Source organism: Accipiter gentilis, chromosome 7, assembly GCF_929443795.1.
Source record: "Accipiter gentilis chromosome 7, bAccGen1.1, whole genome shotgun sequence".
Classification (NCBI taxonomy): domain Eukaryota; kingdom Metazoa; phylum Chordata; class Aves; order Accipitriformes; family Accipitridae; genus Astur; species Astur gentilis.
In genome coordinates, this window is record NC_064886.1 from 39092463 (window position 1) to 39318677 (window position 226215).

Below are 226215 nucleotides of genomic sequence, written 5' to 3' on the forward strand. Positions count from 1 at the left end.
AGGCTGGGCTTAGACACATTTTAAAGCCAAGGAGGGGGGGAAGAGACGGTTTCGCAGGCGATGCAGAGTTCGGGGTCCCCGACCCGCAGCCGGGGCCGGACCGATCGGGGGTGAGTCAGGCCGCCGGCCGCGCCGGGGCAGCCGGGGCCACCCCCGCTCCCGCCCCGCAGGGGGAGGCCGGCGGGCGGGGCGGGGCGGCGCAGGGAGATGATGTCAGCGGCGGGCTGGCAGCCATGGTGTGAGGGCAGCGATTGAGGCGGCCGGCCCGGCGCGGCTCGGCTCGGCTCGGCTCGGCGGAGCCCGGCAGCATGTCGGGGCCGAGCGCCGTGTCCGACCCCCAGCACCCGGCGCGGCTGCTGCGGGCCCTCAGCTCCTTCCGCGAGGAGAGCCGCTTCTGCGACGCGCACCTGGTGCTGGAGGGGGAGGAGATCCCGGTGCAGAAGAACATCCTGGCGGCCGCCAGCCCCTACATCAGGTACGGCCGGAGCGGGGAGGGGGGGGGGGGGGGAGCCGAGGCCGGGCCCGCAGCATACAGCGCGGCCTGAGGCGGCCGGCGGTGGCCGTTACGGTTACGTAAGGAGCGGGCACGACGGTTTCTCGTTGGGAGGGAAGAGTGAGGGGAGGCCGAGGCGGGGGGAACGGGCCTGCCCTCCCCGCCGGGGCTGCGCGCCCGGCCCCGGAGTTTGCCCGGGCGGGTCCCTCCGGAGGAGCGGTCGCGTCCTCCGCACTGAAACTGCCGCTTTTGGTTGGGGGTTTTTTTCGGGTTTGAAAGGCCTCTTAACCCGCTGGGGAGTGGGGTGGGGTGGGGTGGGGGGACACCCGCTACCGAGCGCCTGGCGTAGGCGAGCGACCCAGAGAAACCCCTCAACGCGTACCGGCTGGGGGGGTCGTTGGGCCGCGGGGCAGCTCCGCTCCGCCGGCTGCACCGAGTCAGCACTTCAGGATCCTTTCTGGTTGGGTTGTTTCGTGGTATTTTTTTTCCACCTCTTCTTAATGTCTTTTGTAGCAAGACAAGTCTCCAGGAGGTGGTTATGGATTCTGAAGTACATCAGCTTTCAGATTAAAATAAAAAATCGGTTTTTTTCTCCCCACCTCCTGTTCCCTCGTGCCCGTACAGTACCCGAGAACAGAACTCGGAAATTGCCAGAGGTGTCACAGCCCGGCCGAGCCGCCCGCTCTTGGCAGCGGGTGCCAGCGGCATGTGCTGTCGCAACTGTGCCGTTGGACGGTGAGCGCTGGGGAGGACCCGCTGCGTTAGCACAGTCATGGTGTCGGAGGTGGCCCGGGAAACAGTTTATCCTGGACCGTGAAACCCATTTCATGAAAGGTCCTGCTGCGGCCACTGACAGCGGTTTGGACTTCTCCATCACATGAGTCTGATGACATCAAGTGAAAAGAATATACCCGCCAAAAGATTTTTATAGTACGCATCTGCGCATCATAGAGGGCAAACAAAACGTACAAGCAGTTAATTCCAAAGGGTTTCTATTTTTAAGTCCTGTCATTCGCCGGTAATAAAGACGTTAGTTTTGTCTTTGTAAAGCGGGAGCAGACCTTTCAGTATCACTTAAACACAGTGTTACCGTAAGTCTGTAGCAGACTTTTCATAGTGGTTGGGCATTCCTTCTAGTTGTAGCTTCCTGGGAAATTGTCATAAAATCTGCGTCTTTGCGCTAGGTGGAGATGGGGAGTCTGTGTGCTACTCTCAAAAAAAAATATGCAACCTGCTTCAGTGTTGTATTGTCTGCTTTTAGGCAACATGGTATTTTGGGTGACCATTGCAGTACAACTTCGATGTTCTCAAGGACACAAATAAAATAAAAATAAATAGAGTATGAACTTGGCGATTAACTTTTAAATGGGTGTTGATTGTGGACAGACTTAAAGAAACAGTTTTCTGCACCGGTTGACCTAGCAGAGCTGAGATATGAAGTGAAATAAAATTCACAGAAGGAAGATCAGCAAGAATTTGCAAAGAAGACACCACGGAGCCTATGTACTAATAATAAGGTTTTTCACTGCTTGTCTTGAGAAGCAGTTTTGGAAGACTGTGGTGGAAGACAAATTAAAGACATGAAATTGAAATGAGCCATTGAGCCAGTACTCTTCAAAACACCTGAATGCTTTTTAGGTTGTTGGTCATCATATTTTAGATGACCGAATGACATATCTGAAATTAAGGTTCAGAAGGGTTGCTCTAGGTGGGGAGAGGTCATTTTTTTGGGAAAACTGCTGTTCTACTCTAACAGCAAGATGAGTTTACAGGAAGCATCCAATTTTTTATGGCGAAAAAGACTGCTTAATTAAAAGATATTGTAAATTTTTCTGTGGAGAAGCGCCCTTTCACAGAATTTCATCTTTAAATATTGCATTTTGTTCATATCTGAGAAATGTACTGGGGAAACATGAGTTAAGTGTGTGTGAGGAGTAAGAGCGCCAGACAGAACTACATGAGCAACAAAACTTGTAGTCATTAAAGTTGTGGGTTTTTTAAACTCAAAATTGTTCAGGTTCAAATCCCATGAAGGAACTCATTAACTATGTGTGAAAGTAGGTTACATGCATTAATATATAAATATGATTAAGTTTGTTGGGTTTTGGTGTTTGTTTTTTTTTTTTAAGCTTACTCATCTTTTCTCCTCGGGCTTGCAAGATGTAAAGAACCAAAATACATGTACCTAGTTCTTGTATGGCACATTAAGAAACACATTTATATTGCTTACCTTTGCAGAGCCTAATTTTTACCTGCTGCATATCTCTCTTCTTTCTATCACTCCAGGATCTGTCTCTTAGTCCAGCTGGTCTTCACATTGGGGTAGAATTGGTCAGGTAGGTTGCCGGTGTTGGAGCATTACGTTTCCTGCCAAAAGTAACGTTTCAGCGGCTCTTTTTGGAGATAATCTCCAGCCTGTACCTAGTCTATGGAAGTCCCATATAAATAAAATGATTGGTTTAGGTTTCTATATAAAGAGTTACTGCAGGAGACTCAATGCTTTTATGTCCTTGTATTTTAAGGGTAGGTGATTCCGAAGCGTGCTCCAGTACCAGAGGTTGTTACAGTCTCCAAATGCCAATTGATTTGGGTTGCTCTCATTTGAAAAATTCCAATATAAAGCTCAGAAAAATCCATTAACTAATTTCAGAAGTAAAACTTGGATGAAAAATGAGTGGATACGTGAAACAGACTTAGCAGTGAAGCAGTGGAAGTATGAGTTGGTGTGGTGTTTTCTGTATCTGGCTGTGTCATTATGTATTGTGGCTGTGGGCAAGTTGGTGGGCGAGTTCAGAAGCTGTGTAGGGTTTGCATGAATGCTTAGTTTAGGGTGTGAGTAGGAAAATAAGTAGGCATGGACTTTCTGAGGGGGTGGTTGGGTGTGAGCAGAGTCTGTGTGCGCTGAAGGATTTGTGCAGCCACAGAGAGAGGAGCGTTACCTGTTTTTTAGTTTTGCATGGAAGCTGTTTGGCTGACTGGTTATGAGCAGGACACTTGTAAATTATAGTGATGTGGCTTCCCTCTGGTTATTTGGCAACTGGATTATCCATGCAGCTCAAAAATGGCAGCTTCAGTGGGGAGAGGACAAAAGACGTGAAGGGCACGCAGAAACACACGGAAGTGTTACTGGTGTCATGGGTCCCATCTGCCTTTCTTGCCCGTAGGCTAGCTTCTGCAAATACAGAAAAAAAAAAATAAAAATGCCTGTTTCACAAATAAATTTTCAGTCTGTGGGACCAGTAAGACTTCTGCTTTTTGCGGTAGTTTGATTCTTGAGATCTTGCCTCAACTTCTTAATGCCAAATTGCTTGTAGCTTGCTGAGAGCAGTGAGGTCTGGGGTGGTTGTGTGAATTCCTACAGAATTGCCGTATATATACAGGTTTATCTAATCCCTCTGTGTGCCCCTGGAGCAAATCCTGTCTTTTACAAAACACAGACGTCTTCCTGCATATCTCTAACATCTTGTGGTATGTTCCTGAGCCTGAGAAAAGGAGGATTCCTTAGGAAGACACTGCCATAGGACAGAGCGTGGTTTGGCTCAAAGTGATGTTGCTGTGCATCCCAGAGAAGTTAAATTCGAGCCAGGTTAGCTCTTGATTTTCTCTTCTGTAACAAATCAGCCAGAAGCCTGCACTTTTTTTAGCAGTTTTTGTCCTGGCAATTGCCCTAATGTAGGTACAATTGTATTGGCCTGGTTTATTTTGTTTAGTTTGTGGGCCCAGTGTAAATTATGGTGGCACGAGAGTGCTCTTGCCAGAATAAACCATGCTTGCACTAGTAAGTTTGGTGTAAATTGTAGCATATATCCGCAAACCTTTTAGAGGATAGATTTGGTCCAAGTATTCATGGTATCCTCAGCAATAGCAGCAGATGTTCTCATCTGAACAGACCTGTCACTGTCTGGCATGAGTTGTTCCTGGCCAGCTGAAACTTGCAACTCTTAATACTTGGCTAGTTTACTGTCTGCTTGCCTGTGTTGCAGGGAGCATGTGAGAACTACCTTAACAAAGAGGATATTTAAGCTCAGATTCTTAGATGAACTTAATGTTGTTACACAGGGATTGTGCTGCTGTATTAGAAATTAAGACATTTTTGTTATCTGAACAAGTTTTGTCTTTGGTTTTCACGCATCTGCGTGAACAGATTACAGATGGGTGTGTGTACTCTATACTGTTCCCCAAGGCTTTTCTAACTTAGTAATGGACCAGTAACTATATTCTCATCTTTTCCCAGATGAGCTTAATATAGCTAAACAATAATAAAAATGTAAAATTAAACTTGCGTTATTTTCCGTTTACTTGTATTACAAGCTGTAAATGGATTTTGGTCAGAAATAACATGACAGCTTTTGCATCTTCTCACTTGTGCAGTTCAACCTTCTGACATCCCTAAAACATTGCAGGCCTTGTAAGAGCCTTGCACAGCCACAAAACCATAACCTCTCTGCCAGTGCCAAAACAGAGTTCCATGGAGATGTGGTGGGATGTGTCCCCCATCACTAACTCCTGTCCTTTCCTCTGCGTGCTGGCACTTGGAGCATTTGGAGTTGTCGTGAAACCATGAAAAGGTGGTCTGCTGAGACATCGTCCTTGTGTAAGCATGTCTGTGAGCATCCCTAAGTGCTGGTGCAAAAAGTGGGACGGGACGTCTGTTCTGCAGCGCACTGAAAAGGTGTGTCTTGACAGTTTTTGTTACACTCGTTAAACAATAAATACTGTAGAGAAGGCGAGGTGGAAGCCAATGTGTGCCAGTAGCTTCTGCTGCTTATTTCCTGATAGCTGTTTGGGTTTTATTGACATTTATAGAGACCTTTTATAGTGTTTTAAAACTTTTTTTTGTTTGGGACTAGTACTGACGTCATGAATACAAGCCACTGCTGAAGCTGGGAGCTACTTGGTTGTCAGGACCCTGTGCTCTCAAGTTCTGGTTTAGCCGAATCACGCTGTGCTTGTGCCAGGGCTTGTTCCCTCTTCACTGGGCGTGCAGGGCAGCGTTGTGGTAACAGCTCTATCAAGGAGGGCTCTGAAGCCGTGTTGTCTTCGAGGTTTCTTAGAAGAAGTTTGTTTCCGGCAGTCTCCTAGGAACTTTACAGGATGCCCTGGCAGTAGGAAGTCAGGAACAAATCAGGCCAGAATTTGCTTCCAGACTTTTAAGGCTGTTTTTTAAATTAGTTAAGGTTTTGTTTTGGTTTTGTTTTTTTTTAAAAAATGAAACTAAGATGTCCCCTGTGATGTTTTAGTGATAACTAAGTTGTAAAGTCTCTGTAACTTTGAGAAGCGATAAATCAAAATAGTTGCCTTGTCCAGAAACTCTCTACCTGGCATAACTCAGAAGTGCCTGAAGGCATGTTATGTTAGGATAAGTAGTTGAGGGGCAACAATGATAAAGATATGTTGAAAGCTTATGGTTTAAAAAGGGATTTAAAAATCACTATACCAGGCTTGAGTGGGGAGTTGTTAATTATATTCCTGCTCCAACAAGCCCCTAAAGATGGCCTGAAGGGAGGAAGCAATAAGGCTCTTATCCAGCTCAAAATAGTAAGAAAGTACAGTTGGGCTGCTCCTACACGTCAGGCAAAGGGAGAACTGGAAATCAGAGCATCTTGTTTACGCAGGAGAGCTTGAGATGAAATTTCTTGTCCTTTCTTTGTATCTGAAGACGTGCGGTTCATCTGCGTGCCTGATGTAAGAGGCGAGTTGGGGTGGAAGGAGGTGTGGCAGGATGGAGCTGCTTGGGATGTCTGGGTAATTTATACTCTGTAGGTTGCCTTTACACCTGCATTAATTGCCTTGTTTGGCAAAACTTTTTATTGAAAGAACCTGTTTTATTAATAATTTTTCTTCCATGCTTTAAAATGTATTTTGTGGCTGGAACAGGGCTGCTCTGAAGGTGCTCGTGTGTCTGGAGAAAGATCTGGTGTTGATGAGTCTGGACTTCTTGATTTGTGTCTTGGTTTTTGGTTTTGTTTTTTTTTCTTTGAACCTGTTTTGTTTGCATTGGTCTCAGCTGCAGTCACTAAAGGAACTTCTTCCTCGTGTGGACTGACAAATACAAAAACTAATGGTTTTAAAGAATTTGTTTCTTCACTGTCTGTTCAGACTTCTTATTTCATATATTGTACAAAGCTTTCTCTCTGTCCTGGTGCTGAGTACCAGTGTAGCGTTACCTATACATAGGGGAGTGTCCAGTCTCAAATTTGTCTCCCATAATGTATCTATGCCACTGTTTAGTATTTCCAAGAAAACAAAAAAAAATCACTGGTATGGACAGTTCTGAAATTGCTTGTTGCCTATCAAGGAAATACGTTCTTAATACCATGTGGTTAGTGGCTGTGTTATGTCCTCAGGCACGTTAGTTGTTGGTTTACATCTCCTGAAAGACTTTAAGCTGCCTAGTACAGCTGTTGTTATTGTTTATGGACATGGTTAGTACTCTGAATTGCAGACTCTTGGGTCTTCCTTCTTGTGCTGGTGAAATCCACACTCCTGGTTCCTTTTTCCTCTTGGCTGTGCCATCACTTTCTGTGGTAGTCTTGCAGATCTCCATTTTCCAGCTCCTGGCGTGTCCGGAGTTCTGGTGCCTCTCTCGGTTGGATTCCCAAAGAAACGCACAGTGCTTGCTGCATCTTCCAGCAGTCCCACGATACTACTGGTGCACTTGTAATCTTGTCCATTTGACTTCATACTTACCAGTGATTATCAAAACCTTCTCTGACTCTGATGCTTATTTCTCCCATGTGCTATAACGATAAGTGAGGTATAAAACCCTGATTAAACCAAGTATTATTTTCCAAATAATGATTTTAGTAAGTCACAGGAATGTTTGGATTAGTAGAGACAGGCTACACAGCATTGCATTTCTTAAATGTATTTAATGGTAAGTTTAACAGCATGGTATGGTACTGTACTTGTTCCTTCTAAAAAAGCATTTTTAACAAGTTTTAAGAGCAGATTTAATTTGAAAGATGTATTTTCAAGTAAGATACAGTTCATTTCTTGGTTTAAAACTGTATTCCAGAAATTTCTTCCTTTGCTTTTCCAAGGAGGTCCTAGTTCCAGAAAGCTACCTAATAAGTGTAACACTGCTGTTTAGCAGAAGGCTAAATTTTCAACGGATGTGGGCTGGAAATTTCATGAATTGTCTATTTAGTGAGTGAACTTGAGTGTCATGTGTAGCACAAAAATGGCATGATACAGATTTAGTTACTTAAGGAGATGCTTGGATGTAGTGTTCCATGCCAGCTAGCCTGCTGCCCATAGAGGAACAGGGATTAAGTATTTTTTTCCCAGCTTTTAAAGACAAAGAAAGAAAAAAAACTCCAAAGCACCTTTCTAAATCCAGTGGCAGGTATTTCTAATACAGGAAGGTACAAAATAGATCTGTGCTTCATGTGGGAAGAGCTGAACAGCCGGCTGCTGAACCAGCTCTACTTGACTACATTCATAGTTCAGGCTGAGCTCTGCTTCTGCGTACAAGGTGCATGGCACGAACCATCGGTGCCCAGCAGCCAGCTCGTCTGCATTGCTTGTGTTTGACTTGTTTGTAAGATCAGCTGGTACGGTTGGTTGGTTGGTTGGTTTTGAAGTTGGCTAAAAAAACCTCCAAAGTAAAATGAAATGTCAGGTACTTACTGCTGCTGAGAAGCTCCAAGGGTCCGTTCTTGGGGACTGTGTTCATCAAGTGTGTGTTCTGTCTACTTAGGGCTAACTTGCATGTTTAGGCAAGACATGCTGATTAAGGGTAGATTTCCAATTTAGATTACAATCTAGCTCTGGATGAGCTCAGTGTAGTCAGTAACTTCAGATTTTCAGAGTAAACAAGCTCTTCATTGAGCGAAGCCTTTGAGCCTTGTACGTGTCCCCTGTGCTGCTGCTAAAGGAATTGCTTTGTTCTCTTTCTTGGGGGAGGGGGGGGGGGGGAGCAGAAAGCCTTACGTTTTTGCCTGACTTAAGCTTTCCAACAGATGAAAAAATTAAGTTATTCCTAGTTGTTGTTTCTCTTAAACCAAGGAAAGCAATTTCTGCAGGTTTTTGTGCTGAGCTGTTAGGTGGACTACTTTGCCTTGAGACCTGAAGTTGCAGTTACAGATAAACTTAAGAAGAGAGACGTTCGAGAGGCATAGCCAAAATCCTCTGAGAGCTGGCACCCTTTGCAGGGTGTGGTGATGACTGTCTTTTATGTGTGGTGCTAAAGGCCAGGGTGCGACCTCAAAGAAAACCTTCTGATTTGGTTGTAAAATATCCTTTTGGAGGATGGCAGTGGGTGGAGTGAACTGCTGCATCATGTTTTTGTGTCTGACCGGTTTAATAATGTGACTATTAAGGTTTTTTGCATGCAGAAAGACCAGTCTTCATGGGAGAAAATGTTGCAGGGATGAAGGCAGACAAATGAAAAAACTTCACCATTAAAATGGTCAGTCCTAAGTAGGACTTAATTAGATTTAACATGGAAAGCTTGTATTTGAAAGACTCAAACCTACATAAGGAAGCCCAGATCAGGAGAAGACTAAATTGGCCTTATGCTTTTGCATCAAAAGCAGAATTTTCAAGTTTTCTCCTTACTGGTGCAAAATGTCAAAGTACTTGCTTGTCGTTTTTGGGACTGAGTCATCCTTGTGAGCGTGTTTTAGGTTTGGTGCATGTCTTTCCTGGAAACGTTTGTTGGAGGTGTAACTTCATTTTAAAATGCTAATGCTCTCTGGAGAAGGCCAAAACACTGGTGCAGGTAAAGGATATATCATCAAACCCCAATTTTATACTCTTTGATTTGGAAAGATGGCTTTGCTACTCTAATACTAAGGTTTGCTAGTGTGGCAATATTGGCAAAGCTTGTGTAGGCTAGCCCTTATGGTTAATCTGGAGCAAAGTCATTAGTTTGGAAACAGAGCTCCTTTCAAAAAGACAAGTGTTTCCCTCGTCTCCTGCAGTTTGGTTCCTGACAGCCTGCTGTGGCTGTGTAAGTAGGTCAGCAAACTGCGTTGTTTGCAGTGTGATGACGTGAGCGCAGGTAAAAGTTTTGTGTTGCAAAGCGTCAAAAGCAAAGCATCTGTCTTCTGTTTCCCAGATTTTTTGACTGTTGTTCACTGTAAATATCATAAACCTGCTTGAGGTGAATGTGGTCTAGAGCATTCTCATTTATAAAGGTGCATTCTTGGCAGACAGATGTTTTCTTTACCTGTTTAGGTGCCAATATACCAGCACTTTAAGGATTAAAGCATTCCAAGAGTTATACTGTTGTTCTCCTTATAATACATGTCACTATTGTAGAAACACAGTTATCAGTTATCTTTTCATAACAGTTTATAAATAAGGCAGAGTTTTTTAAAGATAAAAATACTCCCACAGAATTATGTCTGACTCAGGAAAGCAAGTGGTACTGGTGATGGCTGAATTCTTTGTTTTGGTTTGCATTTTGTTTGTTGTTCTGTTTGGTTGGGATTTCAAAATTACTGTTCCCCCTCCTGTAAACTGTCAACTGTAAAAGGTAGGAAACCCAAATTTTCAGACACATGGACCCTTTCTCAGTGTGCTTCTCATGCATCTTAACTGTTCCACAACAGTGCTCTCACAGGGACTTGGCTGTAATGTTGGAAGTATGACTATGTGTTTTTCTTTGTTTCACTCTTTTAAATAAAATGAGAGGTAAGTTGGAAGATCCATCTTAATTTTAACAAGAACTATGAACAGTCTCAAATTTATCCGTTTGCAGTGTGATGATGTGAGAGCAGGTAAAAGTTTTTTGTTTGGGTTTTGTTGTGTTTTTTTTTAATTATTTGAATCTGGTTTATGCCATTAGATGTGAATTATGACTCCTAGCAATATCAACATTTGTTCTTAAGCTCTTGTTTTCATTTTAACAATATACCTTGCTTATATTGTTGCTTACCTATACAGAAGAGGTATTGAAATTTTTTTCCTCATTCTGCGTTATGCAGTGTCATTTGAGATGACTCACTAGGATTATATTCCTTAAGTAATGTGGAAGAACAGATTCTAAATTTGTCGCACAGACACACGACATGTAAACACAACATAAACCCAGTTGTTCTGATGCCACTATCTCAAGGTGTAGTACGTGCCAAGCAATTTTCTTGATGAGGTACGAGAGGTTGGGGTGGATGTTACGCGTTTGTGGAACACTATTTATGTTACTGGAAGCAATTTCAACTTACAATGATGATCTTCTTAATTAAAAAATGCAAAACATTGTTTTAAAACGTGTGGAGTCAAGCTGCTCAAAATTAAATTAGTTAAGAAAACAGGACGAAGAAGTTGCCTTGTTTTGTTTCCCCCAGCTCTGTATGTGTCTCAGCTGCGCTCCGCTCCCAGCTAATGGGTTTTCTGGTTGGCTGTGGGGGTTTTATTTCCTTCTACATCTTGATGTTCTGGCCTTTCATCTGAATTAAGGAAGACTGAGGCAGCCTTTTCTGCTGTGGTTTGGCAGCTTAGAGTGCTTTTAAAGTAATTGGAAATGTTGTCCGGAGTAGGAAGCTCTCACATGCATGTGTTAGAAGCAGCCGTGCTGCAGCTGGGCACATCTCTGCACCTTGGGTTGCCGATTGCCACTTCCAGCTTTCAGCCACACAAATCGTGTGCTGAATAAATTGCCATGGGGAAGAGCATGGTGGAAAGCATCCTCCTTCCTGGGAATCTGACAGATTGGAAAACCTCTGCATAAGCATAGCTAGAAACGTGGGGGGTTTTTTTCATCTAAAGTGAAATTTGGTAGAGGACCAGGGTTAAACGTTTCGCTGTCCGCTCTGTCTTTCTGAACTGGGAACAAACATGTTTTGAAATTTTCTCATTCTGTCTGTTGCATGTGTTATGATGACAGGGGTGCCCAGACCTCAGTTTGCTAGCGAGGTGTGGGCGCGGGTAAGAGCTGATGCTGGGTGATGCAAGAGGAGGAATGGCTCCTTGCCTTCCACTTACATACCTCCTACTTTTTTCTCCTCCTTCAGCTTGCTTTCCACATTACACTCACAGGTTTCTATCTTAAACTTTTCCAGCTCCAAACCTGGTTATACTATGTCCTTGCATAATTTTTTTTCCTCCCCCCTTCCCAACAGCCAGTAGCTGTCCTGCTTGATGCAATACACAAGTACCTCCAGCTGCCGTTTGGGAATGGTTCTTGTGTCATAGCTCGGAAATCTTTGTACCAAAATAACCTAGTAGTTTATTAACGAACAAATCAAAGTTGTGTGACAGATGGATAACTACAGCTTCTCAGGACAGATGATAGGAACAAAGCTTAGTCTGAACTGGGATGTATTTGCATAAGGTGAATGTTTGCCTGCATACAAGTATCTATAACTTTGAAAGGAATTGATTTGTTCTCAAGGTTATTTTTCTGCTTTGAGTTTGTGTTTTTGGCTTGCATCAGGGGCTGGTTTGTTTCTTTTCAGGTTAACAGCTGTTGATGCCTGAAAAAGTACACAGTAATTAGAACATCTAGCCTGATAAGACTCAAAAACTCTGAACAACACTTTCTTGTTACCAGGAGGCGTCAGTGTAAAGTCCTTGCAATGAGGTGATTTAGCCTGGGTGTGTACAGGTGATGCTAAGATGAAAATTAGTGATAAATAGCAATAGTCCTTTCCCTAATCTCCCCATTAGTGGTGTCATGCAACATGTTTATTATATGCCTTTTATATTATATGCCCCACAATGTGCTGGTCTACCCAGGTTCTGTCTAGATCCTGCTGTGTATTTGACCATACCAGCTACTTGTAGGTACTTGATACATATGAGATCCAGATACACTCTGTCTGCCTCTCTTTTCTGGTGAAGGAAGCCAGATGCCACAAACCTTGGTACATTTTATGTTAAATGAAAAGAAAACACCATTTCATCCCAGGAAACAAGATGCAGCTTTCCTTACAAACCAAGAAATCCAAAACTTGAGCGTAGTCGGCATAATTAAAATTGCCGTAGTTTGGATAGATTTGAAAATGTGTGTAAAGAAGCCTTGGCACTGTGTTAGAGTTGAAAATGCCTGTTTCTATGTGTGTATATGCTGTTTCATTCGTTTGGAGCTTGTAGGCATGAAAAATGCACATTCCATATGGGCTAGGATGGCACGAGTTGAGATACATGTTGTATGGTATTGCTTGAGATGTATATTCAGTTCAGAAGTTTTCAGCTGACATGTTGCAAATCAATGTCTGCTATTGCAGCATGCACTTTACTGGAAGTCACATAGACTTCTGTTTAGAGAACAGGCTTAATTTTTCTAATCTCCTTCCAAGTGTTAGGAAATAAACAATTTCCTAATCCATATTATATTGTTGTTGTTACTATTTGTATTAAACTTGTGCTAGGTGCTGTACAAACACAGAGTGAAGCAGCTTAGCTTCAGACCTCGTATAGTCGTACGTATGCATCAGAGTAGCCTTATCTCCCAGAGTGTTCTGCTCGCTGGCGATGGGTTTCTTGCAGTGTAGAAAAGCAATGTGAAAACAAGACCACAAATATGATTAACTTCAGGGCTAAAATTACCATCCTTATTCACACCTAAATATAGCTCCTTGTAGACTAGGATTTTACTTGATGCAAGTTATATCTTATTTTGTGAGAAACTAATTTATTCCGTTATGAGTAAGTAAAGCAGAATCTGCCCTTAGTTAAGTCCTATTTATGTATTTACTTAGTATGAGTGTGGATAGTGGAAGACTCTGACAAACTAGACACTTTCAGCTCAGCAAAGCCACAGCTTTTCACATTAAGAAACTAATTCTATCTAAGAATATATTCAAATGAATATAAAAATGTTTTTAAGGCTTTTATTTTCATGTGCTGTGATGTAGATGTAGTTACCTGTATATACACACAGAGGTAGTGAAACAAGTTTTCTGGTCTTTATATAATGTATACTTTGCTGCCTAAGGGGTGGAAAAAAGATGTTCAAAATGATATTTTATTAGCTCTTGTGGCTGTTTTCACTAGGCTGGTGGACACTGCTCCCTTTTGAACACTTAAAGTCGTCTTTCCTGGAAAAGGTGTTTACGCTAATGGATCATGGAAAGCAAAGCTGTCTGCTGTATTATTATTTCCTAATCTTTCCCCCCAGAGCCCTTCCATTCTATTCAAAGACACATCAAACTGTTCCTGGTATTTTTAAAGAAATTGCTCATACGTGAAGCGTCCACTGATGTAGATGATTATTTAAAGCTCAGCTGAGCAGCACATGGGCTGTTTCCTCCAACTGTGAGCACACAGTTTGGTTACAGCCAGGCATAGCATTAGGCTGATAACATCATAAACTACACAAAATGGTAATGCAATCCAAATATGTGTGCTGCCAGTGTGTATTCTGATCACATCTGCTCACTGTAATTATTTTTTTCTTGGTAAAGTGATTTTGTTTTGTTTTGGGTTTTTTTTCTACCTTTATCAAAGCAAATTCTTATGTTTCATCTGTCAGCAGAGCTGCTGTTCTGTTTGAAGTTCTGACTGAAGTTTTTGAATGCTTGTGATGAATGAGCTGGGAAAAAATTACTTTGGCTCTTTGATGCCATGGGTAGTTTGCAAGGCTAACTTATTTGTTCAGTTTGGAAATGGGATGAGCAATATTAGAGGCCATACATGCATCCTTTTCATGCTAATTCAAGAGAGACAGATTTCAAATCCTGTTGTAAGATTTTAACATCTCTGTTAGAGCTAAAGTGATCATAGCTAGCATTTGTTTCTTCAGAAAACTGAGAGCAAGCAATGCCCAGGTTGTGAGTTGGGGTTTTTTTTCCTCTCTTTTTCTCCTCTCTTAGAACGAAATTGAATTATAATCCTCCAAAGGATGATGGCTCAACATACAAGATTGAACTTGAAGGGATATCTGTTGATATCATGAAAGAGATACTAGATTACATCTTCAGTGGGCAGGTATGGTATTAAAAAAAACTAGATGGAAATTTAATTATTTGGCAAAATAACCTGGGTTTTAACAGTGCTATCCTGAAAGATAAACTTATCAAGGTTTAAAGCTTTGTGGTAAAACTTCCACAAAGTGGTATATCACACTGGGGCTGTGCATGTGAAGCAGAGGCAGTAGGCTCTGCAGGAGTTGTCTCTGCTCTTCTCATGCCGTGAGGGAGGACTCTAATAGAGTCATATGCAATGCTTGTATTAAAATTTGTGGGTACTTTCAGTAACCTGCTCTAAAACACGCAGTTTTTTAGGGCTGTAAAAGAGAACTGGACTTGATAGCAATAGAGATTGAGACTCCATCACTGAACATAACAGTACATCAGGCATCCTCCCTGAGTGACCCTCATGCCCACCTCTCTGGCCTCTTGTTGCTGACAGCATGCCCCTTCAGATCTTTGTGCCATTAGTCTTAGCAGGAATTAACGTTGGTGTGTCCAGTTTATTTGGAACCAGATGGAGATTGCTGAATGAGTTTTAACTTTCAGCAGAAAAAGAAAAGGGAGATGTGGCTTGGAATTCTTTTCTGGACATGCATTTAAAATATTATTTATTAATTGCAGCAAAATTCATTCTAGGTTCTCAGATTAGATGAGCAATTTCATGGTTCCCTTCAGGCGCAAAATTCTGCTTGACACCTTCTGTCAAGCAAATGCCTTTCCATCCCTGCATTAACTTACAAACGTGTAGTAGTCATATCAATTTCTCATAATTTTTACACTGGCATTAATACTCCATTTTTCAGCCACTGAGAATGAGTGTAATGAATGCGGACATGTCATGAAACAAATGAGTGATAGTAGCTATAACTTCTAAATTAATTCTTGCAGATCAGGCTAAATGAAGAAACTATCCAAGATGTGGTACAGGCAGCTGATCTCCTGCTGCTTACAGACTTAAAAACTCTCTGCTGTGAGTTTTTAGAAGGTTGCATAGCTGCTGAGAACTGTATTGGTATTCGGGACTTTGCACTGCACTATTGTTTGCATCATGTTCACTACCTTGCCTCAGAGTATCTGGAAACTCACTTTCGAGATGTCAGCAGCACAGAGGAATTCTTGGAACTGACTCCTCAAAAACTGAAAGAAGTGCTCTCGATGGAAAAGCTCAATGTTGGAAATGAAAGATACGTCTTTGAAGCGGTGATTAGGTGGATTTCTCATGATTCAGAGTCAAGAAAGGTCAGGACATCAAAATGTTTATATTTTGTTTGGGATCCGAATTGGTGTGTTTATTCTAATTGGTGGGAGCTTAACATGGATACATTTCTTTCGGGGCTAATCTTGCATTCATAGCATTAGTTGCATTTTGCCTGAAATGCAGACAGTGGTGTTGCAGTAAAAGGGTGAAAGTTGTATTGATGATATATCATCTACTCTCTTTATTATTTAATAGGCACAAAGGAAAGAATGTACATTTTTGGCATTTGACAGTACACTCCTGTAGAGAGAAAGCAAGTAGCACATTTGTAGTGAAACTTTAAAGGCTTGATGCATTTTCTTAACAAAATCTACAACATAATGTTATTATTACTTCCAAATATCAAAAATACTCTTTCAAGGTTTTGATAAATGTAGAAGCATCTGTATGTACAAGTGCCTTAGTGCTGTTCTGTAAAGTTTGGGGGATTTTCTGGCACTTATCTCTTTCTGTAGGTTCACATGAAGGATGTCATGTCAGCAGTGTGGGTTTCGGGCTTAGATGCAGCGTATTTACGTGAGCAGATGATGAGCGAACCACTTGTACGGGAGATTGTCAAAGAATGCAACAATATTCCCCTCACACCGCCCCAGCAGGGAGAGGCGATGCTGGCCTCCTTCAAGCCCCGGGGTTACTCGGAGTGTATAGTGACTGTTGGTGGAGAAGAACGAGTGTAAGTATGAAGTGGCATCACAGGTCGTCACAGCTGGTAAAAATACAAGTATCTCACATTCACAGCACATCTGAAAACAGTGTGGAGAGAATATGTGCACCTAATGGGCTTATTACTCTGTCATTTGAGTTTGGTTTTAAGTTGGTCAGACACATGAAAAATACCTTTGTGAATGATTCAGCCATAAATAGTTATTTTCTGACAATTTTCTGACATTCAGCATTAGAGTAAGGCGTGTTGTTTGTTCAGTAGTGTTGGCTGGTTTTGTTTTTAAACTGCATAGACTTTACTAAAAATAAGCACAGAATGTTGGAGAAACACTTTTCTAATGATCTGAAAAGCATCTATAATAAATCTTAAAAATAATGAACACATGCTTTAACTTTTGTTTACAATAGCTGTGTTTCCAAAAAAAAGTCAGTATTGGTGCATCTGAGATGCCAGGTGAAAATTCCTGTTCCACACAATAATCCCTTTCTTTTCTTGAATACCCTCTGCAGTAGAGGGGAGGGTTTTGTCCTCTTTAAATAAGTTTAGCACTTAGATGTTTGCTCTTTATAGAAGTGTAATTACTCAAATAATATTTTGCACATCAGTTTGTGGATCACTTTACTCCGACATTACTAATACTCCATATCAGTTCTTTTTAATTTGTTCAAAGTTTCTTCATAAAAACTATTACAGGCAGATATAGTATGAATGAAGTACCTCTGCTTGTTATGTCTCCAGTCTGTACGAAACTCAATTTACACACGTTTGGTTTGGGGGTCTTCTCCTTACCAGGGAAATACCACACTTTATGAATATATATTAAAACATGAGCAAGGAAGCTTTGGACACGAGTTGTTAGCAGTGAACTTGTAAAACTCTGTCTTGTCTTTCTGTTTTTGTTTGTTCCCTCCCCACCCTGTGTTCAGATCACGGAAACCAACCTCAGTGATGCGGTGTATGTGTCCTCTTTATGATCCCAATAGACAGCTCTGGATTGAACTTGCTCCTATGAGTATTCCAAGGATCAATCATGGAGTATTGTCAGCAGGTAAAGGGGAACTTTGTATTTGTAAAGTCAATATTACGAAAACTTACCAGTGCCTCAAAAACTGAGATACAGCTTATAATAATATTTTTTCTTTAAGATTGACTGCACTGGGGTTATTTCATGCTTCCCCTTTGTCTGCCCAAAACATTACTTGATTCTGTGAAAATCCCTGTCATCTGAGTGTCTTAAAATCACTATTCCCACAACATTTTGTGGGAATCTGCTACATCTGTCTCTCCAGGAATATTTCATGTTTTAAGTAAATTCTAGTTGCTGCATCACTGAATATGTTGAAGAGTATCTGCAGGGGTAGACTTGAGTCCAGATATAATTATGTGCTTTACCTTCTCCAGTCCAGAGTTTGACCTGTGACTGGTCTGAAGCTCTTAGTGAGTTCCAGGATACAGCTCACCAGTCACATTGTCTTGCTCAGTGTACAGGTGTGAGTCCTGTTTTTAAGATCATGTTACATTTTGTTTTACAGAAGGATTTTTATTTGTGCTTGGTGGTCAGGATGAAAACAAGGGAACGCTAAGCTCTGGAGAGAAATATGATCCAGATACCAATTCATGGAGTTCCTTACCACCAATGAATGAGGCAAGATCACTATCTAACTGTTGGGATTTGAGTTTTGACTTTGGCAAAGTGTTCCATTTCTCCTGCAAAATTTTATTCTGAATCTCCAGTCACTTGCATCTTACACATTCAAAGTCATGCTACAGACTGACTTCTGTTTATATCCTGTTGTTATACTTGTGGTCTGATACTGACTGCCGGATCTGGAAAAACTAAACAATTAGTGAAGAACTAGCTGTAAAGATGAACTACAAAATTTCAGGAATTTCATAGTGAATCAGTCATATAGTATACCTAATGTTCTACGTATACTGGCCTTCTAAAACAAGAGAACTCTTAAATGGACAAAGGGATCGGACTGTGCAGAAAAGATGGACAGAGGACGGGCCAACATACAGAACTTGGCTTGCACAGACACATTTAGGTTTGGTTTGAGTTAATGCTTCCTTCATATTTGCATTCCATCAAAAAGTAACAGTTTATTATTTGTAAACATATATCCTTAATACACCTTTGTTTTTATCTTCTTAAATCAGCGTAGGTTGTTTACTAAGAAATTGTTTGCCACAGGATTTTCCTCATTACAGTCTCTGGTTGGCAAAGGCTGTAGTTTTGGCCACATTTGTAGTTACGGTGCGTTAAGTTTCCTGCTTACTATGCATAAGACTTTACGATACAGTATGTTTCCTGTTGACTGTGAGACTGAGGGTAGCTGTGCTCCTACATACAAAACAGAAGAGCTGCCTTTATCAAAGATAATGGGTCTGAGTTTTGCTGCTGTAGAGACCTGAAAGCAACAGCTTCATCATGGAGACTACTACTATGCAAACCGAAATACGGCCAAGCTCTGTTCTTAGATTTCTGTGCAATCTCTTTGGCTTTTGTTGCTCTGTCTTCTTTGAATACCCTTCGTTTTGTTTAGTTGAATGAATTAATAATCTTACTCTGGAGTTTAGGACTTCACCATTTACAAAAAAATCAGAACAGAAAACAGGCATGATACCAATATCACTTTGCAGACAGATACGCTGAGAAAAAGATTGTACTGATTTATTCACAATGGCAGTTATGTTTTACAATGTTGTCTTTATTGATACTCTTTAGGCACGACATAATTTTGGTGTGGTAGAGATTGATGGAATTCTATATATTCTGGGAGGTGAGGACGGTGAAAGGGAGCTAATCTCTATGGAAAGCTATGATATTTATAGCCGGACCTGGACCAAGCAGCCAGACTTGACCATGGTTAGAAAGGTAAGAACTACATCATATGTTATTGCATTACTTATTGTTAAACAGTTAATGCCAACATTATTTATTTTTTTCCCCAACCTTTTGCTTCAAGTAGACACTGTAAGAAACAGTCACAAAATGAAATGAGGGAGAGCAGCTGCTTTATTTATATACCAAAACAAAACTGTGGCTGAGAACTTTTATGCATGGCATTGTTTGACAGGTCGTACAGGCAACCCAATACATATGTGTTTGTGTATAGAGTTAGTTTTGAGCTCTCGATACTGTGCATTTGTGTTTAATTTTAGACGTACTTTTTCTTTTTTCCACAAGATTGGCTGCTATGCAGCTATGAAGAAGAAAATCTATGCAATGGGTGGAGGCTCCTATGGAAAACTCTTTGAATCTGTTGAGTGTTATGACCCTAGGACTCAGCAGTGGACAGCAATCTGTCCTCTGAAAGAGAGAAGGTGAGTGAAAATGGAAGGGGGGAACTAAGTTGCTGTATACAGCTGCCTTCAACATTCTGATGAGAGGAAGTTGTCCTTTCTTTGATGGATCCCTGAAGATGGCTGTCAGGGGCCCTACGAATTTCACCATGTGTCTTTTTGAATTGTGGTGGCCTGTAGTTAACATGTGGCTGAGTAAAGATAAACATCCGAGCAATAAATATGGATTTTGTAGAAATGCACTCCTCATGTTACAATTAATGCTACCCTGATGCAAAATGAAAACCAGAAATTGTAGTTCAATTGGAAGTTCAGATTTTGACCAGAGATACTTTGCTGTTTTGTTCTTTTACATGGTCTGAATTAAGTGCTTAAAATTCATGTTCATGACTCATTTTATCTTGTTGAACATATGTGTGTATATAAATAAAAATAATTGTAAAAAATGGAGAAAGTTCAAAAGGATATGTGAAATGGTTTTGGTATGTTGCATTTATTTATTTTTTCTTATTTGGATTCTCAGATTTGGGGCAGTGGCCTGTGGAGTTGCCTCTGAACTTTATGTATTTGGCGGGGTCAGGAGTCGTGATGACAGTCAAGCCAGTGAGATGGTGACGTGCAAATCTGAATTTTATCATGATGAGTTTAAAAGGTAACTAGCTGCAGCTATATACATAGAAAACACATATCTTACACACTTGCCTGTCTGTTCCTCTGCCCTTGCTCCAGCACTTCAAAGCATATTAGATCTGTGCCATGCATCTCTGTTGCTCATTTTACGTTTTACGATCCAGTATGGCTGTTACTGAAGGTCCATCTGCTTCAGTGGCTTGTCCCTCTAAGATACCAAGCCTAAAGCCCTGGGCCACTATGTCAGTCTTGAGTGCCTCTGAACAGAAGCACCTTGGTCATACAGGTAGTTTGTCTGGTTCTTCCCGTGTGCTCTGCGGTTTCCCCAAGTACTGGGGTCTGCTGCCTCCCACCCAGACTCATGCCCTAGGCTCCTTGTGAGTGCTGATGGAGGAGTGCAACTGTGTACACGGATACTTACTTCTCCATGATCCAGTCCTATCTCCAGGGATTTGCAGCTTAGGGAATTCCTAAGCTAGAGATAAGAAATTTCATGCATTTTTGTTCCAAGCGTTTGTAGCTGATTGCTTTTTGAACCCATGTAGGCTTTTGCCATAGGAAAGACACTATGGATGTATAACATTCCACAGACACACTGTGCATGACTAATCTTTTGTTTGTTTTGAATCTGCTTCTAATGACTTCATTTGTTAACTCTTGGCTCTGGTATTGGAATCCGCCTTACTAAATGTGGTAACTATTCAAAATGTTACATTAGACAGAATTTTGTGTATAGTCACCTTATTCTCTGGTCATAACTGACAAGTTTTGTTTCCTCCAGTGTTTTTTTCCTTGGAAATAACTATAAATTGGATGATTCTCTTTTTTATAAACTAAATTGAAAAAAAGACTTTGTGGTCAGATGTTTCAAGGCTTGTTGACAGTGGAGGAGATTAACATGTCTGTGTTACAAGATCAAGACTGATTTGTAACTGTGACCTGTATAAAAGCACACAAAAATGGAATAGTAGATGTAACTTCATTATATAATTTTCTTGCAAGATGTGGACGTAAAGAGACTTTAATTTCTGTATGAATAGGTCTTCTGTGTTGTTCAAAGTGATGTCTAAACTAGCTGTAATCAAATGAAGCTGGAGAAAAAGCATTCTTCAGAGTGATTGTAGGAAGCAGACAGATGAGAAAGGCTATTGCTGCTGATGTTCGCTAGCATTTTCTAGCCCAATGGGAGTGTGGGGAAATGCTAGAAGCTGATTAACTTTTTGGCAAGAGGCCTTTGAAAAGGAAAGAATTCTGGAAGTAAGTGCACCTTTATCTCCTACTTGCTATGTTTAGTTATTTGCCTGAAATATTTCCAGGCTGATTCTGTTCTTCAAAAGGTGGTATATAGTAGCTCGTGATTCCTCACCAGCCACTGTAAACCTGTTTCACTGGTTGATACAGATTGAGGTTTCATAAAGTGGAGTTTGAAAAATTTCGGAGGTTCCGGACTAGGTGCTGCAGGTGAGTCCTCGGTGCCACCTGCTGACTGCAGAACAGCCGCCTGCCCGGCAGTATTTCTAACGGGTGTATTTGTGTCTTCCCTTGGTGGCATCCCAGAGGTGTTACAGGATTCGAGTAAAACTGTAATAAAAATCCATTGCTTCAGGTCTTGTTCTAGCACCCTGCGTGCTGTGCTCGTGGCACGAGGGCTGTGCTGGCACAGAAGAAGGTGAGGCAGGAGCAACTCATCCGAGTCTGGAGTCGCTGGAGGAGGCGTGCATTGAGAGCTGCTGAGATACTCGGACTTTGCCTTTCTGCTCTGCCACTGCACAGAATTGGAGCTTAGAAATTCAACTCAGCATATATTTGTGCTTGCACTGCAGGCGGTTCACAGGCTGCGTGTTTTCCTTTGGAAATGGAGGGCCAGCGAAGACCGGGACGATGGCCACTTCTGCTTCTAGTGCTGCTAGCTGGGGTTTGTGCCTCTGCTCTCCGTTTGGGAAGGTCCCCCCCAGTTCCAGCCCCAGGAGGCAGAAGGGCTGTTACTGGCCAGAAGAGGGTGCAGTGTTACTGCGTTATTATGTTGTGGCACTCCAGCTCGTGGGGTCTCAGAGTTACCCCGAATTTCAGTACCCTCGGGGTGCTGCACGGGATGGATGGCTTTCGGGGTGGCTGTGGCAATGACTGTGAGAACTGAGCAGTTGTACCTATGTGGAAAAGAGAGAAAATAGCCATAAAGGGACTTCCCTTCAAAATGCAGTTAGCAAATATTTCTGCCTGCCGAATACCAAGACAAAATACTTTGTTGTCTGGTACTCTTCTTTGATGTAGGATTGAATGTGGAAAATTATTGTAATTTCATTATAATAGTGTTTCACAAATATCAAATGAATACCAAATGAAGGCAAGTTGACTCTCTGGAAAACATAAGGGTATTATTTCCTGGGCTGATTCAGAAATAGCAGAAAACAAATCTAAATCACTTTATTTTGAGTGAAGGATGAAAGCTTAAATAATATGCTTCTCTTAAGTCTGTGGAAAACCGTATGCTAAATACCAATGTGTGTGTTTGATTAGTTAAGCAATTCCACTTGCACTGGGTATCATATGCTCTGCTGTGCATCAGTACTCGAGAGTAAAGTGTAAGTGATGCTACAGATTTTACTACAGGTGGACAGTATCTCTCTTAGTTCCTTACTGCATAGTTTATGTCATATATACAAAGACTGATTCTTCATCTAAAACAATATGCATTTGCTACAAGGTGATTAATTTAACATTGAAAAGTGCATTTATTTCCTCAGCAATAGTTTCTGAGACAAGTAAAGGTAATTAGTCCCCTTCAAACCAACAGCTTCAAAAAGTCAACATGAAGGGTAGATATAAGCACCTTCAGACTCCACAGCGCATATTCTTTTTGTAGTTACAGTGAAGGAATAATATTGGAACTGTGACAGCTAAAATATCACATTGATGGCGTATGTGTATATTATTGACAGAAGTCCAGAAGTGTTGGGTTAAGGGAGGTTTGTGGAAAGGAGGAATATGTTTGCAAGATCATTTAGCAGCAGTGGGTCAAAAGCAGAGCGTATAAATTCTAGCAGTCTCAAACCAAAATTCATACTGTTTTTTTAATAGTTACGTATTGGTATTGCATACTTCATAATGAGCTACAGACTTTTCCAGCTGTTTTTAAGTAAGTGCAGAACTCCATCATGTTCACTTTCTTTTTGAATGGAAAGAATTTTTTGTACTGTGAGTTCAGCCATCAGATATTGTTGGTTTAGAGTGATGTGTAACAATGCACATGTGTGTGATCTGCATCATTTTTCATATATGCCTCAGCTCTCATTACCTGAGTATACAGGGTCTAGCATCATCCTAGGCATCCAGAGTCCATTGAGGACCTGAGTTACGGGTTTTACTTCATGTGTATGTCTAAGTATGTACTTACATCAGTATACAAACTGGCATAATTCTGGCTTGAATTGGATTAAAGGACTGAAGCTTAACTTGTTTAATATTGCTTACTTTGACAGTAACTTACTCCAAAATAACTCACAGTGGAGAGTCTTTCAAAATTGTTATTCTTAACCATGACGCAGACTTTTTTAAAGACTAGGGATATGCCGAGATCCTCACACTAGCAAAAAAGTAAACATTGAGACTCGTGTTAATCTATACTGTATAAACAAGTAATAAAATAAATGAAGTGGGACAGAATACTAGCATAGCCATGAAATGTGGACAGGATAATGTAGAAAATAATTCTCATATTTGAAGTACTTCTGTAACAGATTTTTCAATTAATAAATGTTTTGTCAGCCTGTCTTTAGATTTGTGTATATAAGTGAATTTAAGTGAACCGAGGATAGAAAATGCACATGTCAGACTGCAGTTTTTTTCAGGATGTAGATTTTTTTTTTTCCAAAGGCTATAGATTGAGCTGTGGGTACATCCTGTTCTTAAAATATCAGTCAAGCTAAAAATAGACTTGAAAAACCGTGAAAGTGGGAGATGGGAGGTGTAAGGGTATCCTCACTCAATAATCCAGTGTTGGTCTACTCTATAAAAAGCAGGAAATCTTAACTAGGTAGTAAAGACCTTCATGGGTCAGTCTTTCCTTCTACCAGGGTTTATAATTTATAATATGCATTTTTGCATCATGTAGGTGTGTGGAGAATTGGATGATGTCTGTACACAGTGGGGTTTTTTTTTCTTTTCAGTGTGGATATTTGGAAATATTTAATAAAGCACAGATTACTTTAGGTTTCTTTGCAAGAGCTGCTGGTGGAGCTCTGTCCTTGTGTATAGCCACTCCTGCCTCCTGGGGTAGGCTTTCTTCCTTCTTTTCATGAGCTCCTGGTTCAAAAGCGTTACCAAAATTCACAGGTATTGAGGAGGATAAAAGTGAGAGATACTTGTTCAGAAGCAATACTTGGTAAAAACTCCTTTAAAATATTCTTTTTTGCTACTGGAACATTGTAAAAATAAGGAAATGCTTTCAGCAGTATGTAAGTAGTAAACTAAATAATCTTGTAACATAGTATGTTTAATTAGGAAGATTCTCCCATTCAGTGTGCAGGAATTTCATTAAAAGAAAGTGCTTATGCAAATGTAATGAGAAAACTAACTGGCTGACTGATAGCACAGAGGAGATTTGGATTCAGTTGTAGGCTTCCTTTCACAGCTGGTGTGAGCTTGAAGTGACATGTTGTGTCTGGAGTATGTTGTTTCTGTATCGCATCTTTATTTACTTCCCACTTGGAAGTAAAAGTTACCCCTGCTTGTTAATTACAGCAGTGTGGATGGATTATTTTGTTTATATCACTTTAAGACTGAAAAACCCCAGGATTCCTTCCTCTTTTTTAAATTTGAGTGGAAGCATATTTCTGTTTCAGAGCCATCACTTCTGTCTCTGGTTGCAGAGGTACATGCCTTTCCCCCGCTACTCTCGGATTCAGTTTGAGTAGAGCCATCCCAGGGAAGTACGCAGGAGTTATGTTCCAAGGAGTGTTTTCAAATTGAAAGATGGTGAATTTTTTGTCATTGTGTTTTTTCCATACTGTTCAAGCAGCAGGCACAACCCACATAAAGCTGGAGCTTAGTCAAATTCTGATGAAATGTGACCCCTTGCCCTTCCTGTCTTTGTTCCTTCCTAGTTTTAAACTGCTAAAGCTGCTGTAAGCATTCCTGAAAAGTTGTGCCTGTTTTTTAAAGTATATATGTTGAGAAAGGTTAAGAATGAATTTTCACAAGCAACTACAGATACCTTAATATTGTCCTTTTGTGGTGTGCAGTAGGAAAATGCTTGGGCCTCACACTGTTGTGGGGTTTTTTTATTTCAGCTCTGAAACCCTGAGTATGTAGTGCAGATAAACCCCTGAAGTTCACATATTTTCCAAGGCCAAACTTGATCGGTAGCTAGACTAAACCCATCTAATTGGTTTTTGACCTTTCTTAACATGATCCTGTATTTTTAAAAAAAAAAATAAAAAAAATGCAGTCTTCCTCCTGCATTTCTCTGCCACTTATTCAGTTTTCATAATTCTAGGTAACTTGGTGCTAAAAAGCAGTGAAAATACTGACAGTGCCCTCTTCCCACAGGAAGGAAAAGAAGCTAATGAAATATAGTGCAAGGTGTTTTGCTCTGTAACAGAGTTTTTGAATCAGTGTAGACGACTTCTCCTTTTCTCTGTTCTCAGTTCATCTGTTGTCCTCTGTGACAGCTATAAACTATACCCTTGCTTTCTCCAGAATCTTAATCCTTCAGTGTATAGCATAGACAAAATAATGGACAGCTAGTCCTTGTTTGGCCTTTAAAAATTGATCTCTCTCTCCAAGATAATTGAGACGTAGCAGCCTCTCCTTCAGTGCCAGAAGAGAGGCTTACTTATGAATCATGAGTTAAGATAATGCAGAATTTTCAAAGGTCAGCAGTATCCGCAAGGGTATTTGTCAACTTTTTCCATCAAATTAACCAGGTATGGCCGTCAAAATACATGGGATGCTTTTCAAAGGTTTTTCACACTTTCCTGTTCTCTGTAAATTTTATTTATTTTATTTTATTTAATAAAAGATTTAGGAGCAGTCACCTAAAATATTATTGATTTGTATGTCTTCAGGGTCTATAAACAGTAACTGCGATAGCAACTGCAGAAGTGCAGCAGCATTTTGTAGAAATTTGTTTCAGTACCATAGAGAGGATGCTGACAACTCTAGATAAATGGGACATCTTTATAAGCCAGCGTCCCACGTGGGTGATGAGTACGTACTTACCTGGTTTCCAAAGGCTTCAACATGGAAAACTACTTTTCACTTGGTAGAAAGATCAGGCTGATGTAGTGTTGAAATGAGAATATGCTTAAAGTGAACATAGGGGATTTGTAAGATTATAGTGGGAGCTAGAATGTGATTGAAAAGAGCCTGATACATGATCGGGAAGGTCTGTTTCAATTGAGGTAATGGACATTTCTTTCCCCAAATCCCTTACCATTTTGATTTCCAGTCTTCTATCCCTTGTTTAAAGTTAAGCATTGCCAAGTGCTGCATTCTTCTTACTGGACTGGGGATTTCTTGCTGCTGATAAAGTGCAATTAAAGAAGTTAGGGAATTATATGGGGGAAGACACTGCTTAATAACGAGGCCTCGCTATATAGCAATTTGTTATTTCCCCTAGCATGAACTATTAAGACTTACATGCTTTTATGACTCTACTGATTTTAAGACAAAGCTGCCTAAAATTTTCTCTGTAGGGAAAATTGACTGGCATAGCTGTTGTAGAAGAGGCTCTCTTACATGCCTGCTCTCTTCCAGAGGGTCACACTGGGTAGCTGCAAGAAGATAGATTACACAGATGACTGGAGCAATTCTGAAATAAAGTAACTTCAGGATAAAGTATCCCAAGCTTCCCAAAGAGCAGTACCAATTGCTTTTCCTGGCTAGGAAAAGCCAAACCTGTCCTGAGCTAGACAATGTTCCCAACAGTTTTTACATAACAAATTGACTTGTACACTCTGCTTTGGAGCCAAAGATGGTGGTTGGAAAAAGAACCTGGAATTCTTGTAATGTGCTCAATAAGAATTGCATACCATTTTTTTTTAATTATTATTTTTACAGGTGGATTTATCTAAATGACCAGAACCTATGTATCCCAACTAGTTCTTCCTTCGTGTATGGAGCTGTGCCCATTGGAGCCAGCATATATGTGATTGGAGACCTCGATACAGGTCAGAAATAGAACTAATAACCTCCTGTTGCTTGTCTTCTTCCAGTCTTAAATAAGTGGCACTAATGAGACTGAATTTTTTTAAATAGACTGGGACTATGTTCTGTTAATTTACTGTTGGCTTCATGGGAATTATGCTGGACTTAGAGATATGTACAGGTTGGTTTTGTACATTGGAGCTCTTCAAAGAAACAAATTCAGTGCTATAAGCATTTGGTTGATTAGCAGTTTGAAGGTCAGAAGAGATCAAGACTAAGAGTATGTTACTGCGTTTGTCTGAATGTAAGAAAAAATGTTGGTGCCTGAGGTTGTTTCTCCCATCTTTGCAGCAGTAGGCAGGTGGTTCTGCATTTTGGGGACATTGTCCAGTGGTTCATATGGATGTGATAGTGGCTCTTGGCTCTAAATCCCAACTAAATAAATGTGTACTAACAAACATATTCAATACTCAGCTTTTAGCATCTGGCCACATACTGTAAAAAACATTTGGAAGACTACATGCTTTCATGGCCATAGGTATATATATGAGTCTGCAACAGGGCTTTCTACAAAATATAAAAGAGCAAAATTCCAAATGTGGCGGGTTTAAGTAGATAAGAAATGTCATAGTAGTTTCCTTTTGACAACAGTTTCAGCCATACCTCCAGAAATTGATTTGTGTTTCTGTGCATGCTCTCGTTCACGTATTTGCCCTATTAGAGGTTAAATGTGGTGATAGCTACAGTATGTTTTAAGCATTTTATCTTTTTTTGTGAATGTGTGAATTCAGGTACAAATTATGACTATGTTAGAGAATTTAAAAGAAGCACGGGAACCTGGCAGCGCACTAAACCACTATTTCCATCGGACCTCCGCCGTACTGGCTGTGCAGCTTTGCGGATCGCAAACTGCAAGCTCTTTCGACTGCAGCTTCAACAAGGATTATTCCGCATTCGCGTACCTTCTCCGTGATCCGTATGCTGACAGTGGAGGAGACTGGAAGAATTCTGCGCAGTCCACCATAATATAGCTCTATATAAAGGAAAAGCTGAGAAATTACAGCTGAAACTTACACTGTATGCTGTGCTTTGGTATGGTAACTGTTTTTGTTTTAAATGCTTAAAAAGCTTGAGTCTCAGTTCTTGTTTCGGGAACAAATAACTTAAGTATACATTAAAAAGAAGAGAGGGGGGGAAATAAAAGGGGGGATCAAGGAAACACCTTCAGTCGTAATCATTTGGAGTTTAAACCGTATTATTGAAGGAGGTATTTTGTGTCTGAAACTGGTGGGAATTGGTATTCCTTTGGTGAAGTTTATTGAAAAGCAAAAAAAGATTTAAGATGCGTTTCCCCTGAGGGGAACTGATAAGAATAAATGTGCTATCTTGGACTGGATAGCTATAATACACAGAAGCTATATGATAACCAACCTCCCTGGTGCACTGCAAAGACTGTTGTTTGACCGTAATGCCATAGGAGATGTTGGTTGTTGCACCTTTTATTTCTAGTCCTTCCTCAAAAGTTAAGGTCTGTGCCTAAAAATGGTGGAGGTGTGTACATATGGTTTTTCATTCATTTGCAATGTTTTCATTCTTACAGATATTTTTAATATATTTAAAATGGACTAATCTGAATTGGATACAGTATACTACAGAGAAGTAAACTGTTTTTTCTATGCTGTCATTTGAATAGCCTGATGAACTGGTGTACGGATGGGTGGCGTGCGTTTCTGTGTGGGCTTTGGTGGCTTTTCTTGAAGTAAAAAGGGAAACGGTGTTTGGAACAGTTAATGATGATTGCTGCTTTTGGTAAAAGACAACAAAACTTGACAAATTAAAGAAAATAGATTGTGTTCCTTTTTACTTCAGATCACTTACAAACTAAATGGTTTTTAAGACTGAGGATTATAGAAAGGTGAATTTTATCTCTGTTAGAACAAAGGTGAAATTATGACAAGGATATATTTGTTTTGCAGAAAACATGGTTTTTGGACTGAGTTAAGGAAAATTTATACAGCGACTTTAAAGTGGGATCAAAAGTTGGTTTACTAATGATTTCCGTGCTAAGGTACAGTCTTGTTTACTACTGTCTGACTTTGAAAGCTGGGTTTTATGGTGTGGTTATAGTGAAGAATTTAGTATCTTGCGTTTTATTTCTTACTAAATCTTGTTCACATCAGTAGCGATATTTAATTGACTTTTGTTCATAGTCAAGATCAGCTGGTAGAACACTTTTACCTCAGTTTTTGATTTCATTATTGTTGTGATGGGTGGGACGTAACCTGTATTTATTTAAAAGTAATAAAATGAGAGAGAGGGAAATAGAAATAAGATCTCCTGCCCTTCAGAAAAAGAGACTTTGTATAACCAGTATTATAACTACATACAATACTTTCCACTCTGCAACTTTGTGGACCTCAGACAAGCCAATCTCTGCCCTCAGTTGTGTTAGTGTAAACCCTCGTCATCTTTATTGAATCACCTTAGATACGCTGAAATACAAGCCCAAACTAGTACAAAATAGTTATATTTCACTAAATATCCCTTGAAGAGACATTCTGGAACTTACTTGTGCTCAGTCCTTCCATAGCGCTGATGTGTGGTTGGAATTACTCTGATTCTGAGCAAAGGGGTGGGGGTGGGGGAAAAAGGGCAGCAGCCAATTCATGGACCATTATTTATTTTTTTATTTTATACAATGCTGAAGTGCTGCAAAACTTGAACTATATACATCAATTTTCTGACCTATGTTAGTTGGCATATTAAAAAATTTATATATTTATGCATTGCAGTAAACATGGTATGTGTGTATATATATATATGTCTTTAGATTTTAAATTTATATATAATGCTTTACTACAGAAATGTGAACCACTATTTCCATCCTTGGCTGTCTTGTGAAATAAATCAAGTGCTGTTAGTTTATCTGTAAAACTTCCCTTTTTTGAAAATCTTACATTGTTCAATTTTTTTTCTTAGACAAAGTGCCAAGATCCCATGTTCAAAAGTGATGAATGTTCCTAAGTATCTATTTCACTTTTGAGCTCAGTTTTCTAAGTGGCTTAGAAAACTTTCGAAAATGTTGTTCAGAATATTGCAGGCTGCTATCTCTTGATTCCCTGTAGCTTCCCAGTATACTTGAGGGCATTCAGCATCCAGAAAACCTAAGTAATAAATGCACATAAAAATCCAAATCATATGTACTCTAGCAGTGTTCCGCAGTTAAAGTTATTGAACCAAATGTTTACACTTAAAGTAGGATTAACAGTAGGTAGTCTTACTCTTTTTCTTTTTTTAATAAATAAAACAAATCTGCTGGTAATTGGGGTGTGTTGCGAATGCACTCGGTGAGATTTGACCAAGAAGTTTAAGCCTTTTCACCTGAAACAGTTACAAACTTGATTTCTTAGCACACGTGTACCCCTGTCACTTTCTGCGTGGTTGGCGGCCAGGGACCCAGTCTCTAGAGACATCTCCTGGAGTTTCGGGTCCATGCTCAAGCCAAAGATTCAAGCACTCCCGAGATCTCAAATCTGGCTTCCTTGGCCTTGCTTCAAGGGGGTGGGGATCATTCCCCATCTGCGTTGTCTGTGGGGCCAGTCCAGCAGATGTTTTAGCCTCTGTTTGTGTGTAGGAGGGAAAGGATGCATTTTTCAGGGTCTGTCTTGTGTCTGCCTGTCTGTCTGTCTAGTTCTGATCTGCAAGCCTGGTGACAAGCGCATCTCTTGGGATGTGCAGTAACCAGGTTTGATTGCCTCCCAGTTTGGAGCAAGGCTTTGAAGCCAAGTCTCTCCTTTCTTCCAGGGAGAGCCTGATTGTACAGGTGATGGTGTAGGAGAGAGGGGCAGATCACCGCTGGCTTTTCTTGGGAGAGAGATGGTCGACTTCAGTAGAGGAGGAAGGCTTTGATACCAGAGGTGCTAAGTGGAGGGAGGTCACTGGTTTCCTAAGCGTGTTGGAAGGTGTGAACAGCTATAGATTGAACTGGATTCGCTGGTACGTGCCACCACCCCAGCTGTCCCTGCTTTCCTGGTGGCCGCGTACTCCCGCATGTGATGGCTGAACCACGTGGGAAGCAACTCATGAACTTTCTCAGTTTGCAGTCCACGGGTTTTTATGTGGTTTGGCAGTTTAGAAACTTGTTTAAGTTGTCCTTGCTTGGCACGGTAGCCTTAATTCCTTCCAGCTCGTGAATCGGCACTCAAATTCAGCTAGTTCCCCCACAGGTGCAGTCTGCTGACTTCCAGGCATCAGGTTTTTAGGTACCTTCCTTACTGATTTACCAGAGTGGGTGCCTTGGTGGGTTTGTGAGCCCATCACAGCATTGAAATGCCAATGTTTTGAGACCAACATCTGTATTGCTGAAAAGTGCCACCAACTTGGTGCCCACCCCACCTCATATCGGGGCTGGGTCCTTGGATGTGGGTCTCGGCTGGTTGCATCTTGAGTCAAGCTCAGCACAATCCCAGACGAGGACTTGGCTGGGTCACGATGCAGACTTGAGTGACTTGGGTTGGACCTCTGTGTCCTTTCCTTCCCCCTGCTGTAGAATTGCACAAACCCCAGCCATCGTAATCAGAAAATCATCAAATATGGGGTAGGGGTTGTGGAAAATGGGAATTTTCCCATTTTCTCTTCTCACTCCACCTCTTGCCACCCTTTTTCCCTAAAATGTTTCCCCTTCCTTTTTCCGTGCGCTGCAGGTTATTTTTGGAAAAATTCTGGAATTGCTACTTTAAGGGTAGAATCAAAACTTCGAGTGTACAAGTGGGGGGAAAAAAGAGATAATACTATAAGCACACAACAGTGTCCTCTGTGCTTGTTTTATGCATGTAGTCTTGTGGCTGCTCTGCACGGCAGAAAGAGAGATTACAGAACCAAAAGCATAAAGTGCTGTTGCTCTCATAAAAGAAATTTCTTGGGTTTCTTAGGGAGGCACCCACCTGGCCTTGTAAGATGCTCATGTTCCTAAAGAGTCAGGGCTGGATTTCAAATTCTCATCCTTTCTGTTTTTATAACCTGAAAAAGAGGCATCCTGAAGAGTCTTCTGTTCTGTTACACCACAGCAAGGTCTGCCTGTCCTCAAATATTTTATCAGCTATTCCTTAGATTTTAGTTATTGTGAAAATGCTGTACCAATTCAGCTGCCCCGATCGAGTGACTTTCCGTAGCTTTGAGGGTACCTCATCTTTAAATTGAAGGCAATTTCATAGGAGATTACACAAAAGGATAGCAGTAAATCTGAAATCAAAGGCAAATTTACAAAATCAGCTCTCTAATAACTGTGGGCAGGCTGTATCCCTTTGGCTTTTGACTGCACAAAACTTGCATGTCACACAGCCTGCCTTCTGAAGCAGAGTACTTGCTGAAAATAGGAGTTCTGTCATCAAAACTACTGAAGCGCCTGGCTTGCTTTATAAACTCCCCTTCCAGAAAACACCAGGCAGCTTAATTTCTTTTTTGCAATATTTCTTGTGCCTGCATGACTTGGTAAATGCACACGTACAGAAGTGAGGGGTTTAGGGAGCATTTTTCCCGGTTTGAACTGCAGTTTCTCTGGTTGGTTCCATAACTACTGTGGCCATACAGCCTGCATGGGTTTTGGTAACGCGCATGTGCCATGCAAACTGCAGGATCCAATAACAAATGCAAGTTGTTACAAGTGCCAAACTTTTGGTTTCCTCTGTATATAACAATAATTCAACTGTTCTATTAAAATACAGAGATGCTTAAAACTCACTGTGTTCCAAAAAAGACCAGTGGTTCCTTTTTCTTTTTTTTTAGATGAATGTTATTTAAAACGCTGTAAATCTTTACTTTTTTTTAATACTGTTCTGCAGGTTGGTGTTACTCTTCACATCTGCCTTGAGACATCACTCCATGTGATGCATATGGACACTTTGCTCTTTATTAGAGCACTAGTGCCATGCAAGTATATAATAAATGGCAGCTGACAACAAGTTTTAGTATTTAAAATTACAAATATTTAGATAAAGTGCAATTTGTTTGAATTAATCTTACCTGCAGAAGGAAAGCTGTGTCTCAGGAGGTGTGACTATACCCAGGGACACAGGCATACTGAAGATTGTAACCAAGGTATGTTTTGGTGCCATTCACAGCAATGCTTTCCAAGGAGTTATATTTAATTTGGGGTATGGATCCCTTCTGCCTCTAATGTTAGCATCAAGGTTTTGGGGTTTGTGTTCTCTTAACTCTTGGGAGTACTTAAACCAGCTTCTTCAGGTGGGTGGGAGAGGCGTTACTTATATACATGTTTGTTTTGCAGTTAGAAGCCGCTATTTCTATCTTAACTTGGAGTATTTCCTTTTACTGTTACGGAACAAGTACAGGCCTGCGTTTCAGTCGTCAGTGCTGTAGCCTTTTGACATTTGCCATTTTCTGTTGCTCTTCCTTGTTTGTTATTGGAGTTGAGAGCTGCGTCAGTAGGGTCTCTGTTTCTGTGGCACACTACTTGTGAAAGAAAAGTAAGGAGATCTGTCTGATCACTTAAGACTGGGAAGGTGAGCCAGTAAAAGCTGACTTGGAGGTATTGCTGTAAAGCCAGTAAGATTTGGGTGAAACACCGCTCATTTTCTGTAGGGGTCACATCCGTGTGCTCTGATGTTTATTGATAGGTTGCACACATGCTCTCCAGCATCCCTGCGGTTTTGGGTGGTTTTTTCCTGGGAAATTTTTCACTGTAGGAAGGCTTGCAGCCAGGCATTAAGGTGATATCTCTGATCAGCCATGCCCTGCGTGACTTTGTTATCTAACTGCTGTTCTACTCCAGTAATAAATTCTCTTAAATTTTTGATTAATAGGTAAGCTAAAAGAATAGACTAAAACCAGTTGAAGTGTCTAACTAGATAAACACCTGCTAAAAAGGATTAAGGGTAATAGAATTAAACTATAAACTGCTACCAACAGGTGATTATGTTGTAAATTTGTTGGTGATACAAAATCTTAAAGATACTTTAAAAAGTGGCTTATTCTAGGTAGCGGCTTATTAGTTATAAAGATAATTAAAATACATAAAGGATTTGTTTAGAATAATATTTGAAGGTTGCTTGAAGTAATCTATTGAAATGTCACGAAAAGCAAGCTGGAAGATTGGAACTTTCCAATTTAAAAGGCTAAATCTTGTTGCCCAGAATTTTTGCAGGGTTTCATGTGAATAATGAACACCTGCTAGAGCTCATCAGTAAATGAACATGCTCAATGTCATTGCCTACCTATGCCCTTGAATTTTCATAATGAAATGAGACTACACTAAGCCCTTGTAAAAGCTGATGGATCTGATTACAGTAATAGGATAGAAAGAAGCATCCTCAGTGTAAGTAACATTATTTTATTGATAAAACATGAGAATGTAATTTTTTTTTTTTTTTAAATACTAGGTGCTTTTGAATCACCACCTAATGTCCTAGACTTTTTTTTTCTTTGCCTTTTCTCTTTCCTTTATTTTCAGTTAATGCTAAGACATCCTCTGTTTTTGTCAAGGGCAAGTTTCTTTCATCTGTAGTTCTAAACCCAGTGAGAGCCTGAAAGATACCACTTAAACCAGCTGTACGGGTGCTGCTTTTACAAGTATAATTTCTGTGCATTCTGCTAGCATGCTGCCACCTCCACTAATTTCATAATAGAAGAAAACCTGTGGAACAATATTGCACCTGATGAAAGCAAGAGCCATTTTGGAAAGTCTAAATTTCAGTATGCGATAGGCAGTGTGCTACAAAAACCTTATCCCTGGCTGTTCTTGAGATTCTCACCTCAATGATCTCGCATGCTAAAGCTTTGGCTAGGCAGCATCTGTTTTATTAATTTACACATTATCATCCTTGTTGCTTGTTTCGCTATTTTTAGGTCTTAAAAAGCAAAGTCTGCGTAATTGTTAGAATAAGTAAACCAGTACACCGCAGTATCTGGCAAAGTGGTCAAGTTGAACAGAACTGACGTTCTTTAAAGCTCTTGTTAAAGTTTCTTTCTGAAGGGAAGCCAAGGAGTACCTTACTAAGAAATACTTTAAAACTCTTTCAGAACTAGACTTAAACTAGTCCAAAGGACTCTTCTGGTTTCCTTAGAGAAACCAGGATCTGTTCTAGCTTTGTTTGCTTGGGGAAGCAGCTGCTAAGTCAATTTTAAGCTTTTTTTTTTTTTTTTTTTTTCTCCCTGACTTCTAAAACCTAATGATTTGCTTCTTGTAATTGAAACTTTTTTTGTATTTAAGGATCTGAGACTGTATTTTGCAATGTATGGTAAGTATTCTATTGTATCTTAGTTTAATCAATGTAAATAGCAAGCTGTGTTCTGGTGGACTCCTAGAAAGCAGCTTTACACTGTTAAGGGGGGGTGGAAAAGTATCAGTAAAACGATTCTCCTTATACTGCACATGGCCTTGCTGTGTGTATCTGATGGGGCAAGAGGCTGTTTTTGGCACAGAGCTCATGTAACTGCCACCCCTTGCTGCCCTTGGTGTTTGGGAACAAGGCTGGGACGTTGTGCAGCTGCAGACATGTCGAGTGCCAGAGAGGACTCGAGGCTGTGGCTGGTTGAGAACTGACCCCCAAAGCCCTTCCAAACCAACAGATACAGATTCTTGGGCATACCCCAGGCATAATGCTGCTTTATGGTCTCAGTTGTTTTGTCTTTTGCTCTTACTAACAGGATTTTGCTTTCACTCTTGCCCCAAGTTTACTTCTGAATGCATTGCTTTTGCCCACGATCACTAGAAGAGCTCGTGTGGGTGGGAGGACGTCCACACAAACTTGATCTCTCTGTACGCTGGCTTTTTGTGCGTCTCTGCATCCTTTAACTCCGCTTGGTGTATGTGGGGAGAGTGCTTAATACACGATGAAATGACTTTTCATCAAGCTTGTAAAACTAATGTCAGCAGGTTAGAGATCACCTGAACATCTGTAAGCAATCCTGTAGGTAGAACATGTGTAGCCCACTCCTGTATATTCACGTTACTTGTGGCTGGAATTCTGCCACCTTGTCCGTGGGGAAAAGCCCCCATTCCCAGCTACCTCATTTTTTTTCTTTGCACTTTGTCAAATTTTTTGTTTTGTTTTGTTCTAAATTGCATTTTGTCCTTCAATAAAAAACTAAAAGCAGACAAGAAGCAGGGCAGAATGATGCCATTGTCCAAGGACAGTTTAATTTCATTTTAAATGCGTGTTTCTGTACAAAAAGACCCAAGGTTGACCTGCATCTGCTGTAAAAAGTAAATACAAATTTATATTACTTGAAAGTAACTATTATACTTGTAAATGAGAGAAGCAATTGAAAGACTGTCCTGACAATTTTTAAGTAGGAAAAAATCTTTTAAAAAATAGAAGTCTCTGCTCTTTTAAGGACAGATCAGATAGTTTTCTCTCTGCCTGTACTCTGCACTGTTTTGCCTGTGAACTTGATCCATTATCTCAATATAGAGATTCACTGATTTTTCTGTAATGTCTAATCTGGATTTTTTTCCATGGAGTTCCCCATTTACTTACCTACAGAGGAAAAGCTGTCCAAATAAATACCCACCTTCCGTAGCTGAGATTATGTATTTGCCTGTTTCTTTGGGATCTTCGAGTATGCAGCGTTTTGCTTAGCTTGAAGAATTTAAAAAACAAAACAAAACAAGTCTGTTTTCTTCTGTTTCTAAAGGTGCTATTTTGACACATTTTTGAATTCCTTGCACTGTGCTTGACTTCTTAAAGTACCAATGTAAGCTGATAATCAGCTTGTGTTTGTTCTCTGGGGTTTGGGGGTTGGTTGGGCTTTTGGTTTGTGGTTTTTGGGGTTTTTTTGAGTATTCAGCCCTTTTTTTAAAAAACATCCCTTTTCATAAAGACAACTTCCAAACTGTCAAAGGCCTTAACAATACAAAATGTAATGGGAAAAAGCTGCCTTTTTTCTTTCTTTGTAAAGGCAAACCCAAGAAATGCTTCACAGGGAACGTTTTCCTCTAAAATTTTAAGTAGTAGCTGGTATTAACTTAGAATGAAATGTAGCAAACGTTTTACTGGCCATGCACAAATAGTAGGGATAGAACAAGGAGCTATTCATGTCTCTGCAGACTGTACCAATTAGCTGCTAATTCCAGAGCCTTCTACTGGCATCGTGGTGGCTGTTCCGTCAATATTAATCTTCTTGGGCTCGGTCCCAGGACCTGGCTGTGTGTTGTTCCCTGTGTGTCTGGGACACGCTGACCTGCGTGGCCGTGGGAACACCTGGACGTTGGGCCAGGGATGGGTTTTGCCTCGGACCTCATCTGTTCGGCCCTCATTTCGGAGAGACGCGCGTGGCTGGCGAGGTCTGCTCACCCCGGAGGGTTTAGCCGCCCCGTGCTGCGGGCGGTCAGGAGGTGGAAGGAGGGCAGGTACCAGCTGCTGCCGTCGCTGGAGAGACATCGTCGGCTCGGTAGATCTGAGCAGAAGGCTCTTGTAGGTGCAAGCCGTGGAGGAGAGTGCTAAATTTTAGCCCCGTGTAGGAACTTTGTTGTCATCCATAATGTGCTGTCTTTATTTTTGTTTAACCTGTATCATCGGTTCAGTTTAGGGATTTGGTAACGTAACGTTGCTAAAAGTTTTTCGTTCTGCGGAGGACATAAAAAAAAATCGTGCTCCTGCCCTGTCTGAAGCAGCAGGAAGGATCAAGGCATTCCTGTTTGAACTTGGCCCATCTCCAGACATCAGGTTACTGCCTTTTTGTAGCCTTCGCAGTCCCAGTGGTGTAGCGTTTCTCAGTCTTGTGAATGTAGGAGCCCTTTAGCCTTTTGAAAAGAGCCCAGAGGCTGCCTTGTCGTTCTCCTACTTCACGTGTTGGGTGCTGCCCTCTGAACCATCCTAACTCGTCCAGACTGATGTTGTCCAGGAACCACGGGCTGGTGGCCTTCACGAGGAGAGTCTGCGTTACCTGCAGCACTGTCTGAAAAACAGCCAATAAATGAGGGACCACGGAGAGCCCTACTGAGATTGCAAATCCTTGATTCTCTTATTTTAGGGAAGGCTGAAGAGCAGCACTGTTGATAGCCAGGCCTGTGCACAGAGTCTGAGCCTTGCAGCTGCACCCTGGCTGCATGGGTGAGGATGAGTCTACTCTGTCCCCTACCTACGTAAGAGTAAGATGTAAAGGTTTATGGGCTGAGTGCTATAGGACATCTAATATTTTGCATTTGTTGTATCCAAATCTGAAAATATTGGAGGCTCTGGAACTATTTCTGCAGGGAGGATCAGCAAGTATTGGCCTGAATAACTGGGGAGCTCCTAGCCACCTGGCTTTCCCCTCCACTTTTTTTTTTTTTTTTAGGAAATGGAAGTGTGTAACTGCTTCCCAGTTTATATGCTTACTGTTTTATAATCTGAAGTGGTCTGAAGTGGGAGCCTGACAAGCTGAGATTTGTTTTAATTTTGCCTTCAAAAGTAAAAAGCAAAATTTCTTCAGGTTAAATGCTCTACCTTCAGAGTTTTCCCTCTGTAAACCATGTTTATTGAGTACCATGACTCTTATAGGATTGGGCTAAAGAATTGAAATACTTATTATGTGAATGATGACTAATATACTTAGTCTGTCTTTGTACTGTAGAAATATTCTATTTTAGTATAAGAGAATGAAATAACTACATTGATTAGTCCAATTATGATACCTGTATTCCAAATAATAGGAGGGAGTTGGAATATATTGCCACATTGCTGCCACTCTCGTAAAGGTTCAGCATTCTGTCAAATCTAAGATCTTGATAATTACCAGGCTATGTCAGAACATATTGCCACTTTTCCTACAAGAAATATGTCAGTGTGGTGTGGTAGAAACACTCACCTGGCCTTGTTTACCATCGCTGGCATGCAGCTTGACAGCAAGGTTTATTCCCATCATCCAGCTGACATGCTTTGACTTCTGTTTTACAGATGTGTTTACTGTTACAGGCTTTTTATGTGTGTATGTTTTCTGTGGGTCTTCTTGTGCTTTGTGTGGGAATGGAGTTTTTGCTTTTATTTGCTTATGTGCCCACCCCAAAAACCTTCCTGTGTTGCTTTAGAAATGAATCCATGAATTGCTTGGGGCCAGTCTGGAATGCTCTGACCTGAGTATGTTGAGTTACTTCTGTTAAAAACAGGGAAAAATAAGATGCAAATGCTCTTTGGCCTCAATCAGACTATGCAATATCACGTACTAAAGAGCTGAATTCCTTGTGATACAGAAGATGCACGGCTCTTGTGTCCTTCCAAATCCAGTCCTTGGTCCAAGGTTAGGAGAACTTCTACGCAATGGCTGCCCAAGAATCTTGCATCCAAATCAACTCTTCCTCACTGTTTTCCTCTTTCCCCCCCTCCTCACCCGTCAGTTTATTAGGTGTTTTGACTCTGAATGACGTGCTGTCAAAGTGTATCCCTCCTGTCAGTCTCGTACTGTTGTCGATTGGAGCTTGTCTTGTAAACCCACCAGGGTGGCTTACCTGCTGGAGTAAGTTAGGGGCCACCTCACGATGTTTGCATCTCTTTGCTCTAGAGCTTGTCAGGCATTTTGGGTTTGCTGTGCCCCTCCAGGGAGATGTAGGTCTTGCTTTTATGTTCCTGTGTTGTTCAGTTGTGGGTCTGGTGCTTACAGTAAAGAATACCTGTGACGTCTCAAATCCAGTCCAAGTCAGTTTTCATTTCCACCGCTTGTGCTTGTGTATGTGTATGTGAGTTTGATTTTGCTGCTTCCATGGCAATTCAGGGATAAATGCCCATGTGATGAGGACTGCTGGCAAAGGTTCTTTGTTCTCCCGTTGCTTCAGTTTTCCAGTGAAGTTTGTTCCTTGTGTTCCTCTTCTTCCCCCTATTAAATACTAATAAAACCAGTACACTGTTTTCCCCTGCTCTACATGCTGTGAGTAGCTCTTCTCTACCAGTTGATCACGTCTTCACACCTTTACATGCATTCTTCCAAGTAGTTTGGCTATATTTGTAATTTACTTAACCCACATTGTACCTCATACTGTTTCTCCCTCCTAACTCCGTTTACTATTTTATCTTTCTTTAATTCAGGTTAACCTTGATGTCTTTCTCTGATTTCAGTGCATGACACGGGAGACAAACAGAAAATCTCTCTGCAGATGTCTGTGAATATTGATTCCCTCCCCAGCACAGCGTAAGGGGTTCAGCCTATTCCATTCCTAACCCCAGTTTTTTTCCTAGTGCTAGGCAGAACAAAGTCTGAAGGCGTTTCTTATTTCTTTCTGTAATTGAAAATATTTGGAGATTTTCTTCTTCGGAAGTAGCCACTGCAGATGAGCAGCTGGCACGCAAGAGGGTTGTTATGCTTCCATATTCAGTATTTTTAATTGAGGAACAAATAATTTATTTTGGGGAAAAAATGTAAATTTTTTTGTATTTGTATGTCAAAGTGGCCTTTATAGGAAAAGCACATAAAATATTTAGATTAAAATTGCTTAGTTGTGTAATTTTAGTGGGGATTTTTGTATTGACAGGGTTTCTATGCATTTTTCAAAATATACTTGCTGTTTTGTGTTGGAATTATTGGAAATATTTTTAAAAACGTGTATTACCACATTTTCCATGATTGATCCCTTTACTATCATTCCTTTTGAATACTAAAAAGATTTTAATTAACCCTGTAAATTAATTTTCCCCCACAAATATTTGCATTAAGTCAATATAATGAGTTATAGCATGGGTATGTAGCTTTAAGGGAATAAGCCTAGTAGTGTAGCTTAATTATGGAGAGATCTTTTCGGAGAAGGGCAGTACGCAGTGTTTCAATTGCACTTAAAAGACTAAATTAGCAAATTAAGTTTTTGCTGTACCTCACTGGGATTTTTTTAAACTGTTTCCATCCTATATTGTTTACATTCGAGCATTCTTAAAGTATGTACAATTTGTGCGGTATGCGATTCTCCTTCATTCTGTCGGGATAATACTAATGTTAACAGATCTGAAAAGTTTTGGAAAGCGGGTGGTATCCTAACGGATATGATGTGAGTTTGTGGGAGGGAGGAGAGGAAAGTTAGATCCATTTTTCCATTTAATTATGTACACATTTTCATATTAGCTGAGACTAAAGTAACTGAACTTAAAAACGAATTGTAAGTAACATTAGTAGTTTGGGGGTGGGGGGAAACAAAGAAGGGGGTTGCAGAACTGCAGGCAAAGATACCCCTTAGTTGCACTGCAGTGCAATTGCCTTGACTGCCTATGCAAAGTATAACCCGAGTTTGATACATCAGACCCTTCTGTTACTGCTCTGATTTTACTTTCTCTTCTTGAGGTGTTATTGTAAGGCTTGCTAAGTAGAACCTTCCCGGGAGTGTTTGTCAACCGACACTTCAGTTCTATCATTTTATGTTTGTATTTTAATTTTTGTTCTTGTTTCTGTTTCTTAAGAGATCCCACATCATTCATAGGTTAGTGTAAGTGCAAGCTTTTAGGTGTAGTAACAAACAAACATTGCATGCTACCATGTATTCTCATAATTGAAGAAAAATGTGCAATTTTAATGGCACTTTGACCTATTGCTGAAACACTGGGTTTTGCAATGGAACAAACTCTCAACAATTGAAAACACTCTGTGTCTACATTAGATGTCTTGAAAGTGAAGAAAAAGGCAGTTACTCCAATTGTACCCACAGATAATTTGGTATTGATTTTTTTTTAAAAAGGAGTTTTATGGTCTGTTATTAGAAAAATACACATTTCTTGGTTTACTTTAGTTGCCATAAATTGCCCAGTGCAGAGTCTGGTCCACCTCCATCCATTTATTTTCATGGAGTAGTTGCACATAAAATTGTAACAGCAAAGCAGGAAAGCTGTTTGGTTACTTACCAGTAACCTCCCTTGCAGAATTGCTTTGTGGCTCTCATACAATATGAAAAGGGACATGAAAATTTTCCTGGATTAAGTAGCACTCGCTTCGTTTACGTGTTCAGTATAATGTTGGGTGACTAAAGGGAGGTTCCCTTTTTAAAGTATTTGACTTGTGCTTTGGGGACTTAGTTGCCACTGTGCAAATTGTGCTGTAATATTGTACCAAGGATCAGTGAAAGTGTTTTATCTTTTTTAATGTTGTTTGTATTTGACCGGGTTTTATAAATGTAAGAAAACAGAGTGTTGTATTTTGATCTGAAATTTGCGTATGGTAAAAGTAACTTTGCTTTATGTATTGGAGGTTTGTTCAGAACTTGAATTATTTTATAGAAGGGTACAGACCAAAATTAATTGTCTTAAAGGTGTTTAATAAACTAACCAAATAAAACATTGATGGTTTGAAAACTTGTTAACTGCTCCTTATGCTTTTTCCTTCTATTTTTAAAAGAAAGGAAGAACGTAGTTCAAGATTTTCTCTCAAGGTCTTACGAAAAATGAAAAAAAAATAGTAGTAGATTTTATAAATATCATCTCCCATGAGTTATATGTTTTATTATTAAACATTCCTACATGCCAGAAGTTTAATCAAAGGGGAAAACCCAAAGGAAATAAATGGAGGAGGAAGGGCTAAGGAAATAAGGGGAGGCGGGAGCAGTCCCTCTCCGCCTCTGTCCGGGCAGTGAACGCTTACGGCCGCTGGGCCGTGGGCGTTGGTGGTGGCCACTCTGGGAGAAATGGGAGCGGGAACGAGCTTCTGCTCACCTGTAAAAGCTCTCACTGTTGTTTGAAGGTCTCCTTTCTCCCCTGCAGTCACCTTCACTTGTCCTCTTCAGAAATACTGCTGCTTTCATGTGACCTTTGAAAGCAGAGGAGAAAAGTATGTGAAGCATAACTGCTCCCAAGGGCGGGTACAAACAGCTCGTTTCAGGGCTGCCAAATATTTGGCGACCCTCAGTTGCGCCATGGCGTGCATACGTAACCTCTTCAAGTTCAGAGATCTGGACTTTTTTAAGACGCCAAGCAGCTGCAACTCAAATTAAGCAATACGCTTCCTTCTTCGTGCTGCGATTGTCCCTTTACCGATGTACTGGCCGTTGCTTCTGCTAGTGCTGCCTCTGCCGAGACAGAAGAGCCAGAGCAAGGGCCGTCGATGGTCGATGGGAGGGATACCGTCGTCTCTGATCACAGGTGGGAGTGCGACGACAGCCATAAACTCAGCCACTGCAGTAGTCCTATACCTTTTGGTCTTCAGGAAAAGACATGATTTCACCCAGAGCTCTGTCTACCTTTTCTTAAATAAAAGGACATCGAGGCAAGGCCAAATGGGAGGTAGGAGTCAAGGGAAAGCTGAGGTTTGAGGTAGCTTGGGCAAGGGGAGCAAAGGGGGAAGGCAGTGCCATAGGTCCAAGCAGAGCGCAAAACTGGGTGCTGTAATCACGTATTCTGAAAGAGACAGTGGGTATTAGACAGAAAGGTGGATATTGGCTCCATAAAAACCTTCTCTTGCTTAGTTCAACAGCCGTACCAAGTGAAGCACAGGTCCTGAACCGCCAGCTGGTTTGGTGCAGAGAGCCTGAGGCCTCCATTGTAAACACAGGCTGATGATAGGGAATCTTGTGTTGATTTACCCTTGTTGCTAGTGTTCCCGTGGTTATGGCTGCCTAGATGGGCTCTGCCATATCTCCCCTGTCTTACTGAGTCTTGGAAACAAAGACAGGAGGGTGAACTTGGATTTATCTTTATTCCACAGCCTGGAATCCTAACAGGAGGGGAAGAGGGCTGCTGCCTGGTTTCCTTTACCTTTTATGCACAGAGGAGATATAATTTGAAGTTTCCATTTCTTCCTCTTTTTACCCCCTCAGTGTTTTTCTAAAGTATTGCAGAAGAAATCCAGAAGTGGTTCCTCAAGCAGAACTTTCAGCTGAGGCGCTCAGCACCTGAGAGCAAGGCCTCCCTGGGCCTCCTTAATTGCAAGGTACTTGCCAAGAAGTCTACGTACCAACTTTACACAACAGGGCTTGTGCCTCCCGTGATGTCTGTGCCACAGGGAATCACAGTTGTCCGCGAGCTTCTACCCCAACCTGAGAAGAGCGTCCCACTAGATTTTTCCCAGCAGGATGTGCTGGGGGAGGCGATGCAGTTGGCAAAGGCTCCATGCAGGTGGGAGCTGCTCTGGAGGTGTTGGGGGGGCGGGGGGGGGTGTGTGTGAGCACCCCCGGCTTTGCTGAGCCAGGCTCTTCCCAGGGCTGGTGTCTCCTTGGTAAGAGGTGGCTTCTGTGTCCTTTACAGAGTGCAGGTCTCAGAGCAGGCTTTTACCAGGCTGAGTTTTCCAGGTTAAGAAGAGAAAGAAGGCGATAAGGGAAGGATGAGAACCTTTGCGGAGCGGGTAACTGGCTCCTGGCCTCCAGAACCTCAAGTCAAAAGCAGCGAACCCTGCTTTTTGCTAAGCTCTGTGTTGGTAAGTCAGCCCTTTGGCACAATGGTCACTAGAAACAGTAAAATTAACTGAAGAATTAATTGCTCTTCTGAATTCAATACAACCCTTTACTTTTTGTCTGGAAGCTGCTGTAAAGTCAGAGTCAAAAAATTAATGCGGAGTCCACAGGGTCCTGGGCAAGGTGCAAGTCATTTGAGATAATGTTGTTGCCACTCAACAGATTTTGCTTCTCCAGGTGAAGCCAACGGCAGCAGGATCAGAGCTATTATTTTTGCTTTTTCTCCACTGTATTTGGATGCGAATAGGCCAAGCTCTGTCACGTGTGGCCTCTCAGGAATTGTGAACCCCAACACCGTGGGCTGGGCTGAAGGAGTTGGCTAATGGAGAATTTACGGTAAGAGCAAAATGTATTTTTAACCACCAGGATATGCTTATCATCAGGAAAGGGCAAGCAGCACTCCTATCTCTCCAGGGAAGGGGAAGTGTTGAGCGTGACTTTAGTTTTTTCCAACTCCTTTCCAAACTCTGAAAGGTTTTTTTTTCTTGCTGAGACATGTCATTGGATTAAATCAGGGAGTTAAATAGACATCAATCCTGGGTCACAGGTGAAAAACATTAAATGCCAGGCATGCAGTGTTTTTCCATTGCATGTGATGTACGTTCAGGAAGGACCTTTGGAAAGAGTGCTTTGAAACGAGTCTGTTTTGCTTTTTTAAAATATACTAAGAGTCTGTCCAGAAGCTTTTAATTTTTCAGGGCAACTTTGATGTTTTCTGTCTTGAAGAGGAAAGCAGATTCCCCTCGCAGTACCCCACCCTGCTGCCTCTGGAACAAGCAGCACATCAGGTGCCTGCAATCATGGGCTGCTTTTTGGCTTGGGTGCTGTGCTCAGAAAGGGGCTGGATAAGGACCCTCGCTCGCCACAGGGCCCATTTGAATTCCACCACCCCAGGAGAGCACCCGGGGATGCCCAGCCTTGGCTCCCAAAGCGAGCACAAGGTTCACCTTACCGGCAGCAGTGGAGCCCTGACATTTTCCACAGCCTGCGCTGCTCCCGTTCCTTAATCCTGACCAGGGACTAGAAAAGCCTTTAAATGAGACACATTGCAATTTGCTTGCAGGACAGACAATAACGATGTCTTTCAGGGCAGCTAGGCAGGAGGGGTTTTGCTGATCCCATAAATACCCGCTTGCCTGTTTTAGTTAGTGGTAGGAGTCACAAAGAAAAGAAACACTTTGAAATGCTAAAAGCTGCCTGACCAAAGAGACAGGCTGAGGGTGTTACCACGGTGCCTCGTACCATTCCCACAAGTTAGCAGCACTGCTGCCCACCTCCTCAAAACCAGTCTCGCCTGTCTTCCCACAGGCATCTTGATCAGCTGCAAGACCTCCTTCCTCTTCCTCCCCTTCTCCAGACTCCCTCCTGCCCTTCCCCAGTGCCCTCTGCTCTAAGGATGGTCGAGTCCTTAACGCTCCTGCTCACGCTCTTTTTTGCAGATTTAAAAGCTGCAGCCCATGCACTGAAATAATTGCACGGTGCTGTAGCACTGGCTGCAGTCTTTGTGCGATGAGATGGCTGGGCGGCTGCTTAGGCACGGCCCCGTGGCCGGCCATCGATGCCCACTTACAGTTCACCTCGGTTTTTCTTTCAGCGCTGGATGCGGTGACCTCGCAGGGATAGGGAGGGCTGTGCTGTGCTGCTCCTTCTGACCCGATGGAGCGGCTGAGTGGGTTTGTCCTAGATTTCTTCTTCTTGAAATGCTCGTGTCTGAGGGTGAGTCACCCCGGTGCTGGGGAGAGAGAGACCTGTTCTCCCCAGGGACTGCTCGGTCTGAGATCTGAATGTCTCCTTGGGAAGGGCCTGTCTGTTCCCATCAGCTGCCCCGGCAGCTGAGGGCAATGCTTTCCTCTGTGAAGGACTTGGACATCAGGTGGGGTGCTTCTTTGCTTCTTGCTATCCGTGCTTCAGCAGCTTTCACTGATTTGTAATTAAATCTTCTTTCATGTTGGTTTTAATTGCCCTCTCAGTTCCCCATTCTACACAGTAATGATGAAGAATCCATTTTTGGCCTTCCAGTTCATCTCCTCCTCATTTCAGCTGTGTCTGTGCTGTTCTCTTTGCTGTCGTGGTGTGAGATATTCAGGGAGAAATGTGAAAATCCCTCATCTGAAAGTCATGTACCACATCTTAGAGCTTGCCATGAGGCACAGGAATGTTCCTGGCTCTACCTGCTTTGAAGAGCAAACAAAGGAAAGCTGCAAGCACCACATTGTCTAGTCTTGGCAGATGCTTTGGAAACCAGCCCATTTTCATGGAAATTAGGTTGTTACTATTAGTTTATTTTTTGTCAGGACCTGAGCGATTCCTCAATCATTTTTCCATTTTCATGAAGCAGTTTGTGAATCACACACGTAAAACGAAGGATTTAGCAAATGCTGCTTCCCTTTGATGTCCAGTAATCTAGCCTTCTCGTTTTTGTAACTGCTCCCTGGAATTTTCCATCTTCCTATGAATATTTCAATGAAAGTTGGAAAAGAGAACCCCCCACTACCTTGTACTTGTTTAAAGAGAACAGGAAGGTTGTGCAAGCTAAAATGAAAACAAAACTGGTTTGCAGCTGAATGATTGTGTAACCCACATGTTAAGAAATGAGACTAGCAAAGGTCTGAGGAAGAATATTCTGAAACCAACCCTTCAGGTGTGGGGCAGTGGCTAAGGTTTAACAGTCCCTGCTCAGAGAAATGTGCTGGACTCGCTCCTTGGTACAGGAATAACCTTATGCCATCAGACTATTTTCCTAAGTTGGAAAAGTGGCTTTAAACACAGGCACGTTCCATTTGTCTCCATTCAGAGATGTAATGTCGGTGTCAGAACCAAGTGCAGCACTACTCAGTTCAGTGTTTACAGGATTTCCCAACTGTTTTTCTCCATGCTGAATGGCATTTTATATCCTCCAGATATTAGTCTGGTGATTGACATAAACCAAAATCTAATAACTTCCTGCTACCTGCTATTAGCTGCCCACTCCAGCTTTCTGGGCTCCTTTTTTTTTCCTTAACCTAACCTGTTTGTTGGAGCTGATGTAATTAAAATGGCGTCACCTTCAGACCCTGCTCTGAGATGACAGGTGCTCCTTGGATTTGCTCTTCATTGTACAAGTGTATTGTTATAAAGGTCCTGAAGATGAACTTTTTCTTGCCTCAGTAAATGCCAAGAATAATTTAGGGGTAGTATAGCTGTTGCCTACTTTATCCTTGAGTTTGAAAAGGCAGGTAAAATATTCCAAATCTTTTTGCATCTGTAGAAGTGAATTTGAACTAGACGTCTTCTGTTTCCCCTCTTTCACGGTCATGGGCATTGTGGTGAGAGAATATCTTCCTACAGGATTTCTCTGGGACATTCAGTTCTGTGGATGTACTTCGGATTTGTGGTTAAATAAATAGAGAAATATCCTCTTTTTCTTTATGACTGCATTTAACCATTTGGAAAAGACAGTTATCCGAGTCAGAGAACACCAGAGTAATGTAGTTTAATAGAGGAAACGGCCATCATCACAGCCACAGGCATCTATACCCCTGTGCTGTTTTTAGAGAAATCCGGAATGAAGGAATCTTCCATAAAATTTCTTGGGCTGAATCAACACCCTGTTTCCAACATGCGAGGTCAGCATTGCTCTTGGGGTTGACCCTGAGTTGTAAGCAGCATTAAGATCACAAAGTAAGGCCCCAATCCAACAGATATTTAGAGCTATGCTTAGGTTTTGTATTTGCAAAATCTTTGGTCTGACTTTGCAAGGCCCCTGTGAACATAGCAGGCTGCTAGATAGGGAAGTGTTGCTTGGACCTAGAATGACACGTGGTCAAAAGCAGAACAGCTCAGGAAATCAGAAAATTTGGAGAACCAAGGGTGTGCGTTCGCAGTAGAGCTTCTCACAGATTCTTCCACCACTCCCCCACTGTACCAGTTTATAAAAGAGACCTGAAAAAAACCTAGTTCTTGCCAGCCTGGGTGACTCCTATCACAGCTATGACAGGTTTATTCCATTTGCAAGTCAAAACAAGTTTCTCCTCTCTCTTGAAGGTACATAATTATCAAGATCATCCTTATTGCTACACCCGTTACCATTGCCTATAATCTTTGGGTATTTGCACTTTCCTGGCACGGTCCTGACTGGCAAAACAAAGCTTGCATGTGTGATAAGTTTAGCGTAAGAGACTCTTCTTGTTAGCTCTGGATGCCGTGAATCAGAATGATTAAGTGATTTGTCCAAGGCACAAAGTAGATTAAGCGTTTCTGCACTGCAGTCCTACTAAATCATGAATGTCACCAAATTCACAAATATTACCTAAAAATATTAAATCCTAATCTCATAAATATGATCTGTTTCTGTTTATACTGGGGGCCTCAAACCTGAACCATTTATTTTTTCCTATAAACAAAAAAACTCCTAGAAACTTGAAATTATGGTAGTTTAAATTTTCTCCATGCCAAAAAAATGTCACAAAGGTAGTAGTTCTCTTTGGACAATATACTGTTCAGAACCAGGAAAGCATCTAAAATTTTATCTGCTTCCCTCAGTTAATTGTTGTTCTTCCTTTGGCCAACTGCAAGTAACCTACCTGCTGGTTATCAGTGAGTGAACTGCAGGTAGCAGTTAGGAGCAATAATGCTGGTGAACTATTACAAGAAACTCAGCAGAGGTGAAGACAAATGGTCCAGCAATGAGGATGGAGAATTGGTCCCTGGTGGCCTCAGTTCTGGTCCTTCCCTTCTTTGTACCATCAGTGTGACTGGCAGGCTAGAGAGAGGCAGATCTTTGAACATGCCAGAAAGTCCTTCAGGATTATCCTCTGATCTCTTGACTTCAAAGTCAGCTCATACCTTGGAGGAGATGCTTCTGTCTTGTTCCCTGTTTTTAGACAGGAGAAAGCAGAAGTGACTGGTCTGTGGTGCTAATCCGTGATGACCGAGAGGCTCACACCCCTCCTTATCAGGGGCAGTTCAAGCACCTGTGCTGGCTTCTGATGTTATTTGGGGAGCAGAGCTACCACGAAAGGGTGTAGATTAGGGGAAGGGAGGAAAGGCTGCCCATACAGGTGGCTGATACCATCACGATTGGAAGGACTTTGCTCAGAGCTTCTGACACACAGAAAAGCCTGCTGTCAGCTGACTTCTGCGAGGTAAGCATAAATTTTTGCACTATTCCTGCTCTGAAACTCTCCCATAGCTGTAGGGGCAGGCAGGTATCTCCTTTTGCCAAAGGGCCCAGCCAGATGCAAAGAGATCTCGCCTTTAATGCTTCAGTGCACAGTGATGCTGCTGGAAGGAGGAAGTATGAACAAGATTAAACTACTCCAGCACCTTTAGCCCTCCCTGCTCACTCTCTTTGCTTTTCTGGTCACCTTAATCCTCTTCTACCGCTCAGCAGTAACCATTATGCAGTATTCTCCAGGGAGATGAACCTCATGTGAATGTCCCTGTGCTTCTGATGGCTAGAGGAGGGCCAAGTCCCTTCCCTGAGAAATTTAAAAAAAGCCTCTTCAGTAGATTCATACATTTCAATTTGCTTTCACAAGGCTGGTTGGTGACAAGTGACACCATAACCTCCTCTGAGACTTCTCACCCAAAGTATTATGCAAATTGTATGTAAACTTACTCTTACCATGCGAGATAAGCCATGCCTGAATGCCATTTTTGTGATGGCTGTCCTGGGGCTCAGAGTGCCATGTCCTACCAGGAGTCCCCCAAGGCACACTCCAAACCTGGAGCATCCCCAAGGGGTAGAGAATTTAGGAGCGCTGATGGCTAATAAAACTTCCTGGGCTCAAGCTTATATTCCGAATGCCCTCCCGCTGCAGCATCCACCCCTCCCACGTGGCAGCGGGGTTGTTCTGCCACATCAGCATCATCGTGGCTCTGTCCAGAAAGGAGCCGCCCTCACCCAGGCCACAGGGAAGCCCACAGCAGCCACTCAGTGGGAAAAACTCCGTACGTGGCCGCTGTCGCGGGCAGCGATGGCATTGCTCCCAAAACGGAGGATGGAGAGCTGCCTGGGTGGGCCGTGCAGGACAGCCCCACACGTCCTTTCTCTCTGGCGCTGGCAGGTAGCGCTGGCCAAGCCCCAACCTGCTCGCCAGAGCTATCGCAGCCAGGGCCAGAGGTTCCTGGGGCACCACGGTATTGCAAACACGCATGGCCTTGGTCATGTACTATGGACGGAGCGCATCCGGCTCCCCGCCGCTCGCACATGGTGCCAAATCCCACTTCCTCTGATGCTCTTTCGGTATTAGCACGCCAGGTCGTGTGTCTGATGGGTGCAGGGACAGGGAAGTCTGACCTGAGCCTTTAGCTTTGTGTGCAGCTGGCTGGGCTCTGTTCCCTTTCTGTCGTTCCTCCTGGGCCCTATTCTAGTCTTTTCTTCCTTTCTTTTTTTTTTTCCCCCCTCCCTTAAAAGGGGTCAGCAAAACTGTACCTACAAATTGCCATCAGTAAGCACCCCCTGAGACTGCCTCTCTCTTCGCTTCCCCTAAGAGCATTGCTGTTTGGGTTGCCATGCTGGAGAAGGAGACTGTAGCGTCAACCCATCACTTTTGGGAATAAAGAGTGGTTGGTTGCGCTTTATAGCCTGAGCCCTAAATAATGGGACCTGAATCCATGCTTCATTTGTGCCAGTTCGCAGCCTGGTGGCTTATACTGAGAGTTCTGTGCAGGCTACTTTTGCCTTGCTTTTTCATCCCGAATTTGGTGCAGCTTTCACGTTGCTTCATGTAAGCATGCCAGTGAAGAAAGGCTGGAGGGCTTGAATTGCCGAGGCAGGTTTGCTTCTCCAGTTCCTGTTACGGAGGCAGTAACTTCTGCAAGGGGTGAGGGAACAGGCAACATCTACAGTCGCTGCTCAAGCCAAGGTGTCAGGCTGTGGGCAGAAGTAGGAAGCTGTGTGAGCTCCCCAGCTATTTGGGATCTCTGCTCTCATACAGCCAGAAAAGCCAGAGGCACTCATCCATTACCCTGAGAACAACGGGACTGTTTACACCACCTTTGTCTGGAGTGGATTTACATACCATGGATTCAAACCTAAGTTTACTTTGTACCAACCTCCCTGTGCAGGCAATCCCCAAGTAACCATCTTGCCCAAAGTGACTTGCCCACTTGAATTTGAGTAAGTACGTGCTTTCCCAGCTGGTTCATTGTTCCGCTGCTAAATATTGCTCAGTTATCCTAGCCACCAAGCCTGATTTTCATCTGTGGATTCTGCAAGGCAAGCTGTGGAATGCAAATTATTCTAGTGTATTTGCAGGTCTGTGCTGAGGAGGAGATCCCTGGAGCTTGATTCTTCTGTTTCCCAGTGACTCATTATTGTTATGTAGGTTGTATTGCCCCACCACTTCCAGATACGAAATGCTGGGGTTTTACAGGTCACTTTTGTTTTGTAAAAGAACACAGGGTCACAAAATCTCTGTGTGTGTCTAGGAGGAAACAGGCATTCCAGCAGTGATCACATGCTACTTGTATGCAAACCTTTCTTCCAAAATCTCACCCAAAATCTGTCTCTACGCAAAGGCGGTGTTCCCCTCAAGCGCTTTACAGTGCTCAAGGAACTCTGGCTGCAGACAGCAACTGTTAGCATAGCAAAGTCTCATGTAACACAGGCTGCTTTCTGCAGGCTCTTTTATCTCAGGTAAGCAGTATAATCCTTGCTTTCACTTAATAACGCCAACAACCAAGAAGAGGTGGGGGAATCATTTGATAATTATATGTTCGTTTGATAGAGTGCACATAAATGACTGCAAGTGCTTGCAAATTTTAATAACTCTTGAAGTTACATTCCAGTTGCTCTGGTTAGATGTCCTTTCTGCTCTACTGCTGAACAAAGGAGGCAATTTTATCGGCTGCCTCGGCGAGAGAGATTTCGTGCCTTCCTTACGCAGAATGAGGCAAGAACGGTTAAAAAATCTCCCCCTACACAGTTGCTCCTTCCCAAACAGCCAGCTATCTCTCTGCATTCAGGCTGGGTGGATTAGCTGCTGTGCCAGGAAAGAATGATGATCCTCCTGCAGCACCCACTCACCCTGTGGGGAGGGAATGACCCAGAAGGGAGCTGTGAAGAGGGTAGGGAGTGCTTGGTGAGAGGAGGCACTTCTGCCTTAGGAGCGAATTAAAGGGTGCTTGATCACTGGATGGATCTAGGGCATCCCCACAAAGCTCAGCCCTGCATGTAAAGTCTTACAAATTAAACGAATATCTGGATCCAAGGATCTGAATGCTTATGGCTGCCTCCTCCTTGCTCTGAGTTTACTCCTGAGCTAATACACGCTGCCACACCAACGTCTGGGCCAATTTTGTCACAGGCTGACTTTAGGTACCTTTCCTTGCATTCATAAGTAGTTTTAAAAAATGCTGGCAATAAACAGCAAAATGTTGCTCACTTTAGCAAATGCAAGCCCCATCTTGAATACCTGCTCTTCTATTTTCGCTGGTTTTGTGCTCTATTTGACAGTGGTTTCTGACTGACTTCCAGCAAGGCAATAGTCAACCTGACTATGGTTTGTCACCTCATATGAGCTAAATATAATTTGGATTTTATTTACCTCATAGTATTTCTTTAACAAGCTCTCTGATGCGAGTTCTTCGTGGAAAAAAGAATTCCCCACATTGCCGTTCTTACGCAAAATAAATAAAATCTTTCTGTGTTCTTGCCACGTTTAGATCTATATATATCCCTGGTACACAGAGGAGATATCAGCTTGGGAATTGGCACGCTGAGGGTAAATAAATGAATTTACAGTAAAGCCTGGTTATTGTTTTTAAAGACCTATTGAAAGGAGAAGACTGTTCTTAATTTTCTCTCATAATCTCATTTCAAGATGTTTAGCTCATAAAGGTCTGTCAGAATGTGGGGCCTGGACTTTTATCTTCCCTCTCCAGTTGAAAACCTGGAGGACACTCTGGTTTTTCACTCCTGGCTGTGGTCACAAGGAGAGGAGAGGCCGTAGCCAATATGGGACAGGATCCTGTGGGCCGCTGCCATACAGATCCCTTGTCCAGAAGTGAAAAGAGCTGTTAATCCTGCCTTGTTTGCTTTACACACCACACCCCTGCTCATTGCCCGCAATCTAAATTACAGAGGCGGCCAAACTTGCTTCCTGTTAAAAACAATAGCCCTGGCTGACACATCGCCTCGTAACACACGAAGCGAAGTGCCGGGGAACGGCCGGGTGGGTTTTATGGGCAGGTGGGCTCCACAGCTGGGGCTGCTGGCACTGGTGGTCCCTGCGGAGGGGTCACTGCATGCGGCCCAGACGGGCAGCAGGCTGGAGAAAAACGTAGGAGGCTGGGGAAAAATGGAGGGGCTGCCGATAGTGTGCTGTGGAAAGAAATTACTTTATGGAGGATGTTAATTAGGGGAAACGTAGCTGGGAACATGGGGAAAACTTCCTGAAAAGAACAAGCGTGAACAGGATCATCAAAGGCTTTTGAATTTAGTGGGAATTCCTATAGGGAAGCTAGTTTGTGTCCAGCTGTCTCAAAATCTGAGTCATGCTTTTCTCTGTAAGAAAGAAGGTATTATTTTGTTGCAGAAAATATTTTCACGAGGTACTTTTCATTTGAAGTATCGTACGTGGGGATATAAATCCTAATTTCCTCAGTTTGTTTTACCTCTTCTAGGAAATGCATGCAACAATCAGAGCTGATGTAATTCGTGTCTAATAGCGCTATTGGGAAGAGTTGTGCTGCATAGGAGTCCTTCTGCAAACAGAGGATATAGAGAAAATGTCCCAGGTATTTCTCAGGAACTATACTGGATCACAGCCAAAATGTCATGGAGGACGTAGGTAACATACCCAGCACTTCCATGTACAAATATTTTTGTGTTCACAGTGTCTGGCTAACAAAGGCCAATACGAGCTGGTGTGAGCAGATTTGCTCTCCTCTGAATTTGTGGCCACCAATGCCAAAAAGTGCTGATTCTGGTATATCAGGATACATCCAGTGATCGTGTCTGTGGTCTTAGGATGTGTACCAGCTTCCGAAATAGGAATTACCTTTCTCTTGTTTGAAATGAAGAATGTCACTGTCTTGTATACAGGGCCACTGCTGCTTCCCTGTATTTACCCTGGTGAGGTGCCACTGGGTTCGGTTGTTTACGGTGCAGCTGAACTGGCCAAATAGTGCGGCGAAGGGGTGGGTGAGTCAGGCCCACGATTGTTTAAGTGCAGGAAAACAAGCTGTGTGTGCAAAGTGATCTGGGCACCGGAGCTGGAAAATCCGTCCAAACCCTTGTGCTGTTGGTTTGAGGAGACTCAGGTTATGAAAGTGTTCCTGGGCCATTATTAAGGCTTATTTTTCAAGGGATGCTGGCATGTTGGGAAACTGCATTTACTTCGATTTTAATGTTCTTTTGTTCTGCATTCTGACTCAGAATAATACCTTTCTCTGAGAGCCAGAATTTTGGCTGGAACCAGGTAATGGGTTCAAAATTAATCTGGTATCCCAGAGATCTCCCTCACTGATAGCAGTTAGAAATCATTTTCCCTATCTCTACCTACAGTTTCTGAGGGAATCCTGGGCGTACCTTGGGAAGGTTCTCGCTCCCTGCTTTTATCATTGCTTTGGGATCAGATGACATCTGGCTCCATCACTTTGTCAGCCTTTAGATAACTTACTGTTCCCATTTTTCTTCCAGCATGATCTATACGATCCTCCCCTGAGACATTTTAATGTCTGGAATGAACTCCCCCATCTTCTCCAGTGAACACTGAGGCAGGTGATTAACTGTAGCCAAATCTACCCCTTTTTCTCTCTAAATTATCCCTTACTGTCTCCTCCTTCCTTTCCTTGGTTTTAACTAACAACCTCATGAAACGTCTGACTCCTTGGTTTTTCTAGGGAAAAATTTTAAACAAAACCACATTCAGACACACAGACATACACACACAAAACATGAACAATGAACGCTCACAGACAACCAACAGCATGCTCACAGAGGAATGCTTATATAGAGATACAGTGACGTAAATCAACACCCAGAAGCATTTATTAAATTACCCAGATATATACACAGAGGGACAGGCAGATGCGTTAAGGCTGCGTTTTTACTGCTGGATAAATGAAAACATCACTTTAATGCCCACAGGAGAGTATTTTGGAAAAGCGGTGGCAGTAGCAGCACCAGATATTAAAGGTGATAATATCTCTTTATTCACTCTTTCGGACTAATTGGCTTATCCTAGGAAATGGCAACTACTGCTGCATAGCGAGTGTGAACCCATACACTTTCATAATCAAAATCAGTGTGAAAACAGTGTAGCAGTCTTTCCTGAAATCATCCCCTGTTCCCAGGCAAGGAATGATTCCTGGAACTTACATCCCTGAACTCCCTCTTTTGCTTGCTGTGCGCAGCCCTGTCCTCCTTTTTTCTTTCTAAAAGATACGAAAGCAAGCTGAATTCCCTGCATACAGTCACAGCAAGAATTATTCCCAGAAATCAGCTACACAGCTGCTAGTGTATTAAATAGGCTTTTTCTTGAATGCCCATTGTCCTCAGAGTATGGGGCATCAGGAAATACTGTAGTTTATTAACGCCTTATCCTTGGTTACCCCTGTACCCATTTAAGGACGTTTTACCCACAGATCTAAAGTTAACTGAAACAGCTGCATGAAGTAAGCTGGCTGAATGTCTGTCTTTTCCTGGCCCACATGCAGGTTTTTCTCGATAAAAGCTACTGCTGTAATCTCCTTAGATGTCCTTGAACCATGGGATTCACCTGTATCTTCAATATACTTATACTAAGTTATATAGTATGAGGCCTCTAAACATGATAAACCAGCCCTCATGATCCCTACTTGCACCTTTCTACCCAGTGCCTCAGTCCTGCTAACTTCATCCAACATTCTCTTTATTTCTTGTTTCACTGTTAAAATTTGGGTAGTGTTTAGCACCGTAATGATCTTCTTTGCTCTTGACTGCAGGACAAACGAGGCCAAACCCAGTCTGTCTGTACTCACAAACAAGACCTGGTACACACAGAATGCCTTTATTCTGTTATTGTTGATAATGATAACCTAGCCCAACTCCACGCTGCCCACGTTATATCCACTAACTCAGGCAGCTCCTCCCTTTCCTCCCATCACCTGTGTGGATGTAATAAACAAATGTAAATTGATATCTACCTTGGTGCAATTTGCTGGTGGAGTTAACCAATTCACAAGTTGTTTTGCAGTGACAGCTGTACCCATCCCCAATACTCTCAAGGTCTTACTAAAGACTTCAAGAACCGGTGCTAGGTAGGTGGTGTTTTCCTACAATGTCTTGTTTTGCATTTGTATCTTAAAGCTTTCCATAGCTTTAGTGAAAAGTTCAGTTAAAGGGTACTCTTTTTAGCTTATCTTTTTCATATTATGAAAAAATAGTCTTATGTACTGGAAGGCAAATTTACATATCAAAGAAAATGCCTCCATTTTGCAATAATGTAGTAACTCAGAAACTGATTTCTATGGTCTGCCTCAGCCTTGGGCACTACCGAAGTTATATGTATGATTTTTTTTTTCTTTTTTTATGCTCTTTTTTTGTTTTCTGGTTACGATGTGTGATGCATTTCTTTGAAGTATATGGTACAGTCTGACCATCTGTTCTTTTCAGAGAATCTTCTGGATTTGTCATCTTCCTGCTCTGTTGCATGTCAGCCAGGGACTGTCCTAAGCAAATCACTGCCATTCTCTTATTTTCGTTTTTCTCTTGGATTGTAAAGCCTTCAAGGATATTATACTTTGAAGACATCAGCTATGCTCAGCTGATGGACAGGTAAAAATTACAAGGTGTATAATTACCAAAGTGTACTCAAACAGCTGATTCCTTTAGCTGTATCTGGAAATTTGTAAATCATGAAAGATAACTACATTAAATTGATGCTTCTCTCTGTCCTTTGTATTTGTTTTCTTAGACTTCTTTAGGCCAAGGACTGCATTAGATGTATTTACAAGGTGCTTAGCACAACAATGCCGCAAGCACTGGATGATGTGCATTATCATCAGATGGGAGATTATACTTCGCTTTATAACCCTGCTCATCTTAAGGTACGGAAAGGATTGAGTTTCAGCTGCCTTTTGTGTAACATTGTTTTGAAACGATTGTAACACAGGAATTTAATAATAAAAACAATAATCACGGTTGTTATTTTATCTTCTCTTTCTTCCTCTATGACACCTCTTCACCAGAGAGTCTGTGGGTACTAATCCTGCTAATACTTGATGCTCTTTCCCATTCTGCTTTTTCTTCTCCCCCTGGACTTTCAAAAAAATAATCCAAGTCTCTCAGCATTTCATCCACTTCTAATTTCACTTCCCCAGTGTGTTGGTTCAGTGAGTGAAGATACACTTCCCTAATCTGTGGACTACCTTTTTCTTTCTTAGTTGTTCTTCCTCTGTTTTGGAGAAACTTCACCTTACTGTGACGAGCTCACAGCTCTGCATCATATCCCATTTCCCTTTGACTTTTAATGGTTATTTGTGTTACAGTGGTGTTTTATACACATTAAGAGCTAATAGAGCATTTCGGACTGACGAGCACTCACAACTTGGAATGACTGGTAGGATGTGACCTATTGATGAAATAGGAAATATTAGCTGGGGGTGGGAACAGTAATGCAGGCATTCTAACGGAAATGGTGACTTTTCACTACATCCTGCCAAATGACAGTTTTTTACATACATCTTGATGGCAGTAAGCACTAAAGGAAAAAGAGACACCAGCCTGCTGAGTTTTGTTGGGAGCTCTTCTTTTTCCAGGGCTTTTTCCATGCCTTGGCTTGTGGGTGGCCCTGGAAGAAGGTAGATGCTGGTAGGGAAGAAGTTTACCACATAGGGCTGCTGTCACTGAGAAGGGTGAATGTGGGGGAGGGACAGCTGATACCTTAACTGCACTATCTGATCGGGTGCAGCAAAGCAGAAAAGAAATTTCAGGCTCTTCCCCCTCTTTGTATCTTCTGCTTACTTCCTTCCTATCTACTAGTTTGTTTATTTTAGTTGCCTCTGTTTCTGTTTGTCCAATTCAGACTTAGACCTGAGATTATAGACTTGAGACTTCCTCTTTCCACTTAAGAAAATTCCTTTATCACCGCAAGTCTGTTACTGCTGCTTCTGTTGAGATGTATTTTACATACTTTGTATAGTGCTCCATCCTAATATCTGATCAGGTAAAAGTCAGGCTGGAGTGCTGTTCAGATCAGCAGATGGCAGGCTCCTTCCAGCAATTGATACCACCAGCTTTATCCTACATCCCCCAGCATCAGAACATCTGAGGACGACAGGCAGAAAAAGGTATGATTTTTGCATCATGCACTCAAAAGCGTGTATTATGTCAGTGAGGAATCAAAGATACATTTGTCACCAGAGTCTGCAAGGCACGTAGTTAGCCCCATAGTGTAAAGTGCATCAGCTGGGAAAACAAGAACACAGTGACTGAGTAAACCAGAGAACAGCAGAAATCTGAACGTCAGAGGTGTTGGGAAAATTACAAGTTCACATCAGAGTCTGATTTCCTGCTTACTGCTCTACCTCTGTGGTGCCCTCCAAAATTAGTGTTAGGCTCAGAAGAAGTGGGTGATGAGAAATTTGCATGAGATGCTTGCAAATGCAATCTTTATTTTATGGGATCTTCTGTGATCAATGGTGCCCTAATCAAGCCCTTCCTTCCCTTAGGGGCAACTACAGAACTGCTCCTTGCAGCATGGGTTTCTTTAATCTTTATCTAGTTAGGTTTTAAATGTCCATCATCCCTTTTGGGAAACAATTCTGTTTCCCAAAGTTTTATGACTTGCTGAATCCTCTTAACACCACTATGCTGATTAATTTAAACAGACTTCAAATGCAGGACTTTTAGCATTACTGATACAGCATCTCTTTTATGTTTTCTATGTTTGCTCGAATGTGTTGTATTCCCCAGCTTCACTAAAGAATGGTTTAAAAGTATTTTTTTAACAATACAGCATTGTTATGAAAATGAACTGACTAGTGAGTCTGATAGCAGGAATTTGCTCTGAGTCAACAGTGGCAATTTGCAAGCATTGACTAATGAATTCCATAATCCACGCAGCACCTCTGTGAATAAGGGAAGAAAGCTCCATTATCTCTAATACGCATCGTGGATTCAAACATGAGAGGGACAGCTGCTGTGTTAAGAGTCTAAACGGATATTGAATGCAAGTTGGGAATTCCTGGTGCTTGCTTCTCTGCTTGGAAAAACTGTATCTCGCATCTCTGTACGGAGAACTCTGAGGGACATGTTAAGCAGACAAGAGCAGCGGGTGTTTTTTCCAGAAAGCATGAAGGTGGCAGGCCCTTACAGCCTTCGACAGATTCCAGTGAGAGACAATAAAAGGAGAATTTTTTTTTTTTCTTCCCTCTTTGATTGACCGGGGGAAGAGTTTGCCAAAACCTCTGTTAATACCGTAACATTCTGTAAAATAAATCAGGAATAATTAAAAGGTGTACTAAGGGCTTATTTTATTCCTTTTTCTCGTTTTCCCTTTCAAAGTATACTACCAGTTCAGCAAAGCCGCTTTGGGGACAGTGCTCTCTCCCCTGGTAATGACATCCCCTGTTGAGACATCTCAATGTTTATAGCTGGTGCTTGCCACAGCTGCTCCCTTACTCCCCTCATATAGCTTGTTAGATAATGCCATGGCATGGATTCATTCTGAAACAAGGTGCCTTTAGGCAATATTTTTTTCCTGCATAGCTTCGGCAATCTCAAGTGTTTTCTCACGGGTTTTCCAAGCCCCCCACTGCTATGCAACCTGCGTTACTGGCACTGAGCACTACTCACAAATTGGCATCTTCTTTTCCTTCAGAATATCACATTGTTTTTGGTTTAACACATGGTTATAAGTGGGTGTTACCAAGCTTAAGCATGTATGTCAGGACAGTGCTTCTCTTTCGGCACCCAGGACTGACCTCTGCAGAACACCTGACGGACTTGAGCGTAGACAGGCAAGAGACCAAATGCTGGAAATGCGTGAAAAGCGTTTTTTCCTAAGACTGGAGTCCCAGCTGGTATTTGCAAATGATTGTGTTTATGGGCTTTCCTGGGTTTATGGACATGTAACTGAGCAGATGAATGTTCTGAGTAACACAGATCACAACCAAATTAGTTTTTAGGAAGGGGGCGGGGGGGGGGGGGGGGGGGGGAACCCCCTCTGAATGTATTCCTCTGTCACTGACCCAGGAGGCTGTCTGCCTTAAACTGCATGTTGGGTATATCCCAGTTTTCCAGGCTACGGTGTCTTTCGGGAAGTGATGCTTCTGTTTACAAAGCCGATTATGAAATGGCAGTGAATAATAAAAAAAGAGCAAGATGCATCAGTTTTCACTGATGTGCTATTTATTATGAACTATTTGCTCAGTGTTTATTATATGAATGAATGATTATGTCCCACTTTCATAATAAACTTCCAGTTGGATTTGCTCATAAAAATTAGATTCTGGGGAGGAAAATAAAACATGCAGCAATCCCTGAACGCCACCTTGAAATAGTGCCAAGCATGTATACCTGAGCTGTCTATTGGGCTGCATAGAGCCAGAGAGGAAGTCTGGAAAAACTCAAAGCCGGGAATGCAATTCATCCAACTTCTGCGTGGTATAATTTATAAGAGATATGAGGAGGGGTGTTAGTTTTAATGTGTTCAGCCTTGGGTCACATAGCAGCCATTTACCGCAGGTTGGATGGCTAATGTGCGTTTCGGCAAGCTGTGCAGCAAGCGGTGTGTTTCAATTTCACTTGTCTAGACAGGGTTTTCGCTTGCCCCGTTCTGGCAGGCAATGTGAGATTTCATACCTTGATCTTATCGTGCTGTGCTGAGTTTACTTCAGAGAGAACACCTGCAGCCTGAGAGCGTGGATGCAGTGGGAGCTGCAAACGCAGAGCCCCTCAGAGGATTTGGACCTCTGTCCTTGACAGGGGTTGCTAGGAGCGGCGCTGCCTGATGCGCTGTGCTTTTGCAATGTTTCAGTGGATTTCAACGCTTGGAAACGGGTTTCCAGCGGAGGCTTGGACCCTTTCAGGTAACTCATGGCTTGACCGCTATGGGCCAGCCTTGGGTTTTTTGCTACCTTCTGTGGAACACAAGGGAAAAACGTCTGCTCTAATTTGCCAGGAAAGTCACTTAGGTACACCAGACTCTACGTATCGTCCTCCCATTGACGAGCAGCTCTCAGAGGTGACAAGTTCGGTAGATTTAAAGCAGCGATTTGAGCAGGCGGCTAGTTTGCACAAACCTTCACCAAAATAGTCACACTGGTTGCAGTTCTCGCCGAGTGAAGCGTTGGTGCAGGTAAGTGTATGCGAATAGTCCTACTACTGACACTATTATTGTTTGTACCTTGGGTCAAACAAGAACGGGTCTCCCTTGTACCAAGCACCCTAGGAGCTCCTAGAAACAGGCAGTTCCTGCAGTAAAAAGCTTACATCTAAGCAAAGCTGTCCTTTTAAAATTTGGTTTGCAAGTCTTTTTTCTTATTTTTATTATTATTATTTTTATTGCAGATCCACATGTACTTACAGGTATGAGCAGATCTGGTTTTATTTCAGTGTAAATGCATGTGTCATTCACCCCTAGCAGTATATGGTGTACAAAGCTCTGTGGGAACTGCCTGTAATGTTTACTGCATAACGACCAGTCAGTTTGTTTAAGTTCAGGAGGTAAGTAATTACCAGGGCTATGAGATACTGACAATCTGAACCTCTATAAAAGAGATTTTTGTCTTCCTGTTGGTTGTATCATTCATGTCATTAAATGAGTGTCTTTCTTCTAACCTTTGCCAAATTGTGTAATTCTGCATCGTTCTATCAACTGGTACTTAGGAGCACTCTGGAGACTTCCTAGCTTTTTATAAATAATTTTGATGCTAACACGCAACAGAAGTATCCCTCAAATTTGCTAGTAATTGGTAGGTTACAAAAACCTTCTCTCCTGAAAGTGTTTAAACAGCAATTCTCCTGTTAAAATGCAAGCCTATTTCAACACAACAGCTCTATAATCACACACGTGATGGACATGCTCACAGTAATTGTGGTCCAGCCAGTCATGTATTGTCTTTGACAGCAGCCACTACAAAAGGCTTTATGACAAAGGCTCCCAAACCCTTCCAGTTGCAGCTTGCCTCTCCAACAGATAATCTGTGCCACTCGTGATGCGAACGTATCAGATGAAAGAGCTTTCTCTTGGGCGGGCTCACAACTCTGCTCGTAACTGCTGGCACCTGGCTTGGCATGGTCACCTCTCCTTTGAGAGTTACTGCACGAGGAGAGGCCGCCAGAAACCCAGCCGCAGGTACGCACTGTGAAATAATCGTCTCGTCACAGAGCAGATCATCCTTTTCCCAACCTCCCCCAACTGCAGACAAGCTTAAGCTTTTAAGCATGAAGATTTATACTTTCTCTGAATATTTTGCTAGCATCAAGAAAAACAGCCCTCTCAATTCCTTCTAAATTCTGGACCTTGGCAATACCCACTACGATGAGTTCCACAGTTCAAGGGCACGTGCACATATTCTATAAAACGTAATTTTTTTGTTGGTCCTAACCTGGTTGTTCAAATGAGGAAACTGGAAACGAGATCGGAGTTCTACCGCTACCTTTTAAATTGCTGAGAAAAAAAAGCAAGAATAAATGGTACTGTTTATCTTGACATGGCTTCCATACCTGCACACAGCAATACTGAGCCATTACATGGTTTAGAGATCTTAGAAGGGAGTTCATTTTTTCATTAGGGTTTTTTTTGGTTTTGGTTTTTTTTTTTGGGTAAACAATTATTCTTCTTCGCGGACGATCAGGGGATGCTCAACATCCTGCTTAGCATGGCACTAGCGAGATGCCGCTCTTCCTGGGCTTGCACACCGACCCCTGCCATTCCCGGGCTGGTGCACTTCAGGGAAGCGCAGCAGTCGCCAGTCTCCCCGTAAGGACAGAGGAAAAGGAACACCAGTGGGAGCCCACTGGTGAAGCAACAGCAGCCCGGCATGGGGCTTCCCTCGCTGTTTTCTGCAGTGGTTGCACAAGAGCTTAAAGCCCTGGCGTCGAGATGCTCAAAACTCAACCCGTAAGCCGCCGTCACCTCACCGCTTCCCTTCTCCCTCCTCCCCACAGGAGGGGCGACCACACACCCTCCGCCCTGCCCTGGGCTCCTGTCAGCGCGGGGCCTGAAAGAAAGGGCGATCTACCGCGCTAACTCTCCCCCCTACCCCTCCTTCCCCTCACGTTTTCCCCCGCGGCGCTGGGGGTTCCCCTCACGGCGGAGGGTACGAAGCGCGGAGGGGCCTGACGGCAGCCGAGCCGCCCCCGCGGGTGCGCAGGTGTTCCCGCACACCTCCAGCCCTTCCCGAGCGGCACCGCCCCCGCCCCCGCCCGTCCCCCCCTTCAGCCCGGTCCCTCGGCGGGGCTACCGAGGGACGAGGCTGAAGAGAGAGGGGGACGACGCAGCCCCTCTGAGGAGAAAAAGGAGAGGGGGAGGGGCGCAACGGCCGCGCGCGCGGCGCTTCCCGCGCACCTCGCGCGGCCGCCGCCGCTGCTGCCCCTCAGCGGCTCCGCGGCCATTGACGTCAGGGAGGGCGGCACATGACCCCATCGGAACCAATCGGCTGCGCCTGGAGCCGCTCCGGCGAGAGGCTGTCGGCAGCGCTCGCTCCACTCGCCTCCTCCTCCTCCTCCTCCTCCTCCTCCTCCTCCTCCCGCGGCGGCGGCGGCGGCGCGCGTGGACACACACACACCCCCCCCCCCCCCCCTCCCTCCCTCCTTTCCTCCCTCCCTCCCTTCCCTCCCCACACCCGCACCCACGGACGCACACACGCACCCACATACATGCACACGCGCGCCCGCCGCCGCACGCTCTCGCGCACACGCCCCGGGGGGAAGGAAGGAACCAGCGGCGGCCGGACGCCCCGCAGCCCCCGCCGCCGCCGTCAGGAGCCCCCACTACCGCCGCCGCCGCTGCTGCTGCTGCTGCTGCCGCCGCCGCCGCCGCCGGCGGCTTTTGTCTGCCGCCCCCGCCGGGAGCCGACCCTCCGCTCGGCCGGCGCCCGCCCGGGAGCATGGACGCGGCGCTCTGAGAGCCGCGAGGGGGACCCGCCGGGGGCGGATTTTGAAGTTTGAATAAGGATTTTTTTTTTTTTTTTTTTTTTTTTTAATCGCTTCCCTTTCCCCCCCGCCGGTGCCGTTCAGTCCCTTCCCCCCCATCTTCCCTGACAGGTTTTTGTTTTTTTTTTTTTTTTCCTCCCTCAGCTTTTCTCTTTTTTTTTCGTCCGCCGCGTGGGGTTGGATTTTTATTTTTTTCTTATTGTTGTTGTTATTATTTTTGATCTGGCCGTACCCGTCTCTACCCGCCCGTAGAGACCGGTCTCCCCGGGCGGCCGCCGCCGCCGAGCGCCACCCCCCGACCCCGCGGGGCTGCCATGGATCGCACCGGCGGCTCCGGCGGGGGCAGCGACCGCAGGCAGACCGAGGAGAGCAAGCCGCTGCTGGGCGAGATGTCGGCTCCCGAGGGGAATAAAATGGGTGCCGCGCCGTGCCGGAGAACCCTGCTCCACTGCAACGGCATGAGGTACAAGCTGCTGCAGGAGGGGGACATCCAGGTGTGTGTCATCCGGCACCCCCGGACGTTTCTCAGCAAAATCCTCACCTCCAAGTTCCTGCGGCGGTGGGAGCCGCACCACTTGACCCTGGCGGACAACAGCGTCGCCTCGGCCACGGTAAGAGCCCGGCCGGGCCCCGCCGACACCGCCGCGGGGGGCGGCCACAGCGCGGCCGCGGCCCCGGCCCCGGCGCCGTCCCCTTCCCCGCCCGGCGGGGACGGGGTTGGGTTGGGTTGGGTTGGGTTGGGGGGGCGATGCCTGCTGCCTTTGTGCCGCGGTCGCCGTGCCGACGGCCCATGCGGGGTCCGTCCCGCCGAGAGGGGTCGGGGGTGGGTGTTTGGGGGCTCGGCTTGAGTGAACCTCGGAATGCCCGTGGGGATTTCCCCGGCCCCCCCCCCCCCCCCCTTCTTTGTAATCCTAGGGATATTTAATTTTGCAGTCTCGGTGGGTTCCTTCGAGCAAGTCTAGTCTTTGTCGTTATAATTATTATTGCCTTTTTTTTTTTTTCGCCCCCCCCCCTCCCCCTTTTTTTTTTTTTTAAAAAAAAATTCCTCCCTTCTCAACACGACACCGACGTGAAATCGCCACACTGAGCCATTTCTATCCGAAACCGAAGTCGGCAGATGTCTGCTGGCACGTTGGCCAAGTTGGAGGTGAGGGAGGTGGAGGATGCTTTTAATTCGAGAGCGAAGGCTCGGGGTTTGCACGGTCTTTGCTCTGCTTTGTTTTTTTAGGCCTGGTTTTGGGGGCTCTGATTTAGCGGTCACATACCCTGCCCAGGCACAGGCAACGTGATCGTAAAATATGGAGATTCCTTCAGGGTTTTTCTTCCTAATGGAAAATGATGCAAGAGAAAAATGCAAGGTGGTGATATCAACAGCACAAAAGATGTACAATAGAGGGATACAGTCTTTGAAAATATGATTTATATTTACACATACAACTTAAAATTTCACGGCCAGTGTTATTTGAACGTTCGTATAGTATGTGATTTGACTACACCCAAATTTTGTCTAATAGCGATTAACACACCTCACAAAATGGGCTTTAGACTGATTTTTAAATTATCCAGTACTTCGATCGTGTCGGTTTTTGATTTATATGTAAATGTCTCATTTTTCTCAATGGCTTCATTCTGGCCTTCCTATAGGACACTCATGATACGAGAGAGTGGATTGGCTTTTGATTAGATTTCTGTTGATGGTGTATTTAAATGGGTTTCATCCAGTCTGTGCTGTGCTCGGAGGTTGGATTTTTTCACACTTCGGTGCACAGACACCCAGCATGTGTAAATGTCTCTCCTGCATCGTGCTCCGCTGTGGAGTATTCCGAGCAGGTTTTCAGTGGGAGCTGCTTTAACCTTCAGGTAGGCCAGCTGCCTAGTCTCACAGAGCTCTCTTTTGTGCCACAGTGACATCTCTGCTTACCATTTCCACTGAGCTGTCGGGGATGTTTCCAAGGGAGTATTTTCCGTTCTTTGATAGAACTACTGTGTAAAGGGAGAAGGAAGACTTGGTTGAGCATTGCTGGAGAAAACCCCCGAAAGACACGAGCACAAGGAGTTTTTGCAGTTCTTCATTTTATTAAGATACCATCAGCTTAGAGGGGAAGTCAAATATCAGCGGAGATGAGGCGTTTTCCTGGCAGTATCCATAGCAGATTATTTCTGAGCAGAGGACAAGGGTACCGGTAGAGAGGCATGATCGTGCTTCAGACGTTAATCTCTGCAATGTGGCAATACTAGGCGTGAGGTTGTATTTGTACAGGAGACGTCAAACTCTGCTCGCTGGCAAAGCTGTCACCGAAGAAACCATCTCTGAAAAAATTTCTCAAGTCCTATGGGGTCGTGCTTTAATTAACGTTGAGGTGTTCTCGCTCCTAATTACTTCATGTATATAAATAGCAAGAAGATACTAAAACATAGTACGTACCGTTGAAGGCTCCATTTTGTTGAGCAGTGCTCTTCGTGCTTGGTCTTGCGCCTTATCACTTTTTTCCAGCACTAACTCACCAAGTAAATACCATTGTTCGCAGAAATATCTGTGCTTTACTATTTCAAGTAGTGTCTTTGGTTTCCAGGGAGTAAGTAGGGCACTAGGATAAGATCCGCGTTCACTTGTTGCCTGAACGAATGGGTACATTTAGCAGGTATCTTTCAGACATTGGTTCTACGATACCTAGATTTTATTCTTTTTTTTTTTTTTCTTTTTTTTTTTCCTTTTTTTTTTTTTTCTTTTTTTTTTTTTCCTGATCTGAAAAGATGTGATTTAAGCAAAATACGTGGTAGTTTAACGCCCACCCCCTACAGAAGTGGGGTACAGGCACAATGCCAAAACGTCCTGAAAACTGTAGGTAAGATACTTAAATGCAACTAATTTGTCTTTCAAGACCTGTAAAGAAATATCCATACCGTCCATTGAAAGTGAGCATTGGGAGCACTCAACAACTTTGATAACAAGGTCATTTTTACATGTAGGGCTTTCCACAGGCAGGGTGCTTTATGAGCAGCCAGTAATTAATCTTCACATCATCCCTTTGCAAATCCTCTGGCATGACGAGTTTTACTGCATTCTATATAACATGAATAAAATCGAAGAGGAAAATAACATCACTTTGTTTTGCATTTGAAAGCAAAAGTTGTAGTGACAGCTAAATCCAGATCTGGCAAATTATGTCCCTGAGTACAGTGGATAAGTTATTTGTTGATTCTAGGCACTTTCGACCCTTTTTATTGTCACTTGAGGCATGTATTTGAATTAAAAGTTGTCTCCCCACAAGCTCTTACTTGTTAATGCCTGTGCTGCGATAGAGGAGTTAGCATTCGTTTGTGTATGGATTATTCATCTGCAGTTTTTGCCATGAGTAGACGCTGTATGTGCCCACATATAAATCTGAATAATGAGACCCCGACTACAGTTTTTTTGCAAGAGGTAACTACTTCCGTTGTTTAATTAGGCAGTTACATGTTTTGTGCTGACAAGATACCTTTCCGTAGCAGACGCACTACGCAAGAATGCAATGGAACAAGTGTTAGGCCATCTTATTTTAGCAAAATTTAGGGAGGAAAAAAATAATGTTCTCTACAAAGTGCTTTTTTCTGACGTTATCACAACTGTTTCATTTAAAATAAGTCCACGTTAATCAAAAAAGAGTAATAATAATTTTATTCTGAATTGGTATATGCACTCACTTAACAAATGGAAAGGTGTTAGCTTGTGGAGTGGAGAGTCCCATAACTGTAGGTGTTGTGACTTCATCTGATTTACGTGTTGTTTCCGTTGTTTGCCTCGTGTTTCTTATTTCTCAAAGAATGGGTTAAATATAGTAGTTTTACCATTACAGTTTCACTCGCATCATGTCCAGGCTTTCATTCTGGTTAATTTTTTTTTTTTGGTGAAAGTAAATGCAGACCTGTAACTTTTTTTTTTTTTTTTTTTTTTTAATGTAAATGCTGAAGTCCCAGTAGGAAATTTTGATACTTAGAAACTTTGTTTGCCAGACAACAGCTTGCCTGGGGATGAATCTGGCTTTCTCCCCCATGGGAGGAATAATGTTTATTTTATAAACACCTACCAAACTCAAATGTAGTGCCCTTACTAATTTTTTTTCCAGTGAGATCTGTCCTTGCACAGCTTGAAGGGCAGTGATAGTAAAAACAAAGACAGAAATAAAATCCAATTTAATATTCCTTGTGTGATTTTTTTTTTTTTTTGTGTGTGTGAAGAATAGCCCTGTGTCTTTCTTCAGCAGAAATGTTAAAATTTAGTTTTCAGTAGTTTAAAGGTAGCTGTCATAACTAAACTTCTGTGCCTTTAATATCCTGCCTTACCCCTTTTATGTCTCTGCCCTGCTTTTCTCTGTCGTTCTTTTTCTTGCACCGTTTGGGATTGGATGTTTAGGACAATGAGTTTTGAAGTACTGGGTTGCAAGAAAGACTTGTGATACATATGTATGCACAGCAGACAAGGGAAGAATAAATAAGCGATTCATTTTTGCTGGCTAGGGATGACCTCTCTAATTCCCATCTGGGAAGATAAGACATAATTGAAACCGTGAAGTTACTCATTAATATCCCTCAAGGAGGTGGAAACTTTGGCTTTTCATGCCCATTTCACATTTCTTGGTTTGCCTTGGCAGATAAGTTGAGTGTAATGTAATGTTATATTCAAAGCTGGTGACAATCCCAAAAAGATTTGAGTGTCCTTTAAACTTTCTTCTGTACAAAAGTGATGTGTGAGGACAATAGTTTATTGACAAGCTAGCTAGTAAGAAATATATTTGAAACAAGAATGTAAAGTGGATTAGGGAACTGCATTTATATTTTCTCCTAGAGACAAGAACATACCCAATTAATATTAAATGAGGCAGGGCAGGATGATCTGTTTCAAATAGGAGAAGTGGAGTAGAAAATTGTCTTCTAATTGTTTTTTAAAATTCAACAATTCTGCTACTGCATGTTTTTCAGCATGCTATTACATGTCTTTCCTTCCTTCTTTTGGTAAAGATAGAGCAAAAATTCCTATCAAGCCAGACTCATTGTTTACTTTAGCACAGGTTCCCATTAGTTAGAAAAACACACTTTTGAAAATTAAATTTCCCTTGAAAAACAATTAGCTCAAGTGGCAAGTATTATGCAGAGCTCAGAAGTTTCAAAACAATCTTATAAGAATAATTTTTTTAAAGCTTTCCTGGAAAAGGAATACTGTAGCATTATCCAGATTCCAAATAGAATTATTATGAATTAGTAATAACAGTAACAATAATAATAATGATGATGATGATGATGAGTAACCAGCCTGTTTGGTAAACCAAGTGCTGTCCTTAAGTCCTGTGCTATTGATGGGGCTCTACAAATGTGACTTAAAACTAGCTTGATCGGCCTGCCATCATTACGTGTATAAATAAGTATGGGCACATAAATAAAAAAGCAATTTAAGGTAATTTTTTTTATCTGTTATAGCAATGGAATGATAAATGACTATTTAAATTTAATGTTGTTTCATTGTTTTCATTTGACAAGAAATGGTACCTATGGGTTTTGGGTGTGCATGTTTTTGCCTATTCTGGGTTACTCTGTTGCTATCTATCACGTATTTTCTTCAGGCACATCAGAAAGAGCATTGAATCTCATAATTTGCATACAACTCATGATAATTTAGAATTCTCTGCAAATTGAGAACAAATTGCTCCATGTTATCTGTGCTGGTGAAATTGAGATTCTGTTTCAGAAGTGAAGGCAGGCATGTGCCTGCATTAACGACACCCAAATTTTTCTGAAGACTCAGTGATTTAATGGAATATTACTCTGTTGTGACAAACTTATTTTATTGCTATATTAGTTAGGAGCTCGGCATAAGAAAACCTAAAATTGTATTTCTTTAAAGTTGTTTAATGCCTATCAAACATACCTTTGACTATATAGTTCCTACAGTGGTTAAAAAGCATATTTATAAGTCAGTAGTGTTAAGGTATGTGTTTATATGTCACAGAGCTTATATAAAATATGAAAACAGAAGCTATATTCATTGATAGAGTGAGAGCTCTTAAGGCTATTAGTGTTAACACCCAGCCACTAAATTTTACGTGTTTAGGAGCATAAATAAAAAGGATACTCAGGAATACTTCTGCCTCATTTTTCATTTTGGCTGGAGAGTAGAGATGTGGTAATAGTCCCCCTGAGGAAGCTTGCAGATTGCCTCTGGTCCTCGATGGGGACCTGGTGCTGCATCAGAGCAGGAACTGGAGGAGCTCAGCATCCCTCGCGGGGCTGAGCCTTGGTGGAGCTGTGAGATCATCTTTCAGTTTGGTTTGTTTTCTTTTTTTTTTTTTTTTTTTTTCTTTGGTAGTGGAACATTGTTACTAGTGCTGGGAAGAGTCTGCTAGGTCATGGAAGTCGGGGTGTGGTCCTAGGAAAGGCGGTAGTGCCCAGAGAAGTTGTGGATGCCCCATCATTAGAGGTGTTCAAGGTCAGGTTGGACGGGACTTAGAGCAACCTTATCTAGTGAAAGATGTCCCTGTCCATGGCAGGGGGGGTTGGGACTAGATGATCCTCAAAGGTCCCTTCTGACCCACACCATTTTACGATTCTATGAAACGCAAAAAGGAAGTTTAATTTTTCAGAGGTGAAAGGCTAGGTTGAGAGTCCCATCTGCAGCGACATTCCAGCTTGCGAGCTTAGCGTTACTAGCCAGAGTGGGAGAACAGAGGCTGAAGCCTTGGTCACACCAAAATCGCTGATAGAACTGTGTACGCTGAGGGACGTTTTTGGAGGAAAAAGGTGGTAGGTTTAGGACATAGAGAGGAGTGTTTTTTTCGAACTGTTTAATTTATTGCATGTAATTTGTTGGTCCTTTTGAAGTTCCTAAATAACAGATGTGTTTTAACGTGATACAATAAAAAGTCTCCTCTTGTTTCCTTCTATGTTAGTAAGCATGGCTGGACTAATAGGGTTTTACTCATCTCCCCACATAAGGTTTATGAAAGAAGAGACCTACCTCAAATAGTTCAAGTGTTTTGGAGTCTTCAGAAGTAATTAGATTGTGGGTTGCATGGGTAGATTGCGGCTTGTTTATTTGTGTTTTGAGCAGTGCTAGTTGCATCAGTTTTGCTCTGTGTCTGCATGTGTTCATAGATATGTAGTACTTAATTCCATAAACAATTGCATGTTTGAAGATGGTTGATACTTTAGCATGTATAATCCATATAAAGCGCTTGTGCATGTCTGTGCACTCAATAAAATAACTTTTTCGCACAGTCTGATGATGTGGTGTCATTAGCAGTATTGCTGTCTTAGGTAGTCCTGGCCTGTGCCATTCGTTTCTGTGTCTGTGCCATACCGTGTCAAGCTGTCTTTTGTATGTGCTTAACAGTTTGCAGGGTCAAGTTGAGAAAACCTGTGTGAACTGGCTGGGGAACACTTTCTGTGTTTAAACCTTTTGCAGATTTGTTGTCTTTCAACTGGATCAGGGAACTGATCTGTTTCAGCATATAGTCCGCCAGACTGTTGAGGAAGAAGAGAGAGGGAAACATGGTAGGCTGGAATTGCTGCCAAAAACAATGTATTATTAAATCATTGCGTAAAATTTTCCTGTTTTGCACAATATTTAAGAATGCAGGGGCAATACCAGGAAAGGGAAAAGACAATTGAAAAGCATACATTATTACTGAACACGTCAATGGTGAGTGAAGTTTTAGCTCTTGTAGTTGTGGTGGAAAACATGAAGTCAGAACCAGAAGCTAAATTAAAAGGCCTTCACTTCTTAGACTTAAAGATTAGGAGAATTTAACAGTACTCTCTTAAGTTTTGGAGGAGGGGGTCTTGTTTCAGGGTTTGGGGACATCTGAAGTTACCAGTACTGGCATTTCTAGTACTTAACGTGATTTCTTGACTTTGCCTCTTGGGCTGTCCCATGACTGATGGGACAGGGCCAATAGAGTGGGAAATACAAAAGCAGGTAACATGCCAGGTCCCAGACTGTGGTGCCCAGGGCATGAGTTTATGGTGAAGGCCATTTCCTTCTACTTTAATCTTAAGTTTTCAGTATGTTTTTAAATAATTTTAAGTATTTTTTCCTTTTTTGGGGAAACTTAGGGGGAAAAAAGGCATCTGTTTTTTCTGGATTTGAGCATGTCTGCTAGCTGTGTGCCGTTATTAATTGAGCTCAAGAAACTCGTCAAGTTGCAATGACTAAAATCTGAACTGGAAGTACACTCTGTCACGTACATTCTTGGTCTCGCTCTGTTGAAATCAGTAGGGTAATTTGAGGAGAGGGATTACCATTCATTGCCTGTAATGTGAATGGCAGGATGTGCTGTTCAGAAAGCCAGAAAAGTTCAGCAAAAGATCACTGTGCAGCTTTCAGGTTGGCTGCTAGTTGGGAGAGATGGCTGACTCTACTGTTAGCCTTGTACAGCTCTCTACAAAATAGAGCCCCATTTTTTTCCCTTGGTTGGCAGATCTCGAGGTGTTGAGCAGCCTGCACTAAGAGGAGCAGCTCTTTTATGAGCGAGAGGCTTGCTGGAAATTTCCCTGTTAGACAGAACCAGTGTAGAAGTTGTTGCTATTTCATCCATTTTATGCCAACATTTAGACAGCACTGGCCTGGTGGAAATTTAGTTTGTGACATTACTTTCTTCTGTGGAGAAAATGGGGGCTGAGGACAGAGAAACTAACAAGGACTGCTCACCACAGTCTGAATGAAAGCCCTGGCAAGGACAGCAGTGAACGAACATCTTCAAGACATGACAGACCATGGGACCAAGTGCTTCCTCTGCACCTTCATATTCTGCAAAGCTGGGGAAAACACATGCAATTTGCTGCAGCGTATCAATGTTTAATTCTTCGGTAGAGTCGTGGTGGATCAGCAAATGTAATTACTGACAGGACGAGTGGTTTTTTGTTTGTTTGTTTTTTGTTTTTTTTTTTAATTTGCATTCCCGTAGCTGAAAAGGCAATGTACCGTGGGAGGAGTGCGAGCTGATGTCAGTGATGCAGGGAGATGTAGCCTGGCTTGGTGCGCTGGGGTGCATGCCCTTCTCATTCAGGATTCCCGGAGAGGTCCTGCCAGCCACTGCCGCTGCTCTGTGGGGCATGCTCCAGCCCCCTCCTGCCTCTCTTCCCCAGAAAATAGAGGTTTATTAAGAAAAAAATGTTGCTTGCTGCAAGTTGATCTCTTTTCCCCCATACTGTCTTGAAATTTGCTGAAATACTGCTATGGTGTGTGGTCCTGGCTGACGCTTGTGTGAAGGTGAATCCTCTACAGGGGCAGCTGCCCCTAATTTCTTGGAGGCATAGGAAGATGCTGCTGCTGCTTCTGCTGTTGTCTTGCTTGATATTCACATCTGTAGCCATTTTCTCTTTGGAGGCAGTGGCAAAGTGTGAGGTTTAAAATGGGATAAGCCTTTTATGGGCCTTTGAAGTGTCTCTCTCCCTTGTCTGCTCAGAATTACCAGTTGTTTCAGGGGTAAGAAGAGCTCTTGCACTTTTCAAAGTATGTGGCAGTTTCCCTAATATTTTTGTTCTTGTGACCAAGAGATTGCATGATTTTTCTCATTGGATGAAAAATTTAAAAGGAAAAATGGCTTTCACTCTCATTGAGGAGAAGAGGAGAAGAGTAATAACCAGGGCTGCAAAAAAGATGAATAAAAAATGAATATCCAATGCTTCTCAAACTCCAGAGCTCTAATTTCATGATATTAAGAATGGGGATGTTGAATGCTTGGAACTATCACTAAAGGGCTTTTGCTTCTTCCAGTGCTTAAAGAAATGCTGAATAAAATAAAATCTTTTTCTACTTTTGAAAAATTTAAAACTCAAATCTTAAAGCACACAGAAATGGATTTAGGTTTTGTAAGATTTTGTTTACAAAGACGCCACGTGGCACAATAAATGTTGCCTGAAGAAAGCTGAGATTAAGCTAAATCAGAGGGTTTTTTTTTGAGAATACACAATTGTATTCTGAAATAGAATTATTTTATATAATATTTTTCTTAGGCCTAGAAAGAAAGTGTGTTTGCAAGTGATAATAAGAAATAATTTTTTTTTTTCTTATGAGTTGTATGTATTTTGAAGTGTACAGATGTCTATGCATATTTTATGGATGACATTTCTGGTGATGTTAACCCAAAGGTAAGGCAAGAATTTTGTAAGCAAAAAAGTTGCCTCATTCTTTATTTGTGTATAGACAGTTAACATCTAACTGAGCAAAATTAGGTAGTTGCACGTGCAGGTAGACAGTTTGGATAATTTTTAAAAGAAAATGCTTTTTTTTCTTAAACCTCCTGAAGATAACCATGGTGTGTTCCCAACAGTATGTTTCAAACCATATGGAGCAGATATTTCTCAATGGTGAAGCTGTGATATTGTTTTTTTTTTTTTACATGGCAGTGGCTCTTTCCTCCCAGTCTTTGTTTGTTTTGCCTATTTGAATATATGCTTTAGGGATTGGCAGGTGTCTCTTACCATGTCTGGTTCCTGTTGTAATGGGGTTCTGTTGTACCACAGAGTTTTTTGTTTGCCACTGTAATACAATTAGTGTGTATTGCGAGCAGGCTGTGTTTTTGCTCTATCTGTGCAAGCACCAAAAATAAGACTGAGTGACTTTGTTACCCATTTTCAGGGATAGGCATGATTAATAGTAAAGTAGAAACCGCTTTTAAAAAAAGCGTTTCTGAAACTCGCCAAGTGGAATCCAACTTTTTAATCAAAATACTAAGGGTGCATATGTTTTTTCCATAAATATAAATGTCTGCTTGACCTTCTGTGGAAGACAAAACTAAAAAAAAGAGGGATTATTTTTGGCCTTTAAAACAATCAGAAAAAAATGATTTTTGGATGACAGTATAATGACTTAAATCTACAAGTCTTTGGGTTTCAACTTCACTGTGCTTCAACTGTCTCAAAGTGCTTCATGGTCAGTGTTTTTGTACATGGGGAGAACAGATAAATAAATGTAGATCAGACTTTCAGACACGTCTGCTACTGTTGGTTCATGCTTAACTTGCAGTTCCGTCTCAGTTGGTGTATGCATCTATGGTTCACTCTGGAGTGTCTTAGGTTGGACACCAAGAATCAGTAGCATGTCGTGCCTTGCCCTAATGTTCATGGTAAATCACTGGTAGGAGTTGGAGCAGAAGCGGTTTCTTTGCTTTGGCTGCCAGGCTGCACCTTCCCTCCTGATTTTGATGGCTATTCGTTTTCTTAATGGTTGTAAATCTCATTAAAAATCAGTGGAAGTGTGGGAGAGTGACTGACAGCAGAACGTGGCCCCGGGTGTTGTGTTCTTCTTACTACCCTTCAATCTTCCTCCAAAGAAAATATCTGTCAGGGAACCAGGTGCCAATCAGTTCAAATCTCTTGCTTTCTGCGGCGTGCAGGCTTTGTATATTCTTCTAATAGTCACTGCTGACAACCTACCACTTTGCTTTTGCTTTAGCAGCTAAGATTGAATTCAGAGGTAGAGAGCAAGTCAGGGAAACCTTGACTGCACTGGAATTTTTAGGATGAGAGTGATCTTGCAAAATTACTATAGAAGCAGGGTGTTGCAATCTGTTTTAGAAGAAAGATCGGCAGTTCTCTCCGTTCTCATACCTTGGATTTACTATACAAACTTTTTGATGTTGAGCTCCTAAATTTAGGAATCACTTGAGAAGAATATGATTGCAGAGGCATCTCAAAACACCACTTTTTTTCTCTTCTACAATGCAGGCTGTAAGAAGGTAGGAAACTGAAAGTAGAAAGTTATGTGGACTCTTAAATGGTGAATCTGTGAGCCGTGGTGTAAGCTAATGCAATTCTGCAGATCTTTTTCTGGTAGCTATGCAGTTATTCTAGTTGGGCATCCGAGTGTCACGTTGTTCCTGGCAGCTTGAAAAGGTAGTTGCACAGCGAGAGATTTCTTTTGTCCTGACTGTTACAATGCCAGGCAGTGCATTGGATGTCCGTGATGGAGAGTTGTGAGCGTGTGCCTGCCTTGGATGCTGTGGCTCCATGAGGCTCTGACTGTAGCTGTGGTGTTCTGTCATCTGAACAGTTTGCTTAGTATCTTGGCTCTCAGAAAGAAAGTGGGAGGAGGGGACCAAAACTGTGAAAGGCCCAGTGATTCTTTGAAGAACAGCATTCACTCCTGCAGCAGAGGTGTTTTCCATCTACTTTGACGGACTGTGTTGAATGAGATCCATCCATGTCCTTGTCTTACTGCTCAGTAGTGAAATGCCCATAGTTTGAGTACCTGTTGATTGCTTGTGGAAGATGAATCATGTTCAATGAAGCAATTGTATTCCTTATCCAACAGTAATGTAGAACAGAGAAATTTATTTGGATGTCTGGAGAAAGAGCAAACAACTTCATGTTACAGATGTCGTTCAGTCATTGTTTAAACCAGAGAAAATCTATGCAATTGCTGTAAACTTCTACCTTTAGTAAATAGGTTATAGTAGTACAATTATGGAGTTGGAAAAGGAGCTTCAGCTTATTCTTTCAGTACAGGAATACTGACGCTTCTTCACATATTCCTTACAAAAGGAATAGCAACTCCAGCTGTGTAGTAAGGGCTTGAAGTGGTATTCCCGATTGTTTTTGTTATGAAATGCAGCCAATTTTCTTTCCCGGTATATGGAAGTGAAGAGCGTTGATGAAAGATATTATGCAAGTGCAAATTATTAGTCATTACTTTGTGTAGTTTTTCTTTCAACTCTTCATGGTTCTTTCACATCCTTTTTTTTTTTTTTTTTTTGTCACTGCTGTTATGGGGACTTTTGACTAAAGTTTGTAAATTTTTAACTAAAAAGTAGCCTGAGCTACTCTCTTTTACTACTGAGTTCCCAGAGGAGCAAGCAGCTTGAGTGGAGTCCTGGCACTGAAAAATCTCATCTGCTTTGCAATCAAACATTGTGGACATTGAAGAAAATATAAAACTTGTGCTGGCACAGAACTTTGTTGCTGAAGATGAAAAGTACGGACACAGTCAACATGTCTCATCTGACTGAAAATATGTTTTCTAAGGTTAGGTAATTAATCTGTTGTGATTCCTGTGAATGAAACAGGAAATAAAGCTGGAAAAGCTTGAAATTAAATGAAATATGCAGGACCAGACGTGCACTTTAGTATTAAATATTGACATACCCCTTCTAGGTAACCACTTTGCCTTTGGAGCCCAGCATTTACCTGAAGACTGTAACGTCTTCTTGCTCTCATGTTTATGGTGAAAAAAGTATTGGCATTGAGAAATATTGCTAATGGCTTCTCTCCTAACACAAACTTATGCTTCTTTTGGTGCTATGTCACTGCCTCCCTTGAAATTAATCTTCTCTGATTTATTGTAAGTTATTTCAAATGTCCCCAGTGACTTGGGTTGACTAATGTACTTTAAATCTGGTGAAATCAAATCTGTCGTGGGAGTTGACTGTGTATAAAGCTGCTCACTCGTGGAGATAGATGACATGGGAAAGTACTGAGCCCTACTTGCTGCTTGCCCAAATATAGGACCAATCCTCCATTGCTTTAAAACCTATGGGCTGGTGTGTGGGTTGGTTGGTTTTAAACCTGGGCTGAGTCGGGATTGAGGCGGCACTAACTATATGCATTATCTATATGTTGTGCAGGCTATATATATTTAGGGTACTACAGTATGGCCTGAGTGGACTTGAAGGGGGAAGGGAAAGAAAGGAGGTGATGATATGAAAAATTTAAACAAAGCATCTTCAAGTTAGAGATTGGATCTGTGTGCTCCAGCTGAAAAGGGATGTCTCCGAGTTAGTGACAGCAGCGTGCTTGTGGCTGGAGCTTTTTGACTCGTCTTGAGGGCTGTAGTCTATAGTGCAGCTTCTTAATATGAGGTGAAGATGGCCTTCTGGGGCGGCACACAGTGTGCGAGGCCTATGCCATTGTATCTTTGCTTTTGAATACAGTTTAAAAATAATGGAAATGTTTAAATTTGGTGGATTATGTTTCCTAATGCCTCTTCATTTACCATACCCACTTTAATTGAGGTAAAGATGCAGTGCTGTGTTATATTATCTAGGTTTAAGGTCAAGGGTTTGGGAAGTTGTGTCTCTTTACCTGTCAGATTTTCTGAGCAGAAATAGGAGAAAAAAACCTAACCTGTGCATCATCTTGCCTGTACAGTCTGTACCTGGAGATCTTTTGAGAGCTGCTGTCTTGAGACCCTTGTGTCTGATCTGAGACTCTTGCTGTGCTCCAATTTCACATTACCCATTTTTTTTTCTCTTGCATTTGTAAGAAAAGCCTGTACAAACAATGCTATGCTGTTTCCAAACACTGTGAAGTTTTCCCCTTTGCTTCCTGTTTTTGTAGCGTGTTTGTGAAAAGACCTTGTCTTCTTTGCACTGGAGTTAGTGTTAATGTAAATGCATTCAGCATTAGCTACTGTGTTCCAGCATGTAGGGACCCGAGTTTCTCTTCAGCAAGCATTATTACTCTTTATTTATGGTAAGACTAGATTAAAAAAGACTTGTGCATGTAAAAGTGAAAGCACAGGCAGTGTTAAATTACGAAGTCATGAACTTGTTATTTCCCCTCCCCCCAAGTATGCAAGCCAGTTAGTAACCTAGTGATCTATACATGAGGCTTTAATTGGATATACGCCCAGAGTGCAGATTAATATGGAAAAGCTATAAAGGCATGGGTTCACAAACTTTATTTGACCACACAAGGACCGTCTGCGTGATCCCATGTGGAATGTGTGAGGGATTCTCAAAACTAAGAAATACCTTCATGTATTTGGGCAGATCTGCACGTAGACCACAGGATACAGAGGTGATGTCTCTGCATTGAAGTCAATAGACTGTTGGTTAAATAGGACTTCCTCAGCCTAGTATTCACTTGATGTTTCTTAGGAGTGATTTAGGTAGGGCAGAGGTGTACCTGTGGCCTCTGTGTAATTTACCCAACTTCTTAAGATTTAGTTTTGAAATTGTTGAGGTCTTCTTTTTACGATTGGATATAATCTTGGCTGCCTTTGGAGGTATGGGAGGGGCAGGGCGAATCTCCCTGTAGTGAAATGAAAACAAGCAGATGTCTTGACGGCAGCTGGCTAGAGATGAATCATTTCACATAAACTTGCCTGGAGAACATGATCTTATTCCTCTATAAACCTATACTCCAGAGGGAAGGGAGAATCCCCATTAGTCAATGACACCCTCCTGGCCTAAAATTCCAGTGTTTCTAGTTTGCAAATCACATGAAGCACATACGGACTACTAGCTGTATTCAGCAAAGGCTTTCTCAAGTTTGAAGATGCTTGTAACACAGATTTTATGTTTCTTCTTGGAAGTTCTTTTCTAAATGAAAATTACAGTATCCCTAAATGTGTAAAAACAGTCACAGTCACACCCCTGCGTCCCCCAAACCAGTTTAATAATGATAAGATCTCTTTTAAATTGGCATAGTATTACAGTAAAGAGTTTGGTTCCTTAGAAGAGCCCTGTTGCAGGTGTAGTTGACCTTCCTGACCCTTCATATGATGGAGAGCAGTAAGGCATACCACCTATCTCAAAACTCTCTTCTTCCTCCTTCCCCTTCCCCATGAGTTTCTGGAAAGGGCTGTTGCTTTCAGAAATGAGAGTGGTGGCCCTGGATCTCACTGGAAATGCTGCTGAGCTTAAGTCGTACATCTGGGTGCCAGAGTGATCTACCGCTGTTGGCTTCTTCAGCCTTTGCTGTCCTATTTCCTCCCACAACTTAGGGTCCTGTGCCAGGATAGCTTTGCAGTTAATTCTTAATACAGCTCAGCGTTGGAGTTGTGCTGCGTGCAAGCTTCCTCCAGTTCAGGCTATCTTGGTACTGTTTTTTATTCATTTTGCCATCCTCTGCATGGTTGTATGGCACACTCTTTGGTTGTTCCCTGAAGATGGTGGGGTGGAAATGTTATCTCCTGTAGTATAAGCCCTAATGGACATGAAAAGTGGAGAGCTGACAGTAACTATGCTCGAACAGTTGCAGAAAATAAGGTAACCCTAACTGAAGTTCTGTGCAAATATTTTCAGCATTTGATTCCAACCATTTGCCTAACAAAGATGGAATAGTCCTTAGCTCTCTGCCTGCAGCAAGAGTATGGGAATTGAAGTGACTCATTCTCAGGGACATGGCAGTGGGAATGAGGCACTGCTGTGGTTGCAGATAATTCCCTGGAAGTCTCCGTTGTGCAGAATGCATTAATTGAAGAGATTCATGAGCTGCTTAATGCCACATCACTTCATTTCCTCATCAGGGAACTGGAAGTCTCATCTGTATAGGAAAAAACAGGAGCTCTCTGGTTGTGAGTAAATCTTAACCTTTGTGAAAAGAGATTCTGTATGTTGCCCAGCATATTGCCCTGTATTGAACCTGTTGCCATGTAGCTTGAATTTTTTCTTGCCATCCTATCAGCTGTGGGAACAGAGACAGCAGTGTAAAGGCGCACATTTCTGAGTGCACAGAAGTGAGCAGTGGAGATGAGGAGGGAACTGTTTGCTGCTGTTTTTTTCAGTGAAGTGCAGCAGAAGGATGGATGCTTCCTGTTTGTAACCGATCACCATCTGTGATGATTGCATTGGTCTCAGAAAAGTGACGTATCTTTATATTCGAGAGAGAGGATGTGGCATAGGATACCCCTGTAGAGAGCTGGAATTACAGTGTGATACTGTGTGGTCTTTGCCTGTTCCGGAGTGCATGGGAGCATACATATCTCTGGGGAATGTACTCCTGCAGATAGTAACGTGTTCCTAGTAGGCAGATCTGATGCATTGTGTAGGCAGCAGAAAATAAACAGTGCAGCCCACCGTTTGCAGATTTAAACTGGAGAAGGGAATGTGCTGCACGTATGGAAATCTGTCTTGCCATGTGTGATATCTCAGTTTTCAGCATCAGATGTAACCTAATTCGGGTTTTCCCCAAATGCCTGTGTTTCAGACTGTTTTGCCCATTGCAGGTCCGGGTGAGAGCTAGTACAGAATGAGTCCTGTGGCATTTGCCATAGTTTATCACATGGCCTCTTAAGACATGGCTACTGCCTGAGCTTTTATCCCTGTATTAGTTTTATGACATGGGAAACACTGCAGGTTAAAATACAGTTTAACACTTCAATAGCTACTTGTTAAAAAAAAAAAGGGGGGGGGGGATCCACTTTTCTTACTTTTTTGACTAGAAATTAGTCAAAATCAAGATTTCTATATTTTGTTTGGATTTCTAAGTGTAAAGCATTTCTGAAGGTGATTTTATCTTACAGCTTTGGATCTGATCCTTGACCAAGGGGAGCTGGTCAGTGAGAGGAGATGCCCTTTCATGTTGCTTTCTGTGCCACTGCTATCCTCAGTTTTGGGAGAACCAATGAGACCTTAGGGCTGGACTTGGACATCTTTTCTCTTTCTAGCATCTAATCGCACCAGGAGGTCACAGTGGTTTCAGCTGCATGACTCAAGCTTGCATCTGCCACGAACAGCCATGATGCGCTAGCTATGCTTTTTTTTTTGTCTGTGGCAAGCTGGTTAAGCAATAAGTACCTTTTAGATCCACTAATAACTTGAGTTTTCCTTCATCTATGCCTTTGGGAACATTTCAGTACTTTGCCTGGCAGTGTATCACTACTTTGAATCGTGTGTGGAAAAATGTCTGAAGCAAATTAAACAAAATGACTTGTGAGTAAAAGATCAAGTCAAAACACTGTCGAGATGAAAATCACCGAGTTGATGGGTGCAGTCTATATGTGACTGGGAACCCTTTAATGATGCCAGGAGAAAAAATTGACCCTAGTAGACAAAGTTGCACTTGAGGTTTCTGTGACTTAAAAAAAATAATCTCTTTATTCCTGTGATTTATTATTTCTGTGGTCACATGACACGAGCTATTGCGAACATGAGTCTTAGCGGAAGATCCAACAGGTTGCTTATTTCAGCAAAGTCTGGCTTGAGTCTAAATCTCAAAAAATTAAGGTGGAGAGAATGGGAGTGAAAAAAAGAAAATTATTCTTCTGGCATTATGTTTGTGGCTTGGCACATCTAGATCCTGGGAGTCCATTCCATTGTTTTTACTCATAGCATTTCTCTCTCTTGTTGGGAATCACTAAGAGTGATTTGGCATCTGTACCGTACCAGTAAAAACAATCTTAACTACTTATAATTAATGAATCGTGTAAGCTGGCAGTCACTGATTTGAGGGGATGGAATAACAAACATAAAGACAATGTGAATTCTGCATTTACTGGCAATGTATGTCAGAGAAAGAGCTGCTTTATTTATCTGGTGCTGAATTGCTCTAGTGTGTGGACTTTTAAATAAGCAATGCTTTAAGAAAGTGTATCAGTTGCTTGAGCTGAGGCCTGTATCTTGACTGAAAAAATGGTGTAATTTTATATCATCATGTGTAGTGTGACTTGAAATCCTTGTGAAGAGAAGGTGCTGTCATGTTTTCCCTGTTGTATCTATCTGGTTTTACTAAGTGGGAAAATAAACCATTGACCTGAACTAGTCATACTGAAATAACCTTCCTGTGTCCTGTAGCTTTTTTTTTTTTTTTCTTTTTAAATTAGGATGGTTTAGTGTAAAAACAGAAAACCCAGACTGAGATCCAGCAAGTGAAAGAATGATGGTTTTCAAATGGTGATGCTTGTTATTGAGTTTTGTTGTTCTTGATGGAGAGGAAATGGTACCTTTACTTTTTCTTATTAAGAGTTAATCCACAGCAAGATATTTAAAAAAACAGAACGAGCTACCTGGACTCATTTTTAAAGAGAGGGGTTTTGGGGGGAACTCTTTACTGGTTCAGACTTCTATGGTATCTCTTTGGACTGTCTGTTTAGGATGTATATGTATGTCTAATTCAGTCGAGAACTAGATAGGACAGTACTCCCTTTGCTTGGATCCTTTTATTTTTTGAGCATTCCTCCTCACATCAAAATCTTACAAAATGCCTCTGTTTCCCTATGGAAAGAGGACCATTTTAGGGAGAGCTGATGTTCTGGGCAGTATATCTGAGATAACTATAGATGCTAGAGGAAGAGAAAGCAGCCTCAGGAACAATAGGGAGGCTTTAAAAAGCTGTTTAATTTGTGCCAAGCTGCTACTTTGTTGTTGTTGTTGTTGTTGTTGTCATAGAAATGTGCCAGTCCGTGTCTCTCACAGATGAGCTCACTAACTGAATGGCTGTGCAGGATGAGTCTGGTTTCAATGAAGATGTTTATACTTGAAGAACACAGATGGACTTAAACCACAGCCCAGAATCTAAACACCCCTGAGCTCCTGGGGGAGGGGAGTGATAGGAAATGAAATCTGGATTTTATAGCTCAGGCCTGCATCTGTCCTCCTGGATTTGGCTTTCTAAGTTATTATGGGAAAGTAGGAGAGGAATATTATCTGCAGTAAAGGTTTGTTTGTTGTTGGAGTTTGGGGGAGGATTATTTTATATTTGGCCCAACTCCATTGGGTTGGAAGAACTTTCCTGCCTAGACGTCTTTGCAGGACCGTCACGGCTGAGGTTACTCTAATGTGCAGTCTTTAGCAGGTAATTTTTCTGTCATTTCTGTACTTCTGTTACTCTTTGTCTTTTGAAATAAAATATTTTGAATGAGAACTGGCAATCTTCTGCACTGCGTGTAAAAAGCTGTGATATGGGTTTGGTAGAAGTTTACACTTAAATTTTGCTGGTGCAAATGGCTGCAAATGGTAGAAGCAGCATCAGACCTATGAAATACTGAAAAATTTGCAGACGACACAACTAATAATCTTCAATGAGGTGTGTCATTGAGCGTTGAACAAATGTAGTGCAGTCAACACACACAGTGTACTATGTTGAACGGGGTGGTGTTCAGTGCGGGCAAAAAATGTCCTCTGGATTGTTTTCTTATGAGCATAATTCTGTGAATTCTTTTTACTTCCAAGAAGCCCATTAATTCTTTATTTTCATCTACATTTGGCACTGTCAGAATGCCTCAAAGGAGCTTAGGTGTAAAACGACAATAGCTACAGTATCTCCAGGGTTTTCAGGTATCCGAATGATTTGTTTATCTGGCTGTCTTGCTTTCCTTGGTTTTCTATTCCTGGAGCTGGACTGCCGGAAATGATGCATGTTGCTGAATGCAGAATAGTCTTTGCTGTGCCAAGGCATGTACTTGGAAGAATGGGATACTCTGTCCCATTAATTAGTATAAATAATCAAGAATATGGAATAAATGAAATACTGGCTGTTCATGTTTTGTGTTTTGGTGGTGGGTTTTTTTTAGATATTCCCAACAAGTGGAAGGTAGCATCTTTTTAAATGAAAGCCAACCTTACCAGAAGTTTTCACTATTGGAGAATACTTTAAGGACTTTCCACTCAAACCTGTTTGAGTATATTTGAGCCTTGATTTTGGTCATAGTGTTGAATTCAGCTGTGCAGACTCTTCTCTTGATACTCTGGTTTTGCTTGTTATTTGCTCTTAAGTGTCCTGCTTGAACTTGTATTGAAGACAAGTTGGGCTAGAATGGCCTTGGCTTTTAATGAAAAATATTTATTTTAAGGTAAGATGAATTCTTCACATGCAACAAGCTTCGGGAAGCACAGTTCCTATGCAGAGAAGTTCCTCTTCTGCTACCCTGACCTGTGTTTTGTGGGATCTTAAAAGGTGCCAGCACTCTGTTAAAGACCTTGCTCCATCAACTGATCTCATCCTCCTCGGAGGGGGAAGAGGAACTCATTCTTTACAGTCAGTGGAAGTGGAATCTCATGCAGGCGAGGACACCATGTGCGTGTTGTGTGCTGTGGATCTTAGCACCTTGCTGGCATTAGCTGTCATGCAACTCCAGCCAGTTAGGAAAGCTGCAGATGAGGAAAGTGTTGAATAAAAACAAGACGGTTTATTTACCTGAGGTAGGTAAAATGCCACACACAATTATGGTGTCTGTTTCCTGCGTCTCACCAAGAGGGATGGTCATCTCGGCAGGGACCGCGGGGCCAGGAGCTCCTGCGCTCCTCCGGCTCTGGGCACTGACTTGTAGCCCGCTGGGCAAAGTGCGTGGGAGCTCTGCGTGCTTTCCCCATCGAGAGATGGTGTTAATAGGCTTTCTTACTGTATGTATTTATTTTAAGGGTTAATCAGTTAGGCATCATCAACTGGGGTTTTTGAGACAAATTAATTTATAAAACTACTTGGTTTTCCGATAGAGTTCTCTGAATAATTTGTCCTGTATTTCTTCTAGTTTTGTAATAAATACCAATTGACAATAGCTTTTTCTTCTCCCAAATCCATCTCCTTCATTGATTTTTCTTTTTTTTCCTTTTTTTTCTTTTTTTTCCTTTTTTTTTCTTTTTTTTTTTGTAAGGGCCTTCCAGAAAGGGAGCACACAGCTGATTACATTGTACTTAAGGAACTATAAGTGATCAACATGACTGCTGCCAAATGTGTGGAATTAAGATGGAAACAATTAAATGACTATTTAAAAATATTCTTTTTCAATTATATCCTAGAACCCAGACCGCGATATTTTAGACAGAAGTTTTTTGGGTAATGACACTGTATGCCCTGGATAGGTTAAAACAGTGTGTCAGAGCAGGAATACTAAATGATCGGACAGGCCATGTTTTTATAGGACGTGTTTGCTGTCCTACTTGCGTGAGAAGTTTGCAGTGATGCAATAATATTGAAAATTATCACCTTCACTGTAGGAGGATTGATATAGTGCTATTGGAAATTACTGCTTTCACTGTAGGAGCGTTCACTTTTCATCTGAGATCATTAAAATCATCTTGTTTTTACTTTTGTAATTGGCTTAGGCCGCCCTTTTGGGGGGAGGGGAGGCTTTGGGGTTTTGTCGGTTTTGCTTTTTTTACTTTTAATTTGAAACACAGTTTTAACATTTGGATTGTTTGAAACAAAAACAAGAGAAGTCCCAACATGAGCAGAGAATATTTTTAAAGGACTTTATGGCTCTAAGTTCCTAACACAGTCCAGATGTCTCCTATCTCTGCTCTTTCTGTAGCATTTTCTGGCGCGGTGTCGTTGGATTTTGAACTTGGTCCAAGCTGTGTGCCAAGTCCTGAAATAAAGTAAATCAGTGAGTTGTTCTTGGACGTTTCTCCTTAATCCAAACCAACCCAAATCAAACTTTAGCTCTGACCTCAGGACTGCACATTCAAATATTTTCCTTTGCCTCCTCAGTTTCAAAGTAGCAAAAGCAGGAGATTACCACTTTGCAGTATTTAAACAGAGGCTTGTGTGACATCGGTGCAGCTGAAGCAGCTGTGTTACTTGGGACCCGGTGCCTGTTAAAACACCAGTGATGTCTGCCAGCACTGTGATTCTTCATTGTGATTCCTATTGTTGGGTCAGGATGCACTGGAAAAGGATTTATTTGGAGGCGTGCGTCGTGTCAACAATTAGGTAGCAACCAAAGGAAATATTCTGTAGTGCGCTTTTGCAAACGTTTCTGCCTAGATGTCTTAGAAATTATCGATAGGAGAAACCCAGTAACCCCCAAGACATCAGAACCATGTTCTAGGGTAAACTGACTGTCGTTTATCTTTCCTTAATGCAAGCGCTTGTCTCCATTGTATTTAAGCACTCCATTGAAGTTGGCCTAGCATGCAAATAAACTGTGACTGAATGGGCCACCTATTGTTGTTTAACATTCTAGTGACAGCACAGCAGCTTATGTGAGGAAAAAAGTATTGGGAAGGTAGCATTATTTTTAACAACAGTTTAGTTGCTGGACCAAAGGAGACTTAACAGTATGTGACACAAATTCTTTGCAGAACATCAGCAGGTTTGAGATCTGCTGGTTTAATTCTAAGCTTTTATCTTCTGATTGGCCAGGTTCAGATAAGTTTAATTAAACTGTATCTGTTGTCCAACCCTTTGTTAGACCCAGCTTCTACTGAAATTGATGTGAAGCTTTCCTTTGGCTTAGTGGGCTTTGTACTGTGTCCTCAATGTGTGTGATCTACTGGGTGTTTCGGTGTAGCTGACCATCCTTGATACAGACAGCGGTCAAAACAGGTAGGGTGCAGGAGTATGGAGGCGTTTCAGACAGTACTGTCTTGCAGTGGGGAATGAGAGTTTCCAGCATGCTCTGTGTTGGCCTCAGTTCATGTTTTTGGGATTCCCGCTGCAATTGTTTATGCATATTTGGCTGTTTAGGGAATACGAATATAAAGCTTTTCTGTAGAGTAAAAAAAAGCTCATTTTTTAATAAGGGAGTAGCAGTGAATCTATTTGAGAGAAACATGGCTAGTAAGGTTTACTTGTCTGACTGTATTACATATTATCTGGGCCAGTAGGATTTCTTCATTTTTATTAATCAGTTTTGTTCCCTCTGGTCTTCAAGTCAGTGTTTGTCTTTCTGGCTGAATTCTGTGTAAACATGAAACAGGTACCTAACAGAGCCTGCCTTGGGGCCAGAGAGCACAAAATTTACCTTTTAGAAGTAGTCAGAACAGCCACGTGCATAAAAATAATTGATAATTTTCACGATGAATTCTCTAACTTGAGCTAAATGTTCACCGGCACGTTCACATGCTACGTGGTAGCAGTTGGACATGCAATTACGAAGTTCTTACGCAACAATGAATACCAGGGACAGCAGTAAATGAGTTCTTTACAGAGAAATGCCATAAAAAAAAGAAAGATTTCAGCCCTGGCATGTCTTGTCATTCTTTCATCACTTAGCAGAGCTTTTGTATACACATCACTTCATGTTTTCTGTGAGATGCCGTGTTCTGGTGCTCATCTCTTGGACGTCCAGGACTGTTTTGCTTTGTGTGGAACATCAGGCATAGACTGACCAGTCACCCTAAGCTTTCCGTGTTTGTGCACTGTGCGGGGATTTTTCCCCTGAGCGTGGACCTCATCTGAACTCCGTGTCAGAGCCTCTCTGCTGTGCCTGTTGGCTCCTTGCACAGGGGCTGGACCTGGTTGTTTTGAAGAGTGACCTTTCCATCAGGGCTGACCCACCAAGCTTGCTGGCATGGGATCAGGAAGCTGATTCCTGACTCAGTCCTGTCTTCTGCTCCTGGTAAATTGTTGTAGCACCCTCAGCCTAAACACTGTGGTCTGCATGATATATGCAGACCATCAGAAATTACCTGGACATGTGAAACTAGGTTCCCTTCTTTGTCACATCAGGAAGGACGTAAAGGTAGAGGTAGGTTTTGTGCTCTGCCCTGGCTGAACTGGGAGTCAGCCTGCCAGAGTAGGAGGTATATATTGGAGTCGCCAGAGGTTTTCTTTCCTTCAGTGCTGCTCAGAGCTTCTTGCGGGAAACGGCTTAGCAGAGATGCTGGTAGAAAGGCTGCAGCGGGCACAACCTTTGTATGTGTGTTTGCTTATAGATAAAAACTGCTCAGGAGATCTTATGGCTTTCGAAAAAGGGATGGTTGGAGATAAGGCTCTGTCAGGGGACAATGATAAAAGAACTGAGGCTGAAAATGAAAGAGCTGTTGGGTGATAAGAGGAAGCTCCTGTGTTTTGAGAGCTGGACCTCAGCTAGATAAAAATCTTAAAAGCCCTGTGCAGATCAGCAGAATAATGGTCTTGCCTAGGTTTCGCTTAATTTTCCTTCTGCCACCCAGGCTGTAGGAAGCAGTTTTCATGCTTCCCTGGCAGCAAGATTTTTGAATGTGGGAAACCTGATAGTGTGTCTGCTTAACTGCCAGACTTTGGCCTGGTGCCCTTTCTGGTTTCCTTATGGAGTAAGTACAGTGATGGGAAGAATGCGCTTCTTACACATGTAGTCATCTCGGTGATAGTAAACTGTAACGCTGATACCCTGTTTAGCCTACCTCTGCCTGCAGAGCCATTGACATGGTACGTGGGGGTCACTGACAGGATAACAAGAAGTCTGCTTTAGGTTTTGAGTGCAAGAGAGAAACTAGAAGTGAAATTAAATTAAATTTTTTTTGGTTGGATTTTTTTTTTTGAGAAACTGTAGATGTTTGTTCTAAACTGTCAACCTAATGCACGTTAATCTAATTTACTCCTTTGAGACTTTTGCAGTGACTGTTAACGCGCAAACAGAAAGCCTCCACTATATGCTAGTAGCAGTTTTCACAAATTAGTTCATTTTAACTGTACTTAATGTGGCCAGTTTGCCTGCAAAATACAACAAGAAATTGCTTGGGTGTTTCAAAAGCTGTGCTACAACCATTTGAATGACTTGCAGTAGATGTATATGAAAAAACCCATGAATTTTGGGGGGTTCCCCTTACATCATTTTGCATGATGTTCAGGTCAATGGAAGGGAATTCAAATAATGCAAGTAAGATCAGCTACCCATTAGGAAGGCTCAGTCTGTATATGCGACTGGTTGCTTACCAAATTGAATTTGTAAAGGCTGCCAAACAAAAGCAAAATGTTTTGGATTATAGAAATGTAAACTGAAAATATTAAGGCAATGAGTTTGTACTGGAGACAAAAGAATCTTCTGAAATTATGAGAAAATGGTTTTATTTTATTTGAATTTTAATGTTTCGATGTTGTTCGTTTTTATTTGGGGTATGAGTTTAGAAAACCAGCTTGCTGGAGATGTGTGCTAATTTCAGGCTTTGCTTTCCAGCAGTCCTAAGTGGAAATGAAACTGTAGGTGTCTAACACACTAAAAATTAATTTAAGATCCTGAGGATTCAACTGCTAGGACTCATAGGTCTTGATACTGCAAAATACTGCATACTCTGAAATCCTGTTGGAAATTGAGTGCTCTGCAATGTGCAGAATTGGAGCCAATAAGCTATCAAGCCAGGTAGATGTGTACTAGGAAGTGATTTGGCAAACACTCATTTCATCATGACAGAGCTATTTGTGATGGTAAATGCTTACAGGGTCCTTATGCTTTGGTCCTGAGTTACAGCCATGCACAACTGCAGTGTAAAAGCCTGATGGAAAGCCTAATTAAATTGAGGGATGTTTGAATTGGCTACACTGGCCTTTGGATTAAATCTTGAGACTTTAGTTCTGAAGATGACCTTTACTTAGTGTATAAGTAATGTATACACTAAAGAGTGTGATTTCTAACAGTTGTTATTATGGGGGAGTGCTTTGTTTTTCTGCTTGGAAGTGTAATTTACAAGGAAGAATATTTCAAAAATATTTTTTAAGTTTAGTACATGTCAAGTGGCAAACTGCTTATTGGTGTGGTGTCATACAAAGGGGCATTTATTAGTACTCATTAAGATTGTCTGATGTAGTTCTGCCACTTCTTAAGATACCCATTGTGGAGTATTACCCCAGTGAATCTGATAAATCACGACGTGGTTTCTCATGATGTGCTTTATCATTGGGCAGTATTACCTGTGTATCTTTGGCAGGGAAGTAGAGCTATATACTCTTGTCCAAAACCAAATCCAAAGTCTGTGTCAGAGCAAGAAGTGGAAGAAGAACTTCAGAAGTCCAAGTTAAACAACAGAACTGAATTTAATATTGAAAAAAAAAAAAAAAGATTGTCTTGTATACAGGCATTTCTAATCCCAGTATAACCTTCTTTTAACATGGCAAGCCAGTTGTTGTTACTATACAAACACCTTTGGTAATGAAGGTTTTTGAAGTCAAATTGTGTTTGAGTTGTACAAAGATTTAAAAAAAAAAAAAAAAAGCGCTGATGAGCTGTTCTTAAAAGAATATTCTTTCCTGGAAATGCTTAAGAAATTTTACAGAATTGTGTCGTGTCCATCCTGTTCCCCCCACCCCGTCCCCCATCCACCCCCCCCCCCCCCCCCGTCATGAAGGTTTTTTTTTGTTAAATGATGTTTCTAATACTTGGTGACAGGTTTATATCTTCAAATCCTTGTAGAAACATGAAATAAAGCATTTAACTGTGAGCTACTGGAAAATAAGGTTAAATGTTCAACTGTAGTGCCTCATTCAGCCTTTTCTCTTTCCAGTGTCATTCACCAAAGAATTTCTAATAAAAGGATATTTCTTAGTCATGGGTGACTTGTTCTGTAGTGGTGAAGGCGTTTTCTGATCCTCTGTCTGTGTCTTATGTGGCATTATTAATCTGTTTTCCCAGTCATCTGTATGAATGTACGATAAAGGCCAGGAAAATCGGTTATTATCAGTCAGTATCTCGATCTCCAGTACTGCTAGAACACCTCACTTGTCAGTTCCTACATTTTATAACTTTATTGTTGCTGCTTGTTCATTGTTGCTTTATCTCTGGAGGTTAGAGATGAATTCTAGAAAGCAGGTTTTCAGCTTGCCTGTCGAATATGTTGTTGTTAATTTCCATATGGTACCAGACAAACTTTTCTTCCATTTAATTAACATTGTTGTTGACTGTTTCCTAAAGAGTTGTACTGGTAAGTTTGCATTTCTGTCCCTCGGAGAATGAATTGGAAACCCCCTAGTAACAGCTAAGGGGAAATTAATAGTGTACCATCCCAATGTTGAAGGGAGAGTAAGAAAGCAAGTGTTGCAGATTTACTTGAAATTACCTAGTTAGGAGGGACTGCTGCAAGGAATGAAAGCAAAGAGAGTAATTCTGGTTGGAAAAGTTGCTTTAAGTCACAGGATGAACATGATGTCATGTTCATGACAGGCGTGATGTTTTCTCCATTTCAGTGAGTCAGATTTTTGTTCTGTTTGTCTGGGTCTTTCAAACAGCAGCAGAGGAGTGATAAACACTGGGACTGGAACCTTCTGAAAACGAAGCCATTTTTTCCTCAGTTTTACTGCACTTGGGAAACTTGCTCTGACCAGAATTGCAGACATTCAATGGCACTGTATTATTTAAAGAATTGAGAGCATTCATTCTCTTTCACCCTAAACAACGTTTTGCTGTACTTGTGGTCATCCTGAGCAAATCCTTGTGTCTTTGAGTGTGTTTTACTGCATTAGGCCAGTAGCATTCAATAAACAATGTTAACTTTATGTAGCTGTTAAATATACTGACCTTTAGTATGGGTTTGCACAAGCCATGCACAATGTGAGTACCACTGAAATACCATGGCTGATTTAAGCAAGTTGCTGTGCTGCAATCAAAATATGACATTTCTATTACTGAACAGATGCTTCATCAGCAAAAGTGCCACTATTTCCCAGAACTAGTTCCCTCTTTCCATCTTTTGATGCTTTGGTGTGGTACCATTTTTCTTTCAGTCTTTACTTCCTCACCTGATAAATAGAAGTAAAAATTCTGTGTCCTCGGGAATAACCAGGTTAATATTTGCTGAGTGCTTTGAAGCCGTACGGTCCCATGATATGCTGTACGGGGTCAACGTGACTATTGCTAAATCACACTCTGGTCAGAATTACAGTCATTAATGGCTCTGAGTCTGGGGAAAGAGTCACTGCAAATACTGCAACTGTTTCCTTTTAAGCAAACAAAACCTCTTGACGTTTCTGCTGAGCAAGTTATAATGGCTTAACTTATTAAAATGCTGCGGAGTGTGTTGTTCCTTATTGGCCACAGTAGCCTTTTTTCTTTTCATTGAACCAACTGATTAGTGAAGTTGCACCAAAAATGATGGTGGTTCTTCAGCTCAGTGGATTTGGAGAATGGCTTTCTTGCTGTGACTCAAGTTTGTGCCCTGAGATCATGCAAGCTACAGTAATTCAGCAACAGGAGAAAAGGGGAACCTAGAATCAGTGACGCACATTCAGTAATTCTACTTCCCATTCCCAGTGTCTTGGCTTTGGGTTTTCAGCACATTAATCAGCTTTATGGAAGGGAATGCCCTTTTGTAACAAAATTTAACTCTGTGTTTCCTGGTGGGTTGATGCTACTGTACCAGGTGTCCTTGATTTCTGGTGGGATACATTCAGACAGCTGTAGTAGGGGCTCACAGTTGCACCATGACAAATGCTGTAGCAGAGGTATTTTTGGCTTCAGGATCTCCCTGTGCAATACGCATGTGCCTCCTTGAGATGAGAAGAGTGAGACTACATGTGCATTAACATTCTGCAAGGGGAATGGGAAAAATAGGAGATGGGGCAGCCACAAGGTCCGAGGAGTTCTTGCCTATAAAAATTACTGAACATAAACTTTTAACATCTTGGATTTGCCATCTGTAAAATGGAGGCAATTTCTCCATGTTTAATCACCTAATAATAGCGATCAAATAATGGAAAAACAAAAGCAAAACCACCCCTAAAAGAAATAGTAGAGCAAAGTGAGGTTGGAGAAGCTATTAAGTTTTTTCTCGGGTGTGAAATTAGAAATTCTTCCATCAATCTTTTCCTTTGTTTTTTACAAATCAGAAAGAGTTTCCATAGGGAAAATAAGTGAAAATATTGCAAATAAAATAGGTCAGTAGAAGAGACAACTGACATATTCTAATTTAGTTAAAATCTGTGTGAAAGTGTGGGATTATGTTCTCCTCTGCGGACAACTAGGAAAACTAGACTGGTTGCCAGTTGAATGTATGTTTGGATAAGTGTATGCTTACAAGTGAGAGATGTCAGGAGAGAGGAAGTGGGTTAGTCCTTTCATGTAATTCTCATTTTGTAGGTCTCAGCTTTCTGCTTTGTGAACTGTTGTGAGAGATATGCAAGGTGAAAGGTTTATTAGTCAAACTCTTCAGGAAGTAGATTCAAACTGAGACACTAGCTCTAACCTTATTCACAGCCATCTCTTTTTTTCACTGACTTAAAGAAAGAAACCCCAACGACCAAACGCCCTCTTTAGTCTTAGCTAGAATGAACTGCAGTAGGCAGCTCCATTTTGTTTTGCTTTTTTCTCTCAACTGGAGCTCTGATGTTGCTCAGCCCTTTAATTAGGAGGACTCCTCTCCCAGATTCACATTGGGACTATGATGAGCTTGGAGATAGAGGGGTCAATTTTATCTTATTTATTCATTTCAGTAGTTAATCATAACCAGGCCCAAATATATTGGTTTTAGGATCAGTGCTGCCTTATTTTTTATCCTTTTCTATCTTATTTTGTCCTGTTGTGATGATTCCGATTCAATAGACAATTAAAAATAATGAAAAACATCAAAAGGAGAGTTACTGGTACTGAGCTGAACATGTACAGCTAAGGCTTATGTCAATACTGGGTTTCTCTCACAGATTGTTGAGGCTCAAGAACTGTAAAAGCTCCTGAGGATGCTATTTCATGGTTTGGTTTAAGCCCGACTTAATCCATACTGGAAACAACAGGGTTATTTTCCCCCAAATTGCCATCCAATCATCCAGTCCCATCCCTCTTGTACACATGCCTGATTTCTGCAGCTGCATAGTTGGATTAAGGATGTCATCAATCTGCAGATTTTGTTATTCTTTTATTTATTTCAGGGTTAATTTTTAGCCCTCAGTTTAAACGGCAAAATTTATGTCTCTCAAATTCCCTTATGAGTGGGTAGGACTTGAGGGTACTCAGCCTTTACTGGAAGCCCTTGGTGTTTTGCAGGATTAGACCACAAAGTACTGTGGTGATCTGCACAGTGTACATATTTAGATCGGCCTGAGGTAGTTTGGGTAGAAGATTATTTGGGGGAAAGTGGGGGATTTCCTGCTTTTCTGGTACAGAAAAAATTCAAATAATTTCTCATAACAAGGCTGTGAAGGTTTTGGTTTAGCAGTTTGCATGTGATGGGCGTATCCTGCGAGGAAAGAAATGGTGTTTATCTAAGATGCACGGCAGTGAATGACAGGACAAAGGTTAGATCTGTGTTGAAAAGGCTAGGCATTGATTTCCTAAAGATGTTTTTTTGAGAGCTATAGCTATCGGGGAGTGGAGACCTCCCTCTACACAGTTAGGCATGTTTTGATCAAAAGTCACTGAAAAAGATATGTCAGTTTCACTCTTAATCTCTTACGCAGTGTTGATAATACTGTCAGCTTTCTCATGCTTTGCTGAAATAAAGTGTTATGTTAAAGTCTGGCTCAGTGATTTTGCATGGACTTCACCCCATATTTAAGATAATTGCTGCAATACATTTCTGCCTGAGAATAAATTGATTTCTGAATGGCATAATTATTTCTTCACTGCTTATCAAACTGGTCTCTCCAGGCAGTTTGTTTAAAGATCGGATCCTTTATGCTTATGGGGGCACTGCAGGAAGGTTTGTTGATGGATTAGTAAAAAAAAAGGAAGTAAAAAATCTAAAATCAGAAAACACTAGGCTTCATGAAAGTAGAGCCTGGTAGGTATTTATTTTGACTGTCAGGTTTAATTAAGCTTCGTGTTCCCTCAATTTTTAAGAATAATGCATGGTCTTAAGTGGTAACTTAAGAGCATTTAAGATACCTTTAGCAGTTCTGTCCTCTCACCTGCATGAGCTAGTCACTACTCACTGTTGCAAAAAAACCATGCTGCTTTCCAGCTAAAAAGCCCTGTTATCCCTCTGCTTTGTCCTTTTATGTTTTATTCCGGGGTTACTGAGGTGCCTTAGATAAAAACAAAAGCAAGGGAGAAGCAAGAAGTTGGATCTGTTGACAGCTATGACAGATCAAATTCCAAGCCAGGCCATGGGATTCCTGAGAAGGGGCTACTTAAAGAGGACACTCTTTTGATTAATTGGAGATAGGGTGACACCTTGGACGTCAGAACTGTATTTGAGCTTGGAATCAGACGCAGAGGGTCAAAGAGATGAGATGCTTAAGGGCTGAAACGTGATCCCTGCTGCTTCCCTCCCTCCCTTCTCCCTTTTCTGGCAGTTGTACGGATCTGCAGGTCCTGCTCATGTGGCTTCGCTTTATGTTCAGGACTAGCTTTGCTAATCATGAGTTCAGAAGCTTGCAGCAGAATTGATTGCTTTTCTGCACTTCTTGATGTTTTCTAGCATTGCCACCCTAGAAATCAAACTTCTTTATAGCCTTGCAGTCCCCTTGGTTTAGGCTTTGGAAACTTCCACCCATTGCCCAGCTAGTCCTTGAAGACCTACTTATTTTGCCCCAAGCAAGTTTCTCATCAAGGACAATGTTTTTTGAGTGGTTAATTACTTTTCCTTATCTTCCCTGATAGCAACTCTTCTACATGTTTGGAGGTTTTTATATGTGGGTTTTGTTTTTGTCGTGTCCCCCCCCCCAGTGCAGATTGCCAATATTAAAAAAAAAAGTAAGGAAGGTCTGTGGAAATCAAGATTTACTGCCTTCAGTGCATTGTTAATGGATGCTGTGGAGAAATGCAAGGAAATAACCTACAGTGTAAATGCAGATTTAGTTCAAAAATTAAAAATCTCTGTGTTTTCTTGATGTCTCAACTAGAAGAATATTTGGTCTCTTCTCCTTCCCTTCACTCTTTCCTTGGGCTGTGGACAGGTTTACTTTAGCCAGGCTGCTGACCCAAGATGAAAGACTTGGGATAGAATTCAGCTTACTTGACTTCAACAGTATAAAGCTTGTTGTAAAGGCATCTAATTAAACTGGTCTGCTAAAATCCTTTTGTTGTCAGCTGAATTCAGTGGCTGCTGAGGGTAATTCATACTCTTCAGGTTTAGTTGTTTAGTGTCCAAAGGGCAGTCATGTAGTCAGAACTCAAATCAGGCATTTATGGAGCATGAATACGCTTGGGCAGTGCAGGTTACAGTGAGGCTACCTTTCTGTAGACATTTTGTAGGGTCTTGGTGATAGTCCTGAGTGTGTATCACCTATAGGTTTAGATGCTACAGGGTGCTTTTAATTGGACCTCTATGTTGAGTTCTCTTTGTCCCCAGTGCACGCACTTTACATGTGGTTGCAGGTTTGAAGTCAGTCAACTGTCTATAGATGCAGGCAGCAACTGCAGCTGGTTTGCTCAGGCGTTGCTTGCATGCCACACCGAACTCCAAGCATCTTAGGGAGACCAAGTGACAGAACTAAGGCTTTTAAAATATGCAGGATCATTCTTTGTAAGGCAAGTGTACTTTAGAAATATTGAAAGAGGCAGTTTCAAACTGTATGAAAACCTCCAGAGATGAGGAAATTACTAATTAACAAAGGTTTTAAGCTGTACACCTTTTGGTTCTGGCCCGCTTTGATAGTGACCAGGAACTTTCAGTGTGTAAAGACTTTTCAGCTGTTACCAACACTGTTGTTTGGGACTGTTTTTCCAATTTTTGATATTTTGATTACAGAAATGCCCCCAAAGTATTGCCTTTCATTGAGCTCCTCAGCAGGCTGGTAAACTTGCCTGATGAATTTACTCCTGGGCAGATCTGAGAAATGTTGACAGGGACACTGTGAGATGATGACAGTCCTTTGGCAGGTGTTTCTCTCCATAGCTGCTGGTTGGACTCCTTTTTGAGTGTTGTTTTTCTGAGTTCAAATTAATAATACCTAAAACATGCTATAGAATTTCTCTTAAGCAAACACTTGAAGGCTCACTGTTGGGGGAACATGAATTATTACATGTTGCTGTTTTGGAGCAGTGTCTTGGGAGTCTTGGCTATGTTTTTGTTAACAGAAGAACTATAAATCCACTTCTACGCTAAACTTGGTCAAAACTCTGGGAAGTGATTTAGTATAGTGCATAGTGCTGTTCCCTTAACTTAGGGTCATTAAATGATGGGGTGGTTTCAGTAAATTCAAGTGACCTTGCTTTTAAAGCTTTCTTCTTAATTGAGGTGATCCTGCATTGAAAACTGTTGAAGAGGAAACACCTCTTCGGAACAAAGAGGCAAGCAATATTTGTGTTATGGCCAGAAGGGCTCTCTGTGGTAGTGTAGTCTTTACAAAAGAAATAATTATGCAAAAACACATGCTAAGAACAACGTGATTGAGGAATTTGATTCATTACCGGAGCATAATGACCAAAGTTTGAACCCAACATGCAACCAAGAGGCCATTTAAAACAATTATGTATTTAAAATGGGGAGGCATAAAAAGCAGCAGAAGTGTAACTTTCCTTGTAGTTTACCTATGGCCAAAGGCCTTTTCACCTTTCTGCATGTCATAAATGACGTATTGTGGAAGTTGCACACGGTTCTCTCAGTTGCTACCAATCTTTAAAAGCCCCTTCCAAAACACTAGACTTTTTATCAGCTGGTTTACAGCCTTCGTTAAGGTAGGGTTTGAATCTGACCAGAGAAAGAGTGAGGTCCTGCCTGTTATGTGATATGACTCTTCTGCTGCTGCTGTTCTCGGATGCATGGCAGATGACCAAGAACCTTAGCAGGAGGCTGTATTGTGTGTATTGACCATGGGAAGAGATTATTAACTCTGTAAGCTTGTTTGTTCTGTTTTGAAGGAGCTTTACAGTTTTCACTGATAATGCTGAACAATATAAAGTGGTCTGGTTCTGGACTTTGGTTTTCTTTTTTGCTTTTTTTCCTTTCTTTTCCTTCATGGCTTTTGAGACTGGCCTTAGAATAAGCCTCAAGTGGCTGCTCGTTTTGTGGCTGGATTGTTATTTGTAAAAATGAGCAGTACTGCAGAGTTACCATGGAAGCCATGCAAATGGGATTTCTGGAGAACAAGTTGCAATAACAGGGAGACAGGACTTTTTAAAATAAAAACCTCTTTTTAGCTGTTCTTCCTTGTTTGTAAATGACACGTGTTTTTGTTTACATAAATGTTTTACATATATAATCCATTTATGTGTGTTCCGTACATTGAGCAGTCTATTTTACAGGCAGTTAAAAATCCAACATTCATTAAATGTTTTTTTTTTTTTGACTGTTGGGAAGATCTCAAAACTGGAGTTGTTTCATAATCCCTCAACTTCCCACAAAATCATTTTGCTAAAACTTTGGTTTTCTCTAATGTATGGTTTTCACATTTGGCAGCACAGTAGTGCTTTTGTTGTTCAACTCATGCAACAATAGATTAATGTGAGGCAGACCTGAATGCTAGAAATAACTAATTTAGTTGTCTCTGGAGCCTTTGAGATTTTCATACACTACTGAGGTAGTGTCACTTGTATTCAGTGCAGTACTGTAGACGAGAATGTTTCATCAGTTTCTGTTTGTATTCTCTATACCACAGTGTGTCTGTGAGCCCCAGTCTTTGGGCTGGCAGCTGTACAGGTGCAGAGCACAAAGATAGCCTATGTCAGGAGCTTTGCAGTCAGTGGGGTAAACAATACCTTGGTCGGTTCAGGCCAGGGATCATAGGGAGATTGTTTTCCTTAATTAATCCCTTGTGATGGGTCAGTCTGATACAATGGCCTTGTAGTATTTTCACTATTATTTTAATCTTGCTTCTCCTTCTCGCTACACTTTTTGACACCACTGAGTACAGCTTTTCTTCAGTGCTCACACTCACTTCCAGGGTTTTGTCTGAATGCTCATTGTTTGTTTCAGGTGTTATATTTATGGTAAGACATGAAAAAACCTTGAAGATGGTAGTGCTGTTGGAAGAATATACTTGCCCTTTTCTTCCCTTCATCTTGGAACAGCAATAGACCTTGGGTGGGCGTCTTCCCATTTTTAGGTGAGGTATTGTGGTAATTACACAATTTAGGTGTATCCTAGATGAAAATGATGTATTACCTAATATAGAACAGTTCAGGAAACAATATGATGCTGACATAGCATTTTTTCCACTTGTGTTTAGAGGTTGGTTGTTTCCTTCTAGAAGAATATGTGTCCTTGGATAAAGTTGTTTGTGTCACATAAATAACCAAGCATTTCAACTTCTTGGGTAATTCTCTAATCAGAACAGTAGATAGTCCAAATTATTCCTATTTTACCGGAAAAGCCACACCCACTTATATCACTGTAGGATACAGTTAGAGTTAGTAAACCAGCCTGTGAAATGATAACAGAGTGATTTTTTTTGTATGAGGAATAAACACAAGACTGCTAAATCCTTTTCAGGCATACCGTATTCCTGTATTGTATTGATTACTAACCAGGTTTTACCTGACATCTCAGAATGTGATTCATAGATATTGACCTGCACGGGAACCTGACAGGCGGCTGAAAAACAAACGAACAATGTTGCCTGGACCCCTACCCCTACCGTCTCAGATTTGTCCCTTTGCCATCCAAATCCCAACGACTTCTTGGGACTGGTGCTCACTGAGCAGTGTGGTTTTCTCTTAAATTAGCCCTCTGTACAAGCGATGCTCACACAGTGGAATTGGGTCCTGAAAAGCTCCAACCTTGGTGATTGCTTTTAACTCCAGCTCATACTCCTTAGGTGTTTAAGGGTCTATAACAGACAAACATTCATTATTTCCGGTTTGATTTAATTTTAGATGAACCAGAAATGAAGTATGAGTTCAATGAAAAAGAATGCTACAGGGGTGAAGAAAGAGTTGTTGAGATGCATGAGGAAAAACAACGTTGTATCAAGTCCTCAATACATAGGAAGAATTAGTCACGGTTCCTCAAAAATAGGCAGTGACTCTGTTCACCTTTCTAATTGATCAGTTTTAGGTTAATTGGTTATGAATTCTGCTTGAACATGAAACCTTTGAGTGGGTGTTTAGTTTTGGTCACTTGCAGTTGATCTCTTAGGATACAAGTAATGTTCGCATGACTTACGATCATAACTTTGTGTGTTTAGCTCAGTGATACTCTAGGAATTTTTGATTTGCAGCTGACCCTGTATGTAGTCTTCAGAATGGTATTTATTTTCTCTTTCCATCTCAGTTTCTTTTCCTGTAAAGCAGTATTAATCTTTAACTCTTTACACAACAGATTATAAAAGTATTAATCATCTAATGTTCTTGCAGTGGGCTTGTCTTCAGTGCCGTCGTCACTTAAATGAGTACATTCATGTCGTAGGACTTGGATGGAGAAAGGAGTGACTGCGGTGTGAGACATCGGGAGCCGTGCGAGGGAACTGGCTGAGCAGAGAGGCTGGCTCAGCAGGAAGTGGTTGATGAGTTGCTCGTGGAAACTTGAGTTACGTTTTGAGCTTGCAACTGTGATAAAGAAAAGTCTTTACAGGTGGAACTGTAGCATTATTTATTTTTACTCCACAGAACTTGGCTTGTCCCTTGTTCAAAAACAAAGTCCTATCCTGAAATGTAATAATGCAGTCAGGTGTTCCTAAGTTAATTTCAAGGAGGAAGAGGCAATTTAAAAAAAAAAAAAGAGCAGCAATTAATAATAATTTGTGTTAAAACCAGCTTCTCTTGGTCAATATTGACATATTCATTTGAAACTTGCCACTCCAAACAATCGGCCCCAAGCTGGGAGTAGAAATATAAAAGGAAAATGGTCATTCTCCATGTGCTCTCTAAACTCTTTTAATAGCTGTGGCCTGTTCCTTTGACTACATGGTACACAATTTCCAGGTTGTGCCAGGGTTATTGTACTTCTGGCCTTGAAGATGGTTGTACCGCAGAAGGAGGAATAAGGACCTTACAACTGGAGTATGAGAAAAGTCTGCTGAAACCTGAAAATGTACTTTTTGGACTTTGATTGTTATTACCTACTTTTTTTTTTTTTTAATTTTATTTTTATTTTAATGTAGTTTAAGGGATTTTGTAGTGGAACTGATCATGTGGTATTTCTTTCTCTTCAGAGGAGCCAGGAGTTGCTAGAGGCTGGAAAAGTATTATAGGGGAAATCACTGTGTTTCCCTAATCTTAGATTCTGCACTAGAGATACATTGATGGACAGTGCTGGAGGAAGAGGACGAGATGGGTGTTTGAGCTCATCAGTAGGGCTTATGTTCCCTCTCTGCCAGGGAATAATGGGGGGCAATTCTAGCAGTGGATGCTGGGAAAGATGTCATCTGAAAAAAGAGTATTTAGTTTGGTCAGGGTATTGTTGTGGACTGAAGAAAACTGGGTTTCGAGTCTTTGCTCTGAGGACATTTCTACATAGGTAAGTTATTGCAAGGTAAGCAGCAGTGAGAAAGTACAGTTAATTAGCTCCTCCTGCATGATCTCATTTGTGCACTAATAAGAACTTTATAGAAAGCAGGCAATTGAACAGAACAAAGTTTGAACCTGAATCTCTATGTTTTCACCCAAACCCCCTGGCTTTACAGCTGTGCAGGGCTTGCTTCTGTTCTTTTCATCAGGGTCTGAGAGGGGGAAACCTAGATTGCATATTTGTTTGCTTTTCTTTTTATCTTACTTCATTTATTGGGAACACGAAAAGGTTGCCATAGAATAGTTTGAAAATGAGAAGTGGGATTTTTTGCAATGAAAATAATATTGCTTCTACCTCTGAATTAACATTTCTTGGATGAATCAAAATTCTCCTATAGGATAAGAACAAGAAACAAAAATATCCTTAGATAAGTGCTGTGGTTGTACAGGAAGGAGAAAGGGAATTACATGGAGGTACTGGCTCGTAACTCAAAATTCAGTTTTAACTTGGAGATTCTTCTGCTAGTAAAACAGTCGCCAAACTTTTTATCCAGATGGACTCCTGACAGTAATTACTTGTACGTATGGTACAATCATTGCTACTACTCTCACTATTCTTGAAGAGAGTTGGGTGTTTTTGTGTTAGATATCTATTACTGCTCCCTCTGCTTTCTAGGCATAGCAAAACACTATTTTGTGGGAGTATTGATCTCTACTGGCATTGATACTGCCTGTCTGGCTTCTAGTGCATCTCAGGATCCAGCAAAGTTGGTTGTTATTTTTGACAACTGAATTACATCTTTTGGAATTTTTTTTCTTTTTATTTATACTCTCTCCTTGTAGCTACCCAGAAGATGTTAAAGCATCGAGGGTGTAAGTGAATTAACTGATTTCACAGGAAAACTACCAGCGTGTTTTTGCATCTGTGTACCTCAGGTCACATCTGATGCAGGTTTTGTTCTCTCTAGGAATGGCCCTTCTGCACACAGGCACCTTCTGTTGAGAGGGGACTGTGCTATGACCGGGTGGCAAAGTCCTGGACTGGTGCTGTGTGCGTTATGTGGGGAGGCTGTGCCCCTGGAAGTCAGGTGCTGCAGAGTTGTATCACCTCTGTCCCTTTGTGAATCTGTCCACTTGTATTTGTGCCATCTAAAAATTCAAACAAAATGTCAGATAACCGTGGTTCCGCAGAAACTCTCAATATTATTGTTGGAGGACTTAGATCAGAGGCCAAAGAACAAACTGGTGATGGACATTGAAATATCACTTCTTCTCGGATGCAAGACTCAGTCCAGACGTGACTGAAGGACATGAGCTGTATTGCTATGTATGTAGGGGCTGCTCTGTGGTGAAATAGGGTAGTGACCTCATTGTGACGCCTTTCACCTGCTCATATGTGTTGTTCAACTTCACCTTTGAAACCAAGTCACTAGTCTAAATTCTGTTGTGACAACTGGAGTGCAAACAGCCTTTGTTAATCTGTGTTCAACAGGGATGCCAGACGGCTCTTTGATGTTGAAAGTGATTGTTTAACAGCTTCTCTCTTACTTTTTCAAAGTGTGGCACAAGTCAAATGCAGCAAAGTTAATAAGCAGTTCAGCAGCTGAAAAGGCCAGAGGAAGAGCCTGACAAGTGTTTTAGATGCCCTCCCTGTCCAGTGTTACCAGTGGAGCTTGTCCCATGGAGAGAGTACTGACATTTTGACTTGGACCACATAGGTGAACAGTTGGACCAAGAGCTGCTAATGCTCTGGGACTGTGTCTAAAAGGTGGGGACGTAGCAGTGTAAGCCAAAGAAAGTGAATGAAAAGCAGTAGTTAGGAAAATAAATATTCCAGAAATTGAGCAGAGCTGAGAGCTCGGAAACATAAAAGAAGGGTTTTATACAACCTTATGGCAAAAGAGTTGCATGGAAAGACAGTTAAAAAAACCTGTCGGTAATTTTAAATGTATTTAATTAAATGCTGTGCTGAGTAATGTGCTGAAATTGAGCCATTTTGAGCAGAAACACAAAATACCAGAATCATACATGGACCTATAAAAAGCTGGTTGTGTTGTAGATATTCAAGAGATGCCACAACGTGGCAGTCTGTCACTTGTGCCTGCTATTGAAATTGATTGCAAAAGTTCCTTTAGATTTCATTGAACATCCTGAGGCATAAAGTTTTATGAGGATTGAGCTATCAAAACTGCTACACTCCATGCTGTTACTCATATTCTGCTTGTTATTCTCTGTCTTCCAGTAACCTACCCTTGCAGCCTGTCTTTCACCACCTTGAACTAGAAACATTATATTTCAGCTAATTTTACAGCTGAGGGCAAAATACACAGAACTCTGCATCCGTTACCAGTTTATCTTGATCACCATAAACAGTAAAATGAATGTAAATTGTGCCCTCTGACAGCCCTTTATACATATGACTGAAGTCTGACTTACATGCATGTAAGTGCTGCCACTGAAGTCAAGAAGAACATCCCTTTTAATAACTTGGGTCCTCATTTCTTTGGGTTGATTTACCCAGCATGACCACTGGAAAGTTTTATCCTTTAGTTTCTTTACATTGTAGGCTTGCAGTGTATATGAGAGTTCTAATATTTGGGTATCATTGTAGAGGTACGGTTTTATTCTGTTACTAAGTATTTAATCTTCCATTGTTGGATATAAAAATGCAAAACTGATAATTGCAAGTAGCAACTGATCTTATAGTTCAGATTTAAAATAACAGACCTTAAAATACTCCTCTTCCTTGCCCTTGTTTATCTTTCTTTTGGAAAGATACTTCTAAGTATCAGTGTCTGATTTATGCAGTGGAGAGGTTAGTTGTTTTAAATCCAAACACTAAAATGAGTTTATAGAGTAATGTGCCAGCAGAAATTGAAACACTGGTTTGCTGCTGGTGTGGTATTTGCAACTAATTGAATTGTGGAGACTAAGAAATGAGTAGCTCAGCTTGACTTCTTGGCACTGCAGAATTTTTACCCTGGTTAGTAATTTTGAAGACTTGCTTGCAAACAATGGTTCAATGGGTGCACTCACAAAATTGTGTGGGTAGTGATGTCTGAAAAATTTACCAGCTGCATGTTACCCAGAAGCCTAAATCTTCTGCCTCAGAAATGTGAGAAGAATGGGAATGAGAACTGAAGTGATCTATGGGCTTTGTAAGAATGCCAGTTGGGAGAAAATGAAGGAGATACTAATTTGATTTTTTGCTAACAGAAAGCTAATGGTAGAAAATGGAGTGATTGGCTGTATTTTTAATAGTTCTCTAAATCTTGACCAGTACATTATATTCTATGAAAGGGACATTTGAAATGATTTGGCTTGCCATTACGTTCTATAAATTTGAGTAAGTACACTAGCGGTTAGCTAACACAAATAAAATAGGTAATACAGGAGTATAGGCTAGTAAAAGCATTGCCAAAGGAAAAACAGAAGAAAAAGGAAAAATTGGAAGTAAACATCTTTAAAGGTACTAGGGGCTATTATCTTCAAACCTCATTAACTGCTTTCCTTTTCCCCCTATTTAGAAGTGTCTTACCTCAAAGGTAATTTGTTTCATGTTCATCCAACATTAATGGTATTCATTTTTAATTAATTTAACAGTAACATTGTCCATCTGTCAGTGCAAACCTAATCTGTTAAACAGATAAAATCAACATGTCTACAAGTTCATTGTAGGTCAGCAGGCAACAGTTGCGTATATGCATTCAGGGTTCTCTATTAAATAATGCAAAGACTTTTGTACAAATACACAAGTGGAGAGACTTTTGAAACTGAATGTGCCTCGATGTGCTAATACAGAATGGCAGATAAAGTGTCCTAGCTCATGGTTCGAGCATACCTAAAGCTGGTAAACTTCTTTGCCAAAATCTGGACTTAGTCTCTTACACAAATGTCCAGTTTTTCAGTAGAGTGGAGCCCTTAGGAGATGCTGATGAAGAATGCTACAGAATGCTCAATGTTCTCATATTTGGCCTCTAATTCACCATCCTTACTTGGAAACCCCATCTCCTCCATGTGCACCACCCCCTGAGTTTGGATTACAAAAGGCATTTTGAATGGAAACAATTGCTGGATGTGCTTTGCTTTTGCGCTTTTTAAAGTTGGCTGTGTAGTTGTGAATAGAGGAGCATGTATATGTATCTCCGAGAACACTGAACTTTTAATGAAAATGTTACTTGTGCTACTGGAGTTTGAGAACTGTTCTCTGTTAAAATAGTTTGAAGTAAGACAAGTGTTTTAAAACTATTCCAGTTTCCTGTTTGGATGCTACAATGTGCTTTTGAAAAACAGTTAAATTTAACACTATGTTTTTGGTTTGGACAGAGATAAGCATCAGCAGCATAAGGAGAGCAGTTGCCTTTGCTACACGTGAAACAGGGTCTAAATGGTCTTTATAAAATACCAGGTAGTGTGTCTGTTTTATACACAGGTACCTGACTGGTGGGAGCCAGAGCAGTGCTGTCTCTAAAAAGTGGGCAGATGTGGGCTTAGATTCCTCGGGAATTTTTACTTTTGCAATAACCTGCTCCAACAGCAGTTTAAAGCAAGCTCTTGCATCTTGCCACACTGCTCCAGGTTTGAACTGTGTTGATTAACCCAGTGATACTTGGATGGAGAGTTTGCTCATCTTTATCACTTGAGTAGCACAGGTCCTGTGTTCTCAGCTGTTGTTAGGCTTGGAAAGGATAAAACACTGAAATAGGTCATTGCTGCTTGAAATTCTTTCACAGCCAGGCCTGACTGTAGGGGAAAACAACTGCTTTTCCACATTTTGTATGGACTCTGTGTTCTGGTTTCAGCTTTGACTTGCTTTTCATCATTTACCTAAGCAAAGCTCTTCACACCTGTGAGAAGTAGCAGGTTGCCAGTGCTGAATGGCGTGGGATACCCTGATGCTGATTGCTGTCTGTACTTCTCCATGTAGCTGAGCTTGCTGTGTTTGCATTTCTTCCCAGTCTTTGAATTGGGAGTCTTTAAAAAAGACAAAATACTGTAGAATTGGGAAGTTACTCAATATTTTGAGTAGTGTGAATCTAAAGCTGAAATTACTCATTGACCTCACTGCATTGGATTGTTCAGTTTGGGTAAGCGGTGAAAAATTTTAGTTAACTTTCAACCAGCTTTCAACGGAAGCTGTAAAATATGAAGTCAGTTGTAATAAATGTTGCCCAAAGTACTTGTTTTAATTTGTGCCTTGTCAGAGTTGCCAGGCAATTAGTGGAAACCAGTGTGTGCATCTATCTGGACTAGGTGGCTGCCTTTTCAGTAGGGTCTGCAATGCTGCCACTAGCATTGTTGCCATCTGGAGTTGCTAGCTGCTCAGCATTTTTCAGTGTCTGGTCCTGGACATGTAGAAATCTAGTATATATGTATTTGGCTGTTCATTCTTCTCTAAATCTGTGACCAGGGAAAATACCCCTGGTCATTCTTAACACAGTGCAAGGATGGATGCTGTAGGTCACAGCCCTTCAACTCTTTCTTGGCTAACCGGTTGAGTATGTCTTGTGAAGCCACATTAAATGTTTGAAAATCAAGTGCTTTATAAAAAAATACTAGACTATAAATAGAAACAAATCCTCTATAGTATAAATCTGTGCAAAGAAATGTGATTGAGTTTATAAGTAAAGCAGAATCAAGTTTTAGAAAAGGAAATGTGTGAATCTAGGCGGTCTCCTTATCTCTAGAGGAGGGTGCCATCCCAGGAACGAGGTGTTTCTGAGCTGGTGGAAGAGGCCATTGCTGCACTGACAAAAGCTGTCAGCTGAAAAGTTGTTTGTGTGTAAGTGCTGAAGCTCCTTAGGCCTCCTGTCCGGTCATTCCCGCCCCCACACCATCCTTTGCTTGGGTGGTCCAGCTGTTAACAGGCAGCCTGGTGAGTGAGGTCAAGAAATTAATCAGTGCTGAAAAAAAAGAGAGGGGATTATTTTTGGCCTGGATCAGTTCCCTGATCCCATTTACCTTCCAAGCCCACAAATGGTTGAACAAGCCCAGTTGAGGGGACAATGGTAACGCAGAAATGGGATGCAGGAGGAGGGAAAAGGTTAGATCACAACTCTGCCTGAGAGAAATAGCCCATTTTCACTGACTGTAGGTTAACTAAAGAACTTGAAGGCCAGAGGTTTATTTTAGGTTGTGCTGACTCATGTAAGCTGTAGAAGCGGCTCTATCACATTCATTTTCCAAGCGTCAAATTCTCTTTGAAAACAAAACCGATTTGATCAGCCCAGTGAATTTCAGTGCAAAATTTTTCAGCAGGGATAGGGCTTTGGTTACCTAGCATTCATCCAGTTCTGGCTGCATTAGGACAAATTCAACCTTATGAACTTCAGTATAGATACATGTTCTTGCCATGCTGTTCCTGTAAAGATTATACATTAACTACTGTTCTGTGATAACTATGGTTTTATTATTGGGAATTTTTAGTACTAAAACTTTGCTTGAATTCTCCCTTAAAGAAAAAAAAAAAAAGAAAGAAAGAAAAAAAAAAAGAACAACAAGTCTAACCAGAGATGACTGAAAACTGAAGCAGGAGGGTTCTGCTCCTTGCTCTGTCACTTCTTCAGCCATTTGCCATTGGGACCCAAATAGCAAAGAAAGATGAGGAACTGGCAAGCCACCTACTAGTCTGCTCCAGAAAGGCATGACTCTTCAATTGCATGCTGAAATGCCAGGTACATTAAGATCCGCAACTCCTCCCAGCACCATCCTGCTGGGAAAGGTGTGGTGCAATCTGTGTGCATGTGAGAAGGTATTGGTTTTGGTTTTTTTGTTTTTTTTTCTTTCTCTCTTCATCAGGTAATATATTAAATTTTGGAGGCAACACTGCAATTAGAGAGGATTAGCTTGTTGATGTCAGATTGGCTTTCAGGGTTGCTGCTTTGTCAAGCCTTAAGTTACGAAAGTAAAAATGTGGGTCGTTGACCTTGTCTCCCAGGGATCATCTCCCTGAGCTCATGTCAGGCTAAGGATTCCTCTCTGGACTGCAGAGGAGAAAAGCAGATTCTGCCAGCCTCAGTAGCTACAAATCATAGTGCCAGTTGTAGATTCATCCTAAAATACCCTACACAATGCCCAAGACCAGCTGGCATGTTGTACTAGCCTTTTAGCTAAAAAGCTAAAGTTTTGGTTTTAAAATCTCAGATTTTTCTTAACAAGGGTATTGCCAGACACTGCTAACTAGCTCTATTTCTTTTTCAAAAGAGGACTGTACTTCCACTTTCTGGAGTGGTGGTAACTGTTGCAGAACTAACTTCATCTGGAGGAGTTGCTTTCCACCATTCATCATTTGGAAACTAGTTGCTCACTGTTGCAAACTGCACTGAGAGTACCCACACTGAGACCAGCAAAGTTACACTAATGTGCAAGCTTGACACAAATAATATCAATTTGAGCTCACTGACTTGCTAACATGGATGCTGGATTGCCTTTCCAAGCCTTGTGCCATGTACCACACAAAGGTTCAGAAGTTTTTACCATAAATAGGTAAATGTTTGGCCACTAAAAGCACATTGAGAAGGGAGATATTTCTTGTTGCCTTTGTCCAAATGGCTGTTCTGAGCCAGTTGGGAAGGATCTGCAGATGTTTATGGAGTTTGGGCCCCCAACTGACCCATATTCATCATCAGCCAGTATAAATATCTGCAGTCATGTGAAAAGAGAATGTGTGGTGGATTTCTCCCTAGTCCGGTGTCTGTGATGATGCAATGTTGTAAAGTTTAGTCCACAGAGAAGTGATTTTACTTATTTTCTAAAAATGCTCTGCTAAGGTAAAATGATTTGCCTGGTGCCAGTAGACCTGTGGTGGGAAGAGACCTTACACGGGAACATTCAGAGAAAGACAGCTCAATTTATCTGGCTTTACTCTCACCGTCTTTCACTGAGCTGAGAAATTGGCATCTGTATTTTTTGCTTTCAGTGCCAGCATCGGCTGCCAGGAACTGCTGCCTTGCTGGGTAGGGCTCTCTGATGAGTGGAAAACCAAAGGAGCACAGAAGAGTTGTTAATTACTGCAGATAGACAAATCAGCTTCTGAAGGACCACCCATGGCCTAAGCACACTAGTAGAGATATGCTTGGGCAGGGAGTATTTTACTGTGTCTTTGACCCTATCTAGGCACGTGAACAAACTTTTCAGGCTTTTTTGATGCACTAGTACATGTGTCTGATTTATTGCCTGGGAACTCTGGGGAAACCTTTCCCTTGAAATAGGAGCAGAAAATTTGTTTTCTGTATTCCAGCATCTGCTGGACTATAGATGTATTCACAGTCTTTTCAGCACTGCATGAAGTTTTCAGTTTTTGAGAGAGTGAGAGAGGGAAAGAGAATGGACTTGATGTGAATGCTGCAATGTGGTGTGGCATTCTGACATTGTCATAAAATGGCTTTTGAAAAAAGTCTGGGCTGATGAAGGTCACAACCTGCGTAATAGATCTCCCAGCAAACTCATGTATTGGGACTATTAAACTTCTCCATCAGCTACATTCAAAATACCACTCTGCATCGCTTTCAATCCAGTCCCTTCCTTCTGCTCTGCTTTCTTGATGTCACGCGCCATTAACCAGTTCAGGGTAGGTGGAGATGAATTCAGCCATTGCACTGTGGGTCTGCCCACGTTGAGGGGAGGTTCTTGGATTTGCACAAAGGTTGCACATAAACAACAAGTTACGCTTTTTGGGGAATGGTACTTCTGTTTCAGCGTATGGATTATATTCGACTCCGGCTAATACTAATGTGAACAATCTGCTAAGTACCAAGTAAAGAGTAGAGAAGATTGAAGGGCGTGAACAGAAATGCACGTTCTTATGGTTGCTGAAGACATCATTTGCTCAAGTTTGTCAGGAAGTTTGGTGATGTGTAATTTTTGTTGGTCATTAAAAGAAAGTCTTAGTATTTTAGAAGTAGGCTTGTTTTCCAGCAAATACGATGGTAAAGTACATTTGTTGTGGGAGAAAAAAGTACTTTTATGATATTTGGGAACATACTGAATTCAGTCCTTTGAAGTACAACAAATTGTCATGAGGTGTTTTTTTTACAAAATTAGATCTATCTAATATTTTATTTTCACGTAACTGTCCAGTGGTGATTTTTGTAAATTATGCTTTGTAAAGTACACTTCTGATTCAAAAGAGTGTCCATATTTATACCATTTTCACTAACTTTTATCTGGTCCCGAACATTGACTCTGAACGAAGTACATTAGAAATAAATTTGGGAAGAATTATCCACTGTTTCACACGCACCTGGGATGTGCAGCCTTCATTATGACATGTGTTACCAATACAGGAGTTGGGTGACTACCATCATTTGACTGTTTAGTGTATAAATAGTAATTACAAATAGAACTTGAACATCTAGTAATTTCTAACAATATTTGACTAAGAGTGATCTGTGCTTTTATGACCGCAAGGATGCAAATTGTGCTGAAGATCCTCTCTTCTTCCAGAATCCTTTGTGCCTGCATGTGTGTGTGTATATATATGTATATATATGCATGAGTACTTGGCCTTTATAAGTAGGAGAGAAAATCGCTTGCTGAGATCTAATCTTATGTTCTTGGTGTAAATATTCTTGTACTCTCACTTCCTTCATTGTTTAGCTAACAGCTGCCATCCTCTGAAAAGGGAGCACTGGAGCATGAAGAGAGATGGGAGGAGGGGGAATCTCCCATGCTGTGTGCAAATGTACCATAATTGTTTACGTTCATTTTTGGTTCAGTTGTGAGTGCAAATCTTGTAACTCTTCACATCTGTTTTGGGCATTTTCGTCCAAGGATGTGACAAAACTAATGAATAGCTCCTTTTACAGTTAAGTTTTAATAGCCTGGTTTAATTGAGGGGAAACTGATAACGCTGGAAGATAAGCTCTGAAAGTGACTGGCTGGTTGGGTGACTTTAGTTTTGGGTGACTGAGTTAAGATACTTGTGAGCTGTTTTCAGAGGAGCTACATACCTTCTTCTAAGCCTGATTGTGATGGGGATTTCGGGAGTCTATATACTAGATGGCTAGGTCATAGAATCATAGAATGGTGTGGGTTGGAAGAGACCTTAAAGATGACCTAGTTCCAACCCCCATGGCAGGGACACCTTCTGCTAGACCAGGTTGCTCAAAGCCCCATCTGACCTGGCCTTGAACACCTCCAGGGATGGGGCATCCACAGCCTCTCTGGGCAACCTGTGCCAGTGCCTCACCACCCCCACAGTGAAGGTCACCTTTATGTCCTGCTGGCTGAAATGAGCATTAATGTCTAGTAACCAAGAATTAATGGGAAATACCAAAAATGTTTGATGGCAAGAAACTTTGTCATATCTCAAGTAGTATTTGATAGATCAGAGAGTGGAACACGGCTCTGTGCATTAAATACAAATGAATCTTTCTGCTTTCTTTTGAGTTTTTAATTTTTATTTCAGAAGAATGAATGAACAAGGTAATCAATTTAACTAGCTGTTTACCCTGAGGTTTTTTCTTTATTCTTCACATGCATACACTCTCTACTTCCCTTTTATCCCCCTCTTCTCCTTTTGCAGGCTAATGGTAGTTTTTCTTACCAAAGTTAATTTAGGAATTGTGATGAGGTTTTGGTTAATTGCAGGCCTAGAAATCTGACGTCCCGAGATGTCTAATCTGTCTGTCACACTCATTGCTCATTTGATTGTTCTTTGTCAACGCCTTGCAGTTCCTACTGGGATTTTTGACACATGGAATTTGAACTTGTTTATCTTTCGCACAGAAAACTTAGTTAACATTTTGCTAGCGGCTGACAGCAAGGACAACAACAGAAATAATCTCCAATCAACAACTTTTACAAGTTGGACAGGAAGCAACACCCATGCTGTGCATTTACTGACTAGCCCTCAGACCAGGCACGTAGCCATTTCCAATCATGCAGCAATCGATTTTTGTTAGAGGCAGCAGCTGTGCACAAGTGGGAACCCTAATATGTGTCTATGCCTCCTGGTGTGGGTCTCTCTTCCTTGTTTATTTATGGGCAGTGCTGACCTTCAGATAATTTTTTTCTTCTTGATGCTGACCTCTTAGGATGACAGTGATTTATAATGCAAGCATCGCAAAAATGTAGAGATAGATGTAAAAGTGTATCACCCATGTTTCAGTCTGAATCTTTTTTGGGGGAAGGGGTCATTTCTTAGGACAATCAGTGGGATTTGACCGTTCACCTGCAGACCTCTGCTCCGCGCACACTGCAGTGACTGTTTTCATAGGTGAGGTGGTAAAGACTCCTTGGTGAGTCTTTCTTTAGGTTTCTCTTTATTTATTTATTTAGTTTATCTTCGCTGTGGTGCTCCTGCCTGTGGGTACTTTGTACTTTTAAAAACTGAAGCAAACACGCTGTGTTAGCTACAGTAGATAAAGCAACTGTGTAAATATACAGTCACCACACTTTTGAGGCCCTTTGTTGGAACAGCGACGTTTATGAATGATTCCCGTGTTCCTCAGCAACCAGCCGTGGCGTGGGAGGTCCACCTTTTGGTTCTGCTTGCAGGCCCACCTCTGCCTTTCTGGCTCAGGCTTCCTGGCCATGGTTGGGGGAGGAGAGGTCTCTGCCCTCTGGTTTTTTTTGCTCCTCTCCTTTCTCAGAGAGAAAGATTTCTCTGGGATAGCCTATTGGTGGCTGATCTTTGTAGATCAGAATTGGTTAGTGGGGAAACACCTCATACTTGTGGCGTGCACCATCAAATCTGCTAGTTCAGACGTGAGTGGGGATGGTCAGAGTTGGTTCCTAGCTGTAGGCTCCGGTGCTGGTCTTTCCCAGTTTTGTAGTTTTCCCTTTCAGACTTGTTTTTTTGGTACAGAAGCAAAGGTCTAGCAGAGACAGGAGTCCTGGGTGTAGGCTCTGCTGTGAGGATTTGCATGAATGCAAGAAGCCCTTTTTGATGTATCCTTTTCCTTGAATTAAAATCTATGTTTATGACATCAGGTAGCTTTCTCAAGCAATTAATCAGGGTGCAACCTCAGTGTTCTTGCAAACTTCCCTGGTAGTGTACTCATGCCGTGACTCCATCCAAGTCAGTCAGTCACTGGCATAAATGACAGCAGATCAATGTGTCCCCTACCTCGTCCTGCCCTGAGTCAGAAGGAGACATTAAGAGAGCACTCGTTTGGCTGCATATGAAGCAGAGTACCACCTTTATTGCCTGCTGACTCCCGGGACCAAGCCGTGGTGGGCTACACCGCAGGCTCCAGCATGCAGAGGGAAGCTGCTGAGCTCCCCTGGGACAGCAGAGACTTCTTGACGTTGGAGCTCTTTGGAGCTGCTGTCTTGCGTGGTGCTTTCGGACTGCAGCCTGGTGCCTTTTCATCTCCTCCACAAGGAATGTGTAAGTGCACCACAGTCACACACACGATAATGTGTTGGTTACCCATGTTTGCAAGAGCTGCAATTTTTTTGTTGTTGTTTCTAGTATAAATATTAACAGATGTAACCAGTGGACTCCATGGAATATCGGCAGGAAGAAGGGAGCATTTGCATTTAAAGCCCATCTAAATATATCAATACAAATAAACATTTTAACAAGAGGCAGGCCATAAACAGCTTTGGGAGAGTACTCTGTCCTTTAAAGACTCTGCTTTTTTATTTTCCTTATTCTGTTTTCTGCCAGATGCCAAATGTACAAAAGGAGGATTTCAGTGGTGGTTTGTGCAGCTGGTGTATACGACTGCATCTCTAACAGGTTATTTTTCATTTCCCTGGTGCCAGCCCTTTGAGGAAAGCCTTATTCCGTCACCTTCGTTTTAGTTTAATGTTCTTTAGAGTTTAATGGTATTGAAACAGGGAGGAGAAAAGAGGGGAGTGCAGTTACTTAACTTTTTGTGGAAGAATAGTTACAAAGGATGTGGTTCAGTTACCTGTACGTAAGAGTGAGCGGCCATTTATATGCTTAAACGTATCTAGGACGTACACAGGTTGGCAGATGCGACAACCTGCAGTAGACCTGAGCTCTTCTGCAGAGGCCACTGGATCCTGCTGGATCCCAAATGGCACTAGACATCTGGGCTATTGGGGAAAAACATTTTGGGAAAAGTTCTTGCAGCATCTTGGGAACCTGTGGGCAAGGCATCCTTTTAGCCTTCTTATTCATGTGCTGCATAAGAAGAGATGACTGTTTTGGGCCTTAGTTTTCCTGTCAAAAAAGCAGGGGTGATACAATAACTTGTCAGAGTTGCTACCAGGAAAATTTGTGTGGATCAGAAGTGAGACCGACCTTTTTCTATTTGTTCTGGATTTATATACTCCCTGCCCCTCCAGTGAGGGGAAATTAGGTTTGCTCTGATTGTTTAAAGTGGTCGGCAGGATTTGCACCTCGTTGCAAATCATAAAATAAATTCCCTTGTGGTTATGTTGCTTCTTTTTACTTAAATGGTCTTCTGCTGCCATTTAACCAATAAATTCCAGTAACAGCTGACATAGTTAAGATAGAGGAGGAAAAAAAAACCCCTTCACGTTTAGGGCTCCAACAGAGACTTCTACATAGCCTTTTCATTTTGAGCATATCATCTTTATGCGATTGGAGGTCATCCAGACTAGCATTAACCCTTTGGGTAGTACAAAAGATGATGCAGTTGTCTGTGTCCATTTTCCTACATTTTCACCATATCACTAGCCTGTAAAATGTCCTTCCCTATGGTTTTGTCTGTATAACAGACAGGCAAAAGAGCTCTAGGTGAGTCTTGCTTCACAGTTTGTTCCTCTCCCCCCTGCCCCAATAAATTCAGCCCACTGAAGTGAATAACTTCTGGGAGGATTCACTGAGTTTTACATACTTTTCTTTGTGTTTTGCATTGTTGTCTAGAAACATAGTTTGTACCATGCTGCCAGTGGTAAGACCAGCGTTAAAAAAAAGAAAGACAGTAACATCAGTCTCTGCTCCATTTGTTGTGTCTTGTCCTTCTGCAATTTGGGGAGCCGGGAGGGAGGAACAGATGGGGGGACCATTTCCTCTACAGGAGCGTGGGCGAAGCAACAGTTGCCTCTGCAAGTGGCTCCATTTCTTGGTCACTTCCTGAGCAGAAGATGCCAGTCCTTGTCATACCTTCAGCGAGCAACCAGAGCCCTTGGTAAACATACCACCTCCCTCTGTGCAAAGGTATGCAAGCGGAGGAGACCGAGTGCCGACCTGAATCAAACCTCAGACCTCCCCAGCCACGCATGGCTTCTCTCGCTCCTGTCCCCTCTTCCAGGAAACCAAGGCTGCCTCTGTTTATCCGCACCCTCCTCGCACACTGAAAAAGCCCCGGGGTTCAGTTTCCACTTCAAAGGCGGTGTTGGCTGCTGCATTGGAGATGGAGCCTGATAATTTTGGTTATGGGTGGCTGGTATGTTCCTACGGCTGGAATTACTGCCGGTGGAGGCGCTTCACAAGCAGCCTTGCTGAGTGATGTCATCTGCGTGCAGCGAGGGCAGAGGGGTGGAAAAAAAAGTTTCCTGCACTGCTCTGCCCTTGTGGCGAGACCACCTCTAAGAAATCCCGTGCCAATCATTTCTGGGCTTCTCCACAGATGCTCTTTGAAAAGGTGCCAGCTGCTGCCAACCGTGATGGTGGTTTCTTTGCTGTGTCTACTAGTAATTGAAATCAGGGAAACCTGTGGGATTTGATTCTATAAGAAGAGAAAGGAAGAAATGTGTATGTTGCATTATCACTGCATGCCACTGTAAAGCCAATAGCTTGTGTACGTCTTTCAAGAGAGACCATTTGGCCCAGTCTAACTGGTACGTGCAACCGTATTTTTAGATTTATGGTGAGGTAGCACTGGAAGAAACCGACAACTTGGGATTTGGGTTTTGGGTGTTGTATGCAGTGGCTTGTGCAATAGTACAGCTACTCAGAGGACCTCTTGAAGTGTAACTGTGCTTGCTCATTCAGTGGTTAGAGTACAGGAAGTTTGTGTGGTGGGGTGTGTGGTGGTTTTTTTTTTTTTTGTTTTTTTTTTTTTTTTTTAAAAAGGTTTTGGTAAAGTAGTAGATAGGTCATAGGAAATGACACAGCTGCTAGCTAATCCCTAGATTTGTCCTCTGCTTTCTTCTAAACTGCAGCATTTACTTCAAAATGCTGTTATGCAACTATACAAACCAAAGTGCAAATGTATGTCTTATATATATTTTGGAATCAAAACCACCCTGTCTTATTTTGAACCTTTGAGAAAAGTGATCTAGAGTTTTAATTACACTTTCCAGCCACATGAATTGCAGAGATAATTGTATACATCAGCGTTGTCTGACCTAGTTCTGCTGCCATGCCTTTCATCTGTGGATCTCCAAGTGCCTTACAGAGAAAAGTCCTTCATATTAGAAGATGGGGAACCTGGGGCACAGAGAAGCAAAGCAAATATCCAGCTTAACAGTGGCTGACCCCCAAGGGGAAGCAAGGTCTTCTGAGTCCCCGTGGACTAAGTGGCTCTTACTCCCTGTACAAGTGCCCACCGTTACTGACTACTTACATACCCTGGTGCTACATGCTGTGTAATTGCATGCACATCTTTTTCTAGAAGATTTGTCTTGCGTTTCTTCCCCTAACTGAATGAATGTCGTATGTGATTGTGTTCTCCCTCTAAGCCTCTCAGATTTTTTTAATAGTTTGTGATTCTGGATATTGCTGTTGCATGTAAGCTAGGTGTATATTTTCTGCTGGGTTTTATGTTTCCTTTGATGCCTGTGACACCTCCCATTTTCTCTAGAGTTGGCAGTAGGATAGTAGGGGAGCAAAGAAAGTCTTCTTGTATTTAATTTTCTGATGCCTTTTTTCAGAAAGTGGCTGGTGAAATAGTGGTTTCACTGACATACAGATACGTGACGTAGGTAAATAATCCCACATATGGTTAGCCAAGGCTTTGCTTGCCTAAGTAGAGAGTGGTTTTTAGCTGCAACGCTGTTTTGCAGTGTGTAAGCTGATCTTTTTCTGAAATTGAAATCAAAAGGGGACTTTCTGATAGGGATCAGAGGCAGTTGCACATTGCTCTGAAATGTATCTGGTTTAGTCCTGACGAAAGATGTTTATCTGCTTCCAGAATCAAATCTTCTGTTTATCTACAGAGCTGGAGTATCAACAATACAGTCTCCCACTACTACACATCCCATCCCTTGCTCGCTGGGGACAGCGTGCAAGGTCAGAGGTGCTTTAACACTCCTGACCCAATTTTTCCTTTGGCCTTTGTTCTGACTTTGCTCGTCACTGACAGTCCACACCAAGTGCAGTTGTGCCAGATAGTGATTATTACCAGCCTCTTTCCTACAGGTGGTGGCTTTGTATTTGCTGTGTTCCAAGATTGTAGCACAAAGAAATTAAGTGGGATAGACAAAGAGATTTCGAGGCTGAATGACGTTGCTTTCCTTCTGTTCACTGGCAGCCAGCTGTCACTTTGCAAAGCCCCAGTGTTGCGTTCATAACCAGAGCTTTCAGATCAAGAGCAAGAATGCAGATGCTGTCCCCTGTCCTAGGGGGTATGTTTCTCCCTTATTTCTCCACCCCTTTATGTAATTCATAGCGAAACATCCTTCGCGCATCTCATTGTGAAGCACCCATGGCCATGCATGCTGATGGTTGGGATCTGTATCTTCTGTGGTCCAAGGATGTGGTAGTCTGTGCTTCATCAAAAGTTGACACCACTACAATTTATGGACTGATTGCCGTTGAATTAGAACTATTAACATTGTCTGAGCTCATTTGCACTTAAGTCTGTTGACTACTTGGTCAAAACAAGAGGTTCTGTTTGCTGGTATAAGGTAGTAAGTGGCGTACAGGAATACTAACAGTAGTGGCATGTGGGTTGTATCGGGGTGCCCTATGTTGAAAACATTGCTGATATCTGCACTTTAATACCCAGACTGTGCTTTGACAGCGTGGCACTCTTATGGAGAACCAATCCCAGCAGCCCTTGTAATTTTTTTAAGGACAGTGTTAGTCAAGAAGCTTAGGGTTAGCTGTGACTGTAAGGATGTGGAACTTGTAGGCTGGAGGGTTGCTTTGTAAAAATGGCATGTAGTGTAAGCTTATACGATACCACGTTATGAGTGGTGCTGTCCTTACTTTTGCCAAGTTAATTTAGGCAGTTTAAGAAAACAAAGCTCAGCTGTCATGTGCTACTTTGGGATAAGGCATCTTATGTATGACATAATTTTATTTTCACAGATTCTTCAAGTTTGGGGCTGTGCCTTTTTCACTATTTTACACAAAATAAAGGCAAAGCGGCTATCTCTCTGTGAGAGCAAATGGGTTTGAGTCATTTATTTTTTGTATTTGACATACTCGGTTTCCTTTGGCTGAGAATAAGAGTAACTCTGTGAAGAGAGAAGGCAGAATCTGTGTCTGAGATATTTCAAAATGAGCTAAGCAAGAAAGTCTGTGGGTAGTCAGTGATGCAGTCTAAGGCACAGCCTAAAGGAAGGTGTATGAAACCTAGAAACCCTCAAGAGCCTTAAAGGTCAAAGCAACTTGTTAAAATCAGCAGGATGGATTGCTGGAAGCCAGAGCAAAGCTGCCAGAAATGCAGTAGCACATTGGTCAAACTTAGCAGCTGATTGGCTCCTCTCCGTTGTCACACAATTAAAACGCTTCTGATTTTTCAGGTTTGGTTGTTGGAAAGGTCTACCTCTCCCTCTGGGACGTGTTTAGCTGCAGATGTTTATAAAATTACGGTAGCACCCTCAGTACATCCACTGACACTGGGCTTGCTAGAGTAACCCTTGCCGAGCCCTGGTCAGGCAGCACAGCTTACTGCATGCAAGGTCAGTCTTTAACTTATTTGCATGGCTGGCCAAAGATCAGGCTGCTTTTAACACCAAACCTGAAATTGGAGGCTTGATCTCCGCAGATTTTTCTCTGCTTTCTCAGGGAATAAGGAGCAGAAAGTCCGGTTGCTGACGTCTTTCAGCTTCTGCTGAAGCAATTAGGGAGTGCTAGCTGCAGGGTTCAGCATTCCTCTCACTGGTCCTGGAAGGCTGTGTAAGGGAGAAAGCTCTTCGGTTTGAAGTGGCATAATCTTCCGTGGGAAGGCAGACCACGTCACTGCAAAGAAACGTCTTCAGAAGTTGCACATCACAACACTGATACGGAGTAGTAAATACGAAGTCTCCCTCCACCCTTGGCTGCTCTGTTGGCGCGAGGAGCCGATGTTGCTGGAATGCGGAGACCTGGGTGTGTAAAATGGATGGGACTTCTCCCTCTGGACGGCGTTGTCTGCCTGTCGCTGAGGCTGTTTTGGCTGTAATGTGCGGGGGTACCTGGCAGCCGGGGGGCTCGCTGGCGCCGGAGCTTGCTGAGGGAGTCAAAAGCTGAATGCACAGAGCCAGCTCCTCTTAACACCCCAAAGGAAACATGAGGTGTCTCTTGTCCCGAACCAGGTTGTTAAACGTACAGGCTTCATCTGCTACTAACTGGATAGTGAAAAAAGTCCACCTTGCCTTCAGGAGGAGATGGATTGCAGCCATATATAGAAATTGTCTGACTTATTTATCCGACTCCTTTTTTTTTCCCTCAACATAAGCATTTGTGAAAAAGTGGTTCTTTTTGTGTTACGTATTCTTTACCTAAGCTTTTTTCTTTGCAGTTCGGGGTCTCAAAACCAAAATATATGTGTCATCAGAGCTTACTGTCCAAAAATCAACATTGTGCTACCGACTGTCATTGTTTTTGTGGAACACAGCACAAAAAGTTGGGGAATAACATGAATGAGAGTTAGTGAATCACAGTGGTAAAGACAAAATACTACTCCTAAGAATGATCGGTGTCAGTTGTAAAAAATAATTTCCCTTTCATGTTGAAAAAGAGAAATAGATGTCAGAATTAGATGTCAGAATTCAGAAAAAAAAAAAGCTTTTATTTAACAAAAATAAAGCTACTGTTTAAGTGTTAGTTTTAAATGGGAAGCAAAGCATGAAACCACAGGCCATTTGTGTGTGCGCAGTGTTGCAAAAGACACAAAAGTGACTGCCAAGCACAGCAAACCCGAGCTTAAGAAGCGAGCATTCAGAAAGACTGTCCAAAAATGTACAGTGAAATCTGAAAAGTATGCTGTGCTTTTTTCCCTATTCTATTTAAGCATGTGGAGAGTGGATGTTAAACTTCCCCTGTGTGTATTTTAAGGTCACTATCTAAAACTTATACCCTTGTGTACAGGCACATTCTGGTTAGAAGTGGAAGCGTTTACTGGAATATGTTCAGAGAGCCCAGATCTTGACTGGGTGTTGCTGAAATTTTCCTTGCTGATTTTTAAACAGTTGTTCATCTGCAGAAATTAAGTTCTGTAGTTACTTGTCTTTTGACATTGTAGACATCAAACTTCAAAGGCTTGCTTGACTGCCAGATAAAATATTGGCATCCTTTTATTTCTAATAGTCCCTAAAATGAAAGAGTGTTGCAGGTTCTGAGCTGGAAGGAGTAAGTCTTGATCACATTGGAATACAACTGGAATGAGAAATCTCATTTGCTCTTTGAAAATAATTTATAAAGAAGTTGAGGGGAGCAGGAAAGATGTCTCGGGTTTTCTCTTTTGCAGTATTGAATTAATTAGCTCATTATTGGAAAGGGAGCCTGATTCTGTAGACACATAGTTTGTTTTTTAGCATAATACAAACACACTGTTTTAACAGAAGAGGATTAAAACATCTAGCAAGGGACTACTTTTAATTCTGCCCCTTGTCACCATATGGTGCTTTTACTCTTCCGTTTTCTGTGAATGAGTTATGCACAAGTTATGAAGTGCAGCATTGTAGAATGAGAGCACAAAAGACCTGAAGACCTGCCATACATTTGCCAGATCAGTGGTTTCAGTTTTTCAGTGTTCTTGCAATATTCAGGAATTTAAGGCTTATATTTGAATAGTGGCTGTACAAAGTTGTCCTAGATTACCTTCTTCTGATAGAAAAGATATTGTTGCATGTTTTTGGTGAATTCCTGCCAACATCTGAGAAGGCACAATTTCTGATTGGTCCCACTGGATTTGCAAATTTACTGTTCTGTTAGCTGGAGATGTATGTTGCTAGAAAAAAGAACAATATGGCAAATTTTTTTATTCGATTGGGGGTTTTGTGCTTGTTTTCAGTCTCTGCTTTTACCATTTATGATGGGTGGTGCTAAATTCATCTCTAAATACTATTTCAGATAAATGTAGTGAAAGAAGAGGCTTGTAAAAACTGACAGGTTCACTTGGTAAGGTTTTGTATTTTGTGAAATGCAGAATCTTGGTGAAAGCAGCAGAGTGACTGTGTGTCCTCAGCTGTGATAGCCATTAGCTTTGGGCCAGTGGCGCATTATACAGCACGAATTAATATTAAAAACCCCAAAACAAACCAAAACCCAACAACACAAAAATTCCACAAAAAACTTATAAGAAAAACCTGTAATATTTCCTAGAGTATTTCTAAGAATTTTATAAAGTACAGACTTTTTTAGCATGGGGTTAGTTTTGTCTCGGGCACTCCAGTGAATCTGGGTTCTAGGGAGAGGGCAGGACTCCCGTTAACACTGTGAGAGATGACTTCTACTGCTGCTGCTGTTTGCCAGTTCTGTAAACCCCAGTTTAAATTCTGCTAAACCCCACTTGATCTCAAAACTTTGAGATCCTGCATTCTGTAAGTTTTTTCTGTTAGGATCAAAACATGAGCACAGAGGAATCTGTACCTGGGTAGCACTGGACGTTAGCAGGGTGTGCATGAGCCTGGCCAGCTGAGCAAGTTAAATGAGAAGTGCAGCTTTTGCCACATGAATGTCTGTTTCCTGGGCAGTGATCTGGCTGGGCTTGGTTCTGGTGACATGGTGAAATGGACTGCAACACAGTACAGAAACCAGGGCACCTGATTTTGAGTCTTAGCATCTGATTCCCCGGGGGCTGGATTTTCCTGGGTTTGATTCGATTGCCCATGGGAATTGGGAAGATGAAGACTCATGTCATCCTATTAAATTCTCAGGTTTCCTGTAGGGTTTAAATGATATCCCTAGAGCATATTGGGGCCATTCAGGAGAAAAAGGAAGACACAAGAGTGTGTACTTCTTATTTTCCATAATGCAGTTGCATGTGGCTATACTAGATTTACTCTATTTTTGTATTTACATAACTCAGAGGGACATCTTTTAGCCTCTTGAATTCTGTCTGCAGTCTGAATTCATACCTTTGATGCTTTCCTTTGTGGAGAGCATTAGACTTGGTTACAGCTCAAGACAAAAGTGTCAGGCTCTGATTAGTCACATAGAGCATCACCTGAGTCATCTCCATCCTCAGCCTGGTTCAGTCTCAGCCTTTTTTAAGCTGTGCTGATGGTTGAGCTGCTGATTTCTGCCTCCAAATAGTGTCACTGCATATTAATGAATGTCATTAATTGATTAAAATGGTTCATGAGACGACTAAGATCTCAAGGAGTCCAAACTTAAGTATAATGGTGTAGAAAGTGCTGATCATCTGTGCGTGACTTGGGTAGCAGCTGGAGTCATCTCTGGGAATGGGCTGATAGCTTGCATCCAAGGTTCATGTAGAATTGTCATTTCAAAGGCATTTTAATTAGGTGTTGTGGAGAGCAATTGTGTGATGTAGATTCTTAGAGAAAAAATAAATTCCATAAAGCTTCAGTCACTGTGGGTTTTCTCTTCTCCCTAGACCTTCAACAACTGTGAACTGCATCAGGATACTCAGAGCAGGTTTGAATGCTGTTAAGAGGACCAACAAAGTCAAGGGTAGCATTTATCCTGCAGCAACTAGTGAAATGTATAATTTTTTTCTGTGCATATGCCTTAAACACCATTTTTTTGGCAGTAGAAGTGTTATCTTCAGCTCTTGTCATCCAACATTTTAATGGTCTGACATGGCTATTTATCCTTTTGTGTCTGGCAAGGCTGATGGACAGTTCTCATAACGTGCCTTGTCAATAGCTCTGTGTATTTGTCGTGGCAGTGTTGAGAGCCTGTGGTACTTAGTTCTCAGGAAGGACAATACAGTTGCCATTCTTCTTTGTCCTAGTATGATTTTTTCCTGCTAGGAAAACAGAATGGGTGCAGCATTAGTCAAGGACCGTAGTTTTTAACGCCTGAGAAGAAACATTGTGATTGTCTAGTCTGACGTCTTCAAAACATCATCCAGTGAGTTTTGCATTGACTTGTAATTTGCAGTTCACTAGCTTTTCATTGTGTTCATGAAAGTGTGAGGGAATAGATGACCAGTTTAGGGGTTTATTCTCAGTTCTTTACTCATGTGATGAAGGTTTGCTGCAACCACTGGTTGCTTGTCTCAAAACGCATCTGCAGGATCTGAACTTTTAAATGAAGTACATCAGCAGTTTTCCTAATGACTTGCTCAAGCTGCTTAGTTACTGAAGGACAGAGTTATGCCTCACTTTTCTTCACATGAGTAAAGCCTAGCGTGGCCACTGAAATAACTAATTTGGTGCTTTGTGATGCAGCCTTTGTTCTTGAAAGTACCAAGGCTTGTATTCATCCTGAAGACTCATCCTGAAGTACTCTCTGTGCAACGTTGTTGAATCTTCTGTGCATCTGCAGCTGTATATTTAGAGTCGGGTATAATACTTCTAGACTTACTACAATATATTTAATCTAATGCTAGATTACTGCCGGGATTAGACGTGCAGGCTGTGTTTTAAGAAGTGCTGTTAGAATTCAGTGACATCTACAGTACATCTGCTGCCATTGAGGCATTACTGCTGCATCGCTGCCTCTTGCAGGGGTCACAGCAGCAGGCTGGAACATTGTGTTTCCAGCTCTGTATAATAACCTCCCAAATGAATGATATACTGGAAAGCAACTGAAAATACTGATGGAAATATTAATAAAATAAAAGCATAGAGAGACTGATGACTAGGTATATCTTCCTTGTAACTGGGCGTGTAGAGACGGTGTGCGTAGATGAGATAAAAAAGAAAATGGGAGACAACAAGAAATTCAGAGGTGTGGTTTGTCTAGCACTGGTGTTTGTGGCTGAGCTCGTAATGCTCTGATACGCTCAAGATACACTTATAGGCAGTTGCACCTTTGAAAATATGACGCTCTTTCTTCATGCCTAATCCTTGCATCACAGGAATGGCTCTCAATGTACAGTAATGCCTTTGATCTGTACTTTGGGAGAGGTATTGGCGCAGAAAATTATTAGGATTGGCTGTGGAGGTGTTAGGATGTGGGTCAAACTGCAGCTTTATATCAGTACTTTGGATCTGAGTCTGATTTTTTTATTTTGCAAAGAAACTGATTTGAGGTTAAGGTTCTGAACTTAAATCTGAAGCAGAGAAGCATATTCTCGGTTGTTCTGTGAATTTTTCAGTTGGGTTTAGTGATCCAAAATCTTGCAAAACATTGGAGTATTTGGAAATATTCTGCTACAGTGTTTACAGTATTGAATTTGGTTTTGGTTTCTGTTTTATTCATTTCCAGTAAGAGCTGGTAATTTGTTGCAAGGAAACAAGAACAGAATCTGATTTGGAATTCGAAGATATGTATTTTTAAATTATATAATTTTCAGAAACAGAAAGCAAAAAGGTCTTTCTCAGCAGGGTGCAAGCTAGAGGAAAAGGCAGAGGTTACTTTATTATGCAAGCTTTCTATTTCCTTTCCAATAATAATACTTCCCTAAAATGCCTTGATATCATCTAGTTGAAGCTTGCTGATCACCCGGGCCTTTTTCAGAGGTTAACATTGATGCTGTGCCTTATTTTAAGATGCTTTATATTTAACCTGTTCCTTTGTCTCTTGGGAAATGATTGATAAACAATCCCTATATTAAGCATTCTTCTTTAAACGTTATCTGGGAAGATGTAAGTAGGAAAATGAAGCTGTTATATTCTTGATACTCAACCCTTCCTACTAATTCTGCTCTGGTTGTTTTCCTGATGAGCCAGATTTTTCTCTGTCGTTGTAAACTTAATAGCACCATGAGATTCTGTTAATGCTGTAGTAACAAGTAGCCAAAGTGATTAGAAGGAAGAAAGCTGGCATTAACAGTAAGTTCATATATACCTTTTGTTCAGCCATGTTTAGTGAGAGTTGAGTTTATCAAATACAATGTTAAGAAACTGAAAGATGAGAAACAAATCCGTGCGCTGTTCAGTGCGCGTGGCCGGTTGTACTTCAGGGCTGTCCTGTTGTGTCGTTGACCTCTGCTGTTAGGGGAAGCAGGATCGGTGTGTAACGCAGAGCTGCCCTTCACTGGAGGGAGCCTGACTTGTGAATTAGAGGGGGCAGGACGTTTCCTCAGTCACCGTAACGATTGTGGGCTGTGCAACGGTGGTGTCATACAGTGACGTGGTGGTATTTGTGGATTTTGATTACATACAGGAGGGCAGGAACGGTTATGCTTTTTTCTGTTCCTGCTTTGGGTAAAGCTGATGCACGCAGAAGTGGGCAAACCCACGATGTGCGTTCAGGTATAGAGTTCAAAAATATGTCTATTGGAAGCTTTTGTGTTCTGCTAAACCCAAAATGCCATAGAAGGGAAACAACTCATGTTTTCATCAATGTTTGAAGTCCATGTCATTAACACTCAGTGGTAATTATAAGACCATGGTGATTTGGATTCTGTTTTATCATTAAAAGTTAATGTACTTTGGTAGTATTGGCTTTCTGATAGGTTTCTGTTGGAAAATCTGTGGTTAGCTTAACTTTGGGCAAACAATTCACTGAAGACCATTCAGATTTCCTTGGCAGAAATTTCTTGGACTAATAGTAGCAACTGGTTGTTGAGGTCAAAGCTCTGAAATGGTACGCTTCTCTCACCCTTTCCTCCCTGAGTGGAAAACTCAGTCTACAAAGTTGTGTTTGCAATTTTTTAGGTTTTATAGAAAACAGCTATTTCCATTAGAGACAGTAAATAAATTAATAAAATAATCTTGACAGAGGGCAAGGATGTTGCTGCAGAATTACGCACAGGAAAGCTGACTTGACAGTGTAATTGAGCTTGAAAACCAGAACACAATTGCCAAGGTTGGGAGTGAAACCTGCAGCCATTGTGCTGACACAACCTGAAGGTCTAGCTTGTCTAAAAGGCTGGAATTATTTTAAAGTAGATTTTGATATGAAACTGGAAAGGAGAGGGGGAGTCAACCTAGTCTAGCAGGCAAAGCTGCTTTGTTAGGAGGGTGTTTTTTCACTGAACATATAACTCTCAAGTGATACTGTATAAGCAATTTCTGTGTTGATGGGTAGTGTGCTAGATAATTTTTCCCTTTAAGCAGTAGCATTGCGACCGTCTTTATGCTCTGAGAATGTATGTAAGGCCAAACAAACAAGCAGAGGAAATCCAGAAAGCCATCTGATTTTTCCTGCAGCCTGGGAAACACTTGTGAAGCTTCTCACCTTCAGGTGTGCATCACTAGCTGCTGGGTGGGTAAGCAGCTGTTTTATTCCAGAATTGCATCACTGAGAGATGCATCGGCATGGTCTGGTGTGTTGTGTTGTGTGAGCTCCTGCCTGGTCTCTTCAAACACTAGCAGGGGGGCATTTACTTTTGTTTCTTTGCCCATGTGTGAGCCCTCTGTCAGAGGATACAGAGGAAATAAGTGAGCATGTCTTGTTGAGGGCTGAATCATCCAGTTGAAACAGAAAATGTTATTGGAGGACTAAGGTGGTTTAGTTTTCCAAAAAACAGTGTGAGAGAGCAATGTGCGATACATTAGTGTCTGATAAACAAGGCTTCTCTGGAAATGCATCTCTCTGGAGCCACATGCATTGCTATCCCTGGGGGGACTATTACAATTCCTTGGAATTCTTATTCAGCCTTTCAGGAACCACCCAGATAAAAGGGTTTGCCAGTTTCACAGTGCCTGATTGTAGGGTTGCCCTTTGTTTTGCTTTTCAAAGTGTGTCTGTTGAGGTGATGGTAACAACATCCTTTGTAAGCAGGTACCCATGCTTCACCTTAGGCACTCTTATTTAGCTATCTTGAAAAATAACTTGCTATGCTAATAAATGTTGTATTGAAACTAAAGGTTTGCTAGCTGTAGTTGGGTATGCCAGTTTCATACCACTTCATTCTCCATGAGCACAATGCCTTTATGATTTTAGCTAAATATTTAATTCATTTATTTTTTTTTTTTAAACGAAAGAGGAAGTGTCACTTTAAATGCTTCATTGTATCCTTTTGCATAGTAAGGGAGCTCATGAAGGTAATTTAGGTTCTAACTGGTGCTCGGTGTCCTCTCCATTGTGCACTTACCAGTCAACTGACACTTTTCTCAAATATTTACTCTATTTCACTGCAGTTGCCCTCTCCTTCTCCATTCCCTCACCATCTCCCTTCCATGGAGGTATCACACATGTTTCAGTTACCCTCTATTTAAATAGCAACACTCCCTTTCAGTACAAACAGTCAGTCAGTTATTAAACAATGAGGAAGACCAACAGCGGAGGAGGTTATGGGTGGGACCAGGAGTCTGCAAGCACAGTTTTGAGGAAGACTTCCTACTGAAGAAAAGAAGAAAAGGACACTTTCTGTTAGTGTCAGTGTCATTCTGTAACGCTGAGAGAGACACCAAATCAAGAGGAAATCACTGCTGCAGACACGAGAGCTGGATCTCGCTTAAAATTATGTAGAACTGTCCAAATTATTGCTGAAGGTAGGACATGTGAAACAAAACGCTGGCACGTGAACTGTGTTTTCCCACCTCCTCCTGTAGCAGAAGGTGATTCCAAGTGGCTGTGACTCATCCTCAGGAGGTCCCTGGGTTTTTTTGCCTACTAACAGTGAGAGTTTAGTGAGACTATCATTAACAGAATATCTATAGTTTTTTTTGAAGGCTCTGCTACATGTCCTTTCTCTTATCAAACATACAGCAGAGAGCTATATTAATATTTTGCTGAGTGAGCAGCTGCATGGTGCTTAGTTGCTGGCTGGGGTTAAACCATGACAGAACTCCAGACTTGTTCATCTTTTCTCTAAAAAAGATCAGAACAGAGCATTCCCTGTTGGGAATTCAGAAGTGTAGTTGGGTTACTGCACTCCCTGTCCTGTACTTGTTTATCAGATTGAGATTGGATGTGGTGTCTTGGGAACTGCAGGGTTAAAAGTGCATTAAAAAGAAAAGGAAAAAATTGTTAATGGAAACCATTTGTCTATTGCAGTGTCCAAGGGTTTCACGGCTCTACATGTAAAAGACATGGACATGATAAGTAGTTTTGGAGAATGCTTGTTTGAATGAAGAACAAGAACTTAATATATAGCATATTTATGCTGTGTTTAGTGTTGCAACAATTTAATTTCTAGATCTTGTAAATAAATTGTAGTAAGAAATGAGCTGGGATGCACATTAAGAAGGTGGTGAGAACTGTCAGGATTGTGGAGTCCATGAGTCAAATTCTGTATTTCTAATGAGACATGGGATCCTGGATAGCTCAGCTTCTTAACAGTTTGGTATTTTATACTTGGACCACCTTTCAGGTTAGACTTCATATGTATAGGTGACAGAGGTGAATGCACTGCTTCCCTTGCAGCTGTCTTCAGCCTTTTCAGTTTGGAAAGCCCTAAAATTTTCCATGGGAGGTGCAGATCCTTGCACAGCGGATCTGACCCTACTGAAAACAGTTGCGGTTTCCTTCTTCACCTCTTGTTGACTTACTAGAGATAATGAATGGCAGGCCTTTGAAGATCCGTAAACCAGAAGTAAAAACCAGTGTAAGTGCAAGGACAATATGCAACAGAAACATGCTATTGCAATTACCTAAACCAATTTCAAAAAACACAACCAGAGATCTCCTGTTTGTAGTACATGTCAGTTTGGCCACGTTTCCAGTTATTTAACAGACTGATTATTTTCCAGGTGCCAAGTTTGTATTTGAAATCAGCTGATGATCTTTCATTTCCAGCTCTCAGGGCTGCCTCTGGTTAAAGTAGTCATTAAAGGGTGGCATTTTAGTATAGCGTACATTGTGCCTGGCTTGGACTGAAATCCTTCCACCCAACCCTTTCTTCTCTCCCTGGTTTATTGGCATTTGATACATTTCATGGCGTGCCACATGGCTGATTTATTGAAAGAGAATTGAAAATAGAGAGCAGCCTTGACTCAAGAACGGTTTGTGGATGCGGTTTTGTTTTCTGTCACATCATCGTCGCTATGGTGACTTAGCAAAGATCTGTTTAGCAGTCACTAGGTGTTTCATGTTCTGGCCAAAAGTTAGGGATTTTCCAATATTCCTCATAACGGTTGTTTTACAGAAGTACATGCGTGTGTAGTCTTCTGCAGTAAGTCCCTGCTACTCTTCTATGTATATTGTTGCTTCTGTGAGAAGGTGTGTACCTGCTGTATTTTGGCTGGTGGTGTCCCTTCCTTCCTGAAGTGATTTCAAGGAGGGCTGATAGGTAACCTACCTGTCTCATCAAGGTTATTGAGTATTTCCTCCCTAGGGGGGATGTCATGGAGTGCAGTGATAAATGCAAAGGGATGGAGAACATGAACCCTGCTAAGGAATGGTCCTTCTTAAGAATGGGTTATGCAGTTTCAGAGGAGGAGGAGGAGGATGTGTTTGGAGCTGATTCACATAGTTGGATTCAGGAAGTCTGAGCTCTTTTCCCACATCTCTCAGGCTTCTCATGTCACCTAAAGCGTGATCAAGAGCATGATGCAGCTACAACCTTAACTGAGATTTTCTTCTTCTAGGTTGGTAAGTGGAGGGTAGTAATTCTTCTCTTGAAGTTCCCCACGTTCATTGGGAGGGGTTTAAGGCTGCAGCGCACGCTTGGAGAATTGCTGCTCCGAGCAGAGGCGCTCCGCCTGGCAGGCGAGTCGGGCCAGGGTCTGTGAAAGTCTCACTGTGTCTGGCGGGTTGCGTCAAATGCGTCTCCCTCCCTCCCTGCTCCCCATCACCGGCCTGGGAGCAGCCATCCTGCCCGTGGGCGGTGATCTGGCGGATTTGGCCACCACCTCGGTGGCAAATTGTAGTCAACCTCTAGCTCTGCAGTAGAGCAGGGGCACCTCGCAGAATGTTCTCATCCCTGTTAGCAGAGGTTTGAAAGCAGGAGACAAGGTTTCTTACTTAGGCTTGACATCAGAGAGTTTTTTGGACACCAGCACCGTAGCCGATTAAGTGTTCAGTGCTGCTGGAAGTCGCAGTGGAGTTCCCTTTGTCATGCTAAGCTAGCCAGAGAGAAAGGGTTGGTTTCTTTTGGGCTTCTTAGACAGGGTCATCTTGATGATGGGCATCGTCAGAACGTCTTCAAGATACATGTGTTATTTTGCTAAATATAACTGTTGCTAAAATGAACTGAACACTTAGAAGTGCTCCTTCAGCTGGGTTTGACAGTAAAAGAGAAGGGTCTCCTCATAAAAAAAAAAAAAAAAAATAATCTGTATGCATTACAGCTAACATAATAAATTTTTCCTGTATATTTAACTCTCCTGTCATGATGCATATCCCATAATATGACCTTATTTTCCCTTCTTCTTAAGGATGAACTTCTGTTCTGTGCTTTAAACTTATTTTGGATCTGAATTAATTTGAAGTTCTTCCCTCTGCTGGTGACTGCTGCACTGATTTTGCACATTTTGTAGCTCATACGTCTTAATGTTGAGACCAGTTTTTTCTTGTCAGCTCTTTGATGAACAGTTTAGGCCTGTCCATTTTCTATAGCTCCACAGAACTGATACTTCAGCCCCACTGCAGACTGGAAGGGGTTTTTTTCTGCATGGTCTGGGGTAATCTGTTTCTTACTGGCAGCTCTTACATTTTTATCAGTTTTGTAAGGTTAATTAATGCAACAGCCTCCAGTCTTAGTTGTCTTAAATATTTAGAGGAAAGAGATTTATGCACATTTTTGCTGCAAAGCTAGATTTGGTTGAATTTCTGAGTTAGATTCCCAGCTGGTATAAATCAGTGAAGTTCCACTGAAGTCTTCTGGATGATCAGCTCAGCAGAGGATCTGGCCTTTCTCAATTAAATCGTGTCACTTACTGAAGTTGAGCTACTTTGCACTGAGCATATGACAGTGGCTGCTGTATTTTTGTGTAGCGAAATACGGGATGTAGTTCTACTACCTTTTGTCTCTGTGTAGCTACAAAGACAGGTGTGTGTGTGTGTACATTTATACACACACATACACACATGGATGTTTATACACACAGTCACCCGCACACAAATAAATGTGGCAGGAAAACTCCTCCCTCTTTTTCCTATCATTAATTATGCACTAGTACACCCTAGGCTTCAACTGAGATAGATGGGTAGAGCCTCACTGAAGAATTGGGCCACTGCGTCCAAATTTGTTTCCATGTATCAAAAAGCTCCAAAATCAGCCAAACAAAACCCCACCAAGCATCACTACCAAACTTGGATACATTTGGGAACAAAGCACCTCCTAGCAGAAATAATTTAGATTTGTCCCATAGAGAGATCTCTTCCCCATGCGTCCCTGGATTAAGCACCCATTTCACCCAATGTAGAACTCCCAATGCACAGAGCAAGTGAGGTCTTTTCTTATGGTCCAACACATGAAACCTCCTACTTATGGAGGAGTGGGAAGGGAATAGCGATGATGGGCAGGGCAGGGGTCTGGGAAGTGTGATGGATTAGATGAGAATGTTGTTCCAAGAAAGCTCAGAAATTCCTTTGTGCAGCTTTGGGGCAGAGTTGGGTGTCTCCCTGCTGTTAGTCTTTCTGTCTGTTTTCTTATCACGTTAATCTCTGTGAGATTAACATTGACTTTAAACTCTTTCAAGTCATTATGACAAGTGAGCATGGCAGTAAATTCTTCCATATCAAAAGTGAGACAAATTGTACTGCACTGCATATTATGGCGTAGTACTACTAATTGCTTAACTTGATAAATGTCTTCTGATAGGTTATATAGTTAATGAACAAAGATGTTAATTGCTCTTATCTGAAATAGCTACATTTGCAGGGGCGTTCTCTGGAGCCATGGATGTCTCCTAACAGAGATTTATTTCAAATCATCCATTGTTTTCAGCAGTTTCAGAGTCCATTACCCTTCAGTGTGCCGACTGAATAGTCTCCACCCCCATCAAAGTTTTGAGAGCAATCAAGTCTTCCTGCATTTTACTCAGCAGGACTGAATCTTATTTGGGTATAGAGAACTTGTATGTAATAGAGTATGCTCATCATCCTGGGCTACAGCAGCATGGCTCATTCTTAAGAGCAGTCAAGAGAGAAATAAGCACCTGACAGTGGAAGAGCAAGGGTCTGGAATAGCCCCATTTCCCCCCACCATCTGGAGTATTTAATTGGGAAAATCATTCTTCATTGCTGTTGTGTTGGTGGGAGTTGTCAGTCTAAATATGTTTTAATGCAAATAACCATCTCTATTTGTAGAATTCATCTTTTCTAGATGCTTTCTTTGGAAAATATGCAGCTGAAGATTTAGTACATTATTATATGAGTAAGTGCATACAAGCCTCATATTAACAATGGACGTCATGTTTATTCTTTCCCTTTTAGAATTTCCCATGGAAACAAGTGGGCAGATTTTTGCATTATTGAGTAGTCTGCTGCTGCCGACTTTTCCCAGAAACACTAACAGAAAACTAGCCTTATGCGTGAGCCTACATGTTCTTCCAGTTTTGGGAGCACTGGATTCCCCATAGATTTGATTTACAGTAGGTTTTGGTGTGTGGCTATTTTGGTACAAAGTTGTTTCAAAGCTGTATGATTAATAAATCTTTATGGAACTGGAAAAAGACAAAGTTCTCACTGAGGTTAAAACATACCTGATTTCCCAATGGAGAAATTGCATGTTCTGTTATGAGGCTAAAGGCTAATGTGAAGAGAAAAATCTTTCCTTGACTTAGGGTTTTTGTTTGTTGTAATAAATTTCATTTTCATTTATGAGTCTCTTACAGTTTTTCAGAACATGTTCAACAGCAAACAGCCAGAAGTTAAAACTGTAACTGTAAATCTGTAAGCTGACATATGTAGATTCTCTGGCCAAAGTTTCTTAAGTCAAGATTAATTTTGTAGAGTGAATGAGAAAAGTGCATTATCCTGCTTCGTTTGATAGATTTCAGACTTTGCCAAGAAGTATAAATCTCCTTTCAAAAATGACAGCTATAAAAATAAAAATTATTATTTTCTTAAATAAAGGCATTTTCAACTGAACTTGATGTATTACTGCTCCAAGATGCTGTAGCTTTAGACTGTCTCATACCAATAATTAGACTGAAATATTCAGGTCCTCACTGCTCACTCCCTTCCCCGTGATACACTGCCCCCTAAGTTATGTTAACATACTAGTTTCTTTTTCACGTTATAAATGGGGCTGAAGGAGCTAAAAAGTAGTCTGGCAAAAGCTGGATGGGTTCCCTGATCTGCCTGACGCCACAGCCAGACAAATATTTGTACGGGAAGAGGCAAAGTGGGTGGATGGAGGTGGGAATGCTGCTTAAGACTAGTTATTGATGCCAGATGCTTCATGGTGACCCACCGAGGATCTGTCTCATTTTAGGTATTTTCAAATCTCTGAATCCACATTTCTGGTCTTTCATGTTGTTCCAATTTGAATTTCCCATGAAGTGACCTGGGGGTGAGGATGCAGTTTCTGGGGGTGTGTGTAAGCAGGACCAGCTGGAACATGAGAACGTGCAACACTTGCACTGCTTATTTATCGACCACAGTGATTCACCGTGATCGACGTTTGCATACCTGAATGTCAAAATAGTCTGTATTTTAAGAGGAACCAGTGACTCAGGCTGTGGTTTTACCTCAGGCCATTTCCTGATAAATGGCTGAACTGTGCTTGGTCTTGAGAAAACACAACGGGGGAACACCGATCTGTCCTCCCATCTGTGTGTGCGCAGGGATTAGGGAAAGGACAAGTTTGTGTGGGGCTGACTTTTACCTCATTAGTGCCACGGTGTCCCTGCGAGGAGCACCCTAGACCTGTGAGGTCTGGGAAGCCTCGGGTCTGAGGACAGCTCTGTTTCAGTGCTTCTAAAGAGCATTTCTGCACAGCCCTGATGTGGGAGTGCGGTCTTCGGCGTTTGACAGCATCTATAAGCACAATCTCAAGGAACTCTACCCAGTGATAAATCACTTTTCTTTAGACTCTTTCGATTGCAAAAGAGAGGTGAAGCTGCCTATATAGCTGGTGTTTTCAGAATTGAAAATATTTCACTTCCTAGAACATTTTTTTTTTTTTTAATGAAAACAGAAACAATGCATATGATGTTCCATATAGAGATTAAAATAGATTTGGGCTATTCATTTTTTGAGTAAGATAGCAAACAACTGTATAAAGCTTTGTGTGTGGTATGACTAGATAGAAGGTATGGAAGTGGGATCATGAGAGTGCTATATAAACTACCTCATTGTCATAATGCTTTCATTTGGAGAGATTAGCCATCTGTGTAATTCCATGTTATGGTTTAGGTAGTCCTCCCATCCTTTGCAAACTGCAGAACTCTGTGTTCCTCCATTCTCCTTAACGAAAAGGTCTGCTCTATGAGAAGAGGTTTATGCCTGAGGTGAAATCACTTGTGTATGGCTACAGAGCTGTGATTGAACTGGATCAGTTGTCTTTAATGCTGTTTAAATGGACGGTTTAAAGTGTAGGAGAGTCTTCTCTTGGGAACAGATTCTGTGAGAATTCTTAAAATCCTCTTTGAAGTTAATGGAGGGTATTAAAGGGCAGTCAGCACCTTCTTAAGAGAGAAATTTAAATTGCTTTGATTAATTTAATTTTATATTTGTGTTGGCTGGTTCTGGACTTCACCCTTCTCCAGTTTTTCAGAGCATGTTTTTGATAACTTTGCCTCCTGAGCGTACTAGATTTTATGCTGGCTGTTTTCATATTTTTCCCTGAGTGTTGTAATGCTGATTAGCAAAGGATCTTGGGCCTTTGACTTCCTGTGAGAACAAGATAATTACTCTCCAGTAGGCAACTCATGACGTACAGTATCAGCGTTAAGCCACTGGGATTCCAGTCACTAGTGTAGAACAATATTGTGGGTAAATGAATAAGCAGAAGTTTATCATACTTCCTGCATAACAAGGTTTTCGTTAAAGAGACAGCGAAAATTGTTTTCAGCGAGGGCTAGTGTAAAATGAATGCTGCCACAACAAACATTACTGAAAAAGATATTAAAGTTCAATTCCCTGGCTTGCTGGGTTTTTCTTGGGGAAAAGACAACTGTCTTTTTGTAGCAGCAAAGATGGATGACAGGGCCATCACTGCATTTTGGCAGATGACGTTTATGGCCTTATGAACATGTATGAAGTGTATAACTTCAAAGTACGATTTCCAGATGCACCACCTACTTAACTTATGGAAGAAGGTTGTACCAATTAGAAGTAGAGACGTTCCAAATGCAATTTGCTTATTTCACACTCGCCCCCAGGAATCCTGTGTTGTGATTTTAAGAGTTGGCCCTGTTTGACCCTGAAATAGATGCGGTTTCTCCCCTGCCTTCTTTATTTCAAGACTGTCAGTTAAAAATAACTTATGTATTGGGCGCAGTGGGAGTAAGTTTGAGAAGTTTAAGTTATATGTAAACCAGTAATAGTGAGAAAATAATTCATAAACGTAATGAGCTCTATTCTCTTGCAAGACATGGCCAACCCAAGGGTTTATCCACGTGGTGGGATTAATCATTTTTGTATGACACTAGTTTCTCTGCCATAGCAATACTGATCAGTTCGCTTACACTGTAGCAAAGCGAAATAAATGACGTCTTTGAGCACCTCTGTTAAATACTCAAATTACTTAAACAACATGAAGACTCGCATAAAGTATGGTGTATGTACATATACTCAATAGATACACGGCTATGTATCTGTGTATTTATTTATGTTTAGGACATAATTTTACATGTGCTTGCATATATACGTTTATATTTCAGCTTGTCTCAGAGATAATTGTACTTCTGTAATGCTTAAGAATTATGGGGATACTAATAAGGAGTTTCATGTTTAAGTTTGTTTCCTTGCTACTATCAATTTATGTTGTACATGTAATTGCAAAGCACAGTTACTTATTTATGTTTTAATTGTGACTTTCACTTTAAACTGGGCATCAGCAGTCTGTGCAGGAAACCAGTACTTAACGTACTTAAGATGAGTAGGCTGAGATGAGTAGGTTGCTTGCTTTGCTCTGCTTTTGCTAAAAGTTGAGGGCTGAATCTTTGGAGCCCGGAGAAGCACTGTCAAATGTATCAGTCTAGATTTTGATGATGTGCTTGATCAACCTTGCAGCCAGGGAGAGCAAGAAGAATGCGTGGACTAAAACTGCCTTAATATAGTACACTGCTGTTCTGTCTGTATGTCTGAGATGCTTCTTCACACATTTATAGCATGTCTATGGCCAGACCCCTTCTTAACTCAGTTCAACTTGAAATTATGTTCCATTGATTTTGGGTCCAGAACAAGTGCAGTTTGACATTTTTGTATTTCAGGCAACTAGGTCCGGCCTGGTTTTGTTTTTATGTGAGTGATCTTAACACTTGAACGAGTTGGATGAAGGTGGCTGGATGAATCTCTCTGTTGAATGGTCTGTATAGGAATTTTGCTTTCCAATTAGATATTTTGCAGGTATTTTCAACACCAACAGTAATTTTGCTAGTGCTGTTCTTACTTTGAAATTGTGAAACTTCTAATGACTAAGTAAACATTTTTTTTTACTCTCCTTTGTTTTCTTGCAGCCAACTGGGTACATGGAAAACTCCATTTCCTACAGTGCTATTGAAGATGTTCAACTGCTCTCCTGGGAGAATGCCCCTAAGTACTGTTTACAGCTCACAATCCCAGGGGGTACTGTCTTACTGCAGGTACAGTAAAAACAGAAGTACAATTTTCTTTCTCTCTTACTATGAATCTTCTTTAACTTCTGTTTGCTATGCATGAAACCTTAATTAGATGGACTCAGAAAAGACAGAGAACTCAGTGCTGTCAAATTATCTAACCACCAGAAAATTTGCTCGGGATGATACCTCTGAAACTCTTCATGTTGTTTGACAGTCACAATGGAAATTTTGGGCTACAGCAATTAAATCTTCTTGCTGATTATGTGCATCAAAATAGTGCTCTGTGGAAAGGCACGTTGATGCAAGCCTGGAACAATTGTATTTTTACATATAGTCCTATTCCTGCATGAAAAAAAGTTAAAAATTTCAACCTTCCATTCATATAGGAAATCCATAACTTGCACTGGAACTGACAGGTATCTTTTTTTAAAAGATATTCGATCTTCACTGGAAGATTTCAGTATATTTGTATGGATATCTACATATGCTAGTTTTCTAAATGTTATTTTAAAACAGAAGACACTGCGTTTACATTATTCCAGATTTCTTCATCCGCTTGTGAGGCTTTGTAGGATTCCTTAGGTCATTGCAAGTTTTAGTGACAGAAAAGCACTCCACAGCACTAAGCTTTGGAACTACTTTGGAGCAGGAAAAGAAAAGCAATTGAAGACCCAGCTGCTTGGCCCCCAAAGAAATTAAAAAGAATGAATTGACTCCAACTTAACTCTTACCATAGTTCTCAACATTGTTTCAAAGACAATTTATTACCTGTTGCCCTTCAGGAATTTGCTTTTTCAGTTGAATATACAGCCATGACTTTTGTGTATATGCATTTCAAGCAGGTAGGACTGCAAACAGACTGGGTGAGCAATTTCTGCAGGGAATGCAAAGGAAAAAAACAGTTTAAACTGTGGATAACTCATGAAAAATTAAAAAGGATATTTTTTTCTTGAAAAAGTATGAAAAACTTCAGAGGATTGATCATAATAGAGCTTGTGTATTTGGGTGTGTACACACACACACTTACTTTAACTGTACCACTTTTGCACAAAATGTAGTCCGATAGATAAAAAGATGGGAACGTACTAATTGATAGGCTAATCACTGTGATGACCATGTCTGCTGGATCATTTGTCCAAGAAAATCATGTTACATATTGCACCATGGTGCACAATCCAGCATTTCATTATTTCTTGGGGGTGAATTGTTTGCTGAAGCCCCTGTAGGACCACAAAATATGTGACACCATATGTATCCAGGGAGGGTTTAGTTAAAGCTCTTCTGAAATGTCTCTACCTGCAGATCACGTGAAAAATAACCCAAGTGGTATCATTCAGTAACCCAAGGCTAGGTGCCAAGCTGGTCCGTGTTTTCCATACTATAGACTTCTGTAGAGACGTGGAACAGCAAAGTTGTCTCTGAGTTGGGAAGCTGATATGACTAACCCTAGGTTGCGCTAATATGAAGTCCAGCTAGGTCCAGCTCTCCTTTGCCTTCGTTTCAGACAGGCTGATGGGTCTGTCCGTATGCAGAGCCGATTATAACAGCAGCCTAGAGAACACAGTACTTGACTTCAGCTCTTCACGTGGTTCCTGTGCTTGGGGTTTGGGATGGTTTTGGAATGTCGTAAACATACCATGAGGTTTTGATGATTTTCAACATAGCAAATAGACTTTCACTCTGAAATGGTTAGAGGTGTACATGGAAACATTCATGGCCACATCCTTTGTGGAGTATATTTCTGGAGCTCTCTTTCATTGACTTCACTGGTGTCATCCTGGGGTTTTGCAGCCCTGTGAAAGGGTGCTGCAGCCATTCCCACATTTTAATCTGAAATTGGTGCAGCTAAGTAAGTTTGGGATGACCTGAGAACATCTAACTCCTGGTGCATAGGTGGCATTTTTGTGTCTTTTCACATGTCCTTGAAGCACAGGCATGTGTCCCATTGCACATGGAACATACGTAAATGCCTTTGCTCAGTACTTAGTGAATTTCTGTGGCTTAGCATTACTTACTGATTTTAGGCATTACCAGGGAGTGTAGGGAGTCTGAATTTCAGACAGGCTGCTGCAAGTCCACCTAAGTCCTGGTTCTGTGGTTTAAAAAGCCTCTGCTGTGCGTGACATCGGCGAAGGCGGGAAGACAAGCCATGGTTTCCCAACAGCTAGATTAGGGTCCTCATTGTTGACGAGATCTTCGTTGCCTAATCTGTTAATTGAATTAATTAGGAAGAAACTAATTTTTCAAGTTTGATGATTTTGATTTTTTTCTTGTGATAATTTTGAGTCTGTTTTTTCCATAAGTTTTCTTAGTGGTGCTAGCATTTATGTTTATATCTGTTTCAACAGCTAGAATAGTTACATCTGCCTTTCCAAATTCCACTTCTAAGTCTTTATTCTATAGTTTTTGGTAGCTGCCTTTACAGGCTTGCTGAATAGGAAACAAGATAAAGTTTGAACCCACAGCTTCCTGCTGAGTTTAAAGGAAATTGGTAGGGCGTGCAGACTTTAATCTGGATCAGCCTGCCTTTTGTTTCTTTAAAAAAACCCAACAAACAAATAATTACATTTGTGAGAAAGTAACATCTTAGCGTGGATGCTTTAGTATTTTCTTCAAAAAGATTGGTGTCTTAATGTAACCTTACAGGAACTGATAAAGAAGTGGAGTGAGCTGGGCTTCTGTTATGTTTATTGCTGACTGGCTGAGCAGACTGGATCAGATTACATTATAACTCTATGGGAATTTCAACATAATTGAAAATACAAACTTTAAAAATGTTTTTAGTATGACTTGGTCCTTGGTAGCGTCTCAATTCATCAAATGTGGCCAGATTGGAGAGAGTATAAAAATAGATTTCCCTTATACAGTTGTAATGTGTATTCACAAATCCAAAACAGCACTAAAAGTTATGTTTAGTACACTTAAGAAATGAAGATGCAAACCCCAGATTTATCAAGTAGTCGAGTTCAGCAGAAATTCTCTAGTATAGGTGATGAAAAGTCTTAAGTATCCAAAAAACACGTTCACCAAGGTGCTGGGAAACAGAGATGCTGAGAAAGCAGCCCTTGCATACTTCAGTTCTTCCCAGATTTCTGAGAGACTTCAATACATTTATGGGAAATTGGGACTTCCAGTCTTCTATAAAATCATTCCCTGCTAGTCTGAGCAGCAACATGCTCTGATGTAATGTCCAACTCTGGTATCAGGAAGTGTATGATAGTGGAACAAGTCAAACTAGTCCAAAACACGTTCCCAGTACTGCTGCTTCTGAAATGCACTTTTGGTGAAATCTGGGTTTTGTTTGTTTGTTTTGTTTTTCTTCCAAAAACTTGATCTAAATCAGGTTTATATATATAAAAATGTTTAAATGAACTGTTTTGACTACCCCCCGATTTATTTCATATTTCTGATTAATTTCAATGTTATATTCTGCTGTATGTTTCTGCAGATGCTGTATTGTAAATTCTTTAATACTATGGGATACTATTGACATGGTTTGACATAAAAAGAAGCATTTTATTCGTTCTGAATCACAGGCTTTCCTGATTTTTCATTTTGCAGAAATTTCAAATTCCAACTTCTGCTTCACTGATTGGAAGCAGAAGCAAATTTTGGACAACTGGCATTTCCCTCAGATGGAAATTCATTTCCACTAATCCTTGTGGGAGGATGTCAGCATGTGGTGTCAAGAGCATCCTTCGTTTATTTGTCTGTGTTTAGCCATGATAAATGTCACAAGAGAGTCCCAGTCCATGTTCAAGTTCTCATCCCCCCTGTCTGCTGTCACCAAGGTCTATTTCTGGCTTATTACTGCACAGTAATGAGTCAGAGAAGGAAGAGTGCCATTACCTTTCCTTACATCATCGTGATGTCCTCCCATAGCAGTACTGACCCATCCCAACCTATTTTAACACATGAAATCTGACAGGCAACACCGGAGGTGATGTAGCTCCTCTTAAGAAATCAGATCACGCTAACAGGACGTGTCTACCTGGGTTTCAGAGGAGGATTTGGTTCTCAGGCAACAAACAGCTTAATCTGGGCTGGGATCGCATTGAAAAGTCATCTTCGTGCGTGTGCTTCCCACTCAGCGTTTGTTGTATGAGCACAGTGGTCTGAGAGCAGGCATGTTTCACCACCCAGCGTTTGGGGATTCTCCTCGTCCCCTGTGGGAGTCACGGGCAGTCAGTTTTCCAGACGTGCTGGGGGCTTGTGTTTTCTTTCCTCCTGCCAAATGATGTGGTCCCTGGTCCATCTGATGAGCAGCAGTCAACTCTCACAGACTTTTTTTTTTCCTTTCCTACAGTTGGGATAGCAGGTGTGAAAGAAGGTGTTGCTGAAGCTAGTTTGTAGGCCACAAGCTCTTTAGGCTGGGAAATAGGAGCTAAATTGAAGAAGTGGGAGCTGTTCAGTGTCAGTAATAGCTGGCCTTTCTTGAGCTGGGCTGAACTTCTGCTCTTATGCTTTCCATTTGTAAAGCACTGTGTGCAGTTATGGTGTTGTGTGGATGATTATGACGAGGATGCTGCTATTGATAGTGAAATAACTGGAATAACCTTTTGAAAAAGATTGAAAAAAAAATTTAGAGTATGATTTCACAAGCTGCTTAACACCAAATGTAGGAAGAGTCCCAGGAAAAAGTTTTTGGTATTTCAGTCATGACAGTACTGCCTGCTTTCCCATGGTTTCCTTTCTTTCAGATGGATCCTAAATGCCCTAAGGCCGCCACTTCCATCCCTATCGCTAGTGTTGTTTTATTCATTTCTTGGCAATCAAGTGTAGTCGGAAGGAAAAACAAACAGAACAGGAAGCCTTGACAAGCACAACAGTCACACACACACGTTCAGCTCGGTGCTTGAGCATGCTGGTTTTGCCTGGGAGTCCCCGTGGTAAATGTTTCCACTGGATTTTTTAGTAACATTTTATTTTAGTCTCCAAAGAGAACCTGGCTTTTGTTTTAAGTGTGAGTCTAGCTGATGTTGCTGGTGTGGAGAGGTCATTCAAGGACCAGAATCCAGCAGAAATGGGGAATATTTTCAGGAGGAAAATGGCATTTCTAGCAATTACCAGCAACTCTGTCTGTACCTAGAGTTAAGCCAGAAAAGAGGCAGATTTCACTTACAGGCCTGCCTGTGTCATGGAGGTGCAACGCTGGGGTTTGCATCAGCAATATAAAGTTTTTGTACAGTCTGCGTGAGGCAGCAGCGTGCGTGCCATGGGGGTTTGACTTCCTGCAGCCCTGAGCCTCTCTCCTCTGCTGTTCCTGTGGCTGATAATAGATTGGTGCAGAGAAGCCTGCAATATTCTACGAGTCCCAGTAATGAATATCAGCTAGGGGAAGGCATAACAAAACCCTGTCCTGACCAGAGAACAAGCAAGGGAAAGAGAAACAGAATAAAACCGGGAAGAATTAAAACCAGAATCTGGATTGTCAAGTCCCACTTATTGCCACATCTTTTCAGATGGCAAAATCCCTTAGGAGGGTATGTGTGAAGGACGCAGTTAAAAGGAAAAATCTGGGAACTTTTCGCTACGTGGACAAGCCTGTTCTTGTATTCTTCTGAGTTAACGCACATGCCAGTAAAAAGAGATGCCATAGTGCTAACTTAGTATTCAAAGAACTTGGTATCATGGCATGTGTGGTGTGGTGGAAATGACAAATTTTCTGCTGATGCTTGTTGCTGTAGTCATATTGGTATCAGTGGAGCTGTGGGTATTTATATTAGCTAAAGGGCTTCGCCATCATTTCTGGAGCGGTCGGTTTCTTGCAGAGTTTCAGGAGTTCTGTTTCTCAGCAGCACGCAGGTTCCTATTTTGTCTCCTCCTTGCCTGAGTGGAAATTACTGCAGGGGTTGTAATGCTGGCATGAAACAAGTGTTCAGTTTCCTATTTTTGTGAGCAAAAAGAAAATCTGCTTCTAAAAAGTTCACTGCTTTTTAATGCAAAAGTGTATTCCTACTTGTTGGCTAAGAAATGAAGTACTTTGGGTGCAGAGAAAAATACTTCCCTTTTTGAGTAAAGTTACTCATGTTGACCAAAGCTCTGCATATGGAGGTATTTAATCTCTTGCACAGTTTTCCTCCTGTGAGCTGTCTTTTTGAAGCTGATGAAGTTAATCCTATGAGTCAAGTTGGTGCTGCAGCTGATCCCAGGTAGCTTTTCCTCTCTGACTGACCATTTACGCCCCAAAAATTAGAATATAAAATCCTTCAGAGCACAGTTGCAGGATCAACTTATCTCAAAAAAAAAAGTACTACCTGCAGTAGGCATTCTTAAAGTAGATATTCTTCCTCCTCATTGGAATAGTAATAAATAAGCTACAAGTACTTGGAATCTTTTTTACACCTTCTAAGAGTTTTACTGCCACATTTTCCTGTTTTCTAAAGTACTTTTCTACTACGTTGCAGTTGTGCAAAAACAGCGGGAGGCCTTCATTGTGCAAGAAGCTTCAATCAGTTGGACCATGTGCCACCCAGAACCCTGCTAAAGCCATTGCATTTGAGAACAAAATTCTTAGCAGTATTGGGGCCTAAATGTACCAAACACACAGGGGGGCCCAAACTATTATTTTACATAGATAGGTTATAAAATCTCCATTATACATCATTCCTGTCTCATTGACTATTTCTGACAACAGCAGGCAAAACATTTCCAGCTTGAATCTTTTTTTTTTTTTTTTCAGTTGGAAAGGTAGCTGTAACATTAATGGTGTAGAACAGGACCCACTGTGTGGGCAAAGCTATGAGTAAGAAAAACTTCCCCTGTGTGGTCAGAATGCCTAAGGAAAGCCTGTTTTAAACTCTTTTGTGTCTCATTTTCTCCTCTTTATTGTACCCGAGAGCTGAATAAATATAGTAGGTTATGCCCTCAGCTGGAGTAAAAAAAAAATAGGTGTCAGTTCCCGGGAAGTGGTGACTTCAGTGCAGAAGTGCTGGGCTCCAGGCATGCACATCAGATAAAACTGTAAATGTATGTGTGCAGCCCCTATAAATGAATTGTAGTTCCCTCCACTGCTGTACACTTTGGTGCTCATTGCTCCAAACTTCAAAAATCTTATGCACTATAACCTGTACGCTTGAGTAAGTCAGTGTGTGCAGAGGTGGCCATCGGCTGGACGGCTGTCTGGATGAGCACTGACAAGAGCCTGATGGCTCTGCCATCATCCAGGCATGCGATGAAGCTCACAGTTCTTTTGATAAGAAAGAAATATTCCGCGTAGTCCCTTTCTCAGTGTAAGTCTGAAAAAGAGGAACAAGGGATGCTGTGCAAGAGCGAGCTCTTTGTTGTCCTCCGCAAAAGATCCAGCATTTCCTGCACATTGCTGTGGTTTTGCAGCTTGCTGGAGTCAGGCAGGCGGAAGGGTGCACTGGAAGGATTAGTCTGGGAGAATTGGGGAACGCTGGTGTCAGACAGCTCCATCCAGATAACGGTGGTGGGTTAAAAGCATTCAGTCTGTCTGTGTTGAACACTGTGGAAAGAGCACTGGTGAAATGACCATTGACTCTCCAAGTTCCTTTTACTGTCGAGTCCTGATCATTAATAGAAGTGTGGGGATTCCGTAAAGGTTTGCTTTTCCACTTTTTTGTTCACTTTTTCTTCTCTGTCTTTGTTTTCCTTGGAAGTGGTCTTGAACGCTAGCCTGAGCTCTGAGGGTTTCTAGTTTTAGAGTGGCTCAAACTCCTAACCTAGATCCAGATGCAAATTTTCTTGGATCGCTTCTCCTCTACAATAGCTAACACTATGTGTAGACAGTGCTTGGTCCCACACTTGGAACCTGGTCACCTTGCTAATTTTACTTTTTAAATACTTTTTGTATATTGCTGCTGTCAAGTTAAACAAGTCTTTCCACTGCTGGTTTTGGTTTTGCCTTTTATAGCATTCTTTGTTTGTTTTCTCCTCCAGTATTTGCAGTCTACTTGTGTCTACCTCTGCCTGATGCTGTTGTCCTCATTAATAGTTTCTGTCATCCAGTTTATGTAAGGCTCCAGTCAGTTGCACAATCTAGCTACCCATAGTATTTTCTAATTATTTGTAATGGTTTTACAATCTGTAGCTACTGACTTCCCAAAAGCAGGAGATTAATTAACAGTTCTCAACAATTCCCATTTAGGGCTTTAGTATTTGCTCTTACTTCAGATTTCAGTGCATTTTTGGTTCAAGTCATGTAATGGTCAGACCAGGGACTAAATCAGATTGACATTTTGCCTGTTTGAGAGAAGTACTTTATCCCCCTAGAATATTTTGGAATTTATTAATATAAATGACAGTAGCTTAGTTTGCATAGCTCCTATGTACTCAATCTGCATATGTTTTTTTAAGGAAGGAATGGATGTGTAACTTGCAATATTATTGGTGCTATTGCTTAATATACATGCTCAAGCCTACAAAAACTTTCAGTTTTACTTATTCCTTAAAGGGCTTTGATGCTAGCGTTTGAAATGAAGGGTTTTTTTGTTCCCCTCCATGAAACAGTTTTCTCCTTAAAAAAAAAAAGGAGAGAAAAAAAAAAAGGGTTCAATTTGAAATTGAATCTTTCAAAGAAATCTGGTGGGCTTTAAAAGCATTTTGTCTGGACAAAGAGAAGAACTATCCAAGCATATTTACTTTCATGCCTTTTTAATTATGTTGAAAATGGTCTTCAGGCTTTTTGTGGCAAATTATTTTTGACCTTTTTATCATAATAAAATATAGTATAAAATACGATGAATTGAAATTCAGTTCTGTAACATATATAGGTAAAAGGTCTATCTTGCTGTATGCTATATTGTACACATATACATAAAATACTGAGTAAATAACAGAAAGAAAATCATTACATATTGGCAAACCAAAATATCCTGAAGATCTGCACTCTAAATGTATTTACAATTTTTCATTGCATACAAAGAAAAAAAGAAAAAGAAAAAAAAAGGAAGTTATGCTTTTTGTTTCCATTTGTAGCAAATTCATATTCTGATATGTCAGCGTTCTTCATGCAATGGAAAGTTTGTTTTTGATAAACTCTGTGGTCAGCCAAGATTATTTATGATAGATTTTTTTCTGCTTTATTGCCTAAAGATCTACCGAAGGAGCAATTGAATCTTATTAATTCATAAACAACTAACTAACTAACTAAATAAATAGATGTAAAAGCATTACTCCATTTAATTCAGAGAAATCAGTCCAAATTTATGTCACCAAGACATCAGTATACGACCTTGAGGTTAAACACAGTTTTGGTAACCGTACAACATTTTTACTTCTAGTTTTCTTGTCATTATCAGTGAACTGAACCAGTGTCAGGAAATGAAATTCATTCTGTGGTGTGGATTTTCAATACTTACCTTGTTGAATGATGCTTTAATTTGCAAGAAGTATGTGATTTTTAGCTGGTGAAGAACCTAACTTTTTTTTTTTTTAACATGGGTTTATAGGCTATCCTGTAATTTTCACTGATTGTGTAAAGTGTTTTGAAACCTAAGTAAAAATTGCCCATTGGCAGCGATGAGATAGAGTTGGAAAAGCCAAAAGGCATCTCTACCCACTCAAATATTTCAAACTTATGTCACCTTGTTAAGGCATGCATATTTACGTCACTGTAGATGCTTTTGTATTTTTTGATACCGAGCCTTTTGACCTTTAGGAGTGTTGAACTATTCCTTCATTGGCTACAAACCTGGCTTCACACTGAGAATTTCTGGCAGCTGTGCTTAATACGGACAAAAATGGGTGATCGCTGGGAGTGATAATTGCAACATTTATGCCGTTGCTGCAAACAGTCTGTGCATGTATCTGCATGTCTGTGTGTGTTATGCTTTTCACTCTGTTTTAATATCACTGAAAGAGCTAAGACGTTATTTGAATTGCTTTTGGGACAGCTGAGGAGCAAGACAAGAAGGGAAACTAGAGTATGGAAAAAACCCACCCCTCCTAGTAAAATGTCAACCCATCTTACTACTCTGCTCCTGATAATTAATAGCAAAGACAAATATCCTACAGACATTAAAGATTTGACCAAAACCTGATTGAAATCAGGGAGGATTTTTCACAATCTTTTTGGTTGGACACCGTTTCATAGGAGGTTAATATTTTGTAAGGTTTTAGTTCAGTTATTTTACATTTGCAGCAAGGTCTTTGTGTCACTGCTTTCTGTGAAAATAAACTGGTCATAATTTGAAGTTGTAGCTCTGAGCAAAGAGTTTTCCTCACTCTGTTGAGGCTGGGGGTGAAGTTAGCCAGGGTCATAAAGTTCAGAAAAATATGGTGAGTGCAGCCTTATTGGTTTTAGGGCACACATGGGTGATTTGCTTAGTTTTGGCTGGGTGATCTGAAACATTAGTAGAAAGTAATGACTCTGGTTTACTTTTTTTTTTTTTATTGCAGGCTGCAAACAGTTACCTGAGGGATCAGTGGTTCCATTCTTTGCAGTGGAAGGTAAGTTCTGCACTTCACTGTCTTCCTTGTCTGCCTCTAAGAATACTTTTTAGCATTCCCCATTGCTTCATTGTAAGGGCCCTGAATGGATAAAGTCTTTTTCTTACAGAAACCCTAAATCAGAACATGTATGCAGTTTCACTTTTTTCATATTGTGAATGAAGTGGACAAATTTAACTTGTTACGTAGCCCAGCTTTATCAATGTGTGATTGGCTTCAAAAAGTACATAGCCAGTAAATTCACATTTAAACAGTATAGAGATTGAATGGTTTTGGTTTTGTACTATGAAGTGCAGTATGTTACAGAATGACTACAGTCTAATCATATGCTTTGGAATCTTGGGATACATGGGGTTTTTGTTTGTTTTTTTTTTCTTTTTCTGAGAAACTAGGGAGAAAGAGTGTCTTTTAGAGTTGCTTATTGTAAGTAGCATCAGTCTGTTATGCATCAGTCTGTGTTTATGCTTTAGGATGATTTGGATTTAAAGGCGGTTTCCGTTTCAGAGGTCTCGAGCCCTTTCTCATTTTCAGTGGGAACAAGGGACTGATTGCCCTGAGTAGGGGAAGTAGATCACAGTGACAACATTGTCTCTCAAAAGCAGCACATTCCTCATCAAAAACTGTAGCTGCTGACCTTTGGATGGAATCTGTATGGATCTTTGATGCAGCTGGAAACAAGTTTTGGCCAGATGCTGAATATGGTTGTCCTCTCTTGTCTTGTGGTGGGAAACACAAGCAGTAGCTTTTCAGCTCAGGACTTGTCTTCGGCAGGGTTTCAGTGAAGTCGGCCAGGTTGGCTGTGTAGCTTATCAAGATTTCAGTCTGCTGACAGCAGCCACGTGTGAAAATATAAGGAAGTCCCTCCCACCAAACTGGTTTTGTTGTAGGTGTGTTTGATAGCTGCAAAATAGTTGTGTGGCAAAACTACAGTATTGGTGTGCTTTGTATAGACATCAGCATCTGGCAGAATCATATTCTGAGCGGATCCAGGTTCTTATCAGTAAGAGCCAAGTGTTGAGATCTCCTTTTCCAGACCACTGGCATATTCTCTAACCTGTTACCCTGATAGCCTAAATGAGCACGGGACAGTAATGCTGATAGCAGAAGGCTGCACTGTGGTGTGGCACTTCATTTTGGCCTCTTGACAGTATCGTTAACACAATGACTAGCCAGTCTTGCTTTCTTTGCGACTCCTGAGAATAACGAAGAACTGCAGAGATGGTATCTCCATGTGGCCGTTACTTTCCCTCCTGCTCTGGCAGGCAAGGATGGTCAGAGAAAGCATGGAGGGAAATAATGGAATTTCTTTTCTACCTCACGTCCAACCGGGATGGCTGTGGTACTAATGTGCTGGTGGCATGTGCCCACTTCACTCCTGCACTGAGGGGAAAATCAGGATTGTAGGTGCAACTCTTGAGTGGTAAAGGTGCAACCCGACCCCACCACCACCCACCCCATCAATTAAATTGTGGGGGGTGGGATGGGGGGCAGGAAGCCTAGACAGAATGACCTGGCTTGCTCACATGCCTTTCCTTCATGGAGAGGGAGCTTTGCTCTGTGGAAGTTGTTTTTAAAGGAATATTTCTTAAACTCTCCAGTGCTTCTGACCAAGCCTCTCATTTTGGGAAACTCTGAGTAATTTAACTTGTTGCAAAGTAGGATTTATTTTTGCTTCCTTGCTTCCCTCCCCACCCCCGTTAAGTTCATTTCTGCAAAACAAGTGAAACATTATCTTGATTTGAAAGACCTTCCCTTTACCAAGAATAGCAAGTAGCTTTTTCCCATAAGAACAGTGGTTTAGTCACTGCCCAGGTACTTTACACTAACAAATTTCTCTTTGCTAAAATGGAGATAGTTTTGATGGGTTTTGTTGCTTAATAGTTCAGAGGAAGAGCACCTGGTAACTTTCTGCTCTTTACTTTGGTTGATATTTGGCAGGTTTAAGTGAAATCACAACAGAACTAAGAGGCAAGAGAAGTGGTGTATCTAGAAGGGAGAGTGGAGGAGTGCAGTTACGTAGTCTATCTCAGTGAAGTTTATCACTTTACTTGCACCATAGCCTATGACTTTAAGAGCCAGGTGCCAAGGTTCATCTCACTCCATAATTTGTATGGTTTGATGATTAAGCAGGTAGTGAGGGAACCCACAAAAAAACAGGAAGCCTGTTCTTCTGGAATGGGTCATTTACACAAAGCACCAGCTGGCAGAGAGATCACCGCAGCTGTATTATAATTGGGTGGTTGTGCTGATGAATGATATATTTGTCCAGTGGTCTTACAAATAATAGGTCAAAACATTTCTGCGGGCATGTAGAACACAGATGCAAACTGGTGCAGTTAGCTGAAGCAGTTATTCGGGGGAAAACATTCAACAGAGATGAACTTGCTGTTGTTCGTACTTGTGTGGTGGAAGTATTTAGGGGGGTCCAGCTGAACCTAGAGCCCCACCGTACTAGGCACTAGATGTAGGTGGAGCAGGAGACCTTCACTTCCCCTCCCCTGCCCAAACCTGTTTTACAGATGGCAAACTGATATTCTGAGAGTTTCCAGCAGTGAGGATTGCCCCCCTTGATCTTTAAACAGGAATACTTAAATTACAGTTGTGAGAGCAGATTCATATTCTGTCAATGTCCTTCTGTCTCCTTTTCCTGTGCTTCAAGCCTTGGGAGTCAGATGCTGCATGTAATCTGACCTACCTGGAAAATGGATAGGTCCAGTGAATAGCTGTGTTGTTAAATATTTGGGGAAGCTCTTTAGGTTCAGGCACATACCGATTATCCTTTGGTCTTGTATGAAGGTGCTAAGGTCTGTGAGAGAGCTTTTATGTGGTGCAGTTTTAAGGATTAACACGCTGTGGGAATTCAGTTTGCCAGCCAGCACCCTGGAAATAATTTTTGTTCTAGAGACAAACATTGAAATAAAAATCAAGAATAATTTCTTTCTGCAGCCCAGAGAATAATAAAAGAGATGCTATAGATAAACAGAAATAAAAGAAAACCAAACACATAATTATCCATGTTTTAGATCCAGCTCCAAGAGGTTTTATGTGTCATCCAACTAACTAGCTGTCAAGATGCTTACACAGCTTTTTAGATGTGAGTTTCTCCTTGAATACTGTGCTCATTGAAGAAAGCAGGGATGTAGGGACGGACTGTTCCTTACGTGTAGTCATTTTCTCTTTGGGTTTTCCATTTCAAACCCTTTCACTAAGGGTTACTCATAATTCATCATTTAATCTGGATATCAGTGTGTATCACAACTCCTAAAGGATTATTGGCCACCTCAGCCTATTTTTAGAAATCCTGATTTCCTTTGGGTTATAGCTAAGCCAAACTATCTTTGTCCAGAGAATAAACAGAACATGTTAACAACTGTCCAGATCCTCAAACATAAACAAATCATTAATCCATTGTGTAAGAGATGTTCCTTTCAACCAGGGAGGTTGGATTGAAACCATGATATGTAATCTTTGGTATTTGGAAGCTGATAAGTCATAACAGTGTATCAATAAAGATAACAACACTTTCCGTGAATATACAAAAGAGAATAACACATGCAGTTCATTGCCCTTTCTGGATCTAGGCTAGATACAGTGGTAACCAACCACTTCTGTAGGGGTTGAATACAGCTAAGCTTGGCTTGTGACTAGTAATTTTGGGACACACACAAATTAGCAAATGTGTACGCTTGGCATTTGCCCAGACAGTATCCATCTACTTTGTTACTTGTTTCTATCTTGCTGTCTTTGGGCTAAGGACTTTCTGTGTATTTGTAGAGTGCCTAGCACATAAGAGGTACCATCCTCTGTAGAAAGCGTTGAGCCCTACTGCACCACATGCTTGAAGTATTAGTCATTAAAAAAAACCACTTGACTAATGTCATACTATGTTGCGCTAGAATTAAAAAAAGATATCCATGAAGTCCTCTCCAGGAGTCTTTAGGTCTTCTCTTTTGATATGGAGTACTGGTATAGATTTACATTTGTTGGGGGGAATACGTCTAAAGGTTATATAGGGCATGTTGCATTGTTTTACACGCTTGATAGTAAACTTGGAACACCGCTCTCGTTGTGGGATGTGGGTTGCTTGTGTTTTCTAGCTAGCTGAATGATGCAGCAGTGAAACATGTCAGTTGACAGCCTTTGGGGGAATGTCCTGAACTGTCACATTTCGGAAAAAACAGACCTAGGTCTGCGGTAAAGCATGAAGCATGACTAAAGCTGAGCTTTGTGCGCCTCTGACCTGGATCTTCTGGAAAGGCTTGCCTATACTTTGTCTTTGCTTCTGATGCTATTAACCAGTCCTCAACTGTCCCCTAATGAATAGTGCTCCTTGTTTAGGGGTCTAACCCATCTGTTAGCATGGGCAGTGCAAATGTGTTAACTGTAGAATGGTTTAGGTTGGAAGGGACCTTTGAACATCATCTGGTCCTCTCCCCACCCACGCCACCCTTTTCCTCACTCAATGCGGGGTGTACTTTGAAGTTGTACGACATTGCTAAGAGCCTGTAAAGCCGAGTGTGAAGCCCCAAACCAAGCACAGTATTCACGTGTGGTCTCACAAGCGCTGAGGAGACGGGAGCAGTCATTTCCCTCATCCTGCTGTCTGTGCGTGTGCTCATGCAGCCCAGCATGTGTACGCACCCCTGACTTGCAGCTGATAATCAAATTACCTTTGTTTTCAAATTCATTTTCTACATGGACTCCATGTTTTGATTCACATGAATTGGGAAACTGGAACAAAGCTGTCAGTTGGGATTTGCAAACATTTTGCATTGAATGCTAAAACAAGCAATGTTGGCCTTAATTCAAAAACTTTAATTTTGAATTAATACTTCCCTGGTTCTCCTAGGGATTGTTGTATCTGTGTCTTCAGGAAATAGATAATTCCATGCACAAGCAGGTCTATTAATTGCAAAGGGATCGACTGTCATATGAAGTCGTACTTGACCTGAATGATGATACACTTGCTGGTCTTTACTGTGTCCAGGTTATGAATTCCTTGTCTGTTAGTACTGATTATTTTTTTATACAATAGCTGTGGGTGAGTATCAGTTCTTGTATCTAACGATGAAAGTTCAGAGGGAGTTGTTTTTCTGTGCTTTAAAACTGCAAAAAATTAAGTTGAGAGAAATTGTTCTTGAAAGTGTGGTAAAGCCCTCCTTGTGTAAAGCACCTTTACGGTTTTGTCACCATGGTAATGATTAAAAATAGTGCTGATACAGGAGTGGGGTTTATATAGAATTTAAATGATGACATTAAAGAAATTTATAGCCTTAAATCTCTGCAAATCATGCCTTAAAACTATGAGATCAGGAAAAAATCACATTGGTTATTGTTAAAAGGGCCTATGTCTGTCATTTGTATTTGACCACCTAATTTATGATCTGAGAGAGGAAGCTTTGATTCCCTGTGACAATTTAATAGCCCTGTGCTGTACTGCATAGTGAAAATATTATTCAAAGAGCTCAGCAGTTCTTTGGCATGGTAGTTCCTGGACTTCAGACCCTTTCTTTGGTGGTTACACAGCAGACATAACTGTAAATGGTCTTGGCTGTTTCTTTGCTTTCTTTAGCTGAAAACCTGAGGTATTTTCACAGAACACAGAAGTTCCCATTTTCTGTTATTTTGAGGTGAAACAATAAATAATTATCATACAATTAGGCCAATGACAGCTTTTTTTTCTTTGTATATTTTCTTTTTCCTTTTGTGTCTGTATACGAGTCAATAATATATTGACGGGAACCTAAGTTGTGGCATTAAGTTTTGCCTTTTAAAGCCTCAGGGCTTTGAAAGCATTGTGGATTTTGATGGCACATGAGTTTTGGAGGAGCATGTTTCTTGCTTTGATGGATAAAAGGCAGCCCACAAGTTTTTGGCTGGTGGTTTTACTCTTCCTGTGGAATGCATGGGTACCAGTTGTGGGAGACCATGAACAGGTTTTTAAGATAGCCAGAGCCTCTCCCCTGCAGGGCTTTGAGCATCCTGATAGAGAGACTGGACTTTATACTCTGTATGGAACAGATGCAGGGTCTAAGTGGTGTGTTAATGGATCTGTGTTACCAAGAAGAGAAGCTGGTACCAGTTAGAGCTTTCTGGTGAACATAGTGGGACCGAAAATGTATCTTGGCATTTTTCAGTTCCTGGTGCCCCCTCTCATGGTTAGGTTGATGTTTATTGCCAAGATTTGTTCTTCTTTTGTATTTGAGAGGTAATGTGAAATGTAGCTGTGTCTGCCTGTGTGGGGCTCTCCAGAGACATCACCTTGCTCTTCATGTGGTGATTGATAAAACCGCCCAGTCTATAGTCTGAACAACCTCACTGCAAATTCAGGAGCAACTTCTTAGAAATCTTGTCACACTTACAGCCTTTTATTTCCATAATGTTTATATTTTGTAGTTAAGTATTCTCCCCTACTACTTTGGAGGGGGGGTGGGGGGTGTCTTTTTTTTTCTTTTTTCTTAAGACATCTTCATGAGCACATGAAGTCCATTGGCTCCCTCATTTTTCCACATGAGTTTGACTGTCTCGGGCCATCTGTTATCAGAAGTCACTTGAAAAATCTTGGCCTTGTTTTCTGTTTCTGAGATCTCAGTTTGCTAGAGGTAACTGTGCTGTTGCAGCAGAAAGGCATTGATCTCACTTTGGAAATGAGTAGACGAAAAACAGACAAGATGTTGACAGAAAGTTTTTTATTTTTTTATGAAACACTGGTGATGTTTTTAGAACTGGAACAGATAGAGTACTTAGGTTTTTTTAAGCTTTCACTGCCTTTGCATTAGGAAAATACCTCACTCTTTCTGGGGGACACTGGAGCAGGTTCCTCCCATAAGGTGTGTCTGCAGCAGCGGCAGCTGATCACCATCTGTGCTGTGCATGGCTTAGCATGAATCACTTTAAATCTGGGAGCTGCAGATCAGTGTCAGCACAGCACATTGTCCAACCAGAAGAGGCTCTTGGCACTATGCTGAGATGCCAGCCTGGATCTGAGCTACTCTGCCCTCATCCAGCCACATGCATATGCGATTTGTATACCTGTAGATGCCTCCTACATTGCCAAAAAGGGTTTTTTTTAAGGAGACAGAACTCAAGCCAATTAATGGCCTGCTGGTGAAATTTGAGTAGAAACTAGGTAGTTATTTTCTATCTTGCTTTAGCTAAGTCAGGACCAGCTCTGAATTTTCCCCTCTAGACTTGGATGTTATCCTATTCAAACTAATATTAGGTCTGAAGATAGAGGGGTGTCAAAAACAGCTGAATAAACAGGTTAGCTTGTTATTGTGTACTTAGGTCTCGGCTAAATACAATTGCTGGAGTATGTTGCTTCTCAGGAATGCTTGAACTGCTGGCCAGGAGGGATCCTCAGTTTTTGTCCTGGTGAGCTGCTTCTCTGCATTATTCCAGGGCTGACCTTATGACTAATTCTTTGCAATTCAGGCCTTCCAGGTCACGGTGACCACTAGTTTCACCAAATTACAACTTCTTGTCTATAGCTGTCATAATATAGAGCTGCACCAAAATTAGTCTCTCGTTCAGGTTCCTAGCTGCAGAAAAATCTGGTTTTAGGAGATCTCTTATGAAGACAGGACAAGACTGGTAGTCTTTCCCAGGAGTGTAATTATCCTCCTCGCATGATGCATTGGGTGTGAAAACCTAACTCTGGGAGTTGACACATGCTAAGTGCCTTGTTAAGCTGCTGTCATGGGGCCCAATTCTGCATTATGGATGTTATGAGGACTCTGGGTGTCAGAAGACCTACATGAGTCTGTAGGAGCGATGGGGACCTAGGTGTTGTTTTAAATTTCTCTTTCCTTTCTTGCACAGTTTTGTCCTTACATTTATTTCTTACAATGTAATTACTGTGTTGAGTGCATCATGGTACACATAATGTATTAGAGGATTATAAAACTGCTGCTAATAGCCACAAAAATACCTAAAACAGTATGTTGCGTCACAGCCTGTATCATCTGCTCTAGCTCTTGCTATGTCATGTGTTCATCTTGTCTTGACACATCTCCTTGTCTTTTTTTCCCAGAATAGTGATTGTTTCAAAATTAGAAAAAAACTATCAGAAAACAGTGCTAGTAAAAGTATGCCCTTCATTCCCCTGTCTTCATTCAGAAGCCATTGCATCACAGCTGTTTACCATAGCCTGGTCTCTGGTGCTCTTTACTGTAGTATTTAAGATGGGAATACTAGATTAGGCTGTGTGACCAGGGGCAAGATCCATCAAGGACAACGGGGTTGTTGTGAGTGACTTATTTGCATCGGCCCGTCCTGAACATGAGGTGGGCAATGGTTTCGGTGGCACCCCAGTGATCTCTGATCCTCTGCGAGGAAGCTTACCTTGGGATCAGAAAACTGAATGCTGCGAGACTTGATTCAGTCTTGCACGTCATGCAGCATTTGTACAAAGGAGAAAGAAAACAAGGAAATTGAAGAGATGCAATGGAATTTTGGTGTAGGCTAAAGAGTTGCAGGAGGTTTCGGGTTTTCTGCTGATGTGGTGCAGTAAGATGCAATATAAAAACATGGAACAAAGTGATGGAACTGTGTCAGATGCAAATGCTGCTCTGAAATTGGGTATGTCCCTGTGAGAAACTGGAAAATTCAGAGCTCCAAAGCCCAATGATCTGAAGACAGAAATACCCTGCTTTTCTGAAGTCCCTTTTAAGATGCTTGCAAGCATCACATCAGTATCCAGTGTCTGTGCTCTCCCTAAGGCTCTGCAGCCTCTTTCTGACACAAACATGTTCCTCAAGCCGTGCACATCTCTCTTGCTGACGACATTGATGATGCAGGTGCACAAGAGAGAGAAGCCAATTTCAAAGCCATTTATGGTGTCGAAGTGCTAGAAATTCAGCAAAATAATACATTTGCCAGGGAGGAGAAAGTGAAACAGGTGGGTAAATGTCCGTTTGGAAGGTTTTGCTGGCTGGTGAGAAGGGAGGAGGGCAGGAAAGACTGAGGGTGCCCACTGCTAGCCATGGAGAGTAATAAGGAAAAGGGATGACGTGGCTTTTTAATCCAGTTTGCATATCTGGGAAGAAAAAATTGCCTTGTGTGCTACTCAGTGCTACCTAAGCTTACTGGCGTTTCCCAGAAAATAGAAGGGGGATGGATTATCTTTCAGAGATTATCTTTTGTTAGCAGCTACTACCATATGTAGTGTTAGTAGCTGCGTAATCCTAATATGAGATGCTTTCTTAGGTGGCAAGTTCTTTCGATAAGAGTTCGTACGTTCCTGAAATTACTGGCCTATGTTTTGCAGCCTTGCAGATGAGGCAGCATCCTGTTTTCCCGGTGATGACCAGCTCTCTCATGCCTGAGTGGGATCTGAAGGGTGTAGTGTTGGAGGGACGGGGGGAAGTTTCTGCGCAACAGGTATGCTGCCTGGCTATTCTCCACGGTGGCCTTGCGCACAGCTTTTTCTTTGGCAGCCCTGGTCAAAGTGCAATGATGATAAGATTTTACGTGTTCTTTTTTTTCCTACACACTATCTCTTCTCTGCAGTGGCAAAGTCATTTATTCCCACCGCAGGCTGAGAGCTGGTGGATGTCAAGGACTACACTCCACAGACACAGCCATCATATGTGGAATATGAAGTGCATGAATGTAAAGGTATTGGGAACCTGGATCAGTTCAGCTTGCTGTTAGAGGCATTCTGTAATGCAGTCAGTAACGGTAGGTCTCCGCACAGAGAAGCGCACAGCAAGGACTGCACCTAGGTGGCAGTTAATGTCACAGTGCTTTGTGTCTTCTGCTTTCTCTTTGATGCATGCTAAACTCCACAGTCATGCAGTGCCTGCTATATTTTTTTTATTTAATACTATTCCCCCCCGGCCATGCACTGCAATGCAGTTAGTCTACTGAAGGTTTTGGAAAGTGTGGAGTTTATATGGTACACATACTCCTGCTTTTCATCTAGTAGTCTGCTCTTTTTTTTTTTTTTTTTTTGTAAGTGGAACATGATTTTGCTGACTCCAGCTCATACTGCATAATCTCAAATACAGGAGCGCGTCAGACTCACACCACTCTGGAAACTGTGGGTTGTGCCAGAACACTGAGATCCTGATGTCCAGACAGTGTCCGTGTTAAGCATTTTGCTACTCTGGGGAAAAGGGCCAAAAATGCTGCAGCAGGCAGCTGTAAGGTCCTGCAAGAGGAGGAGGTAGTTGTGCCTAAACATGTTTGAAACCTTCCCTCTGAGGATGAGTCAGAGGCTGTTAAAGTGCTGTAGATCAAGCATGATGTCTGGCTCCTGCCCTAATTGTGTGAGTCCAGCAACCTCTTTGTGAAGGTTTTTCTCACTCATTCTGCATAAGAGTTGAAAGCAACTCAGGAGGGTTTGTAAACCCCCCCAGCATGCAGTTAGGGCAGATCTTTCCTGTACATGTTGGACAACTGTGTTGGTCAACTGTGCTGAAGTTGTTAAGTTTTTCCTCCTGCCCAAGATCAGGAGGAAAAGGTGTTATGTGACTTTTGCTTAAAAAAAAACCAACCCAAAACAAACACCCAAATGCCCATGGACAACATATTTTAAAATATTTCTTCTTTTGGGGAGATGTTAGATGGGATTTGCAACTCAAGATCGCAACTGTGTCTCTACCAACGCTTTTTGCAAGTAGGGAGTGGCTTGTGCTTCTGCTAGAAACGTATCTGCAGTCATAGTGAAATTCCACATAGCCAAAGCAACATTAAAAACAAACCCCAGCTTGGCTCCGATACGAAAAATATGGAACAGCAGTTGCTGTGTGCAGGATGAAAGCTGATGTTTTGCCAACCTGAAGTGTAAAGCTGGTGCTGGAACTGGGGCCTGAAGAATGGGAGAGTTTGCCAAAAGGAAATGGAAGCAGGGATGGAGGGTTTCGGGGAATGCATCAGTGTCGGCTGTGCCAAAAAATGTCTCCCCTGTGGACAGGTCTGATTACAATAGTAACCACATTAGCCCATGCAAAGTGCAGTGGCCGCCACAGTTGGCCTTTTGCATTTTCTAGCTGGGGAAACGGCATCTCAAATGCACGGCTAAGGTAGAGCTGGGTTTGGATCAGCCTGCTGTGTTCCTGCATCTTAGTGACCAAAGGGCTGTATGCAGGGATTTGAGAGAAGGACAAGACACCAGCAAAAACAAAGGCCAGTTTCTCTGCTTAGTAGTGGGAAGGTCTACCGAAGATGACCTCTTCCCTTCCAGCTTAGGGGGCTAGAAGGAAGCCACAATTTTTGAGGTGCTTTCAGTTTTTGGAGGTGCACACACTGTATTTGCATACAGGTTTGTCTTCAGTGGAGCCCATAAACTTAAGATCTGGTTGCCCAGTGTATTTAGTTTTCTCTTTTCCCTTGGATAGAATATCCTTCCCTTCCTACCCTCTCATCCCCCCTTGTTGCTGAAGGATATCTTTTCAGTAGTCTGGAGCACATCACAGAGCAGAAGCCCAGAAGGATGGTCAGTCAGGTGACAGCTGTGTGCATAGGAGGTGGAGGTATATATATATATATATATATATATATATATATATATAAAATATGCTTCAGGAGCAAGTTCTTCAGTGCATTAATGTCACAGCTGCCCTGTGTCGTGCTGGAAGGTGGGTGAGGAGGCTGTCCTGTGAGCCCCCTGGTCCCACTTCCACTACACTTCTCTTCGTCCAAGCAGAAATGTGTTGCGTCCATGTTTCGTCCTTTTAAACTTTTGCTTGTTTCAGCATTCTTTTACTTTGCAGTGGTACTGTCCCAGTGGTATCTGAGCAAAGGACAAACTCTGCGCCTGTGGGAAGTATCTGTGTGGTTGTTCCAGCTTGTGCATTAGTAACAGCTGAACCCACGCCACCACTTGCTGAACCCGTTGAACTCTGTTGGCTTTGAAACAGTGCTGGTCTGAGTGTTAGCGGGTTCTTGCTTGGATTAGCTGAGATGTGGAGCAAGGTGGTAGATGCTGGTGGGAAAAAAATAGGTGAAGGAATGTAGGCTGAAAAGGGGGGTGGGGGAAGATGATGTGATGGGGAAGTACAGCAACAGGGTATCAACATTCAACTTGCTTGCTACAGCCCCAGTGCATGTTGGTGGTGCTTTTACTTAAGGGGTGCCATGATCTAGCAATTAGCATGGAGGCCTGAGAATCAGAAGACCTCAGTTCTGCTTTGGTCCTGACTTGCCATATAACCTCAAGGAAATCACCTTGGTTTTCTTGCTCTGTTTCTCCTTCTTGCCTTTAATCATCAAGACTGTGAACTGCTCAGGGCAGAGACTGTCACTTGATTATATTTATTCAGGGCATAGATTCATGGATGCCAGTCTCAGTGCAATGAATAATGATGATTTCATCAGGATCTTTTTTACATGAATTGGCAAAAAGTGAAGTGTTATTTTGACCTTAGCTGAGTGAGAATCAGGAAGTGTCTAGCTTATAACGTTTCCTTCCAGTTCTTTGGCCTGTGGCAAGGAGCTCGTGGGCAAGTGAGCCTCAACCGAGGTGGTTGTATTCAGAGAAGCAACTGAAGCAGTGAAGTTGATGCCCTTCAGCATTTAGCACTGGGTAAAATGAAAAATGCAGAGAATGCCTTTCACCTGGAAACATGGTAGAGTGCAAAAGTTTGCTGCTGTTGTTTTTCAGCTATTTTAGAGAGCAGCACATCAGTCTTTCTGTGCATGACCTTCAGAAGGTCATGAAGAGTTTGATTACTACAGCATGAGCAGTCTGAAGTCCCTGATTTGAAAAAGTTTTAATCTTGTGCTGGCCCCAGCCCTTTGCCTGGAATAGGACTTTTTATAGACTTAGTCTTTTCAGGGAAGTTGCTTTTTTTCTTCATATTGGTGAATGTTGCAGGTAGGAACTTAGTTCAGAAGGCTTTCAGTGGATCCACCTGGTAATTTAGGCCTGTCTGTGGCTGTCAGGAAAACATCCATTAGCAACAAGTTGTTCTTACATATTTTAGAGAATACCATGAAGTAAGCAATGCCTGCTAGTATTAAAAGCAGAATATGGATCTAGCTGAGTTCTGGGGATACCATGCTGTCTTTGTTTTCATGAAGGTAATGAGTTAATAGACAAAATGCCAGCAGGTGGTGCTCAAGAATACATGGTACAGCTCCTGGGCTTTGCAGGACAAGCCAAACGTGTGTTGAACATACCAAGCAACTCTTCCTGTTTCTTGTTACGCAGTGTTTTAACAAAATGTTCTGCTGCAGTGGAGAAAACTGTTCCGGTATCTGCCCTCTGTGGTTTTTTTCCTCTGTACATTTGCATCTAGCAAGAGGCACCTCCATTTTACATAAGCTCCATCAACATTAAGCTGTAATGCTAGCTTGGCTCAGCCATCCCTGCAATGAGCTGGAGAGGACCTCTGTGCGGGAGGTTGACCTTTTCCCTTTTGCTGGAACTGCCCTCATTGCTCAAGAAATAAACAGTTGCTGGCACATGCAACACTCGAAGTCAGTATATGTTCCTGCAGTAGCTCTAGCTTCTCCAATAAAGAAGCGATTAGTTGCGTGCTGTTGCATGGTAAAGGACTGAAGAACAGAGAGCTAGAATTTAACAGGCTATTCTGGATTAGGGTTGGTAATTAATTTTCTTTTAATGTAATAAAGATAGTATTTGCTGATGAGAAGACAGGTTCCCAAGAGTACAGAACGTTTCCTGGCCACCAGTAGCAAAGCAGGGATGAAATTTGGTCATTAAGAAGGCTAACGTCATCTTGCCCTTTTTGGATCAGGTGCACCGGCTGCTTTAAGATGTTCCTAACATGAAAGGTCTTGCTAGGGCTGAAAAAGGCAGTTGTTCCATGCCGTCTGATTTTGTGCATTAGAATCCATTTTTCTTAGATGTCAACTGCATCAGTATTATCATTCTTGTCCAAGGAAGTGCTGTATGAGCAAGGGCTGCAGGATGAGGCCATTATGGGATAGAAAAACCTATGAAGATGTTACTTTAAAAAGCTTGAAAGTGTCCTAGGCTCTCCTGAACTTTCCATTCACAGCAGTGTTCAGGAGCTTTTGAGCACTGATGGCAAAACCCACTGCTTACAGATTTCTGTCACATTTGCTTGCTTAATAACACTGGTACAGTAGTTTTTCACATGTGGACTTCAATTCCTCCTCCTCTAAAAGAGGATTGAGACTTAGGTCTTTGGGTTTCTGCAAGACTTAATTAATTAGAGTGATTTGAGAATGAAGGATGACCTGTCAGAGTCACTTATTCCCCATGCTGCTTCTTCTCGTACTTATTAAATTCAGTGGTTTTGCTTTTAAAGTCAGCATAGCAAGATTTTGGAATGACACTAGCCGTGTGGTTCTGGCTGGTCAGTAACTAGGAGGGTCAAATTCCAAGTTGGCATGTGTTATTTTCACTCACATAAATTGTCGCAGGAGCTGCTGCTTTTACCGAAATCCCAGTGAAACTGGATTCCCACCCCAGTATTTTTCTTGCACGTGCTATTAATGATAAATGTTTTGTGAGTATTTTCAGCAACTGAAGGCATCTTTTACACCTACGTCAAGGGGGAATGAACTCCTCACAAGTGTTGACATGACTGTTCTCTGATACGGGTCTTTACCAGGCAGCTTTGCTTTTAAGCTCATGAGTGATTGTTTCTCTGTGCTCTGGAGTCGGCGCAGGTAGAATAGAGCAGATGGCTCAGTGTTGGCTAAGTGCTTGCTGATACACAGCAAATTGCTCCTGTAACTGACTGATAGGTTTCAAGCTTTAATTGAGGCTTTCAGCAAGGCGCTCAACAGTGAAAAGCATTCTGCTGAGAAAAACAGCAGCATAACCATGGGCAAAGGTTCAGGATAGCAGAGTTTAACCCTCTTGGGGATGGCTCCTCTATTTATTTATTTATTTTTCTGCTGCCTTCCCACCGTCATTCAAGACTTCTGTAATGTCGCTTGCAGATTACAGCTCAATATATGAGTGCAGTGCAATCCTTTGTGCTGAAAACGTGAAGCAGAGACTGATAAGTTTGGATTTCTGCTTGTGGCAGGCTCAGCATGTCTGCAAAGGTAGCTGTTCCCTGATGCTCCCTTTGAGACACTGTCTGCCTGGTCTGAGCAGCAGCTTTTGTAGGTCTCCCTTGCATAGCAGGGAGTACAGCTCCTTCTGTCTTCTCTCTTATGTACGTCAGCATCATCAGAATTCTAATTTTTATTGGACATCTCTAAAAGGGAAAGGAAACCTCCCTTGCTCCTCCCTCCCCCCAAGCAAGAGTGGATTTGACAGCGGAAGAAAGATGTTTGTGGTAGGGTTGTCTGAGCAGCGTCCTCTTGGGCAAGAGGGTTTTCTTCAGAGATGTCCCTCAGGCTGAAGGAGCTGCTCTCTGAAATCATGCTGTAACTCACCCAAGGAAGGGGCAGCCCAGAGCAGGCAGGGATGCAATAGCCCGGTGGTCTAGCTCTTGCACTCCCCCCGCCCCCACTTTTTATCCAGCTTTGAATTCTGCTTTGAATTTGATTTCTTGATAGTACAGGACCAAGGAATAAATTTCAGCTGAGCTAGCTTTGTTTAGTGTCCTCAAGTAGTCAGAAAGGAGTTGCTTCAAGTTACAAAGCTGGCTGGTTGGCTTTGAAGTTTAGATTTTATTTAGTGCTGGAGTGGGTCTAACAAAAAGACCCTAAAAAAAGGCACTACATGAATAAGAGAAATTAAGTGCTATGATTCAAGTTTCCTAAAGAGTCCAAGAAATCTGTGATGATGGTAGAAGTAGTGCTGGTAGCTTAAAAACACTGATGGACCCCCTCTGCCCTAACAAGCTCAGAAGTATAAAAATTTCTGCTCAGTTCTGAAATCCTGAACACATTTGATAGCATCTGCAGCGTGTGTTTTTATGTTCCTTTAGCTTTTCAGTGGCTTAAAATGCACTGAAAGTGTGAACTACTGTCAAGCGTGCTTTTGTACTTGCATGAATTTAATTAAAAAGATAATTGGATTGCTTTATCAGCCTTTACATGTCAGCCCAGTGCCACCCTCTTCTCCCCCTTCTAACAACGTTGACAAACCCAAGCCATCTGAAATCTGTATTTTTCTGTATTGTCTCTTCTGTCGTGTTTCGGATAGGGTACAGAGGTGACTGTGTTTTCTGTTGAGCATTAGATCTGCTGCCACGGTGGGAAGGAGGCGGCTGATAAGCAGAGCCAGCCTGTTCAGATGGTTCCTGCAGGGGCTGCCCTGTGCGAGTGGAGGGGGAAATGCTGTGTAGCAGCAAAGCTCCAAAACAAAACAAAACAAAGCAGACCAACCCTTTGCAAAGTCCTCTGCCTTTATTACACTTATGATGAATAGCCCAAAATGTGCAGCTGAATCTGCAAGTTGCACAACGTGGGCAGTTTTTACGATTTCCCTGGAAATGCTGGTGAGGAACGCAAGATCCATTTTTAGTGCAAAACACTGATGTTTTCATGTAAACAGAGAAGTGCCCAGCCTGTGTTGTTTAATAAACCTGAGGATGTATCCAGACTTCTTGACATCCCTTTGACCAGAGGACCAGTTTCACACAGAGAGGGGAATGGAAGGGCATGTGAACTAAACAAAATGCTGTGGTCCTGGCAGTCACTCTCCGTCAGCCAGCAGAGCTCCTTCCCTGCCAGCTCCGTGGCCGTGCGGTGCCTCCAGTTCTGGCGGCTTTGGCAAGCCTCTCCTGGTTCTAGTGCACGCTTTGTGTTGTTTTGGGGAGTGGCGTTTTAATGCTCATCATTGTTTCCTTGAACTTGTAGAGTTTCATCAAGCCACCCCTGGGAATTTGGGAGGGTGGGTTTTCTCTAAAGAATACTATTTATAATACAAAGCAGCCTCTGTTCCAGTCATTTGTGGCAACATGGCTGCCGAGGAGGTAAGAATTGTCTTTTGCTTATCCAGCTGGTCTGTGGACAGGGCAATTGGTGAAATAGCTTGGGCACAGCCAGAAGTAATGCAGGGGCATGCAGAGGACTGGGGCGGATGGGATTAGGCAGTCAGGAATGCTTCTTTTGAGAGTGGAAATGCTGTGTGGAAGACTTGGATACCTCACAAGTTAGTTTCTGTTACAACTGGAGGGTGACAGCATGACTTTTCAGAAACCTTCAAGACAGAAAAAAAGCCTGTGGGTGTACTGGAATTTTTCACTTTGATGAAATTGGTTTTGATTCATTCTGAATGTGAATTCACCAATTAGCAACGTAGAATAAAGTATCCGAAGAATGATGTTTTGCTGGCCTTTCTCTCCCTCCTTTCTTAATGACTAAATCCCTTTAAAAGGACCTTCAGCTTTGGAAACAGTGCAGTAGCAGGGATCTGTCAATAGCCTGAGGAATAAGGTATCTGCAAGAGGAGATGATGGAAAGAAAGATGCTCTGGAGTTTGAAAACTTATTTTAAAATAAAAAAAGGGAGTCACAGTTTTTCATTGCTTCCACAGAAGAAATTGGTTTAGACATATGAGATTTTCCATTTAAATGTTTTAAGTACAGCTTTTCAGCAAACAGAAAAGGCGAAGCTCAAAATACAAAGTAGCCCGCTTGGCAGTTGCTTGTAGGAAGCACATATCCAGTCAGTTTTTTCAAGGGGTTTATGGCGGTGTCAGTGTGACCCTTTCATTTTTCTTGCAGAAAAAGATTTACAAGTACAAGAAGGTGCTCAGTAACCCCAGCCGCTGGGAGGTGGTGTTGAAGGAGATCAGGACGCTGGTGGACATGGCACTGACGTCTCCACTTCAGGATGACTCTATTCACCAAGCACCACTGGAGATTGTCTCAAAGCTGCTTTCAGAGGTATGATCTCAGCAGTGTTCCTGCAAGACACTGTCACATTTAGATGAGAGACAGACAGTTAAAAGTTTGTGGGTGGGTTTTAGTTTAACTTGGGCTGTCAAAATTCTGCCTTTGAGTCTGCTCGTGACTTCTGCTGACTTGCGTGGAATTTGTACTTGCTGTGGAGAAGGAGAATTTGACCCATGTTAGGTAGATTTCTAGAAACAAAACAAAACACATTTATCTTGAGGCTTTGTTGTTGTTGTCATTGATTATTTATGGTAATTTTATTATGGGTCTGATTCATGTCTTATTTCAAGTAAGTGGGAAAACTCCCCTTGACTTCTATTCCATTGGCTTTGTTTCCATGACCAATAATTCTTGTAGCAATATGTATATACCAATAAATTAATTGTGCAGCTATTTTATTATTACCAGTTCTGTCAAAGAAAAATATTTTCCTTCTTCAGAGATATCCATCCTCCTTTTATAGCATTTATTTCAAATAGTTAACTTTTCATGGACAGGAAATATAATGCCAAGCAGGTTTTTCATGTCTTGGTTCTGATGTGCAAAGATTTATGATAAGCAAAAAAGTTGCTAGCTATTTTTCTTGCAGTAGGCAAAGATCTTAGCAACTCACAACTTTGTCACCTCTGAATGGATTGTGCTGCTGAGAAAGCCAAAAGCAAACTTTGGCATAGGTAGTAGCATAGGTGACTTCCAGTAAATTTATCGGCTTTTACTGGTTCCATGTTTGAAGAAGGTATTTCAGGAAAACTGAAGGAGTTGGTTTACTACCAACAAATGGTATACAACACCACAACAGTACTTTTATTAATTTTCTTAGAAACATATAGCCTGTCTTAAGAAAACATTTTAAAGAAATGTATCGCTGGCTTTAATTGAGACCTACTCTGGCATCCTGGTGTTTGTAAGCTCAGCTTTCATGGCTGGGGTGGCTTGAATCTGAATATGCTGAGAGAGAAATGGAAGCTTGCACAACCCCCTGTAGCAGATAGTATACCACCGTCTTTAAGAGAATGATTTCAATTTGATGAATTTTATTCTGAAAATAAGCAATTTCAGTCTTGAGCCTTTATGCTTGCATCTGGTGGTAGCTAAGAGGATTGTGTATGCTGATGTGCCAACTGAGAGTACTCTTTGCTCATTCATTTCTTCTATTCAACTCTTTCAGAACAACAATTTAACCACTCAAGACCATGAGAGCATTATTGTGGTGAGTATCCTTCCGTCAAAATCTCAGGACAAATCTGTATTGTTTGTCAACTTACATGAAAGAGCACAGCATGTTGAGAGTTAATCGTCTCCCAAAATGGCCTCCTTACTAGGCTACACAGTGCAATGTTCATATCTATATATGCACTTTAAATGGCCAAAAAAAATCATTTCCAGATGTGCCCTATAAAACCCTTAGTCGTAGTAGTTTCCTGAGGGGCTAATGCTACCATGCACAGAATGTCTCCATTGCTGATGGTATGTGAGCAAGTGATTGTTTTTGTAAGCGTGGATATGTGTATGTATCGCTGCAGTTTAACCCCCTTTTTACTTGATTTATAAAAATACCCTCTTGAACTTTTTACTTTTCTGTAGGTTGCATTTATTTAGACATAGAAATAAGCGAATCAAATGGCAGCTCTCTTCCTTGTGCAACAAAATTATAAAATCTCAACAATTTATCAGAGAGGTGGAACTTGGTTCCCCAGCAGTGTAATTTAATTTCAGTCACTGGCAATTTCCAGATTTTCCCAGTCAGTGATCTAATCTAGAACCTCAACGCAACCTGATCGTATCACATCTCTGTGACTTTCTGCAAAATGACAAGGTGGCATGTAGCTGCCAGTAGGTGTGAATTGTGTTTAACTGCTGCTTCAGATACCATTTTAGCTGGAATCAGTCACCGAGATAAGTTTCTGAAGTGGCATTTACTTTTCTTTGAAATCTGCTATAGCTTTCATTTTACTCTAGTGCCAAGGGTAATTCAGGCCCCCAGTTACAACTGGTTGTTTTGGAGGAAGGATTTTTTTAATAAAAGATGTAAGGTGGCCCTGCTGTGAGCAGGAAAGTTGGACCAGGTGGCCTCGAAAGGTCTTTTCAGCCTACATTATTCATCAATTCTGGGTCATGGCTTCTTCAGTTCAAGTCCTGCCCCTCTGTAGGTTGTGCATGAACCATTAATTTGTGGTCATTAGTTTGTGGGCATTGATTGCTCACTGCATTTACACAGCTAACCCGTGCTATTCTTGGGAAGTATTGCTAACACTGTGTGTTCATGTAGTATCTTAACAGTACACGGTGATTTGCCGTGCAGATGGAAGCAGCTTTCCTTCTCTAGATGGTCCTGGAACAGATCAATATTACAACTGATGCCTTCCCGGCAATGCGAGACAGCAAGTTTCTGCTTTTAACCACAGCGCACATAAGGAAAATACAGGGTGCTTTCATGCTGTCGCTCTTCCACACTGACTGTACAGGTGGAGCCATGACTGGCTTGACAGTATCTGTTGTGGTTATTCCCTACATTCAGTAAGGACTGGGCTGAAACAAGCTCATTTTTCTTCAGTTGACAACCAATCAGTTACATCTCTGATGCAGTGATCCACTGACAGTTACCGGTCAGGTGTAAACACTTGGTGATTTTGCAATACATGGCTCCTGTGGTTTGGCAGGTCTTATAGCAAACACTCCAAAAGATGGGTTCAAGGAAGATCTTTAGCTCAGGTGTTGGATGGGTAGCAAGGATATTCTAGTCTCACTGAGTAGTGTCGCATTGTTCATTAGTCCACTGTTGCTGGACCACCACCAGAGGAAGAGTGAATAGTTGCAGAAGGATGGCACACGATAATAAACAGAAACTTCACAAATGTTACGAGTAACAAAACCAGATCTTTGCAGATGTGCTTGGGTTTCATTGTTAAAATTCACATTAATCTTGACCTGTTTGTGTGTGAAATCGGCTATTGTGAAACACAGTCACAGCAAGCAGACTTGCCGGGGCTGAAATCCTTAAGGAGACAAGAGGGAGAGCAAAAACCAAAGCAGGCTGCCTTAGTAAAACTCCAGATGCCATCCAGATAAAACATCTGGTGTTCAGTTGCTTAATACAAAATGTCCTAGCTGCTGTGTTTAGAATCTTACTTTTAAATGGGTACTGGGAATCCCTTTAGCTCAAGACAGGAAAAAGCCTGGAGGCACCATCACATAGAGAGAATACATTATTCTAGTACCATTTTCTAATTTGCAAAGGAAGTAAAAATAACATAAGTTCATTACACCCTCAGTGGCAGGTATGACCTCTAATGTATTTACCAAGCATAAGCACATTGGTTTGCATGGCGGCAAAGAAGGAATTGTTGATCTCAACTTTCACAAAGTTAGATGCTTGATTTTGATGAATAGGGTCCTCCAAGGTAAGAACAGTGCTATGCTACTTTTAGTGGGTTATTTCTCAAAAAAAGAGCTCAAACTCTTTCATAAAGGGTGTGTGTGCATGTGGTGTTTTTCAGTATTTTCTCTTAGGGAGATGTTATAACTGAAACAGTAAGCCAGATTCATCCTTGCTGTAGTACATCCTCAAACAATTGATCTGCTCCTGTTTTCATTTAAACCATTATAAAAATTGTATTCCTTTGCTGTGTTTTATGTATTTACACTCATGTACTTAAAAGGAAAATTTTCCAGAGGATTCATAGCAGAGGTGAGCTTGAGCTTACACTTCAGTGTAAAATAAACACACAGTCCCCTTCTAATGTCTCTATTGATGCTTTTGTCCTTCTTTTTTACAAGTAAGCTTTTTTTTTTCAAGAAATATATTTCCCCGCAAAATGCTTACTCCAGTTGCAGTCCTCTAATTAAATTTTTCTCTCTCTTTATTTTTAAAGGCAATTGCACCTTTGCTGGAAAACAACCATCCTCCTCCTGACCTCTGTGAATTCTTCTGCAAGGTATCAGAACAGCTTTGCTTTCTGAAATCTCGTAGTTGTATATAAGTGTAATTCTTTGAGGGGGGTGGTTGTTCTTTTCTTTAACTCCTTACATCATGCCCCAACTGATTTCAGCTTTTGGTCAACAGCCAATGATATTGCAATAGTTAACAGCACTGTTACGATAAATAGATCCATATCCTTAGTACATCAGACTGCACAGTCCTGGTACTCTGTGAGAGTTAAAATCTTCAGACTCCCATACCTCAGTCTGGGTACAAGAAATGTCCTACTGCATGTTCTATTTAGCTAATGCAAAAATCACTGGAGTCACTGTGTTCAGATGAGTTGGTAATGTGATGCACAACTCAGCCCTAATGGTATTATGTCATTGGGTAGTGGCAATGGGAAGATCGTAAGGACCCATCCTCTCATCTGGTAAATCCATGCTTGTGCTGCATTTGGCATCCTTTCCATAAACTTCTGACTACTTTGGATTGCAGAACTTCTGGATTTGAAGACTACTTTTCCTCTAGGCCTGTTTGTGTTTCAGTTTCAAGTCTGCTTAAATTTGCTTACTGATGACTGGGTATACATTTGTCAAACATTCTGGATGCTGCTTATAATTCCCATCCAGAGGTATTCAGCAGCAGCTTCTTCCTACAGAAATTAAGTTGAGTTTCAAAAACACCTCTGACTTGCGTTTTTGTAAGCCAGTCTTAGGGTCATATCTAGCCTCGGACTCAAGGCACTTTTATTGATGTTTTTTTTGCCTTGGTTTCCATCAGAGGTGGGTACCTAATCATCTTTACATGAGTGGGATGGGCTGTGTATAGTTGCAGGAAGGGAAACAGGTTATGGACTTTTCCTCTTCAGAGCTGAAACGGACAAGGCTAATGAGAAGTCTACTGTATCTTCAAAATTGACCCTGCCTTGAGCGGGAGGTTGGACCAGATGACCTCCAAAGGGCCTTCCCAACCTAAATTACTCTGACTGATACATTATGATTGCATGTTTTAGCCTGTGATGGGAGAGTGGCTTGTTGGTACCCTCCAAAATCCACCACAGGTTTTTAGCCTGGATCCCAAGGAAAGGAGGTTTGTGCCATTATACTGCCTCTGTCTACATATCTTTTTGTCCCTAGTCCCTTTACTTTTGAAACTGCTGACAAGTTTCAACCAAATTTGACAAAAGGGGTAGAAGTCCCAAAAATACTACATTCCAGGGAGTTTTGTGAAGAATAGGCAGTAGGGAAAGGAACTCATGTAGTTCATGAGCTCCTATGGTAATCTTCTATTAGATGCCAGCAAATCCATAGGAGAGAGCAGAGTTATGAGTACGCTAATCCCAGGAAAGATTAATTTAGCTCTTGGATTTTGTTAATCTTGGGGTAATCCATGCATGGGGTGTGAAGCCAGAGGATACCCATCATCAAAATTTCTGCAGCTCACAAAATGACTTGTTGCTCATTACAGCACTGCCGAGAGCGCCCGCGGTCCATGGTTGTGATAGAAGTGTTCACACCAGTGGTACAGAGGATTCTCAAACACAACATGGTGAGTGCATGTGTTACCGGGAGCTTGGTCAGTTTGGAGAACCTTACTGGATACCTTTCATAATTTGCAGCTGCTCCGTTGCCTGTAATGAACAAAGCTCTGTGATACCTAAATCTAACCTCCCAGACTGTGAATGCTGCATGTAACTGTGTGTTGCTTTATAAATGCAGAATTAATAAGCATTCAGTGGGACTTCCAAAAGCATCTAAACAAAGCCATGATTTGAGGAATGCTTCTTTTGGTAGCAGTGCCAGCATATGGAGCTCCAGCTCTCTCCCACCTGGCTCTTGGCTCATTATTTACTCCCTGCATGCCATCCTTGTACTTATAATGGTTTAGAATCAATTAAATAACAAAGTCAGGGACTTTGTTGATTTTGAGCTGAGGCCTTCAACATTTTTTCTTTAAGACAGCCCCAGCTCTCTGGATTTCCATTTTGCTTTAGACTCACGTCCAATGAGTTCTTACCTAGGTTTCCTGAATTTCCTTACACTTTTCTGCTATTCTTCTTCCTTCTTGTTCCAGGAATCATGTACTCTGTCGTTTTATGGTTGTTCTCTCCCAGGCTCTCTCTCTTTTCATTGCCAATGAATCCTTGCTAGTGATTGAAATAAATGCTAGCAGACTGCCCTGCCAGATTTGCTCTCTCCACCCTGTATACCAGATTCCACACACACACTCCGCCCCCCCCCCCCCCCCCCCCCCCCCAACTCTGAAGATATTCTTACATGATCCGTACTCCTTTCCTAAGAGAGGTCTGGGTGTTTACCAGCCCTCCATCCTTTGTGGCATATTAAGTTTCCTGCCATGGAAATTTTACTTCACAATGCTGTGGCAAAGGGTAGCAAATCAATAAAATAAAATATTTAAGGCAGTTGACTTGGCTGTGATCTTAAGGATGGGTCTCATATCTCTATAACTACACAATCAACTTCTTTTCACTAACTGATATAATTTTAGAGACTATCCACTGTTGTGCTGTGTATAGCATCAACCCAGTATAAACCAGTTCATATTTCTTATTTTTACAACAGTATTATTATTTAACTCCTTGAGTTTACAGAACTAGGTAGAAAGCCCAAGATGGCAAAAAGGTCATATTCCTGGCTCAGTGCCTGCACTCTGCAGACATGTAAACATTTTTGAATATTCTGTAGTGTTCAATGAAACATTCTGTAAATGTTATTCTTGGATTCCAGACTGATTTTTTTAAAGCATCCAGAGCTCTTGAGGGGTCTCAAATAAAATCTAAATGCATAGTGTAATGCTTGTATTTGGTTAGCTTCAGAGAATTGGGTATATTTACCATACTTAACATTTGCAGATTGAAAATCAACATGTCTGTACCGCAGTGTGTAGTCAGAGAATTTACGGTGTCATATATTAATTGGAGTGGATTTGGGCACTTTACAGCTCTCCAGGGACTTCTGTACTGAATAGTCTTTTAGAGAATGTGTGTGCATGCGCATGTAAATAAAGTTATCCTTTAGGGGGGACAGTGTTGTTGGCAGTAAATTTTATAACCTTAGGAGGCCCCGTGCAACTCGGTGTACTTAGAGCAGGAGACCTAGCTGTCTGTTCCCACCATTGCTGCTAATTTGTTCCGTGGTCTTTGATGAGTTCACGACAAGTTTTGTTCCACAGTTTCCCACCTATAAAATGGGGGAAGAGTGCTTCATTTATCTATCATTTTCAAATCTCAAAAGAACAAGGATGGCTTTTTGTCTTGCTGATACTACTGGTTATGGGCAGGACTGGAGACTATTGTATGCTGAGTTGTTTGGAGAGTGCTCAGCAACCTGTCAGTACCTTTGAGTTTCAGCTGTTTGTAGGCTCAGCCCAAATGTTTGAATATAAGCACTATTGGGGCTTTGGGGGTTTTTTTTGGAGCAAACAATATTGATAGCGTGTGTTATTCTGTACCTAGGTATGGTGACAGGGCATCATATGATATTTAGAGAGATACTTTATTTTAGAGCAGTCAGCATTTACATCCTCTTTATGATCTCTTGGACTTTTGTTCTAACTTCAGTTATGACACCTACATGCGTTGAAAAATTTAATAAATTTCAACTGCAAAAGCTATCTCGCAAGGAGTGTTCATGAAATTAAATGGCACCGAATGATATATGAAGCACACAGGGTCTCATGCCCTTGAACCAAGTGTATTTGCACCTGCCAGGAGGAGTTGTTAGAAGTTTAATGATTTTAATTGTAATACCAACTGTGGAATCACCCGCAGTCCCTTTGCTGGGTGAAGTTACCAGGTAGCCATTCAGTACTAGCAAAGAGTGACACTTACACTTGAAGGAGACATTGTTCTGCCTAGGCTTGTATTCACATTTTTGGTAATTTTCTCTAGCTGTAACACCTATGAGATGTTAATATAGGTTGTGCTATAGAAGTGCCTGAAACCAAAATAAGTAACAGAAGGTTTCAGTGCTTTGGAAGTGTATCTTCCCTTTTATAGACCACCAGTTCGTTACCACTTGTGGCATTTCTTTAAAATTTCAGTTGCCATTTATTTTTTCAGGATGACTCTTCTTCCACAGCCAGCTGCTTGCGGGATACTGGGACGGCTTACTTGTCCTCAGTGGGCCTTGTTCACTGCTTGGAAATTTAGCTTTGTAGTTCTGTAACACCTGTGTAATAAGGTTACACCTGTGTAAATGTGAAGAAACGTGCTGTGGAATAACATGCACCAGACAGCAGATTTTACTCCTTTCACATTTAAAAATAGCAGGTGATGTGAGGAGATGCAAGATTTCAGTTAGCAGGTGCCTTTCCAACTGCAGGATTTGAAGTAAGTGACTGTTGAGCTTACCTGTCAAATTCACATTGTAGCTGGAGTAAAATCCCTGGAGAAAGAACTGATCTCTGGTTTTATAGTTGATCACTTATTGATCGCTTGTCAAAAAGATTTTTCTCTAAAAGCAGAATAGATATGATGTCAAACATAGAAGTAAAAAACTATTTTTGAGTTGCTTTTCTAAAAACTGCTATTATGAGCGGAAGCAAAAATGCAAAACAACAAAAAAATGCATTTCAAAATAAAGGTATAAAGTGAAGTGTACAAAAGAAATGTAAGTGCAGGTAGGGTTTTTTTTCTTTCATTAAGCATGTCTTTTGTTTCAAGGTGCGTCTTTCATGGGGGAAAGAGGAGAATTGGAAAGCATGTCATTATTAGTGGGAAGAACGTTACTTCAGCATGCAGTGATACTGTGCTCTTGAAGTTCTCAGCATAATAACAAAATGAATTTGGTTGTGTTTGAGTTGATTTCTTTTGAAAACTCACAGTTTTGATGTACATTGCAGGCATGTTTCACCAACTTCACTGAGTCTCTCCTTTTTGGGCAGGATTTTGGGAAGTGTCCTAGATTGCGGCTGTTTACTCAGGAGTATATTCTGGCTTTGAATGAGCTGAATGCTGGAATGGAGGTGGTGAAGAAGTTTATTCAGAGGTAAGTTACATTTAATTTATGGTGTATTTCGAGTCTTGTGTACGTGCTTCGCTGTGTTACTTCTCCCAGCCCTGCTTATGTCATAACTAGCTGTTAAGAGTAGCTGGTGTTTTTTAGTACTGGCAAACAGCAAGTAGATTAGAAGAGTCCTTTTTTTTTTTTTTTTTTTTTTCTTAAAAAAAAACCAACAACAACAAACAACACAAAGCACCTAATTCTTAGGTATGGCTGGGGTTTTCTGCATAGTTACACACTGGAAGCAAATGGACTTTGCTGTGTGTACATTCTTTTCATACATTTAGACTTGGAGCCTCTACAGAGAGATTCCCATTAGCTTTAGACCACATAATGCTCGGTCATGTGTGAGTTTTGGGGGGGACTGTAGAGATACCACATCAAATATACTGAGGATGCAGCTTAGCCTTGTTCATAAATAGGGCCATTGGGTAGGGATTTACAGGGTTAAAATAACTCTCTGTTATGGCCCATCTGAAGATTCCCCAAGGCTGTCTATCCAGTTCTGGCACCTCGTTCTGTCTGACTGTTTTTGCCCACAGAAATCTTTCTCACAATGATGTCATCTTGGTTTTTGTTTTTTCAGCATGCATGGTCCAACTGGACAATGCCCCCATCCCAGGGTCTTGCCGAATCTTGTAGCTGTCTGCTTAGCAGCCATTTATTCGTGTTACGAGGAATTTATCAACAGGTCAGTATGAATTCCCAGCTGACCGCACGTTACTCACTTCCAAATCCATGGCATCTGTAAACAAGATTGGTGTGAGCAGGGGTGTAGGTATGTGAGAGCATGTCTTCATTCTCACTCTGCTCATTGCTAGCGTTACATGTGGGAGTTCTGGTCAATCACATGCATGTTTTTGTGCATATGTGATTGTATTTGTTACACTCTATGTACTTGAAAACCTGAAAGATGCTGAACCTTCATTTACTTGTACTCACTGTGGCATGTTTTGAGGCAGCGAGTGTGGCATTCTGTTATGGCACATGTTTGGCTCCTATGCTTGAAAATGGGGGCAGTGCTGGTGATGTAAGGAGCTCAGCAGTTCCCAGTACAGAAGTACTGCAAGCTGCAGTAACTTCCAGGATGAAGCTCAACAGCCAGCTGCATGCTGATCTTGGCTGCTGTGGAGATACTCCTCTAAGGCAGACTGCAGCTGTAACCTGCCTTTTTAGGGCAGCAGAAGATGAGAGTGCTCCACAAGAGTCTCTGGGAATTAAGCACTACCCGGAGCAGTGTCCGTTTCGCTGCCTGTCTGGCACATGAATTGTGTGTTACACCTAAAGCAAAGGGACGGGTGAGATCTTGAAGAAAGGGTTGTGTATAAATCCCTGCGTATCTACAGCTTTGAACCTGAGCTGGTTTCACAATGCCGTCTCCATTATTGTGGAAAATTTGATTCCTCACTTACTGCAAAATAGATGCCACAGTTCTTGACACACGAGCCAGTTTCCAGTAGACACTGAGGGTTCCCCTCTGCTATATTTCCTGTTTGTTTATGCCTATCTGACTTTCCTCATGGTAGAGCACGGACAGGGGCTGCTTAGTGTCCAACAAAAATTCCAGACACGAGGGCTGCAGACAAATGTCTGGGCATGTACTGTAGCCAGATACATACTTGGGCATGGATTCTGTTACAGCTTTGCACAACTTGGATGGGAAAGTTCACCTTTATACTAAACTGTCACGTCAATTAGAGTAATGAAAAGCTTGAATCTTTGTAGAATAGGGGCTGCAGAACAGCCCTATTGGAGACTTTTAATATTTTTAATTGATTTCAGTAATCCGATTACACAGAAGAAAGCAATCCGGTGGGCTGGGGTGAAATGCAGTGGGAAATTGCAAAAGATCTTGGCTTCTCAGTGTTGCACTCCCTCTCCTGCTTTCTGCTGTTATGTCTGTCTATTGAAATTGTTTGTTTATTTTTAAAATTCAGTCGAGACAATTCTCCAAGCCTGAAGGAAATTCGGAATGGCTGCCAGCAGCAGTGCGACCGAAAGCCTAATCTCCCCCTCCGCCTTCTTCACACAAGTCCTGACCTGGTCTCTCAAGAGGCCACCTTGACTGAATCCCGTCTCAAACCAGTTATTGTCACTTCAAATGAGATCCATGTGGAAGTGGAGCGCAACAACACAGCTAATCAGAAGATGACAGCCAACGTTGGCAATGACAGTGAGCCCAACCTGATTGATTGCTTGATGGTCAGTCCTACCTGCAGCACCATGAGCATTGAGCTGAGTGCCCAGGCAGACAGGATCCTTGGCTGTTATGTTGAAATACTCAAGATGCTGTGAGTAACTATTTTAAACAGGCTTTTTGAACAATGTCATCTTAACAATGGGGGGCTTTTCCCACAGGCCTGTCATCTTCTACATCTGCACATGGTTATAAATCTAACTTCAATTCTAGAGAGTCCAGCCTTTGAAAGAGACATCTGGCACTGCCAATATGTTCTAAAAATAGCATTAGGAAAATGAAAATGGAAAGCTTACTTGTACAGTGAGCCTCAGGCATATTACAGAAGACGGGATGTTGCTGCCAGTGGTTTCTGTTTTGTTCTTGCCCACCAAAAAAAAAATAAATCCATTTGTCTCCTCTAATGCTCTTGGGATTGCCTGAGGCAGACAAAAAGAGAGGTCTGTGCTAGGCTCAGTGCCTGTGCAGTGATAGGCAGCACTGCTCCCCTGGCTTCAGCAGGAGCTGGATGAGGTCAGTGTCTTTCACTTAGGCGTTCTCTCTTCACAAGTTTGTAGAAGTTTTGACTTGTTCAGGTTTACTTGTATTAGAGTGGAGCCTCTATTAGTCAACCAGTTGCTTTAGTACAGCAGACTGGTATTAGTGAACAAATGCTCAAGTAGCATTTACAAAATGATGGCTCTGTGGTTTCCTGGGAGGCAAATCCTCTGAAGAGCTTCAAGAGGAATATAAAATAAAAAGCTCTTCAGGAAAAGCTTGTTTTTCTCCTGGATAAATAAATGGAGTAACACAAAAGGTGGGCTCCAGAATGGAAGCTTGTAGTAGAAGTGCAGTAAAACAACCCAAAACAACTTTGTTGACTTTGACAGCCAGCTCTGCTACTGAGTTGCAGTATGTCTTTAGGCAAACGGTTATATTTCTACATTAATTATTTTTAAACAACGTAAGGCTTAATGAAGTAATAGTTGAGTTTTTAGAATACAAGACACTGTGGGTGAAATTTGGACTCCGCTGTAAACCATGAGCATGTGGCTACACTGAAGTCAAAAGCAAATCTGGATGTACGCTCTTGAGGAATTAAGTGAAGTCCAACTACTATGATTGAGGATTTTGTGAAAGTTTTGTCCCACTTTTTCATATTTTTTTCTCCAAAATACATAGTACTAATTTTCAGTATAATTCTTTCACTCACTGCAGAGCTGGCTTGCAAATACATACATAAGCACACACTCAGAACTGGAGGCAGGACAGGTGAATCCAAGAAACCGTTCCCGATAGATTCTTGAGCAGGAAGTTGCTGAAGGCTGATTTTATTTTTATTTCCCCCCTCCCCCAGCTTAGACTATTCTGCCTTTAAAAATGTATGCATTAAAAAGGCACAGCATCTGACTTTGCTTCATCTGGTGGCTTGTAAGTCTTCACGCACCCAGGTGCTACATTTAAACACATTGTGTATTTATTGCCATCCCCTTGACTCTAGATGTTTTCCCTAAACACTATGAACTCTCTCAGTCCTGATGCTGGCTTAGATACTGACTCACTAAGCATTGGCAGTTTTGGTTTCATCATGCAGCTGACACACACTTACAAACAAATTCACAAATGGGCATGTTATTCCTCACAGTCTTTCCAAATTTTAAACATTTGATATGCTAGGTCATCAAGCTCTTCAATAGCAGCAGTGAAAATGAAAATCTATTATTGTTATCGTACAGGTGTGGAATAGCTTTGTGCCCTTTTTCAGCTTGTACAATGGTAATTCTGAAGAGTGAAACCCATAGGATGTGTACAGTGAAGGACCAGCAATATTACAAAATTGGTGCAACTCTCCTCAGACTGTTCTGCCAGAGTCCACACCCTGCTTGAGAAATCACAACCTATGAGAACATAGGACGTTTTCTAAGGCAGAGCCATGGCTGGTATATATTGTAGCTCTACTGATTTGGGTTCCCTTCCATTCCTGTTCATCCCTTGATTGTTTCCTGACCTCAAAGCATTAATGCAGAAATTAATTCTGCTCCTCATTCTGCCACTGGCTTACTAGGAGGTTTTAGATAGGTTGCTTACTTTTGTGCCTCAGTTTCCTTATCCATAAAATATAGGTAAAGGTTTTGAATATTGTTTTTTAAACTCTGAAACCTGTGATGGAAAAGCATTGTAGAAAGGCTAATGGTTATTAACAAAAATGCAAAACAATGCTGTTGTGATGCTGATTTCTTGCATGCTCAAACTATTCTTGAACAAAGGCTTTCTGATGCACTAAATACTATTGCTATACTTTGAAAAACTGAGAATATGAAGAAAGAGAGTTGAAGAAACATGCTAGTAGGAAGAAAACATTAATTATAAAACAACTGCTGTCCAGGAGCTGAGCTCTCAGCAGGCAGTCACTAAAATAATGTTCTTATTAACAACAGTGGTAAGCCAAACATAAATAAGTTGCTTAGTATTGAATTTAATTGTTCTTTTAGGTGTCTGACTCAATATCATCATCAAAACAAAAGAGTCACCAACAATGATATCTTTTGTACATAATTAACTTAGGGCAGCAGGGAGTAATTTATTTAGGCAGATTTTAATTATTGAAAGTCTAGCAAATAAGAATTCTTAACAATATCTTCAGCAGAGGACATTTTATTGTTCATCTAACTCTTACACAGTACTTCTTTTTTGGGGAAAAAACCCACTTCTAATATTGATAAAAGTGTAACAGCAATTATTTAATAAGCACATAACACCTCACTTTTTGCACAGAAGGCTAAATGTGCAGATCAGAAAGTTCACGCGTGGTTGTTATCACAGCACCAAGAATGTCTTTGACCCTTTTTCCAACGTAGCTCAGTAACAGAATACAACTATTGCATACTAAAGGAAAACAGAAAATCCTGGTTTTAAAGATGTTGGCAGATGACCCAAAGTCTAGGCAGATTTTAAAGGAGACACAGTCTCTAGTGGAACATGGTATTTTTGTCCTGCACTCAAAAGTGGATCAAACTTCTGTGTCAATGTTCTCTAATGCGTTCTGGAGTCTGATGGTGTTATTGATGCCAGTCAGTTCCTTCCAAATGCTACAAGTCTTAAACTGGTGTGTAGAAAATGCACTAAATTAATCAAAATCTTTCTGTTCATTGTATTAAATTAGAGGCTCTGAGACCTGCTTAGTGTTGTCCAGCTCCTACTCGCATGTTAATGTTTCCATGCATTAGAGAATTTCTTGTACAGCCAAACTTGTGCTTGAACAGCACAACTGTGGTTAGAGAAATCTGCAGTAAAATGGGCCGTGTGTCCTCTTCCTTGGACTGGATAACTTGAAAGTCTGTCTGTCACCTGAAGGACCCTGCTGATTCCCCTGGCAACACCCAATATGTGGGGGAAATACTTAAACTGTGCCTGTAGTGAAATCTGGATCAACAAATAGCAAACTAAACTGGCTGCAAGAATAGACTCCTCTTAGGGAGGCTGTGGCTGTGATGATGATGTATTATAAGCTGTCACCCTTTGTCTGTGTCATTTTTTTTTTTTTTGTTCCCATGGCTGCCTGTAGTGGCAAGAGTCCTTCCAGATGTCCAAACATTTGTACCCCTCTCTGGGGCCTGTGTGGCCAGGGTAGAGTTGGATTCTTTGGGCAAACTTGCATTGCTGTTTCCTGATGCTACCATGCCAACTGTGAGCAGTGGAGGCCTTTTCTGTTCTCAGCAGCCAGGGCAGGACCTTTTTAGGGCCGTTCAATGGTGCTACGTTTTCTTCTTTTGAAAAAACAAATAAGCCCAGCTCAAAAGAAGGCTGAACACGAAAAGACAACTCACTGTTTTGCAGATAGCAGGCTTGTGCCTTATATGACAAGGGATCTGATGGGACTTTTTCTCAGCCTGCTCTGGAGCCCTGAGCTAAACCTTCTGTCGTGCATTTCAGAGGATTTGGACCTAGAGTCAGGGAAAGAAGGGATAAGGTACACATCTGTGGGTCTCAGTAATCTTGTTATTATCTGATAACAGAGAAGTTACCTAAAAGATTTTTGATCTTGTCAAGCTGCTTAGTCTGGAGAAACAAGCTGCTTCCAAGTAGTTGCTCCTTGTCTCTTTATTATCCTCCAAAAACAGAGGACTTGGGGCTCTCAGTCTCTCTGTGATAAGACCAACAGCTTTCTGAACGCAAGCGCCTACTGGAGCTTCCCTTGCCTTCTCTGCATTCCCCAATAGGTCAGTGGCATGCTCTGAATATCCCAAGTGGATTCTCTTATGTCATGTTTATCTGGGTTGCCCTGGGCTGCTAGTATGTTTTGGATTGTTTGTGCCGCACATGACATATGGGCAGGTTTTCATTTTGGTGAAAGGTGATCCCAGGGAAGGAAAATGTATTATGTTGGCAGGCCAATAGCGACAATGGCCCAAAGGCAAAGTCACCGCAGCCGGGGATTATTTAATTATTATGGTTGGCCAATGTTCTGGCCAATCCCCTAAAAAAGGTTTCTGAGTAAGTAAAGCTGTGTGCAGTAGCAGGTGACTGCTCTGACAGCCTTCACTCACTTGGCACCCTGACCTCCAGCCTAGCACGCAGTTCCCAGGAACCCATAGATCGGGCTGCAAGTTGACTGCTGTGCTACTCGCCTAAAATTGCAAATCCTGCAAAAATCAGAGCCAGTGAGTACTTCAGAGAGTCTTTCTCCCCCTCTGCTTTTATAAGGCCAATCCTGGGATTCAAGCTATGTGATGAGTGTGAGCGTTCAGCCCAGCACCCTTTGAAGAGCTCCAAAGGGAGTTTGTCACAGGCGTTCTCCCAAGTTCTCCCTCTAGCTCTGTGCTCCCTCCTCTTCCTGGCATGGCCTCTTTGTCTGGCTCGTTGTGGTGGTTGTTAACTGCAGCCAGAGCTAATCTATCTCCTTTCTTTCCCTGCTTCAAACACTTCTGTCTTGTGTTAGAGCTTTGAATGGACCAAAAAAAAAAGAAAAAAGCAACTGTCTGAAATGAAAAAAGAGCGTGCTTGAGATGAGCACAGACAGAAGGAAAATGTTTTTGAAAAGGGAATAGGTGGGAGGAGGAGAAACACGGTAGGCTTTTAATAAGTAGTTTAGTTTTATTCTTGTGCTGTGTTTGTTTCGTGTTTCCTAGCTCAGATTGAATGGATTACAGGCTGTGTAGATTTTATGTTCAGGTCCCACTCATGTGACCAAACTCTATATATTTCACAGGAGACGATTTTTCTTTTCTCCTCCTAGGAAAATAGGCTATGGTTTATTTTCACTGCCCTCTCACAGACCTGCTCTGCAAATGAATGCCATACGTAACTCCCAGCTTCAAGAAAAGTCAGAGTGTGATACTGTTCAATTCTGTCTGCAGTGTTTCACTTGGTCTTAGTCTATTATAAAGCAGCTTTTTTCTTCCTCTTGCAATTTCCTCTGAAGATCAGCCATGAAAAATTGATGACTTCTGAGTCTCTCCTGCTCAAAAAATCTGCTCTTAAAGTTGTTTGCATCTACCAATAAAAATGTGTCATTTTTAGAGTAAAATCAGCTACTGGTTTAGTAGGAATTTCCAAAGGGTATGTATAGTTAAACAAAATAAAAGAAAAAAGATTGCTCATTAGACTTGTCAGTTCTTTGAGGACCCAAGTGCTGGCACAGAGGTCTATGCATCAGCTCTCCAGGGCTCACCCATGTTCAGGCTGCACCCAGAGGTCACCTGGGAGAAGTGGGGCTGTGATGTGGAAGGTGAGTTGAGGCTTGGGCACAGCAGTGATCCCAAGAGGACAGCACTGCAGGACAGACTGCTTCTGGGGATGTAAATGGTAACAGGACGAGCATACAACGTCTTGAGTACAGAGGTGGATGTTTGAGTGGAAGTATTGTGCCAGCTCAAAGTCAGACTACTTCTTGTGGTCTGGACTATGTTCCTCACACCTAACAAACGCAGTGAAACCCGGGCTGTGTGGATCAGAGACCTCTGGCACTTCTTATGGCTGCAGCTATAGATAGGTTGCATCATCTGTCTCCTACAGAGACCTAGTAGGTAAACAAGAGATTTTCAGATGTATTTGAACACAGGTCAGAGCTCTATGTCACTGACCCATTCAACTTGTCTGTAGGTCAGAAACAACAAATAGTCTTGTAGAGAGCCTTAATTAATCAGAGCTTTGTTAAAAGAACCCAGAGAACTCATCTTAGTGGTGCTATGTCAGAGGTTTCCTTGACTTATTTCAGTTTATATGACAAGTCCCATTCTCAGGTGTTTCACAATATTCACTTTACACAAAGTGGAAAAACAACCCCTTGTGATGAAGTCCTGCTTCCTGTCTTACTGTTCTGAGGCACTGAACAATGTTGGTCATCTTCCTTATTTGTTTAGTCTCTAAGAAGGTAAGGGTATTTTTGTCTCTGCAAAGAACCTTGTGAATGGGTGATCACAAAGTGCTCTATCTGCAGTGGACTCGTCCTCACTTTAGGTTAGTGTAAAACCACTTATCTCAGAGTTGCTCCTAATATGAACCAGAGAACAGAATTTTTGATGGAGGAGAAAATTAGGCTCAGTGGCTTCTAGTGCAGCTGGCAAGGGCATGAGGTTTCCTTTTTGGATTATTGTAGCTTCACAGGCGCTATGCTTCGTGCATCAAATGCTAAAGATAACAAGAGGAAAATAAACAAGTTGTATTTATTAGGGGACGACACCAAGACTCTCAAATGTTGTTTGTTTGGTGTTTTGAAGAGAACCAGCACTGAAATTTTTGCCTGGCCAGTGCCACCTCAATTGCTGAACTACCTGCCCTTAAGCCCCAGCCTTGTATCTAAGTGCTTGTATGGTTGTTTAACAACTGCAGCTGGGGGAGAGACAGCTCCCTGAACTCAACAAAATGTTTGGTGCTTGGCCTCTTGGTAGAGGGATTTCAGGAAATGACTGGACAGTACGTGCTAGGATTATCTGGTAATGCAGCCATGAAAAGGGCAGGACCACTTGCTGAAGTTGCCTACTGAAATTGTAGGCATTTAGTTTTGTGCTAGGTTCCACCTGGCGTGGAAGAGCGTCTGTGGTGAACTTGGGACTTTTGCACAGCAGTATGGAAGAAGAGCTACCAACCCATCCTGCAGTGCTTTTGTGTGGCATTCATCTGTTTTTTAATATGTTAAGCTACTATCAGATCACAGTTGCTCTTGTGGATTGGTTACTTGCATGAGATGCTATATATTTTTGTAACCTGAACTCATACTACTCTTGGGCAAGTGGTAACTGCCTCCCTGATTGATTTTTACATCATGATTATCCCTTCAGTTAAAATTTCTCTGCATGTTGCTTCTTAAGAGTACCCTGCTCATGCACGTAAGTTTTCTTTATGTCCATGAGCATGCCTTTGTGGACTGTCCAACATCATGTGTATTATTAGTTTATGGAAATCTCTGGTTTATGTGGTTCAAAAAATGGATGAGACTTTTGGAAATGCATTCATCTTCAATTTGTCTGGGCTAGAACCTTCTCTTTGCAAAAAAATGCATCATTTTGGAACGCTTCCTGTGCATATGTTGTCTGTTTCTAATGCTATCAGTAGATACTGTCCATTTGGGAACACTACACTTCGTTCCTTCCTAAAGAAACACCACACTTCAGTGCCAAGTTTGCAGTAAGCTGCAGCCAATAATCTGGCTTTTAAAACTGAAATCCAAAGGGTAACAGCCATAAGAGGAGGCAGTAGGCTCTTCTACATTGTCTTCTACAGACATCCCAAGGTGTTTCACCCCATATGAGATCTACTGCATTTACTTCTGTGTGTACTCATTGGTATTAATTGGAGTGAGAGTGGCCTAGCAGGCAATGCCAGGATCTGTGCTTTGGCTGGTGGGTTCTGTGCCCCATTTTGGTGCTGACTTGCCAAATTATCTTATATTCTGTGTTCTTCACTTCATCCTTCTTACAACGATTGTACCCTTTATGTAGTGCATTGGTACGGCAGCTAATTAGTGCCAACTAACCACTAAATGTTTGAGATCATTTGAAGGAGAGAGGTGGCAGCGTGCAAAGTGCCATTCCTACATGAGAAGCCGTACCTGCTTCACCACACGTGCTCAAGCAGCTGGCATTCTGCAGGTAGATTGCAATGACATGCTGCCAGATTAGTTTGCGCTGACCGGTGCATGCTGTACAGCAAAACGTTGTTTTTATCCTAGTTCACATGAGTATCCCCTTATGGATGGTTCCTCTTAGAAGGATAGTTCTGTATATTGACAGCAGAGATGAAAACAAAATACCTCAGATGGGGGCTGTGGTGCTAACACAACAGAGAGGAGACACTTCTTACTGGGTCCACTGGCCTGAGCTCTCTGCTGTGGTTGTCCTCAGTTGTCCTCTTTCACTCTTAACGATTTTGACAGTGCTTCCTTCTCTAGTCTCTTGCCTCTTAAGCTAAAGACTTTGTACTGTTTAAATTGACCCATTCCTTTGTGCCAAGGTCAAAAATGGATTGGGGGTGTATGACTTTTTTTTTTTTTTTTTTTTTTTTTTTTACAAATGGGTGTATGTCTTATAGCAAAAAAAAATAATTTTTTTTTCAATTAAATGCAGAGCTGTAAATAGCAATGGCCTGGTAATTGCTGTACCAACTTAGTGATTAAATGTCAACAGGTTTCATAAACAGCAAATGTCTTTAAGTTGACATAAAGAAGGCCTCTCTGGAGGTCATTGTAAATACCAGATTTATTGTGCCTCAGTGGAGAATGTGCTGAAAATGGAAAGGGAAATGTCACTGTGGATCTTTAGAGTGTCTCAGTAAAACAGAAGGGTTGTTGGTGCCTGCAGTAAAAAACTTTTAACTCCTTGAACTAACTGTTGACAAACCATATTTAATATTTGGTAATCTGTTAATAAAAAGTTCATTTTTCAGGTCAGACTATGATGACTGGAGACCAGCTCTAGCCAGCTTGCTTCAACCTATCCCATTTCCCAAGGAGTAAGTTTGCACTGTCTTAGTATTTACTGGGTTATTCTTGTTACTGTTGTTTTATGGTGAAATATAATGTCAAGTAAAAACTGATGGTAATAGGAGCTTTCTGCCTCTAGTATTGATTTTGGCTTATGCAGAGGGACGTGAAGACTTGCCCATCTTCGTCTTCCTTCCCCATTTCTTTAAGATGATCCTGAAGAGAAAAATGGTTAACTAGAGACAGGCAGACAGGAAAGGAAGGAAAGCTGGTGAGGAGGAAAGCAAAGCAAGAGATTTAGTGGAGGAGGATACTTTACTGGCGTCACAGAGACTCGTATCATTTGTACTTTGCATTAAATGAAGAAGCTACCCTATGGATCAGCGAAGCTCCCTCAGAAACCTATTAATGAACAGTAGTGTTTATAAAATGCAGACCTCCATGGACAAACATTACAACCTATAATTGTACAATTTGCTAGCTTATCATATCCCCTAATGACCTGATGTCTTGAATCAGAGAGGTCTAATCCTCCATGCCAGGATAACCTGGGCTACAGCAAGAGCTTGGAGATAGGCAACAGAGACATCATTTACCCAAGTCAAATGTGAGTCCTGGGGGAGGTGTAAACCATACCATGATGCAAGGCACTTCACAGAACGACCATTAATTGCTTTACTGATGTATGATGTTAATTAGTTGTGACCATACCTTAATTGCATTGCAATTAAAGAATTCACCTGGCTCTTGGAGGTAGGCAAAATTCCATTTGTAGTTCATAGCTGTATTGTAAGTCTTTTACTTACTTTCTTCTGACCCAGAGCTCCCGCTGATGTTAGTCAGAGCCTTGTCTAAGTCAGGACTCAGGAAAAGCTACAGAACTTGTTCCAAGTGATTTCCACACACCACCACCCCTTCATTTTTTTCCCCCTATATTAATGAAGGACGCTTTGCCTGATCTTTTTTGGAAAGATTATTTTTTTTGTCTCGTGTGCTGTAGTTGCTTAGCAAATCCTTTTATTATCTGGAAAGAATTGAAAAGTGGTTGTTTGGTTTTTTGGGTTGGGGTTGGGGTTTTTTTCCTTCATCCCTTCTCCCAAATCGTCATGCTCTTCTGTTTTAAATTTCAGGGCTCTTGCACATGAGAAATTCACAAAGTAAGTTTGTGGGGCTTGTTTGTTTTATTGAAGGGGCTAATTACTTAAAATACTTGTACTAGTCAATAATAGCAACGACGCATTATTCAATATTGTGTCTCTAATGTTTTTTATCTGTGAGGTGCTGTAAGCATGTTCTGTTAGCAATAAAAAGATATAGTTTTCTTTGTAATTTACTGTGACGGAAGGAGCCCAAGGACTAAAGACACTGGATGCTGATAGAATTTACAAACGCGTTTGTCACTGCACATCTCTGAAAGCTTTTCTAGGCTATTGTGAATAGACAGTGTCCTTGGTAATCACTTTTAGACCTCATATTTCCTTCCTGTGGAAGCAGTTCAACTTGTTTCTCTCTAAAGAGCTTGAATATATATTGTTGAAAGTGTAATCCAAGAGACATGTGACACTTGTGTGAATACTGCAACCACCAACTGCTTATTCTTGTCCTTTTAACTTTTTTTTTTTCAGGGAGCTGAAATACGTGATTCAGAGATTTGCAGAAGACCCGAGGCAAGAAGTGAGTTTATTGCCAGTTTACACAAGAGTATTAATTGGAGGGATTGCAAGTATACTTGTTCAGAAGATCTCTCCTTAAGTAGTTTGTTTCAAAACATGGTGTGGTTTTGCTGTGCTTAAGTCTCTTAGGGACTAATAGCCACTCAGGGCACATGGTCTTAGTATGAATGGTTTCTTGCCTTATGTATAAATATGTGTTGTGACCTCCTTGTCTAGCATCAGTTGATGTCCTTGCTCTACAGTAAACTGCAGCCAGCAAGACTTTCCCACTCTGTTGAATCTCTCAGAGCTTTGCATCTTTCATACAAAAAAAGGGAAGCAAAATCCATGGATCCATACAGGTTACAAAATAACAGGTTTTATTTAGCTGCGCTTCAGTTACATTGTGTGCAAATGACCATAATTCTCGTGAATTAGCAGGAGAAAGGGGGTGGGAGGTGTGTTACTGGAATGAGTGCATAGCTGTAGCCTCATGGTGGCTGACTGCTTCATAGCTGCACATGTAGCTTGTTCAACATCATCAGCTTTGGCTGAGTCAGAGGGAATTTCTCATCCGCATTAATTTTTGGTGTTGGCATAAAGGGAAAAAAGCTCCCCCAGAGTGGGGGTGAGGAGGCTGTGTCGTCATCATCATTGCCCAGAATGCCTGGTTTTCATGGGTTTAGCCTTTGTGAGTAGTAGTCATCCTTGTCAGATAAGAGACACCTTCTTGTCTTAGAATGGCACCAGGATTTCATCTGTCACTAGTGTTACATGCCCAAAGGAAAGAGCATGGACTTTACCTCCCCCACCTCCCCTCAAAAATTGAAATAGAACATTTGTCTCTTCAAGGGAAAAGAAAAAAAAAGTAAAAAAAAAAAAAAGCTTATTTACGACTCTTCTGTTAAACTGTGGGACTAGGTATAGTAATCTCTGCAGTGGGCCAAATTTAGACTAATGATTGCTCACTGGTGCCAGTTCTTCTGTCTAACTTCTGTCTTACATATCCCTGTTGAATTTTCCTTGTGGACTTCCTTCATCCTGACTCTGGTCAAAATTTATTATAGCAGGAATAATAAGAATTTTTTAATGATTGGAATGAGAAGCCAACAGCCACTGCGTTTGTTGTGCAGATGACATCAGAAGTATAGACACGTGCTGGGAGGATGTGGGTTAAAATAGCAGAAGCTCAGAAATGTGAATCTTTTTGTTTGGTTGGTTTTTGGTCATTGTTTTTTTTCTAGTGAAAGGAGCTGTTTAAGATAAGAGCCATTTTGTGTTCGATTTGGGTAAAGGGAATGAAAAAGGCCATGCAATTAATGATGATACAGCTTCCCTCCTTGTTTATACTGAAAAAATGGATTTTGTGAATGGAGACTTGCCTGCAGGTCTGTAGATTGGAATATTAACCATGAACTTTCCAGCAGTTCCCAGTTTTGCAGTTAGTTCTTCTGGCTCAGTGTGGGAGACACTGGTGATTATTGGCAGGAGCTGTAACCTTTCCAATGTCTTCACTTTTTGGCAGGTCCACTCATGTTTGCTGAGTGTGCGGGCTGGGAAAGATGGCTGGTTCCAGCTCTACAGCCCTGGAGGAGTGGCATGTGATGATGATGGAGAGCTGTTTGCCAGTATGGTACGTGTCTGCAATAATGTGAGTTTAGTAACTTCTCTGCAGCAAGCAGCTAATGTGTAGTTGGCAGTAACAACATTTACTTGCTTTTGTCAAAAAATTATCAAAATCAGGGTTCTGTAAACCACAAGTGTTCACCAGGAAACCTAAATCTTTATATCACCAAATCAATTGAACTTTCTTGCAGTCTCAACTTGGTTAACATACTGGCTTTTTCTTTTTGAACTTTGGCGTGTTTTTTCACTGGTAGTATAGATGCACAAAACCATGCGTGTATGTGTGTGCATATGTATGTATATATTTTTGTATTTATAAATATGTGTGTTTGTATGTGTGTATAAAAACCTCTGAGAGAATATGGAGTACTGGGAGATAGGGGAGACAGTCTCTTCTGCACATCCACATCTATAGTTTTCATTTATAGGCTATTCTGGAACTTAAAAACAACAGTAACATTGAATTAATCAAAGGATGGATAGATAGATAGATATAAAAATGTGTTAGCAGTTTCTGTGCCAAATTTCATTGTTGTGGGGAGGTATGATTAGAAACCATCATTCCATTTCCTGCAGTTATTTCTTTTGTAACTCTTAGAAGAGCTAGACAGAAAGTAACATGTTTTCATCACTGATGCTGCAGTGGCACTGTCTTCCTGTGCAGCCTGGGTCAAGTCACGTAGATCTCACTGTGTATTAATTCTCCATATAACAAGTAAGAACAAAATTATATTACTTCCTTCCCCTGATAAGGGGAAAAACATTGGTTGAAGTTGGCTGTTGGGTATACAGTGAAGTGTGACTTTTGGGGGATCAACACTTTGCATCTCCCACATGCCGAACATTTTGGGATGTAAAGAACATGCATGTCTGTCTATACTCTTAACTTAAATTCAGATGGATCAGATACCTTTGAAAGAGATAATGGACAAAGACTGTTCACAGAAGGTTTCATCCCCCTTCACTGATTCTATGTCTTTTATGTTTCAAAAAAAATTTCTTTAGAACTATATCATTTCTCCTGAGAGCTCTTGTGGTCCAAGATATTTATGAGCATCAGGAGATGGTGTGCATGAGAAAGCACAATACTAATACACATTAATATTCAGTACTCTGTACCCTTTGCAAGGATGTTGATAAATACTTAAAGAGCTGCTAACGACCAACCATAAAGTTTGAAAAACATCCTGTTCCGAGATGGACCTTACATTATGCTAGTGTGCCAGTGTTTTCCGTCGCACAAATAAACCTCCAGAAAATCTTAATGATAACTGCATGAAATGAAAACCTTTTTGCCTTGAAGCTTACTGTTTTTAAAGGCCACCTGAGCTGATGGATACTTAAGAAAAAAAGGTGTTCTGTTTTCTAAAGGTCTTGCTGGTAGTGAAGCCATGAGAAAGAAGAATTGCATGGTAGCACATGACGTGCATAGAATTGACCCCATCGTGGCATGGTTGTGATATTTTCAGCAGTATTGAACATAGTCCAGACAATACCATGAACCAGGGGGACCACAGAACATATTTACAAGCTTATTGTAGAGAAGTGCTGATGTTGAATCTACATAATGGAGCTCTTACTGCTCAGGTCATTGGAAACTACAAATTCTCACATAGTGCTCTGCCAGCAAGCTGGTGAATCAGCCGTCTGGGCCATAAAATAAGACTTCCAGCTAGGAACCTGAAATTCTCTGCAGCTAATCTCTAGGGCTTTTAAATGGGAAAGAATGTTGCCAACCTCTTTTGTGAGAAGAGACTCTTATGTTTGATTTGTACAAGTGGCTTTCCAGTTCTGCCATAGGTGTTACTATGTGATATCATCTGATGCTTTCTGGAGGTAGGATAGAGTCTGCAGGACACTTGTCAGCTAGTGGACTCCAAGGAGTCTTATTCAGGCACTTTCTCAGCATTTCTTTCCTTCCAGGGAAAACTGAGCAAAAGGGAAAAAGCAAGATTACGACCCAAGAGCATGAAAGCACATTAAGTCATCTCTGACTTAGGGCTCAGGACTGCTGGATTTTCTCAAGGCGCTCCTTCCTTTCCCAGTCAGCTCCTGTCTGTTCATTCTGAACAGGTGAATTTGTCCGTCACCACCCCTTAACCAAGGCTAGTGTTCAGCTAGCAGATTGCCGGCACCACTGCCTTTTACCTAGACATCCAGCCCACACAACCCTTGCTCACCAGCTGGCATTTCCAGAGAAACTGAACTGCAAACAGATGCGAAAGCAAAATCGCCTGTGGTTCCCCTGGGGCTGGGTTCATCATGTTACTAGGGATGGGGGCAATTGCACAGCTGCTCTGATGTTTCCCGGGGAGCCTATATCAGGCCTCTGGGTTGTCAGCTGAGCTCCTTTATGGAGGAAAACTACCCGCTCCCTCAGATCTCACTAGGCATCACCTTTTTCAGAAAGTCACTTCCAATCAGCAATAAAGCCATTGAGAGACTGCAACCATAATCGTAATGAGGGCCTCCTTTTCTTTAGGTTTGTTGCAAATACATTTGTTTGACTGCATAACAATGTCCCTTCCAGAGGTATATGTATTTCTTGGGCTTACACCTTTAATTTTAGCTCTGTTTCTCAAATAGGTTCATATTTTAATGGGATCCTGCTATAAAACAAAGAAGTTCCTGCTTTCACTGGCTGAAAATAAATTAGGACCTTGCATGCTACTGGCTTTGAGGGGTAACCAGACAATGGTAGAGGTAAGCCCTAAACATACGTAGTCATATTGATTTACGAGTAGTATTCAGATTCGGTTTCATACTGCCTTTCCTAGAATTAGATACAGGGCTACTAGAGAAGCCAAGTTCAGGTTTGTGTCATATCAAACACCAGCAATGGGCAGTTGTGTTTCTCTTGATTAAGTGGAACGGAATATTGTTGTTCTGCAGATATGGGTGTGAATTACATGAAAGGTGGGTGCAAGAATTTTTGGAGAAAGAGACTGTTTGCTGTAATTCAGTTGGAGCGGCTAAGATGAGAAATAAATGGACGTGATGGTATAGGCTGTGGGGAGGGGTCAGAATTCAGAACCACAAGGCTTTTCCATGACGAAATTGTCTTGGACGTCTTTCCGTGATGGCTTGTCTTGCCACCTGCAAAATGAACAGTGCACAAGAAGTGCGTTTACAAAACATTTACTTGCATTAATACACTTTTTTTGTGTGCTTATGATGGGTTATTTTTGTTGCACTAATAGTTTATACATACTTTTATGGGTTTCTTTAGAAAAGTTTCTTGATAAATGTCATCATATATTTTAAATGGAAGTAGAGGGTGGTTAGATAGGTAGAAGGAGTTACAATTTTTCATTGACTTAGATCTGTGCATGCTAATTTAATCCAGTAAATAAGAGTGTGCTGCATGAATTTGAATATAGTGTTGCTTGATTTTTTTCATTAAAATAATTGAAATTAAGGAGGGAATAAAAACTTTGCATTTTAATTGCAATGGCGTGATATGTAGCTGAAAAGCAAAGGCAGCGTGGAGGGGGCAGCTTGTCTCCTAAGCCCATGTGACCCACTGGAATCATCCCCTGGTGTCTAGCTTGCCCCTGGCTGCCCTTTGCCCAGGGGTGAGTCAGGCATGTTCCCAATGAGATGGAGGATGTCCTGCTCCCAGCAGCGAGCTCCCAGCATCATCTTCTCTCAGAGCCTCTCTGGCCTTTCCCCATCCTGCCTCATAGGCTGGATACACTTCCCATGCATTCTGCTTGCACAGAAACCCCAGCACTTAGGGACAGAAAATCCAGAACCTGGAGAACTGCTTGGCTCTACTGCTCGTATGTAATGTCCCAAGTCTGCCAGGCAATCTGCAGTCTAGCCAGTGTACCTGGGAAATACTGGATCGATTGTACCTGTTCTGAAGAGGGCTGTGGCATGAAGCCATCATCCAGGACTGATGGATGTAAAGTAATTGCACCGCTCGGTCAGAAGGAATGAGCACTAATGGAAGACAGGGTAGATAGGCTGACTTTCAGAGATTAGAGTTCATTCTTTACGAATAAAAAATTGGTTTCCTGCGTTGGAAGGTCAGTAAATGTTGCCACAATCCTCTATTCTAGCCTGCATAATGCATGCTCTAAAAACATTACCCAGTAATTTAAACTAGCATGCCCAATGTAATTAGGATATTTGGAAGAAATTGAACATAAGCACTGAAGTGACCACTCTTCTTTCATTCTGCCGCTAGATTTTGTGTTTGATGCTGGAATACAACATTATCGATAATAACGACACCCAGCTCCAGATCATCTCTACCCTGGAAAGCACAGACGTGGGAAAGAGAATGTATGAACAGCTGTGTGACAGGCAGAGGGAGTTAAAAGAGCTGGTATGTCGCCCTGCATGCAGTATTGCCATAGCACATTGTGGTCTGTACTCTCCAGAAATGGAGGGATAAAAGAAAGACAAGCAGGGTGTGAAATTCCCAGTTAACAACAGGATGGGAGCAGTATTTGGAGGATTTTGCTGTGAATATATGTACTGTGTGATATTTACTGACATGTCTAATCCCATACTATGTTTATGAATGATATTCAATAACCTGCTTAGAATCTGTGTGAAAGAATAAAGGTGAAATCCTGCTGTCTTAAGATCTTACAAGTCAGCTTGTCAAATTCTGCCACCTTTTGACTTATGAGTAGCAAATGGTTCTAGTGCTGGCCAACATTTCTTAATGCTTTGACATTCACAACATTTCACTGAGATGGTCTTTAGGTCTAGGTCTCAGAGTTAAAGCCTATGAATAAAAGATTTTTTTCCTGATTTTAAAGACAGGATCTACAGACTGCAGATAGATCTGCTCTCATTAGCAGTTTTTCACCTATGCAAACATACCCACAGTCTTCCTTTTCTTCACATTTATATTTGTCTTCTTTAACCCCTGCTCCCAGCCTGAAAAGTATATGCTTTTTTTTGAAGTCAAACAAATGACTATCAGCTGCACAGCCTCAACCCCTTTGCTATCTTAGTCCAGCATTTTAAGGCTGTTTCCATTAAAGTGAAAGTAACCAAGTAATGGCAGGCTGAATCAGACAGAATGCTGACCCATGGCACGAAGACCACCAGCTGCGGTTAGTGGACGTCCCCTGGGTAGCAGCAGGCCTGCATCTAGCACACTCAGAAAAAAATCTGTCAGTGCAGAAAAAGCAGGGAAGAGGTGGAAGGGCTGGCAGGAAGCTTTGAAATTGGAGCAGGGTTTGCTCTAGTGAAAAGCTTGCTATACTTTTCAGTTGGTCTGAAATGTAGAACGGCAACTTGTTTAACCAAAATATCTTCTCTCTTACAGCAAAGAAAAGGTGGTCCCACAAGGTTAACACTGCCATCCAAGTCCACGGTAAGTTAATCATGTCAATAGAAAAACAAGCTTTGTCTTTCCATATTTAAACACTTGATTTATGTTTGCCATGTGGCACAGTGGTTTTGGTCAGTCGAGAGGGGAGCCATTCCACTTGCTCTGTCAACACAACTGGAGTTTACACAAGTAAGGGCACATTTCTGCTCTTGGGTCTGTAGAGCAGTTTCCAATGCCAGTACAAGCATCAGACTGTCAGATTTATACTTGTGTGGGATCTGGAATTTACAGTAGGATCTAATGGTAGATTTGGGGACAGAATTTTGCATTAAAAAAGCAGACTTCACAATGTCCATTTCTGGATCTTACACATGAAAATCTGAAAGAGACCCATCACTATTGCAGTTAAGCCTGGTGTAAACCCAGTTAACTAGTGTAAACTAATTTCACTAAGGCCAGGTAATGGTCCTGAACACAGTCTGGATCTAGAACTTGCAGTGAAATCTTCATTAAGTTAAAAGGCCCATCCTTGACATTTGCTCTGACACTGAAGCCTTCGTGTCTCGTAAGGATACGCACGCAAAGAAAATTTTTGTCCTAATGTCTGGATAAATTTTTCCCAGGGTGTGTGAAGCAATGCTGCCACAAGAGCCCAGCTGCTTGCCAAACAAACAGAAACTTCTCTGTGTGGTTCTCTATTACTGTAAACAAGCTGTATAATTGTGCAACTCTTGCTGGTTAACAGTATCAGTGACACCACTGCAGATGATTGCAGGCTGAGGAGTCAACAATCTTGCTTATCAATCTGTTGTTTGCTTTCAGGATGCAGACCTGGCCCGCTTGCTAAGCTCGGGATCTTTTGGAAATTTGGAAAACCTCAGCCTGGCCTTTACCAATGTGACAAGTGCTTGTGCTGAGCACCTCATTAAACTGCCTTCACTCAAGCAGCTGAACCTGTGGTCAACTCAGGTAAGTGCTTTGCAGACTGAAACTCAGAGCAGGAACCAATGCTGACTAATTCTGAAATTTTACATTGCGTCAGCACAAGAAGAGCGTGTGAAGAGGCTTGCTTAGAATGAGTTTGTCGTCATGCTATTTTTACAGGGTCTTTCTATGGTCTAGCTTATCTTGGAGGCTGATTTTTCTTTTTCTTGTCTCTTTTTTTTTTTTTTTTTTTTTTAAATTTATTTTATTTTTAATTTTAAAAAGGTTGCTGATATCTTGGGTTGAATGTTCCAGTTAGGCATTGTTGATACTGTGTACTTTGCAGTACATGTGCTGCTGTTCATCTGAGAAGTGCTTAAGCTTTCACCCATTTAGGATGAAAAAAATGATGCTGTGCAGCTCATCTGGTCAAGCAAAACAGAGTCTAGGCAGTGAATTGCCCTGAATGCTGATCAACCAGAATTTCTTTAAAAACAACAGCAACAAAAAGAAACTCAAATAATGAATAAATAGAAGGAAACTATAATGAGAATGTGGTTATTTTGTAAGCAAAAAGAGGCCAAGTTAACTGAATAAATTATTCAGCTCTTAATTGAAAAAGCTTATAAAATTAAATTTTTCTTCTGCATTTCCCTGCTGGATTTGGTCTCTGAGGTTCTCCACTGAATAGGTTTTCCCCATTTTCTGTTAGCACCTATTTGTAGTGCTCGCTGAAAATATGATTATTCTCAGTGCAACCATAAAAGGCAACATTTCTTTTTTTTCACTCAGATGTCATGTAAATATCCCGTTTTGTTTTCCTAACTACTTTTGTATCGCAGAAATTTCCTCTTTTTGTGTGGGGAATATGAAGTAGAATCTGATTGATTGCTTTTTTTAAGAGTGTCTTGTATCTCCTCCTGATTTGTCCTAACAACCTAACTTTTGGATTTGAAAACTTTGATGCTTCTTTCTCAAAATGAGTCTGATTTCACTGGACAAAGAGCCTGCTTTTTGTATGATTTTTTTAAAAATTTTTTTTTTTGTTTTTTTACGTAAAGAGAAAAGAGAGTTTAGATTCCATTTTATTCTGCGATATCCTGGTTTCCATTAATCTAGAATTTAGAAACAGCAGAAACGAAGTGGGTCAATAGAACAATTACCAATCAATAGTACATTGTTCTTGAGACCAAAATAGCTAATTAATACCACTTGCATTATGCTTTTTTTTTTTGTGATGTGGTTGGGAACTGGCTGAGACTGCCATAACCATCTTGTATAGCCTGGGTGGGAGCTCTCTCATACAAAGTCCAGACTTCAAAGGCACCATTCTAATTAAATGATGGCCTGCGGTTAAGTGCACACAAGTCACTTAATTTTTCTGTTCCCCGTCTGCAAAATAGGGATAAAACTATTTGCTTTCTCTCCTGTTATTTGAGATTGCGGTAAACAATCCGAGTGTGGCTTTGAGGGCTCATCTGCAAACCTCCTTTTAATGTGCCCTCTTTGCACCGAGGTACTTGGACTTCATGTTCACACGTTGTTTGAAAACAACTTTGCTTGTGCCCCACAGTTCGGAGATGCAGGGTTGCGGCTTCTGTCTGAACACCTCACGATGCTGCAAGTGCTCAACCTGTGCGAGACTCCTGTCACGGATGCTGGGCTGCTGGCACTTAGTTGTAAGTGACCAAGATAAGCTACGGAGGAAAATGTTGTGGGTTCAGAGGAATTCACGTGGGTTCAGACAGACGATTGATTTCTTGGCTGCCACAGCGCTGCTTCTGCAGGGATTTAGGACAGGCCATGGTTGTGTTTGGGTTTAAACTTCCCTCCTCCCTGCACGCTCAGGTGGCCGTTCAGCTGCAGGCAGGAGGAGCGGGACGGTGATCTGAGCCTGACGACACTTAGTGGCCTCATGTGAGCTTTGTTGTCCCAGACCATACTCTGGCTCTTGTCTCTGACTTTACTGATGGCACTTGTCTTGATCTCACGTGGTGACCTGTTGCCCTAGGACTTCCCAGCTTTTTGACGTGCCCTCCTATGGGTGTCCCCTCCAGGTGGGAGTCTGACCTGGTGGTGCAGGAGGGGAAGGTTGCAAAGGCATGCAGCAACTTATTAGTGAGTTCAGCAACCATGCACAGCAGGTTTCGTACCCTCTCTGGCATTTTTTGTTCCTTCTTTTTTGGGGAGGTGAAACTCTCGCTGTTCTTAATTTAAATAGGGCAAGGCAAAGTGGGGCCATCTAAGCAGCATTCAGGATTCCCCTGTGCACTGAGAGCTGCTTGTCATGCCAGAATGAGACCCTTTCCTACATCCAACAGTGTATTATAAACCTCGCCTATAGGGTTTAAAGGGCTCCTTTAATAGGCTTGATCCTACACAGACGTGCCAGACAGGCCAGTAGTTATGGCTCATCTTAGGAAACTATTCTGCTAAGTACTGGAGCCTAAAATGGAAATGGGGGGGAGGGAGGGGAGAGGGAGGACTGCTAGATCAGCATGGCCCCTGCGTGCACCATGCAGAGCACTGAGAACGGGCACTGTTCAGAATAATGTGCAGGAAACTGATTATGAGAAGCTGCCTGAACTCCTTTGAAGTCAGCGGACTTAAGCATATGCTTAATGGCCCTTCCTAAATAGGGACTTTTTCCTGGATGAGGGCCCAAACAGCTGTTTATCCATTCGTACTTCTATATTTTACACTATTCAGCTTTTTCCTGAGAGTGCTGCACATAGTCATGTCTTGTTTATGCTTCGGCCTACTGTAAGCCTGACATTTTAAGAAAATGCAGCATGACGATAAATATCTGTGTGTTTTCTCTTTTAGCCATGAAGAGCCTGTGTAGTTTAAATATGAACAGCACCAAACTTTCAGCAGATACCTACGAAGATCTCAAGGTATTTCTGAGTTGTATTTGTAGTTGTTTCTGATGAGAATACACAGATGGGGAAAATCTAGTGCACACCTCCAAAGCCACGTCCTGTACAGTTAACAGGACCAAAAGTAACGTGGGTGAACAGCATTATGGAGCTTTGATTCAGAATGCAAAGGGAGAATTAAAAGTATTGAGGAAGGCGCAAGTTTGTCTTGACACCTCTTGGACTGGAATTGGACTTTAAACAGAAACGCACAAATGCCTAGTTCCCAAGTTTGACATGTAACACCAGACATCTTACCATTTGTACAGTGAACTTACAACCACTTAGGCAAAATGCTATAAAGAACTAGAATGTAGCTGTGGGAGGGGAACGGCCCCAGGTGGTTTCAGACAGACTGCCTGAGATGCGTTGGCTTTCATGACTTCACGTGGACTTCATCTTCGCTCTGGTGTTGCGCGAGTCGCATCTCTCAGAGTCTTACCTTGTAAACCCAAGCACTCAAGATGAAACTCAACGTTATGTTGTCTTGTGTGTTGAAACCTTAGATTGTTCCAGGTTTACTCAAAAAGGTCACAGCCTTGGGTTGAGTTTCAAACTTGAGGCAAGTCCTGAAACTAGTCAGCTTTCAAAATTCAATGCAAAGGTATATCTTCGGTTCTGGCTGTGGAGCCAGGGCTCCCCCAGGGACTCAGTTGCTGCAATACTGCTAGCATGGATTTTTCAAGATCAAGTTTTCAAAACTTGTGTCACATTTGTATATGCAAAGAAGTCGTCCTTGGAATTAACAGCTGGCTTGCAGATGGGTTCACACAATGGAGCTTGTATCAGGCCCCAAGCATTTACAGACGATCAAGGTCAATGCTGTATTTGGCCCGGGGCTCTGAAATAAAGTCTATTGAAAGGCTCCCCCAGACCTACCCCTGCTTCTGAGTCCCTTTGCCACTAACTTCATGCCGAAACTCATATTTTCCTAACCGGTTCCCTCTGCTCTGGTATTGCATTAACAGTCCTTAGCAGCAACACAAGAAAGTGACTTGCCAGGGCAAACAGCAAAACTGGCTGTGAGCAAAGTCCCGATGATTGCAGAGAATTAAAAAAGCTGAGAAAAATAGGCATGCGTCACTTTTTCCCCTCTCACCTCTTTCATTGAGATTTATCTTAAGTGGCCATTTTTTTAGAGCGCTGTGTGTGTTCAGAGGGAGGGTAATAGTTTCTTTCCCTGGGGCACATGGTTGTAGGTCTGTTGAGAACAGCTCAGACTTCAAAGAACGTATTTTTGATACAAATCTTTCCTTCTTCTCCCCTTGGTCTGCGAGAGCACTTGGGGCACAAGCCAGTGATGACATTTCCTCTCCGCTCCATCCCCCACCCCACTGAACACGCTTGCACACACACAGACACCCACATATGTACCAGGCAGGCTGAACCAGACAATAAATAAACACCCACTACTGAAGTCATTATTGCCTAACTGAAAAATTATTTGCTGGCAGTGTCTGTAGGATTATGACTAGCTCTTATCAAAATATGCGTGCACATAAATCAAGGAGTGAGGTAATAATGACTCCTAGAAAATTCCAACTCCTCAATTATGCACTACCCTAATTAAACATGTTTATTTGTTTTGAGAGAATTAGCTGTACAATTATGGTCAGAGAGCATGGAAACGGGATCGGCAAGTAGGAACACTGCAAACAGCCGATTCCCATCTGCCTCGCGCAGGGTAATTCAGGAACAATATGTCCAAATGCAGTGGCGTTATGGAAAGGAGACCACAAAGACACCAAAAGTTGGTAACACTCTCCACGTTTTTGTTAATACATTGAGGGAAAAATCAAGCAATGACTTAGTGGGGAGGCTGAAGAGGGAATGTGTGGCTGGCTGCTGCAGTTCAAGTCCGCTGCCTTTGTGGCTGGAGTTTGACAAACAAATTTTGCTAAGCACTTGTATAAAAAAATGAAGATCAGGGTCTGATCTGGACCCGATCGCTGGTGCGTGGGTTTTACTAGAGCCACTCGTTCTTGCTGCAGATGTGACTTAGTCTTGTGTGTCCGTATAGGCTCAGCATCTTGTTCCTTCAGTAACACCTGTATGCTTCAGCTCACTGCTGAACTCAGCACTGGTACTCTGCAGGGTCGAGGTCGTAGCGCAGTTTGTGGCCGATAGCTCAATCCTCCCAGTTTGCTGACAGTACAGGTTTGATGGGAACTTTTTTCCTGAGTCCTGAACACATATCATTAATTCTGACCTTTTCCTACCCTCCTGCACAGGCTAAACTACCTAATCTGAAAGAAGTGGACGTCCGCTACACCGAAGCGTGGTGAACTCTCCCTGCCTCCAACTCTTCTCTTTTGCTTCTCATGAGAAGGAAAAGATTTTTAAAACAAACAGAGAAAAACAAACCGGAAAATAACTTTTGGCTAATACCTGTAGAGCAGTGAGTCCTGGGACTTGGTGGTAGGAGTCGTGGTTGTGGGGTAGAGGAGTGGCAATGTGTGTGTCGGGGGGGACGGGGCAAGTCTGGACCCGGCTGGATTCTTTCAGCTTTGTGATTTCGGAATCAACATAATTTAAATTGAAAAGGAAAAAAAAAGAAAGAAAAAAAAGACTTTGTAGCAGCAAGAGGATTATAAAGAGGAAAAAAACACCTTTGTGGAATTTATTTGCCTTTGTGTTTTATGCCGTGTGGAGGAAAAAAAAAATATTCATTTTTCATATACCTGGGTTTCCCTGGGTGGCACTCATCCAGTCCGAACTCCTCTTTCTCCAGTTTTGCTCCAGAAAGTCAAACTTACAAAATCTCAAGAGAAGAAAACCAAAACCAGTATGATTTTCACCTCCCCCCTGCTCTGCTCCCTGCCCCCTCCTTGCAGTTGTTATGCAAAGTAATTTTGTTGTACATAAGATTTACATAATGCACCTATTTAAGAAAATGGTTCACAAATAACAGGTCTGGGACCTGTCTTTTATTTATGAATTGTTAATTCTTTTACCCTTTTTTTGCGTATAGTACTGTATAAACTAGTTTGCTGTCTTGTTGTTATTATTATTTTTTTTTAAAAGGAAATGTCCTCCTTGAAGAATTGCCTTTTAGTAATGCATACTGTATTATACTCCCTCTCTGTCACAACATCCATTGCATTGTCTTTTTGATTTTAAAATGCCTCAAATGTTATCAAATAGGAAGGAAAATACCTATCAAGGGGGGGGGGGGGGAGTGGTTGTTGGGGGGAGGGGGTGCAGGGATTAATAAAAGTTGTATTTCCTTCCAAAGTCTGAAAACTTTCTTTAGTCCTTTAAACCATGTCAGGTTTAAACATGGGAGATGGGGAAAAGATGTCATTTATTTTGCCAATGGGGTATTTGGAAAACTCTGTAGATTTTACAAGTTGCCTCGGTTGTTTTCTGTTTACGTCCGATATTTCAAAAAGAGAAAAAAAAAGCTCTCCCTCCATTTTGTGCATCAGCTTTTTCTATTCCCCCCCCCGCCACCCCCTTCTCTGCCCTCCCCTCCTTCCCCCTACCTGTTCTGTGCACGCATTGTTCTGCATGTTCCTCTGGGGAGACTGAAAAAATAGCGTTGTTGCTGATCCGATAGCTCTGACCTGTCTGTAAATGTGACTGCTACATTTTTCAAATTCCACAATTGCTTAGAAGATGATTTTTAAAAAATTGTGGTTTCTTTTATAACTATGCTGTTGACTTTTTTTTTCATAATGAGCCTTCATTGTACAGAGCTGCTTATTTTAAAAAAAAAAACAAACAAAAAAAAAACAAAAAGGAAGTTTTTCCTCTGTTTAACACCTTTATTTTATTCTTCAGCACCTCAAGGTTTCACATACAGCCAATGTAATTTTTTATATATAAATATATATATATTTAATCTTATTCAATGGAAGCCAAGCTTTTGTTTTTGTTTTTGTTTTTTTAAACTTTGTTGCTACGTAGACAACCCCTACCCAAATCATGTTCGTTATTTTTTCTTTTTTTTTTTTTTTTTTAAATAAATGAAACATAAATTGAGTCTTAACTCATGTAGCGTGCCAGGTTTTTTTTCCCCTTCATATCCCAAACTGTATGCGGATGCAGTATGGGAAGAAAGAAGAAAAAAAAAAAAAGGAAGAAAAATTATGCCAACATTTTCCTTAGCACTGTTGCTTTTACCAATGGTTTACTACTACTGTTCTGTAGCTGTGTACAAAGAGATGTGAAATAATTTCAGGCGAAAATAAACTGTAAGTGAGTATCTTTTAGCTGCGTGCTTTGTGTTTTCTTTGAAGGGAGCTTTCGCTGGCCCGGTGACGTGGGGATGCTGTGGGAGGTGCAGAGATGCCAGAGCCGAAGGACGACAGCTTACCGAGGACGGTGTCTCAAAGAGCCGCGCTCTCGTGGCTCGCTTCGTGCTGCTGCTCCGCTCTGCGCGCCGGTGCCTCGGCACTGCCCCTCTCCTCTGGTTGCAAAGCGGGGGGACCAGCAGGCAGCCGTCGTGGGTGTTTTCCACCGGTCACCAGGTTTCGAGGCACTGTCACCTGGAAGGGACGAGGAGGAGGAGGAGGAGGACAGCGGAGTCTCTGCGCGTCTGGTTCTTACATCCCTCCCTGAGATGGTTTATCTCTGCGCTGTTCCTAATCCTTCACAGGCTCAAGGAGTTCTTGCACTGGCCATCAAAAGAGTTACATTGGTGGGGTTTTGGTTTGTTGGGTTTTTTTTGGTGTTTGGTTTTGTGTTTTTTTTTCACTGGTTGCCTGCAGTAGGCAGTACTGGAAACACTGGAGCATTTCCAGACTCGAGAGGGGTTTCTGTATATTAAGGTGCATGTCAGGGCAGCATCCAAATGGAGGGATCTGCTGCGTTTGCGTTCTGTTTGCTGTCCTTGATAAAGCACGCTGGTGTGTGGGCTGGAAGCCAGCAGAAAATCCAGCTGGAGCTTCGCAAGTCTGCTTCGATCCATCTAGACAATTACTAAACTTCTCTAGCTTTTAAACAAATAGGCCCCACTTGAAACCAATTCCCACAGATGGTCTGAGAGCCACCTTCATCACCTGTGTTACCTGGCCTCTATACTCTCATTTTTATCTGTGTTTCTGTCCTATTTCACAAAACAGACTTTAGGACATGGAGAAACGCAAGTGTTTGCGTGCTGTTTCCAGCCAAGGTAAGAAGTGCTCACAAGGAGGCCCTTGAGAAAGAGAATAAACCGTGCCCCCCACGGCTTCCCCACTGAAACAAGGCAGCTGTAGCTGGGGCTGTCAGGCTTTTTGAGTCTTTTCCCCTTGAGCAGTCACTGCTTCGTACGGGCTGTCCTCCCCTGGCAACAGCAGGGACTTCACAAAACCTTTCTGGACTCTGAATAGCCAGAAATATTCCCGTGATGTTGCATGAGGGACTGAGTAATTGCCCGAGGAAGGAGAGCTTTAGGCCTCGGTGAAATGCAGGCACATGTTGGACGCAGCTTCTCGTCCTCCTGCGGGCAATGTCACCCTCCCCTGCTGCTCCCCCGGCTCTGCCTTCTGGGGAATCGGCAACAGCGGCTGGGTTCTGCGACCTCAGCTGGCTCACTGGCAGTGGAAGAAGCTCAAACGTGCACGGTGTGCTGGTTTCCCCGTAACGCCACACGTGTGGCTTGGAGCGAGCAGGGAAGGGGCACGCGTGAGATCCCCCTTCAGCAGCCGCCCTGGTCCTGCCTTCCGCGACGACCTCCAACAAATCGCTGCTTTGTGCTTCCTTCCCTCGCCCGAACCAGCAAATATTCGTCCCTGCAGTGGCAGCAGGCTAAACAAAATGGGAGTGAGCTCGAAGATGATCAGTTAAATGGTATTTGTGGTCTGTCTCACCTTGAGGGAGTCGTCTCTCTGCCAGGGCAGGTGCCTTTGGCCTCCAGCCTGCAGCGGTTACAGAGCGGCATTGTTAGAAATTTCTAAGGATTGCGTCGAACTGGGGATTCTCGTATCGGTTACAAAAGGGGAGGATTAGACATGGCGTAATAAGAGTTGCTGTATCTCAGCTTGCACTCAGAAAGGTTTTTCTGAGTTTTTTCTACTGTGGCACTGGGGCTTGTAGAGGGCCCCGGTGGCTTCACCTGGATAATGATGCCTTTCTGCCTGCCTTTCAGCTGCTGCTTGCTGATAATACGAGCCATTAAAAAGCTGCCCGATTTCATTTGGGAGGTTACTGCAGCCCATCTTCCCAGGGACCGTGAATACCAGGGGTTTGTCCAACCTACAGCTTTTGGCTTTCAACCTGAACTAGTGCGATACCTTTGATGCAAATCCAAAGAGCGGAAAGCTGCAGCGCTGCCTTGTTTCAGGAGCAATTTTCTCATGTCCTCGTTAAAACCCGGTGGTTGTCCTACCTTCCTATTGCTTCTTCCACTGCTCACAGCTACGTTTTGAGTTTCGGAAGACCAAACACAGAGATGAATCTCGCAAAGTACCAGTTGCCTCCAGTTTCCCAGCTGGGTGGGTACAGCTTGTTTGTTGCTCAGAGAGTAAAATACATGCCTAAAATCTTGACAGTTTGGCGTGGATTTGCTTGGAGGGAGTGCTGAAACAGCTGCTGACCTGAAGCGTTGTCTGGTCCTATTTTTACCAGGGAAGAGCTTGGTATGTCACGTTCGCAACATCCTTTCGTACAAGGTGGAGCCTGGGTTATCTACAAATCCTGTATGTGAGGACCCGAGGCTTTCTGCCTAATGCTGGTTGTGGGACCTCATGGGGAGATGTGGTAGATGGTGGCACCAGGGCGAGTGTGGAGCATCTGGGCTGTCCTCAGGGCAGATCTGCAGGTTGCTGAGTGCCCTCTTGAGGTCTGTAGGTAGGTATCCTGATCTCCTCAGAGCCGGCTGCGTGTCCCCAGAGCGGGCAAGCCTTGTCCTCAGGTCAGGGCCACCGCAGCCGAGCAGGGGAGATGCTCCACCTCAGAGCCTCGGCACTGAGCACAAAAAGCATCTCTGTTATTCTTGACTCCTTACGCATCAAACCTCTATTCGGGTAAAGTCCTCTTGGAAACGGAGCGGGAAGGTCTTTGGAGTGAGCAGAAAAACCTTGTTGGTAGATTGGTGTAGGGTCTGGACTAGCAATCCCTAAGTGCAGTAAAGGTATGAAATAGTAACGATGGGCTCAAACGCAAAGCATGGATGCCAACTCTGCCCAAGACTGCTGTCTTCTGGACAACAGCAGGAGCTGGGGCTGTTCTCATCTTTGGGATTTCCACTCCCCTGGTGGCTGGGACCAGTAGTAACCTCCTGTCTCGCATGTACAAGGATTTCTAATCTGGAAAAGAGCTCCTTGAAACTTTCTACACATCTATAAGTAATGAGATCCTAGCACTATCATCATTCTCACGCTAAAGGCAATGCTGACCTCTCCCAGCCTCTGTAAAGCCAACCAGCTGTACCTATTAGAACACATCAGTCAACTATATTGCTGCCTTGAATTTTTTATGATTTTTTTCCAACTAAACAGAGTACACATATCAAAATATTTGTTTTAAGTGGATGTTACCATGCAGTTTTTTTCCATTTTCTTTTCTATTGACTGGGGGACATCTTAAGTAAATATTTGAGATAAACCATTTTTATTAATAACAGACTTGGAATATCCTTTTTGCCAGTAATATTAAACATGAAGGTATCTTTCTTGCTAGCCTGGTACCTGTTTTTTTAATTATTATTTTTCAGGCGATCTCACTTTCATGCTTTTCAGCAACCAACAAGTACTGTAATATATTTGTAATTTTAAAATAGGGCCTATCAGATTTTAAATATATACGTACACAAACCTCACAGAGATCCACTGGTCATGAATGAACCTTGTTGATATAGCGCTGCTGATGTAAATCTCTCTCCTTTTCCTACCAGTCTCTATGAAGATCAAAACAAAGGTCTGTATATCAGAATATAGCACACAGCACGTGTTCAGTTCATTACTAGCATTGAACTGGTCTCAACACCTAAATTAACTGATTTGCTTCACAGATCTGGCAATTGATACAGTAACCAGTTTCTTGTTAATTTTTGTTCTAGCTGGGATGTAATGTCAAACATTAATCCTTTAATTTTAATGCAGCATACATTTTAAGTTGAATTGTTCACAGTAGCTAACCAAGATACCTCTAAATCTTAGGAGTCTCTCCCACCTAGAATCTCCCATTTCTACATATGCCTTTATTATAAAATCAGTGCCTTTGTATTAGATTACATAAAGTTCTTTTTAAAAGAAAAGTTTGCTTTGAATATGGGTCAGAGACCTGCTGACTGTCTCACTTTAATAAAAGTGTTGCTAGTGTCTTTGGCATGCGGTATACCTCGTTATATTTAAAATACAGAAACCTTGGCTTAGGGATACTTTTTTTTCCATATTTTACCAGTTATGATGACATTAAGGATAACTAGCATTACTGACTCATTTGCCAGGTGCTTTGAGATCTTGGAGCTAGGTTTGGTTATTTGCTGCTGCACTGAGAGGCAGGGTTGTGAACCTTGAAGGTGGCAGAAGCACGTTTATCAGGAATGCTTTGAATTTCAGTTTAAGTGTCGTAATGTTAGAAAGATGACAAGTTTGGGTTGATTGTTATTTATAAAAAAGTATTGTAAAACCAGTCTATTGACTAGGATTTTATGTTGTTCTCTGATCCTATTTTACCAGCCATTTCCCTTCCACGTGGCGCTTCCTCCAGCCCTGATGGATCGGATGAGCGGTGGTGGGGCTGGGTGAGCATCCCCGTGCCTGCGTGCCCGGAGCCGGGCAGATGAAGCCCATCAAGATCTCCTTCCTGGTAAGGAAAAGAGCAGATCCCGCTCTGCATGATGAGCTAGTGTAGATGCAGGATTTGTCCAGTGTGAAAAAAAAAAAAAAAAAATTTAAAAAATCAGACCGTTATAAAAATCCCAGCTACAGCTAAAACAAAAATTCCCCATGCCTCAGGGAGAAGGGCTGTGTATGAGAGGGTAGCCAGGAAAGCCAAGCTCACCTGTAACATTACTCCTGCCCTGTCAATTAGGTGAAATGCTTGTTTTAACATTGCAGTGAACTGGGTAACGTAGAATATTTTTGGCCGGAACAGTCTGACCCAGACTTCTGCAATGGTCCACTATTAATGGTAGTAGCCCTGATACGTGGAAGTTAAAGGAGGCTCCAGGGGAATCGAGGATTTCTCTAAGGGGATTACATCCGTCCCTGAAACTGGGGCCGGCAGAGGTCTGAGTCTCCTTGCTCGAGCCTGGTGAAGAAGCTGGGTCCCGCTTCCTCGCCAATCTTTTCTTCAAAAAACGTGCCGGGTGTCATTTGAAGAGGGATTTTGGGTTCAGTGCTGGGGGGACGCTGTGCTGGTGCATGTGGGGAGATGACCAAGAATATGACCAGGGGCAGATCTCGGCCTCCTCCGCGTAGCCGGCGCCGCAAGCAGCCATCGGATGCTTTCGTTAGGCATTGGGTCCCTCGTGGAGATGTGGGATTCCCACCTTCGGTGGGTCCGTCTGATTCCTGATGGGAAAGCGAGCGGCAGCGGCTCCTCCGTAAGGCGCTGTGACAGCGAGCTTCTTGTGTTCCAGCATGGCGAGAGCCACAAATGCCGGCGTGAGGCATCCCCTTGAGCGTGAAGCCTCTCCCCAGTTCACCTCCTGCACATTTTGGAAGCTTCCAAACCATCTTCTTTGGAAATACCGTTGGTTTGCAGGGACAAGGGAAACAGGTCGGTGTGCGCGGGGCAGGGCGCAGTCCTGACGGCTTGGTTTCCGAAATACAGCCCCGTCCCACCGGTGATGGGGATCCCCGCCAACCCCAAGTGAGGCGAGGAGGGGTCTGGCTCTGGTGGACATCCACAGATGCTGCTGCAGGCCCTGGCGGTGGGGTCACCTGTGAGAAATGAAGAAATAAATAAACAAAAACCCAAACCGGGGAGGGGGGGTGGGGGGAGAGGAAAAAAAAAAAAAAAGTTGCACTTGAGGTTAACGCTGCTCTCTGCTGCAGAGCTGATGACATCAATGTTGCCATGGTGACAAAATCTTCACTTAGGTATGGTGAGCGCCCTGAGCTTGCGGCTGCCAAGGAAACCCGCCTGAGCTCCGGCACACAGCCATGGCCCTGGGGCCTTCCTCCTCCTCCTCCTCCTCCTCCTCCTCCTCCTCGCCCTGCCCTGCTGCCAAGGGGCTCTGGGCTGCACCCTGCTCCCTGACTCTCATGGAAGTTAGCTGGTGAAATCTTCCATTTTTCGTCCCCGCTGCAGTCCCTGCGACTCCAACACGTCCCGGGAATGAGGGGACACGGTGGCTCTGGGACCTCCTGTCCATCGATGGCCTCTTCACGGAGGCCCAAGCAAACCCGTTGGCCTCCACCTGCTCATGAACAAAGTTCCTTTGGTTTTTGGGGCCCGGTTGGAACCGACAACCAGGCTCAAGGGCCACAAGGAGCCCGGGCTGGTGGGGGGACCCCCTTCTTTTCTTGGGGAACCACCAGCCGCAAGGCACGGTGTGGTGTGGACCCGTCCCCGGGCGGCTGGAGGAGTGACCCGTGGAGGAGCAGGCGGGTGGGACATTTCACATTCGCCCACGGCTCGGAACGCAGCGCAAAGCAAACCCGTCTGCGGCCGTTTCTTTGATGGGAGGCTGTGCCAGCGCAGCACGGGACGGTTCTGTGTCATTTTTGGGGGTATTTTTCCTCCTGTGATTCCAGATTAAAAGCCTATGAGGGCCCTCAGCATCGGGGACCACTGCCCATGGAGAATTAGGGGAATTTATGAGATGAAGCAACAGTGTTTATCCCCACCACCATGTTTTCCCCTCTTTTCATCAGTACAAATGAGCAACTCCTCCTAAAAGGTTGGCTGTTCCCTTGAAATCTGCTGATTTCAGACAAGAGCAGTCATTAGTCACCAGGATGAGCCCGTGGGCTAACGAGCAGTGACTGAAGCGAGGGAAAATACTTGGCGAGAGGTTTGGGTCTGAGTAAAGCCCTGGTTTTGGTGCTGTGCTCGGCTGAAGCCGTGCTGTAGCCTGGCCAAGCGTGAGCATCCTGACCAGTGCTCCCACAGCAGCTTCGACAGCCCAAAAGGATCCCAAAGGCCTCTCCAGCATCGTGGAAGGTCCTTTGGTGGCTGCTGGCTGAGGGGTCTGTCCTGCCATGAATTCACCTCCAATGAAAAAGTATAATCCTGTCCAATGAAAGCTGACGGAAAAGGTTCTTTTTTAGTGTATTTTAAGGCAGGCCTGAGTGAAGATTAAGCAGTCTGAGTTTTTTTTTTGGTCTTGTTTTTTTAAATGGATATTGAGTAGAGGCTTAACGGCTCCAGTGATTTGTTGGGGCAAATGATGCCACTGCATCACTTCAAATGCGGCAGCGGCCAGCCCTACGCGACCCAGCAGAGACCCTCCAATTGCCTGTCTGCACCCTGAGGTACCGCTCTAGCTTTTAATTTAGAAGTTGGGGGTTTGGATCTTGGTCAAGCTGTTGTTATTTCAGAAAAAGAAAAAAGAAGGGGAAAAAAAAAAAAGAACCAATGTGTCTAGAAGAGAAACATCTGCTGGCATGCGAGACACTGCTAGCTTTCAGGCTTCGGGGTCTGTGATTAATCAGGCTCTGAGTTGCGCCACTGCCGAGAGCGCGGACAAGTTGAGCCGCTTGCTGGAAAGGAAAGGAAAAACTCGGCAGTGGTACGGCATGGCAGAGCCACAAAATCCTGCACGGCACGTGGGAGCCAGCCTGCTGACGGTGGGGTGCCCAGGGTCAGCATCGCCTCACCCCATTTTTATTTTTGATGGAAAAAGACACAGTTTACCAGCAGGCAGAACTATGGTTCAAGGAAAGCCCAACCTGCTGCTTGAACTCTAAAAGACACTTTAAAAAAAATCCAACAGTTTTGCAGTAAAATTACTCAGTTTTATTATATGGCTGTGGTAGAAGCAAAGGTGATTAACTAATAGCAAATCTCTGGAGAAAATGAAGGATTTTTTTTAGGCCTGAATTTTCAAGACTAATTATCAAAATATTGATAATCCTTTCAAAATAATTATGAATTTTACACAGTACCAGATCTCCACTACCTGATTTCTGGTCACAGGAGAGGAGTGTAGTCAAGGGGAAGTGACTCATGGCTGCCAGTAGTTGAAATTAATGACATACTTATCTGGAAATATTCTTGTCAGTGGCTTTTCTTTGTAGTCCGAGTTGGGACAATAGCAATGAAATCGTCTCTGAGGACAGTGGTACCCTTGCTGTGATGGTTGCGGGGACTGGAGGATCAGCTCTAGTAAGCATAGGATCAGATGAGTGATGGGTTTTAAGGCTAAAAAGCCCCATTCCGAATGTTTAGGCTGACTTGCTGCCCAGTTTGCTCCCTAATTCCCATGATAACCCCACAAGTGGTATTTAGTGGGGAGAGAAGGGAGAAAGGAGGTGATGAGGAAAACCAGAAATCAACTGTGGGGCCTTGGGATGGGGCTTTTTTTAATTGTTCTTCTTGCATATGCCACAGAAAGCCCTTTCACATCCTGCATTATCTTTTCTATAAGCAAAAACTCTTACAAAGAGCCCGGCTTTAAATATATGTGGAAGAAAAATCCTTCCCCTGCCTGCACCTGGAGTTACCCAGCCTGTCACCTTCCCGGAGAGAAACAGCAGTGACTGTGCAAGCAGAAAGCTGTATTTTCTCGACTGCTTAAAAGCCCTGCTATCGATCAAGGGAAAACGTCGGCATTTCAGAAGCTTCCCCAAAAAGGCACGGAGCCTGCTCAGCTCCCGCGCGTCACTGGGGCTGTTTATATCCGCGGATTTTCCGGCACGTTTAGCAGAGCTGGGTCGCCCAGGAGGGACCCTGGCAGAATCTCCCCGCTGAGTGACTCACGCTCACACATCATGGGAACGCGGGCTGGCTTCAACATACTGCACTTTTCAACTCTGATTCATGCCACCCCAGGAGAGTAAATAAGGCAACTCCACACACATCTCGGCTGTGACGAGTTGCCTTCCCACTGAAAAGGTGTTGGGGTAAATGGCACTGCCAGTGAATACTGTCACCTCTAACTTAGCCAGCAATTTCCTAAATAGGGCAAAATGTCTCTTTGCACATATACCACGAGTCTCATTGCAACCCAGGATACCTGCCGTCTTGCACGTTGCGGGAGGTCTTTACTAAACCGTAGATGCTGAGCTAATTTCACCGAGCTTTGTAGCAGGTTTGCCAAAGCCTGGGGACATTTATTAGCAATCTGGGGTTGTCACTTTTCAGGCAGATCGTTTCTTCACAGATCGCTTCAGAGCGGTGATTCAAAAAAGCAAAGAGCATCATTTGTCTGGATGATTCCCAAAAGCAGGGTAAGCCAGGTCGCTGCTGCAGAAGGCGTTACTTGATAGTGATGTGTTTAGCACCACAGAGACAAAAATCGGGAGCAGATTTTTTTTTAACGGGATCTAAACGAATTACATATCTGAAATCAGTTGTTTGGGAAAAAACCTCTAACTGTCATTACTGGTACCTGAATGGTGGTGAGTCACCAGATTACGTCCTTGGGTCAAGGAAACGGGTAGCCAGATAACTAGATATCTAGTTGCCTGTTAAGCCAGTGAAGCGATTCAGCTAAAAAGCCTCGTGTAGAGGTCGGATGATTTTTTTGGTACTGTTTCACTCCGATCCTGGTTTGCGGCTTTGGCCACGAAAGCCCAAGGAAAGCACCGGGGTGCTCCTTACATCTCCCATTCAGCCTGCGGAGCCAGGGATCGCAGGCAGCAGCAGCGGGCAGCCCCTGCCCCGGGTTAGCTCCCGCTAATGCATGACACTGCACACCCAGTGACTCAGCGGGAATATCTCTGCAGAAATCATCAAAAGAAGGAAGCCTTAGATGTTTCCTGATAGCAGATTGTGGATTTGTGCTTTTTATTTAGCCCGATCTGTCATTGAGAAGACCATGTTAGTATCAGTCTGTGCTGAATGTGTTCTTACTCAGGTTAGCCAAACAGAGGGGCAAAAGCTATTGAATAAGAATTAACTGAATTGGGTGCTTTATTCCCAATGAATACCAGCTCCTCCAGTTCTTTGCTCCCTTGGGCTTCAAGAAAAATCTCAGTCTTTTCCTTAAACCTGCAAGAGAGAAATATCCACGGCAGCATAATTAGCACATGCTATGCCACCTCTTACGTTGCTGAAATAATGTCTTTCTTTCAAAATAAAGAAAGAATGAACCCCCCCTCATTTGATTACATGTTCTGTTCTTTCCTTCAGGCTTGTCAACATGAAGCACAGAGATTGCCTAATCTGTTCTTGTTATTTAATTACGTGACTATGGTACGCTGCTCTGGCTTCTGTCCATAACCCATCACAACTGGCACTGCATTCCTGCCCAGCCTCCAAGTACTTCAAACACCGGTGGGTAAGGGAAGCATGTCCTCACGTCTCTGCCTATCGGGTGCTGCGAGTTGTTAGCAAACACCGGAGTAAGGACACGACTTGAATGCAGCTGAGGGCTCAGTAAGCGAAGTGCTGGCTCCCCAGCATCCAGCCCTGTGGTCCCGGGGGGACTTCAGCCAAGCCCTTGAGGAGGAGCCGGGTGGATGCATTGGGTGTCCACACCCTCCTCGGCATGCCCGCTCCCTGGGTGCACAAGCTGGGATTTGCACGCCGGCGTCCTCGTCGTGCTCCCGGTAATCCTCCTGGCCCCGAGGGTGTGGGACAAGCCAGGCTACGCCATGTGCTGGGGCTGGGTCCCGGTCCAGGTCCAGGTCCCTCCACGGGGTGCCGGCAGCTCCCGGTAGGAGCTTGAGCTCCAGACCTTGCACAAGTCCTCTGCTGGCCAGCCAACGTCTGCTGCCCTCAGGGGAGACCTGCAGCCAGCCTGTGTTTGGGGGCAGCTTAATCCGGCCACTTAAAAAAAATAAAATACAGTCCTGCTAAAGGAAGGACTGTTCCTTTACTGTTCAAGGAAGGACAGAGAAGTCCAGCTGTATGGCTCAACGGCATGGATGAGAGTTGAGCTTTGGTTATGTTGTATCTGATGAATTTATCCTCTCAGCCTCAGTCAAACTATCTGCACACCTCGTCCCTAAATCATTGTCTACGTGGTCTTGTTATTTATTCCATTTCCCTCACAGAGCTATTGAGGTCCTGGGCTTAAGAACGTAAAACATCTCTCCAGGACAGAGTCTGTGCCCTCCGCTGTTGACAGTTTCCCCACACATGGCTCTCAGCAGTGTATTTGTGTATGCCAGAGAAGGAAATAAGGAGAACTTGGTCCACACTGGCTTAAGCCTTGAGACACAAGGTGCTTTTCTTCCTCTGCTGCTGGCAAGGAAATGGGTTGCCATCAAGATGGCAAACAGCCTAACAATAAGGTTGTCTTCATGAGGTTGGTGTAGCTCTAGGACGTGGTCCCTAGCAGCGGGATAGAGGTGTGACAGGGGGCTTAGAAGAGCCACTTGGATCAATAGCTTTGCACAAGCACTTTGGTCCTTTACAATTTTCATTAGGCAAACACCTGCAGAGGCACACAGCAATGTCCTTTCCACTGCGTCAGTCCCATTTGCCTGTATCTAAGCAGCTTTGCCTTGGGGGTAACATGGACCTTACGGGGCTCCTGCACTGAGGCTGACTTCTTCCAGCACCAGGTCTATAACACACAGGTGAAAAAGGAGGGCTTTCAACTGGAATTTGGTTCTCGTGTTTCTTAGGCTTTGGGCATCCTTGCTTAAATTCATGGGGTGCTGAAGGGTGAACAGCCTTTTTTCCTCTGCTTTCATTTCATTTTGCTTGCTTCATTTGGGCTTCATCATAGCGGTTCTTGGGCCCAGGGCCAGCACTTAGCAGCAGCAGTAGCACAGGAATTGATTTCAGCAGAAGCAGAGAATTCCCTGAATTATTAATGTTAACAGTGGACAAACCTCAGGACACAAGCAAAACTATACAGAAGGAAGAGCTGAAGCATGAGGATGGCAGCCAGAACCATTAGGGTGATGAGAGACAGAACTGTAGTAGAGAGAGAAATTCCAGGTGACTGGGACCAAGGCAGAGCACAAGCAAAGAAGGTTTTGGGCAAATGCAAAAGCAAAGAAGTGCACCCCTTGGAGGTGTTCCCAAATGCTATGGGTACACGTGCTGTTACCTATCGGGGTTTTATAATCAGCAACGGGCAGCTCACACCCAGAAATTCCTACAAAGCAAAAGACGCGTGCGCCGTGCCTGTATTAAAAACCTGCCGGTGGGGCTGGGGACATTCCTGTGTTGTCCCCATCCCCTGTGTGGAGGTGGCCCTTGAGGTTGCCCGGTCCATACAACACTGGGTGGCTCGTTGGCAGTCTGCCTGGCACGTCCTAGTTGTGTTTCTCAGAACCCCTCTGTGTTTTCAGCTGATTTGCTTTGACATCAGCAGCCGGCAAGAAGTTCTCTGTGTCGGGGTGCGTGGGAGTGCTATGTGACACCTTAATCATGCTAAACAGGAACACACATTCAGATTTCCTCAGCGTTTCAAAGAAATGTGATTTCCTTTGTGCTGCAAAGAAAGAGTTGACTTGATTGCGACTCTCTGTGGAGATCAGCTCTGGTGCCTGTGAATTAGGGTGCCAGGATCTCATTCTGGGGGAAAAAAAAGGGAGATAAAACATACCGGGCTTTCAAGCTGCAACCATCAGGGTTAAGCTTCTTGCTGGTAACTGGGGGTGGTTTTGAGGAGAGCTGTTTAATTTAATTGGCCAACATATCAAGAAATCAGATTTTGTTCAAAAATAAAAATGTGTATAGAGTCAAAGTATCAGCAAATATCATACTAAATCCCAATTTCTGAAACTGTTGTTAGTCATTTAGCACAAGCATTAGAAACTAATTCAAAGTGCAAAAGACTGATTCACTTGTTAATTTATTTCTCCCCCCCATATGGGTGACAAACATCTAAAATCTCAGTGAAAACTCAACTAGTGATGGTTCAGTATAGATTTAGCTGAGCATTTTCTGGCCTGGATGAGACAAAATAATGGCAGGGAAGAGTCGTGAGAGACCTGGTAGCACAGGGCCAGGCGAAGAGCGATACGTGACGTAGGGTGGGATTTTATAGCTGGTGTGATTTGTGATATGCGACAAGGCTGTTGGAAAAGCTGGATTTGCTGGTGTGCTCATGCTGCTGACAGCCTCACTCGCTCAGCCTTGCTTATCCAGAGGCACAGGACTGCTCGGATGCTCGGCATGAAAATGCCTTTCATTTTTATTTCATTTATGAGATAACACTAAAACTTCTGTTTGGTAAATAACCGTGCATAGTAATAAGAAATCCTGTTGGATCTGATAAAGGAATTTGAATGATTATGCTCAACTTAGAAAATGGCTGTGTTCCTGCTAGATATGTACCCAAAACATAGGTCTGAAATGGGGTATTGTCCAGTAACTGCTGTCACATGGCAGTAAGGTTTTCCATGGGGTTCACCAGGCATGTGATAATTGTTGCTGCCCGACAGTTTTAGCTTTCAGCACCGAATTAACTATTGCCTAACCCTATTCACATAGCGTGCAAAAAAAGTAGGTCACTCAAGACAGCAGGTATTTCTCGGCTTGGAAAACCACTTCTGCATGCTCACAGTTCAGCAGCTCCTTTAAAGAAAGAATTACGTCCATTGCCACCAGGCTCCTACCCCAGCCGCCTCTTCAAGGGAACAGCGACCCTCCACCTTCTCCCCAGTGCAATGTGAGGGTGCTTTTCCTTTTCCAAGTGGACTGCTCTGAGACAGGGGATGTCCCCTTCCATCTTCAGTGACAATGATCTTCCTGTTTTAATTGCGAGCTAATGATAAGCTCACCTTGCTCTCTGAATCGGGGTCTGGACTTCCAGGCTCAGAGTGGGAAATGACATCTCTGCTGCAAGGGGAAGCTGACCGAAGGATGAATTTCTTCTTCCATGCCTTGGTCTGCTGTTCCTCTGCGATGTCATGAAAGCCAGGTGCTGCCCAGGAGCAGGATGAGCCCCGCTCCCCATGGCTGCTGAGGGTCACCAGGGTGCACGGTGGTGTCCAGGGCCCAGGGATGACAGGATAGTCCCCACGGAGGTGGCCCAGGAGATGGCTTCTGGTAGAGCAGCATTGCCCTGGAAAGCAGGACAATATGGACCGGCACAAGCAGGGTGGGCTTGTCCTATGAGCCTCTTCAGCGGAGTTCAGCGTTAGGTTGACAAGGTTGGATGTTTGTCCATGACGAGCTGCTCTTTCCCACGGTGCTCAGGCGTTCTCCTTTGCCTTGCTCGGGGGGGGATTAAGGCAGTTTGCATGAGCAGTTCTTGGCACCCAACCTACCCCATATTTTGTGCTCTGAATCCTGCCTGCCGGGCTGGGGTTAAGGAGCCTGGTCATCTGCAGGAAAGCAGACCCAGGCAGGAGCTTTCCACAGCTCCCTCGCAGCTGCTTTGCCACCCAGTCCCACACCCGAACGGGCTTTCTGTCACCGCCTGCTCTTGCCTTATTTAAGCTCTCCGCGTTGCATGCCCGGCTGCTGGCATGTACGGCAGGAGGCAGACCTGTGATGGCACGTTTTCGGCGCAGTGGTGAGCAGCGAAGTGTTTTTTGCTCCCTCGGCTAAGATACATCTACTTGCATCTTTATATGGATTGGAGAGCAGTGCTGGCATCAGGCCAGCCTCCATCGCTGCTTTTTCTCACTGGCTAGAGCAAGGGCCTCTCCCGCTATACCTTTGTCAGAGCTTGGGGATCGATGTCATTTAAGAGCTGCGGTTAAGCAGTCACAGAAAATTACCTGTGTAAAAATACAGTGCAGGGAATGTTAGCTAAGCTTCACTTAGATCACTGCAGATGTGTTATTTTGGGAGAGCATTCATACTGTGCAGTCCTTATTCAGACAAAACTGCAATTGACGTAATTTTTTCCATAATGTTGCTTTTATTTGAAATCATATCTATACATCTTGTACAAATCAAACTAATAATAAGCATTTCCATGACAGACTCTACTTATGGATTAATTTTGGAATTTAGTTTATAGACATGATTTGACTTCAGTGGGATTTATGTCCCTAAAAGGACTGCAGCAACAGGGGACAAATGCTAGAAAGTGGCTTTTTGTCTATAATTCAACATATTTGTTTGTGGAACCCTGAACAATCTTCCATCTGAAAACTGCCTTGTCACCTTTTGATTTACAGCATTTTCCTTTGCCTTTCCTCTCTACAACTCGGTATTTCTTACAAGGCAGGTATTGTCAAATCTCTTTCTTCAAACATATAATAACCACCTTTTGTATTGAACAGGCGTATAAATTACTCAGCTTATATGACAGAACAGAAAATAAAGAGTTGAGTATCTGGCAGAGATGCCAAAGAGTGATGTTATTATAACCTTGCTGTGAAAGATTTGCCAACAGAAAGTTACATATCAGTGAGGTAACCGATGACAATATTTCCTTTATTACACCAAATATGAGAAAACATCATTGTATGATATATTTCCAGACAACTCACACCTCTCTTGTCGGGATGTTCAGTAGCCATCCTTGTGAATAACAGATGGGATTTATAGCTTAAATAGACCCCAGGCATTGAAAGACATATGATCACAGGGTTTACGCCTGTCAGTATTACAGCCTTATTATTCAGACCTTCTTGGGAATTTTTCCAAGATGTTTGTTTTTTTAGTGGAAAATAGCGTTCCTGCAAAATTAAAATCTTGCAGGTTTTCAATTTCCCTTTATGAAAATTATACCAGGAATAGAATAGCTATTGCAAAGTGGAGCGGTCCACATGAAACCAAATCACAGTGCGTGGCTCGGAGCAGTTTCAGACATCCACCCATCCTTGTGTGTCATGTGCTGCCATCAGATGTATGGGATTTGTGTTCAGATGCTTTGTCCCACCGGTTTCTGTGAAGAGGCTTGGCTTCCCAAGGCACCTGCAGTCATCTGGGTGGAGCAATGCAATCCACCCTGGCAGCTAGCAAACCCAGAGTCCCTTGGGCACAGAGGTAAAAGGAGGCACACTGTAGCCTTGCAGGAAAAGCTGAAGATTTCAGTGTATAGGGGACAAGAAGATTACAGGGTTGAGAGGCAGCTGTAACTGCCTTTCCGTGTTGGGGTTTATCCACTCCAACTTGTACGGCCCTCTTTAAGCCTCAGAATAAAGTGGCCTTTCCAAGGGTAATGGGGACAGCACAACACAGCCAGTGAAACAGAAACCCAAAACTTTATCTCATCAGCTCTGTTCTCGGTGGCTGACTGCATCCTGAGGCAACCCTGTTTCCTAGTGACTGGTGGGAATGGCTAACCCTCCCCTCAATATCACCTGTAGCACCTGATCAATAACGAGCAGCATTATCATCAGCGCTTTCTGCTTGATTTATCGGTACTTATAAGCAATCAGCTGACTTTGGATGGAGGCTTAGGATCAACCTGGCTGAAGTGTGTGTGGGGGGGGGGGGGGGGAAGAGCTAAAAGCGCTTGGTAGCCCTTTGCTGGCGGTTGGGCTTTGGTGCACAGCTCCACCTCATGGCAACTGTACAAATCTGCAAGGAAAGAATTGGAGCTGTGGTTTGGCCTCACAGGGTGATGAATGAGACGGTTTCCTTCGTAAGATAATCGCCGAGTATCGCCAAGTCAAACAGACTTAACGGAGACTCTGGAAATCAGGGTCAGGTACAGCCGAAATCTCGGCGTTGAGCTTTTTCTACTCAAGGCGTGAAAAGTTGCACACCGGCTTTGGCTGCTCTGTATCGTTTCCCCTCTCTGCGTTACAGGTTGCGTGAGTAGGGCTGCCCACTGTAAAGGCCACCCAATACTTCCCATTATCCTACTCTTTCATGCATTTATAAATCACGTTTACAAATTTTTCCGAGGCTGAAAATTTGCAGGCTTCAGAGAAACTTGCTGCTCAAGTAAACTGGTTGTTTGTGGACACAGGATGAGAGGCTTGCCAACTGGCATCTGTTCTAAAACAAGCTTTCAAACTTTATTATTTTCCTTCTCAACCGCTTTTGTGCTAATGTTTCAGCTCGGGAACGTGACCTTTGCCAGCCTGAGGCCAAGCTGCGCTTTGTGCGTGCTTCTTGCTGTTCCCTTCAGAACTAAACAAAACCCACTAAAAATTTAAAATGTTGTGGCCTCAGTAGAGATTTCTTTATCGCCTCCTTCTCCGCACACCAGCTCCGGTTCCCTCACGGCCTCTGTATCCCATGAGATGTCCACCAGAGCTTGCAGAAGTCCCAGGCAGGAGCTGGGGTGGCCGGGGACACCCCTGTCCCCAGAGCCCCGGCATGGCAGCTCCCTGTTTCACAATCTCTGCTGCCCTCGCATGGCACGTCTAGGAAGGAAAATGAGCCAGTTTGGGGCAAATTCAAAGGCATGATTTGAATATGACATCTTTGGTTTGTGAATGCTAATACAGGCTCGCAGGCAGTTTTGCAAGTGCTGATGTAACCCTTTCCACAGCAATAACACTGAAAATTGATCGTTGCTGGACTCCGGCACATTCAAAATCATGTTCAGGAATAAAGCTGAGCTTCTGTAGGAAAGGTCTTGAAAGCCGCACTGGTCCTTGTCTGCTCTTTGGCAAGTGTGGGTTTTTTTTGGTTGTTTATTTTTTTTTTTCCTTTATAATGTGATTTTGCTCTCCATCCAAAGTTATTAGGAAGCTAATCAGCTAGACCTCCCAAGAGCAAATCATTACCTAGGAAAATATTACTCATCCTGAAGACAAAACACAGCCTCAAGCCCTGCTTTGAATAGATATCGAAGAAGGATGTTCCAACCTGATGATAATAGTAAAAATTTTGTTTGCATTAGGGTCTTCTTCCTGCTGTTAGTAGTAAACATTTTATTTTATAAAAGTATCAAATTATAGATGTAACTACCAAGAAAGTCTGAATTCAGTCTGCTTCTCAGCTATGAGAAACTCTGGTACTCTAAATGTGGTCAGTACAGTATCCTGCTAGTTCTAGTTATAACTTAGTAGACCTTTGCTTTCATTTTATTTAAGCTTAATTTTAGTGCAAAGTTGTTCTTACTGTTCACCTCCCCACTGTTAAATCCCCAGATAATATTTGCAACATGATGCACAATTGTGTGTACGCTCTTGTAGCAATTACTAAAACCAAAGAAAGCTTGTTGTACGATGGCATGTATAGCATGCAAAGGACTAAAACCACCATATCATGGGGTATAAGCCATAATCAAATATAGGTCACGTGCAAGAGCAGATTTGAGAAGATAAGCTGCTAAACTGGCCTATCTCTGGGAGAAAGTCAAGCTGACAGACTAAAACAGCTGAGCTAATAGCTAAATTGGTCTTTAATCCATCTTTGTTGTAAACGATCTAGAAAGAGATCACTAGGCACTAAGTAGCCTGCGTGGATGAGGTAAATGATAAAACCTGAGAAAAATCACTGAGAAACTGAGAAAGTCAAGGTTTTGAAGCCTAAAAACTACTGTAATGGCATAATTGTATAAAATGCAAAGCAGAAGAAAGGCAGCCCTCTTTTCTTGGTGCCAGGCGAACAAAACACGGCTGGTGTTACTCTAGATAAGTTCCTTGATCTGGTTTACCATGTGTCCGTGCAAACGCAACACCCTTGGGAAGAGCAGATGTAACTGGTGAAGGTGGGATGAAAGTGTTTGGTCGTGTTGTGCAATTACATTTTTATGGCTGGATGAAGGGCTGTGGCACAGGCAGAAAGAGAGCGTCTTTTCTGGTCGTTGTAAGGTTTTACAGCTGTCAGAGGGCTGAAGCAGACCTTGCGCTTGTAGATGTTGGGGTGTCTGGAGGTGACTTTTTGCTGATGTGGTTAGATTTAGCTGTTAGATTTAGCTGTTCAATTATATTTTCCCTTTGAAAGTGACAAGTAAAAAAAAAATTCCAGTGGGTGCATAGCATGAAGAAAGACGCTTCGGAGCCGAGCCAATCCAGAAACTCGTATGCTTCTGCTGAGGTAGCAACGTTTCTGCTAAATGAATCCCCAGCAGAAAGTCTGCTAATACTAGATGTAGGCAGTGAGGGGCATCGTGGTATCACAGAAGAAGCAGCAGAGCAAAAAAAAAAGGGAAATTATTAGACCCAGCAGAGAGAGAGATGAGAGGCTGAGGAGGAGTTATTCTCAGGATGGGGGATCCTACTTGTATTTCAGTATCCTGTTCCTATGTCCAAGCATGATAAGCTGTATACACTGCAGCTTATGGAAATAAAGTCATTTGCCAGTGGAACTTGTGTTGCTCCTTCCTCTGTGCCCTGCAGACCCCTGCGATAAGAAAAGCAGTCATGTATCTCCTCTCCCCTTTGAACTGATGTGCCTTGTTCATGGCTCGTAGAAATGCACAGCATAAATAACAGATCTTGATGATGGAAACATCTGGTACATTGGACTCACTGAGCCATTGGTAGTTTATCACTAAAAGGGAGGATGGCATAGATGGTACTAGAAGCAAGGGCATGAATCCTGGCATGGGGGACAAAACAAGTGTCAGAGTGCTCGCAAATAGCATAGACGATATTTTAACCTCTTGGGAGAGGAGAACTTCAGGGATCTGACTAATGCAAAGATGCTCACTGGTGTTTCTGGGTCACTGGCTTGAAACCACAGCAGCCAGAAGCTCATGGAAGGCTTGCTGATTTATCATAAATGAGAGCTCGAGGCAGGAGGAGTGGAACTGGAGCTGGAGCAAGTTTGCTGACTGAGGCTTACAGTCCACACACCATAGCCTTCCAGCTTGAGGGATCACAACAGAAAGGACATATAAATGTAATGTGACATATATGAATAGGAATATTACTTTGGCAGTCTCCTCCTGTGTTATATTCTCAGTGGCAGCACTTATAAATCATCTGCTCTGTTATGTTTTATTATCTGTAAGTACATGATAGGGCCAGTATTGTTTTAAAATCCAACTTATCACGCTAATTTCAAACCTCAGTGCTGTAATATTGACTTTCTTTTAATTACATAATCCTTTGCCTTCAGGAAACCAGTATAGGAGATGTTAAAGTTGCCATAAACAACTGGTGTTTTTAATACATTTCTTTTTTTTGCCAACATGATTCTATCATATGGTGCCTGAGAAAACAGAAATATAGCTAAGTACAGTGGCCATATTGGCCTCAGAGTTACAAATTGTTTTTTCAGTGCTATACTCATGCAGATTTAGTTTCTAAAGGTAGCAACATAATTTTTATTAGCATAGAGTCCATACCAGTAGCAAAATATTAGCAACATTAATTGTAATGATAATAGCATTAGTGGTGTTGTCTTGCTGATAAATACCGTATTCACAAATATTCCTGAAGCAAGAAGATCTGAGCAAAGAGAAGTATCTCTTTCTCCGTTTTACATCGGGGGAAACTGAGGCACAGAATGGCTTGCCCAAAGTCACCGAGGTGGAGTTGGAGCACTGGGGAGAGAAGAGTGCAGCTGTGGCTGCGATCCCAGGAGGGAGTCTGCCCTGCAATGAAAAACTGATGCCGTGCAGACCGTCTGCACCCACGCAGGGGCTCTGGCGAGGGGACTGGGAAGACCACATTGCAATGAGCTGTTTTGAGTCCCTTGAAAAAGGCTCACAGTCTTTTTGGGTGCTGCTGTCGTCTCAGGATGCTTATGCAGCGCCTTCTGCAGAAAGCTGTCCCTGTCCTCTTCGCTGTATCGACCTCCATCATATTTGCTTTTCACACAGTTTGAGGTCAAATAAGGAAAGAAAATGAACGGTCAACTGCTTTCCATAGAGGTCACTGGTTTCTCCTGGATGCTTTGCAAGAGTTTTGTTTAGCCCTGCTCTGACTTCCACCCTTAGCGGTTTGAACAAGCAAATGAGCCACCACTGTTGTCACGTGAATCTAAATGTCCGGACAGTGGTCACAGAATGGCAGCATGTCAGATGGTGGCGTTTGAAATGTGACCTGATGCTACAAAACCACAGCACAGCCTCAGTTATGTCCTTTGGTTTATTATTATGCTCTTTGTTCTCAGGGGCCTGTAGCAAACTCCACAGAAATAAGAGTGCCTGCGTTTGGGATTTTAGGGTATTTTTTTGAACAAGTTGTCGCAAATCAGCTGCTAAAAATGTGTCTGCAATTTCTTAAAACATCTCCTCTAAAATCAACTAGGATTGTCACACTGCCTGGACTTCTTTCTCCTTCTGCAGTAACCCAGCACTTCGGTACAAGCAGTAGGGCCATTTTTTCCTTGTCTTTTCTCAACTAAAACATACACAGAAGGAACTGCTGGTTTTCTCCACTTCAAGGGAAGACTAATTACAAAACATCTTCATTATGCTGGTAGAACCAGCCTATCCCCAAAGCATTCATCTTTCCTTTGAATGGTAAAAATGAAAAGAAGTTAGGGTTAAACTAGCATGATACAGCAGCTTCACACACACTGAGGAGCAATTGCAGCTTGTTTTATCTTCAGCTGATCCAAATTTTTCTGCAGAGCCTGATTTTTGATAGAATGATTAAACACCATTTTTGAACAGGCCTGGGAAGGCAGCAAATTTGTTCTCGGCACACACATAAATAAAGCCATGATGTCTGAAGGTCTAAAAAAAATTTGTAAGAGGTATGTCAGCAAGAAATAGCATTTCCAAGGCAGCTCTACTCTGAACTTTTCTGCTTGAATTTTTCAACAGAAATTATTAGTGTGTTTTTTTTTTTAATCATGGAGGTTTTCACAAAAATTGGTGATTCTTTTTCTGTTTGCAAAACACTCTCTTTTTTTTTAGTGTATCATTGACAAGTTGTTTAGTCTTTTTTTTTTTTTTTTTTTTTTTTTTTTTTCAAATCAACTGTGATATGCCTTAATGTATTTTAAGTTACTCATAGATGTCTTGGCACAATAATTTTTTCCTTTTCTCTTTGTCATCACAAGAATCAGTCATTCACTGGCTGGGTGGATTTTTCATTAACAAATTTCAAAACACACAATGCTTTGCTTAATTACAGAGTCACTTTTTTTCAGCTTCCTCATCAGAAGATAGATGTAACTAACTGTAACATGCAGATCGAATTCTAGGTATTTCAGCCAACTATGCTGGGCAAGGACTATTGTTGTAAGCTTCTGAGTGGTTTTGTTGCATTAATTTTTCATGAACCTTTACAGCACTAAAGATTATCAGCTAGTTTACAGCTAATAAGTAACGACCGTGAAAGGCCAAATTAAAAGCTGCTTCGTAATTTAAAGAGGCATACCTCCAGCTGATTCTCTCTTTTCCATTACTTGCACTATTCACAATGTCAGTTTTGGATTTGTGTTTTCAGATGCCTTAGCCCTCTTCTTTCTTATCTACATGGGCCAAGTTGGGGTAGGGACGGCAAGAGGCAGGCGAGGACGGCAGGAGGAGGGACTGCCTTTTTGCATTATAAGTGCTGGATGAAGATGTACGTGAAACTTCAGCTTTAAACCAATTATGCCTCAGCTCTTCACTTGTGGCAATAGAGTTAATAATCTCTCATTGTTTTCCTGTCCTGTCTTCTGCTATTATCTGTGCTACGATCCAAAGGAGCACTGGTTTTAGCTATAATAATTGCATTTCTAGAATAATTGCGGCTGCAGATGCAAAGTATTCCGCTTGAAGTGGCATTCTTCAGTGTGAAACATGATCCGCATTGGTAACTTAGCTAACTATAGGTGAACTCGAACTTTGCATTTTTTTAGGTAAAAAAAAAAAGTTTTCTTGTATACTTTTGTTCTCTGAGAGAAACATGAAACAAAAATATGTCTTTTAAATACCTAGCCCCACACTTCCTGACTGACCCAGTATGAACCACTGCTGCTCTGCACACATTATTTCCACTCTTTGAAAAAAAAACGTAAAGAGATTAGCCACAGTCTGGCAATACCTTGCTTTCCCATTGACTTTATCTCTCATCTTCTGGGGGTAGCAAGCTGCTCTTCACAAGGAGGTAAGCTAGAGGCAGAGCAGAGAGCATATGTGTGATGCATGATAAGAAGGCTTTGAGACATCCGCTTCTCCAGCCTTGGTCTTTTCCAATTCCGTTGACTGGTCTCCCCACTGACAACAAAGTACCTTGCTGATGTCCACTGTAGGAGGAGGCTGAAAACCTTTTGTTTTTCTCTGTCTGTATTAGCAAGGATTTTCTTTTGCTGCTTTTTTACTTTGGCTATGTTCTTAGCAAAATACATCCTTTCTGCAACAATACTGCTATTGCAATGCCAAGTGCTAAAGTCTGGCTATTGTTAGGCTGCAGAAATCATCAAAAAGCAACTTTAGCTCTTGTCTTTGCTTTGTAACTGAGGCTTTCCTTCCACAGGAGTAGCCAAGGTCTCCTCCTCCCGCTGAAGGCTTCTGTCATTGAGTCAACAGCTCTGCGTGTTACCTCCATCTGTGCTGCCAGACCAGTGGAAGCTGGTGTCTCTCATGTACAGGGAGCAGGTTTTTCTTACTTTTCTTTAGAGGTCCTACAAGGAACCACATCTCCAGTTATATTGCTGCAAGATTTTTCTTTTTTTTTTTGAGTTTTGTATGTTTTCTTTCTGGTCAAATGGTGTCAAGTTTTGTTTTGTTTTCATAAAATACCTTAAAAAATGAACTGTTTTGATATGAATATTTGGATTTTGTTTTAATCTGTTAAAAATTATATTTATTTATAAATAGATTTATCTATAGGTCTATTTACAAATTATGACTGTTATTTGAGTATAA

General features: G+C 42.1%; 2 protein-coding genes across 16 annotated transcripts; both read left to right on the forward strand.

The window, feature by feature from the left end:
• The first annotated feature begins 237 nt into the window (after positions 1 to 237).
• Positions 238 to 60117, forward strand: GAN (gigaxonin). 9 transcript variants are annotated; one of them, XR_007506792.1, is made up of 20 exons: positions 238 to 475; positions 14257 to 14371; positions 15244 to 15594; positions 16069 to 16286; positions 17204 to 17325; positions 17810 to 17922; positions 19006 to 19155; positions 19468 to 19604; positions 20107 to 20235; positions 27273 to 27382; positions 28151 to 29427; positions 44077 to 44374; positions 44504 to 44672; positions 44887 to 45045; positions 54319 to 54432; positions 55337 to 55417; positions 56874 to 56937; positions 57293 to 57454; positions 57594 to 58968; positions 59744 to 60117. XR_007506792.1 is itself a non-coding variant. In XM_049806657.1 (11 exons), exons 1-11 carry the CDS (start codon positions 309 to 311, stop codon positions 28330 to 28332), a joined length of 1794 nt encoding a protein of 597 aa, XP_049662614.1. In that variant the 5' UTR covers positions 238 to 308; the 3' UTR covers positions 28333 to 40573. The 9 variants fall into 9 exon arrangements, 1 of the variants encoding a protein (XP_049662614.1); XR_007506787.1 differs by having other exon boundaries at positions 54319 to 56937; positions 57594 to 57726; positions 57868 to 58968; XR_007506790.1 differs by having other exon boundaries at positions 54319 to 56937; positions 57594 to 57726; positions 58845 to 58968.
• A 4791-nt stretch (positions 60118 to 64908) lies between these two features.
• Positions 64909 to 202867, forward strand: CMIP (c-Maf inducing protein). Of its 7 annotated transcripts, none has more exons than XM_049806651.1 (21): positions 64915 to 65391; positions 137943 to 138068; positions 148407 to 148457; positions 166025 to 166186; positions 167364 to 167405; positions 170068 to 170130; positions 171585 to 171665; positions 174981 to 175126; positions 175728 to 175832; positions 177079 to 177432; positions 186201 to 186266; positions 187368 to 187394; positions 187863 to 187911; positions 189415 to 189540; positions 192102 to 192218; positions 193708 to 193848; positions 194806 to 194853; positions 195634 to 195780; positions 197309 to 197414; positions 198562 to 198632; positions 200885 to 202867. In XM_049806651.1, the coding sequence occupies exons 1-21, from the start codon at positions 65095 to 65097 to the stop codon at positions 200936 to 200938; spliced, it is 2379 nt and encodes a 792-aa protein (XP_049662608.1). In that variant the 5' UTR covers positions 64915 to 65094; the 3' UTR covers positions 200939 to 202867. The 7 variants fall into 7 exon arrangements, 6 of the variants coding, with proteins under 6 accessions (XP_049662608.1, XP_049662609.1, XP_049662610.1 ...); XM_049806652.1 differs by having other exon boundaries at positions 64917 to 65391; positions 189415 to 189522; XM_049806653.1 differs by having other exon boundaries at positions 64917 to 65391; positions 175023 to 175126.
• The last annotated feature ends 23348 nt before the right edge of the window (positions 202868 to 226215 follow it).

What these genes read in the sequence shown, in the direction of transcription:
- CMIP (XM_049806651.1), top strand. Translation starts at nt 65,095, where the DNA reads ATGGATCGCACCGGCGGCTCCGGCGGGGGCAGCGACCGCAGGCAGACC. An exon ending in GTGAAGAAGTTTATTCAGAG is followed by an intron (nt 175,127 to 175,727) that starts GTAAGTTACATT and finishes TTGTTTTTTCAG; the next exon opens with CATGCATGGTCCAACTGGAC. An exon ending in GTAACCAGACAATGGTAGAG is followed by an intron (nt 192,219 to 193,707) that starts GTAAGCCCTAAA and finishes TTCTGCCGCTAG; the next exon opens with ATTTTGTGTTTGATGCTGGA.
- GAN (XM_049806657.1), top strand. Translation starts at nt 309, where the DNA reads ATGTCGGGGCCGAGCGCCGTGTCCGACCCCCAGCACCCGGCGCGGCTG. An exon ending in GTTGGTGGAGAAGAACGAGT is followed by an intron (nt 16,287 to 17,203) that starts GTAAGTATGAAG and finishes CCCTGTGTTCAG; the next exon opens with ATCACGGAAACCAACCTCAG. An exon ending in TCATGGAGTATTGTCAGCAG is followed by an intron (nt 17,326 to 17,809) that starts GTAAAGGGGAAC and finishes TTTGTTTTACAG; the next exon opens with AAGGATTTTTATTTGTGCTT.